Source organism: Nothobranchius furzeri, chromosome 8 (genome assembly GCF_043380555.1).
Source record: "Nothobranchius furzeri strain GRZ-AD chromosome 8, NfurGRZ-RIMD1, whole genome shotgun sequence".
In the NCBI taxonomy this organism is placed as follows: Eukaryota; Metazoa; Chordata; class Actinopteri; order Cyprinodontiformes; family Nothobranchiidae; genus Nothobranchius; species Nothobranchius furzeri.
The window spans coordinates 56,691,598-56,978,225 of record NC_091748.1 but is presented as its reverse complement, the minus strand read 5'-3'; the positions used below and the strand labels follow the sequence as shown (position 1 = coordinate 56,978,225).

The following is a 286,628-nucleotide window of genomic DNA, read 5'->3' as shown; positions in this document are numbered from 1 at the left end:
CTGAAACTATATTTCTAGTGTAAATGTTACAAAACTCAACTAAATGGTCATAAATGGAAATGTGAGCATGAGCTGAAGCATTTTTCTTTATGTTCTGAATTATTCAGAGTTTGAAGCCAGATTGTATTGTCAGATCAGAGATATCTGGGGTTGCATGTCCTGACATTTGTGGGTTTGAAGCTGAAGTATTTGGGAACTGCTAAACTAGACTGCTGGGGGTTGCTTCAGTTGTCTTTAGCTCATCTCTGATGTATCCCTGTCCTCATCGGTCCCTAACTTAGAGGACTAACAGGCCAGCTAGAAAAAGATCCACTGAGTGTAACTAGGACAAAGAGCAAACCGCTTTGTTGATTCAAAACGAGCTGGTCAGACCAGCCACCTCATGGAATTTCCGTTGAATCAATGGCTGCAAAGTATTGATGGTTTCCCTTTAAGCTTTGTCAGGACTTCAGGGATCTTGGTATCTGCAGTGGGTCCACCTGATTCACACACTATTGATTTGTGCCGTGACAGCATAAAGAAACAGTAGCAGCATCTCTGAAGCTTATTTTCATAAACCCAACAAAGCATCTAAGATCTTATCAGAAAGTGGAAATTGGGGCAGATAAATGGATTGGGATTTTTCATCTTTCTCTCGCTGTATTTTTTATTATTTATTTTGGTAGAATGGCACAGCTCCATCTAAAGTGCAATACTGTTAAAGCTGCCCGGAAGGGAAGAGAGCTTCCTGTGTCGAGGATTTAACAACCTAAGCTGATTTGGATCATGGATGAAATTCAATTGGAGACAAATCTACTTTTCTGTTGACTCTATGTGCTGAAACTCTGACAATTAGGATAAGAAACACCACAAGTGTTGCACCGGGGTAAGAATTTTTTTTTTTTAATTTTTAGGGATGCACCGATACCTCTTTTTTCCAAACCGATACGATACCGATACTTGGATCTGGGTACTCGCCGATTACCGATACTTCTACCACACAAAAAAATGCAATGATTTGGAATACAGATTTTATTTTCTTCTCTGCTTTCAACAGGAAAAGACTGTGAAGTAGATAAAAAGTAAAATATATGAATGGAAATCATCACAAAACTAAAATATTTGGTGAACAGAAATGACAAGTTACTGTGAAGCCATTTTCAAGCAACTGCATTGGTATCGGTTCCTGGTATCAGTTAACTTTTACCGATACTGGTATTGGTATCTGCACCGATACCAGTATCGGTATCGGTACATCCCTAGTAATTTTTCTACCTAATGTTTAGATTTTAAAAGACTCTTAAAAATAACATCTTTTAGGGAAGATCATGGATTTTAAAATAAAGTATTGGCACTAAAAAGTGTTAAGCACTAGAAAAAGCTTTAGCATGAAATTAGCTAAAATTTGGCAAGGCTAACTTATTGTCCTACAGCTAGCATCAAGCACGATGAGTGTTCTCAGGGACTATTAGAACACAATCAAACACCATCATTTATACATATTGCATGGACCAATAAACTACAAGTAATGCTCATCATCAATATCTTATATCCTTATTCCTTCTTGATCACAGGCCGACCCCATTTTTAAAAACTACCTATGCTATTTTGTTGTTCTTCATTCTGATCCTTTGCCTTCAGCTTCCTGACCTGATCAGCTCTGCTTGTGCACTAACTTATCCGCTGATAAACCCAGGCTGCTGCAGGGTTTTTTCATTCCAAATCTACTTATGAGGAATAAAAGGACAATTAATCGCTACAGCTATCAAAGATAGACTATGAACAGTTACATAATAATAAAATAGTTGAGATTTTAATGATTTGCCACCAGTCACTCTTCCCGAGGCTAAATGACTAATTAGTGCACTAACTGGTGGAGATCTAATATGTTAAACTCTTCAATACAGCTTAGATTTCCCCGATTTCTTTTTTTTTTTATCTTGCAATGGCATGCTCTAGTATATCACCTCTCAATTTAAACCCTAATCTTTTGCATCTGCTACCAGTCAGCTTTAATCTGCATGTCCAAAAACTGCAGATCTGGTATTTATTCCTTAGCCTCAACTCTATTGCTTCTATAATTGAAGGGTGAGGATATATCCGAGCTGTTAAGCTTGGTTTATGCTTGACGCATTCACTTTCCGCTTGGTGATGCGGCTCGCGGATGGAACGCGCTTCACAACTCGCAGCGTTTATGGTTTGTGCGGCTCATCTCTGCGGTGAGCCAATATTCTTCCAAACTGTAGGGGGCAGTATGGAGCTCTACAGCATGCATCCAACACTACACCATAGTAGAAGTAAAAATTACTGTTGTTTACAACATGGCATTTCAGCATTTTTAACAGCGTCCTCATCTTTTCCGACAGTGCGAGCTATTTCTCTCCAAGAATTATTAACAACATGTTGATCACGGTGATCTCTGAGAGCTGAATCATACAAATGTCTGTATTTACGAACCTCTGCCATAGTAGTTCTTGCCGGTCCGCCATGTTTTTCCGCGTCCGACCGTCCGCGTGGTCAGAAAATTTCCTAGGTGGGCGTTGCGGAAATTTTGGGCCGTGCAGAGACGCGGTGGAGGGGCATGGTTGTTAAAATGACGCAATTTCGCCGCGCGGAGCCGTGCGGACCTAGCAGACGCGTCAAGCATAAACCAACCTTTAGTGATTGGCTGTGCAGATGGGGAAACCAATCCATGAATCTGTCTTCTTGAAGTTTGCTGCTTGGTGGTGTAGCTAAATGTTTGCAGTGGCTCGGTTTTTTACTTTTACTCTGCAGTTGTGTTTTGAGGGGAGAGAAAGTGATGCATTTTCTGCACCAGGTTTTAAAGCTTTCAGGGTGTTGCTGGCATTGCCACTGCTCCTTATTGTGTAGGTTGCAGGCTGAAAACTTGGCTGGAAAAGAGCTCGTGCAGAGACTTTCTATAGGCCCTCACACATATGTCTACAATCATTTACATATGCATCCTATATTTAGTCCGACCTTGTTGGGGAATTAGTAGAACATTCTGCCTCTGTTCTGGATTATCTAGCATGTTCTGCTTCTTCAACATAATCATCCACCAGCTGACTAGAAGCCCTTTAATCTGGTCCCCCATGGCACTGTTGTCCTTGGATGTCCTGTGATGCTTGTGATTTTAATCAGAATAATAACTTATTGTTTTTACACGACTAAGTGTTTTAAACAAGTATTTAATGTGATTTTAAGCTTCTGTTTGGAACAAGCAAGCCAAACTAGATGTTGTTAAATGTCCCAAAGTCTTTCCTATTTGGCTCTTTCTTTAGATTGAGTGTAAAACAACTGCTTCCTCCCAAGCACAGCTCAACCACACCACACGGAGGTTATGTTCAGACATCCGGATTTGGTTCTTTTGTAACATCTCAGCAGAGAGAAAAGAATGCTGAGGTGGGGATGAGTATGGTTTCCGTTTAGGCTTTAGTAGTGATCGAACACACCCTTTGTTTTAACCTATTAGGAGTGGGCAACATAAGCACACCCCAGACACACACACCCTACATTACATGTTGATCAAAGCAGGCAGATCTCCTTAGCACTTTCCTGACTTTAGTTGTTGCGTAATTTAATGAAAATCTGAAAGTTTCTAAAAGGTCAAAGTCACTGGACCCATTTGCTTTCTACACCAAACTATAAGGGTGCTTGATGATTTTCAAATTGTAGTTTTTGAAGAGCAAATAAAACAGACAAGCTTCTGCAGTGTTTAAGTCAATCAAGGCCACTCACTCTCTCCACTGTTGCAAAATGAAGCACTTAGCTCAGTTTCCAGCAGGAAAGCTCTCAAAGCCCATTATTAGAGCATAACAAGCCCTGAGAGGGGTAGGACGGGGTTAGAATACTCTTCTGCTCCACTCCTTGATGGTCCACTGCTCTATAAGGTCCAGGCTGATGGTCATCTACTCCCTAATTGGTGTATTCCCCTTTAGACAGCAGAAACGACTGCCACATTAGTGAACTATGTGCTCGGCATGTGTGTTTATTACACTGTTATATTGTAGCTCCGATTGCTCACAGTCTTAATGTCATATCTGCATTCAGAAGAAATAGTCAAATGTCTTCCAGAGTCTGTCTGCACACACTTGATTTGGCTTTAATGATGCTATTGTCCTTTGTGTAGTCCTCATGAACAACAACAGACTCGCCTCTGACTGGCGCTTTGTTGGCAGTTTGTCAGAATCCAGATGAATAGCTCATAATGTTCATGACAAGATCAACAGAAGCTCTGAGGCCGTTTTGAAGAATTTTTATCCCATAAATGCTATAGAAATAACTAGAAAATTCCTGAAGAAATTGTAAAAGGGACCTGCCCACTGGCTCAAGATGGTGGCCAGCTGCTATAGAGGCTAAATAATGACATTTGGGTGACTTTAGGGCAATCATCCCAAAATCATGATATTTGGGTGAATTTAATCATGACATATCACTCTTCCCGCGGCCGAGTCGGTCATTTTGATGTGACATTTCTAGAGATGCACGCTCCTAATCATGAGATCATTTTCTCTGGTGAAGAAGAGTAAGTAGCACACACCCAAAATTAAAATTTTTTTGAGTTTTTTCTAATAATTTCGCCATGGTATATCGGATCGCGTATAAAAGTAAGAGCACACCTCCCATGGCCGAGCCGCTCGTTTTGATGTATAATTTTACGGGGGTGCACGCTGCCATTTGAGCCCCCCGGAAGAATAATAATAAAGAGAGAACAAATCCTCTGGTGAATAACAATATGGGCCCTGCTTGCAGCAGGTTCTTTAATTAGTAATGTTTGACACTTATGGTGTTTATTGGCAAGAATCTGGCGACATGATGTATGTCCCAATACAGGGGAGAAGATGCATTTTATTGTGATATTAAAAGTCAGACTACATTTGTAAATTTTAAGACTGAATTAATTGGAAAACTGAGGCCAGAAGCTTCCAAGACACATCCAGTGTTCTTGCAAGATCTCATTGTTTCATCAGATTGAAGGCAATATAACTGCTGCCACCTAGCAGTCAGCGTTTTAATTACACCACACTAAATAAATAGTCCCATTAGTCATCACCATCGACATATGTACTGGACAATAGGGCTGCTCGATTATGGCAAAAATAATAATCACGATTATGGTGACTGAAATTGAGATCACGATTATTTAGGACGATTTTTCAATTTATGTTGATTTTGTTTGTTTATATTCAGTCATAAAATTGCTCAGGGCACAATAAGGACAAAAATAAATAAGAAACAAGATGATCACTAAAATAACTCCTGATTCCCAGGATAAAAAGACCAATATACTTATAGCTCATAGTTTATGACCCAAGGGCTATAGACCTTGGTTTAACTCATTTAAGTCTAACCAGTACAGACCCAAATACCAATATCCTGCAAATACTGACAGCAAGAATTATACAGTGGCATTCATAACAAATAAATGCAAATAAATTGATGTTCACAAAATGTTGCATAACATTTATTTAGTCGTGCACTAGCACCGTGTCCTCAGAGAGATTAGTTATTATTTATCAGCGTGAGGAACTTATTTCTACCTTATTTATAAACTATTTATTTACAAGTCGTCCATCACTTAATGTAATAATTGTCCCAACCACAGCTGCACCCTCCACCCCCCAACCCGGTCTCACAGCAATCAGGAGCAAGCTGCACGTGTGTTTAGTGCGCCACACGCGCACATTTAGCCGTTTTTAGCAGCTCAGGAGCCCGCAGGTACGGTGTGTGTGTCACTCACTCTGGTTACTCCAACAGGGAGCCGGCTCTGAGAGCCGTTTCTTTAGCGACCGACACATCACTACATCATTCCCTTTCTTAATGTCCTGAAGAACGGTCCGGAGCGCAGGTGGAGTGTTTCGCTAACCTGCAGGAAATGTCGACGACAGTTATCCAGAAAGTAGCTAAGGGTTACCAGAGATGTTTCTGAGGTGTTCGCTAGGTACTTTTAAGTTAAAAAGTCAAGAAGGGGGTCTGAAAAGCTGCTAGAAATAGCGTCAAAGTCACTGAGGCCCTGTCCACACGTAGCCGGGGATCTGCCAAAACGTAGATATTTTTCTACGTTTTGGCCTGTCATCCACACGAAAACGGAGTTTTTTTCACACGAAAACGGATCTTTTTAAAAACTCCGGCCAAAGCGAAGATCTGCGTTTTCTCCATTTTGGGTGTCTGCGTGTGGACGGACAAAACCGGAGTTTTAAGGTCCGCAACGTCACTTTCCGCGACAAAAAAATGCTGACATCACGTGTGTGACCTGTGTTTACACTAGCCGGCATCATGGAAGCCCCTCAGAGCTGCGCTCTGTCACTACCCGATCCATCAATTGTCCAAGCGCTTTCTGCTTGTTTGTTTTTGCAAGCGGAATTACTTCTCCTTGCGGAAGACCACAGACGAAGGATGAGGTTAAGAACGGGGGAAGTACTGCCGCCTACAGGTCTGGCATGTCCTTAACAACGTATTTATCCGGGTACGTGTGGACAGAGTTTGTTTTTAAAACGAGGTGGTGTGGATGCAAGTTTTTGGAGGGGCGGATATTCGTTTAAAAAAAACCCGGCTACGTGTGGACTAGGCCTAAGTTGGCAACACTGGGAGGAGCGCTTCATTTGCAACTCAGGGCAGCGCAAGCGGGAGGAGCAAATAATTGGCTTGTTTTGTTTTTATAATCGTTCAAAACTCAGATCGTAATCGTGATTAAAATTCGATTAATTGTGCAGCCCTACTGGACAAATAATGTCCATAGGCTCGAGTCATACGTTTTTGTTTCCAAATGGAAGGTTCCCACCACCGCCATTTTGACCATGTCATGCATCGCGTCACGCTCCCAGACAATCCAAAAATTTAAGACCAGATGTTTGTTTTCTGTTTGAATATTACCGTAATTTCCGGACTATAGAGCGCACCTCAATATAAGCTGCACCAGCAAAAAATAAGTTTTTCTACACACACGCCGCACTCGAATACAAGCCGCGGCGCAGCAGCCACATGCAGGTCTCCGGCGCACAGCGCATGTACGGCCATAACATAAGATAATTAGACAGAAAGATGCTACACAGAGGTTTTTTGTTTTAATTCAACAAAACAAATTTTAAACACGGGTGAACGTGCCTGCAAGTTTAGAAAAGAAAACAGCACTGATAGCATTCATATTTCTGGATGGTTGTAAAATAAAAACAGAACTGACACGTTATTACCGGTAATTTGCATGTTTAGAAGAAAAGAACAGCGCTGACACAGCATTAATAAGCCCTGGATGATTAGAAAATAAAAACTGCACACAAAACATGCCTGGTTAGTAAATAAAACACACGCCTACCAGAAAAAGTCATTCACTCTCATCTTCCTCTTGCTCACTAAAGCCATTAAAGTCCTCTTCAATGTCGGAGTCGAACAGCCTCAGAAGAGCTTCGTCACATACCTTTTCTGTGTCGATGTCAGTGTCGCTGTCCGTGTTGCTGTCATCATCCCCAGGTGAAGCTGGCTTGAATGAGTTCTTCCCGCTGCCGTCTCCAGCGCCGAACCATGGATTCATTCATGCCAAGCTTACGTGCGGCAGCACTGTTTCCCTCCTTTACTGCCCGATCGATGGCCTTCAACCTAAATGTGGCAACAAATGAACTCATACGTGTAGTTACCATGATGGGGGGGTATGGATTTGAAACAAATTTTTGTCGTGCCGGCTGCTTGCATGTGCTAAATTAAAATGAGCACTTTCTTCGATTTCCACTTTTGACTTCCACCTGTTTCACTTTCTGCTAGAGCGCCCCCTGGCAGGTGAAGGAAAATCTTCAGTAAAGCCGCACCTCATTATAAGCCGCATGGTTCAAAGCGTGGGAAAAAAGTAGCGGCTTGTAGTCCGGAAAATACGGTAATTCATTACTCAGTTATCAGGTTAGCTATAGATTCAGACAACTGTTGCTTGTGTGCGCATGCGTGCGTGCATGAGACAGATCACCAAATTTAAAGATTGACTCGGCCATACCTGCAGACGTTTCTTATGAAACACCATCTCTGATCTCAGTCTTTGCTTACATATTTCTGTTTGTTTGAAGTTTACCAAATATGTCCTAAATTATTTTACCACAAAGCTTTGACGAGTCTAAAACATATCGTTATCTCTGTATTGAAAGATAAATTCCCTGAGATTGTGATCATCTGTGAATTTGAGGGCTTTATCCTTTATGCGTCTCTGATGCTTCCTGTATTTTTTCCTGTCAGTGAGTAAGTCACAGGATCTGATCTGGCCTGTCATAGAGGCTTATGCAATGTCTTGTGTGCGTGGGTCTTCATCCGCAACATTGTCTGAGGGTTTTGTTAGTGCTTCCTGCAGACAGACAGCCATTTATCTCAGCACCACAATCACTATGTGGAAAGTTATTTCTGGAGGCTGCTGTGTTTTATCCTCTAGCAGCTAAAAATACTGCCTTTACCTCGCTGGTCATGGACTTCTGATACAATCAGTATTGTTTTTGATTAGCATGTTTAAGTGATGTTATTGTTGTGTTTAATACTCAGTACAGGCTGGTTAGTGGTTGGATGGACAGTTTTATAGACATTCAGAGACACAAACACTCAAACAGCTGCAGGGACAGCCACGGGAAATGGTGTCACCACTGATTTGTGTTATGAGAGGAGGGTCACCTCTGTGGCAGCTGTTCTGGGGGTGCAGTGTTGGCATGCCCCTCAAACTTGCAATCGCCCCGTCTGCTCTGCTGTAGCACAAAGCCAGGGTTTTCTTCAGAAGGCACATGTGCTACAACGACTCACCCGGCACACACTGAGGCACCCAGGCGGACGCACGACTAACCCCATGCGGGCCAACAGCACCGTCAATCAAACGTTTCAGCACATCAGATTCAAGTTGCGCTGAGGAGAATGGCATCTTGCTGTTGGCTTTACCTAAAAGGATCTAAAAGCAATTTAAGTGAAACGATTACCTTGAGGAACAACCAAAATTTTATTTAGTTAGTTTTTTATTTTTTATTTTTATTTATTTATTTTTTTGAATCCAGGAAATCTTGACAGAATAGCTTTTTTGGGGCGTCTTTCGTTGTTTGTGGTGACTGGAATGTAGAGTCAGACCTTCAGATTCAGACCTGTATGGCGTAATATCCCTATATCATTAAAACATTCCTGAGAGAGTGATGTGATATGTAGCTGTGTAACAGGAGCAGCTTTGACAGTTGGTTCGGCTTGGCTGCAGCAGTTGTATTCTAACACACACACACACACACACACACACACACACACACACACACACACACACACACACACACACACACACACATTTATGAACTCCTCCAACACACACAGAAGCAGTGTAGGTCAATAGGACCTCTCCCTCTAGAGGAAAACCATCTGCTGTTGACCACAGCATTGGTTTAGTCCTTATACTCTCTCTCTATCTCACTCACACACACATACTTGTCTCTTTATCCTTTTGTGGACACTCCATTGGCTTCCATTCATTTTTTGGGACTCCACTATGTCTAACACATACCCTAACCATAACCAATGCTCTTCTATTCCTAACCCTAATCCAAAATTTCATTCACACCATACCTCTAAAGCCACGTTTAAGAGTGTTCTGACATTGTGTGGACCAGCCAAATGTCCCCACGATGTGGAAATGTCCACACACCACAAGTTAAAATTAAAAATTTGGCCATTTAAGCATATGAAGACAAGTACACGCACACGTTCAGCTCAGCTTTCCTCCATGCCATATTCCCTCAGCTCTGTGCATGCCCCCCTCCCTCTTGTCCTTATGGTGTGCCCCCCCCCCCCCCCCCCACACACACACACACACTAATTTTTGCCATCACTTAGTGTGCATTAGACTGCAGAGACCAACAGTCACAGATGTCTCTGCTCTCCACGTGGACCTTGGAAGTCTCTTCACACTCAGGCCACAACAAACCCAGAAGGAGGTTTTCATCAGCAGGCTGCTAATCACTGCTGTAATGTCAGACATTTAAGCAACAGGACATCTTTGGTAAATAATATTTCCGGGAGTTAAGTCCATTCGGGTTTTCACTGAGAAGAAGATGGCGTAGAGAAGTGGCCCCCAAGTTAACTTTGTCAGGAGGATGTATTTTTCAGTTTTTGTTTTCTGAGACGACAGCGCTGAGAAAAACCAAAGTATTTCTGTACACACTGGAACCAGTCGCTAACCGGGCTGAAGTAGAAGATGTACTGGGAGTTGTGGCTGAGTCAGGTTACAGCCAGCGCTGCGTTGCAGTGTAAGCTGCTTCAGAACAAAGGTGGGCAATTCTGTTTGATTTGTTTGTTTTGTTACTAGTTCTCTAAAGAAATTAGTGTAGAACACAACATGAAAATCATCTGTCACACATCAAAGAGCTCTGAGGCATTATCAATGCATCATCTTTAAATGAGTTGCAATGAAATCAACAAACAAAAGTAAATAGTGTTGTGTTTTTGTACTTTTTATGCTTCTCCATTGAGTTTTAAGTCTCAGCCATCAAAATCCAATCCTGCAGACAGTCAGCAGTTTTAAATCACTTCAGTGGCCTAGTGGTAGAGTGTCTGCCCTGAGACTGGGGGATTGTGGGTTCAAACCCACTTGTGACTGGTTCTTCCCAACCCAATAATCCTATCTTCCAAGAAAATGATGAATTGGCTGTTATTAATTCATTTATTATCAGTGGTCCAATTGTGGTGATTTTTGCCATTTGTGTTTGAAAATAAAACTGTGTTTTGACTAATTTTATCTTTGTGTTGTTCTGTAAAGGACATAAACTACATCTTTCCAGATGAACTCTGAATATCCTTTTTGTTGTCGGCTTGTGGCCTTGAATTGCTTCAGGTGAATATTTAAACAAAGCAGGAGTATTCAGCTTCATGTTTTAAGAGTGAATAGATGTAGTTGCATCTATAATGCCTTTTGTCTGATTTAAGTGAAAGAAAACATGCTTTATGACAGCATCTTCAGCTTCTTCTTTCTTGTTAATCATTCCAGCGTGGTCCTCTTCCAGTCAGTCAGCAGCTGTTCGGACTTGCAGCGGCGTTGGCGGCAGCTGCAGAATCTACGCCTTAGCTATGCGTGTACTAACTAATCATTGTCTCAGTGGGTGTGTGTCTTTTTAACTTCCTGCGTGAATCTTTTCCATCATTTTCTGCTCCTCCCTCTGTTAGTTACTCTCAAACATTAAGAAAAACCACCTCAGATGTTACTGGCTCATTCTGAACAAAGCTACTGCATGTAGCCAGGGACAGCAGTGCTGTTGGGAGAGTAGATTGGGCTAAGTGATGCTTTTGAGGTGTCTGCAAGCAAGCAGCAGCTTTGAAGATGAGTGGGCTGCTTTGAGCGGCCCTCGTCTCCGCACAGGGTTCAGTCAGGGGACTCGGTCTGGACAGACGGGTAGATGGACAGGTCTGTGGGGGTCATGTGTTGATTTAAATTCCTGTCTGATTTCTTGTAGCCGTTGTATTTTGTCTTTAATAATTGTTGAGTTAGTGAAACTCAGTTTCTCATAAAAAAAAAACAGAACCACTTTATTTGCATTTACAGCACCAGCTACAGGATGGAGGGTATTGCTTTAGTTGATCTGTGACCTTTGGCGCCTACTGATTCTTCATTTCTCCTTTTTCCCAGAAGCTCTGACAGAGGCAGTTCGCTGGAGCTCAAAGGAGAACCTACTGGGGGCGGCCGAGAGCGACCCCAACCTCTTTGTTGCACTTTATGACTTTGTCGCCAGTGGAGACAACACACTCAGCATCACCAAAGGTACAAATGTATAAATCGTTTTGGTCACTACCTGTTATTTCACAAATGGGATTTTACATCATTGTGTACCGATTCTTAAGTCTCTCGCTCTACTGCATTCCTTTCATTTATTGTTTTGTATAGTTGTTGTTGTTGCTTGGCAACCTAATTTATACTTCAGCCTCACCTTTGTGAGAAGCACAAATAATGTTGGTTACAAAAGAACAGAGGGAAGATTCATCTGTAAGACCTTCCGGTGGGAGGTTGGGATCGGCACGTTGGCCTCTCATTAATGTATTAATCCAAAGGAATGTTGTTTTTTATAGCTTGTTACATAATCAGGTACCAAACCACTTTTCACTTTCTGACGTCATATATGACATTAACTTTTGTAGTTGGGGGTGAAAACGGTGCAGACCGAAGGACTCAGACACACATTTCTTGGGTTTTTAAAGCGTTCTTCAGAGATGGTCAGGGTTAAACGTGGCAGGCCTTTAATTCATCTCTGAGTCTTCCGTGTGTGCTGCCTGAGATGGAAACAGTTCAGGCCCTGAGCCAACCTTTGATTCCTCCCCACGTGCGGGCACACGTGTACTCCCAGCCTCCGCTGCACTTGTACTGTCTGTCCCATCATTTATTTACACACTTCCTCTGAGGTTGTATTATTATGAATCTGTAGTAATAACTGGTGGATAAGTGCAGAAGGACGAGGGAGCAGTCACATGTCTGCAGCTTGTTATCGTCTCTTCTTCATGCCAGGCCAAACTAAGCTAAGCTAGACCAGAGCTCTCCATCATGTAGAGCGTGAAGACACGAGGCCGTCAGTGTTTCCAGTCCCACTGCAGAGTAGACGAGTGGCTGTGGATAATTATCTGTTTGTACCTCTGAGCCCGTGGTAGATTCAGAAGCTAAACACGCAGCTCTAGTTGTCTTCCTAGCTCGGTAGCTGTAGCAGATCTGACTGAAACTGTCATTCTCACAGTTATAGGAACTAACGCACCTCACCGTTTCCAAATCATACATGTTTAAAGTCTAAAGGAGGCCAGTGTGTCGCACTTACAGTTGAACAAAAATCTACCAGGCTCAACTTTTACCGCAACACGTGAGAAGCACCTTTGTGCTGATCTTGTAAATTTTTGTCTCTAAGCCTTCAAAGACATAACTTTTAAAACCTGACAGGCCTCCTGAGTCAGATTTCATTGTGTCTCCCTCTTTTAATCATTTTGATTTTGTCCCATCTTACATCCAACTGGCAGCACAGACTGCTGCTCCGTTCAGTGTTTTGGCAGACTGATAACTCCTCTCAGCACGTCGGCCCTCTCCACTCCCTCGTGCGTCTCGCTGACGTCAAACGCAGACAACAGACCAAGTCGCTGCATGCCTGGTTTTGCCTGGCTCTCTATGACAAATATGCCTCTGTCATTGTTGCACAGGCTTTGATTTCTCTAACGGGTGCATTGTTTCCACAGCACCTCCTGCTTTTACATGACTTGTTTTTATAGGATTAGGTCAATTTGGTAACCATTGAAAAATGTTCTAAATGGGAGAGAAAATTAAAGGAGTTGCTCAGTCCTACGAAAACCAACCCTTTCTATTTATGATCAAAGTTAACAATCTGTGCTCATGTCTTTGCACTGGAACTTTTCGAACATTGTTCCTCCTCATGTTTCCAGGTGAGAAGCTGCGTGTGCTAGGCTACAACCAGAATGGGGAGTGGAGTGAAGTGCGCTCTAAGAACGGACAAGGTTGGGTCCCCTCCAACTACATCACACCAGTCAACAGTCTGGAGAAGCATAGCTGGTACCATGGGCCTGTGTCCCGCAGCGCTGCAGAGTACCTGCTGTCCTCTCTCATCAATGGCAGTTTTCTGGTCAGGGAGAGCGAAAGCAGCCCCGGGCAGCTGTCCATATCGCTGCGCTACGAGGGCAGAGTGTACCACTATAGGATCAACACATCCACAGATGGAAAGGTAGACTCGGCCGATTAAAGTGTTAAGCTAAGATTCTTCTAAACCTTTGTTCAAGTAAACATGCCTTTTCTCCTCAGGTGTATGTGACATCTGAAAGTCGATTCGCCACCCTAGCCGAGCTGGTCCATCACCACTCCACCGTACCTGATGGGCTGGTCACCACGCTGCACTACCCCGCGCCCAAATGCAACAAGCCCACAGTGTACGGTGTGTCGCCCATCCACGATAAATGGGAGATGGAGCGTACAGATATCACCATGAAGCACAAGCTAGGAGGAGGCCAGTACGGGGAGGTGTATGTTGGAGTCTGGAAGAAGTACAACCTGACGGTGGCAGTGAAAACACTCAAGGTTGGAGCCCCTTTTTAGATTTCTGGTGAATTTACTTGATCTGTAAGTTTATTTGATAGTGAATAAAGATGGTTATAGAGCGCCACCTGCAGGTGGTAGTAGGTACTCCACGTCATTCCTTAGACTGTATTTTTCACTTATCTGTCCAACCTGTTAATAAGCAGCTGTTTTTTTCTCCCCATTTCTGTGATGTCAGGAGGACACCATGGAAGTTGAAGAGTTTCTGAAAGAGGCAGCTGTTATGAAAGAGATTAAACATCCAAACCTCGTTCAGCTTCTTGGTCAGTATTAATGAACAAGAGGTGCATGTACTGTTATTTTCTACATTTTTCTTGTTTGTTCTGATTTGTATATCACCTGCCACTTCTCCCCCAGGTGTGTGCACACTAGAGCCTCCTTTCTACATTGTAACAGAGTACATGCCACACGGCAACCTACTGGATTACTTGAGGGATTGTGAAAAAGCGGAGGTGAATGCCGTGGCTCTGCTCTACATGGCCACCCAGATTTCTTCTGCCATGGAATACCTGGAGAAGAAGAACTTCATACACAGGTATAATAATAGGATGTGTGCATAAATACATGCTTTTCCTTGCATTTCTTAACTCTTCCCTCATCGTTCCCGATCTTTCCCAAGGGATCTTGCTGCGAGGAATTGCCTGGTGGGAGAAAATCACGTGGTTAAAGTGGCGGACTTCGGTCTAAGCCGGTTGATGACCGGTGACACTTACACGGCCCACGCTGGAGCCAAGTTCCCCATCAAGTGGACTGCACCTGAGAGCCTTGCATACAACACCTTCTCCATCAAGTCTGATGTCTGGGGTGAGTCAAACCCCTACATACACTTGTAGATGATCATTTTTAGGGTTATTCCAGTTTACTCATCTTGGATCATCATGATTATTCTTTCCTTTAGCTTTCGGGGTTCTGCTGTGGGAAATCGCCACCTATGGCATGTCTCCATACCCAGGCATTGATTTGTCTCAGGTCTACGATCTCCTAGAGAAAGGCTACCGCATGGAGCAGCCGGAGGGATGTCCACCCAAAGTGTATGAACTCATGAGAGCATGTGAGTGCCTTTGACTCTTTGCACAACCAATAATTTACTTATTGTGCAACTCAGAGAATTACACTGAGTTTCCTCTCGTCTTTGTTTGCTGAAATATTTGCCATATTTTCTCACCAGGTTGGCAGTGGAGCCCTGTAGACCGACCTTCGTTTGCAGAAATACACCAGGCCTTTGAGACGATGTTCCATGACTCCAGTATTTCTGAAGGTACTGTTTTTTTGTTATAAAGTCGTCTGCTCTAAAATGCAAAAGCTGCTTTTATGGTGCTCTAACAACTGGGCATTGATTTGTTTAAACGTAGGAGCTTGGTCTCATTAACTTTTATTTACAACTTTTCAAGAAGTAAGCAGCCTGGTCAGCTTTTTTTTTTTTCTTTCATTCTCCAAGAGAGTGGGATTGATTAGTTTTAGATCAAACCAAACATAAAAGGAATGAAAAAATACAAAATGCAGGGGTGGGAGAATTTTAATGTGAACTGATCAATAAATTACCCGTGCATAAATTGTATTAGATTTGAGAACTGGCTGCCGGTCAACAAACAGCTTTTTCCTTTGCAGAGGTTGCAGAGGAGCTCTGTAAGACGGCCTCTTCTGGGCACTGCGGATCAATGCACCCCTGCAGTCAGGACACGCCCCTTCTGCCCTCCAAGTCCCGCCCACCCCTCAAGCACACAGAAAACAAGGAGAACATCGAGGGCGGACTGGATGGGCACTCCGACCACAGTGCACACAGTCACACAGGTACAGCTAGGCTCCTCACTACCAGCCAGTCGAGCACATGGCTTTATGCTCCTGCAGGTACGCCGGAGGATACTGACACGCAGAAGCAGCTGCGGCGCCGCCAAGCTTGTCGTCTGCGAAGAGCGGGCATGTTCCTCGACAACTGCTCAATCTTGGGTTTACTTCAATAAGCAAAAGTTTCAACACAAATAAGAGATTACTTAGATGGAACTATAAAATTGAAAGTTATTGGAAACTAAAACATGGGCTGCACAGTGACGCAGTGGTTAGAGCTGTTGCCTTGCAGCAAGAAGGTCCGTCTTCCTCCCACAGTCCAAAAACATGACTGTTAGGTTGATTGGTCTGTCCAAATTGTCCTTAGGTGTGTGTGTGTGTGTGTGTGTGTGTGTGTGTGTGTGTGTGTGTGTGTGTGTGTGTTGCCCTGCGATGGACTGGCTCTCTGTCCAGGGTGTACCCCGCCTGACTGCCCATTGACCGCTGGAAATTGCCCCCCCCCCCCCCCCCCCCCCCCAGGATGGATGGATGGAACTATAAAATTGAAAGTAATTGGAAACAAACATTTCAATAAAATATAAACCTGTTTTATATTTCTACATGTTTTTTTTCATTATAGAAGGCTTTGGTATCCACTCCCTTCATAAGAGTGTTTTCAATCAATAAACTGAGTCAGTTTCTGTCTTTGATGCATATTTTTTGGTCCTCTTGTTTCAGTTTTTCTGCTGACCATGACAAAGAAAATGCCTCCATCTATTTGAAACGTACAGCTATCTATGAAAGAATATTATTAATTGTATCTACATCATAAAAGTTGCTGAAAAGAACGTGAAGCTGCCTGTTGCATCTTTAACTCACTCTGATGCTTAGTTTTCCACTGTTTTGAGTTTTTGCTTGTTGGTTGCATCCATGTAATAAATGTTTATGTAAATAATGCTTGACCTGATGTATTTATACATGAGTTAATTATTTTTTGCTTTTATTTATTTTTCTAACACTTTCTAACATTATCTGAATATTTTTGTGTGTGAACTGTTTGTCTTTTGCACATTACTAAACTTGGTTTGGCTTTGATGTTATTTATAAACAAAATGCGTGCACCAATAAACTGTTTGCACAAGTTCGTAAATCGAGCTTGAATGTGTTAAAGAAAAAAAAAGTAAAAATTAAAATGAACCACTGAATGTTTCATCCTTGATTGTCTGGCAGTATTAATAGATCATACTTGGAACACAAATCTTAGAAATCAGGGTTTTTGTTTGGATGCGCATGTTGATAAACAGAAAATGAAGACTTTGAGCTTAACTTGGCATTACTTTTAATAAAGTTTATTCTGTTCCCTGAAGGTGTCGGCACAAAAATGAACCCTAACCCAAAAATTCTGCTTCTTGGAACAAAGTCGCTCCATTTATCTAATTAGAAGTTAGATGTGCTTGCCTGGCTCTTCAAGCACGTTTAACATTTTTTTTATGAGAGCAGCTGAATAATTGAAATGTGTTCATATCTGGCTTGGCTTCAAATTCTCCATTTAGTCTCCTAAAGTGCCCCCCCCCCCCCTTCCCCCACCCCGTGGCCCACGATTCCCAAAAGAGCAAAAAGAAGTGCTTTACATTGAGATGATATAAGCCTTTTACGGTAACTGCTGCTGTCTGAGTTGTGTTAATGTGTTGAGTTTACTAAAATAACTTTCACTGACGGTTACTTTTTAAACAAAGATGGATGGCCTCATCCTTTGTGATCTTAATCCATTTGTTTCGTCTCTCTTCAGGCTGGACGTCCACCCTGTTTGGAGGGGATGGACGATCAGGCGGATCCCCCGCTGTTCCCCGGAAACTTCAGTCACGAGATAAATCTCCCAGTGGCCTTTTGGATGACGCACAGGACATCGGCACATTTACACGAGACCGTAAAACTGGCTTCTTTAGCTCCTTCATGAGGAAGAAGTCTTCCTCTTCCACCACATCATCTTCACAGCTTCAGCAGAACCTTCCAACACCGCCCAAGAGGAGCAACTCCTTTCGGGATATGGAGACTCAGCCTCACAAGAAGTATGAACCCACAGCTGATTTCAGTGCCCCCCCTCCTCTGCCCCAGTCAGGCAGTTTAGGGGGCTTCTTTGCCTCTCCTCCTCACTCCCACGGGGAACCAACCCAGGCTCCGTCCCGCTGCTGTGGAGGTGCTTTTGGACAAAAACCTTCAGGTGGAGTTCTTGGTTCTCAGGTGACAAGTGGCAGCAGCTGGGGGGGGCTGGCTGGCTTCTTCACCCCCAGACTCATCAAAAAGACCCTGGGGCTACGGACTGGAAAGACGGCCTCTTCAGAGGAGAGCGGTGGTATCGTTGGACCAAAACCTTTCCCTAGGTCCAATTCTACCTCCTCTATGTCATCTGGGTTGCCAGACTTGGAACGCATGGCTCTGACATTACCTAGAAACCACAGTGCTAAACCCTCCCTGGAGAGAACTGCCTCCACATCTTCTCAACCTGAGAACGGGGCCACACGGCCCTCAGAAACTGTGTTGAGGAGGATGGACGAGGGAACTGCACAGATCAGGGAAAGGCCAAAAGCTAAGCTATTAACCCGGGGTACTGCTGCGGGGGTGAGGGCACCAGGGGTTGGAGGGGAGGTGGGGGAATCAGATGGTCTGTCTCGGCTCAAAGAAGGCAGAGAAGAGAGTGGAGGGATTGAGAGGCATCAGAGCTGGTCGTCTCCGTCAAAGAACTCTGGTCTAACATCAGCTCCAACAGGAACACCAACTCACAACCACAAAGTTCCGGTCCTGATCTCCCCCACGCTGAAGCACAGCTCAGCCGACGTGCACTTAGTTGGACTGGATTCTCAGGGGAACCGCTTTAGACTGCTGACCGACCACCAAGGAGAGCGAGACAGGCCGCGGCTTGTCAAACCCAAGTGTGCTCCACCTCCTCCTCCCCCCACTCTGCGCAGTCTGCAGCAGTCCTACAGCGGAGACGGGGAGGAGCAGGTCAGCACAGCGCCTGTAGAGGTCAACGGGGACACGTTTAAAGGTCACAGGTCAGGGCGAACATCAGGAGGAGTGACGACGGGTAGACCGTCAGTGCCACCACCGCAAGTGCCTCCTGCAATTTCCTCCATCTTTTCCTCTTCCTGCCCTGCCAGCACCAACACAACTCCCGCCAAAATGGCCAACGGGGCTGCCACCACCACTGCCTCCACCCACACAGCACCAACGTCTGGTTCCAAAGTGGCCCTGCGGCGGGCCCGGCAGCAGGCAGAGCGGGTGCCCCTGGAGCGGGTCAGCCGCGAGACCCTGCTGGAGTGTGTCGAGGGCCTGAGCAGCACACTCCACGCCAGCTCCGACAGCCCCTCCAGCAGCCAGGTGCTGGACGCCGGCCACCAGCTGCTAGACTACTGCTCAGGTTACGTGGACTGCATCGCTCAGATGAGGAACAAATTTGCCTTTCGAGAGGCAGTGGGCAAGCTGGAGCTCAGCCTGCAGGAGCTGAGGGCCTCATCTTCTGGAGGCGGGGGGCTGAGTGGCGTGGGCTCCAACACGGTGCTGGAAAACCTACACAACTGTATTAAAGAGATTAGCGATGTAGTGCAGAGGTAGCCACTGTGATGTCACTAACCGTCACCTCTTCTTACAAGCAAATCACTTACTCTGTTTTCTGTTTCTGGTTCCATCAACAGCTTTTTGGGGGACGAAATGAGTTACATCTTTACCTCAGAAATCACTACGAAATATTATCTTTTTATTGTTTACAAAAATCTGTATCAAAGAATTCCAGTGAGGACACTAACTTTGCTCTCAGCTGTACATACGGAGGAAAGTAACACCAAGCTAAATGTCACATCATGCCATGTTTTGCTGTGAGTTTTTGTTTGGCCGTGAAAAGCCCCTTTGTCAACTAAATGTGGAGCGGATCGGCGGTGTGTCTTCAGCCAAGGGAGAGGCTAAATCTCACTCTGCTCATGTGTCACGGCAGTGATTGTGGTCAGCTTTAGCCAACAGGAGGAGAAGAGCATTTTTCCTCATGGTAAACTAAACGTTTCACAAGAATGTGGCTCATCAGTTAGATGGATTGTGTTTCACGGAGCGTTGCGCTTCTTTTTAACTGGGTACACTGATCAAAAGCCATTTTAAAGTGTGAAACCAGCATATGATTCAAGGTTTGGGGTCTCAAATTGAAATTTTTGTTTTGTTAGAATATATATATATTTTATCATTTTCATTTCAGTCCGTTTTCATGACTTCAAAATTTTACAACTGTTAAAGCTTATTTTTAAGGGAGACTAAAAATGTGACATTCCTGCTCCTCCAACTAAAGACTGAAAAGAGCTTCAATACTAGGCTCGTATGGCACAGTTGCACCAGAAGGACTTAAAGGTGACTGAATGTGGGGGGGGGGGGGGGGGTCTTCAATGACACAGCCTTGATCTTTGCTCCAGTGACGTTACTGATTTTCACATTGTGAAAATCCCCCTAAAGCATTTCAGTAGAAACATTGAATGATTGTTGCACATTTAAGTTTCTCTTCCCCCCAAGATCAAGTGAGGAGTCGAGTAGGAAAGCACAGGGTTAGGGTGCGAACTGGTCAGCTGGTGTTTCTTTAAGTGTCCTTCGCCGTATGGACATGCTGGATTACCTGTAGCCTTGTCGTGGCCCGAGTGCCTGAAACGCTAAACGCGGCGAGCAGCAGAGACCTACTTCACGCTAACCGCGCAGGACTGAAGTGTCAAGAAACTGCAGTACATGTCTTCAGCACACCTGTGGGTTTGTTTGATTTTAAAGGCTTTCTGGAATGTATGAACTAGAATTCTAAATTATTTTTGTTCAAAGCACAGACATATTTTGAGAGAGTTATGGAAATATTTGATTTATTTCATATTCATGGGTAAGAGTTTTTGTCTAGAGAGAAGCGTTTCAGGGCTGAGGTTGGACCTGAACGTGCACTTTGAATGTAATAATCCGGCATTTATCCACACTAAGTTGGTCCACTTTTTGTGGCTCGAATTTTTTTTCTATTTATTTTATTTTATTTTTTCAATTACTGACCCTTATATTAATTTTAATCTTGCTAATTACCAGTCCGAAGATGGCTGCTCTGTTTTTTGAGCACACACACACTACTAAGAGAATTTATCGCACCTGTTTGATGTGCTTCTCATCTTGACGTACACTGGATAAGGCCTCAGACACATCTGTTCAACGACACATAGACTGCATACAAATACTACAAAAACTAATCGCAGGTTCAGTTTCAGTGATGCAGCTTCTGCACTTCATTTCCTTAATTCTTGTTTGTAGAAATCCTCCTGTTAAAGGCATTTTGACTGATTGGACTCTCGTTTCCCTTCATTGTGAGTTAAATGATGCGGATTATAAATTATTTTTCATCATTTTTGGTGCCTTTTTTGTAGAATAAAGTATTTATGTTCAGTACATGTTGACTGCAACAGTAAAATAATGTTTAACTCGATTATTTGAACATGGATTTGTGATCAGATCACTCACTGCAATATTTCTTCTGGAGGTTAATGGTCCCATGCAAACTTGAAACCAGTCAGTGCACTTTGTTCATTTTATCGTGTATGGTTCATAACACTAGTAGAGATACACCAATAAATACTACACACAAGCATGCAGCACTCACAAACATCTGATTTCATCCAGATTTGATCATCTGTGAATGACTGACTCATGTCACACTTGCTTCTTCACCTGTTCTGTGTCTGTTGTGTATTTTATTGCATCATGATAAAGCAGATTTTCCCCAAAAAGCCTTATCAAAAACTGACCCGATCGATCAGTAATCCTCATCACATCTAATGTCTAAATTCAAGCTGCTTTATTCGTAAACTGACCACAAAGATTTATGCTCATTCTCTGTAGCTTTGTTTTTGTGTGTATGCTTTTTGCTTTGTCTCTTTTTTTGTGTCTCCCTGTTTTGGGTTCTGGAGAACGTGTACACATCATTATACCAAAGGCCACGTCTTCAGTTGGATGAGTGCAATGTAAAGAAATACACAAAGACATCATGGTGGAATATGTGAATCTAAACAGGGATTTTAAAAAATGTCAAATGTTGTTGTTTTTTTCTAAAATGTACAAAAATATTTTGTTTTACTGTTTTTTTATTTTATTTAAAGCTCACATGACTGTGAAGTTCTGCTTATCAGTGTTAAGCGTATTGTAAATAATAAAGACATTGATGAATACTGCTGTGGAGCTCTTGAGTTAATGTTTGTTAAAGGAATAAAAAAAGACTTCTAGTCTAAACAAGGATGTTTTACAAATGCACAACTACTATTGGGTACTTTAATGTCACATGAGTTAATTTTAAGTTTACAGTGCTCAGCATAAATGAGTACACCCCCTTTAAAAAGTACAAATTTTGCTCAATGCGCCTTGAAGGGTTCCAGGACTCTATATCAAATACAGGTCATTTAAAGGCCATTTGTATGTGCGGAGATGGAAGAACAGGGATCCAGCTACTTTAATTTTATTGAAGGAGTTCTTCCAGGACGCTTCCAGGGAGTGGTAAAGATGGCTCAAAAAATACTTTTCTGACATTATCAGTATTCATTCTGGTAATCAATTCATTATTTTCCACTGAGCCTTCTCTTTCCAATGCTTCAGATGATCTTAGCTCTAGGTTTCTTAGATTTTTTGTTTCTAAGATCGCCAACATCAGAGCCTTGATCACTCTCGCTGGTTGCCTCTCCTAGATGTGATTCCTCTCAGTTTTCAAAGGATCACTTTGAGCCCATTTATTTTTCTTTGCTCTCCGATCTGGTGGCAGGGCTGAAGCCCTCTGGTTCTCCGACTGACGTGATGCCTCCACGTCTTCTTAAGGAGGTTTTTCCAGTGGTTGGCCACTTTATTTTAAATATTGCGGATGGGAGTTTAACCTCTGGAGTTGTTCCCCAGGCTTTTAAACAGGCAGTAGTCCAACCAGTTTTGAAGAAAGCTGGTTTGGACTCTACCTCGATGGGAAACTCCCGCCCCATCTCGAAGCTTCCATTTTTATCTAAGCTTCTCGAGAAAGCTGTTTTTACACAGCTCTCTGACCACTTGCAGACTTAATATTTTAGACCCTTTGCAATCAGGGTTCTGTCCCAGTCATAGCACTGAGACTGCCCTTCTTAGAGTTTTTAATGACGTTCTGCGGTCCACTGATTCCGGGTCCCATGTTCTACTGGTGTTGCTGGATCTCACAGCTGCTTTTGACACCGTAGAGACCATGCTTTACTTCTCATCAGAAGACGATCCTGTTGGTTTTAACTTCCGTGGACAGCCTGGATGTCTCTGTAAGATGGTTGCACTTCAGTTTTTCTTATGGATCACTTTTGCTACAGTATTGTAACCTGTGGCTCCCTGAAAAACTGAGTATCTGTATTCAAATATATCAGCGCGGAATACTTCTTCAGGGTTAAAGTGTTGTGGGAGCTACAGGATTAAATGTGTCTCATTTCCTAAAGTTTCTTGCTTTTTGTTCCTTTGAACTCTATTGCTGGGTTCTTAGCAGTGGTAGCTCATTATCTGAGGTTTGAAACCTCCAACCCACAAACCACACACACAACAATCAATTCAATAAATTAAATATATTGAAGTATGTAACAGTTTGTAAAATTCATCATAAAGGAAACAAATGCTAAATTCCCTCTCCTTGAGGGTTCTTAGAGGAATGATAAAATCGAACAATCAATAAATAGATAAATAAATAAATAAATAAATAAATAAAACCAATTGTCCTTTAACAATGTATTCAGGACTATGTCACAGTCTTCTTGCTTTTGGGCAAATGGATAATTCAGTCCATTAAAATGTTGGAAAGTTGCCAAAAATAAGTGTCCAAACCCTTTGTGGGAGTTTTTTGTATTATGGTATCCCATAGAAAATGTTGATTTTGAGAGGTTTTCTGACAAATGTAGTGGGGTGTACTCCTTTATTCTGAGCACTGTATTTAAATGATTATTGAACATCTCAAACATTCATCCACATGTGGTCGTTCCTCCAGATTAACTTGTTGACATTATCATACATATATGATATATATAGAGAGAGAGAGAGAGAGAGAGAGAGAGAGAGAGAGAGAGAGAGAGAGAGAGAGAGAGAGAGAGAGAGAGAGAGAGAGAGAGAGAGAGAGAGAGAGAGAGAGAGAGAGAGAGAGAGAGAGAGAGAACACACCTCATTCAATGTGTTGTCTTTATTTTCATGATTGGTAGATTCTCACTGAAGGCATCAAAACTATGAATGAACACATGTGAAGTTATGTACTTGACCAAAAAAGGTGAAATAACTTAAAACATGTTTTATATTCTATTTTGTTCAAGATAGCCACCCTTTGCTCTGATTTCTGCTTTACACACTCTTGACATTCTCCTTATGAGCTTCAGGAGGTAGACACCTGAAATGGTTCTCCAACAGTCTTGAAGGAGTTCCCAGAGGTGTTTAGCACTTGTTGGCCCCTTTGTAAATGGTCATGGTCATGAAAATAAAGAACACACTTTGAACGAGAAGGTGTGTCCAAACTTTTCAGTTTTAAAATCTTGTGTTTATATGGACACTTGTTAGAACATCCATCCATTTTCTGAACCCGCTTGTCCACGCAGGGTCGCAGGGGGGCTGGTGCCTATCTCCAGCGGTCAACGGGCAATCAGGCGGGGTACACCCTGGACAGAGAGCCAGTCCATCACAGGGCAACACAGAGACACACAGGACAAACAATCATGCACACACACACACACACACACCTAAGGACAATTTAGACAGACAGAAGATGGAGTACCCGGAGAGAACCCATGCACAGGGAGAACATGCAAACTCCATACAGAAAGATCCCAGGCCGTTAAGCGAACCCAGGTCCTTCTTGTTGCAAGGCAACAGCTCTAACCACGTTAAAACACTTGTTTGAACAACGTAAAAAATAAAGCATATAAAGAAACTGCTGCTTAGATAATAATTTATGTTTTACAGGGAGAAGTGTAACTCAATTTTGTCTAAATAAGATTACTTCTTTAAAAAGATCTTTCTAGTTTGTACCAAATTTTCATTTTCCACATCTGTGTCACACACACACACACACACACACACACACACACGCGCGCACACACACACACACACACACACACACACACACACACACACACACAGTGCTGCCAGACACAGCAAAGCAGGATGGAATATCAGAGTCATTCTCCAAAAGCAAGACTGCTCCGGCTGCTTTTGTTTAATAATGGAGACACCGCAGACTTATCCTCGCACTTTTGCTTCGCCCATGTGATCAGAGATGCGCTCTTGACATCTATTGGGCCCTTCCCATCTGTACCGGGTCGGCCCGGGCCGGTTAGCGTAGGTTGTTTACATATCTGGGTGGCCTGGAATTTTCCTGGGCCAACCAAGGCTCATTCTCAGCCCTCTTCTCGAGGGGGTCTGCTTCAGGCCGACCAGGGCCAACACACCCACTGCTGACAGCAAATTCACACCTTCCATTAGAGCAAGCCTCTGATTGGTGGGTAGAATCAGCCCACATGGGCTTAAGGCAAGGATGTGTGGAATCAACCGGGCCAGGCTGGGGCCGACTGGGGCTACCCGGCCCGGGCCGACCCGGTACAGATGGGAATGGCACAAAAGACCACAAACCCATGTGCTCAATCACGTCCGCATTCCGGCAGTGTGGGACAAATGAGGCGAGAGGGGCAGAGCGGAGTGCAGCCAATGCCACAGTGAGTGGCACTTTGGCCAGGGCAGCCCTGTTGAGCAGAGAAACGCTCATGCGCTATGAGTGGTGGACCCAGGGAAGGTGGTGAGAGGGGAGATTGACAACCAGATGGCCCAATAGCTGCTTTTGGTGAGAAAGAATTTATTAACGGGGTTTTGAGACAAATGTGGGAGAACCGCTTTATTCATTTTTTATCTCCACAATATATTTCTAGCTATACAATGTTAGAACGTTGTTATGAAGCATGAGGCATGAAAAAAATAATTTGTTTTCCAAATTTGCCATTGCAGCTTTAATTGAGCAGCTTCATCCGTGACGTAAGCTCTTACCATCTGCCGCTCCTCCCCACCCAAAGTCTGTGGAAAGATGGCGTCCATCATGGAAGGGCCGCTGAGCAAGTGGACTAACGTCATGAAAGGTTGGCAGTATCGCTGGTTTGTTCTGGACTACAACGCTGGCTTACTGTCATACTATACGGTACGTTCACTCTAAGCTTCGTGTGTGTTCAAGTGACCCATTTAAGGGAAAGAAGTTGTAGAAGTTGTCGCTTGTTGCTGAACAGAAGTGACAAACGGCCTTGTGTTTGTCAGGAGTTGGGAGTATCAGCTGGCTCGCGACAGGCGGGTGTAAGTGATGACAGATCTAGTCTTTGGCCAATAGCTGTGGCCCTTTTGGTTTACTGACTAATCGGGTGGCAGTACTTTGTCCATACTTCCGCTAGCTTTTCCGGCTAACAAAGCTAATATCAGGAACACACGCTTAGCGAATAGTTGTTACGCCTATCCTACAGGGGTGTGATAGAAGGGGTGACATTTGGTTTTGTGAGTTAAATACAATACTCGCTAGCTTACTTGTGATTTAGTAGCGAGAGACTGCGGGCGGTGATGCTGCTTAGTTTTTGACCAGTCTCATTTCAGTGCAGTTTACACGATCTGGTCATTTTTAAAGGTGTAAATTTTGTTTATTATTTAGGCAAGTTTTGAAGATTCCAACAACCCAAATGTGATCTTGTCTGCCAAGAAAGTTGTCCTTTTAACACCTGGATCTTTTCTGTACACGTTATTGTATGCTTTATAATTGTTTGTATTAACAGTTTTTGTATAATTTTATTTTAGTACCTGACAGAAATCCCAATGATGATTGGCACAAAGTTCACGAGAATAAACCAGCTTTTATCCAACAAAACCTGAGTCTAACTTTCTTTAAAGAATAGAAAGGGGTGTAAACTTATTTGTTCACCTTTAATTTAATTCATTTACTCAGGAAAATGTTAAGCATTTGTTGGTTTAAGCCTCTCAAGTGTCTGTTTGCCTTTTTAAGGAGGAAATGGTCACAAAGCCTGAGACAAATCTTGTTTAGATAACATACGTGACTGAGTCCTGTTAAGTTCTGGTTAAACTGCCAATAGAAGATTAGGTTTTACACCCTTTACAGCGAAATATAATTTCAAATTTAATCCTAAAACTACAGCTTAAATGTTTGTAATTTGGTGTATAACTAAAATATCTGTTTAATGGGTTGATGGTTGATTATGTGGGATTGGATTTCATAAATTCACCAGAATTATCTGGTGAAGATGATGAGAGAACAATAAGAAAATAATTTTTGGTTTTGTAACATTTTTGTTTTTTTGATCAGATATGCCGTCTTTAGAACCTTAACTGACAGCCACATCATGTCTGTATTAAAACCCATCTTGGTCTTCAATTCAGCTAGTTACAAGACAAAAACAAAGTTCTTTTTTGATGATCAGTGAACAGTATGGACCTTGTTTAACTCTACTTGTTATCTGAGATTATGTGAAATATTTATTAAGTCAGCTTTTTCTGTTTTTCCCAATTTAATAGATTTGTTTACAATAATTAAGGTATAGATTGGCACTTCCTCTATTAGAATGTAAAGTGCCACGTTTGAAATCAACCTCTGTCTTTTACATTTTTTATTTCAGTAATGTAAAATGTAAACTTCCAATGCAAGAGGCTTGTGCAACACATTAAGTCATAAATGGATGACTGAGTTCCACTTACCCTAAGGACTGGGCAGCAGTTATCTGTGTACTAATGTCACATAGAGCTGGCCTACTTAAATAAGGGTCTACAGGTTTATTCCAGATGTTCTTACTTTAACCAAAATGACCCAAATGTACAGATATATTGGGTGTTTTTACAGACATTTTTCTTAATAAAGGCTAAGTTCACTGAGAAACCTTTTTTTTTTTTTACTTATTTTTGAAATATGATCAGACACTCTGGTTTTAACTTTAGCAGGCTAAGCTTTAAAATAGTCTTCTACCCCAATATTGGTAAAGGAGTTAAGTGCCTATCTCATAACCAGAGGGTTGTGGGATTGAGTCCTGCTCCGTCTGTCAGTGGTGTCTTTGGGCACAACACTTAACCTGCCTTGCCTGCTGTTGGTGTTCGGAACGACCGGTAGTGCCAGTGTTTGGCAGTCTTGCTTCTGTCAGTGCACCCTAGGGCAGCTGTAGCTGCATTGTAGCTCATCAGCAGCAGGATGTGAATGGCCCAATCCCAATACTTGCACGTCCATCGTTGCACCCTTCAATTGTGTGATCCCGGCCAGGTTTCGAGTGTGTAGGGTACCCCGATTCTCAAGTGCTGAAGATGACCACGCCCCCTTTGCATCCTTTTAGGTTTGATTCGAAATCAGACAGTGACAGTGACCAGTGGTAATTTTGTTGACAAAATATTTTCTTCTTTTTTTTCGTCACGAAAATATATTTACAGATGAAAATGAAACAATTTCAAAATAAAAGCTTGGAAAAAGACGAAGATGGTAATTCAATTGATTGAAACTTTTAGTCAACGAATGAAAGACGAGACGAAAATCCACGATGACGAATATCTAATCAGAAGACAGGAAAGATGCATGACGCAAATAAATGGACCAGTCAACAAATTGAACAGACGGGACTAAGCGAGAAGAGAACCAATCAGAGTCCGCTTTGTTTAGAGGTGACGCTAGGCCTACCATAATAATAATCAACTTCTCCATGTTTGCTCGGAGATGTATGGACAGGGTCCGAAATTAAATTTTCTACTCACCGGCCAAGTTGGCTGGTAGATGATGAAAATCTACCGGCCAAGCATATTTTTTACAGGCCAAAATTCTAAATGATTTAGATCTACCTAAAGCATGTTATTCTATATTATGTTGATTCCAAACAGAGTGAAAAAATAATTAAAACATCAATTAATAAGAAAAACAACTCTTTTGTCATTTTTACTATTTATTTATTTATTTTTAGAGATGTTTTTATGAACTCTTTTATTGAAGTCTTGTCAGACTCCTTGTTTTCTCTGTCCGTGAAGTCTGGCCTCCTGCTTCTGACACCGTCTTTGTGCCAAAGCATTACAGCCTCATTTGGGTCCTAGTCCTTGATCTCTGGAGAACACAGCTGCACCATGAGAATATCTGAAAGTGTGTCAGGGCTAGGGTTGTCACGGTAACCGGTGTAGCGGTAAACCCCGGTAAAGAAGTTGACAACAATAATAACCGTCTTGTTTTAAAAATATATATATATATATATATATAATCTCGGTGGATTACCGTGGCTGCGGTGTAGGCGCGGTGACCCTTACCAGCCACCGTATCATCTGCTGAAGTTGCCGACGGCACATGCGCACTTTGTTGTTTACAACCAAAACTTTCTTTAAGCTAAAGCTGAAATGAAGGCAGGAGGAGACGGCAGCACTTGGGACATTTATTATCCCTCAAAGAAGACAAAGTCGGAAGTACGGGCATCTTTTGGATATTTGAAGAATGCTGAGGGACAGTTGTCTGTGAAAGGCAGCAACGCTACGTGGCCATCATAATGTAGCCATTGTCTGCCACTTTTCACAAAATCTTCTGGTTGCCACTGGTCCTGGTGGATTTTCTTCCAGTTCAACGAGTTTTCTTTTGGAAGGCTGGCTGACTCCAGTTAAAAACCGCCACATTTCACCGCTAGTTTTAACACGAAGCTAACTGCTAACTTGATAAACTGATTGAATGGGATAGGTGGAAATGACGTTGGATGCGGCGTTCACGTTTCGCGTACGTTTGTGTACGTTGCATGCAGGTGGGAGGAGTATCAGAAATCCATGGAAGATGACTGATAAACATAACTAATTTGGTGCAAACATTTACTCGCCAGGTGGCAGGTAGAGCTCAAAAATGTACTCGCCAAATGGAGCAATTTGCTCACATTTGGCGAGTGTTAATTTCGGACCCTGTTTACCGGTACGTTAAATACCAAAAAGACACACGTAACTTGACAGCTTACAGGTCCTGTACTGTACTTATTTTGGGGTGTTAACCATTTTATCGTGGAAAGTTTCTGGAAAAATGCATGCCCTCAGCATGCTAGTTTGAAAAATGCTTGTTGTGCAATTGCTAAAAAGAGAACCTTTGTAATTCCCAGTGTGCTTTTTGTTTTTTATTAGTCATGTAAGTGTTAAACATGTGAAGTGTTTTTTTTTTCATTCAAATATTCTATGTTTTTAGCTGTGTGTGCTATATCTGATCAGTGGTGGTTAAGAGTTTGGACCCTCTGTATTAAATTACACTACTACTTTTTCCATGCTCTATACAAAAGTAGGAAATTACTTCATTAGAAAAAATATATGTATTTTGTTGACTAAAATTGCTTATTTTCATCGACTAAAATGGGACTAAAACTAAAATAAATCTAATGACTAAAATTGGACTAAGACTAAAATAAAATTAAAATTTCCTGTCAAAATTAACACTGACAGTGACTTAGGCTCCCTATACCCAATACCAGCTATTTAAACTTCATTTTATTACTTAAACCTGTCAGTTTGCCACCATAGTATCTTTGGGTACATTCATTTACAACATTACTCCTGGTGCTCTGTAGATTATACAGACTTTCTTTACACCTGACTTCTTTTTCTTTTCAGTCCAAAGACAAAATGATGCGAGGATCCAGAAGAGGCTGTGTGCGACTCAGGGTAAGGTTCCTGAAGCCATGCTCCTACTGTTCCATCCTCTTCTATGCTTTACTCACTCACTCACTCACTCACTCACTCACTCACTCACTCACTCACTCACTCACTCACTCACTCACACACACAAGTTCATTTTTCTACCCATATTAGGACTTTGTATTGACTTCCATTCATTTTAGTAACTGCATTTATCCCTAACCAGTGTATTCCTAAACCTAACTGTAACAAAAACTCAATTCACATCTTACCTCTAAACGTCACGCCTAAGCCTAAAACGGGGGGTCCACTGTATTAGGGCTCGATTTTGGTCCTAATAAGCCCATCGGTCTTCAAAAGATTAGTGAATATGCCAGTTTTGTTCTAAGTAGGATAATTAAGCAAGTACACACACACACACACACACACACACGTACACACACACACATGCCCTCAGCACCTCTGGAATAGAGCAGTTCTATCCTTGGAGAGTTGATCATTTCAGCAGCCTTCACCCACACTCAGCAGAAGCATAAACTAGGCACAATGTGTTTGCAATATCCATTGTTGTCCACCAGATGGCAGCAGAGTTCTAACCACTTTGTCCTGTTTATTATGTAAAAAGATAATTTTTTCCTATTTATTCAGACTTGGATCAGGAAGAATGGTGTTTCTAGAAGGATTGATGCATTGTATTCTTTAGACTCAATCTAACATTTTTAAATCTAAAGCTGTGCAAATAATTATTTGAATGGATAGATATATATATATTTTTATATTTCCTGCACGGCGTGTGTCACTGCAGTCAGGCCCTCTGAAAATGACATCACCGAACAGTGGATATGGAAGTAGCTGTGGACAAAGATCAGCTTGCTGTTCCTTGTTTTCTGTTGTCACTGTTTGTGTTAACGTGACTCAATCATCATATCACGTCTGATAGCTTAGTGACAAGAATGTTGGTCCATCTAAACAAGACGTCAGAGGTTATGAATATAAAAATAAACAAACTTGTGTGTTCACCAGCTGCTCTAAGGTCTCACGGTTTCGACGTCTGCTTTCAGATCAAACTCAATTATGTATTTCTGATTTATAGGTGACTCTTTGGGTTTAGTCAGACACGGGGTGAAAAGTTCCTCTCTTCCAAATTTTAATACCGATCAGAACAGACGTCTCTGCTTTACTAGTACGGTGTGTCACTTGTTTCTCAGTTTGTGTTTAGAAAATGAGATGTTTTAGATAAATAAGCCATGGTCTCTCAGATACATTGACAAAAGCTGCTTTTAAAATCTTAACTTCCTCAGTTCTCAGTGAAAAGAGGACGTATCTCCTGGAACCACAACGTTGCATTCTGAGAACATTTTTACACATCTACAGAAGATGCTTTTGTTTTGTTTGTTTTTTAGAGTGAAACAATTAGACCTGAAGAATTTTTTTTTTGCATGAAAATCTTTTATTTTTCTAACTAGTTTTATGCACCAAAACTATTGAAATCATTTCTTTGTGGGATGCCAGGGTTTATCTAGCTTTTTCAAAGAAAGAAAATTTTTCTGTCTTTAATGCAACAAAACTTTACAAACTTGTTCAGATTAGTACTTTTGTAATCTGTTTTAATGCAGACCCGATAACTCTATATGTTTATGTTAATCTACACTTTCCTCAATGATTAATATGGATGATTTGTGAGGATTTAGCATGGTGCCTCTTGTGTCAAAGTCTTATATTATTAACTTATCCTGGGCTGTTGCTGCAGGATCACAAGGTGCATGTTTCTTTGTTTATCTTAGGAAAGGCACCGTCTCACTGCAGTCTAACAAGTAATAGAAAATACTATTAAGCTTATTTAAAACACATCAGATTTAAGTCAGAATGAATTAGAATAATCCATTTAAGCGTGATGGAGGATTTTTTTGCAGAGCTACAAAATATTTTTTATCTGTTTGGAATGTTTCCTGCTTTCCTTGTAATATTAATGATTTTCGTTGCATCTCCTAGAAAAAAACGGTCAGTTTTTATTGCTGGGGTCTTGGGTTTCAGCTAGCCAGCAGGCTGTTTCCCTGCAGTTTTATTTATTTATTTATTTTTTGCTAGGTTTCTGCTAGTCCCTGTATTCCTCCACCCTCCCCTGCTTTTTCTCTTCCTTCACTCTCCCAAATCCCACCTCCTCCTTTCCCCTCCTTTCTCCCATGTTCCAAAAGACTGCATTCATATGAGCTTGTGAGAGAGAAACACGGTGAGTGTGGGAAAGAGATGACAAGGCAAGAAAAACTGGAGATTTTGAATGAGAGAGAGAGAGAGCTGCTGAGGAGGCAGATTTGTTATTAGTGGTTTTTCTGTTGTGGTTGCTGGGACATGTGGAGGGCATGAAGATGGGGATGGAAAGTAAAGTATGACGTGTCCTGCTGCCTGACTGCCTCTGCTTCTCTCTCTGTTTGGTCAGGGAGCTGTGATTGGCATCGATGACGAGGACGACAGCACATTCACCATCACTGTGGACCAGAAGACTTTCCATTTCCAAGGTGAGCTGTCCTCTTCGTGCCTCCTTCTCTCCGCTGCCGTCCCTGCCTCTCCTTCCCTGGGATCTTGTTTGCATCCATCTGTGCGGTTCATTCCCTCTCCGCCAGTCCTCCTCTCACTCCTCCATCCCTCCCCACCTTTAAAGACTTGGTTTGCTCTAATGCCAGGAAGCACATGCACACACAGGCACAGTGTGCTGCATGCAGCCGAGCTGTGTCTCCCACTTAGTCTGACGAGATTTGTCTCATTTTAAGCCAAACTGAAATTTCTAAAGAGGGGAAAAAAAGAAGCAAGTGGAAGTTTTTTTTTCTTTTTCTCCGTCCCTCTGGACTAGTGGAAGAGGAAGATTGCTGCTCGTGTCTCTACAGCTGAGCCTCTGGGAATTATGAGGGAATACTGCTGAGGTTGGAGCTGAGCTCAGGTCTCCTTGTTGCTGCTGCTGATCATCCTTCGCTGCACCACTTCTGCTCCTCCTATTTAATAACTATTCACTTCAAAGGGAAACGACTGCCCCTCCCATCTAATCAATCCTTCTCTCTTGTTTGAGCTGTCCAGTCCACTGCAGACACCTTTTTCTTTTTTTTTTACTATTTTGCTCACCAGGTCACCTAACCGCCTCTAAGTTTGCTTCATCACCGTCCTCCCATTTGTCCGTCCATACCCATTCCGCCTGCACACTCTACCGCCACCACCTCACCTCTTGAGGGTCACTAGCCACAGTCCATGGGTCCCCGGCCTCTCTCACCTTCTCCATGCCCTGTCCCATGTCTGTGTTCCGAAGCTGTATGCTGTGGTTCTACAAACGCAAGGGTAAGGAGGAAGGCGCGCACGTCTCACGGTCGGCATGCCTGCCAGAGCTGGAGGTGTTGTTTGTCTTCTGGGATGTAGAGTCAGGGTGGAGCACAATGTTCCCTTTCATTCTGGTGTTTTGGTTTGGGAACGAGGTTGAAGGGCATTTCAGCGCCGTGTGAAGCAGACTGCAGTGGGTGTTGAGGAATTGGAGGAGACGGGCTCTATGTTTAGAAGCTGTTTGTTGTTCCTGAGGATGTTTATTATTAATATTGATGTTGTTGTTGCTGGATTGATTAAACAGTGATTTCAGGCTTTCCCTCCTTGGTATGGTGATGCGTTTCCTGCTCTGTGTTTTTTATACGAATGCTCGATATTGACTTTTTTACCGATATTGTCTGACTCTTAATTATCGATGCCGATATATGCTGTGTCCCCCTCCTTTTATAATACTAAAACATTTAAAGTTACTAACAACACATATCTCCTATCATTCATGCTTAAATTATAAACATTTTCTGTGCAAAATGACAACGACCTCAATTTCAGTTAGCAACAGGAAAAGTTCCATGTTTATTTTGTCTCCACCAGCAGCTGAATCTCATTCTCCCTAAGCGTGACGCTAAGATGTGTGTATTAGTTAGTTATGTATTATCATCTTTTTCTTTATATTGCAGCAATGATGATAAAACATTTATAAATATCTTCAGGTAAGAAAATTAGCCTTGAGTGAAGATTCTTGGTTTTGTTTTAGTCATCAGATTTCTACTTCACAAGTTGTACCAAATAAACAAAAATATCTAAAACATTTTACCTCAGATCTGTTATATTTTGACATTTTGAGAGAGGGGAGAAGTAGCTGAAGAGTTTGATGTATAATGTGTGTATGGTATGTAAATGTTGAGTCATTAAAAGACTAGAAACTGAAACCGATATTTTCCAAAATTGCTTTTTAATGCAGATATCGGCTGATATTAATGGTAGTCCAATAATATCAAGTTTCATGTTAAAACTGATTTGAGTTTGTTGTTGGGTTTAATGCCTTAATGTGGTCAGATACAGCTTTGTGCATCAGATTGTAGGCTCATACTGTCTGAAAATGAAGATGATGTCTAAATGCAGATGTTATTCTGGTTTGAGTCACATTGATGGACGGGCGCAGAAAACATTTCCACAAATATTTATTAATCTTAATAAAAATTATTCTTTTGAAATAATTAATTTGTACTCTTTGAGAATATTTTGATTTTTTAAAGTTTATAATAGTTATATGGTCTATACAAAACATGCTCATGAAGTTCCTTCCTTCAAGCAATCTCATCAACTCTCTTCTTGGCATTTTCAGTACCTTCCAGAATGAGCCATTTCAGGGCTCTGTCCCTATGGGGCAGCCCTAGGCTGCTGCTAGCCACGTCCACCTATCCCCTGATAGGCTTGGCATTTGACACAGTAAAAACGGGGAATTACGAGTCTCATTCCCGCTTGCTTTACCAACAGTGTTCTAGTTAAAGCTCTTAATCACATCCAAATGATCTAAAAGCAGAAAATCCCTCAGGTTGTTCTTCATTCACCCACGTGTGTTTAAATGTTCATTTAAAAGCATGTAAATCTTCCTTATCTGCTGACATGACATGGAGAGTAGGTGCAGCTCACTTCATCAGATGAAGTTTGCTGACTAGTCTTGCTGTGTAATGTTCAAGGTTCTCAAAAGTGTCTTCATTCATCAACCCGCTGTCTTCTGCTTATTCTGGAGTTGGGTTGTGGGGAAAGCAGCTTAGCAAAGAATCAGAGAAGCAAACATCTTTCTCTCCAGCCGGCCAGCTCCTCCAAAGCAATCCTAAGGACTTCCAAGACCTAGTAGGGCTGGGCGATATGGCCTAAAATCAATATCACAATATATTGAGGTTTTCACCTCTAACAATAAATAAACGATAAGTAGTAGTTTGCGTAGAAACAAAAGTTGTCCACTGGGACGGGGATGGGTCTGTCACAAGTATTATGTTGAGTCACATTTTTACGTGACTCAAGGTGGTATCGCTTTTTAACTCATTAACTGCCATTGACGACTAAAGTCCTCATTTGCTTTTTTTTTTTTTTACTGTGTGGGCGTCGGAACGAGCCCCCGCACCATGAGAACAAACATCCCAGCTCTGAAGCCGATCTTCTTCCGCGTACGTCACATGTCACGTGATCAGGAAGCAGAAAATTCATGTGTTAGGAGATCGTTTTGGGCCGCTGCTGTAAAATAAGTGAGGTGCGAACCGGAAAAGCTTCTGCCGATAACAATTCGACAACGAATTATGAAAGAACGGATAACGCTCGAAACAGACTATTCTTCTTGATGTAAGAGGTGAGTCTCCTCTTTGTTTCTTAGTCTTGTTAGTTTTGGTTATGGACATCATCATAGACTCCTTTTTTTTTGTGACTCTACAAAAAAACCTTAAATGCTGGCAGCGAAGGATTTTTCTGATCAGGAAACAGCTGGCAGTTACATGAGCGTTGCTAACCTACACACATCTTTTTTTTTATTCATAAATGTATTGACATGGTAAAAATGATCTCTAAGAGTCAGAAATTTCGATAACGAAACCTTTTCTATTTATTGCCCAGCCCTGCACTGTATCCTTACTCCGCATCTCTGTTAACAATAATGTAGGATACTTTACAATTTTATTGAGACTCGACAGATGCGACAGGGTTCTATGCAAATTTGCCCTACTGTGATGTCACAATCGGGAACTTTTTAAACTGACTCAATATTGGCATTTAATTCCGGAACCAAACACACACAGGAAAAAGCTGGATTTATTTATTTTTTTACATATGGAGTGTTTGCAGAGTTAGTAGAGAACCGTATGGCAGCATAAAATGACAGATTTACCCTTTAAAAGATCTTATTTCAGAATATATTCATATTCCTAAGCTGCATGTCCTCACTCAGAACTTAAAGACTGTGACCTCTATGGTCGTGTATTAGTTTGTGAAACTACTGTTAAAAATGCCTGTCCTCCTGAAGAGCATCACGTGTCGACTCTAGAGGACGAGCACGAAAATCAGCACTTCTGTACGATAGCCCCAGATCCTGTCTACATCAGCTGTGTGCGTGGACATGAAAACCTGCACAGGATGTTGGTCAGGAGCAGGAACTCTCCACCGGTGTAAAATGATCTCCGTCTGTTCATGTAATGCAGTTTCCGCACCGTCTAAATGTGTCTGTTCAGATATGTGTGACTCAATGCGTGGACTGTTTGACCGACCAGAACCAGAATTGAATTTTCCAGTGATTTATCACCTGTAAAGTGGCTCGTGAGAACTTAATACCCTAACAGCTCTCAAGTATGTGAGATTTGACTTTACAGGAGAGGAAAAACAATTTCTAGAAACTGACCAGTCACGAGTGCAGCTCTGTCATCTATTTAGAGAATCATCCATTATTTATGGGGTCCAATCTGCCAGTGGTGCATCATAGATGCCTGAAAAGCCCTTTCCTCTTTTTCCCTCTTTGCTCACATTCTCTCATCTGCAGAAGCCGTCAGTCCTTTGTCATTAGCTCTCTCCGATGTCAGAAGGCCACCCAGCATTCCCAGAACATCCTTACGTTTCTGGTCCTTACTCATCAGTTGTACTCTTCTGCTACTTTTGTATTTTTTACACTCTTTCTGCAGTTCTGGCTGTACAGTTGGAGTATGATCATATAATAAATGAACAAATTAGGCTAATGTCTAAACTTGAGCATATTTTCCGTCTCTGTTTTGACTTGTTGCAGTTGGACATCATCCCATTGGAGCATATATGATGACATTTCATCAGCTCATTTCAGGGTGACAAGGGGAGAAAGACATGTTAAGCATAATTCACATAAGCTTTTTGAGTGAAGGAGCAGAAGCATCACACGAAGATTAGACGTGGCAGAAAACGTCTTTGGATAAAAGTCGCATCATTGATGCTGTTCGCTTGTTGTGTTCATTTGCGAAGTCTCGAGCTGCAGCCGATTTTCAAATATAATCTCCCAGACTGCAGCGGTCATATGAAGTGACACGTTCAATCACATAAGTGCTTTCTTTACAGTTGGCTACGCATCCGCTTAAAATGACTGCCCACCGAATTATTAGCTGATGGCAGCACTGTGCCGGTAAACAGGCCCTACTTTAATGGTTCTGTTTTATTTACTGTGCAGAATGAATGAAAGGAAAATATTATTGATGTTTGCATTTGATTGGGGTTATGATGTGTCAGTGGTGCTTCTTTTGATTCAGGCATGTTTTGCATGTGTGCTCTTGACTTTGGTTCTTGCAAAAAGTATCAAAGTGTCAAAAATGACAAAAGTATGAGATTTATGATAAAATAGATGACAACAGGATTTAGAGGGCTGAGTTTGCACTTTTAAGATAATGTGATATGGACTACACATTCTTTAACCTTTTTACAGGTGGATAATCTGCATTATATGGTGTGACAGATGATGTGAACACAGATACATTTCTCTGTTTGTAGTGTATAGTTTCTCTAATGTTGACATTGTGTCTATCAGCAGTGACAACACAACCAGTCAGATGACTGAAACAACATGTAGGTGTGCCCAAGTATTTTAGTACATTTTCCATTTATTTTAGTTCTTGTATTTGGAAAGGTGTGTGTGTGTGTGCGTGCATGCGTGCGTGCGCTGATGGAAACATTTAGAGTTTCCCTGTGTTCAGCTCAGTTCCTCCTTTGCTCTTCTGAAAGTCTTGCTTCCTTGCTGTGCTTTTTTTCATCGGCGCACACGGTAATTGGGTTTATTCTGCAGTTCTCTGTTATGAAACAGCGGCTGTGAGACTTCTTCTTGTACAGTCAGGTCCATAAATATTGGGACATCAACACAATGCTAACATTTTTGGCTCTATACACCACCACAATGGATATCAAATGAAACGAACAAGATGTGCTTTAACTGCAGACTGTCAGCTTTCATTTGAGGTATTTACATCCAAATCAGGTGAACGGTGTAGGAATTACAACAGTTTGCATATGTGCCTCCCACTTGTTAAGGGACCAAAAGTAATGGGACAATTGGCTTCTCAGCTGTTCCATGGCCAGGTGTGTGTTATTCCCTCATTATCCCAATTACAATGAGCAGATAAAAGATCCAGAATTCATTTCAAGTGTGCTATTTGCATTTGGAATCTGTTGCTGTCAACTGTCAAGATGAGATCCAAAGAGCTGTCACTACCAGTGAAGCAAGCCATCATTAGGCTGAAAAAAACCAAAAGAAACCTATCAGAGTGATAGCAAAAACATTAGGCGTGGCCAAAACAACAGTTTGGAACATTCTCAAAAAAGAAGAAACGCACCGGTGAGCTCGGCAACACCAAAAGACCTGGAAGACCACGGAAAACAACTGTGGTGGATGACTGAAGAATCCTTTCCCTGGTGAAGAAAACACCCTTCACAACAGTTGGCCAGATCAAGAACACTCTCCAGGAGGTAGGTGTATCTGTGTCAAAGTCAACAATCAAGAGAAGACTCCACCAGTGTGAATACAGAGGGTTCACCACAAGATGTAAACCATTGGTGAGCCCCAAAAACAGGAAGGCCAGATTAGAGTTTGCCAAACAACATCTAAAAAAGCCTTCACAGTTCTGGAACAACATCGTATGGACAGATGAGACCAAGATCAACTTGTACCAGAGTGATGGGAAGAGAAGAGCATGGAGACAAAAAGGAACTGCTCATGATCCTAAGCATACCACCTCATCAGTGAAGCATGGTGCTGGAAGTGTCATGGCGTGGGCATGTATGGCTGCCAGTGGAACTGGTTCTCTTGTATTTATTGATGATGTGACTGCTGACAAAAGCAGCACGATGGATTCTGAAGTGTTTCGGGCAATATAATATGCTCATATTCAGCCAAATGCCTCAGAACTCATTGGACGGCGCTTCACAGTGCAGATGGACAATGACCCAAAGCATACTGCAAAAGCAACCAATGGGTTTTTGAAGGGAAACAAGTGGACTGTTTTGCAATGGCCAAGTCAGTCACCTGACCTGAATCTGATTGAGCGTGCATTTCACTTGCTGAAGACAAAACTGAAGGGAAAATGCCCCAGGAACAAGCAGGAACTGAAGACTGTTGCAGTAGAGGCCTGGCAGAGCATCACCAGGGATGAAACCCAACGTCTGGTGATGTCTGTGTGTTCCAGACTTCAGGCTGTAATTGACTGCAAAGGATTTGCAACCAAGTATTGAAATGTATAAGTTTGATTTATGGTTCTTATTCTGTCCCATTACTTTTGGTCCCTTAACAAGTGGGAGGCACATATGCAAACTGTTGTAATTCCTACACCGTTCACCTGATTTGGATGTAAATACCTCAAATAAAAGTTGACAGTCTGCATTTAAAGCACATCTTGTTCGTTTCATTTGATATCCATTGTGGTGGTGTATAGAGCCAAAAATGTTAGCATTGTGTCAATTTCCCAATATTTATGGACCTGACTGTAGGTGTAATGCAGTATTGTAAAGTTTAAGAGCGAGTTGTTAAAGACCATTTTTTACAGAGTTGTAGAAGTAAAACAGTCAACCAAGGTGACTTTTAGACTTTTGTCTCCTGTTGTTGTCCTATTAAAATTCTTATTGCTACAAAATGTCTCATAACCAGACTGTAAAAAAATCCCATAATTTTCTTTTAATTTTCTGATTCTGCAAATCATCTTTGGAAAAAATGTACACCACATAATAGAAAGTCTAACCATCCTTAGATCTAGAAACTTTTAGTTCAAACTCCCCATGCAGTTGGGATGTTTTGGTGAATAGCCTGTATTTGATATAGCACCTTCTAGAGTCCTGAAACCCCCCAAGGTGCTTTACAACACAATCAGTCATTCACACACACATTCACACGCTGGTGGGGATGAGCTACGATGTAGCCACAGCTGCCCTGGGGCGCACTGAAAGAGGCGCCAAGTCCACACTGGAAGCTTCGGTAGCACAGAACAGCAGCAGAGCATCTCTGCTTCACATAGAATTCATTATGGTCTATGGGGTTGATCCAAACCGGCCGTGTCACAGAATTTTTCAGACACATCCCAGAAGCAGCGCGACGTGGTACCACATTGCACCGTGTCACTAAGGGTAGGATTGGGTTCTGTTGTTGCTGCTAGATGCTTCTGGGATGTGTCAAGTCATGCAATTAACATAGGGCAAGACGGGAAACCGCACACAGTATTGTTAATTGTCAAAATAAAAGTACATTGCAAAGATGTGTTTTGTATTTATGTAGATTATACATGTGACCTGACGGCTTATTTACTACCAGTGTCGTTTGAGGAGGGCAACCTTGTGTTTTTCATGGCTTTAATTTTGGCAGTGGTGGAGAACAACATTATATATGACAAACAGTAATATCAAATGTGATCTCCTTCATCTTAATGGCAGATGGAATAAACAAACCATGACCTTTGAAGTCTCGAGGGATTTTTTGATATTGCGGGTTCAGTGAGGACGACGGCAGTGATGCCACTCCACCGCTGAGACTCCCTTGGTGTGGATTGACGCACTGCAGAGCACACAAGTAAACCGTCCCACTGCCGTTCCACACTGCTGATGCCTCCGGTGTGGACCCGGTGTAAGGCTAGAGGCGAATGTTGAGCTAAGAATGCTAACGGTGAATGAGAAACGAATCGTTGGCTCTAAAAATTTCAAGTTACTTTTGTAATGTATTTATCTAAATTTACTGTGTATGACTCGCCATCTAAAATCTTCCGGAGTGGAGCCATAACCGGCAACAGCCATGTATCTCACCAAAGGGGGTCACAAAGTCACCCGTTTGTTTTGAAAATATACTGCAGTACCCAAATTTGACCACAAGATGTCATTCTTACTTATTTCTGATATCATGCACCTTTAATGTTACTGTTTGAATAAGAATGTGTTTGAGTATTTGACTCAGAAGATGAGCAAGGTTTTTCTGATGTTTATTTGTGTTCGTCTACACACTGCTATTAGCTAAGCACCTAGATGTGAAAGTAAACCATGGGGATGTGAAACTGGTAGAAAAACTACTACAGATCCAGTCAGTTGTTTTCCTTGAGTGGTTGTGCTACTGCCTCACCTCCTTCAGGAATAGCAGCTAAACAACGTTAACCTCCATAATCTGCTCATCCGTTGAGTCTGTTTGACTGAAGGGGAGAGTGAGAGGCCACTGAGGCTGTGTCTGAGTGGATTGGCCCGAGCTTCAGCTGCCTTTTAATGTCTTTAAAAGCTTTTCTGCTGTAGAATGGTTCATCCTGGGTGCTTGGACAGCCATTCATCTGTTGTAGCCTTGCTTTCAGCTCAGTGAAAATTTACTTGGTTTAGGTGCATGTAAGTTCCTCTCGCAGCTTTTTAAGTTGATGTTTTATTACATGGGGGTGACTGTCCTGCATGTTGGAAGCAGAATAAAAGCAGCTTTGTGGGCGTCAACAAAATAGTCCATGAAATGTGAAAGTGCAATTTATTGGAAAATAGAGCATATCAGTTTATATTGGAACTTCATTTTATCATCTCAAGACCAACGCGAGGTCTCTTTGTACCAAAAATGAATTATCTTGGGTTTGTTGCGTGTCCTGGAGCTTGTGCAGAGTCACTGTTTCATGTTGCAGATAATCTGACCTTTGTCTGGCGTCATCTCATCACTTTCTCACAGAACAGAAGGATGCTCATTGGAAAATGCTCTCAAAGCTAGATTATTAGCATTTTTTTTATTTGAATTGTCACGGTTTTACTGTGCAACAAAATCATTAACACAGCTTTTATTGTTTATCGTATGTTTTAAAAACCTTTAGTTTTCCTTTACTCTCCATCTCTACACCACCAGTGCTCATGTCATCTCACTGTTACCTTGGTGTGTGTAACTTGAGCACAGCTTCTGGTTATGTCTCAATGGAAAACATGGCTCACCGTGTGTGCGTGTGTGCGTGCGTGCGTGCGTGTGTGTGTGTGTTTCTGCCGTCAGCTCGAGATGCGGATGAGCGAGAGAAGTGGATCCACGCCTTAGAGGGAACTATCCTCCGTCACACCCTCCAACTCCGGGTACGTAGCTAACCACATTGTTTGTACATGTGTTCATGCATGTTTAATCTACCCTACAGCAGAGTCTTTTGTCTTCTATGGAGCTCCGTCATGTTTGCTTTGAGCGTGCGGTCTTCAACCAAGACGAATTTCTCTAACAACTAAATATTTTTGCTGTCTGACTGCAGAAATGGAGTTTAATGACGCGTTCAGAGGTTAGTCAGTGGCTGTACGTCGACAAATGGTTAACATTTGGAGTCGGCCAGATGGTGGCAACACCAGTCAATGGTGGCAAACACAAAACTGGTCATTTTTACTTAAAATTGAACAGACTCGCTGAGGTTAACTGATTTTTCACTAGTTTGTACATAACTGTATTTGTGACAAAAACGTCTTTACCTCCATCGTTCCTCAGCACACGATGACCATGGCACTCTGGCATGGGAGGCCATGTGAGAAATGCATTCCTTCAAGGAATGCTTGGAATTTAATTAGATTATGGTATCGTCATGTGACACTTAAGTCCTCTTTTAGCAAACTTTATCCACAAAGATTATTTAAAAGTAAGAAATAAGCCTGACGTTACCCGTGGTTGTGTTCTTAAGTTGACTTGGAGTTTCTGAAACTTTGATTTGAACTTTGAGGAAGTTGAACTAGTTCAGCGAGATTAGAATTAGGGATTTTAGCATCATTTAGTCACAGCAGAACAGGTGTGACGAGTCGGGCGATTTGAATGGAAATAAAGGTGACATTTTTTCCCTTATGATGGATGTTGTGATAATATATGGTGATTAGCAGAGGCAGTTTTGTGTAATAGAGAGGGTTTCGTAACAAACCGCTGGCAGCTATTTCTCTGTTTCCTGAGTGTTTAGACTGGGGGTGTTTTAGTTTCTCATCGATCTTCCTCTCCTAAACCTAACCCTTTCCCCTCTCTCCTTTAAAATTCTGTTTTCTGCTCCCTTTTTCTTCTTTTTCGTCCTCATGATCAACCTTGTCATTTGCCCTTTCTCTTCTGTTTTTTTCTTTTTGCTCCCCTCCCTCCTCCCTTCATGGCAAGTCTTTCTGATGTACCACGTGTGCCTGCTCCCTCAGCACGCATGCACACACACACACACACACACACACACACACACACACACACACACACACACACACACACACACACAGTGTGAGCTGCTTTCGTAGAATCATGTGACCAGAGCTATCCAACCTTGAACGTGGTTGCTCGATCACCCAAACATCTGCCTCTGCTGCCTCAGCCAATCAGGGATGTTTTTACTGCTTTTCTGCTCTGTGTGTGTGTGTGTGTGTGTGTGTGTGTGTGTGTGTGTGTGTGTGTGTGTGTGTTTCTGCCTATGTGAGAGGAAGTGTGCCCTTCCTGCCAGGGGAGGGTTCTGGATTAACTCGACTCAGTCTGCCTCATACAAAACAGTCAGCTGATAAATCAGGATATTTTTTTTAGCCAGACTGAAAGCTGAGGGCTGCTGTGGTTCGTTTTTGGCCAGAAGCTTTGGAGCACTGAAGGAGCACGCTTTTTCTTCAGTTTTCCTGTGGAGGAGGGAGAAGAAATAATGCTAACTTCACCAGAGCTGGTGGTTTGATGCTGTGGGGAGGGAACAGATCAAGTGACGGAGGTAGAGACGGAAAGCGAAAGGAGCTTGTGTCAGGCTGGACGGCCTGAGAGAGACGCAAGCTCTGATTGATGCAGCATGTTCATTGGCGCGAGGTGCCCTGTAAGTAAAAACACACGAACGAAAACACAGCAGCGTTTGAATAGCTGCAGCGCACCGTTGGGGCAACAGTGTTTTCAAAGTGGGTCACACCATGTGGACAGACAAATACACACGAAGGGAGGGAGGGAAGGAGGGTGGGATGTGCAAGCTGCTGTGAGAGGTTCTCTGTGTGTGTCAGCGACGGTCGGTCCGGGTGGTGAGAACCAGCGGCCGTCTCGGAGTCGTGGAGACGTGACGTGGTCGTGCAGGAGCCGTTTATAAACCAGCCACCTGCGTCTGAGCTTCTCTGCTCCGTCTGTGAAGCAGCACCTCCCTTCTCCTTCTGTGTGTTGACAAAACATGGGATTCAGTTTGCCACATAATAATAGGGGAGGTGTTAAACCCCGGGGGCTTCGTTTTCCTGCTCCTTATCATTACCTCATCCAATGATTTTAGGCTTCAATGCAGACCGGTCTCCGATAAATCACACGGACAAGTAAGGTAGGCTACGTTATGGGTTCGTAAACTGATCATCTGTGATGACTATTATTGGTGACTTTACAGTGCAGGTGTAGATAACCCCCGTGTCTCACCCATGTAGACTGATGATAATATGGTCTATTTGACCTCTGATTAAAAACATTCTTGTTATAAAAGGAAAACCTGAGTGTTTATACATGTGTGACCCACAGTTCAGATTTGCTGATACGCTTTCACTCCTGTGTGCATTACCAGTATTTTGATTTTAGCTGAGGTATTTTTTTTTTCTTAGTCACACTAAACTAACAAACTGTGCACCTTTGACCCCCGGAGGAGGTTTGCCCTGCTAGCCACATGCTCCCTGGCTGCAGACTTTGCTCTCTATAAAGCTTCAGAAGTTTAAACTTTAGTACTTGTTGGGGTCAGAGCGTCTGTTAATGTGTCGCTTTGGGTTAATGGCTTTCCTTCACGTTCCCATGAGGCTGCAGACAGCAGTAGGAAGACGCGTCAGGAGCTTGCGACGCTGCAAATCCGAGCCAGCTGCACGCACCAGGGTTTGATAAGAGCTTGATTTATTACCAGGACAAGGATTTACTTTGATTCCTTCTTACTCTTGACTACGGGTCTATGTGAGAGTTAGTTCTGTGTTTTTCCGGATCAGACTAGCTGCTGTGTTGTGGTAAATTGCACCAACACAGGTTGTATTAGTCATCTACTGAACCACCTGAGATCGAGGGGTTATTGCGTTATCCTTTGTGCTAACTCTGCTCGTAACCAACACTCTCAGGAAGTGTGTGACTTGCCTTTTTTATTCCCTTAAAGAAGTGCAATGTGTGTATGTTTAATTTTCCTGCCTGTATCTTTGTCCGCTTAATTGTTCTGGGGCGACGGTGGCACAGGAGTTAAGTGCTCACCCCGTAATCGGAAGGTTGCAGGTTCGAGCCCCGCTCAGCCTGTCGCTGTCGTTGTGTCCTTGGGCAAGACACTTAACCCACGTTGCCTGCTGGTGGTGGTCGGAGGGACCGGTGGCGCCAGTGCTCGGCATCCTCGCCTCTGTCAATGCACCCCAGGGCAGCTGTGGCTACATTGTAGCTCATCACCACGTGTGTGTGAATGTGTGTGTGAATGGGTGAATGACTGATTGTGTTGTAAAGTGCCTTGGGGGGTTCCAGGACTCTAGAAGGCGCTATATCAAATAATACAGGCCATTTACCATTTATCATTTACCATTTAGGGAAACTTGGGACAACCAGACCCGACGCTTGGTCATGTCTGCTCTTCAGGTCGTGTAAAAAAAAAAACTGTTTAATGGGTGTGTGTGTGTGTGTGTGTGTGTGTGTGTGTGTGTGTGTGTGTGTGTGTGTGTGTGTGTGTGTGTGTGTGTGTGTGTGTGTGTGTGTGTGTGTGTGTGTGTGTGTGTGTGTGTGTGTGTGTGTGTGTGTGTAGTCTAGGGGCTGTTCAGGAAAATGATTGAACACACAATAAATCTGAGTCCATCCACACAGTCTGTGGTTCACTGGCTCGGTAGCCTGACCACCTCTGGCCTCATGCAGGCCAGCCTTTCAACAATAACTGCTCAGATTGTGTTTAACACGCTGCTGGTAGATTCTCCTGAAAGGTTTCAGCCCACCATTTTGTTCCACCGCTTTACCAAACCCATTTGGTCAGGAGGTGACTGAGACGAGCCGCTTTATGAATTACTGATGGTTTCAGTTTGAGTATGTAAACACCAGCAGGGCTTTGGTTCAAGGTCGCTGTAATGCTCAGTGCCGCTTGTCTTCCTTTCCCCGCAGGAGGCAGAGACGGGATTTGTTCCGAGCGTTCAAGACTTTGACAAAAAGCTGTCTGAAGCCGACGCCTACCTGCAGATTCTAATCGACCAGTTAAAGGTGGGTCATCGCTGTGTTTATATGGGAAAATATTCTGATCTAATGTCTTTTAATGCTCAGTTGAAATCATTTGTTTATACTGTGTGTCTAATTCTCAGAATTTTCATCATAAGTTCTGCTGATTTTTCAGTTTTGTTGTTTGTGTGTTTATCTGGATTCGTTTAGAAAAAGCAGAAGTTCTTTAAACTGATTTGTGGTTGCATCATGACAAAGCAAGAAGTCCTTCAGTTGCATTTAGTCTGAGACACTTGACGTATTTTTATTAAGATGCTTTGTCTTAATAAAATAAGATTAAAAATACTCTTAGTTTTTACTTCCTGTGAGGATGTATTGTGCCACTTGATTCCACGTTATCCCAAACCAGATCTTCTGTAGATTAGAGATTTTCTCTCTGACTCGTTTGACGTCTGGTTCTCTTCTCTTCTCTCATCCTACAACAGCTGTTTGATGAGAAGATCAAGGACTGCAAAGAGGATGAATCGCGCAGAGTGAGTACCAGAAGTGGAGTGGTGTTCTCGTCTCTGGTCCCTCGGTTCTTATCGTTTCAGTAACCGACAAATTAAATTTATTAGCCGTCAGTCTGATGTTTTATTTAGCTGCTTTGTTGTTGGCTGCTTTGTATTTTGATCCTCAAAAAGAAACAAATATTACAGCTTTGACTGAAAAAGGTAAATAAATTAGTCAAACAGATGCAGCTTGTCCTCTTACCTTTGAATTTGTGTTTCTGTCTGCATCTTGTAGATAGCTATTAAAGAATTTCAGGTTTAGGACACTTTTTAATAGCATTAGTAATACATTTAGCCTTTCAAATTGACCATTAGCATGTCCCACATTACTTAGTACTTACACACAGTTGCCTCCATTCACGTGTGTGTAAGCAGATGAATAAAACTGATAGAATGGTAAAATTTTCATCATTATTCTTGTCTTTTTGAACCATTTTGCACCTTTTCTTCAGCTTTATATAAGCAATTTATACACAAAGTCAATTTATTTTTTTTTTTTTGTGATCTTGAACTCTAATATTTGACTCCTTGAGTTCTAGTTGAGCATTTATTGGCAGCTATAGCTCCCATCCCTGCCTTCGCTCCCCTTCTGGAAGCTACGCCTCATACCGCACATATCCATACAACCATGTAGCGCTAACATGCAAGCAATGTTTTAATTATAAAAAAGCTGAAGAATCTCCTCAACCTTCATTAGGTTCTGCAGAAACTGCTAATATGTCATTTTAAGGGGATGCTATGCACATTTTTCATACTTTGAAATCATTTTCTTGAGCTCCAGCAGCTCCTTCAGCTCCCGTTCACATTACTATTTGTATTTTAATTCCAAAACCTAAAACAGGATATCCAGACAGACTCCTGAACCCTTCTGCCAGCGCATCTCCTCAGGAACATCCACACACAACGTTCACCTCCGCTGACTCTGTAACGTAGGAGACGGATTTAATGCGACTTGACCGTTCAGACTGCAGTCGCTTTCAAAATCATCAGATATGTGTCTGAATCAGTACCACATATTCAAGTGACACGGATCGCATTTAAACAAATTGGATCTGTCCGTTCAGATTGTCATAAAAAAATCAGATATGGGTCGGATGTGTGTGTGTGTGTGTGTGGGGGGGGGGCAGATTTAATGCGCTGTTGCCTGCAGTGTGAACGTAGCCCCCACCACCCTCTGTGGCCAGAATACTGCACTTGAAACTTCAGAGTGCTGGTCCAGCCCCTGTTATTAGTAAAGTGGAGTTGATATGCCTGGCACTGGAGTCATGTTTTAGATCATGAACACAGCAAATTTCTTTGATTTAGTGATTAATCACTCGTGTGGAAACTAATGAAGACTGAGAAGACATTTCAGCAGTTGGATTAAGGTTGTTAAAAAGACGAACGCACAGCAAGGAGATAAAGTTTCACTTTTGGTTTTACTAACTAAAATCTAGAGGGTGCTAAAAGCAAGCAAAAACTTCATAGTATCCCTTTAGACAAACTGGTCAACCAGGGAGACATCTGAAACTGGCAGGAATCTGGTATTCATGATGCTAGCACACCCCCTGCTAATGCTAAATACGGCTAAAACAAAAGTTTGATGTAGCACAACATTGAACACTACACTAATCACTTAGCTCCAATACACAAAAGATGAATCCCTTTTCGTTTCCCTCCCTTCTCTTATACAGTTAGCTTGAAGTTTACAGACTGACATGTATTCAATGCAGGTCGAGTTACCATTCAAGCTAGGTGGGTGTGCTAAGCTGACCGTGTGTCAGTGCGTCACCCCGCGGTGCATGCTGGGAACTGGGAAGCATTCTCCTCTTGTGCAAACACAACTGAATATTTTGGTCAATGCTCTAGATTAGCATAAATAATTCATTTTGCTGTAGAGGCCAGGGGAGAAGAAGAAGAAATCGTTTTTTTTTTTCATAGCGTCTTTCAAGATAAAGATCACAAGGTGCTTAGGGGAAATGGAAATGATGGAAGATACAGGTTCAGATAGTCAAATATAAGCATTTCTGAACCACACATTTAATGATTATTCCATTTAAATCTTAACATTTGGAGCCAGGAACATTTAAACAAATCAGGAATTAGACTTTTGGTGATTCAGTGTTTCATCAGCAGTCAGTGGGTTTAGTGGATTCACTGATTGGGACATGGGGGAGCTGGTTGATTTTGTGTGTGTGTGTGTGTGTGTGTGTGTGTGTGTGTGTGCGCGCGTGTGTGTGTACTTGCTCCTAACAGCAGTATTGTGTTGCTAAAGTGTCATCTTTGCCATCGATCTTGTTGATTTTCATGAAACCAAAATTCTATACCGTGATTTTATTAGATCAATCTTTTCTTTGTTTGACTGGAATTGCTCAGATTTTACAGCCTGTTTTCCTTTTTCAACAGAAAATAGAAAATTTGAAAGAGACCACATGTGTAAGTAAGAACTTAACACACGTCCATTCCTGTTGCATTGTAGCAGCCGGTTAACAGATCCTAGTTTTTCTCTTTCAGAGTATGGTAGAGTCCATCAAGCACTGTATTGTTCTGCTGCAGATTGCCAAGGTAAACTCTAAAATTGCATGCTTGTTACTTTCTTTTCTTTTTTGAGACATTTTGATCACAATCATTGTCCCTGAGAGATTAAACGGGTGTGTGCTGTGAGTAACCTCGGGTCTCTGGGTAGTTCCTGGCTTACAGTTGCCATCTGGGTCAGTGAATGATGAGGGTGTAGCCCGGTGCTCGTTTCATCACACGTTCCATTCAGCTCTCTGAAAGGAAGTGGAGCAATAGTTTGTGTTTCATGTGGTTGTTAGGTGTGACTTGTTGGGTTTTTTAAACCAACATTCAAACAAATATCAAGAAGCATGAAGATGACTTCACAGATTGGCACAGCATGGGAATCAAACTGCTTCTATCAATTCTGGATCTTACCGTGTGATGAAACGATCACTGCACGTGGCGAGTCAAAGACAGGAAATGGATCTCAGAACAGATGCTCAACCAGGATGCTTTTAAAAATGGTTGCCCCCAAAGAGGTCTAACAATGTCTTCTTAAAATTTTAAGGACCAAAGTAACGAACAACATCACGCAATCGGACTTATCGTAAGTTCAAACACTTTTTGTCCATGATCGGAACAAAAAAACCCTCCAATTCTGGAAAAAAAAACTTCTAACTTTCTCTTCTGGCATAATGTACGTCTTCTTCTAGAAACACTGATGAATCAGCTCTTTAGAGCATGCCGTCTAATTTGGAGATCAGCTCCATCTGATGCTCTGTCTCTCATGTCTGCATCTTCTGTCTTCTTAATGAAAACATAATTTCAATCTGAGATTGGATTTCTTTTTAGCGGGGCTGGGCAGCTACTCTTTTCTTCTTTTAGACACAATACAGGTGCTGGCCAGTAAATTAGAATATCATCAAAAGGTTGAAAATATTTCAGTAATTCCATTCAAAACGTGAAACTTGTACATTATATTCATGCAATGCACACAGACCAATGTATTTCCGATGTTTATTACGTTTAATTTTGATATTTATAGGTGACAACCAATGAAAACATCAAATCTGGTATCTCAGAAAATTAGAATATTCTAAAGGCCAATGAAAAAATGTTTGTTTCTCTAATGTTGGCCAACTGAAAAGAATGAACATGAAAAGAATGTGCATGTATAGCACTCAATACTTAGTCGGGGCTCCTTTTGCCTCAATAACTGCAGTAATGCGGCGTGGCATGGACTCGATCAGTCTGTGGCACTGCTCAGGTGTTATGAGAGCCCAGGTTGCTCTGATAGTCGTCTTCAGCTCCTCTGCATTGTTGGGTCTAGCGTATTGCATCCTCCGCTTCACAATACCCCATAGATTTTCTATGGGGTTAAGGTCAGGCGAGTTTGCTGGCCAATCAAGGACAGGGATACCATGGTCCTTGAACCAGGTGCTGGTGGTTTTGGCACTGTGTGCAGGTGCCAAGTCCTGTTGAAAGGTGAAGTCTGCATCCCCATAAAGTTGGTCAGCAGCAGGAAGCATGAAGTGCTCTAAAACTTCCTGGTAGACGGCTGCATTGACCCTGGACCTCAGGAAACAGAGTGGGCCAACAACGGCAGATGACATGGCACCCCACACCATCACTGACGGTGGAAACTTTACACTGGACCTCATGCAACGTGGATTCTGTGCTTCTCCGCTCTTCCTCCAGACTCTGGGTCCTTGATTTCCAAAGGAAATGCAGAACTTGCTTTCATCAGAAAACATAACTTTGGACCACTCAGCATCAGTCCAGTCCTTTTTGTCCTTGGCCCAGGCGAGACGCTTCTTGCGCTGTTTCTTGTTCAAGAGTGGCTTGACACACGGAATGCGACACCTGAATCCCATGTCTTTCATGAGTCTCCTCGTGGTGGTTCTTGAAGCGCTGACTCCAGCTGCAGTCCACTCTTTGTGGATCTCCCCCACATTTTTGAATGGGTTTGTCGTCACAATTCTCTGCAGGGTGCGGTTATCCCTAGAGCTTGTACACTTTTTTCTACCACATTTTATCCGTCCCTTCGCCTGTCTGTTAATGTGCTTGGACACAGAGCTCTGCGAACAGCCAGCTTCTTTAGCAATCACCTTTTGTGTCTTGCCCTCCTTGTGCAAGGTGTCAATGATTGTCTTTTGGACAGCTGTTAAGTCAGAAGTCTTCCCCATGATTGTGGTGCCTTCAAAACAAGACTGAGGGACCTTTTAAAGGCCTTTGCAGGTGTTTTGAGTAAATCAGCTGATTAGAGTGGCAGCAGGTGTCTTCTATATTCAGCCTTTTCAGAATATTCTAATTTTTTGAGATACCAAATTTGGAGTTTTCATTAGTTGTCACTTATGAATATCTAATTTAAATGTAATGAACATTGGAAATACATTGGTCTGTGTGCATTGCATGAATATAATGTACAAGTTTCACGTTTTGAATGGAATTACTGAAATATTTTCAACCTTTTGATGATATTCTAATTTACTGGCCAGCACCTGTATGTGCATGCATGCTACAATAAATGTTTATTGTATGATATGTACATGTTCTACATGTGTGTTTGCTTTGTTGATGTGGGTATGCTTCACATCACATCACTCACAAATCAAAGCCATCTAGTCCACCACTGAATTGCCCTGCACACTCTGCCTGCTTACCGAGTAGTTGAGCATCCAGAGAGCACTAAACAGGCATGTGTCCCTATCGAAGACCATACCAGGAGTAGCACACGCTTTCTCTAACCGTGTTTGATTAAAACTTTTTACTTTTAGATTAGAGTTGTTGGTGCATTTTGTTTTTGTTCATCTTGGCTGTCCAAAGGTAAACATTGGTTCTATTTGTGTTATTTATTTCCAGACATCCTAACTTCTTAATTAAGTGTAACATCCACTTTGGAGGATCTGCAATTAGAGAAATCTTTTGCTTTTCGAAAACAAAACACAAAATTAGTAAAAACCCTAATGTATTTTTAGTTAGCTGTGACTAATCATATCAGCATTAAAGTTGCTGATGGTGGTTTGCTGACACATGACTCAGTATCGCGCGATTCTTTTTTTCTAATAAAACATGCGGTGGTAGTTTTAGACAGTTTTAGGAGGGGCAATACTGGACCTGTGCTTTGAAAATCTTCTTTCAGTTATTGGAGTCTCCAAAATATCCACAAATAACTGGGGCTGGGGTGGGGTGGGGGGGTGGGGGGGAAATCTTGTAAATCAGCTCCTGAAAACACAGAATGGATTAATCTGAATTGAAAAATATGGTAAAATAATAAATGGCCTGTATTTCTATAGTGCCTTTTTATGGCGCGGTATGGGGGCCAAAATTAAGACTACTGCCCAGCAGCAGGGGGCTATATAAATTCTGAAGCAAACTACCAATCTGATTAATGATAAGCTGGCGCCGGTAACTGAGAGGCTGGCGCTGCTTACTGAGAAATAGCACCTTTACCTGCATTACTACTAGATACGCTAGGGACTAGCAGCCCTCGGCTGGTCATTGACTGGTTCACACACTCCCTCTGCTGTCTATTAGCATGGATAGGCTAGCGTTAGCCTGGATGGGCTGGTGTTAGCATTGGAGAGGCTAGCCATTAGCGTGCCTAGGCTGGCCACTAGCTGTCTAGTGACTCTCCGAGACACGCTAATGGCTAGCCTCTCCGATGCTAACGCTAGCCTATCCATGCTTAAGGTCCGTCAAGGGGGTAGGAGATCCAGCTAGTGGCATGCCTAGGCACGCTAATGGCTAGCCTCTCCGATGCTAACGCCAGCCTATTCATGATAATGGTCCATCGAGGAGGTAGGAAATCCAGCTAGTGGCCAGCCTAGGCACGCTAATGGCTAGCCTCTCCAATGCTAACACCAGCCCGTCCAGGCTAACGCTAGCCTATCCATGCTAATAGACAGCAGAGGGAGTGTTTGAACCAGTCAATGACCAGCCGAGGGCTGCTAGTCCCTAGCGTATCTAGTAGTAATGCCGGTAAAGGTGCTATTTCTCAGTAAGCAGCGCCAGCCTCTCAGTTACCGGCACCAGCTTATCATTAATCAGATCAGTAGTTTGCTTCGAAATTTATATAGCCCCCTGCTGCTGGGTAGTAGTCTTAAATTTGGCTCCCATACCGCGCCATACCTTTTAGGGTTCTACAACCCCCCCAAGCCGCTTTACAACACATCCAATAATTCACTCACATATGCAGACATTCCCTCGCTGCTGGTGAAGAGCTACAATGTAGCCACAGCTGCCCCGGGGCTCACTGACGGGGGAGAGGCTGCCGAGCACAGGCGCCACCGGTCCCTCTGATTCCCACTAGCAGGCAAGGAGGGTGAATTGTCTTGCCCAAGGACACAACGACTGACATGGCTGAGTGGGACTAGAACCTGCCACCCTCTAGTCACCGGTTGGGCCTTTGCCTCTGACACAAATGTTCATAAATAAAGAGCCAACGTGATCAGAGGTAAAAATTATAGTTCAAAAGATGCATGCTTTTCTCGGACTTTGTGTTTTATGAAAGACAGTCAGTCAGCTCTTCTGGCCAACTGCTTGTTTTTCTCCACATATTATTGAGTTTATAGTTTAGTATCTGGACAGCTGCCCTTGTTTGCTTGTTTACAAGCTCAAAATGGCCAGAAATCAAGAACCGTCTTCTGAGACTCATCGGTTTATTGTTGTGCAGAGAAAGGAATGCTATCCCATCTGATGAATGGGACAGCATCAGTGGAAAACACTTGAGTCCAATTTTATCCTGCTAGAGGATCATTTCCCTGAACACATCCCCAAAATGTGTCGGACGGATATGATTGCGGTGGATCATCCAGTGCAGTAATTATTGTATTTGCTGCTCAAATTAAATTCATGCATTTTTATGCTAAACCAACTGACCTCACACGTTTAAGCATTAATATGAGTACCATCACATAAAGATCAGATCCCAGTAGCTGCCTCTGCTGCAGGAAATCAATCTAAAAGCATTCTGCCCGCTTTGGAAAATGTTATCAGTTTGTTGATAATGATCTAGCGCACGGAGAAGTCTCCGGCCCGGTTCCTGACTCATAAAATCCACAGAGGCCAGACCCATACTGTCTGCTCTTATGGCTGACATAATCCCACAGTCATTAAGTACAGTATGGGTAGTATAAATAGCACAGCATGAGCTCTGTCTGCTCGGATATCTACACGTTTTATAGGACCTGAGCTTTATGCTCAAGATATATGTGCATCCATAGTGTTGCTAAAGCTCTTTCACCTCGTCTGTGAGGCTCTTCTTCCTGCTGTCTCCCTGAATTATTATTCACCGAAAATGTTCCGATATCAATTCATTCATAGAGTAAATGATGACCACGCTGTAGTCCTTTGCCACAAACACTAACCGCATGTTTGACTGAAGCTCTGCACTGCTCGGGAAATTAATGCTAATTGAATTTATTATTTAAAGCATGCAGACAAACAGTCTGTTGAGTATTTATCGGTCATAATTCAGATGAAAACAGTTCATCTGCACTGCAAGAACTACTTGCTGCATTAATGTTACATTCATTTAAAGAAATAATCAATAATGATGATAATGATTTAGGCCTGAATCAGATCTAACTTTTTAATGCCCAGCTGCTTCTGGTTCATTTCCCACTTACAAGGCCAAAGATCGACTGCTCCCCCACATGTGACGGACCAATATCTCGGCAGTCAGATATAATTAGTAGCCACCAACTTAGTTTTTTGAGGGATGTGCACGAGGCATGGGGATGGTGCAGCAGCGGGAGAAGTGAAGGAGCGAATAGACGCCACGATCTCGGCCTCTGATGATCACAGCTTTAGATCATTTTGGTGGTCATTATTTTTAATCTTATCAAAGGATAAAATCATCATTCTGAGTCATTCAACTCATTCCTGTTCATCTCAGATCATCTGGAAATGTCATCTAGAGCGACGCAGTCACGTTGAAAGATGAGATAATACGCCACAACAACTGGATTCCATTTCAGTGTTGCCAAGAGCCCGAGGGGGAGTCAAAGGAGGAAAGGGTCGATAAGGTTGTGTTTTAGAGCGTGGTGGCCTGATTAAACAGAACCGATGTTTTTCATGTCTGGGTTCTGTTCATTTAAACCTGTGAAGCTGAGAGCAGTCCACAGAAAATAAAACTCCTTATTTGTTGTAATCAGTTATAACAAAAGCAGATTTACAAGGGAATTACTTCCCTTTTGGGTTGGAAAGTCTCGTGGAGTTCAAGAAGAGAGGATGGATTTGGTGTTCAGTAGTTTACAAAGGTTTGCTGGTGTCAGATTGATTTCATGAAGCTCTTTTCAGGCTATGGAGTAAAAGGAAATTGACCCAGACTCGACGCAGCGTTTCAGGTCACTGTTTATGTTGTGTGTACCAATAGTCTGATCGATGATCGGCTTTTATAATACAGGCGTTTCATCGTGGGTCACATGCAGGCACAGCAGGTGAAAACAGGTTAAAAACACAAGAAGCTCCTCTCAAACTGTAAGCAGGCAGGGGTGTGCACGTGCAGTCACTTCAGTTTGTGTCACCAGGGTTGATTTTGTTACTGATGATTGGTTTTGTTTATTTTCAAATTTTCCAGAGCACCATCAACCCAGTGGATGGGATCTACCTGCCCCCCCAGGAGACCCCTGTAGTCAACTCCACGATGCCAACACAGACCACACTACCCACAGGTAAAACTACGTGTGTCTCTAGTGTGGGGGAAAACACATGTCATCCAGAAAGGTTGTTTTTATTCAGTCTACACAAAGGTGACAACAGCACCCCCTGGTGTTCATAATACCATTTTTTTTTATAGAAGTGACAGTTGTTGTTAGCCTAGTGAACTAGACCAAATTCTTGCTTTGTAAAGAATGGTCTAGGCATGCTCCATTGGAACCACAGCAGCTCCTACCAGGACTCTGGCTGGCCAATCACAGCTCTCTAGAGGGGTTTCAAACACATAAAGAGCTGTGATTGGTCCATAATGGTGGGCCAATCATAGTGCTCTATCTGCTTAGTGAACAAATCACAGAGCTTTATCTGCTTTGTGGGCCAATCAGGGCACTCTATATGCCTGGTGGGTGGGATGATGCAACAGAGTGAAACAAGAGTATGTCACATTCATTGTCCAGTGGAATGCGGAGATCATTTGAAAGACAACGGTAGAACCCGCCCCACAACCGAGAGCCGTCAGTGGAGTGTGGCCAGGCTAAGTTGTTGTTTGATTAAATTAAGAATTGTTGATTTGACCTCAACCACATTCCAGTGTTACGTTGTGGGTGTGATCATTTTCTTTCTTTCTAGTTTTCATTTTATTTATCCTGAAATACGCTTATTTGTTGAATTTATGTGATTATGTTATCTTTTCCCACTATTCTTTTTAAAATTAGGTGTATTATCATGGTTAGGTTCTTATCCTGACTCAGACAAGTGATGAAACACCATAAAAAAGATCTAATTTGGGTTTCTTAATAGACCCCCTCTCCTCCTCACAGCTTAAGCTTGTGTCTGCATGCCCACAGATCTTTTTCCCAGACATATTAGAAATCAAGACATCAGTCTCGTCTCGCTTCCTTTTTAAGATCCAGTACAAACTTGTCTGCCTTTCTTTTTCCCCTGAAGACGCTTCTCAGGTGTGTAAATCCGACCAACGACCTTCATCATTACCAGTTGGTCCCGTGGTCACAGTGATGGGAAGTCTGCAGACCCCAACTCCTAACAGCACAGGTAAACGTTCATTTTCTGCAGCATAAATGTGCAATAAATAGATGAATGCACCATTAGCTCCATGCACAATGCCACAGTTGCTCATTGTGCAGGAAAAACAACCGTTTTGCCATTTCAGGACAGTTTAGGTGCAATGAGAAGTCAATAAAGAAAAAGTTGTACTAAGTGTTGTTGCACGACTGCGTTGGTGAGCATTAGGTAAATAAAAAGCCGAGGTTGTTGCCAGTCTGTCGTCGGTGCTGAGGCAGCAGTGTTAAAACGCTGCGCGGTGCATTAAGGAGGCTTGCTGCATGCTCAAGTGCACAGTCATTACACTCTGCAGAGGAAGGCTCAAGGTTTTCTCTTCACATCTTGCAACTCAGTTTCTCAGTCTTGATTTGATTAAAAGAGCTTGTTCTCCATCTCGTTTGAAGAATGACCGTGTCTGACCCGTGTTCTGATAGGGAGCGGACCGTCGGGCCCCAGCAGCGGCGTCGCCTCTCCAACTCTTATCCCTCTGCCCTCCCACCCTGTGCCAGACTTCTCTTACTCCTCCAGCGAGGATGAATTTTATGATGCTGATGAGTACTACCAGAGCAGCACTTCACCCAAACACTGCGCAGAGTGAGTGTATTGTCACACCCCCCCACACACACACACACACACACACACACACACACACACACACACACATCCTGCAACCAGAGCATCCTGCTATAGAGCGGTTGTTTAGTAGCATGTAAGCAACACTGTCATTACAGAGCTCAGCATCTCAGGTGGGGGAAAAGCTTAGAGTGCATAAAATCCACCTGCATAAACGGCTCACTACAAAGTTTTAATGTACTTTTAACTCCTTTATCCTCCCATCTTCTACTTTTCTCTCTAACTCTCCTGTTTTACACCCCGCCCCAGCTCCTCAGGACCCCCCGCCGCCTCACCTGCTGCTAATGACGAGACAACGTTGAAGCGGCCCAACACCACCGAGTCCCTCAACTCATCCATGTCCAACGGCACCACAGACGCAGGTGAAAACACTCATTATTGTGGCCGTTTGTGATGAATGAACGTCTTGGATATGAAGGTCAGAATGTACGTTTCTTAGTACCAGCAGGTCAAAACCATCTTCGAAAGACAAATGTTAAAGGAAAGCGAAGGAAAAAGTTCCTTTTTACTTGAAAAGTCGCAATGAAAGTTGATCTGTCGTTATCATCTTCTACAGAGAAAAGGGGGAAAATATCACGTGAATGGAATGGATAGTAGAGGTTAGAGGTGATATAAACCAGACGTTCATGGATCTCAAAAGTTAATTGAGGCTTGTTTTATTCAGAATTTCCTAAAAGTACAAAAGGAGAGGAAAAGGTTTTGCTGTTTCTCTCTGCGAAACACGAGATGTAACCACACAGCCACGACTCACCAACTGCATGAGGCCTGTGCTGCTGTTTTTAGATCCGTTTGACAGCCATGACGACCGTGATGACGACGGTGAGGGGGAGTCTGTGGAAGAGCACAAGAGCGTCATCATGCATCTGCTCTCTCAAGTCCGCTTGGGCATGGACCTCACCAAAGTATGCACCTGTTTTTCTGCTTCTGTCCTGCTGAAACTGACCCTTCCTTTAGATTTCCAACATTCACCTGAAAACGTTGTCTCTGTTGTATTTTACAGGTGGTCCTGCCTACCTTCATCCTAGAGAGGAGATCTTTGTTAGAAATGTACGCCGACTTCTTTGCACATCCCGACTTGTTTGTGAGGTATGTCTTTTTCCTTTACTCCATTCAGCCCGATAGTATGTGTGAGTGTCCTGTTAACGCTGCTGCATGGGGTCGTTCTCTAGCATCGCTGACCAGCCGGAGCCCAGAGAGCGCATGGTGCAGGTGGTGAAGTGGTACCTGTCAGCTTTCCACGCAGGGAGGAAAGGCTCGGTGGCAAAGAAACCCTACAACCCAATCCTGGGGGAAGTCTTCTTCTGCCACTGGGATCTCCCCACTGAGACGGAGGATCCTTCTCCACATACGGTGAGATCTGCCATCATGTCACAAATGAGTTATCATTATTAATCTTCATCTGGATTTGTATAAATACCACAATTGCACAGCCTTTCTGACGTCTGCTTTGTTGGACTCTGCAGGAGGCGGCATCAGACGGTCCAGTTCCCTGGTCTTCACCCAACAGTGTGAGTTTTGTGGCAGAGCAGGTCTCTCACCACCCACCCAGTAAGTACCCAAAGAATCTCCTTCACAGCTCCACTGCCAGAACCTTTGACCTGCTTAGGCTCAGATTTGTTTTAAGAAGGGTCAAAAGAAGCTGCTTCATTGTTTTCTGTCTTCTCTCTGTAGTTTCTGCATTCTACGCAGAGTGTTTAAGTAAGAAGATCCAGTTTAACGCGCACATCTGGACCAAGTCAAAGTTCCTCGGCATGTCTATCGGTGTCCACAACATTGGTCAAGGTAAACCTCAGATGCGCATTTTCTTTTCCTCTCTGCATTATGGGGCTGTAACAAGTTTCCTCTGCTCTTCTTCCAGGTTGTGTTTCGTGTTTGGAGCATGATGAGCATTACATTCTCACCTTTCCTAACGGATATGGCAGGTGTGTGTGTGTGTGTGTGTGTGTGTGTGTGTGTGTGTGTGTGTGTGTGTGTGTGTGTGTGTGTGCGCGTGCGCGTGCACTCTCTGACTGCTGAGGGCTGTTTGTTGACCTGAGCCCATCTCTGCAGGTCGATTCTGACGGTGCCGTGGGTGGAGCTGGGTGGAGAGTGCAACATCTCCTGCTCCAAGTCGGGCTACAGTGCCAACATCGTGTTCCACACCAAACCCTTCTACGGAGGGAAGAAGCACAGGATCACAGCAGAGATTTTGTAAGATCAAAGTGGATTTTTCCTGAAATTAAAATTTATGAAATCCAACTTTTCTATAACATTAGTTTGTTTTACTTTGCAGTTCACCAAACGACAAGAAGTCCTTCTGCTCCATTGAAGGAGAGTGGAATGGAGTGATGTTTGCCAAATGGGCGACTGGAGTAAGCACTTTATTTCTTCTTTCTTTAAGATTGTCTTTAGTACTTTGGCAAGAATGTAGCACACTAAAATAATTAAATTTGCTCTCCAGGAGTGCAAGCCATCCTATTTATGTAAATGTATAGTCTGGTCATTACCCATAGACTCAGTTAAGGTAGAATCTACTGTTGTCTTTCCAACCGTCTCTGGGTGCAATTGGACAGCACTGGGACCAATCAGAGCAATGGACAATGTGATATATTCATCACTATAAAAATCAGTCAGTGGGGCAGTTTGCCATATAAGGTCAAAGATTTACCTCTGAGAAAGGTCCATGTCTAAATTGTTCAAATTTGATGCCAACGCCAATCCTAACCAGCGCTATATATATATATATATATATATATATATTTTTTTTTTTTTTTTTTTTTTTTTTTTGCTTTGTTCCATCAAAGCTGTGCCATTTTCGTTTTTAAAAAAGCAGCTCTGCTGTAATGGTGCTAAGTCCATCCAGCATCTCACTACAAACATGGAGCACTGTGATTGGCCCAGCCCATACTTAGCCGAGCCAATGGTAGATTTGTTGAAGCTACAATGAAGCGTGGCTAGACTGTCCTGCAGAACAAAATCTTTAGCTACTGCTATGGTTTGTCTAGATACCAAGGCTAGTAGTATAGTGTTCTACGATACTACACCCTACCATACCGTGCCATGCCATGCTCTACCTCGTAACTAAAGCAAAGGCAGAATGAATCAACACCAGCATTAAATGTTATGTGATTTCTGATATTCTGAGACACTGGGTGTTTCTCAATGTCAAGGTGCCTTACGTCAGGCACCTTGATTATGAGGACACTGTCCTTCGTGTCATGGGACACGTGAGGTAAACTTATATTTATACGTATAAGTTTCAATATAAATGTATAACGAGCCTTTTACTTTTTAAATTATGTATATAATGGTCAAATTAAATGTGTAAGCGAGTTAGTACCTGCTAGCCACCAAAGCTGCAACTACTAAGCAACTAACCAACCATAACTAACAGCCGATGGCTACAATTAGTTGACTTGGATTTAAATTGGAAATTTTCCTCCGAAGTTGCTGCTGCCAGCTTCTGATCCGCCATCCTTTTGAAAATACTGCGCTGTATTCTGAGAAGACAACAAGGCTCCTCCCATGTATCCTTGGTCAGTTAGCTAAACGGCAGACAAACGTAGCACATGAACATTGGAACCAGCCTTGGCGGTTCCGAATGACGTATCTCCTCGGCAATTGGAGTGGGACCAAGTTCATCAAGGCGAGGTTCCCAGGCATTGAGAAACACCCATTGTGTTTAGTAGATTTTGCATCCTGTCAGGGAGTAATTAACACATACTTCTACTGTGATTTCAGGAAAACACATTGTTCATTGACACTAAGAAAATTGGCATCATTAAGAAGAAAGTGAGGAAGCTGGAGGACCAGCTAGAGTACGAGTCTCGAAGGTGAGAGAAGAATCTTTACCCACATTAACGGTCCTCAATAAATTCTTGAATCAAATTCAACCTAAAATGAAAGACATCTGATTCTGTTGCACTAGATTATGGAGAGATGTGACTGTGAACCTGAAGCTAAAAGACATCGAAGCAGCAACAGAAGCCAAACACCGGCTGGAGGAGAAGCAAAGAGCCGAAGCCAGAGAGAGGAAAGAGAAGGAGCAGCAGTGGGAGACCAGGGTGAGGCTTCTGGACCACATTAACAGGACACTATGTCACTTATACATTAGCGTCGGTGCAGTCTGGGGAGGGCCACCCACGCACGCACACACACACACACACACACACACACACACACACACACACACACACAGAGCTTTCTCCTCTGAGCAGCTGTCCTATCGGCTCATTGGGGCAAGAGCTCCGATAAGAGGACAGGGACACACACACAGCTCTCTCTCTCTCTCTTTTCCCCTGTTCCCACTGAGCAGCAGCTTCGTGCTACAGACAGAGAAGTGTACTTAATAACATCCAGAATGAAAATGAATCGTGCATGCGGGAACACCCCCCACACCCCCACTGGCTCATTCTACTCGCTAGTCGGTGGTGATGGGCGTAATTTCAGCCAGCCAATCAGTATGTAGTGTCACCTCGATCCCAGTCGGGCCGCTGAGGAGGAGGTCTGAAAGAAAGAGCTGGCTCAGACTTGAACGCATACCTGACCCATGTGTGAAACCAAATACCAGTCCCGTACCCAACCGTGCCGCCGCTAATGTGTAGGCACCATAACACACATCTTTTCACTTAGAAATACCTACATGCTCTTTGTGAAATGCTGCCTGGTCCAGTCCGGGCTGGGTGGCGTCGGTCCGAGTCCCGCACCAATAGGGTTTGTTCACACACTCTTGTAAAGCCTAGTTTGTGTGTGCGTGCGTGCTCATGCACATGCCTCACAGCACATCTCAGTGAGAGAGAAACAGAAGAAAAGAGATGGGGGTGGTTTCAGTCAGAGACGATGTTTACTTCTCAGCATCCAGAATAATGAATTGCGCATGCAGGAAGCCCCCTGCTGGCTGATTCTACCTGCCAGTCAGAGGCTCCCCCTAATGATAGGCATGAATTTGAGTCGGCCAATCAGTTGGCAGTGGGTGTGTTGGGTTAGTTCAGACCGAAGCAGACCACCTTGGGAAGTGAGCAGAAAAAAACCCAGGCTACCCAGATGTGAACAGTTAATACCTTACCTGGGCGGGACCGACCCAGCCCTGGTGGGAAAACAGCTAGTGCCGTACAAAAATAAATAATAAAACTCAATTTTTTTCAGCTGTAGTCTTGTTTTCGTTTCTTTAACAATCATTTATAATTAACCTGGTGTGAATTTTTGTCGTTTCTTTAGCTTTTCCACGAGGACGGGGAGTGCTGGATCTACGATGAGCCGCTTTTAAATAGATTGGCCTCCCAGAGGCACTGAGAAGACCACAGCACGCTGATGGACACAAACATGTGCAAAAAGAAATGTGCACACGCAAGAGTCTTTATAAGAACTCTTTTGCATAAACCACTTCTTATCCAAGCCTTGGGATGACTGATTGAACATGTACACTGCTTTGCATTTGACTTAAAAAAATGAATGAAAGCATCAACGATGTAACCTGAATATTAGTAAATCTTTTCTTCATATCTGGGTAATTTCATCTCTGCTGGCCCCTGAAACCAGCCACCTCCCAATATGAGACTGCAGCGCAGAGTCGATGGCTCCCGACTCCCTCCGTCAGCTCCACAATCACCCGTCGACAGAACACAAGACGATCCAGAGCAGCACTTGTTTTCCTTTGGTATTTCAGGAGGGGGAGCAAGAAGATTTGTGGTTGATGGTGTACAATTTAAGTCCATCTTGGTGAATAAGACGGCGCTCTACATCTCAGGGAATCTGGTGACTGAGGAAAGATGAGGCTGCTGCCCCCTCCCGCAGTCTGACAGCCTTATAACAGACGAGCAGATGAATCGTTGAGGGGTGGGAGAGAAGTTCTCTGCTTAAAGCCGATGTTTATACATAGATATACATATGGTGGAAATATAAATATATATTCTTTTTTATTTTGAATGTTTCTTTTCTGGCAATAGTGTGAAACTGTTAGAGATATGAACTTGATGGCTTTACATCTTTAGGAATCATTCCATTTAGCCTTGATGTTTTAGTTATTTTGGCCTTTTTTGTGCTCATTCACATGAGTTTGTGTCTTAAGCGTTGACCTGAACCAGAAGCAAAGTCCTACATCAGCCATGGCATCTAAACACACTGGATATCAGATGGGAGATCTATTTAATAAGAACATATGCAATTCAGTTTGAAGCTTTGCTGTCGGGTATGCCAAAAATGAGGTTTGGAAGAAAAAGCTAAAGGGAGTTTCAGCTGGAGGGTGAATGGTCTTCTCCGTGTTAACCGAAGGCATCTATGAACAAAATGATTGTTTACATGTTTTTTTTTTGTTTTTCTGCACACCACTTCCACGATTAGCGTTAAAACAGTCTTACGTTCTGCATATCCTTGTTCTTGTTTTATTTCTCACCAGAAAGCAACCAGAACACAGCAGTGGTTTCAAAGTCCCCCTAAAGTCAAAACTGTGTTTAAATTACTCCAAAATGTCATTTTGTAATTATCTCTATATATCTGTCTAGATATATAGGTATATATAGGTTCATATATTATTTTTTACAAAGTTACCTACCACAAAAGGCTATTTTTACCTGCTGGACTCCCCCTTTTTTTAACCATCACTTAATATTTTTGTTTGGAAGTAACACGTTGAATCTAACACCAATGAAATCTGAGTTACCTGTAGATATATATTTTTAAAAGGGTTCACTTGATACAATGAGCTTAAACCAATTTATTATCTTATTCTTGTTTTATTATTCTTTATTGCCCTTTAATTGATTAAAATGAGAACTTTTGTGTTATTTAATCAGGTTATGGATCTATATATGTTTTCAAGTCTTAATCAAAGTGAGGTTTAGTTGTTCATCTTTCCTATAAACACAAAGTGCTTGTGAAATGGTCCAAATCAAATACATCTGAAGCCATGGTTTTGTTTTATTTCCCCTCGATGTTCTGTCTTTTGTACGAGTACGACCTATTAAACAGAGGCCTTGCCATTCATTTCAGTATATCTCAGTATTGCCTGATAGAGAGCAAATCAAAACAAATGTATTTTTATTTCCTTATCATAGCCATTGATTGTATCCAATTCTCCTGTTTATTGATGCATAAAATTAAATCTCCTTGAGGTAATTCCTGGGATGACTTGTCTTTTGGATGGGACACTCCATAGATGTCACTACAGGTGAATACAGCTGCATGCCTTTAAGAAGAAGAAAAAAAGAGTTGTTATTTAGAGCTATATAAATCATGAGGTGCTTCACAAAAAATAACAAAAAAAGATTTAAAAAATATATAAAATGGGAGAAAAATAAGAATTAAGATTTTAAAAAGTCAAATATTTATGGTATCTGGTTTTTGTGCATAAGCATTCATCTATATGAAAAGACATTTCTGTGTGCTCTTATTTCACATTTAATTTCAAAAGCTGCCCTCTTGAGCAGCAGGGTTTTGAAACTATTTCAATTCAATAATTTATTTCACTCAAAGTTTAAATATACAAACTTCAAATTAGAATATAAGCATTCAAGTGTAATAGGGGGAGGAAGAAGAAAAAAATCTTATATGGCCTACCCCCTTTAACTAAGACCAAATAAATAAAGAGTACAAAATAGCCTTATACACAAAAAATAAACCGCTCTCTGTCTTCCACAAATAATATCACTACTAAAAAATTAATCCTCCATCCTCAACTCACTAACTCATACGATTTTAGCATTTTATCTTTATACATTTTTTTTATTGATCAGTAGTTGATTAATTGATTAAAATAAGAACTTTTGTGTTATTTAATCAGGTTATGGTTCTATATATGTTTTCAAGTCTTAATCAAAGTGAGGTTTAGTTGTTCATCTTTCCTATAAACACAAAGTGCTTGTGAAATGGTCCAAATCAAATACATCTGATACATTTTGTGAATGTCTGTGGCCATTTAGGTATAAAAAAGGTCAAAACCCACAAAGGAAGTAAATATTAATTTAGGGTCGAATAAAATAGATGCAGGAGAAGGCCCCATTTTGTTATGAAGGATAATACCTTATCGGTTTGGCCAGTAGGGGTCGCTAACCCTCTTTTTCTTCCCATAAGCCTTTGCGCGACAGTCTATAAAAACCTTCTGCGCACTCTTCTCGATCTCACTTCGCTCTCCTTTACCAGGTAACCCATGTTGGTTTTATCGGATGATTTTTAGCGCTTCTTTATTTTACTGTTCTCCAGTTTGACTTATGTGAGTTTTTTATTTGTCAATAAGTAGCCACGCATCGTTAACTTTTAACGGGTTATCTGAATGAATTACAGCAGGCCTTCAACCACGTGCTCATTAGCCGTGGCGCTAGCTAGCTTTTCGTGCTGTTCCTGACTTACAGGAGCATAGCTGCCTTGAATTAACTAGTTCCATGGTTACATGATGAAACATGTGTTGGTAGGGACATCTGAATGAATGTGATGAAAATCCAACACCCCTGACTCCATGGAATAACTTAAAGGTGGTGCAGGCCGGTTATTTTAGCTGCGCACACCATGGTTGTCCTTAGGTTGTATACACATTCCTAGGTTTAAAAGTGGTCTGTTTTAATGTCTTACTGCAATATAGTCATCACGGGATTAAAATATATTTCGTTCTTAGGTTCAGATGGACATACTTATGTTTAAAGATCAGCTTTTGCTATGCAGGTGAGTTGGATTAATAAACTGCTTATTTTAATGCTGAAAAGTCAATGATTAAATTCTATAAGAGTAGTGGTCAGAAAAGATTTCTGAGGATTTTATAAATGAGGCTTTTGTTATTGATGCATTTTATTTTAATAAAATCTGTAGCGTGCTAATGAGAAATGTTTCTGCAGGGTTTCAACAGCTGGATACTTGAAGGACCAGTAGAATAAAGGTAAGGTCATCTCTTTAAGTGTGCAAGTGGGTTTGTCTTCCTGAGGTGTTTCCTGTCCATGTGGTGTGTAGCTAGAAACCCTTTACTTAAAGGACAACCCTCTAGTTTTAAAGAAACGTACAACCACTTTATTCAGACTCCTCAGGAAGCATTAATCTGCTTAATGACATCTGTGCTGCAGTGATGACCAATATTTGCTACTCTTGACGGGCTGGATGATGACTTGTAACCACCTTCATCATTTGATCTGAGGCACTTAAAAAAATCTGCCTTTGCAGGTTAAACAGGGTTTTTTTTTTAAGATTTTAATTTCATCTATTCCCTTTGCAGATTCGACTCTGATCAAAGCTGACCTACTCGCAGGTAATTAACAATTTGTTTTGTAGTGGTCTATTGACAAAACTTGTCAGTGATGATTATGTTAAAAGCAATGGGAATCTCTCTGAAAAAGAATGAAAGATGACTTTGCTCTGATGCAGTTTCAAAGGCTGCACACTTGAATTTATAGTATTGGCTTTTGTTAAATTCTCTTTTCGTCCTGCAGGTGGCTTTGGTGTGCTTTTCTTCTGGTTTTTAAAGTAAAATCAAATGCAGGTACGTCTGTTTGAACTGCAGTGTGTAAAGTAAAGCATGACACAATGATGAGTGCATAGTTCAGCAGATTTACCGTGAAGAATATCACTTCTTTCGCTCCTATCTGATGTCAGTCTCCCTGGCTGCTGTAGTAATTTAACAGTTGAGGGGTTCTTACGACTTTGTTTTATGTTTCAGATCTTCTAGCGGTCAATGTGGAAGGTGAGATTAATACTTTTTTATTACAATAATGCTCAACACGGAGGTGATGAGTGCATAGTTCAGCAGATTTACCGTGAAGAATATCACGTCTTTCGCTCCTATCTGATCTGTCAACTGCAGCTGTCTGCTTTTGCCTGAATTGTAAAAGACTATTAATTAGATCTCTCCACCTCACCCCAGGCACCTGCACCTCGGGATAGAAATCGGCTGTGATGGTAAGCATGTTTATCTAGTCATTCTGAGTTGTGGCTGTTCAGATGGGATGAGTTTGAATCAGGTCGCTGATCCAGTTGAGGAAATTAGTCAATTATTCTGATCTGAGTTTTCTGTTTGTAAATTAGGCATTGTATTAAATTATCGACTAAAGTGACATTTGGTTATTCACAGCACGTGTTGGGGGGAGACCAGAAATTGACCTTGATGTTGGTTGACGGTGAGTTTGTAAATTACTTTCTTGGCATGTTAGGCCCAGGTGACCAGAAGAGAGTGGTTCACCTGGGTGAGAAGGTCACAATTACTGGAGCCTCATCTGAACTCTGGCCTATGTGATGAGTGTATGAAGCCTGACTTAACTATGAGGGTGTTTTTAGCTCTAGCTGATCTGGTCAGTGCAGAAGTCTCCATGTCACCACCTGATGTCTTTGTTTGACTAATGTTACCATCTTGTTAGGGTTGAGGCTCACTCTGAACTGATGCGTGATGCTTGACAAAGAACACCATCTTGGGTAAGAAAGTCTTAAGTTGGAAGGCTAAACTTGGGTTCAGTGATGTTTGACAAATGTCTGACCTGAACTGCAATGTGGACAGATCTGTTGCTGAGCAGCCCAGTAACTTAAATTTTGATCAACAAATTATGCACTTGTATTGATTTTGTTATATTTTTTTCTTTTCCTCAGGACTCTAAAAGTGGTAAGTGTCTAAATGTGGAAAATAGCTTTAGATGCTAAACTGCAGACTGTTGTGCCAGTGATGACAAGATTCTGCCAAATGACTATCATTGATTATAACCCCTTACCGTTCCATTTTTGTCTGAGGCAGTTTGGTCAGTAAATCTTTGACTTTAAACTTCTGATTACCCCACCCTCTTGTAATAAACTTTTATTTTTTTTAGGTTTCCAGTGCTGAGGTGGAGTGCAGATGTCTGTCAATCATTTAAAATTGTCAGAACAGATTTGAGATAAAATTTTGATTTAAAAAAAAATTGCAATAAAGTCTTGAAATTGTATCTAAATGTGTTGTTATTGTATCTAAATGTGTTGTTACTAAAGTTCTTGTGAAATAAAAGTCCTGTACAAAAACTTCCCTGCTGCACAGATGAAAAACTCCACCAATATGGACCGTCAGTGCAGGATGCAGAAGAGGCTCCTGATACTAAAGCTTTAACACTGAAGAGCTCATGCCCTAATAGTGCAATTTACAAAAAGACACATCCAGTCTGCCTGTTATGCCTGTAGTACCTGGAGCTTAAATGGTTTGGTGTCAGCAGAAGCATGATGAAAAATGAGGCTTGCCTGAAATATTACTGCTTGGGTGGAGCGTTAGTGAGGCTGAAACTCAGTAGAGTGCATCTAGAGCTTTATGGTCAGCTGATAAGGTTATATAACCACTGAATCAGACGTGTTGGAGCATCGACATTAATATGTTGGGGATGCCAACAGTGATGCATACATTAATGTGTTGGAGCCACAGACTGTACATACTGGACAAAACGATTCCAGTTGGAGCAGAGGAAACAAAACACATGGGACATTAACCCTCGAGGCCCAGGGTTCTGATGCTGCTACGGTGGATTTCTAGTCGACCTTCAATGTAAAGAGGTCAGGCATTATAGTTACAGCTGGGTCTAAATGTTTTATTACAACGGTGTAGAATTAAAACTTCATGGGATTTAAATTGACTAGGCTAAGTTTCTACAGTATTTATCAAATATGGAATAAAGACCGTGAAGTCTACAAGAAAGTAGACTTAGGAACGCGGAAGTGCCCGCCCCCTCCTGGACGGGCGGTGTTAACCACCGTTGGGTAATAAAAACAAGTGCTTCTCGTCTGCTATGTTTATCTGGGACATGAGGGCAGAAGGACTACGCAACACGCTACGAAACCCGCCGGTAAAGACTCGCCGGGTTTAAGTAAATGGGAGAGAACCGCTGGGTAGTGTCTTCCTACCGCTCCCCGATGTTAGCGCGGTGGTTGCTGCTGCTCGTCTGCGCTGTACACGCAGAGGCCGATTTCTTCCACTTCGACAGCATTAGTAACGTTTCTACCTATTATTTTAATTACATTTACTGCAACATATGGGAGGGGGAGTGTCAGCCCAACCAGGACGATGCCACACAGCAAGGTGAGGCGGAAACGCGGTTATTCTAACATGATTCAGTGTTGCATAGCTTGATGGTTTGGTCGACGTGCTGTTCCTCTGAACAGCCTCCATGTTTCAGTCTTGACTCATTATTAGATAATCTGATGATCGTGGCGTTGTAATAAAATCTAATATCAGTCTTGTGGTGGTCAGTTCCTACCAGGGAGCTGTGGCCAGGCTTTCCCCAGGACTACATGGGTGTGCTGCATCAGTGGTACTGTAGCTTGGGGCAGTGCTGCGAGTCTGGAGACTGCAGGATAACCAACAACATCACAGGTAACTCCTCGCCTGTTGGCCTTTGGAAGATAAAGCACAAAGAACTCAATTTAAATACTTTGTTGATCTGGATCTTCTCAAAACACTCTGAACATCCATGACAAAGAACCAGAAAATGTTTGATTGTATTGATTCTTTCTCCACAGAGGAGAAATTGAGCTGAAAGGTTTTTTTTGTTTAGTTTTTTTTCTTCTGGAAAATTGATTAGCCTTGTAGCCGTTTTGCTGCTTCAGTCTCTAGTGCAAATGTGTGATTTCTTATCAGTGGTGGTCACTTTAAAACTGTTTTGTGATAATAAAATCAACTAATATAGTTTTTAACCCAGATAATGTTGGCAGTGTGCTACCAACACTATAGTGGGGAGACGGTGGGCTGCTGACCTCTACTTCAGGGCGTTGTGGATCGGTGGGCAGAATACTTCGAAGATCTCCTCAATCCCACCGACACGTCTTCCAGTGAGGAAGCAGTCTGGGGACTTTGGGTTGGCCTCTCAAATCTCTGGTGCTGAGGTCACTGAGGTGGTTTAAAAGCTCCTCTGTGGCAAGGCTCCAGGGGTGGATGAGATCTGCCCAGAGTTCCTTAAGGCTCTGGATGTTGTGGGGCTGTGTTGGCTGATGCAGCTCTGCAATATCGCGTGGACATCGGGAGCAGTCCCACTGGACTGGCAGACCGGGGTGGTGGTCCCCTTGTTTAAAAAGGGGGACCGCAGGATGTGTTCCAACTACAGGGGGATCACACTCCAGAGCCTTCCTGGTAAGGTCTATTCAGGGGTTCTGGAGAGGAGGGTCCATCGGGTTGTTGATGCTCTATACCCTTAGAGGGATCCTGGATGGTGCGTGAGAATTTGCCCAACCAGTCTACATATGTTTTGTGGATTTGGAGAAGGCGTTACCAGTAAATTACAGAATCAATTTCAAAGTGCTTCTACTAGTTTATAAATCACTCAGGGGCATGGAGCCAGAACACCCAGCAGGGCGCTGAGATCCGTAGGAAGCAGTCAGCTGGTAGAACCGAACAGGGTGAAGCTGCTTTTAGCTACTATGCTGCACACAGATGGAATCAGCTTACTTGTGACCTGAAATGTGCCCCAACTCTAGTGACTTTTAAATCAAAATTGACAACTTTCATGTATTCTTCACCCTTTGAATGAATATTTCCATATGATGCGCTGTAAATGCTCAGCCTTTAACTTTGTCTTTGTTCTGATTCTTAAATTTGAAAATAATTTGTATTTTTAATTAGATCTAAATTTATTTGTGTATTTTAATTGTGCCGTCGTTGCAGGATGACCATGACACCAGAATTAGGAGCGCCTGTGCTTTTCTCTTTACATTTCAGCATCAAATTCTTTTATCAAACCCATTGTCGAACTTTGTTAAAGGCAGGCAGAGTTGTTTATTGTGTGTTTGTGTTGTCGCTGTTCAGGTTTGGCCAAGGACCTTCGGACCAAGCTTCATGGTCAGCACCTGGCCCAGTCTGTGGTTCTTAAAGCCGTGCAAGGTTTCATCAACAGCCCGGAGTCCAACAAGCCTCTGACGCTCTCATTTCACGGCTGGTCCGGAACTGGAAAGAACTTCGTGGCCCGGATTATCGCCGATAACCTGTACCGGGACGGGGTGAAGAGCGAGTGCGTTCGTTTGTTTATCGCCCCGTTCCACTTCCCACACGCCAGGCTGGTGGACACGTACAAGGTGAGACACGCAGAGCCCACTTGGCAGGGAGATGGTCAGAGCATGCCAAGAACATGGTGAATGTGCTCTTGGGACTGAGCCTGTGTGCTCAGTCAGATGTTTAGTCCTAATGTTGTAACCGAGCATACGTGGATGGTATACATGGATGTTTGGAACCTGGCGTTTATCCAACCAGGCCGCAGGTATCAGCTTGGTCCCCTCAGTTTTACACAATCACTTTGAGAGGTTTCATAATGCTGTTTAAGTAGTAATGTTGCACAAAAATATACCAGTTAATAATTTTAATGGTTACTGTTTTTAATTGGAGTTTCATAAATAATGTAAAAAAGTGTTTTATATCATTTTTTATTAAGATTTGTTCCTGTATCACGACTGAAAATTACAGAAAGATGATTGCCTCATTTTTATTACTGAACTTTGTATGTTTATTTTTTTCGTGTATTGTTTTTTTTAAATATCTAAAGACACATCACCTAAAACATGCATATTTACCATGAATAAAATCTGATTAGTGTCAGATCTGAGTCTTGATTTATTTGATTTCCTTTTCTTTTACTGATGAATCAGCTCCTCTTCTCCGTATCCAGGGCCAGCTGAGGGAGGCCATCCGAGACATGGTGCTGCGCTGCCCACAGACGCTGTTCATCTTCGACGAGGCTGAAAAGCTCCACCCAGGACTCATTGATGCTATCAAGCCCTACATGGATCACTATGACAACGTGGATGGAGTCACCTACCGTAGAGCCATCTTCCTCTTCCTCAGGTTGAATCTGGGTCTCACACACACCACAGCTCACACCTCTGGATTTCTGTTGTGACATCTCACAAGTGATGATAGAGGGGTCTGTCACCGTTGGCCTTATTTATAGAGTTTTCTTCTCCTAAATGACTCATGTCAGGTTTTTGAAGAAAAAACTTTTAGTCAAACATAACAAAAGTTTTATATATATTTTTTTATTAGAATAAAACAGTGTGAAAACTAAAAATGTGTGTAAAACAGCTTCAGTGAGACTGCAGCTTTTAACAGAAGAATTGTCTGTTATCACTCCAGCAACATTGGCGGTGCAGCGATCAACGACGTCGCGCTGGACTTCTGGCACTCTGGTCAGAATCGAGAGGACATCGGTATGGAAGATCTGGAACATCGACTTCGAGCTGAAACTATGGAGTCACAAGGTGAGGGCAAAGTGAGCAGGTTTTGTTTATTTCTCTTATCTGTTATGTCACTTTGAGTAATAAAGTTTCTTTCTGTGCCATTCAGGTGGGTTTGCCCAGAGTGCGCTCATGTCAGGTCACCTAATTGATTTCTATGTGCCGTTTCTTCCTCTGGAGTATCGACATGTAAAACTCTGTGCACGAGATGCCTACATAGCCTGGGGTCTCGAGACGGATGAGGCAACGCTGGATGAGGTGGCCAAGGCAATGCTGTATGTCCCCAAGGAGGAGAGACTGTTCTCAGCCCAAGGATGCAAGTCCATACCGCAGAGGATCAACTTCTTCCTCCCATAGATGTGGAGACACATGTGGAGATGGCGACCTGGAGGAGGTGTTCGATTGCTTTAAAAGCCCGTCTGCGTACTGAGCCATATAGGAGATGTGTCCTCCTTGCTCTGTGTGCCGCCTTCTCCTCACACAGATAAAAGGCATGTCTGTCCAGGTCCCTCAGAGACGAGCAGGCAGCGAGACAGATCTAATGTGAGACGTGGAACCAACAATCCTGCAGGGATCAGCAGTGTCACAGGAAACATGTTTACTGCAAACGGTCTTCATGTGATACGTGCTGCTGTACCCTCACCTGCTTGGTTTGATGAATCATGAAGAAAGTGCATTATCATCACTCGTTCATTTCTAGTACACTGTTTTTCACCGTCATAAATATTAGTTGTGCTGTTTTGTTATGATTCAGTAGAGTATGTGCTTTAGTTAGCAGTGGGTATTTAGTGAAATCATGTGCTGTACTTGAACATTTTCAGGTGCCAGATGATGTTTGTGGATCGGTTTAAATACACTCTAAACTATAAAATAGACATTAGACCATGTTGCACAGCACTTTTCACTACATAAAGTACTCTTTACCCAAAGATGGGATCACACTTGTCTTTAATTTGTCCTTTAGATGTTGTCTCACTTACACAATGACATTTTGTGTCACAGGATTGGGATGAGGATTAAGGGGAATTGTGTTGTTTAAACATTTTATGTGCAATAATAAGGATGGAAAATGTTACTTAAATTGTTACAAAAGTACTTTGGGGTTCTGTAAGTCTACATTTTATTAAAACACATGATTGTTTTACAGTTACAAACATTTTTATTCACTCGCCAAACTGTTGTTCACCATTATAGTATGAAAGTGTGAAATTAAGCAAGATATGGGAAAAAATAATAAACAATAAAACCAGTGCTTGTTTTTGCTATGAATAAGAAGTGCACATACATTATTCTGCATATTTAAGCAAGTAATGTGTAAATATTCTGCCAGTACTGATTGGATTTCAATAAGAGGCATGGTTTGCCCTGCAATGATCACCTGTACATGATTTCGTTTATTCCACGTTTTCAAACATATAAACTATTAAAACGTCTAAACACCAGTTTAATTACTAGTATCTGGACATCATATCTAACATGAATTCATCCACCCACTGCTTTATTTAATATTTTATTTAGTCATTTTTATGCGCTCCATCCTTGAGCATCGTCCTTTCTTGGGTGTGTACTAAGCAAACGCGTGGTCTCCTCCCGTTGGCTGGAGAAATTACCATCCAGATTTCCTCTTTCCTGATTGGCTGAGCGCTTCAACTGTTCCTTGTTGAGGTTTTCAGCCGGCGTCCAATCAGATTCAGACATCTGTTCCGAGCCGAGAGGAGAGCGACTGGACCTTCGCGGCGCTGTGGCTCGCTCTGTACCGTGACCGCATGAGACTCGGACCGAACTCCGCTGCCGTGCCGTGTAGATATATAGAGATCTTCACGTATAGGTGTCTTTGTTTTGCTGTTTGGTAGCTTTTTTTTCCTGGGCTGGACCTTTTAGCTCGTCACCATGACAACGTTGTCGCTGATTTTGATGGCGGTGTCGGCTGCATCTGTTCTGGCCGAGTCCACTGTGCACTTCCGAGAGCAGTTTGAGGACTCCGGTGAGATTTCTATCGTGAAATTATTGTTTGCTGCTATTTTGTGACGAATGTAAGCTGTCATGTTTGATGGCGGTGAATACGTGCTGAATTCAACAAGATGCTAAGTGGTTAGCATGGGTAATTAACACAATATCTTGAATGGATCGTCTGTTCATCGATGAGCCTGAAGAGAAGACGTCTATCTTTGGTCCCCCTGGATCCTTCTCCATTCCGTCTGTTTCCCACCCCCAGCTGTCACCCACCCTTATCAGAACTCCCCCCCCCCCCCCCCCCCCCACTGCACACCCATTTACTGCTAGCGGCATCCTTCCTCTGCGAGGACATGAAGTCACTCAGAGGAGTAACAAGATGCACCTGCACTCATGCATCATCAGAGAATTGTGTGTGAGTGAGTGAGTGAGTGAGTGAGTGAGTGAGTGTGATGTGATTTCTGTGCAGCTGAACCTGAGCTTGTGTGTGCAGATGGCTGGAAGAGTCGCTGGGTGGAATCCAAACACAAGTCAGACTATGGCAAGTTCGTCCTGTCTGCAGGGAAATTTTATGGGGACGTGGAAAAAGACAAAGGTGAGAGCAGAGGTTTATTTACATTTTCTTGGCCACAAAGCTCCACGATCAGTCAGAGAGTTGAAGATAAGCAGATTATTATTGTTCATCATCCCAATTGGTTCATTTAAAAAGTGACTAAGTAAAAAAAAAATTATGTTGTTTTTAAAACTCTTGCTTGAGCTGGACCCAGTGTAAGATCGTGTTGTACTGCAGGTCTGCAGACGAGCCAGGATGCCCGCTTTTATGCTCTGTCAGCCCGTTTCGACGACTTCAGTAACAAGGGCCAGCCTTTAGTCATCCAGTTCACTGTGAAACACGAGCAGAGCATTGACTGTGGTGGAGGCTACATCAAACTGTTCCCCTCTGAACTCAACCAGGAGAACATGCACGGAGACTCTGTCTACAACATCATGTTTGGTAGGTGTTAAGAGTTTTACTGAGATCTGAACAACAGATGCATAGATATGATAAAGTAATTTAGTACTAGTTTAACTTACACATTTGCATACGTCTGAATTCTGATAAATTTGTCCCTTTTGGATATACACAGATTTTGCTTCACCAGATTGGTAGATGAAGTCATAACTTGCAACATTTCTTCTTGTTGATATTTTTCTTTCCTCAGGTCCTGATATTTGTGGTCCAGGCACTAAGAAAGTCCACGTGATCTTTAACTACAAAGGCAAAAACCATTTGATTAACAAGGACATCCGGTGCAAGGTAGCATTATTTATTTTACATTTGTTCAGGTAAAAGTAAAATCCAGTTTTATTTATTTCCATCTTCTTCTCTCCTTTCACAAAATTTATACAAGCTTGCTCGGATTGATTTTTGAAAGGAGTGCTTTAAAATAAACAAAAAAAAAGTACATTTCAGTGCTAAAGGTCTTTGTCTGAAGTTCTAACCTGTTTGAAACCATCACCTTTCCCTTGCAGGATGATGAGTATTCCCACTTGTACACACTGATCGTCAATCCTGACAACACTTACGAGGTGAAGATCGACAATAAGAAGGTGGAGTCAGGCAATCTGGAGGATGATTGGGACTTCCTGCCCCCCAAAAAGATTAAAGACCCAGAGGCCAAAAAGCCAGAGGACTGGGACGACAGGGAGAAGATTCCAGATCCTGACGATAAGAAGCCAGAGGTTGGTGTCATTTATCACTGCAAAAATGGGAAACTGATGGAATGGTGTGTTGCACAGAAAAGGGGCACCGGAAAAGTAAAATGACAAGATTCAGATGCAGTCACGTAAACAGGGAGCAAAATCAAGAAAATACATAAAAATAGAAATGCATGTAAACCAAGTTAAGGAAGAAAAACGGCACATAATGATGACAGAGTTAGCATAATTTAGTTTTGAGGGGATAAATGCGTGGATAACAGATTCCAAGTGCGGTCTCTTAGAGATGGTTTTTAAACGCTTTAGGTGGCGAAGTTGGAAGAAAATCGCATCACACGTCTTTAAACTTGGGTCTGGGTTTTCTAGGACTGGGACAAGCCCGAGAACATCCCAGATCCTGATGCTAAAAAGCCCGACGACTGGGATGAGGAGATGGATGGAGAGTGGGAGCCACCGATGGTTACCAACCCTGATTATAAGGTACACAACACGTGATCATAACATTCTGTCAGACTCTCTTTTATTTTCTCTCCAACAGTTTGTTTTCAGATTATTTAATAATACCTTCATCAGTGTTATTACGGAGAATGCAGGTGTTTTAATTATATTAATTTAGTATAAAAGCAACAAAGCGGCTCTCTGGCCCTTATAAAACACAACGAGCATTCTCGTTCTCCGTTAGCAAACACGATTGTTCCAGATTAACATTGTTTCATCTGAAACAAATTCTGATATAAAGGTAGTTTTCTATTTCTACCCATTTTCTGCAGGGCGAGTGGAAGCCCAGAGAGATTGATAACCCTGCTTACAAAGGAAAGTGGGTCCACCCTGAGATTGACAACCCAGAGTACACGGCTGACTCTGAGATCTACAAGTACAGCAGCATCGGTGTGATTGGGCTTGATCTGTGGCAGGTAGGTGCTCAGGAGATGAATCTTGTCACCTTTTCGGGCTTAGGTTTGAGGGATCCACTTCCTTTATATGACATGTGTCTTCACATTAAACAGTTAACATGCATTGCTGCTTTTTGTGTTTTGCGTGAAGGTCAAGTCTGGCACCATTTTTGATAACTTCCTTATCACCAATGATCCAAAACTGGCTGAAGAAGTGGGCGACGATACCTGGGGTAAAACTAAGGTAGCTAACTCTGCTCTTGCATCCTTTTTTGCAGCTGAAAACTCACTTGTTAAAGCTGGCTTTTGCGTGGCCTTCATCACCACTCTTTCCTCATTTTATTCTTTTTTCCCGGGATCCACTGATTTCCCTCTTTCCTGTTCATTTTCTCTTTCTCTTTCTTTACATTTTTAATCACAATTTTAGATTTTTTTTCTTCATTTTAACCATATTTTTAATCATTTAAAAAAACTTTTTATATTAAACTTTTTTGTTCTTGTGAAGCGTCTCATGATTTGTTATCCTGAGAGACGTTACGTAAAAGATCACTTTGTTTCTTTTTCAGCCTGAGGATGACTGCTGTAAGCCACTCCTCCAAGTTTAAATGAATTTATGAACTTTTTTGTTTGTTCCTTCAGGATGCTGAGAGAAAAATGAAGGAAGCCCAAGAGGAAGAAGATCGTAAAAACCGCGAGGAGGAGGACAAGAGACGAGAGGAGGCAAAGGAGGAAGATGAGGAGGAGGAGGAGAAGGAGGAGGAGGAAGAGGAGGAGGAGGAGGAAGGAGAGGAGCCTGAAGAGGAGGAGGAGGAAGAGGAGGAAGATGAAGGCACAGACTCTAAACTCAAAGAGGAGTTATAAGCTCAGGAACTGCTCAGCCCGTTTGCATAAGTGGGCCTCTGAATGGAGACTGGAGGGAAAGAGCCTGATGACTGACACCCTGGGGGGCGGGGCTTTGACATTTGTTTGTTTACGAAAGTGATAGGTCAAAAGGGTGGTTACTGTTTTGTTTTTCTGTTTTGATGAGCCACTTCTGCAATTATTAATATAATTATTCTTATTGTTAAAATTTGAACAATGGAAATTAAAACGCCAAGAGAGGTGATTATAAAACTGCAGTCATGTGTTTTGCAGAGGTTAATATAAAGCTGTAGCAGGAAGGTGTATTCTGTGCAAGAACGGTGCCATGAGAAGGTTTTGTTTACCTCATGAGCTTTGTTTGTCTTGTTTATTTGTGTTGTTTTGTTTGGTTAAAAATACTCCACACAAATTATTGTTTCAGGATTGGATGGACGTGGACACACTCATCCATGTCTTCTGTCAGATTCGCACAAAGAATACAAACATGCATTAGGATTAAATCTATATTTTAAACCTGCTCTAATCAGCCGTAAGTCTGAGAACTGAATCATGAGGTTGCTTTAGCCTTTCCCCAGTTATGTATGGTGTGTTTAACACTTTTATTTCCAATAAAGTCCATGCACTGTAAACTTGTTTGAGAACAACTATTCAGAGTTAATTGTACGTTTAGATCTTCGCAGTAGCATGAAATCTTCTCAACATTCGAAACACTCACCTGTAGTGTTCTCATCATTTATGTGTAAAATCTGCCTGTTCATTTCTGATTCCAACATGTCTGCACCCACCACTTTGCTCCGTAACGTCTGATTAATGCTCCTTTTGTAGGACACATTTTTGTACTAATGTTAGGAAATGAGCTGGGGCAATTGCTGCTGTGTAAAAAAGGAATTCAATAAAGGCAACCGGAACAACTCAGATGTCTTATTGTACAAATGTTTAATATCATGGACTCCAGAGTAGGGCCGGACAATTCAGTAACGATATATATCGATCAATAGACCAATGACGCAATAGGAAAACATGGTTCAGTAAGAAATTTCTTCCTTTTTTTCTATTAAAGCCTATCAATACCTTAATAGAGTCATTACTTACTCCCAACCAATCAAAAACACAGATCCAGGCACTCTCCATTAGAGGCCAACCGATTTGGGTTTTTTTAAGGCCGATACTGATTTTTAAATAATTTTGTTGCTGACGGCCGATATCTAATGCTGGTTATTAAGGCTGATATATATACGTTTTAGCAGCACATTGATTGTGAAAGACAACTGAACACTAACTGTTTGCAATATAAATTAAATAAGTCAATAAATCTTATTCATAAATAAATAAATAATAAATATTATCATTTTGGCCAAAAAAAAAGAAAATATTTAAAATATCAGTCAGCCTCTACTCTCCATCACCAAGCCCTCCCCTCTCAAGCAAAAACAGACAGCAAGATGTTACAGCAGGAAGAGGTGGAGCAAATGTCCCGTAAAAAGATTACTGTAGTTCAACAGCACGACAATGTTTAGGTTTTTACAAGTATAACAAAAACATTAGCAGAGAATGGATTTGAATTCAAGTCTGGTAGCATAACCAACTTGTTTTATCATAAATTAATGACATCAAATGGCCAGGGCTGCACTTAAAATTAATTTTCTACATTTTGTTAATAACTCAATAATTATTGGTATCGGTTAATATGAACCTTTTTTAGTCGACATGCTTCTGTTTTTAATATCATCCAGACCTACTCCAGAAGCTCTCAAATTATACAGTTTATATGAAAATTGATATAATAAACTTATATCTGTGGGTTTAGTGTTGAAATCTTCACGGACGAGTTCTCTGGGATGCTCCTACACCTGTGTGTTGATTTTCAGGTAACTACAGAGCACTTTAATCAAGCATTTCTACAAATTTTATAAATCATTTAGACTACTGAGGTGATTAGAGTGGTGGAGTCCAAGTTATATCTGCTAATGCTTATGTCCTTATAATCACAGTTCTGTTGATAATTAGTTGCAAGATGTTCTGACTTGTTTATATTTTTTGTAAACAACTTTTTTCTGTTATTTATGCTGTTCCAGCTTTTTTTTAACCCTCTCAGGCTCAAAATAAGTTTTGATAAAAGGATGAACAACTAAGTCCTTCAGGAGTACTTCTAAGTTAAAAAATGCTCATGAAATACGTATGTGGAGTAACCTGGTAGGTAGGTTTTAACTGTTGCAAATCTGCAACGCCTGCCTCCAGAGGGTTAACCAAGTGCTTAGAATGGCAAAAAAGTAAAAAATAAATAAATAAATAAAACATCTTTTTGTATTTGAAAAATTTGTCTTTTGTTGATTTATTGAATTTTATTCAAATTTTATTGGAATGCCTATTATACACTTCATAAGTAAGGGCTTTGCAGTTGAAATAACACTTGTTCTATTAAAGAGACAATGTGTAGTTTTTACCATTAATTTCTGGAAATATCCATCAAAATGTTGTTGAAAATGAATGAAATGATGCCCAGTTGTTGAAAAATATTGGCGGCTTTGTTACATATAACCATAAAAATCAGGTCTAAACTGCATGGGAGCGGCTCTAAGGGTGTTCCTCAATGTCAAGGCGCCTGGTCTTGCGAGGCTAGGCGCCTTGCTTACAAGGACACTGTCCTTCCTTGGTCAAAGAAAATGGTTATACGTATAAGTTTCAATATAAATACATAACGAGCCTTTTACTTTTTAAATTGTGTAAATGTTTATTAAATTAAATATATAAGCGAGTTACTACCCACTAGCCACCAAAGCTGCAACTAATAAGCAACTGACCATCCATAGATAACTTCTTTGGATCTAAAAAAAAAAACATTTAAAATTAGCTGACTTACTTTTAAACTTTAAATTTGCCTCCGAAGTAGCTGCTGGCTACTGGTCCGCCATCCTTTTGAAAATACAGCAGTGAATTCTGGGAAATTTTTGACCAAGCTACAAGACACATCCTGTGTATCCTTGCTCAGCTAGATAAACGGCTAACAAATGGAGAACAGACGCCTCAGTAGAACATGAACATCGGAACACCTCTTGGCAGTTCCTGATGATGTATCTCCTAGGCCAAGACATCAAGATGAGGTTCCTTGGAATTGAGAAACACCCTAAGTCTCTGGATGCCATATTGGATGCCATGTTTCCTTCTACGGGAGCCCGTGAAGACCAAATGCATTTACTGATTTGTAACAAACAGTTACAAAACTTTTGCCATTCTTAAATGTTATTTTATTACACATTTACCTCTTAAGTTGTTGCCAGTGACGAAAGGGAGTCTGATGTGCTTATTGTTATGCTAAAGTTTGCTCCCCAGGGCTTTTTGACCCTAACGGGCATCCCTTGGTAACAATTTAGTTATCTACTGCCCCCTATTGCCAGGAAAAATACACACTATCACTTTAAAGAGCAAGTCACCCCTTACAAGAAGCGTACTTCACTCCCACTTCATGTTTGAAAAATGCAACAAATGCTGTTGCCTAGCAGACCGAGAGGGTGGAGCCACTAACAAATACACACACTCACGACATTGTGACATCATAATGTACCAGTTTACATCATAGCATACCTCTTAGCCAATAGCGATGGCAGATTTAAATTCAAATCCAGTGCAGAGTTTTTACCTGACAACGGCACAACACTGACAGTTTTAGGCAGAAAATTTAAATTGTAACTAAAATGCACTTAAGTGCAAAACTATTGACTACACGTGTCTGCAGCACGATTAGACACACATTTATATAGTTTATCAGGAAAAATAGTTGATTTGGGGGTGACTTGCTCTTTAAACTTGTCTGTTAAAAGAGCAAGTCACCCTTAAATCAACATTTTGCTGATAAACTATATAAATGAGTGTCTAATTGTGCTGTAGTCAATAATTTGGCACTTTAGTGCATCTTAGTTAAAATTTTAATATTCTGCCTAAAACTGTCAGTGTTGCGTCGTTGTCAGGTAAAAACTGTGCACTGCATTTGAATTAAAATCTGCCATCCCTATTGGCTAAGAGGTACATTATGACGTTACAATGTTGCTGTGAGCTTGTGTGTGTGTGTGTGTGTGTGTGTGTGTGTGGGGGGGGGGTATTTGTTAGCGGCTACGCCCTCTTGGTATGCCAGGCAACTGCATTTGTTGCATTTTAAAACTGGTAGGGGGTGACTTTAAAGAGCACTTTTGTGCATTTTAGTTAAAATATAAATATTCTGCCTAAAAATGTCAGTGTTGTGCCATCCTTAGGTAGAAACTCTGCACTGCATTTGAATGTAAATCTGCCATTGCTATTGACTAAGAGGTACTATTTGACATTAGCTGGTACATTATGATGTCACAATGTCGTTGTGAGTCTGTGTGCGTGTATTTGTTAGCGACTCCGCCCTCTCTGTCAAGTTTAAAGTTAAAGTTAAAGTCCCATTAGTTGTCACACACTGATGTGTGTGCGAAATTTCGTCTCGTCTCGTCTTCCTCCGCTTATCCGGGTCCGGGTCGCGGGGGCAGCATCCCAACTAGGGAGCTCCAGGCCGTCCTCTCCCCGGCCTTGTCCACCAGCTCCTCCGGCAGGACCCCAAGGCGTTCCCGGACCAGATTGGAGATGTAACTTCTCCAACGTGTCCTGGGTCGACCCGGGGGCCTTCTGCCGGCAGGACATGCCCGAAACACCTCCCCAGGGAGGCGTCCAGGAGGCATCCTGACCAGATGCCCAAACCACCTCAACTGGCTCCTTTCGATCCGGAGGAGCAGCGGTTCTACTCCGAGTCCCTCCCGAATGTCCGAGCTCCTCACCCTATCTCTAAGGCTGAGCCCGGCCACCCTACGGAGGAAACTCATTTCGGCCGCTTGTATCCGCGATCTCGTTCTTTCGGTCATTACCCAAAGCTCATGACCATAGGTGAGGATTGGGACGTAGATCGACCGGTAAATCGAGAGCCTGGCTTTCTGGCTCAGCTCCCTCTTCCCCACGACAGATCGGCTCAGCGTCCGCATCACTGCAGACGCCGAACCAATCCGCCTGTCGATCTCCCGATCCCTCCTACCCTCACTCGTGAACAAGACCCCGAGATACTTAAACTCCTCCACTTGAGGTAGGACCTCTCCCCCGACCCGGAGGTGGCAAGCCACCCTTTTCCGGTCGAGAACCATGGTCTCAGATTTGGAGGTGCTGATCCTCATCCCAGCCGCTTCACATTCGGCCGCGAACCTACCCAGCAAGAGCTGAAGGTCAGAGCTGGATGAAGCTAGGAGGACCACATCATCCGCAAAAAGCAGAGACGAGATTCTCCTGCCACCAAACTCGACACACTCCACACCACGGCTGCGTCTAGAAATTCTGTCCATAAATGTGATGAACAGAACCGGTGACAAAGGGCAGCCCTGGCGGAGTCCAACCCTCACTGGGAACAGGTCCGACTTACTACCGGCTATGCGGACCAAACTCACGCTCCTCTGGTAAAGGGACTGAATGGCCCTTAACAGAAAGCCACCCACCCCATACTCCTGGAGCGTCCCCCACAGGGTGCCCCTGGGGACACGGTCATAAGCCTTCTCCAAATCCACAAAGCACATGTGGATTGGTTGGGCAAACTCCCATGCCCCCTCCATCACCCTTGCAAGGGTATAGAGCTGGTCCACAGTTCCACGGCCAGGACGAAAACCACATTGCTCCTCCTCTATCTGAGATTCAACTATCGATCGGACCCTCCTCTCCAGTACCTTGGCGTAGACCTTTCCAGGGAGGCTGAGGAGTGTGATCCCCCTATAGTTGGAACACACCCTCAGGTCACCCTTCTTAAAGATGGGGACCACCACCCCGGTCTGCCACTCCCTAGGAACTGCCCCCGATGACCACGCAATGTTGTAGAGACGCGTCAACCATGACAGCCCTACAACATCCATAGCCTTGAGATACCCAGGACGAACCTCATCCGCCCCCGGGGCTCCGCCGCTGTGTAGTTGTTTGACTACCTCAGCAACTTCTGCCCCCGAGATCGGACAGTCCATCCCCAGGCCTCCCAGCTCTGGTTCCTCCTCAGAATGCGCATTGGTGGGATTGAGGAGCTCCTCAAAGTATTCCTTCCACCGTCCGACTATAGCCTCAGTTGACGTCAGCAGCTCCCCATCCCCACTGTAAACAGTGTGAGCGAGTTGCTGCCTTCCTCTCCTGAGGCGCCGGACAGTTTGCCAGAACCTCTTTGGAGCCGATCGATAGTCTTTCTCCATGGCCTCACCAAACTCCTCCCACGCCCGAGATTTTGCCTCGGCAACTGCCACTGCTGCACCCCGCTTGGCTATCCGGTACCTGTCTGCTGCCTCCGGAGACCCACAGACCAGCCACGCCCTGTAGGCCTCCTTCTTCAGCCTGACGGCTCCCCGAACCTCTGGTGTCCACCAGCGGGTACGGGGGTTGCCACCACGACTGGCACCGGCCACCTTACGACCACAGCTAGCAACAGCCGCCTCGACAATCGCAGAGTGGAACAAGGCCCACTCGGACTCAATGTCCCCCACTGCTCTCGGGACGTGGTCAAAGCTCTGCCGGAGGTGGGAGTTGAAGACCGTCTTGACAGGTTCTTCTGCCAGGCGTTCCCAGCAGACCCTCACTATGCGTTTGGGTCTGCCAGGTCTACGCGGCATGTTCCCTTGCCATCTGATCCAACTCACCACCAGGTGGTGATCAGTTGACAGCTCCGCCCCTCTCTTCACTCGGGTGTCCAAAACATACGGTCACAGGTCAGATGATATGACTACAAAATCTATCATCGACCTGTGACCTAGGCTGCCCTGGTACCAAGTGTACCGGTGGGCATCCTTATGTTCGAACATGGTGTTCGTTATGGCCAAACTGCGGCTTGCACAGAAGTCCAATAACAAAACACCGCTCGAGTTCTGATCAGGTGGGCCGTTCCTCCCAATCACACCCCTCCAGGTCAAGCTGTCATTGCCCACGTGAGCATTGAAGTCCCCCAGCAGGACAATGGAGTCCCCTGATGGAGCACTATCTAGCACTCGTCCCAGGGACTCCAAAAAGGGTGGGTACTCTGAACTGATATTTGGCCCATACGCACAAACAACAGTCAGGACCCGTTCCCCGACCCGAAGGCGCAAGGAAGCTACCCTCTTGTCCCCCGGGGTAAACCCCAACACACAGGCAGAGAGTCTCGAGGCTAACAAAAAGCCAACCCCAGCCCTCCGCCTCTCACCCGGAGCAACTCCAGCAAAGTAGAGTGTCCAACCCCTCTCCAGGTCTCGGGTTCCAGAGCCAATGCAATGTGTCGAGGTGAGTCCGACTATATCTAGCCGGTACCGCTCAACCTCTGCCACAAGCTCCGGCTCCTTCCCCGCCAGCGAGGTGACGTTCCATGTCCCAAAAACTAGTTTCCTTGTCCGGGGATTGGACCGCCAAGGCTCCCGCCTTGGTCTGCCACCCGATTCACATTGCACCGGACCCTTCATGTTCCTCCTGCGGGTGGTGGGTCCACAGTTGGACGAGCCCATGTATCCGGTTCGGGCTGGGCCCGGCCGGGCCCCATGGGCGAAAGCCCGGCCACCAGGCGCTCGCTCACGGGCCCCAACCCCAGGCCTGGCTCCAGGGTGGGACCCCGGTAACCCTCCGGGCCGGGTACTCCGACTCTTCGTTTTCACCGCCATGAAAGATCCTTCGAACCGTTCTTTGTCTCACCCTTCACCTAAGACCAATTTGTCATGGGAGACCCTACCAGGGGCACTAAGTGCCCCAGACAACATAGCTCCTAGGATCATTAGGGCACTCAAACTCCTCCACCACAATAAGGTGACGGTTCAAGGAGGAGGTGTGCGAAATTTGTTCTCCGCAATTGACCCTGGGGGAGCGGTGAGCTGCAGACACAGCTGTGCTCAGGAACCATTTGGTGGCTTAACCCCCCAGTCCAACCCCTTAATGCTGAGTGTCAAGCAGGGAGGCATTGGGTCCCATTTTTTCAAAGTCTTTGGTATGACCCGACCAGGAATTGAACCCTGATCTCCCAGTCTCAGGGCGGTCACTCTACCACTAGGTCACTGAGCTGGTCTGCCAGGCAGCAGTATTTGTTGCCGGAGGGAGACGCGCTGCGTCACTCTCGAGATTTTGAGAAGTCAAGTGGTCACACAGGCGGAGCTGCTGAACGCTTCTTGGAAAGTCGCGTAATAGTCACAACATCACGTTGGACTTGAGAACAGAAATAAGGAAGTGACTCTATTGTTTATACATGATCAGACTTGCTGTCATGTTTTGTGAGACTCAAATTAATTAAAAATGGGTAAGTATGCTATTTATTTAAATTTGAAGTTATCAAAACTGTGGTTGGGTTTGTGCCGTAAAGCCATTCCACGTCGTAATGTCTGTTGTAAAGTACTCCACAATGTTGTAAACAGCTGCGCCGCGGCACTTGAGATAAAACTGGCACCTGTCTTCAGTGCCTAGGTGCAGCACAGCGCTTCTGGGACGCCGCGCGGCGTTCCCTGTGTACCCACTCTCATTAACTATAATGGCTTTTATTTAAAACGACGGCGCGGGTGCGGTGCGTCTGCCTTCAGTGTGCCCCAGGCTTAAGAGTCTGGTAGGAGTGACTTGCTCTTTAAATTGGAATGTCCAACCCTTTCAAGAGCAAAATAATCAACTGAATTTTTTTTAATAATGCTGCAGTTATTTTATGTTTTTATATGGTTCAAAACACCAAAAATATACACATTAATAAAAATGTTTGATCATGAAAATCTCAAAGTTTCTATCTACATCACCAGACTGCAGGAGAGACAAAATCCCACCATTCTAGAAATTCAATAATGAGGCCAAACAGTCTATGGGCCAAACAAAATCACTCCGAGGGCCACTAAGGGCCCCCGGGCCTCCTTTTGGGTGTGCCCGTATATTATGTCGATGGGCGTGCCCAGGGTTAAATGACTGGCCTGCTGTTAGTGGGTGTGATTGGACGACTCTGTATTTCGGGTCCGGTTCCAGGTTTTTCAGCGGCCTCTGTCTGTGTCTGGCAGCAGCGCAGCCTGAAAGCAGTGGGAAACAGAAACACTATGGCTGCCACTTTGTCTCTTACTCAGGTAACAGTGTCTTACAACTCAAATATAACGACAACGAACGCCGCGGGCTTCTGTCCGCGTTACTTGCGCCCAACTCAGTGGTGCTGGCCGGACTGGGCGGGCGGAAACGAGTGCTCTCCTCGACCGTCGTCGGTGTTGGGGAAGTTTTAGCCCTGCTGCGAAAAGTTTCTGTCTAATCTCTTTGGGGACTGCGTAAGGGCGTAGCTAGCCAGCTAGCCTGCCTGCTAACAGCTAGTTTATGTCCAGTGTGGGGCTGTTAGTGGGGCTTCTTTGTCAAACTTGACGTTTAGCTAACGTGACTTGGCTTTGGTTAGCAGTCTTTAAAACAACATTGCGCACCCTCTGTTAGCCGCAGGCCAGCCGGTCTTTGCTAAGAAGATGATAACCATGTGTGGCTCTCTGTTGTGGCTCTGCTGTCATATTTTAGTTGGTTAACGTTCGCTCCAAGTTTTAGTTATGTTGTGTTGCATCTTCTGCTTTCGTGTGCTTTATAAGCTACGTTGCTACTCCCATGGCTGTCTGCATGGTTACACTTGATATGGCTATAAATAGAATGAAACGTGCTTCGGTTGATGTGTTTTTATTCCTTTGACATTTTTGAAGTGGACAGACTTTATTATGTTCAATTATTTAATGTAAACGTTGAGTTAATTTTTAGTAGTGCAGCTTTAAATAATGTAAACTGTCGTTCTGAAACCAGTAAGAGGAAGTTAACTATGGCAGCCACTAGCTCGTTCTGCTGTCAGAAGTAAAAGCCTGTTGCTAGTTGGGTGAAGAACCCAAAGTTGGTGAATTGTAAGTTATTTAGCAGGTAGCGGGCAAGTTTAATTGGTATGGTCACCCGAGCCTCTGTTGCCTCTGTCAACAGAGCAGGAGCAGCGTTGTCTCTGTGTTTTCTCTTCATTGCTGCTGCTTCTTGTCTGATTAGTATCTAATCTGACCTCCATGTTTCTGCTGACACTGTTTACCATTTTATTGCTGTGACAATCAAACATGTTGAAATGTCAAAGAGAAACCAGCCTGTCCTGTTAACAAATGCAACATGATGCATCTTGTTGAATGCCAAAGTTTTGAATGAACTATGCAATAATGGTTATAGTTTTTTTTCACTTTATGGCTTTTTAAAGAGTGCAGTACAATGATGACAGTGTCACAGCCATCGATAGTTCCAGGCACACTACTGTGTTACAATTTCTGTGTGTGTGTGTGTGTGTGTGTGTGTGTGCGCGCGCGCGTCAACAGTTATCTCACTTTAAAATTGGCATTTAGTTGTCCAAAGTAGCTGACAGACAACTGCTGATGACAGGCTATGTTTTTTTTCTTATGTGCCAGAGTTGGTTACATAATTTACTCCTAAGCTGATGTTGCTGTTTTCTTCTTCATCTTCATATTGGTTTGGAGATGGAAGGAAAGCTTTTAAGACTGCTCCTCAGCACATCCACTTACCAGATAATTGCTGTCCACTCCTTTTCTCTATTTCATGGAAGCTACCATTTAGCATTTTTAGTTTAAAAACAGGGAAATGCTGATTTGTTTCCTGTTTAGCTCAGATGAGAAGAGGAAAGAAGGGATATTACATCAGAAAAGCAAATTACTCTCGAGTGTTAACATCTTGTGGCTTAGTTTGAACACAAATCACAGGCTTCCAGAAGGTATCGTCATGGTAATTCAGCTCAGAGCTTTAGTATCAGTTAGCCTTGCTTTGCAGTTTCATCACCAGAAAATAATGATTAACTTTGCTTTGTATAAAAAACACAAAGATATGTTTGTCATTTAATTTTTGCATGAATAAAGACTCACCTCTTAGAACCTGTAACAGTGAAAATCTAATTATTCAACAATCAAGAATCCCAGTAGTGGCATCACTTGTTCTTCACAAAAGTGGCATTACTTCAACGTGTCTTTGGTTTTACTGATTAATTATGATCAGTTCTGGGATAAGCTAACATTTTGTGGCATATTTTAGGCTTTATAATATTTTAAATTTAAAGGTTAAATCTACTGGTGCATGTACTCTAGTGGCTCTGTGGCTTTTTAAACTCTGTGGTTAACGTTTTCAGTTTTTGATCTTCTGACTGATTTTCTCTAGCTGCCAGATTATATTTTATTCAAATTTGTAAACTAAAAAGATTTCTTAGAGAAATACAGACATTTTAGGTTTTTGTAACTGACACTTTAAAATTTTGTTTTGGACTCTATGAAACGCATCAAATGAGGTTTGCAAAATTTACAAACATGCTTTTATTTGTTTTCAGCTTTCCAGTGGAAATCCCATCTATGACAAACATTATCGACAGGTAATGGAAACGACCACTCCTCTTCCCTTTGTTAAATTATATTATAAGCATGAATATTTATTATAGCAATTTAAATATCAGTAGTTTTTTTAACCAATGTCATTCAGTTGTGTCAAATTCAAACAGACTAACACAGAACAACCGTTTTTATCTGTTGCTTTTGTGAATTTAAAATTGAAATTAGCTGTAGAGCTTTCACTGGTGAGTTCTCTCTTCTGCCTTTTCTTTTCCAGCCTATGAATTAATAATGTTTCCCTTTGACAACCATTCAGGGAAGCTCCCTCTGGGCTTTCTAATGGAGTGCTGAGCTAATACTACAGAGATTATAATAGTTCTGGTTAAAGTGAGACACAGGCTCTTTATTCAGAACCTGTGCATCCGAGCGTCATGCACATTAAACATGCTGCTGTGGGCGTGCATGCAGGTGGATCCCACTGGCAGCGGGCGGGTAGCGGCAGCTGATGCGGCTCTGTTCTTGAAGCGGTCAGGGTTGGCTGACATGGTCTTGGGCAAGGTGAGCTAAGTTTTGTCTCAATCCCAACTTAGCGTCTCTGTCTTGGCTTCAGGGTTAACAGTAGAACTCCAAAGGCAGTCGTTTTGACTGCTTCCTGACTTATGTGTCCTTTAATTTTCATGTTAACATTGATCAAATATCAATAAAGAAATATTGTTATTTTTGTCTCTATATCCAGCCTCGCATTCCAACGGTCAGAATGCCAATCGTCATAGTGACTGCTAGTGGGAGTTCTAGTTGTGTTGGAATGCTGGCAGAACTAATGTTAGTAGTGTTTAAAATAAATGCATAATGATATCTTCGTAGATCTGGGATTTAGCTGACTCTGAAAGAAAAGGAGCGCTCAATAAACAGGTACAAACAGAGGACTTTATGTCATGGTGGGTTTATTTTTGGTGCTGGATCGACACCAGGCTTACATTATTCTTTCTAATGTCCCTTCAGCAATTCTTCGTGGCGCTGCGGTTGGTGGCTTGTGCACAGAACGGCCTGGAGGTGGCGCTTAAAAGTCTTAATGTGGCCGTTCCTCCCCCCAAATTTGTAAGTTTGTGACTGAGCCACAAATGTTCTGTAGATGGGAACTTCCTCATACACGGACACCACCTCTTTGTTTCTACTGTTCTGATTTTTTTCTTGTAGTTAAACATTTATTTCTGGTTATTACGTTTATTATACGTTTCTGTGTTTGCAGCATGACACAAATAGCCCTTTGCTAGCAGGACAAGTGGCCGCTGACGCCCCCTGGGTTGTGAAGGTGAGCAGTTTTCATTTATTAGGTACAAAGCATTTATGCTGTGTTTACTAGTGAAATCATTTGGTTTATTATTGATAACGCAGATTAGGGGTAGCCCGATATATCGGGGGGGGGATATCTCGTAGGAGTGGTGCTGGAATTTCAGCCATGTCGCAGCGCCATGCTTGAGCCTATGTAGGTGAAACAATGTCTTTGGTCATGGCTGACTCCTGTTATGAAGCCGGATATTGACTCTCTGATGAAGAAATTCACTCATCCCGCCGGAAAGATGGGGGCTGCTGCAGCACACAGCAACCGACAGCTGATGCTACACTTACGAGCTCCAAACGTTGGGTTTGAAGTTTGTGTCCCCGTGTTTGGGACGTGGTGGATGTAGAAATGATGGTTAAAAACACAAGTAATGTGACCATAGTGGCAATGTAAAAAAGCGACAGATGCATTACATGTGGAAGTCAAAGTGTGCCACATAATCCTAAAAATATTCTTCCCCTCGGATCAAATGATTATATTCAAGGGAAGGACGTCCCTGAAGCTGTCCAATCCCAAAGAAAGCGGACAAATATGTCTAAAAAGCATTTCTATTGATTGAGGCCAATATAAACTCATACAATATAAAAGATAAACAATGCAATAACATTTTCAAAAATGCTTTATATATGCATATATAAATAAAAAAATCAAAATAACGTAAAAATAAGAAGGAACATCTGAAAAAATGATGCATTCCAATATGGCAGTATGATGACATCATAATATGTGAATTAGATGAGTGATTTTGCTCCCAACACAAACTTTGACTCCTACTGAAGATTTTCCTCATTTACAGTTTATCTTCATCTCTAACCATTTTCACGCTACAACCTTTTGAAATAGTCATGTCAACATTGAATATTTTCTTAAACACTCTGGCACCCAAAGAGTTAACTTTACCTGTCTGACTTTGACGCTGAGCAGTGCACAAAGTTAAGATTTAACAGTTAAGTTCAGAGTTGCCAATAGTGACATTTTAGCATGAAATAAATAAGGTGGAAAATTTCTAGATATCAGCCATGAAAATTTGCAGTACATATCAGCTATCGGTACTGGGAATAGAAAAACTAATATCCATCGACCTCTAGTGCAGATATGTGTGTTAATAACAAAAAACAGGAATAGGATTAAATTCTTCAAACACAAATCAGATTTTTTTAATTTTTATGTTTTGGTCTTTTTTTATTTTTTTATTTTTCCTTTTTTCAAAAGATGCCCTAAATCAGATTATAGTTCATGTGCTGCAGGAATACAAGTGTGAGTCCTCACAGGGTAATTATTGTTTATGTTGATTTTTATCCTCAGCCTGAAGAGAAAATGAAGTTCGACAACATCTTTGACAGTTTGGGTCCAGTAGGAGGGATGCTGTCGGGGGAGAAAGTCAAACCTGTCCTGCTCAACTCCAAACTGCCGGTGGACATCTTGGGCCGAGTAGGAACCACTAAAAGTGTTTTTTTAATGTGATTTTTAGCATTTTGGCAAAGTGATTTTATTAATTGAAGCTCTTATTTAGATTTCTACTTGTTAACTGGTCTTTAGTGTAAGCTGTTCTTGATAGTTAAGGGTAAACGTACCGAGTTATTATGAAATGGTATGCAGAGGTTGTCTGACATTACATTTAATAATTAGTGTTAAAGATGGTGATGATGATCTCTGTGTTTTCTCTGATCTGATCTAAAAGTATATGAAGTGAGAACTGATTCTGAGTCAGCTGTTTACTGACGAGTTAAATGTGTCGTATGGTTTCCTATGACCGTGTCGTCTTTGTGTTGAAGGTGTGGGAGCTGAGTGATCTGGACAGAGACGGCATGTTGGACAAAGATGAGTTTTCTGTGGTACGGTATGAGCTGATATCACACGCCAAACAGAAACCTCTGGGGTCGGGGCTCTTTCATCTGATATTAGTTTCTGTATGATATGTCGTTGGTTAGGTTCATGGCTGAGACTTTCTTACAAATCTGGTCGACACAGAATGTTTTCTAAATGAATAGACTGTTTTATATAATTGATGCTTTGTTTTGCGTATGAAGATACTAACCCGTTCTTCTATGTTCTGTAATGTTTGTGCTGGGCTGTTACAGGCGATGTACCTGGTGTATAGGGCTCTAGAGGGCGAGCCCGTTCCCATGTCCCTGCCGCCTCCCCTAGTTCCGCCCTCTAAGAGGAAAAAACCTGCCATCCCTCCTGGGATGCCCCTGCTGCCCTCACCTCCCTCCGTCAAAGACAGTCGCTCCTCCCACGTTGCCTCTAAGAGCGTTCCCCACCCTCCCAAACCCACTCCAGCTCCCGTCCCAGCTCCCGTCCCCACTCCAGCCGCTGTCCCTGTGAGTACTTCTCTCTCTCTCTCTCTCTCTCTCTCTCTCTCTCTCTCTCTCTCTCTCTCTCTCTCTCTCTCCTTTGCATGCTGCATTCTCCAAGCTTTTGGGATTTTCTTTTACTCCCAATAACTTCATCATAAAGATAGGATGATTTCAAACTGGCTTTCTCAGTGTGTTTTTCAAAAGAGCAAGACTAGAAGGAGTGTGAAGGTGAGTGAAGTTGTAGTTGGGTGGTAACCGGATAGGACGTGCAGACATTCACCTGTTGTCATGGACCATAAAAAGTCTCATTATATCCGAACAGTGGGTGGTGTCTCCTGCGGACAAAGCCAAATTCGATGAGCTTTTCAACAAGACAGATGGGGACATGGACGGTTTGGTGTCTGGAGCAGAAGTGAGAGACATTTTCCTCAAAACCGGGCTGCCTTCTGCCACACTTGCACGTATTTGGTAAGTAGAGGCGGTGAAAGATTACAGGACAGCAGCATGTGCTTTTACACCAGACCAGTGAAACATCCATTTTATAGATTTTTATCCTCGCATGGCTGATTTAGCTTCCGTCCTGCCGTGATGATCCCATGTATCGGCTTCTGTAATGGTTGGTCAGGTTTATAGAAGCAGTCGTAGCCTGAGGTGTAAATCATTTTTTTTACGCAACTCTGCGTGTTGGTCCTCAGGGAGCTGTGTGACATTGGAGACATCGGGAAGCTGACCCGAGAACAGTTTGCTCTGGCACTTTATCTGATCAATCTGAAGCTGACAAAAGGCCTGGAGCCACCGCAGTCCCTCACCCCAGAAATGATCCCTCCCTCCGACAGACTAAACATGAAGCAGGTGAGCCACCCTCTCTGTGACCATCACCTGTACGCGGATCAGAATAGGAGCTAGTTTGTTACTGATCAGGTTTTGTTTTATATATTCGGCTCTGTGATCTTTTTGTTTTACTTCATTCCTTTTTTCCCCTTCTACATATTGGTATCTGGCTCTTTGATGAAATTAAAAGCAATGTGGTTGTTTATTTGTTGTGTCGTAAAATTGTACTTTACTGAGGGGTTCACACTAATTTGTAATTATCGTGTCTTTTGCAGAACAACATTGCTAACCTCGCAGCTGACTTCTCCGCCATTAAGGAGCTGGACTCTCTCAGTAACGAGATTGTTGAGCTACAACGGTAATCATTTCTCTGAATACTCATGTAACGCTGCCATTCACAGAGAAGCCATATAATACTTGTCCTTTCACATGCAAGTAAATCTGTATGTTTTCTTTAACCCTCATCGCCTGCATGAGCTGCAGAAAGAAAATAGATGGGGAAAACGCTTGGATCAGAAAAGGCCAGCCTCTTCTGTGTTGCAGGGAATATTTACATTCATGGACCCGCCCACTTTAGCTTGTGACTACGGGAAGGGGAGAGCAGAGCCCGTCTTGGCTAATGGAAGCTAACCATTAGCACTAGCAACTACACAACATGGCAGAACAGATTTTAGGCTTGTGATATCTGTGGAGATGAAACATCAGCATTATTGTTGCCCCAAGTAAAAGGAATGAGCGAAGGCAGCGGAAGATTTGTGAATCTTTAGCCAATCAGAGGCATTGTGCTAGCACCCGATTGGCCAATAGCAACACAACTCTACCACTGAGTCGGTTTACTTTGCAAATTAACTGTATATCTCCACAAGTAACACAAGCCTGAATGAGTTGTGCCATGTTAGATTTGCTAATGCTAATGGTTAGCTTCTACTAGCCAAGAAAAGGAACATTTCTCAATTTGCGTTCTGAACATGTGTACTCACCTACTTGTGTAAATCAACCTTGGACGAAGTACTTGTCCAGTCCTAAATGCGTATCCCGTTCCCGGATGTGTTCTTGCTCCACACATCGTACCAAGGATGCATCAATGGGTGTTTCTCAATGTCAAGGCACCTTGCTAGGCCAGGCGAGGTTGCAAACCATTATTCCTCGAATGTAAAAAGGCAGAGGACAAAGCTTATAACTGTGGTGTTTTAAATAAAAAATACAAATTAGTCCAAATAAATAAGTATAAAGGTGTTGGTTTTGTGGATAATTGTGTGTAGCCTGTACAATTTGCTGTGTTTGGGTATTTTATTTTATTTTTTTCAGACTCCTCATGATACCTCAAAATGCTAATTAGCTAACCCACTATCAAAATAAAGCCAGCTTAGCCTTAAATAGCTCTGTTTTGATGAAAAATAAACCCTTTTCCTCCTTTAATAGCAGGAAAAGCTGACATTTTATCAATTTAGATTAAATGTGGACCAAATGTTGTACAAATATAATGTTTTCATTGTTATTTTGTTTAAGGGATAATTCATACTTTTTTTTTCTTTCTTTCACGTCATTTTTTTTTCAACCGTAGCATAAAGCAGCACTTGTTGCCAGAATGGTTATGTTCTAAATGTCGTCCTTGTTCTCCAGTGATCAGTAGAATGAACTTTCTGCTGTATTTTTCAAGAACGACCTTGTCAAGTACACAAGAATGTACTAGCATACTTTAGTAATGAGAAACGGCCATGTTCTGCTCTGCTCTCACCTGGACACAAAACCAACAGCAGCCTTCGTCGTCATGAGCCAAGATGGGCGAGTCCATGAATGCCAAGTTTCAGTGTGACGCAGACCTGTGTGGCTTTGTCTGACCCGAGCATTTCCCCATCTATTTTCTTTCAACAGCTAATGCAGGAAATGGGGTTGAAGACTATTCACCTTCAGCCTGCATGGAAATCTCAGAGTAATTTATCGTGTTTCAAAAATAACAAGTAAAAAGTGGTTTCTCAGTGAACTTGGTCTTTTAGCCACATTGGTTAATGCTATTCATTATTTAGATGTTTAGAACCATCCAATAAAAAGTGGTATGTTCCAATGTCAGATTGGGTCGTAAGCGTTGTTCACAGGTTTTTGTGAAAATAGTCAAATCTGAATAGCCATAACCTGAGCTGACCAGCAGGGTGCAGTGTTTCTCTTCCCATTAAGGACGTAAAGCCGCATCATTGCTGATGCACTTTGTTTTGGTTCCATCTTAAGGTGGTATTTATGAGCCACTGTTTAATTAATGCAAGCTCAGTGATACAAAATGAGCATAGAAGTCTTAACAATGTCAGTGATGCCAAAAAAAATTGTGTTTTTATCCAAGTCTTGGATTGCAGAATTCAGCAGATGGTTTAAAGTTGGTTTCATTAGTCGTCATCACACACTGGTCAAATTCATCTCCACATTTGACCCATCCCCGTGGGGAGTGGTGAGCTGCAGCAGTGGCTGCGCTCGGGAATTATTTGGTGGTTTAACCCCCAATCCAACCCTCTAAGGCTACATTCACACTGCAGGCAAAAGCACATCAAAATCAGGTTTATTCCACACATGCACACATTTCTGATTTTTTTTATGGCAGTCTGAATGGCACAGATGCCATTTTCTTCAAATGTAGTACTAATTCCGATCTAATGTTTTTGAAAGCGACTGCAGTCTGAACAGTCTTGTCGCATTAAATCTGTCTCCTATGTCACTGAGTCAGCGGAGGTGAGCGTCGTGAGTGAGGATGTTCCTGAGGAGCGCTGTCGGAAGGGTTCAGGAGTCTGTCTGGATGTCCTGTTTTAAGTTTTGGAATTAAAAATACAGGAAATCATGTGAGTGGGAGGTGCTGTTGGAGCGAAGCATTTCACCCGTCTCCGTGGGGGGGGGGGGGGTCTCCGTGAATGAACTAACAGCGGAACGTTTTCAGTGAATAATAATTCAGGAAGAAGGTGGAACAAGGAGTAAAATAATTTACAGTTTTTAAAACAGTTTCCAGCCCAAAACGAAAGAATTAACAGGTCCTGATCCTGCATCCTGTGGATAAACCGTCAATGAAACTTTCACGCCACAACTCCGCCGCTCCCGGTTTCGGCTACATTGAGTGTGACTTCTCGTCTTCTGCGCATGCGGGTCTCTTTGGGGCTGTGAAGCGTTCACACTGGAGAAAGTTTGATGCCGCATGACCACATCATGACCTCCCATGCCTCAATGCTTCACGTCATCTTTAGTGCCAGGATAAGTTTTCAGCAGCAGATGGACTTGTTGTCTCTGTCGCCTTAGTAGTTGTCAGCATGTTACCAACTTACTATTCAAGATGATCAGTTTTGGTTCTCCATTCATGAAAACTGAAAGTGAGGAGTGAAAAATGGTATTCCAGCCCAAACACACACACACACACACACACACACACACACACACTGTATGATGAGGCTAGAAACGAAGGCCGGTGTCGGATCAAAATCAGAAAAATAAGAGGATGATACGTGTTTGCAGCTGCTTCAAATTTTGGCAGCAGCCGTTTGCCCCAAATAAGGACGTTAGTCACCGTAATTATAGCTAAGATCAGACGAGAGCAGACTCTAGAGTTCCTTCTGAAATATTATCTGATGAATTATACATCCTGATGTGTGGTGAGGGTGAGAATATAAAAGGAGAGAGTGGGTTTGACACTTTTATTTTTACCCTGTACTGATGTGGAAGCAGAGAATAGCTGCTGATCCGTTTGAGGTATTTTTAAACGAAGCGACTGGAAGTGAGGCAGAAACGAGAGCTTTGCCTTTGTCCAGAATATCGGTTCACACCGTTCTGTTATTTTATTTTTTTACCTTTTGCATTTTTAACAATTTTACTAACCTAAAACGTACCAGCTTCAGCAAACATGCGGATACAGGAAATAAAACACCTCCTTTGCCTTTATTTTAATATTGTTTTTATTTTTCTCACTCATCAAGGGGAAAACTCACAGCCCAGTCATTTCAGGGTTTCAAAAGTAGGACTGGATAAAATCTCTTGCTGTGTGAAGCGGTGAGGGTAAGAGGAAGAGCGGGTAGGGTTGCACACATGATGGATGTTTCTAGTTCGCTCTTCATGACTCATCTCTCCCTCTCTCTCTCGCTCTCTCTCTCTCTCGCTCTCTCCATCCCCATGCCTCCATCTGTTTCTCGCTTCTGATACCCCGCACATCTTTCTGCACAGGCACACACCGTCTTCCCAACCCTCATCGAGCCAACAGCAGTGCATCACAGAAGTCTTACATATACCTCGTTTTTATTCTACATTTTAAACATTTCCACACCACTGCCATTGATTTTGAAGCAGCTCCTTGATTTGGGAAGGTGTGATTTTTGGGGGCAGGATCATGGTGTTTGAGGGACGGGAGGTGACGGTGTTTGACAGAAGGGGTGAAGCAGCAGACACCTGGCTGTGGCTGGGTGGGGTGGGATTTCCGGGTCCAACCTGTCTGTCCAACATGGCTGAATACTTTTGTTTGCTGTGCTGGACCCCCAGAGAGAAGAGCTCTGTGGAAGAGGAGATCAAGGAAAACGAGGAGGCCATTCGACAACGCAGCAGCGAAGTGCAGGTAAGGTTACATTTTCTGTTGCTGCAGATAAAATTTGTGGTTGGGGTTGGTTGTCTGGCCAAAGCTTGAGCTTAACGTGTGTACGAAGCAAGACAAATTAAAACTATTCCAGAGATATACGTATGTGTTAAAGCTGTTGTTTACTTTAACCAAAATGGAGATGATGGAGGAGGTTAATGATGCTGTCAGTCTACAGTCTGGGATGCTGCTCTGAAATGTAGTTAACATGGCTCAGGTTGCTTTCCTCCTGTGGGCGTGTCTGTTTCCACAGAGGCTGATCGCCTCTATTTTAGGAGCTGCTCTGCTTTTGAGGTTCCAGTCTGGATGTGAGGAAGGATGGGAGGTCTGATACTGATGCGGCCCAACCCCTCCAGCTCTCATTCACTTCATATAGTCACGTATGCCCTAGTCAGAGATGATCCACAGATGCTTCACATAGTCAAGTGTAAAACCGACACTTGCCATGCACGATGAGGCATTAAAATAGTATAAATAATGAAACAAAGACGTGTGTGTTCAATCTTGTTCTGTTTTGGTCTGCTTGTTAAAAAAAAATCTCTCTGCATACTTATTATTTATTCTTTTAAATCTTGTTCTGTGTTTTTGTCTGAAGGACCTTCAGGATGAGGTGGCGAAGGAGAGCGAGGAGCTCCAGCGACTCCAGGCTCAGCGTCAGAAGGTCCAGGACGCTTTGGACGAGCTGGATCAGCAGAAGAGCTCGCTGGAGGAGCAGCTCAGCCACATCAGACAGCAAACTAGCCAAGAGACCAACCTTGTAGGGTTTTAGTTATTGTCACCTATTGCCTACTAAACCGGGGAGATTTTAGACTATTTTATAAATAAGTCAGAACTGATTTTTGTTGTTCCAGATCTCGTCGTTGCAGTCGAAGCACGAGGAGCAGGAACACAGGATAAGTCAGTACGAGGAGGAGCTCGTCCAGGCGCGAGAGGAGCTTCTGGCTCTGCAGGAGGAGAGCAGGAAACTGCAGGAGAAGGTTCAGGCTGCTCAGGAGCAACTCACGCCACTCCATGAGTCCGTCCGTGACTCCTTTACACAAGTTTCGCAGGTCAGGAACTCAAACGTGATTTCTTCGGTGTCGGCGGTCTCAACCTAAGACCAGCTGGGCCGTCTGACTGAAAAACAACTCATCTGATCTCTACATTTTCTAGTTTTCTTTATAATTATTATAAATCTGATTCTGTAGAGATGGAACTTTTTTATTGCCAGAGGTTAAATAAAATACACATTAAATCACCTCTTTTTTTTTTCCTTTTTCTCTTGGTTATTTTTAGGTTCAGCAGAAAGTCCAAGACCTTCAGGTGGAGGAGAGGTCCGTGACTGCACAGCTGAGCTGGAAGAGGGCTCTGGAGGACAGCTCTCCAGTCATGGTGAATGGCTCACCAGGCTCCACAGCAGAACCGGACCTCTTCCACGAGGACCAGCCGAAGAAGCTGAAGGAGGAGGAGCCAGCTGCTGCCTGCAGTCAGCAGAAAAAACACTCAGACAAGAAGGAGAAAGAAGGAGAAGAGAAGAAAGAAGAAGAGAATCCAAAGACTGTGGAGGAAGAAAAGCTGAAACCCGATGCCCTGGATCATCTCTACAATAGTTTTGCTTCCTGCGATTTGTACAACTGTCTGTCTAAGCCACAAGAGGGCGCTGTTGGGGTAATTACAAACTAAGAATTCATTACATTCACTGAAACGCCTATAAAATCAGGTAAACTCCTAAAGTTCAGCAAACAGACATTTCTGTTGTTGATTTTCAAAATTTTTCCTGCAGATTTAATTAAACTCTTTCTCACCTGAGACAATTTAACATTGTTGCTGCATTAAAATCAGCAGGGAAACGGCAGCTTTGCACCTGATGGTTCTTCAGAGATCAACGACGAAGATGATGATGATTCACCTAAAGGCAGCCCGCTAAAGGTCAGATTATTCACACTTCTATCTTCAACCCAGACGCTGAAGTTGATTATTCAAGACAGGATTCATAAAACATGTATAAACTGTAACTGTGAAGATTCTAGTCAGCACCATGTCACCTCCCTACAGGTGGAGTCCCCAGAGCCAGAGAGCAAACCAGAGCCAGCAGACTTGACAGAACCTGCCATCCCCTCGTTGCCTCCTCAGGTTGGACCTCGCTCCATGCCACCACAAACGAGCCCCCCCTCCCTGCCTGAGATGAACTTCTTTCATTCAGACCCTTTTACAGATCGTGAGTTCTCATAATAAAGAGTCAAGCGTCTGTTGAGTCACCCACTGAGATGGAAATGTTTAAAGATGGACTTTTTTGTAGATGATCCATTTAAAGACGATCCTTTTGGTAAAGCAGATGTTGCAGGTCAGTTTTACCTTTTCAGTCTAAGAAATGGGTCTGTTAGGTTGAAAAGAAATGTCCAACTCTATTTTTTTTTCCATTTGATGTCAGATCCTTTTGGAGGAGATCCGTTCAAAGGCTCGGACCCGTTTGCTGCAGATTCCTTTTTTGCACAGACTTCCAACGCCGCCTTTTCCTCAGAGGACCCTTTCTCCGCTTCAGCTGACCCATTTGGTACCACCCCCGGTGTGCCAGAACCAGACCTGTTTGCAGCCAAGCTAAATGATATGGCTCCAACACCATCCGCACCAGCAGCAGAAGTCCAGGATCCGTTTGTTTCCAAAAGCATGAATCCAACTCCAGCATCCAAGGATCCATTCAGCTCGACGGGAACCAGCAAGGTGGATCGGGACCCATTTGGAGGCAAAATCAACCCCTCAGGGGAGACGGATCCGTTTAGTTCACGGGATGGAGGAACAGATCCTTTCAACTGTTCTGTGAGTTCTGATGTTGCTCTGGTGAGTGGCTCCTTTTATCATTTTAGAGATTGTGTATCATGCTATTTTAAACCATACAGAGCAAGGCTAGGCACAGTAAATGATTAAAATACCACCGCTGGCACTATCGAGAGTCTTTAGTTCAGGAAAACAAGTTATTTTCTTGACATTTTATCAACCCAGAAATAAGACGCTTGGTTTTTATGAAATCTCACCTCCACCTGTGTGAATTCCATCATTACACAACGTAACCCTGAAGCCCCAGCAAAGCGCTGTGGACAATGAAGAAAATAGCAGTAGATTAAAACGCACACCAGTAGTGAAGTGGCTACTGGGAGGATCAGGACAAAAGGGCCACCCTGCGATTGCCAAGTGTGACCCCCACCTCTGTTCTCCGTCGTAGAAGCCGGTAATGAGTTGCTAACACCAACGCCACTGTGGCCCATGCTAGGATGGTTTTAACGCTGGCCACAGTCTGAAGAAGTAATCCATCTGAAAACCCACTCCGGTATTGGTGGTGCATTAATAACCAATCTGTGAAATCATGATCTCATTCTGGCTCGGTTTTGAGCTCCTGAAGATGAATTAAACTCTTCTTCAGAACCGTTTTTGGGTTCTAGGCATTATTTTAAATTCAGACTACATAAAGAAATTCCTTCTTCACAAATGTGGAGACTAAACTCCCTTCTTACTACGCAGGGACTGAATGTTAATGTTTACAGTCCAGGAGAGGAGGGATCCAGATTCGATGCTACCTGGATGGAGAGAAGCCGTGCACGATGATGCAGACCTGCTTCATTCAGCTGTTGGCAATGACTTAGCAGACCTCCAGAGACTCTGCAGCTGAGACGGGAAAATACATGTGTGAAGCCAAAAACCACTTTGGGGGTGTTTTTAATGAGGACAAAAACAAAAAACATGGTCAAAAGCTCCAGAAAGTGCATGACGGTCCCTTAAACCCAAATCTAGGCATGATGCTACATGATCACCCATCCCCTGTAGACAGCTGGAGTGGATTAAATACGCGTTAAATAATATAAGAACAAAGACATCATTTAGAGGCTCATCATTTTTTGGAAGATTATTTCAAGTAGTTTATTAAAGCATGCACATAAAGTAATTTGTCTCTGTTTTTCAGGACCCTGCACCATCAAATGACCCGTTTGCCCCTGGAGGTACAACAGTGAACGCCACCTCAGATGCAGGTATAACTCTGGACTCTAGAGACAGGAAGCATTTGATAATAAATACCTTTATGTGGTGAACTGTTTTCTTTCAGATCCGTTTGCTGCGGTGTTTGGTAACGATTCGTTCGTCGGAGGCTTTGCAGATTTCAGCGATCTGTCCAAGGTGATGTTCAGAGTTTAGACATGGCCTCTAAATGTCTGAAGGTTTTACTGTTGAATACATATTTTCCTGAACACATGAAGCTACACCAGTAACTAAACTGGGGTGTCGACTTCCTGTTCCAGTCAAACGGTCCTGACCAGTTTGGGATCAACAACAAGAACCTGTTTCAGGAGGACAGCCAGTCTCCCACCTCGGACATTCCTCCGGCCCTGCCCCCTAAAACGGGTACTCCAACGAGACCCCCCCCTCCACCTCCAGGTCAGTGACACGGCTGGACGGTTGTAAACGTTTGCTGTAGAGACGCATCAAGTGAAAACGAGCACTTTGTCCTCCAGGTAAGAGGTCGTCCATCTCTAGGACCGAGTCCTCTGAGTCCTTCCAACGAAGGGGAAACTTCATCCCACAAACCTCAGGAGACTTCTCCTCTTCCTCCTCCTCCTCCTCCTCCCTGCCTGTCAAGGATCCTTTAGCTGACCCCTTCGCCCCCTCCTCCCCTCCTCGGCACAACCTGCGGGAAGCTGATCGGTTTGCCAGCTTTGACAAAGTGAGCACCTCCCCCTCGTCATCTCCCTCACCTCCACCTGAATGTCAATAGTCACACCCTCTTTTCTTTCCTGCAAACAAATCGCAGCTTTTTCAGGAACGCAGCCTCCGCCAAGTAAATCAGGCCAGTGCCGTTCTCAGCCAACAGCAACAACCACAGAAAGGAAGCTAAAGTTTTATTCACAGTTTAACTAAGTAGCGTGATTCTAGAATGTTTTAGAGATGTTTTCCACTCATCCCACCTGCAGTTTGCTGTTTGTTATTAATGCCATTTTCTTAAAAATCACTAATTTGCCACATTTATTTGGGAGATTTTGATTAAATTTAAGGCTTTTTTTGTAGTTGGATAGATGCTCTCTGGTAATTTGTGACATAAAAATGTACAGAAATATCCTAAAACTATATAAATTAATATATTTGAATTGATTTGTAGCCACAGTCACAATTTCAGAGCTAAAGTAGTTTCTAGATGAGAGGCTGCTTGATGTTGCACCCTGTGCACGCACGCATGTTAAAGCAGAATAACCTAAACTAGGTTACTGCATTAGAAAGATTTTACGCTGCTTTTTGAGTGAACGTGTGTATTGAGGTCCAGCGGCTTATTCTGTGTCTGCTGAAGCTCAGAGACGGGTTTTAACTAACTAGCTTTAGCCAAACTCTTCACGGGTGAAAGAAATATTTCACACCTTGTTTCGCAAAATCACCATATTTAAGGGAAGTTTTACCACAGAGGCCTTTTCCATTAAAAACTGCACCCAAGTGCACCTTTGCTGTAACTGCTTCTGAAACATCCCCCTAAAGCTGCAGAAGTTGTGAATTTGGGTTTGGATGATCGAGAAGACGGTGATGATTTTTTTTAATGACCCCACCTGCATGTTTCTGTCCGACCCTAACCCACACACACTGTGTGTTTGACTGGCTGACTGATGCTCGATTACAAACTGCCTCCGTCATCCCTCAAATCAGTGTTTTTTTCACCTTTTACTCATGCTGCTATTTATCGATTCATGCACCCCTCTCTCCATGCATCCATCTGCTCATCCGTTGATTTATGTCAGCCCCTGTCTGATCAGCGTTGTGTTGCTTGTATTGTCTCTTTGTTTTTAAATCTCTGTTTGAAGAAAAGTTTAATAAAGTGTTAAATCAAGGGCACCATCTCTGGCATCTCTAGTTTATTTACCAGACGTTGAGCATGCACCGCACATATTTTTCTAAAGCATGTTTTAGACAGATTATAAGATGCTTTTGAGCAGCTTTTATGATTCTGCAGCTCATTTTATGTCTGCATGGTGTTTAAAAGGGAGCTAAAGCAATCCATTATCTTGTTTTTAAGGGCTAACCCCCAAATAAAGTCATCACCAAACAGATCTGGTGTACAAACCGCTCTCCTTTTGTTCTGAACAGAAGTTACTGATAGAAATGACCTGCATGAGCACTCGGGTTCATTTTACGTCTCAGACGTCTCATCATGCATGCTTTGCACGTCGTCCACCCAAAACGTCTAGCTAGCTGTCAACATGGTCATGGCTTTCCTTTGCATGGCTTTACACACATTCAGTGAGTTTTGTAGCTTCTGTTTGTCCATGGGGAGAGCCTGCTGGTACTGTGCATGTTAACAGGATTACCCAGCTGAAGCCATGGGTTGCTGCCATCGTTCTGTGGCTTTGGATCCTTTAAACTGGTCCGACACCGATCACATGACTCACTGGAAATCCCAGCTTGACTGGGTGTCTCCATTTCAGTTCCTGCTTTTATTTTGATCACATGCTTTCTGTGAAACTGACAAAGTCGTTCACCTGAGGGACAAAAAATTGCCACTCTTGACATGAAAGTTTGTATTCAGTTCTTCAGCTGCAGCTGGTTGTGAGAGAATAAAATGAATAACTAAATGTGAACAACCAAGAGCCCAAACGTTGAGTTTGAAATCAGTGTGGGATGATTCAGAGGAAACAGCATCCAACGTGTGCTCTGTGTTTTATTTTTTTTCTGTTTCATGGAGCAGTATCCAACCGAGGAAGACATGATAGAGTGGGCAAAGCGCGAGAGCGAGCGAGAGGAAAAGGAGCGACTTGCAAGGCTCACCCAGCAGGAGCAAGAGGACCTGGAGCTCGCCATCGCTCTCAGCAAGTCAGAACTCTCCTGAGGAGGCTCTCCTCCTCGGCTCGGGGGGGTCTGGCACGGCACAGCCCGGCCCAACCCAGAGAGCACCAAAGCAAGGTGGAGACTGCACAGGACTGATGCAGCAGCACTAGCTGCTCCCCCTCCGCCTCCCCCTGACTGCTCACTGTTCACTGGCATTACGGAGCGCTGTTTTTCCATCCTGTTGGCCTCTGCAGGTTTGGCTGAAGGACAACATCCCAGTATGGAGGAGTAGATTGTTCCAGTCAGAGAAAATGAATCCTAAGGTTTTTAAAACATGACTGCAAATGTTACGTTCAGAATGTGATTTACTAAAACATGCAAGCGAGACAGAATTTCCCTAGAAAGAAAACTCACTACATTTTATTATTCACACCTCAGCTCTGAGGATTTAACCAGATTTTAGCTGGCATGCTGAGTTTATCGAACCCAGATGTGCCCAAACTTTCCTTCTGCTCATCTGTAACCATAGAAACAAGGGCACTTTCCTGCCTTCTGATGCTACATTTAAACATCATTATTAGAACGCACTTCATTTGAAATTCAGTGTTGCAGTGAAGAGCAGATGGGGATTTTCTTTCTCCCATCAGGGCAGCAAATCGGGATTTCTAAAACAAGTCCGACCATCACACTCCGCTTCTACGTTATTCAGTGTCTTTGAATTCTCAGTGCTAGCTTACCTCACCTAGCATTTGATCTACCATTGTTCAAGGTGTTGAAGAAATCTACACTCGTATTTTAAATGGCATTAAACACTTAAGATACACCACAACAGAAAAATCTAATTTGAAACAAAGTTTGGAGTTTTCTATTTGATTCCTCCAATGTTTTCAACATTTCAGTTAAATATCTGAAAAATTTTATAAATGCGGCAATTTAAAAAGTATAAATTCAAAATTTTCAGCCACGGTCTCTTGGGTTAGCCTCCCTAAAAGCAGATTTTTGCCTAAGATCCTTTCTATTTCTCTTATTTTAGCTCTAATATGAGAGATCATTCATTCTTATGTAACACTGCAATTGTCACTTTAGCACGTGACATTTGAAGCTGTGCCACAGTTGGTGCTTTTTATGTTGACGTTAGCTCTAGTGCTAACTTTATATGTCCTGAAGGATTTTTTTTTAAAACTAGACATTTCATATTTGGCAGAATTGATCAATTTCAGAGTCTTGTTGAAGTCCAGCGAACGATGTCTTGTGTTTTCTACCTGAGAGCAGAAAGCCCATCTTTCAAAGTGTCCCACTACCGTTTAAACATACACAGTAGCAGGTTAGATGGAGACGTTTCACTTCTCCCACGGGTGTTATTTAACTCTGATGCTAGGAGGTTTCTGATGAGGGAAAAGGCAGCTGAAGCCTTTGTTTTCATGTCACTTGTCTGACCAAACATAGCAGCATAAAGGATGGCACTTATGATTTTAGCTCATGTTTTTATCCACATGTCTTCCTTTCATGTTAAACCAACTTACTGTCTAGTTAATGCAGCACTTTCTACTAAATGCAGTGTCTTGTTGAAGTTTATTGTAAATTGGAGAGATTTGCATGTGTGTTCTCTGACTGGTGTTATGCCAGAGTTTTTCACTTTCAAATGCCACTATAACATTTGTACAGACAAACCCAGAACCACTTATGCTTGTGGGCTTACTCATTAAGTCTTCTTAAACTCAAGCTAAGTGTATTTTATTTTGTATTTTCTAACTTGTAAGTAAAATCATTATTGGGAGATTTTGCCAGACTATGTAATGCATTTAACGAAAACTAAATAAATACAGAAAAGAAATCATTGTTTGTTGTTTCTGTAGTGTTATTTTTATGCAGATGATGTATTAATATATTTATTTATCTTAAGTATACAATTTAATTCACATTGTGGACATTTGCAATGTTTGCTAATATCCTGGAAAGCATAGCAGCCACCTTTTAGCAGTATTTATACTAAATAAAAACAATCACATGAATATTTCAAGGCTTAAGTTTCTTGTTTGCATTTCTAATATTTTGACAATGTATACTTTACACAACAGAGTGAAGTAAAAAAGGCAGGTCAGATTTGGTTCACATGAAAAAAAAAAGTCCAAGATGATTCCAAGAAAAGTTCTGGATGTGAGTATTAATAAATACAATAAAGCTGGCATCCTTTCTCAATAATAAAAATAAATCTCCAGCTTCTTTAAGCTTTTCAAATTAGGTGTCCCTCAAGTAGATGAGGGTGGATAACTTTGTACTAATGTAAATGTGTGTGGATGTTGAAGATGAGGTGGTCTAGGGAGGTCAAGTAAAAGTTAATGAGAAGTGGTGGAAGTACGCAGCCTTGGGGCACTCCAAAACTGCTTTAAGAGGTGTTAACATAGGTGATTGTTATCAGACAGGTTTGATTTAGCCCAGGAGAGAGAGCTGTCCCATATATGAAGATTGTGAAACATGAAATGTGTCTAAAACTGCAGATTGATCCAGAACTATAGGAGAATGTGTTGAGCCTGTAGCAGGAAGCAGATTGTCGGTTATTCTAACAATGGCCGTTTTAGGACTGTTGTGAATCCAGACTGAGTTCATTAAGTTCATGATTCAAAAGGTGTTCTTTTTGTTTTTCTGTTGGTTCTTTGCTGTTTTCTGTAGATATCGGGGTAGAATGTTTTTATAAATAATTCAGTTGATACTTTGTAATGAACTATTTTTTAAATCAAAAACAATTCAGTGTGTTATTGAACAAATTTCTGCCTGACCACACAACATTCTCCTAATCCACCTCTGGATCATCCAGCTCATCTCTGGTCAGCCGTAGACGGGCCCGGACTTGTGCTCGTTAAACTGATAGGACCTGTTGAGTGCTGCAGGATTTTATTCCATGATGTAATCATATCCACGGTGTGATGCTAATTGTAACCTTTGTTACTGTAGTTCCAGCTCTATTTAGGTCATTGACCAGTTCCCCCCAGTGTACTACAACAGCTGGGCTGTTTCCTCACTGTCCTCAAGATAATTTGTACCCCGCAAGACAGATCTTGCATGGAGCCCCATGATGAGAGAGTTAGTCCATGATCTTGTATTTTTCCATTGTCTAATAATAGTGAGGGCCACAATTCTAGCTTGCTTCTAAATACTTATTTTGTGCACCACTATGTATTGGACAACTTGCACAATTAGTGGCTGTCAAATAATTTTGCCCCACTGCATACTGCCCAGCCAAACCAAGTCTCCCCCCTCCCCCCCCCATGTTTCACACACACTAATATTTTATTGGACCACCTTTAGCTTTGACTGTCACACACTTTCGCGGTAGCATTGTTTCAATAAGCTTCTGCAATGTCACCAGATGTATTTCCATCCAGTGTTGCATTAATGTTTCACCAAAATCTTGATGATGATGGTTGAGTCTGACTGCTGCACAAGGCCTTCCCTAGCACATCCCAAAGATTCTCAGTGGGGTTAAGGTCTGGACTCCGTGGTGGCCAATCCATGTGTGAAAATGATGTCATGCCTCCTGAACCACTCTTTCACTCTTTGAGCCTGGTGAGTCCTGGCATTGTCATCTTGGAATATGCCCGTGCCAACCTGGTCATTCAGTATGTCCAGGAAGTCAGCTGACCTCCTTCATGGAGCACATCCTGTTGCTGAACCTAGACCTGACCAACTGCAGCAACCCCAGATCATAACACTGCCCCCACAGGCTTGTACAGTAGGCACTAGGCATGATGGGTGCATCACTTCATCTGCCTCTCTTCTTACCCTGATGCACCATCACTCTGGAACAGGGTCCATCTGGACTCATCAGACCAGTTTTTAATAATTGATTGGACAGTTCTTAACCGAGTTTTATTCATTTCTGCAATCTCCTTAGATGTTTTCTTAGCTTGATGCATGACAATGATCTGACCATTCTCAAGCAGATTAACATTTTCTCCATGACCACCAGATGTCTTTCCACATGGTTGTTTATGGGTGATTAAAAGATAATCGCTCATGCAGTAATTATCCAATAGGAGGCTCCTACCTATTTGTTAAGTTAAATCCAATTTTTTGACCGAGCAGCCAAGTAAATAGTCCAGTTGTCTAACATCAAAATGTGCGTCAACATTTCGTTTTTTTCATTGATTTACAATTAAAAGCATACATTTTAAGAGTTTGCGTGTAATTTTCATACTTCAACATAAAAGAAACGTTAAATTGAAAGCCAAGTAGATTTGTTGACTTTATAAATGGATGTCTCGTTCAGATTTTTTTTTCACTTTAAATAAACATGTTTAAAAAAGTGCAAGAAGAGCTTTTTTGAGTGTAAATCTAAGATTTGTTGTGGGGTATAATTTGATAAATCTATATAATAATTCAGGAATATTGAGAATAACCCTTTTTTGTTCAAGTAATCTAACTTGGAGGAGTTTAGGACCATGGAGCTGAGCTACATACCTGTGCATTTAAAAGGTCATTATTATGGTGATGAGTAAAACACACCTTTTTCCACTTCAGGAAGCAGGAAGACACTCGGCTCTCCCTCATTTATGTATGTGAAGTGAGAGTCCTGTTGGTATGTGTGTGTGAGTGAGTGTGAGAGTGTGTGTTCCTCCATGCCCGCTGTGTAAAACCTGCTCTATCCGCTGTTTTCTCACCTGATCTCAGCTCGGTGGGATGAGTTTTACCTGGAGACGAAGCGTGAAGAAGAATGACAGCAAGAAGTGAGTAGAAGCAGGAAAAAGGGAAGGACATCAGAGCGGATCTGAGTCCTGTCGATGTCAGTCAGATTCAGAAAGGTCTGCAGTGGTGATCCTGAAGGTAATCATCATGTGATGAAAGCTGCCAGACTTTTTATCTAAAGAGAGACGAGATAAGATTATCGTGCCGCGGCTGAGCAGCCAGCTTTCTGTCGGAAATAGAAATAAGAAATCCATCATAAACTTCTTTATTTAGCTGTAAAACAAAAGGGAACTCATAAATTGTGTTTGGTATTATGATTCCTGCATGTGCTCTCTTTAAATGTGTAACCAGTTTATATCCTGTTTGGCAGCATTTCTGTCGTGATGCTGTTTGTCCAGATTACAGTCAAATGCTGAGGTAAAGCTAATGGAAAGTAGTCTATAGGATGAGAGGAAATCATACAAAACAACATGACTTTATTTAATATGCTTTATCCATAAGATTAATCTGGTACAGTCATGCTTACAACACCTTTTGATTACATACCAAAGTAATCTAAAAATCCCAAAATGAGAGAATGAAGCATTTTTAAAACTTGTTTCAAACAACAATGGAGTCAAATGTTGGTTTTGGTCAGAAAACTTATGATTTATAAACAAAAATATCAGAGAGAATTAGATTTTTCTCATCTAAATGTGTCTTTTTCCCATTCACTCATGTATCCAGTGAACCTTTGATTCATTTTTTTCTTCAGGTTTGATTGTTAATGAGCATCTAATATAAAAAATCAGTATCTCTCCTAGGGGACACAATCGTGACTTTATCTTTGGATATGAGTCCTGATACATGAACAGAACTGATATTTTAGGGGTTTCAGCCCTCATATCTCATGCCATGAGGTGATTTTCTCATCTTTTCTCATTAATCTCCTCACAGGGGTGTAGTGGAGGAACAAGACAGCATGGACTCCCCGAGCCGGTATGATGGCGTTGTGCATTCTGTCATTTATTCTATTATAGTCAGAAACAAAAGGAACTGCAACAGGAAAAAAGAATAAAAAAATAAGCCTACAGGTTTTCAGACTCGTCTGTGTTCCCTATTCCAGATTGTCGGTCATAAACAGCCCAGAACTGGACCCCGTCATCACAGACTTTAAGTAAGTGTCTTCATGTTCAGGAGCCGTTCTGTGAAACTCCAGATCTTTGCTACAGTTCATATATGAGAAGCAGATATGCTGCCTGGGAGTGTCACACATATCACTGTCGGTGTTCCTTCGGCTCCCACGCTTGTTTTTCTCCAACAATAGCTTTGCTTTCAGCTGGTTTTTGTCCTATGAGATTACCTTTTCTTCTCTGAGCGGTCTCGATTTTTGTTCCTGTGTTTCAGGTTACAGCTGCCAGACAACAGCGATGCTCCGTGGTCAACAAATCCATCAAACGGGTAAGACTGAGCTCTCCACACTCACTAAGGGATAAAGAAATTAAATCACAAAAGAATAAACAGTAGGTCTCAATCTGAAGAAAGCTTAAGGCGGAGCTGAAGAAAACCTCATGTGCATGGTTGGAGTTTGACCCTTTAACCTTTAAACTGGCAGGTCAATCATTTGGCAGGTATTTTAGTAATTACACTGTATTAAATCATGCAACAACACACCTGAAAACAGCAGAAAATATATAATAATTATATAACAATATATTTTATAATATTAAAGGAGACCAATTTGGACATTTTTTAAAGAAATAATAGTCCTATGGTTGATATAAAACATGTTTATGAAGTTCTTTGCAATAAACCCTCTCACATGAAGCAATTTAAGCAGTTTTATTCTTAACAGTTTCAGTACTTTCCAGAATGAGCCACTCCAGGGCTCTGTCACTTTAAGAAAACAAGTTGGAGCTGACCACACCCACCCCTTCCATGCTCAGGCTGCTATTGACTCTTTGCATGTGATGTCACGCCACTCATAGGACCATCCCCATAGCCATTACGGATGGTAGAAACATATGTTCCACATGTTGAAATTCCATTGAAGCTAGTCAAAACATGTCAGTTAGTTTATTGCTTTTATTTTGTTGATTTCACAGTAGAACCGAGACAGGAAGCATCTGAACCCGGTGACCCCACCAGTGACAAGAACTAATAGGGAGCTGGACTTTTTATTTATTTATTTATTTATTTTTTAAATAAATACAATTATTGAAATGCTGTTTATCCCATAATGTTATTAATCCAGTGGGGTGAATTCTGGCAAAGTCAGCAACTTATTTACAGCGGAGTACAGCAGCAGGGAGAACGTAAGCTAACGTTTGTAAGCTAGTAAACACGTCATTTTTGTAAATACTGTTCTTTATGAGCCCCACCTAGGTGTGCTAAACCTTCCAACAAGCATGGACATAGTTTTGACTTTAGAAGTGTGTGTGTGGGACGGGTGGGGGTGGGGGGGACGACACACCCAGCATGAGGACGGGGGTGGGGGGGTGGGGGGGTGGGGGGGGGTGGTCTGTGTGGTGCCTTTACAGTAAGTATACAAAATTATGAATAAAGCTACAGTCTAGAGGCTCTTTTATGCAATGTCAGGAATGCAGAACTGTGAATTACACAGGTGGCAGTAAAACAAAAAATTAATACTTTCAATTCAACTTTGTTTTTCACCTTGTCAGTCATTTTCATTCCTTCTCATTGTCACCATTTTACACTTATTTTTTGAATATTTGATCAATAGAGCTCATTTACATCAGATTCTAGCTGAACTCTTGTCCTAGTGCTCAACCCGTCTGTTTAATATAGCGTAATATTGTTTTTGGATGGTAAAAAGTGCAGGGGACAAAAGTTGACTTTGGAACAAGTGAACTGGGCTCAAACCAGTAGAAACTAAACTGGCGAAATCAAAAACCTCATTCGCTACTTTCCCTTTTTGTTCAATACTCCTGCAATTCCCTGTTGCTCCACCTAGATGTGCTACTTCTTCAGATTACTGAATTGGGCTTGAACTAGTCGCAAAAAACAACAACAAGAAAACTATCTCAGGTGCTACTTTTCCCTTGGTTCAATACTCGTTTTGCTCACTGTTTACTTTGCTTTGGCTGTCCGATATGGTGGACCCACGTGATCAGGTGACATAGGTGCCAAAGTCAATGAGCTGAGAAGCTCCAGTACTCGGGAGGAGCTCAGAGTAGAGCTGCTGCTCCTCCAGGCTGGAAGGTGTGTGGGGGTTCTATGCAAATTTCTTGTAAACAGATACCTAAAACCAAGCACTGACAGAACATGGATGGACAGGTTTTTTTCACATTTGGAGAGTTTATGGCAGTAGAGACTCACATGATAGAACAAAAGGATGCAAACGGTGAGTTTTATGCCTTTTAAAGAGCAGAGTAACTATTTTTGAAAATGATAAGTCACTCTGAGTTTTTCATGCAGGCTAAGGCCTAGTCCACACGTAGCCGTTTAAAAAAAAAAAAAAAAACGAATATCCGCCCCTCCAAAAACTTGCATCCACACCATCTCGTTTTAAAGAAAAACTCTGTCCACACGTACCCGGATAAATATGTTGTTAAGGACATGCCAGACCTGTAGGCGGCAGTACTTCCCCCGTTCTTAACCTCGTCCTTCGTCTGTGGTCTTCCGCAAGGAGCAGTAATTCCGCTTGCAAAAACAAACAAGCAAAAAGCGCTTGGGCAATTGATAAAGCGAGCGCAGCTCTGAGGGCATCCATGCTGTCGGCTAGTGTAAACACAGGTCGCACACGTGATGTCAGCATTTTTCTGTCGCTGAAAGTGACGTTGCGGACCTTAAAACTCCGGTTTTGTCCGTCCACACGCAGACACCCAAAACGGAGAAAACGCAGATCTTCACTTTGGCCGGAGTTTTTAAAAAGATCCGTTTTCGTGTGGATGACAGGCCAAAACGTAGAAAAATATCTACGGTTTGGCAGATCCCCGGCTACGTGTGGGCAGGGCCTCAATGTGAAAATAGTCTTCTACACCTATCTGCTTCATTAGCTTCTGATAGAAAACAGACAGTTCACATTCATGGACTCACCCATCATGACTCGTGACGGGGAAGGCTGTTGTTGGTTTAGTGACCAGGAAACAGCAGAGAATGTCTTGGCTTTTAGAAGCTAACTGTTAGCATTAGCAACTCCACAACACAGCAGAACTCCTAAAGAGATAAAACATCAGAGGAAATGGAGTCAATGGTGGAGTTGAATAAAATTATTTTGTGGAATCCTAAATTAAAGATGCACATCTTTTCTCCAATCAGCATTTAGGTTTACAAAACTATTGCCACATGTTTATGTTTACACAATAAATATTTATGTCATTGTATCTTCAGCTTTAAAAGCACTGTCAGTGTTTAATTTGCTCTTGTTTCCCTTTTATTTAACTCCTTGTTATTGGTGACTTTTTGTCATTAGGAAGTCAGAAAATGGAAGTCTTGTTAGAGTTGAGCTGAACTTGTTTTTTTTTCAATCTAGGTGATCATTTCATGGACTTTTTCTAAAAACCTGACAGGAAGCAAACCTTCTTGAATCTCATTTTCACAATTTTCCTCTATTTTGAAGTGAAAAGTTCTGTATTTACTGATAAAAGTGAAGATCTGTAGCCCAGAGACTCAGGTTAAGAAAACGACTTTCTTTATCAGTTTTCTTTTTCACCACTTGCTTTGAACAAGACTCAAACTGGATGGTTTAATCCTCACAGCGGTGCATTTTTGGTGTGTTGACACACGAATCTAGCCTCTCTTTTCTCAGAATTATGTGAGTCATCATTCTTGTAATATTCCCACAGATGAAAGAGGATGTTTTGTTGTTTTTATTTTGCAGCAGCAGCAGCAGCAGCAGCAGACATTTTGCTTCGTCAGAGCAGCTAAAACACATTCCACACAATTGAAACCAGTAAATGTGATCTCTCATTAGCAAATCTAAACCATTATATTGCTGAATGAAGCACTTCTTGTCTCAGGCTGCTGTTTACACCCGTTAACCACCGTGTCACTGCCCGTGTTTCATTCATGAGTTGACATTTTTTTGAGCGGCTCTGCTGCATCTGTGTCTAATCTCAGGACTTGCTGCAGGACTCAGTTTGTGCCACTGCAGCAGACTCCTGCTGTCCCTTTTCTTCTCCTTTCATTCCCACCTCCCTGAACTAAAGCTGCAGATAGAGTTCATGTTTAATATACGAGGGTTTTATCATTTAAATATTAATAAATATTCTGACCCTTTTGTTTTATCATTAAGCAGTGGTCATTTTAACCCCGCCCCCTGAATTCACTGTAACCAATCAGAACAGAGACTGCAGTGTGAGGAGGATGAGGCAGCCGATCGGAAGAGGTGGGGCAGACGTGTGTGTGTGTGTGTGTGTGTGTGTGGGGGGGGGGGGGGGGCGCAGCACAGACAGGTTGTGTGTTCTCCTCTCATGTGTGATAGTCATCCCGATCTCATTAAGAGCTGCTGTTCTTCTTCTGATTCCAACCTCTTCCTCCCTCCCTCGCTCATTCATTCTTCCTCTCTCTCTGTTTCTGTCCCTCTGCTGCTTCTGCTCTTGTGTGCTGCCACAGAAAAAAGGCACAGATCATTGCTCTTCTCTGCTGCTGAAGGCCCAGATCTCTCACTTCTCCTATTTGGTCTGTGAATTTTCTCTTTCACACACGTTGCCAGATGAAAATGTCACAAGAAGAAGAGACTCTGTCCAATGGGTAAGACTCCTGCTGCATGTTTAGGACGGTGTGCTGTGTTTTATTTTTTATTCTGCTAAGTCGCTTGTGGGGAAATGTGTTTGGACCATGGCACCCAAGCATGTGGACAAACGGGCTCAGTTTATTGATGCACGCCATCTCTGAACACCTTTTAAATGTGTTCATAGCTCTGTGGAGCAGAGTCAACAAACTAATGCTTCGTCACTCGTGTGTGTGTGTGTGTGTGTGTGTGTGTGTGTTTGTGTGTGTGTGTGTGTGTGTGTGTGTGTGTGTGTGTGTGTGTGTGTGTGTGTGTGTGTGTGTGTGTGTGTGTGTGTGTGAGGTGAAGATTGAATATGTACAGTGGTGGTTTTATGTGTGTTAATGATCAGCATTGTGCAAGTTGCTCTCTGGAGAAATCAGCAGAACTGCTGAGTTGAAACTTTATTGAATTATCGACACAATGTGAGGTTTGTACATCTGGATCTGTTTTGTCTTTGTCTACAGCTCTATTTACCAGATGATTTATTTATTTCTTTGCTCCCTCCTTCGTTTCCTTTATGATGTGTTTGAGTGGGTTTGTGCTGATGGTGCTAAGACCTCGTGTACCTCTCAGCCACCTCCAGTTGGTTCCAGATTGGATGAAACGATAAAATCCACTGATTGTTCACCTGTGTGACTGACCTGAAGTCTGACCTCATCAGTTTACTGATGAGATCTCTGAATTCATCTAAACTATTCGACCGTCCAGCAGCAATTTTGTCCTCCATGTTTACTGAATAACAGGTGATCAACATGTTATTTCTGGTATTTCCAAACCATTATAAGGTGTTTTAATTTGTTAGTTGACCCATGGGCATGGCAGCGTTTTAGTCATTTGTGATGTGCTTCAGGTGATGGGTTGTGCTTTTAGTGGTTACCTAGCAACAGGCCACCCCAGTCCCATAGTGACTCCTGTGGTTCATAGATTGGATTGTTTATTTTTAAATCTCACTCAACAAACTGAGATGTAAATGCTTCCAGTCCGTGTTTGGAACTGAAATCCCATTCAGACACTAATTTAGCTTCTCATTTATCTAAATGTTGCCTTAAGCCTGAACTGATTAACTAACATGATACTGATAGGAAAAGAAAAAAGCTTTAACTTGTATTATGTCTATTTATTTAATTTTAACATATTAATTTAATATTTAATAATTTATTTATTACAATTAGATCTGGATTTTTTAATAATCATAGAAAACAGGAATTATATTTTAATATATTCAGACATTCTCAGCTTTGCTTTTCATCGTCCAAAGAGTCCTGACCCCAACTTTGGGAACCATGTAATTATAGAGCCTCTCTGGTCTGAGGAGGAGTAGCACCAGCACCCTCTGAGTGATGCAACACGGCTTGTTACCGTGAACTACAGATGTGTTTATTCTACTTGTGTATTAAAGCTGATAAGGATGATTTTTGTGCATTTAAGTGAAAAACTCTTTACTTACAAGCCCTGTGACACGCTGTGTGGAGGATTGATGAGGAGACGTAGTGTGGAGACGCGCTGTTCAACATTTTGTAAACTTGATCATGTTTTTATGCCATTGTCTGCTTGTGTTGCACAAATTCTACAAAGGTGTGAGTCACATTCAAGCTAGTGGTTGAACTCCATCAGCTTTGGTTTGATACTTTGAAATTACAATGATCAAGTTTTCTCAGAAAAATGAGTGTAACTTCTATAAAAATCTAGTTGTTGTTTAAAAGTCTACAGTTTTAGATTTGCTCCTCATCTTGAGCAGTAATTGGTGTCATACAGGTAAACGTGGAAAGAAAACGTCTAACCATCGGTCACCAGCAGCGGAGGATTTTAGCAAACAACAATCAGTTTTATGGGAGAAGCTCAGGTCTAAACTTTTTTTTACAGTTGAGATCTTGAAACAAACAAATGTGCACACTTATATTTTTATTTTCTGTATTAAAAGGTCTGGACTTAAGCTTATTAAGTGCATTTCTTACAAAGAGGTCAAAAATTTCGTGTGTAAAGTATCTTGAGGCAGCTGCTTCACATTTACTCCCACTGAGAGGAAATGTTACAGAGACTGATTTTATTTTGTGATCACATGTGGAAGAACATGTGACTCCATACTGCATGGTTCATAAAGCCGCACACATCAGTGAGGGGAGGGGCGTTTAAACTTTTTCACTATCAGTAGTTGATTTTCTTTCCTGTTGTCTATTAAAACAGTTCTTGAATTGTTGTGATTCATCACCACATTTCTGTTTCCATTTCTATTTTATTTATTTCCCGGCAGACAGTTTCCTGTTTTCTTTCCAAATGATCTTGATCTATGGAGGTTAACTCACACTTGGTCTTTTTGTCAATGTAGTTGTGTGTGTGTGTGTGTGTGTGTGTGTGTGTGTGTGTGTGTGTGTGTGTGTGTGTGTGTGTGTGTGTGCGTGCGTGCACTGCTGTCAGAAAACTCAGCTTTTTGGTATTTAGTGAACTCAGCAGTCACCCGCATGTCATTACCCAGAGTTGTGTGCGCCCCTCTGTCTTAGAGAGTGTGTGTTTTATGAGTTTATTACTTCTCCATGTCTCTAACAGACAGAAGTTTATCATCCACATGAATATTTGCTCTCATGTTCCTCTTGGTGCAAAAATAAAACAGTCAGGCTGAATGTGATTCAGCTGTTATTCATAAATTAAATTTACTCCTAAAAATATCTAATTTTTTGTCAGATCTTGGAACTTATTTCAGTCGGCACGTGAGAGCGATGCACCCAAAAAGTGTGTAACATTGTTATGAGTCAACATCTTTCTTCATATTTTAAGCCTAAAACTACGTGCAAAGTCTGGGTTTTGAGACATTTTTTACGTTTTGGCTGATTTCTTATATGGTTTGCAGTCTAATGCAAACTGAGAATGGTAGAAATATTTAATTGGGGATGTCATGAAGCTTTTTTCAGTTTTAACAAAAAAATAATCTATTGAAATAAAATCTAACTTGGATATTTGATCAGATTTATTATGTAAAAGGAGAAGGGTGTTGGGTAAAGTGTGGATTTTTATTCAGGTGCTCACGGTCCGACCTGTCTATGGCGCTGGAGGACTGCATGGCTGCCTTGGATCTGTTCCTGAGAAATGACTTTGAAGAGGCGCAGGATCGCCTCAAATGCAAGTAAGACAACAACGTGAATCCGAAGCTGAAACAGCTGGGTTTTGTGCTTTTATAGATAAAAGTAATAATTCAAACCCATCTGGTCTTTGCAGAAAAACATCAGTTTAAACAGGAAGTTGCACCTACACACGCCACAGTTATTTAAAATAATAAACGTTCACCTTTAGGTCATTGGATTGCCCTTTGACCTCATACCTGATGCCATTTATGGGTTGATGGATTTTTAGTTCTGCTTGGTGTAACTGGATCGTTCACTAGCTCCTCTAAGAGATCTGAGCTCTGGTGATGCAGGTTCAGGTCCTCCAAGCTGTCATTATCCCCATCAGTAACCCATTCATTAGACAGTTTCTACAAATCTGGCTCCCAGAAAAACAAAAACATTTCAGCTGCTGATTTTTTATTTTATTTTAAAGTTTAGTTGCTTCCTCTGTGGTTTTATGATTTTGCAGATTTGCCACACAAAACAATCCATATTTCACATTTAATTGACTCACTTTCTCTATTTTTCCACAGCTAATAAAATGTTACTATTTCCAACAAGCTGAAATGATCAGACCTATTTTTCACGCAGTCTGAACATGAAATAGTCTCTTACACCTATCTCCTGCATTAGCCTCTGATAAAAAAAAATAGACGATGAAAATCTAGCATTTGAAAAGCCTGACCACTGTGAATTGGATTCACCCATATTGACTCACAACGGGGAAGGCTGTTGTTGTTTTAGCGTCCAGGAATCATCGTCTCAATCAACAGAAGCTAACCACTAGCATTAGCAACTCACTCAGTCGGCAGAAGCTCCTCCAGGCTTGTTAATTGCGGAGATAAAACATCCATGTCCCCAAGCAAGCAGAGTTAGCGGTAGAGTTGCGTTGCTTCTCAACGTCAATGAACCTCACGTTGCCTGTAAGAGGACACTGTCCTTCCTTGGTAAAAAAAAAAAAAAAAGGTTAAATGGAACAGACTTACCTCATGTGACTGCAGCGATCACGTTACGTGAAGTAACGTTATATTTTATACATATAAGTTCCATGATCAAGAAGGTGGTTCACCCAGGGTGAGGCTCAGCCATTGCACTCAGTGTTGTGCTGACCCCTGCGAATTCCCCAAATGTGGGAATCTCGACTGTTTTTTTCAGCGCCTTGGGCTTCCTGACAGGGTTGCGGAAGGTGCTTTATAAATAAAGATTTGATTTGATTTGAATATAGATGTATAATGAGCCTTTTACTTTTTAAATCGTGTCCATATTGGTTAAATATGTAAGCGAGTTACTACCTGCTAACTAACCAACCACTGGAACAAGTCTTGGCCGTTCCTGATGACGTATCTCCTAGGCAACTGGGGTGGGACCAAGGCTTCAAGGCAAGGTTCCTTGACACAAGCCTTTTTGGGCTTTTTTGTGCCCTGAGTTATGCCTACAAGGCATTAATTCCTACTAGAGACCACTAAATTTACCAATTAAATGAGTAATCCACACCTTTAATGGGTGTTTTCTTTTAACTCATTCATAATACCTCTTTAACCCGCCCACTGTCTTCATGGGTGACCCCGCCCATGAAGAGGTAGTGCTCACTCCTCACCTCTGCCACGTGGACCTCAAGGGATAAACCATCAGTCCTGCTCAATGGTCAACTTTCCTGGCGGCGTCACCCATGAAGACAGTGGGAGGGTTAAAGTTAAAGTCCCATAGTCATCATCACACAGGTGAAATTCATCTCTGCATCTGACCCATCCCCGTGGGGAACGGTGAGCTGCAGCTGTGGCCGCGCTCTGGAACTATTTGGGGGTTTAACCCTTCAATCCAACACCTTCAAGCTGAGTGTCAAGCAGGGAGGCATTGGGTACCAAGTCTTTGGTATGACTCGATATCTCCTAGTCCCAGGGTGGACACTCTTCCACTAGGCCACTGGGAAGGTTTAGTGCTTTCAGTAACTTTTGAAACAGTTAAAATTAAAATGACCTGTTATTTTGTGGAACAAGAACACAGAATTGACCTCTAATAATGCTCTAAAATAGACACGTCCCATTAGTAATCCTGGTGTTTTGGATCAGAACCAGACACACAGTTCTTATGTGACATTGTGTTTTGTCTTCAAATTCAATTCAGTTCAAAAATACTTTATTAATCCCAGAGGGAAATTGATTGCCATAGTAGCTCATAATAATAATAATAATCAAGTCATCAAAGAGTTATTGTATAGTACAATGGCTGTTGGCAGGAAGGATCTCCAGTAGCGGTCAGTGTTGCAGCCAAACTGAAGAAGCCTCTGACTGAAGACACTCTTCCGTTGTCAGACAGTCTTGTGAAGAGAATGCTCAGGGTTGTCCATAATTTCCTTGATTCTCTGGAGAATCCTTCTTTGCATTATCTCCTCCAGCAGTTCCACAGTCGTCCTCAGAACAGAACCAGCCTTTTTTATTAGGCTGTTGAGCCTTTTCAGGTCCCTGCTTCTGATGCTACTATCCCAACAGACGATGGCTGAAGATATCACACTCTCAACAACAGACTTGTAGAAGATCTGCAGCATCTTGCTACAGACATTGAAGGACCTAAGCATCATCAAAAAGTGCAGTCTGCTGTGTCCCTTCTTGTAAACGGCTTTGCTGTTCTTTCTCCAGTCCAGTCTGTTGTCCAGGTGAACTCCAAGATATTTGTATTCCTCAACCACCTCCACTTCTTCTCCCATGATGGAAACAGTGTTTGACTCCACCCTGTTTCTTCTGAAGTCTAAAATCATCTCCTTTGTTTTGTTCACGTTCAAGGTCAGATGATTGATTCCACACCATGCCACAAAGCGCTCCACCAGCTCTCTGTACTCAGCTTCCTGTCTCACCCTGCTTTAGGTTCTGTCTCCAGCACTATAGTCAGGTTACGCCATTGGATCTTTATCACACAGCTCTCATATTCTACTCTCCTTGGTGCCATTGAGGATATATTTAGGGGGATTTCATTGAATTTCTATCATCAGAAAATGCTTTACAGACTTATTGCTGTCAAGCATCTTTTTTCATGTCTGAAATCTGATTTAACCCTCTCAGGCTCAAAATAAGCTTTGATAAAAGGATGAACAACTAAGTCCTTCAGGGGTACTGCTGAGTTAAAGAATGCACATGAAATATGTATGTGGAGTAACCAGGTAGGTAGGTTTTAACGTTGCTAATCTGCAACCCCTGCCTCCAGAGGGTTAATCATTATTTGAGTTTGGATTTGTGAGCCATGTAGACAGCAGCTTGGGGCTATTTTCAGCTAACAAGGCGAAGAACTTTCAATTCAAGTCTTAGACTTCTTGTGTGTAAATCTTATGTAAAGCTTTACTGATTTGCTTGTGAGAGGAAAACACTGACGGACTCATCTGTGTGATGACGTAGAACTCTGTTTTAGTTCATGCTTGCTTCCACTTCTCTTGCTCTCCGGGTTCTCCTTTGTCTATCGTTTCATTATGTTTGGATGCAGTAGAGCGAGACGAGCACTCGCCTAAAAATAGAAACAAATGTACTGGAGACACTCCTTCATAGACGACCTTTGTTGGACTGAAACATTCCTACAGGTGCAGATCAAACCTGTAAGCTTTGTTTGTGCGGGTTGGAGCTGCAACTCTGTTCGGTCCAGCTGAAAACAGCTGACCTCTGTACATCTGTGTGCGTTAAAGCCGATAACTTCAGACAAAGGCAGGTTTAAACTTTAGAATTAAGCCGTTACAGAGTTAGCACACGTATGGTAACATGTGAGATCAGCTGGTTGATCGACAGGCTCACTGTCTGTGTGTTTGTAGTCCAATTTGGGTGAATTTAGTTACAAATAAAGTAACTTAATGAAGTTTTCCCCATTGCTTCACTTCCTGATTTGCTCTTCTGTATGCACAGTTGAGTTAAAGGCGTGTCTATCCTTTAGTGACTTGCAGAAATGACGCAGCAGATGCTGCCTTGCATCATGGAACATGGTGGTGAAAAATGGGGGGAAACGTAGCTTTAAATGCAGCTGCTGCAGACGGGGGGGGGGTGCTAGTGCCGATCTCCAGCAGTCTCTGGGCATGCAGGCGGGGTACACCCTGGACAGGTTGCCAGTCCCTCGCAGGGCGCAGACTACATCCATGGTTCAGAATTAGTAGTAGCAATTTGCTGGTGTTTAAATAAAGTTGACACAGAGGAAATAAAAGAAAGAAAAATCCCTCAGCTGCTCCATCTTTACTGACGAGCAGCCGTTCCCACTTCCTGTCTTCTAGTTAGAGTCAATAAAAAACTCCTTTAGGCTATAATTAAAGGTTTTTATCGGAGGAGATGATTTTTGGAAGTAAACCTTTTGATTGTTTTGTACATAAAACTTAGTGACTCAGGAATAATCTAGATGGTTTGGATTCGGCTCCACGCAAATAAAATCAGTTCATGCTAAGTTTGTGTAACAATGAGAAGTGACAGGTCTGAGCTGCTCTTGTGAGACAGGAAGCAGCGGACTGACGGCATTCCTCGCTGCTAACACAACGTGCACAATGCTAACTTAGGAAAAACATGTCAGTAAACATGTTTATCTTTATAAAGTGGCTCAGTGGGACGGATCTCTGATGATTTTTGTGATGATTTTTTTTTTATTATTTGAAACTGGAGCAACAAATTTGTGCTTCTTAAAAAATAAGTTCTTTGAGTTGATCTGATGGAACAAAGCGCCTGACCCCAAACCAAAGCCTGTTGACAGGAGAATGTGACGGGAATCACTTTTCTGCAACATAACACGTAACATTAATTTTGTCTTACAGGGCCAAAGACAGCATGTACCACGCTCTGACCTATGCCACCATTTTAGAGATGAAGGCCATGATGACGTTTGACCCTGAGCACATTTTGGTTGCAGGAAACACCATGAAGGAGGCGCAGGCTCTGTGTCAGCGGTGAGACTTCCCATACACTTCCAGTAAACTGTCGCATCAGAGACACAGCAGCTGAGCTGAAGTTGTCTTTGACATAATGTCTGTTCACAAATGGCCTTTTGAAGGGAAAAATATATATATGTGTATATATATATAAATATATAATCTTGAAGTTGTTGAAATTAAAATTTAGGCAGAAAAGAACAGTTAGCAGTTTCTCACCATTCAGAAATCCTCTGAGAGAATATGAATCCTTGAGTGGAGTGAGGCAACATTTAGAGCTGCAATTCTCAGCAGCTGAAATTTGTTAGCATCAACAGGAAATTTAAGACAAGGCCAGCAGCTTGTCTCAGCATCCTGTCATCATTTGAATGAGTCACAATCTGCAGGGAACTGAGATAAGAGAAGGACAAGATGGAGCTGAAAAAACGATTTAGATAGGATTTTGTAACATTTACAGTTGTTTTTTCTTTCCATCAGACAAAGGAAGAAGGCTACCTTCTCAAAAAGCTTCACTGAAGGTCAGTGTGTGTTTGCGTGTGTGTATGTTGCCAGTGGCGGTTTTACATTAAGGGCATAGGCTAGCGGCTGCCTGGGGCCTCCTTATGTTGGTGGGCCCCCTAGTTCTGACCGCCGGCACCCCTCTGTTAATGCCGCAATGGACTATTCCTTTAAGATGCTGATTCACAAACAGGAAGCGTCGTCATTCCACTCCAATCCAGTTGGTGGTGGTACTGCAACAAATGGTTGTTTGCCAAGTGCCATAAGACCACATAGAAGAAGAAGAAGAGAGGCAGGAGCGTTCTTAACATACTCGAAGCAGTAGTCAAAACATTAAGCATGAAATGGAGTTATCCTAGTGGCTCCAATAAGAGAAAGAAGCAGCTTGCTTTAAAAAAGCTTTTATCTTCACTTCCAAAAGTGACGTCGTTTTTCAACGTAAACATCAAAAGGAAGCAGAAAGGAAAGACAATGGAAAATGTTTAAAGGGAGGAAAACATAGACCAAAATGCAAAATAGAATACAATAAAAATAAAGGCAAAAGCACAGGAGCACTGACAGGAAGAAGAAAGCAGAGCAAAAATTGAAAGCGCTCAAAGGGAGGGAAATACAGGGAAAAAAAAGAGGAGGACTAATAAAAAGGGAAAATAACTCGTGTCAGAAGAGGGGAGAGTGTCACTTATCCAGTTAAAGGTAAGATTGTCGAAAATTTAGAGTAAGGGGCCCCATGTCTGTGTTCGCCTTGGGCCCCCAAATTGCTAAATCCACCTCTGTGTGTATCCTTTATGCTGTGGTCCAAGTGAACTGCCAAGCTGCTGCACTAAGGTTAAACGTGTCCGTATCCTTCTCACCTCAGAGGAACTCCATGCTGAGGTGTGCTATGCAGAGTGTCTCCTGCAGAGGGCAGCACTCACCTTCCTTCAGGTCAGCAGGCAGCCACACAGTCTGGTAAACCAGTTGAAACAGTTCTGACCATTCCTGCCCTGTTGGTCCTTCTCTGTTCAGGATGAAAACATGATCAGTTTCATCAAAGGAGGCATCAAAGTGAGAAACAGCTACCAGACATACAAGTGAGCCTCTCTAATGATTTCATACTCAAACGTTTCATTGTTTCCTCTTCATCCTCATCATCCTCAGCATCTTGTTGTGATCTCCCCTACAGAGAGCTTCACAACATCCTCCAGTCTTCTGGATACACTCATGGTAACAACCATGGCCACTTTGAGGGTGGCGTTAAACTGGGAGTAGGAGCTTTTAATTTAGTAAGTTCACAGTCTGGAAACTCTCTCTCTCTCTCTCTCTCTCTCTCTCTCTCTCTCTCTCTCTCTGTGTGTGTGTGTGTGTGTGTGTGTGTGTGTGTGTGTGTGTGTGTGTGTGTGGTTCCCTCCTTTTAACAAGGATAAGAAAGTTAGAGTCCATTCTCTGAAAACCATTGTGGCTGTTTTGACTGAAGTAGTTTATCTGACACACTCTGTGTCTCACCTTTAATTTACTCCTTCTGTCTACTTCCTCTAGATGATTTCCATGCTGCCCACGCGAACGCTCAAACTGCTGGAGTTTGTTGGCTTCTCTGGTAACAAGGTGAGTCTGGATGACAACAGAATAGAGATAATGTCTGTTTTTGGCTAAATTAGGCTGCAAATTGGTAAAAAAAAAAAAAATTATCTTCAGTCGTTTATGAGTGAACATTAAAATAAAATATGAAAACGCTATACGATATGAGGGCAATGACGTGAATCCAAGAAACAAAACTTCTCAGTTTTATAACTTACGGTGAAACTTTGATCACAATGACTGTGCGATTTCCTCCACACCGTGTCTGATCTTCGCTTCTGTTACTACTGGTTTGATTCCTGTGGAAAAAAAAGTCTGATTCAAATCCAAAACATCTAGTCTTATTACTATTTATTACCCGAACAAGCACACAGAAATACTCTAGCAGACAGACGGCATTGTTCCTCCATGACAGGCTTATTGAGTTGATTATGAATGTCATAATAAAAGGTGTGAATACTAAAAAAAAACATTTTAATAATATTTTCTGATTATAATCGGTCACTCGGAGTTTTTCATGCAAGCTGAACATAAAAATAGTCTCCTACACCTATCTCCTGCATTAGCTTCTGATAGAAAATAAACAGTGAATCTCTAGGATTTGAAAATCCTGACAGATCTACATCACACTGTCACTTAACATTTAAGGACTCACCCATGTTCACTCACAACAGGGAGGGCTGTTGTGGGCGTCCAGAAACAGCAGAAAATGTCTTGACTAGCAGAAGCTAACTGTTAGCATTAGCAACTCCGCCACACATCAGAAGCTCATCTAGGCTTGTGTTATTTGTGGAGAAAAAAACATCAATATTACAAGTCAGTGATAGCGTCACATTGCTGTTTTCTAATCCATGGTGTCAAAATATCAGGATGTGAGACTCCAAATTCTGCCATGTCGTGCCATTCTTTGCTGCAGCAGACTTATCCGTGCTGATCAAGGTGCTTTGGGGCTTTTTTTGCCCTGAGTACGGCTTGCAAGGCATTAATTTCTACCAGAGACCACTGCAGATGTACTGATCAAACTTGTGTTCAACACCTTTAAAACAAATAAAAAATGTTTAAGAAAAAGGATGTTAAATAGAAGAATGTTTGTCTGCTCTTTAAAAGTGTCTGGTGTCCGAATACAGGAAGTTCCTACGTGCTAGTTGACCTGCTGGTTTTCCCTGACCAGAGAACTGAATCAGTTTGTGTGATCATGTAGGAGTTTGGTCTTCAGCAGCTTCAGGAAGGCTCTGCAGAAAGCACCTTCAGGTCATTCCTGTGTAACATGCTGCTGCTCTGTTATCACACATTCATGAGCTTCATATTAGGTGAGTCATGACACATAAATACTAGTGCATCTGCTGAGCTAATTAAGTAAAGAAAGGCTCAAATCTTAGCTGGATTTGCTCTAAATGTGTTTTGTTTTTGTAGGAACTGGAGAAGGAGATGTTGAGGATGCAGAGAAACTTCTGCAGCCGTATCTTAAAAAATACCCCAAGGTTTGGGTTTATTGACATGCCCTTGTGAACTGAAGTGCCATTGTTCCCAAATATAATCTTTTTTTCTTTTTTTTAGGGATCCATCTTTTTGTTCTTCGCTGGTCGAATAGAGGAGATCAAAGGCAACCTGGATGCTGTGAGCACATTCTTTATGTGTCAAATTAATCAGACTTGCTCTGCTGATTCAAAAAATTGCTATATTTAGTTAATTTATTATGTTTCGACACACAGCTTTGAACATAATTATGCATGCATTTTTTTTCAATTGATGTAGGAGTTACAAACATTCAGATCTGTTCCAGACTAATTTCAGCCGTTTGTCATCGCTAAACGATTTCCCAAAACCAATTTAACACCCAATCTTTGACTATACGACCACTTCTTCAGGCTATCAAGCTTTTTGAGGAGTGCTGCGAGGCCCAGCAGCAGTGGAGCCAGTTCCACCACATGTGTTACTGGGAGCTGATGTGGTGCTTCACATACAAGACGCACTGGAAGATGGCCTACTTCTACGCTGACATGCTGAGCAAGGAGAACTCGTGGTCCAAGGTAAGGCTTTGTACTGTGGTCTGAGTAAATCCTTGGAAAACGTTGAGCTATGCGTGTGTTTTGGCTTCTCGTGAAGAACAGAACTTTGATCAACTCTCCGTGTGATGACTTTTAACAAAACAAATGATAAAAATCTCTGTTAAAATGTCCCAGATTGTCCTGATTTGATTTTTAAAGGTAAGGTGAGATTGCAGCAGTAAGCACATTTCCTTTTCCCAGGCTACCTACGCGTACATGAAAGCAGCCTATCTCAGCATGCTGACTGAGGACGACTGTCTCACGTTTGGGGAGACGGCACTGACCCAGTTCAGGTAGGAGCTCATCTAATTACTCACACAGCAAAGTGAAACAGAGATCGTTTACTCTGACGCGTCTTTAAAGTAGCTTGTAAATCTCTGTGATTATTATCTTGAGCAGCTTAGAAAGTTGAAAAGGAGGGAAGTTAAAAAAGAAACTCGAAGCCACAAAGTCAGGCTTGTTCTCTGTGATGGTCAGCCGCTCTGATTCCTCTGAGCCTCTGCTGAAAACTCGGAAAGCAGAAAAAATGCATGAAAAGAGAAAAGGAACAGAAAGCAATTTTATTTGTTTAAATTGAAATTGAGAAATGGAAATTAAGGAAGTTAAAGATCATTTATTTTAGGTTTACCAAGAAACAAAATCAACGATTTTCTTCAACAAGCGGGAAACAAAACAAGCTAAACTTAAAAACAGAACTCAGTAAATACAAAGAGGAGCAAACCATCTTAAAACGGGCGTTTTCTTTGTGAATAAAGTATCTCGGGGTCTTGTTCGTGAGTGAGGGAAAGATGGAGCACAAGATTGATAGGCGGATTGGTGCTGCATCTGCAGTGATGCGGGCGTTGTACTGGTCTGTCGTGGTGAAGAGAGAGCTGAGTCAGAAGGCGAAGTTCTCGATTTACCGGTCGATCTACGTTCCTACCCTCACCTATGGTCACAAGCTTTAAGTAGTGACTGAAAGAATGAGATCGCAGATACAAGCGGCTGAAATAAGTTTTCTCCGCAGGGTGGCTGGGCTCTCCCTTAGAGATAGGGTGAGAAGCTCAGTCATCCAGGAGGGGCTCAAAGTAGATCCGCAACTCCTCCACATCGAGAGGAGTCAGTTAAGGTGGCTTGGGCATCTGGTTGGGATGCCTCCTGGCTGCCTCCCTGGTGAGGCCTCTCTGCTTAGGCTGCTGCCCCTGTGACCCGACCCTGGATAAGCAGAAGAGAATGGATGGAGTAGGCTGTTTGAGCTCGGGTTAACTGATCTGAATTTTTACCTATTTTTGCAGGACATGAAAAAAATCTTAATAATAAAAAATTAACATTGAGTTACTGAATACAGCACATCTCTCTCCATCTATCTGTCTCCTTATTTTACAGGAGATTTGTTTTCAGTGCAAAACAAGGAATATGACAGTTAAAAAGAAACATTTATTCACCTTTTTATCTACTAATTTATTCACTGCTGACACGTTAAATACTCTACCTTTGCTGACATGCAGGAAAAGAGACTGCATTCATGTTTAAGCTGTGTTTTGTTCCAGGCAGGTCCCTGGACTGAAGCAGAAAATAGCAGGGAAGTCTTTACCAACAGAGAAGTTTGCTATCAGAAAAGCTCGACGCTACTTTGCAGAAAAACCCATTCCTCTTCCTGCTGCTCCTCTGGTCAGTACTGCACACTATCTGTGATGCGCTACTTTAGAGATGTGTGTGTGTACTTACCTTTAGATCATAATGGTTTGGCTAATATAAAACTGAGCCACAGAAGTAAAAACGTCTTAGCTATAGTGCTGGAAAGTGGTGCATTAATTGCTGTAAATTGTTTGCATGTGTGATTTTATTGTGTAGGAAATGATGTACATCTGGAACGGCTACACGGTCATCGGAAAACAAAAAGAGCTGACCGAGGGCATACTGAAAACCCTGGAGGAAGCACAGGCTAAACTTGAAAACCTTCCAAGTACACAAACCTTTATCTCTTTTGAAAATAATCATGGTTTTAAATGTACTTAATGAACTGACATGAAGATGGGTTCTGTCTTTTTGTTTATCAGGGACGGAGTTCACCACAGATGATCAGTGTCTGCTCTGCCTCCTGAAGGGACTCTGTCTCAAACAGCTGGGACACAAAGAAGAGGCTGAGCACTACTTTACCCTCGTTCTGTGCAAGTAAGACACACACACACACACACACACACACACACACACACACACACACACACACACACACACATGCACACACACATGCATGCACACACACACACACACACACACACACATGCACACACACATGCATGCACACACACACACACACACACATGCACACACACATGCACGCACACACACGCACACACACATGCACGCACACACACACACACGCACATGCACACACACACATGCACGCACACACACATATGCATGCATGCACACACACACACACATACATATGTGCACACACACACACATTATATAGAACTTTCATTGAAGACAGAGGATCTAGGGTGACTGTTTTTCTGATCTACCTTTGTCGTCCTCTGCAGCGAGACTCTGATCAAGTACGACCACTACCTGGTTCCTAACGCTCTGCTGGAACATGGGCTTCTGTGTCTGGAGCAAGGCAGAAAAGATGAAGCTATTAAACTACTAGAAGCAGCAAAGTAAGCATTCAACTCTCAAAACATACATTTGTAAAAATCACATTTACTTTTTCAGTGAAAGACCTGATTACTGCTTTAATGGATTCAACAGCTAAATCCTCTCTGATTTTCAGACACAACTATAAAAACTACTCCATGGAATCACGGACGCACTTCCGTATTCAGGCTGCTTTGCACAAGGCCAAGGGAACCGGGGAGAATGGCATCCTCGTGCCCTCTAGCCCATAACAGAAGTCACACCAGTAAAGTGACAGCTTCCTGTCTCTGCTTACCCACAATGCAACATGCCAGACCAGCTCTACTCTTTAGAACTAAGAACTTTTTTAAATTCTAGATGAAGATGGAGTGTTTTTTCCTCAGTTGTGCCCTTGTTATGGACCTCTGCAGCTTTGTGTGCCTTTGCTGGCCTTGTTCACTTTGCCACGCCCTCTTCCAGAGACACATTACAGTTAGTCACTTTCTCACACATATTTTTTTTAACAAATTGAGTGGAGAAATGTGTGTTCATGTGTTTATGAAACACTGCTTCCAGCATGCCTTTTGTCTCTTTCACACTGGTTGCATTTGAGCAGAAACAAGGTTAAATTTTTGTGACATATTCAGTGCTTTGTCCCAAGTGATATGCTCAGTGCTGGGTACTAGACCTGAACCTGGTGGAGTTAAATAAAGCCTCAGATACATGACACACGAACAGCAGCACTATTTAAGTACCGGGTATAAACCTGTTCCACTGTAATGTTAATGTAGGTTTTGGAAATGTCTCACTTTCCAAAACCAGCTTGTTCTGTTTTAATTCAGAATGTGGGATCATGTGTTTACACTACATGATTGTTGTGTTTGTCAGAATCGAGGGAGCATCTTACTGAATATAACCCTGTATTCACAGCTTATGTTTTGGTTTTTGCACCGAGCTTTGTGTATCGCCCATGAAACTGTCAACTCTTGGATGTCAAACGGCCTGGGAGAGTTGGTCTTTACATTTATTTACTGTAAATGGCATCTTTTACATGAATTGTCCTGTTTTGAGAGGACAGATGAATGTGTCTTTTAGAAAAGGCAGACTCCCTCCTTTTCTCCTCCTGGTGTGTGGGACGGGCTCCAGCAATACTTGAGCTTGAACAAACAGGCCATTCACAGCAAGCGGCGTAGGACTGCGAGCTTGACTGCCGGCTGTATCTTTAGTGGGTGAAGAAACTCTTAACCCCCAGCAGCCATCAAGTTTTCACAGCTTGTGTAGACTTCAGTCGACTTCTTTTGCTGTTTCTCTACCTGCTATCCTGTTGCTAGAGCTACCAACAGAAGGACTTGAATGTAAAACCACATCCTGTGTCAAATAGTTATCTGCAGATGAACAAATACAGCTTTCCTCATAAACGATTGGCGAGTGGGTGATTGAAAAGGCTGAGCACCTGAAACCTGACAGTTCAGAGAACTCACATGGTGCCTCAAGAGTTGGGATACAAGTCCTGCTGATTTATTTATAACTGAGAGAGGTCTGGGGTACAGTTTAATTGTCTGAAGTCAGTGTCTAATATTTATTGGTGGAGGAAATGTATTATTAGAATTGTTGCAACTGCAGCGACTCTAGAATGTGTTGATTCTGCAAACTAATCATAATTTTCCCCATCCTTTTAGCTTTTACACTTGTATAAATGGAAGAAATTCAGCATTCAAAATTTTGTGTTTACACGTTCTGTATTGTGTATTGGGCATGGTTACCCACCAAGCAGGATGACTTCCATTTACATTTTAGTTGTGATTTATAATGAAATATATACTTTTGTGTTGTATTCTTTCCTTTCCACGTCATTTAAGTTCAATAATTTTTCAGCACACAGAACAAAAATGACACAGGTTGTTTGCATTAATTTGGTTTTGGATTCTAATTTAACAAATGAAAAAATGGCTTTGCAGACCAGAGGCCGCCATGGAACACATCTCATTAAACCGAGAGCTTCAATAACACAACTGATGAATGGTTTTATCATATAAAACTCAGAGGACAATTCCGATCTGCAAAGAAATCGTTCTTTTGGTAGGAACATGACTCATTTGCAGATTAACGTTGTGTGTTTACGTTTTCAATGTAAGGCAACGTGACCAACCATCTGATTGGCTGTCAACAAGAACTTCGTGAACGAAACTGAAAGCTGATTGGTCAGTTGTTTAAAGGAGCCGTCCCCCACGTTGTACGTCACCCAGCTTTTGTCATTGTTCAGCAGCTGCTTTGGAAAGTCCCTGGCAGCTAGATCGGACTCAGGCTGGAGAACCGTGGAAAGCTGTGTCACGTTAAATGAAGAAAGCAGTTATTTTGCTCGCTTTCTTCCTTCTGCTGATATAAAATTATGTTAAAGCCGCGATTCTGCGCCCAGACGTTTAGATGTTCCCCTCAGAGTGCTAGCTAGTGTTAGCAGGCTAGCTTTTTGTGTGGCTAGCTGCTGGTCTTAGTGATGTTTTGTTTTTGTTGAAGTAGCCAGCCCTCCCGTCGTCTGGGAGAGGAGCTTCATCAGCTGTGAATGGAAAAACGTCCTCTCGACGTCTTCTTATTTACTGACATTTTCTGTGGAAGTGAGCAGTGAAATCCGCTGCTGGTAGAGCGACGCGGTTAGAAGGTAGAGTTTGATAGAAGAGGAGGGAGATGGGAAACTGTTTAAAATCTCCGACCTCGGATGATATTTCTCTGCTACACGAATCGCAGTCGGACCGAGCCAGCTATGGAGACGGTGCTGACCCAGATCAGGAGCCACCGCCCCCCTATCAGGTATCTATTGACATCATAACTAAACTAGCTGTTGTGGTTTGATTCATTAAAACTAAACTTCACACACTGTGTGTTGTTTAGACATTTTGGTCCTCTTTACAATTTGTTTGCATTGTCTGCCTGATGACAAAGTCAGAAAATAAATGTTGGACGAACATTTTGAGAACCGGAATCAGCTGTATACAGATTATCTGACATCGTCCGTAGACAGTAACCCTACCCACTGACTCAGTCCTTTCATGATACTGTAAATAATCCTCTTTCTTACATCTTAAGGTCATTCTCTGTGCATAATATCTTCACTGTAATTTCTGCAGCACTGGTGTCTTAAATATCACCTGGAGAGTGAATTCATTCAAACTCACTAAACCCTGTGGTTTGGGTTGATGATGTGAAGGAAAAAGAAGCAAACATCTGTTATGAGCTGAAAATGACAACACAAGCTTTAATTCTCAGTCTTGAAACAGGCTGTAGCGTGTGTGTATTTTAAGAAAAGGCTGACTTCTCTCCTGCTTCTCTGACTGAACACCTTCAGGCAGCAACTTTGTTCTTGTCTGTTGTCCTTACTCCCTAAATTAGATCATCCAAACATAGACCAGGTCATGTCGTAACTGTAAATATTAGATTTGCTGTAAAGTATTGTGTGTGTGTGTTATTTTAGGACACTGGTTTAGAATGCTTGTTTCTAGGTCAAGTGAGGTCTTATCTGTAGGCTTTAAGATTGGAATTGTTAAAGCTCAAGAGAATAAATGCAGTGTCAGAACAACAAATGCTTTCATGGAGAAAAGTGACACAATCCTGTTGTTTTCATTCAAAATAAACAAATTCTATTAATTTAAGGGATTGGTTTGCAGTAGTTATTAAAAGAAAAGGACAAACTTTTATGTTACATTAAACTATAGAGAATAATAATAAATGGATCACAAAAATGTAATGATATCCAAATAAGTGAGCCATCTTGTGTGTGTGCGCATCCTGATACACTGATTAAATAATATGCAAACTGCATCTTCTCACTGTGTACACTATCACTGATACATTTGACCTTTATGAACAATAAATGCTGATTTGATTTGTCATCATTGCAAGTCATCCTTAGACTAGTATTAAACTACTCTAGGGGGGTCCATGGGCATGCCCCCGGTAGAAAACATTGGACATTTTATAGTGAAAAGCATCAGTTTGGTGCATTTTGAGTAACAGGCTGGTGAGAATGTATGATAAAGTATCTATACATGTTCACAGCATTATTATGTTATGTTTGAATGAGCCTATGTTGTAAGTAAATACATATCTTGGTAAGTTTACTCAAAGTTCCCAGATGTGTTCTTCCTCCGTCTATTGTATCAAGGATACATTAATGCATCTTTCTGCGGACTTGAGACAGCAAAATATGCTATACTGCACTGCCGTTTCTTGTTTTGCATACTCGTCTGAACTTGTGTACTCCCATCCTTGTGAAACGTCATCAGTGATGGCCCAAGTACAATTCCAATCCTAAGAACTCCTGTATGCAAGTACACAAGAGTTCCCGGATGTGTTCTTGCTCTGCCCATTGTATCGAGGATGCATCAAAGCTTCCTTCTGCGGACTTGGGACAACAAAGTATTGCTTAATGCATTGCGTTGCAAACCATTACACACAAACAACAGAGGAGAAAGCTTATAACTGTAGTGTATCAGAAATACAAATAAAGAAAAAAATATAGAGTTGTCTGTTATTGTAAATAATTGTGTGTAACCTGTAAAACTCGCAGTGTGAATTTTTTTATTTTCCAGACTCTTCATAATGTCTTAAAATGCAAATTAGGTGACCAACTATTAAAATAAAAGTAGCGTTGCCCAAAATAGCTCTGTTTAGATGAAAAAGAAACTTTTTTTCTTCATTTAACAATTGGGAAAGTAGGTATTTTATGTTTTTGATCAAAAGTGGACCAAGTGTTATACAAATATAATGTATTTATTGTTATTTTGTGTTTTAGAGAGAAACTAGACTTCCATTTTTATGTCCGGTTGTTTTTGTCATGACACAACGGAGTACGGTTCTGTTCCAAATGCCATCCTCATCCTCCCGTACTCAGTAGAACAGATTTTCAGGTGTGCTTGCCAAGAATATACTTGTCAAGTACACAAGAACATACCAGCATACTTGAATATTGAGAAACTGCCATTGTTTACTGCCAGAATTTCACAGAGTGATTGACATTGATCATTCTCTTATCATCTTTTATCTTTCTCACGGTCTTGCTCTGGGGCATTTTTATTTTGCTATTTTGAATAGAAATGTAGCATGCCATAGCGCTGGAATGACCACTTCACGTTTATTTGGGAGATTTTTTTTTTACCAGCAAATTTTCTGAACTTCATATAATAAGCTTTTATCACTTTTTGACTCTCAGAACAATGCATCAGAGGTTCTTAATGTCACATTTTATCGTCTTACAAAGGTGAAGATAATTAGCTCATTCAGCTGTGGTGTCTGAGAGGAGATGGTGTAACCGTTTACGAAAGCGTTTTGAATAGAGCTTTCTGTTGTGTTGAGAAACTCTACTGTGTTCAAGTCTTGTGCTGACAATGTTTCATAAGAAGGTTAGCTAACTAGTTAAAATCTACTTATAAAAGACTTAAAGCTGCCAGCTTTTTTCTGTTGGCCACAGTAGTCAGCACTGTCACATTCTGAAGCCAGCCTGATAATGCAGCTCACCATTTCTGAGTGCTTATTGGTGTTTAGTGATAGAGCAGCTGGACTCCGGCTTGGGCTTGATTCAGATTTGTAACTGGTGTGTTCCAAGAAGCCTTTTTTGTACTTGAGTATCAGTATACTCTGCTTACTGACTAGAGTGTTACTTTTGGACATTGTACAAAAGACTCTGCAAGGTATTTAGGTTAGCAGTAGTTTAAGTTGTAACGTTAAGTTCTGATGTATAAAAATCACAACTTATAAACAACGCATTTTTGGGTCTTAAGGGCTACCATATATTGGGCCGTGATGATGTAATCCCGTAAACAAGTCCCGCACGGTGTTGCAACGTTGCCGACCCGTTGTTGAGAGATTATCACATGGCATGGACAGACATTACCACATGGGGTACCGTTGGATGTGTGAATATGTTTATTCCCTTCGAGTTGTGTGTTAATGCCAAGAAACCACAGACACCTCCACAAACACATCTACACCTATCCATAGACACCGCCTGTTAAAGTTGAGGAGAACCAGTGGTCTGTAAACTGTTGGAAAATGGAAATACAAAGAAGTTTCATGGAGCTTGAGTTGTGTCCTCTTGTCCTGCTTGCATCACCCACCTATCAGATCCTGAACTGAATCCTGGCTTAAGTAGTGCTCTGGCCGGTGCTCTAGGTCGAGAGTAGTGAAAAACACGAACAGTGCCTTATAGTCCTCCTAAGTCAGACCAGTCTCACCTACAGACATTGTTTCAGTCTTGGGGCAAAATTCAATGCTGGCATCTCTGGCGATGAAATCCAAAGCAATGCTAACCTGAGCTCTGGCTGTTTCTTCTTTTGGCTTGTGTACATCTCTTTAGCAATTCTTGTCTGGGATACACCACCCTCAGTATTTAACAGCAACTCTGATATTTATGAATATTATTTTATATTATGTTATTTAAGTTTCATTAGAACAGAACACAAACATATTTAGAGCATTAAATAAATGAGGAAACACTTGGATTATGAATATTATGTTATAATACATTAGTATACAGTAGTTATAAATGCCACACAAACATAGACGATAGACAAGGAAAAGCTCAGATTAGAAAAACCAGTAATTTCCTCGTCACATTGAAAATAAACATTCATGGATTCACCCTTGGCTCGCAACAGGGAAGGCTGTTGTTGATTTAGCATCCAGGAGAGAGCAGAGCATGCCTCGACTAGTAGAAGCTAACATTAGCATTAGCAACTCCACAACATGGTAGAACTTTAGGATTGTGTTGTTTGTGGAGATAAAACACCAACATTGCAGAGCAAAAAAAAAGTCAGTGGTAATAGTCGCATTGCTGTTGGCCAATCAGAGATGAGATGTCTGGATATCAGGAAATAAGACCCTAAATCCTGGGATGTTTCTCAATGTCAATTAATGCCTTGATGCTTTGGTCCCGCCCCGGTTGCCTAGGAGATACGTCATTAGGAACTACCAAGGCGTGTTCCAATGTTCATGTGCTACAGAGAACTCTGTTCTCCGTTTGTTAGCCGTTTAGCTGACCAAGAATACGTGAGGTGTCTTGTAGCATGGACTTGGTAAAAAATTTCCCAGAATACAGCGCAGCATTTTCAAAAGGATGGTGGATCAGGAGCCAGCAGCAGCTACTGTGGGGGCAAATTTCCAGTTTAAATGTAAGTCAACAAACTGTAGCCATCAGACTGATATCAAAAATGTATTTTTAGATCAAAAGCAGTTATCTTTAGTTGGTTAGTTGCAGCTTCGGTGGCTGTTTATGTGAAGCGCCTCGTGATTTTTATCTTCAGAGGCGCTATATAAAATATTGTTTTCTTTCTTTGCCAGTAGGTACTAACTTGGTTATATATTTAATTTTACCAATATATACACAATTTAAAAAGTAAAAGGCTCATTATAAATGTATAATTGAAGCTTATACAAATAAAATATAACTTCTGTTCCATTTAACTGCTTTCTTTGATCAAAGAACAGTGTCAGAGCGTTTTCCCCCAGAGATCGACTCACAAGGCATTCATTTATTTATACCACAGCAAATCTGTTGAGAAAAAAAAAACAGTTAACTTGGTCTTCAAGACTAATTCCTAAGTTGGCAATCTTTCCTGTTAATCTACAATTTGTAGTTATTTAGAGGATGTTGTTTTTCAGAGTCCGGTTCTGTCCACTGCATGGGTACGGTTGGTTACATAATCCTAAGGCTCAGAGAACTTGAAATTCTAAATCAACAGACACAAATGTAGATCTTAACTCTGTTCTCAGTGACTGATGACTAGTCTGCAATAGTTTTATTGCAGATTTTATATCAAAACTGCTGTCTATCGCTATGAGTTGCACATGCATGCTAAACGGAAAACATTTCTTCAACTTCCATCCCCTGCATTAGCTGCAGAAGGGGAATAGAGGTGAAAACGACCGGGTAAAATAAGTCAGTCTCTTCTACTTCACAGGGAAAATTAGTATTCTTGACCTCGCCCAGGTTTGTGTTATTTGTGTCGATAACATCTCAACGTTGTATGTTTTTACCCTAGAAAGAAGAGCGAATGAAAGCAGTGGAAGAGTTGTGTTGCCGCTTGCCAATCATAGGCAAGATGTTAGCATATCATGAATATTAATGAGTAAAACGCATAATCCTGCCGTTTTCTACTCACTCCTTCAACAAATAAAAACAAGGAGAGCATATTTTTAAAACACTAAATCAACAATGCATTCATTATTACTCAACACAGCAATAGAAATTTTGAAAAGAGAAAAAAAACAAGTGTATGCGTGAGCTTCAAGTTATTTCACAACCAGTTGACTTCAGTCAGTTCCTACTTGCATAATAAGCGTTCGTCTGTGATTGTGCAGAATTTGTGCCACAACTATGGTACAGCCTGCATTAGACAAAACTCAACAACTTCATCGTCCATAACACAAGTACTCCTCATGTGTAAACAATCTCGCAAGACGTGGTTTGTAGATGATAGATTTGGGAGGTGGTGGACGGGTGGATGGATGTTATTATCCAAGTGGATGACATCAGTGTGCCGAGCCAACCACTCAGGCCGGTGTCTCATTCAATATCTTGCCAGAATGAGTGTCATCAAATCAGAGGGAGGCTCAGTTTAGTTTGTGGTGTTGAAACGGGTTGAGACTGTTAGACTTTACCCAGGTGTTGTGTGTAGACGATGTTTTGATGAGAACATGGTGATTTGGATTTACACAGCAGCCGGTGAGACGGTGCTGACTCATAGCTGTGAGACTGGACTACAGGAGATAAGGAACCCTTGTAAGCCTGCATTTATATGTGTGTGTGCACGCGTGTTTGTGCGTGGGTGTGCACTTTTACCTCTTTAGCTTCTGATACTCTAGCGATGAGCATCAGAATTGGTAAAAAAAAAAAAAGTTAATACATGAACTCAGAAATCGTACCTTCTAAAATAAGTCTAGGCAAAAATAGAGACCCCAAGGGGATTCTAAAAGCAGCAACTTTAGGTATCTTCTATAAAACTCCTTTTTGTAACCTCTTCATTTCACAACTTCTAAAAGCACAGAAGATGTTCTAATCACATGTCAAATCTGTCTAGACTAGATGCCACAATTATGCACCAATTACCCTAGAGCTAGTAGCTGAAGACGTAGCTGTCAGTTAAAAACATAAATGAAACACTGTGCAAAATTTCTGTTGGAATCCCATGTATTCGTACATACGACACTTTTACGAGACATTTTCTACATGGCCAGGCTGCGTGCTGAATGGTGTGACCGCCTTTACAAAATTTTAAATTGCTGTTTAATAAAGTGTTAAATTGTGTCTCAATTTAGTCACAATTTGGCTGAGAAGCCTTTTTAAAATCGTTTCACATTTTCTACACTTTCTGGCTCATAGAAACTAAACTGAGGAGGGTTCCAGATTGTTCCCAGACACCCTCAATGAGCATGTAACTAATATGACAAAACAGTTGTCCCAGGACAAGTCTTATGTCCACACAATCCAACATATTATACTACTGCAAACTTTCAAAATGATCATCAGATGTGTCCTTTTCTCACCATAAGTGGTATTTGTATCCTCATATTAGATAGCCTGGCTTGCCAAACCCCTCCTCTATTTCATTCTGCACAGAGAAAGGGTCTGGGAACTCTCCTATTTAAATAACTCCACCCCGTGAGAATTCTAACCGAGCCAATCAGCGCTGAGTAACGTACGCTACACACAACGCCGAGTTTGTCATAAACATGGCGACTGAAGCGGAGTTCGCAGCAGCTCTTTCCTCTGCTCTAAATTAATTGAACATGTCTTTAAAACAACAAGTAGAAGCGCTAAAAGCATTTCTTCTAAAAAAAAAAAAGATGTTTGCGCCGTTGCCAGACGCCTTTTTTCCTACAGCTAAAAAACTACTAGCTGAGTGTGTATGTATTCAGTCGGCATTTCTGTCTTATTTCTGATTGGTTGTTTTTGAGCTGCCTAGTCCCGCCTCTCATGTGCCTCTCTGCCTGAGTTACCAGACTCTTTCTCTGTGCAGAATTACACAGGACGAGTCTGGCAGGCCAGGCTACATATTAGATTCAAACGCTTGATCTGGACACAACTGTCAATGAAAGAAAAACCCACAATTGTCACAGAAATAACTTGAATCTGACAGAAGTAATAATTAATAAAAATGCTATGAAATATAACCAATAAGTCAGACATTGGTTTTCAACCATGCTACATGGTACTCCTAGAAAACCATGAAAATAATGTGACTAAAGGGACAGACTTCCCTCTCCCCAGCCACTTGGACAAGCTCCTCCTAATTCCCTGGCCAGCCGAGAGACATGGGGTGTTTCTCAGTGTCAAGGTGCCTGGCCTTGCAAGGCAAGGTCATGCTAGGCCAGGAGTTCTGCTTATGTGGACACTGTCCTTTCTTGGCCAAAGAAAATGGTTAAATGGAACAGACAGATGTACATCACGTGACACATGAGGTAACTTTATATTTTATACGTATAAGTTTTAATATAAATGTATACCAAGCCATTTACTTTTTAAATTGTGTAAATATTCACTACTCAGCTAGCTAAACGGATATAGACACCTTGGTAGAACATGAACATTGGAACACGCCTTGGTGGTTCTTGATGACGTATCTCCTAGGCAACCGGGGCGGGACCAAGACATCAAGGCAAGGTTCCTTGACATTGAGAAATACCCCATAGTCCTTCCAGCATGTCCTGGGTCTTCCTTTAGGTCTTCTACCAGTTGGACGTGCCCAGAAACCTTCACCAGGAAGGTGTCCAGGAGGCATGCTAGATGCCTTAAGCCACCTCAACTGGCTCCTTGGTAGGCAAAATGTTACTGAAACAAAGATGGTGAATTGGTGTCAGCTTGTTTGAAAAGACTTTGGTTTCAACTTTGGACTATTTTGATTTGAGCTTTTCTTTGAGCCAAGAGCACATAGAGGTGCTTCAGTTTATTTGGAAAAAGGACAGATTTGTATCTTCTTTGGTGGAGTAGGGCGAACTGCCTGGTTGACGGCCATCTGTAGCGGCGAGTACGTCACATTGTTTGTTATCCAATAGCATGTGGGGACAGTTTGAAAGACAACCGTACAACAACTACAGAGAGCCGTTGATAGACTTGCCAGGGTAGAAAATACTCTCGCAAACAGCCACGTGCAATGTTAGGATCATAGTTTAGACAGTTCCTATTTTTATTGATCCCCTGCTAGTTTGAATAAATGCTAATGAGGCTTTGTTCATGTTATTGGCAATATAGTTGAGATTTAAACTGATTTGATCAAATCAAACTTGATTTTGTGTTTATATTAGTTGACTCAAGTGTACAGTAAATTCCACCTTAAGTGCGTTTTATGTCAACAGAAATAACCTAAAGCATTTTTGTTCCATTTGAGAGCCGGATCGAGAACCAGATTGCTGTGAATTGGTAGATTTAGCATTTAACTTTTGATACACCTGTAATTATTTATCATTTATAACATTTAATCCTAATGGGGAAAAAAATTAATAAAAGTCTGTTTTTTGCTGCAGTGAGCTGTTGCTGGTGCAGCTTTATGGTGATGATGCTGCAGTAAGCAAACCACGTGGAGTCTGATATCAGCTGTGCATCAATGTAGTCAGTCTCAAAACCACATAAAGAAACACACAAGTTGAATGAGTCATGTCATTCAGGAATGCTGTCTTTGGTTAGACAACCCTCGGTGCCACATCACTCATCGGGTAACAAAAACAGTTGTTGGTGGATGAGACTACTGAACAAGTCACTTCGCTGCAGGTCAGTGACTTGTTCTTTGTCATAATTGTTTCTGACAGCTTACCACAGGATCTTCCACCCAGTCTGACTCTGTGTCAGCTCACACTGCTCTGCTTTTACTAGCTTATGGCTGCTAAAGCTGAGTGTGTATGCTCCGTGCAGGTGTCTGGGGTGAGTCTGCGTCATAGTCAGCTTGGATATCAGAGCCTGCAAACGCATCACGTTTCAGGTGTTATATCTCGTTAAGAGCACACTGACATTTTATAGGTTCTACAAACTTAGACCGTTTCAGCAAGTAGATATTTCACAGATTTTTTTTTATTTATGTTGGGCAACTTATTACCATACCAACCCTTTTATTTTTGTTATATGAAATGTCACAGGTGGTTCTTTTCATTTTTGCACAAAATCAAACTTGTGTGCTAAATAAAAGATGGCATCTGCTGTTTATTTCCTGCTTGTCATTGGATATTAAATGTTTCCTACTTGGAATATCTGCATAATGTTGACACTACCAACATTTATCCATAGCAGCCCTGGCTTTTCAATAAAATGCAAATCTAAATTTTTAGCTCAGTTTTACTGCATCTGCCTTGAGTAGATATTGAACAATACTGAGTGGTTTTAGTTCTTTAATTATAAAATCTATTAAATCTGTGATATTACAAGTTAGACCATTTTATTTGCTTTGACTTTATTTTCTTAATTTTCTACTGGGTAAACAGACTTACAGGGGTAGAGGGGAGTGGTGGTGTGATTCTGCTGAAACATTTTCAGGAGCCAAATTTATTTGTTGTTATTGAACTTGTGAGAGTGCCTCCAGCTTTCATTCATTCGTTCATTTAACGAAGAGGTTGATCTATGTTTCAACCCTCACTTGTGGTCACGAGCTTTGGGTAGTGACCGTAAGAATGAGATTGCGAATACGTCATTGTGGTCGTCTTCTTCCCCCGCTTATCCAGGTCCGGGTTGCGGGGGCAGCATCCCAACTAGGGAGGTCCAGACCGTCCTCTCCCCGGCCTTCTCCACCAGCTCCTCCGGCAGGACCCCAAGGCGTTCCCAGACCAGATTGGAGATGTAACTTCTCCAACGTGTCTTGGGTCGACCCGGGGGCCTCCTGCCGGCAGGACATGCCTGAAACACCTCCCCAGGGAGGCGTCCAGGAGGCATCCTGGCCAGATGCCCAAACCACCTCAACTGGCTCCTTTCGATCCGGAGGAGCAGTGGTTCTACTACGAGTCCCTCCAAATGTCCGAGCTCCTCACCCTATCTCTAAGGCTGAGCCCGGCCACCCTACGGAGGAAACTAATTTCGGCTGCTTGTATCCGCGATCTCGTTCTTTCGGTCATTACCCAAAGCTCATGACCATAGGTGAGGATTGGGACGTAGATCGACCAGTAAATCGAGAGCCTGGCTTTCTGGCTCAGCTCCCTCTTCACCACGACAGATTGGCTCAGCGTCTGCATCACTGCAGATGCTGAACCAAGCCGCCTGTCGATCTCCCGATCCCTCCTACCCTCACTCGTGAACAAGATCCCGAGATACTTAAACTCCTCCACTTGAGGTAGGACCTCTCCCCCGACCCGGAGTTGGCAAGCCACCCTTTTCCGGTTGAGAACCATGGTCTCAGATTTGGAGGTGCTGATCCTCATCCCAGCCGCTTCACACTCGGCCGCGAACCTACCCAGCAAGAGCTGAAGGTCAGAGCTGGATGAAGCTAGGAGGACCACATAATCTGCAAAAAGCAGAGACGAGATTCTCCTGCCACCAAACTCGACACACTCCACACCACGGCTGCGCCTAGAAATTCTGTCCATGAAGGTAATGAACAGAACCGGTGACAAGGGGCAGCCCTGGCGGAGTCCAACCCTCACCAGGAACAGGTCCGACTTACTAACGGCTATGCGGACCAGACTCACGCTCCTCTGGTAAAGGGACTGAATGGCCCTTAACAGAAAGCCACCCACCCCATACTCCTGGAGCGTCCCCCACAGGGTGCCCCTGGGTACACGGTCATAAGCCTTCTCCAAATCCACAAAACACATGTGGATTGGTTGGGAAAACTCCCATGCCCCCTCCATCACCCTTGTAAGGGTATAGAGCTGGTCCACAGTTCCACGGCCAGAACGAAAACCACATTGCTCCTCCTCAATCTGAGATTCAACTATCGATCGGACCCTCCTCTCCAGTACCTTGGAGTAGACCTTTCCAGGGAGGCTGAGGAGTGTGATCCCCCTATAGTTGGAACACAACCTCAGGTCAACCTTCTTAAAGATGGGGACCACCACCCCGGTCTGCCACTCCACAGGAACTGCCCCCGATGACCACGCAATGTTGCAGAGACGTGTCAACCATGACAGCCCTACAACATCCATAGCCTTGGGATACCCAGGACGAACCTCATCCGCCCCCGGGGCTCCGCCGCTGTGTAGTTGATTGACTACCTCAGCAACTTCTGCCCCAGAGATTGGACAGTCCATCCCCAGGTCTCCCGGCTCTGGTTCCTCCTCTGAATGCGCATAGTTGAGATTGAGGAGCTCCTCAAAGTATTCCTTCCACCGTCCGACTATAGCCCCAGTTGACGTCAGCAGCTCCCCATCCCCACTGCGAGCGAGTTGCTGCCTTCCCCTCCTGAGGCGCCGGACAGTTTGCCAGAATCTCTTTGTAGCCGATCGATAGTCTTTCTCCATGGCCTCACCAAACTCCTCCCACGCCCGAGATTTTGCCTCGGCAACTGCCACTGCTGCACCCCGCTTGGCTATCCGGTACCTGTCTGCTGCCTCCGGAGACCCACAGACCAGCCACGCCCTGTAGGCCTCCTTCTTCAGTCTGACGGCTCCCCGAACCTCTGGTGTCCACCAGCGGGTACGGGGGTTGCCACCATGACCGGCACTGGCCACCTTGCGACCACAGCTAGCAACAGCCACCTCAACAATCGCAGAGTGGAACAAGGCCCACTCGGAGTCAATGTCCCCCACTGCTCTTGGGACGTGGTCAAAGCTCTGCCGGAGGTGGGAGTTGAAGACCGTCTTAACAGGTTCTTCTGCCAGGCGTTCCCAGCAGACCCTCACTATGCGTTTGGGTCTGCCAGGTCTACTCGGCATCTTCCCCTGCCATCTGATCCAACTCACCACCAGGTGGTGATCAGTTGACAGCTCCGCTCCTCTCTTCAGTCGGGTGTCCAAAACATACGGCCGCAGGTCAGATGATACGACTACAAAGTCTATCATCGACCTGCGACCTAGGCTGCCCTGGTACCAAGTGTACCGATGGGCATCCTTATCTTCGAACATGGTGTTCGCTATGGCCAAACTACAGCTTGCACAGAAGTCCAATAACGAAACACCACTCGAGTTCAGATCAGGCGGGCCGTTCCTCCCAATCACACCCCTCCAGGTCAAGCTGTCATTGCCCACGTGAGCATTGAAGTCCCCCAGCAGGATAATGGAGTCCCCTGATGGAGCACTATCTAGCACTCGTCCCAGGGACTCCAAAAAGGGTGGGTACGCTGAACTGATGTTTGGCCCATAAGCACAAACAACAGTCAGGACCTGTTCCCCGACCCGAAGGCGCAGGGAAGCTACCCTCTCGTCCCCCGGGGTAAACCCCAACACACAGGCAGAGTGTCTTGGGGCTAACAAAAAGCCAACCCCAGCCCTCTGCCTCTCACCCAGAGCAACTCCAGCAAAGGAGAGTGTCCAACCCCTCTCAAGGACTTGGGTTCCAGAGCCAATGCTATGTGTCGAGGTGAGTCCGACTATATCTAGCTGGTGCCACTCAACCTCTGCCACAAGCTCCTGCTCCTTCCCCGCCAGCGAGGTGACGTTCCATGTCCCAAAAACCAGTTTTCTTGTCCGAGGATCAGACCGTCAAGGCTCCCGCCTTGGTTTGCCATCCGATCCACATTGCACCGGACCACTCATGTTCCTCCTGTGGGTGGTGGGTTCACAGTTGGATGAGCCCATGTATCCTGTTCAGGCTGGGCCTGGCTGGGCCCTATGGGCGAAAGCCCGGCCACCAGGCGCTCGCTCACGGGCCCTAACCCCAGGCCTGGCCCCAGGGTGGGACCCCGGTAACCCTCCGGGCCGGGTACTCTGACTCTTTGAATTTACCTCCATGAAAGATCCTGCGAACCGTTCTTTGTCTCACCCTTCACCTAAGACCAATTTGTCATGGGAGACCCTACCAGGGGCACAAAGTGCCCCAGACAACATAGCTCCTAGGATCATTAGGGCACTCAAACTCCTCCACCAAGATAAGGTGACGGTTCAAGGAGGAGATTGCGAATACAAGCAGCAAAAATTAGGTTTCTCCACAGGGTCGCTGGGTTCTACCTTAGAGATCCGCTGCTCCTCGGGCATCTGATTAGGATGCCTTCTGGACGCCTCCCTGGTGAGGTTTTACAGGCACACCCAACTGCGAAGACACCTAAAGGGAGACCCAGGACAAGCTGGAGGGACTATGTTTCTCAGCTGGCCGGGGAACACCTTAGGATTTCCCTGGAGGAGCTGGCCCAAGTGGCTGGATAGAGGGAAGTCTGGGCCTCTCTGCTTAGGCTGCTGCCTCCGCAACCAAACTCCGGATAATTGGAAGAGGATGGATGGATGGATGGTGGAGGAGGCAGATTAAATACCTTACTCCTTGATTGCTAGATGGTTCCTGATGCTGTGTGTGTGTGTGTGTGTGTGTCTGTGTGTGTGTGTGTGTGTGTGTGTGTGTGTGTGTGTGTGTGTGTGTGTGTGTGTGTGTGTGTGTGTGTGTGCGCGCGCGCGCACAACATCACCTCTCTCCTGTCTTTTGTCCTTCTGCTCACCCCTGGGTCACCTAATTAGCAGTTGTCACAATCCAGCTGACATGCAGAGTAATAAATGGGAGGGACAAGTGACAACAATTAAATTGCTGACGGTTGCACAGTTGAGCTCCCTAACACACAGAGTACCCCCCTCCCTTCCTATTAGCTAACAAAGTCAGAGCCTGGGAAGCAGCAGACAGCCTCAGATATTACAGATGTGCTGACATGGCTTTAAACGCTGTGCTGCTGAAAGCCTAACTGCTGGCTGGCACAAGCACACACTGGTCTCCTGAAAACGTTTCATCTTCATAAGGTAGCTTTTACTATGATTCAGAACCCTTTGTTTCTGCGTATTATGCTTGCTTATGTAATAACACTAAATCTGCAACTGTTTATTAGTTTTTATTTTAGTGTTTGGATGGTGTAGTGGCGGTTCCTTTGTTTGTCAACTCACTTCATATTTTCCAACTTTAAAAGCCACTGCTGCACTGTGGTAATGTTTCGTACGCAGGCAGAAGAAGTTCAATGTCCAAACTTGAAAGCTGCGTTTTCTTCAAGGTTTATTTTCCAGGTTGGTAAGCAATAAAACACAGATCCTGTTTTCCATTGTTTCCTGCTGCTTCTCCTGCTCTGGTAAAAAAAAACATACGCCCACCCCAATGCATGCTGGTCCTATACCAGTGCCTACTTATACAAAATGACCCGGTGATTTTTCCTGACTGACTTACAAAGGTAAACAACAAAACAAACTACAAAAACAAACAACTATTAATCTACAAATAAACTTTACAAATGCTTCAAAAAGTATAAAATGAACTAATAACAAATTTAAAGAAAATACACAAAAATAACACAAAGTATGAATAGCTCCAACAGATGGGATGCAGTAGGGCTGCTCAATTAATCGAATTTTAATCACGATTACGATCTGAGTTTTGAACGATTATAAAAACAAAACAAGCCGATTATTTGCTCCTCCCACTTGCGCTGCCCTGAGTTGCAAATGAAGCGCCCCAGTGTTGCCAACTTAGCGACTTTGACGCTATTTCCAACAGCTTTTCAGACCCCCTTCTTGACTTTTTAAATCTTAAAAGTACCTAGCGAACACCTCAGAAACATCTCTGGTAACTCTTAGCTACTTTCTGGATAACTGTCGTCGACATTTCTTACAGGTTAGCTAAACACTCCGCCTGCGCTCCGGACCGTTCTTCAGGACATTAAGAAAGGGAATGATGTAGTGATGTGTCAGTCGCTAAAGAAACAGCTCTCGGAGCCGGCTCCCTGTTGGATTAACCAGAGTGAGTGACACACACTGTACCTGCGGGCTCCTGAGCCACTAAAAACGGCTAAATGTGCACGTGCAGCGCGCTAAACACACGTGCAGCTTGCCCCTGATTGCTGTGAGACCGGGTTGGGGGGGGGGGGGTGCAGCTGTGGTTGGAGCAATTATTACATTAACTGATGGACTTGTAAATAAATAGTTTATAAATAATGTAGAAATAGATAGAAATAAGTTCCTCACACTGCTAAATAATAACTAATCTCTATGAGGACACCTACAGCACCTTGACACGACTAAATATATTTATGCAACATTTTGTGAACATCAATTTATTTGCATTTATCTGTTATAAATGCCACTGTATAATTCTTGCTGTCGGCATTTGCAAGATATTGGTATTTGGGTCTGTACTGGTTAGACTTAAATGAGTTAAACCAAGGTCTATAGCCCTTGGGTCATAGACTATGAGCTATAAGTATATTGGTCTTTTTATACTGGGAATCAGGAGTTATTTTAGTGATCATCTTGTTTCTTATTTCTTTTTGTCCTGATTGTGCCCTGAGCAATTTTATGACTGAATAAAAACAAATAAAATCAACATAAATTAAAAAATCGTCTTAAATAATCGAGATCTCAATTTGAGTCACATTAATCGTGATTATTATTTTTGCCATAATCGAGCAGCCCAAGGATGCAGTGAATATTACTTGTAAGTAGGGCTGCTCAATTAATCGAATTTTAATCACGATTACGATCTGAGTTTTGAACGATTATAAAAAACAAAACAAGCCGATTATTTGCTCCTCCCACTTGCACTGCCCTGAGTTGCAAATGAAGCGCTCCTCCTAGGGTGTTGCCAACTTGGCGACTTTGACGCTATTTCTAACAGCTTTTCAGACCCCCTTCTTGACTTTTTAAATCTTACAATTACCTAGCGAACACCTCAGAAACATCTCTGGTAACCCTTAGCTACTTTCTGGATAACTGTCGTCGACGTTTCCTGCAGGTTAGCTAAACACTCCGGACCGTTCTTCAGGACATTAGGAAAGGGAATGATGTAGTGATGTGTCGGTCGCTACTGAAACAGCTCTCGGAGCCGGCTCCTTGTTGGATTAACCAGAGTGAGTGACACACACACCGTACCTGCGGACTCCTGAGCCCCTAAAAACGGCTAAATGTGCGTATGCGTGTGCGGTGCGCTAAACACACATGCAGCTTGCCCCGATTGCTGTGAGACCGGGTTGGGGGGTGGGGGGTGCAGCTGTGGTTGGGACAATTATTACATTAACTGATGGACCTGTAAATAAATAGTTTATAAATAAGGTAGAAATAACTTCCTCACGCTGATAAATAATGACTAATCTCTCTGAGGACACGGTGCTAGTGCACTCTCCTCCTCTCCACAACTAAATAAATATTATGCAACATTTTGTGAACATCAATTTATTTGCATGAATTTGTTATAAATGCCACTGTATAATTCTTGCTGTCAGTCTTTGCAAGATATTGGTATTTGGGTCTGTACTGGTTAGACTTAAATGAGTTAAACCAAGGTCTATAGCCCTTGGGTCATTAACTATGAGCTATAAGTATATTGGTCTTTTTATACTGGAAATCAGGAGTTATTTTAGTGATCATCTTGTTTCTTATTTATTTTTGTTCTGATTGTGCCCTGAGCAGTTTTATGATGGAATAAAAACAAATAAAATCAACATAAATAGAAAAATCGCCCTAAATAATCGAGATCTCAATTTCAGTCACCATAATCGTGATTATTATTTTTGCCATAATCGAGCAGCCCTACTTGTAAGTCGCTTTGGACAAAAGCATCTGCTAAATACATACACATAAACATTACTTATTGTTCTTTTTATTATTTTAAAAAAGAAAGAAAAGGATCTTTTATAGAAAAATCAAGAGAAAATCACGAGGCGCTTCACAAGAACAAAACATTTTAAACATAAAAAAGATTTCAAAAAATTATTAAAAGATATGGTTCAAATGAGAAAGAAGTTATGATAAAAAATGTAGGTTCATACAAATGAACAGATCTCAGGTTGAATTAATTTGACCATATTTGACTCAAATCTGTATAGATTTTTTAAAATGATATTGCCATAGTTCTGCTAAGAATCTGTACGAAAAAGCTTTCAGTGTGGACTTAGCCTGATATTTGACCTAGTTGTTATGGTTTCAGCTGCCTGCTGTGTAGGTTCGGCACCCAGCAAGAGGTGAAGACGCCTGTCACTTGATGGAAGTGTGAGCTCTGAGTAGACAGGGAGGAGAGGAAGTGTGCACACCCCCAGGTGACCGCTATGAGTTTACAATAATGTATGAAGACAGATGGAGGAAACCAGGGAGGAAGAGCTCCAGACCGCCAAGAGAGACTGTTCAGTTAATCAAATGTGGTTCAGAGGGATGTAAACTACCACTGTTTGGATCCATCTAATATAAAATTACAATGGATCACAAACACATTTGAATAAAAATTCATTATTCTTTAATGTTGGCAATACATTCATGACCCTAAAATGGCAATTGTTTCCCCAAAAATGTCGTCAAACATAACTTAGTCTTGAATAAAATCACCCGTATTTACAGTAAACACAATGTTTTTGTGTGATGGGTTCAACAAATTAGCAATGAATCCTTTAATTTTCATTTCTGGGTAATAATTTGAATTTTTTTCTATGAAATATTAATTTTAAAATGATTCTCTTTCCCTGTTTGATCAGCGTTACCAAGTAATTAATACATTATTGTATTAGTCATAAATGTATTGAGAGAAATTATTATGTAGCTTTTATGAATATTGGAGCCAATTATTTTACTTCTTTGTCAGCTGAAGGGAAAAGTGAATTGATCGTGAGTTGCTTGAAGCTGCTAGTGAAAACTAAACACATGTTCATCAGACAGGAGATGGAAACATCATTACAAACATTCTGAAGGTCGACAAGACATGTTATTATTAAGATATGTGCCTTATTACAACTTTAACAGATTTCCCTCCCTGTTGTAGCCTAGTGAACTAGACCAAATTCTTGCTTTGCAAAGAATGGTCTAGGCATGCTCCATTGGAACCTCCACAGCTCCTACCAGGACTCTGGCTAGCCAATCACAGCTCTCTAGAGGGGTTTCAAACACATAAAGAGCTGTGATTGGTCCATAATGGTGGGCCAATCATAGTGCTCTATCTGCTTAGTGAACAAAACACAGAGCTTTATCCGCTTTGTGGGCCAATCAGGGCACTCTATATGCCTGGTGGGTGGGATGATGCAACAGAGTGAAACAAGAGTATGTCACATTCATTGTCCAGTGGAATGCAGAGATCATTTGAAAGACTACGGTAGAACCCGCCCCACAACCGAGAGCCGTCAATGGAGCATGGCCAGACTAAATAATACATTTATTTAGTCTGGCTTGTCAGGCTAGTCTTTAGACTACTGTTTAAAAACAGAAATTGTCAATCCAAAGCTCAAACTGACTTGTTTCTGATGTACAGCTTTCCATCCCATCCTGTGTAAACTTTGACCTCTTTACTTGTCTGAATGATCCCTGTTTTCCTTTGGTCTGAGACTTTTGTTTGTCCTTCTTGGCTGGTTTATTGACAGGTCATAGTGATGTTCTAAATATATGGTAATATTAGAAACAGGCTTTATTGTCTCTTGGTTTCAGTCTGTGTAAAATCATAATGAAAGACTCGTGTTTTCACGTTCTGTCAACTTGCTGATCAGAGTGACCCTATAGAAATTCTCCTTGAAGTGTGGAATTTTATTCTGGTGTTGGAAAAAACAAACAGAATTTAAGCTGAATGTTTGTCAGCACAGAAAGAAACGACAAATGAAGACACTGCATGTTGCACATTTATATATATGCATACTAGGGCTGGACAATAATTCAATAACGATGGTTCAATAGAAGAAAAAGCCAGATCAGTAAAAACTTTTACAAAAGATTCCTTTTTCCATTACAGCAAGGAGAGGTGGAAATTAGTGGTGGAGGTGAAATTGTATTTAAAAAAAAGGTTACAGTACTTCACCAGAAGAAGAAGAAGAAGAAAACGGCTCCAGGATGCGTTGCCACATTGGAGACAGGAACAAGCACTATTCAGCCAAAGTTTCATAATCAGGGAACATTTTCTAAGTGACAAGTCTCTCTGAGAGACAGGGTTCGGAAAACACTCGCTTCAGTGGGAGGAACCTTCCCGCATGCGCTCTGGTTCTGCGACGCACTCCAAGCCAATCTCCACAACTTCAGCTCGCTGGGCACTTATGCACTGACAGCGAGCTGCGCTGAGCAGTGTCCAGCTCAGATGTTCAGATGGGAATCTTTTAGCTACATCTGCAATGTGCATAATGAATAAAATGTCAGTATGTCTGCATGTGTCGGGTAATTCTTTCGCCGTCAAAATAAACGGTCAAATGCAGGAACTATCCGGTCAACACAACACATGCCCTGCTTTTGACTGTTTTGTTTTCTTGTGAAAATTGTTGGAAAGAGATCAAATTTAACTTGATTACCACCAGAGCCTGTGCCGTCATCTCCGTGACGGTAAATGAGGGAAAAACAAATTGATCGGATCCTGCACGTCTTTTAACACATTGGTCAGGATTGACGCACTTTGTTTTCATTTAGTTGGTTAAAAAAAAGTCTGGCTCGGGCTCTGGTCGGGCCAGAGAATCCTGAAAACCTTTTCGGACCGGGTCGGGCTGGGGCTCCACCCTCTCGGGCCGGGCCGGACACGGGCTCAGATTTTAGGCCCATGCAGGGCTCTAGGAGTAATTCATGGCAAAGTGATCAGAGGGATCATCAACGTGGATGTTAAAATCACCCACTATCACCAGTCTGGACAGCTACACAGTGGAGGATAGAAAGTCACTAAACTCTTGAAGGAAAGAACTGTTTGGACCAGGTGGACGATAGACCACAGTACAGTAGAATGGGTCCTCACGCCCGACTAATCAGCTGCAGGTCAAAGGAAGTAAAGTGACCAGAGGCTGTAGAGCTACATGGAAGATGGTCTCTGTAAACAACAGCTAGGCCTCCACCACGACCAGAACCCCGGGGCTGGCTAAGAAAAGAATAACCACTCGGGCAGAGTTCAATCAGACCAGAATAATCAGATGTTTGCTGCCAAACTTCAGTCAGAAACAGAAAATCCAGGTTTTTAGAGAGAATTAGATCATCGAGCAGGAAGGACTTGTTGTTAACAGAGCGGATATTTAATAGAGCCATGCTGAGTGAGGTGGAGGAATCAGAAACTACAGAAACAGCTGGAGTTAGTGGATGTAAATTAGCGGGGTTAGATCCATGGTGTTTATAAAAACCAGTTATGGAGGGAACAGGAGGAGAAACCACTGAGGAATGAGGATAAACCGACCTTAAAAAACTTGGACGGACCAGTGTGGCAATACATAAATATACTATAAATAATACCATTGACTTAGGTTCTGGAGTCTTCAAGTCATTCAAAATGTTCGGATGCATATTGCCTGTGTGTGTGAAACAAAAACCACCTGATTTCATTTAACAAAGATCTTGAAGTTTGAGAGCAAGCCAGGTAAAAGAGGCCATGTCAAGGCTCTGGCAGTCTGAACAAGCTGTAGGGAAACACCACCACCTGCTGTCTGAGATCATAATCTTTACATTATAACCAGAAATGCTTGATGGTTGCATTTGTTGTTGGACTATTGAGCATGTCCTCACAAACGGTTAAAGAGCATGTGTTAGTGCTCAGCTAAGTCCCTTTGTTCTGTCGAGTGTTTGTGGTAAAAAACCAGCCTGTTCTGATCATGTTGTGTGATCGCTGGGTGTCTTTTCTCTGCAGGAGCAGATCCACGTTCCTGTCTACCACCCAACTCCCAGCCAGGCCCGCCTGGCCACCCAGCTGACAGAAGAGGAGCAGGTCCGGATCGCTCAGCGGATCGGACTCATCCAACACCTACCGAAGGGCGTGTACGACCCAGGGCGAGACGGCTCAGAGAAGAAGATCAGAGAGTGAGTTTGAACCCTTTACTCCCAGCTGTGGCGTGTATTTATTGCCACCATGAAATAAACACAATATTACAATGAAAGAGCCCAGTCTGCTCTGGTTTTCAAGCATCAAGGGAGGATTTCATTTAAAGCCAAATGAAATGACTTTTTAAACTAGAGGAATGTCAAACTTAAATTATTTCCCTTGGAAACTTATTCTTTAAAGTATTGTTTTAATTATCTATTAGTTACTTATGAGTAAATAATCTGCAAAGACAAATAAATTAGGATGAAGTGGAATTATTCAAATTTGAGGTATAAATTCAAGATTGTGTTTTCAGATACAGCGTCCTCCTGTTTGTGGTCAGAAAATTTTAAAATAAATTAGCTGTTAAAGGTGTACTATATAAGAATGAAGTAAGAATAACATCCTGTAGTCAGATTTGGTTATTGCAGGACATATTTATAAACAAAAGATGACTTTCTCACAACCGTTCTATGAGTTGCATGGCTTTTCCTGTCAAGATCAGCGCCAGACGATTCTAGAAAACAAAGATGGGTCATACACAGTAAGTTGATAAGTAAATAAATTTCATATCTGATGTCAGTACTCTTGGGTGTTTTACGGTAGGGAGCACTTACTACATTTATTATGGTAGTATGCCTCCGGCATTAGAGGAAGTGTGGTTGTTTGTCCTCTTGCTGCTAGCTGAACGACTCATTAAAGGAAGTGAAACGCCACGATTGACTCATTATTCACGTCACACATACATTTCACTGCAATATCCAGTTGTTGGGGCTGCACAGGGGTTAGCGCTGTTGCCTCGTAGCAATAAGGCCCTGGGGTCAAATCCCAGCCTGGGGTCTTTCTGCATGTGCTCTCTGTGTGTTCTCCCCCCACAGTCCAAAAACATGACTGTCAGGTTGTTGGGCTGTCTAAATTGTCCCTAGGTGTGTGTGTGTGCGCATGCACGCATGGTTGCTTGTCTTGTGTGTCTCTGTTGCTCTGCGATGGGCTGGCAACCTGTCCAGGGTGTATCCATGCCTGCTGCCTGGAGACTGCTGGAAATGGGCACCAGCCCAACGTGACCCTGTGTGGACAAGCGGGTAAAGAAAATGGATGGATTCAGGTGTTGGTCATTGAAAAGGTAACTTGAGATACTTTTAGACCTGACTATTTGTTTTGAATTCACCATTAGCATTGTTAGCTCAGCATTAGCCTCTACGCATTTTTACCCAATAGAACCCACCGGTGTCAAATTACATTCCTGGTGCTGCAGCGTTAGCTTGGTGCTGACTCTCGGGCAGGTGTCACCGACTCCAGTCCTCAAAGGCTACCGTCCTGCTAGTTTTGGTGTTTCCTGCTCCACCACACCTGAATGCTAGGGATGCACCGATGGATCGGCATTTGATCGTAATCGGCCGATAGCGCCCCTATCGGTTTTGATCGGAATTTTCAAAATAGATCAGAGCAAACCGATCAGGTAGGGTTGTCACGGTAACCAGTGTAGCGCTAAACCCCGGTAAAAAAAAAAAAAAGAAAAAAAGTTGACAATAATAACCGTCTTGTTTTAAAAAAAACTATATTATCTTGGTGGGTTTACCGTGGCTGCGGTGTAGGCGTGGTGACCCTTACCAGCCACCGTATCATCGGCTGAAGTTGCCGGCGGCACATGCACGCTTTGTTTACAACAAAACTTTCTTGAAGCTAAAGCTGAAATAATGGTCAAAGGAGGAGACGGCAGCGCTCAGGAGGACATTCATTATCCCTCAAAGAAGACAAAGTCGGAAGTACAGGCATCTTTTAGATATTTGAAGAATGCCGAGGGAGTTTATGGAAGACGGATGGCTATCCTGTTTGCAGCACGAGCAGAAAAAGTGTCTGTGAAAGGCAGCAACGCTTCAAATCTCATGACACATCTGCGTGACCATCACCCACAACTCTACAGTCAACGCAAGGCAAGTTAACGTTAGCGTTTTAGCTAAAATGCGTGATCCGAGGATTTGGGTTGAGGGAGAAGGCAACGAGTCGCTATATAAAGCAGCCGCAGCGCCGCTACCTGCATATAAACCGTGTCACGAACACCCCCATGTTGAAATGACGCTATGCATTACGGGGCTCCCAGGGGCAGATAAGAGTTGGTCTCTCTCCGAGAATAATTATGAATTTAACAATGATTACTGCCTGATTACATGTTCCCACATCTGCAAAGCTCACTGGAAGGACACAAACCGAGGACAATATTTTCCTGATATACGGATTACTCAAGTAAGGGTAAAAAAGTATCTGATTAGAAGGCTACTTGAGTACTGAGTATCATCTGATCTAATATTTTTAAAATGATGACATCAAACAGACATAAAATAAGAAGTTATGGGCAAATATTGGTATTTTAAAGACTGAAGGGGAAAATGTAAACAAATAAACAACTTAATTACAAAATAACACATTTTAGGCAAAATTTAGACACAAACTGAGGACAATATTTTCCTGATATACAGGGTTTATTTAATTGTGTGAAAATGTAGCATGTTTAAAAAAAATACCGCGATAATACCGAAAACCGTGGTAATTTTGGTCACAATAACCGTGAGGTTAAATTTTCACACCGTGACAACCCTAACCCCCAAATTCCACTACCTCCGCTCCGCTCCGACACGAACGCCGGAGCAAAATCGGTCCCGTTGTAGTCCAGAGCAATTCCACTACTGCGGCCGTGCTCCGGCAGTGCGGCGCCGTGCGCCGCCCTCTGTTCCGGCGTCCGGCAAAAATAGAATCGATCCTATTTTCGCCGGACGCCGGAGCACCTCCGCAGTAAATGGACAGAAATCACAACGGCCCAACAGGAAAAGGAGCAAGCACAATTTCCGTTTTTCACAATAAATCGATAAACAAAAGGCGTTTTTTGTTTCATATGCACAGGTTTAACAACTTTTAACAACTATCAATGGCGGCTGAAGTTTAAATGCACAAAAGTAAGCCATAAATACAGTTTCTACTAACAAAGTAGTCACACTTTGTTGATCCAAACAGTGCTGATCTGTCAACACAAATGATGGGCAGATTAAACAGCTCATGCCGATGTTTCTTCCACACAACGGGTGTTTGGAACTAACTTCCGCGTTTACTGCTCGGACTGTATCGCAAGATCTCGAAAATCCCGCGCATGCTTGTTTGCCCCCCCTCAGGTCTCCGCACCGGAGCGGAGCCGTTGTAGAGCGGGTACCAGTAAAAATTGAGTTCGGAAGCGAGTGGCTGCGGAAGGCGGGGGCGGACCGGAGCGGAGCGGAGGTAGTGGAATTTGGGGGTCATACAGACCATTTTAGATTAGGTTACATTTCCTTTATTCCCAGAATATGTAGTTTGTAGCACTCATTATAATGTTGTAGAAAATTTCTGGCCAATGAACGTGATCGGTATCGGTGATCGGTATTGGTGATCAGCATTCTTTGATATCGGTATCGGTGATCGGCAGCAAAAAACCTGATCGGTGCATCCCTACTGAATGCAGTAATGTAATCCTCTCCTTAGCACTTTTAACTCTGCACAGGCCTGTTAATTATTCATTCATATCAGTCAGGAGTGTTGGAGCAAAGAAACAGCTAACGTGCCGGATTTTAGCCCTCGAGGACCGGCGCTGGTGATCCCTGCTCTGAGGACTCACAGATTGTAAACAGCGACTACGTTCCTTTTTAATTTTTCTGAAAGGAAAAAAAAACTGACAAGGTAGGAAATATGTTTCAGTCTAACCTTCCTTCCAACATGATTGAGACATTAGACCACATGTGTCAGACACAAGGCCCGCGGAGCATTTTTATGTGGCCCGTGAGATAAATATCAAAAATATATTAAAACTGACCCGCTGGCCGATTTTACCGCAAAGACTACAACTTCCATGATGCTTTGCGGCGTTAGTGCGGAGCCGAAGCACCCCTTCCTTTGTGTTTTGTCCAGCGTCTGCTGCCGGTGTCTGCAGCTCCGCTGTCTCGGACAAACTAAACACTCCTCTCACTTAGCGCCGAGTTTACTCGGCTATTTTCCGATGTTGAAGCCCAGAAACGGAGATTTTAACCTCTCAGTAATGTGTTCATGACTGAAGGAGAAAGTTTTCCAACTAACTTCCAGACAGAGCTGATTTAACTCCAGCGAGCAGCGACACGCACAAATCAGCATGACTCTGTGGCTGCTGTAGTTTTTATTTTTCCTCCCCGACACACAACAACGTGGTCAAGCTGCTCAGACATGTTCATCAGCACAAACCTATGTGAGCACCTGTTGTCATCTAATGTTGTCATTATTATGATGAAGATGAACAAAACAACAGGAGTCTCCCCCTCAGCTCAGATCAACCCCATGATGCAGGTATCTGGCTGGAACAGGTGAGCATCACAGTAAACCAGTGGAGCAAACTGAGCGTTAAATATGTTGGTTTTATGCTCTTTTTCTGCTCCAAAACATGAAAGTTAACAGGTGAGATGTTGCATTTTCATTTAAGATAAAATAATATTTTTATTTTGTTGTTGGCACGTGAGAAAAGATTTAACCTACAGTAAACAGGAAGTGGAAAGTAGATGCTGCAGATAGATGAACAGAATAGAAAATCCCTTCATTGTTCCTCAGTGGGGAAAGCTAGACGTCACAGCAGCAAGGACACGTATTACAGGAGAAAAAAAGGAGAATAAAAAATAAGAAAAATGAATAAACAACAAGAAAGCATAAATCGTGAATAGATTTTAAAAATGCTGAATATACCACAAGTAATGAATACTACCAGGGCCGGAGTGGGACACATTTTCAGCCCTGGAGTTTCAGACCCCAGACCGGCCCACTTAACGAATTATTATTAAAATCATGTTAGAACTTTATATGTATAGTCTACAAAAGCACACTACTCGGTAAAGCCTTGTAATTGTAAAGCAACAAAGAGTTGAAAGAGTTGAGTTGCTTTACAATGTAGGTTTATTTGAACATCAGTGCACATCTCCAACATTGTTCTTTACAACACATTCTCTAACAATATAACAATCTACATTCTGTTCAAACAGCTGTTCTGAGATTTTCAAACCTTTAAAATGAAATGACTCAGCACTCCCTTTCACACTTTTTCCAGTTTCCCTAGACTCACCTGCACACAATTAAAATAATCATCTGTAAAGCTTTAGCACATTTGATATGGAAAACACATCTTTGTAACCAATTAAAATATTTTCTATGGCAAAATATGCAGGCTTATTTAATTTTACTTTCATTCTAATAGCGATCTGTTGTGGGCTTTGTGCATTTACTAACAGAAATACATCAGGTCACCACTATTATTTGGACATTAAAATTATTATAATGAAACTGATGTTTGCGCATGAGTTGGCTCACCTTCTATCCCAACAGGAGCAATACCCTCACTGCTGGCTCCTGGCTCTTCTTCTGACACTACATTGTGTGAAAATTGTCACAATTCAGCATTCATTTTCCTTTTTTACACGCTTTCTGATCAATGCTGAATCATCTAGCATTTTAGGACACTTTCATATAGAGCCAGGATAGTTTTCATCATATAAATTTTAATAATATTCAGTTCACTGACTCAATAAGTAATCCTACCTGTACATGCCCGCTCTGGAATTGTGGGTTTCTGCCTGGTGCTTATTAGGCCTACTGGATCTTGTGTTTGACTCTGACAAGACAGTTTGGTGGCATCAGTCACATCATACTGTAAATTATATTACATAACGTTATGTCATGATGCCATATAATTCATTATTGATGCTTAATTAACTTGAATGGTGATTTGCAGCCGGTAAAGTTTAACATCTTGACTTGCCTTACCCGTTTTATCTTCATTTGAAGTTAAAGACCGCGAGCTTGTTTGAGAAAAAAAGGTGCTCATTTTTGCACATTTAGCTGCATCCAGGGCCAGATTAACACTTTGTTGTACCCTGGGCAACAATATTCAAGGGCTCCATCATCACGACCCAAGGATCACCATAATATGGTCACATACAGAATATTTTACTGTAATATGCAGTAAATATACTCAATGCTTGAATGCCTGACATCACGTAACCCGCTCAGGGTAACCTTTGACCCACCTTGTGTGGACTGACCAATGAGGAGAGGGTCTTAACTTGAGGCCCTCTCTTCATTGGTCAGTCTGCATGAGACTGACTCTCAACTGACGTTCAGTCATAGGCAGCGAAGCGTCTGTGCAGCGCAAAAGCCCGGGTGGACAGTTTGTTTAGTACAGGGTGATCACATTTCCATTTCCAAACAAGAGGACAGGGGATCTGTGCCTATGACGTCACACTATGGCAACACCACACAAACCACGTTGGGACCCATTTTTTTGTAAGAACTAAATTAATATCAGATTCTGCCAATAAAAGGGCTCTAAAACAATTCATATGTAAATATTTAGCATATGTATTGCAAAATCTCATTTTTCTGCTTTAGTGCTGCAACAAGGTTTTAATAATAATAAATTATTATACCTTTTGTTTTACTTCAGCATTGGTAAGCTTCCTGTGCACAGATTATTAAGGGTGCTTGTTTCAGCTGTGAGATTAGACGATAGGATCAATGATAAAATAAGTTGTCCCACACTCCATGTAAACTTTCAGAGAATCCACAAATAGTGGCTTTCAAACGGTTTTGTTTCTTTTTGCAAGTTTAGAAAAGCAGCAGATGAGACAGCATGTCTGATAATTTAGTTTTTCGTCTGATAATATTAGAACATGTCAGTAATGTCTGAGGAGCTTTTATAAACACTGTATAACTAACAATACTGGAGAGGGTAACAATTACACAGAGGCTTCTGGGGAGCCCAGTTATGGGGTGGGTGGGGGGGGTCATTTTGCCCTGGCCCCCAAAATGTCTTGAAACGGCCCTGGGTGTGTGACTGAGTTTTGAAGGTGATCTGAATTGTATCAGATGTGTAAATATGACATGTGTATAACTTATTGTTTTATACTGGTAAAAACGTGTAGTGGAGATAAATCTACCTACATTTTACTTTACACTTAGTTTTGTTTTCTTGTTTTTATTGAACTATTTCCTGTCCTGTCTGTCTCTCATCTTCCTGCGTCTCCTCTAAACTCTCCAGAAAAAACTGCTGCCAGGATTCTTACTTTTTCACCTCATCAGTTACTTTTGAGCAGATCAAATGGATCTCCTGACCGCAAAGCGGAGTGCGCCTTTCGATGATGCGTCAGTGAGGTGAAATCACCGCAGCACCGCGCAGCACAGGTGATGAGCTGCGCAGCAGCAGAGCGCTTCAGGCACAAATAAGACAGAAAATAGAGAATATGTGCGGACATGAACGATCGTGTGATAATTATAGTTTTTTGGTTGCGCCACTTTGAGAATGGACCGTGCGCTGGACGCAGCTGGCTGGATCGCTGCGCAATAACGCTCTGTGCCGCTCTTTGTGCTCTCTGCTCAGAGGAGTCCATAAATGATGTAATATAGATAGAAAACTTGTTTCCGGCTCCCCTGGATGTGTAAGATATACAGCTCCCCCATAATTCGATCCCTGCTCCTGGATGAAAAGCTGGACATTTTCATCAATACAAGAACCCGCAGTCCGGACGCCCGGACAGAGAGTGAAAAGTGGACATGTCCGGGGAAAACCGGACATACGGTCACCCTAGTTTAATATAATGCGGGAGATTACAGATATGCCTACAGTATTTTGCTCGTGCGCTTGCTGCCCTGGGCCCCTTAGAGTTTGTGGGCCCTGGTCAATTGCCCAGTTGCCCATATGGTTAATCCGGCCTTGGCTGCATCTGTTTCCAACGCTTTCCTCTTTTTAATTCTTGCCTTCTCCGCGCCACCCTTGCTCTTTCTACTTTCCATCTTTCCGTCAACTGCGTGGTCACGTGGTGCGCACAGGCGCATACTGGGGAAAAAAAAACGAGCTGCAGCCTGCAGGTAGAGCCAGCCAGAGACAGCCGGGAGGAGCGTATGTGATCAGCCCGGCGGCCTCAGTGCCACGACTGAACACCGGCACCAAAAAATAAAAATAAAATGATAAAAAACAAAAACGAGAGCACCGGCCCCATGCGGCCCAAACATCGCGCGGCCCACCGGGAATTCTCCAGACCCTCCCGATTAGCCACTCCGGGCCTGAATACTACTGATGCATTTTATTTAAAATTGACTTGCTCGTGTATAATTTGGTTATTCCACATTCAGTGTTAATGCAGAAATAAGTTTGTTTCCAAATTAAAAGGTTCAAAATTGCATATTTGTTGATAAAGAAAATTTGCAAATTTGCCGTCACTTTTTCAAAAAATATTAAGTTTGGTCCGCGACTTCGTCCCAGATTTTCATTTCTGCCCAGTGTGAATTTGAGTTTGACACCCCTGCATTAGACTGTTTGTCGTAAGAAGACTGTTGTGTAAGATGCTAAATCATATTTCTTTAAAAAACAAAACAAAATCAAGACTGCTTCAGTGCATCGACTGTAGGTTGCTGAAGCAGAGTTTGAATCCTAACTTATAAATCCAGAGGGATCTGGGGGTCATGTTCCACCCAACAATATTTAAAGAGCATCATTTTTAACTGGAATTTCTACACAATTTGGGGGAAAGTACTTGAGGTGCTGAAAAAAATCGATTCAAGTCTGAATCGGGATTCTTATTTATAAAGATTCAGAATCGATTCACAAAGGTTCAGAATCGATTCCAGGAACTCAAATGTTTGGCATGTTACAGGTTTGAGATGTACTTTTGTATGTTTTTTTTGGTCTTTGTTAGGAGAGTTAGTACTCCGTTTACTTTAGTGGTCCCATAAATTGGGATGATTTATTTTTGAATCTGCTGATAAGTGGGGACTAGAATGTAATTTTTTTTCCATACTCAGAAATTTGAGATATTCTCATATTTATTTTCTAAATTGATAAGTGAGTACTCAGGATTACTCATGTGTTTATTTGAAGTTATTGGTAAATGAGAGAAAACATTGTCCTTTGTAAGAAATCCGAGGCTCTTTTTTTAAACAGGTTGAGGACTCAAATGTTAAACTTGTTTCCACACATACTTAAAAAGTATTTGACCATATTACTTTCAAAGCTACTGTTAGGTAACAAAAGATTTGTTGTATTTTACAATGTAAGCAAAAATAAATGTTGCCTTTTGGTCAAAAGATTGTTTCTGTTTACAGTTTTAGAATCATTTTATTTAACCTTGTAAATTAGCTTTTTTTTTAGCATGACCAGTTTAAAGTAAAATAAAAAAATTCCCATAGCTTGGAACTGACACTCTGTTAATATTGATTGTGAATCGATTTAAATCGATTTCGAATCGAATCGGCACCCTGAGAATCGGAATCGAATCAAATTGTGAGTTGCTCTGAGATTCACATCCCTAGAAAGTACACACTGCTGTAATGCAAAAATTGTTTTTTTCTAAATCACTTTAAAGTAAGAGTGAGCAGTTTTCTGCTCCTCCATCCTACTGGTTGAAAGTACGATAACAACTGTTGTAAACAACCCAACTGTAGCTAGCACTAATAACAAGCTAACACAAATTTGACCTAACTAATGCTAAAATAAACCATGAAATAAAAAGATCCACACTGTAGGACAAAAAATATTTATAAATACTTATAAATCCAGTAGCAACAAAGCCAGGTCACAATCAGTCCGTGATTTTGTAGCATCCTTTAGCTCCCTCAAACTAGTGTAGGCCATGCTTATGTTAACTCTGGTTGTAGCTCTTTGCTTCATATCAAGAGACATTACTCTTACTTTTACTTCCAGGCTCTGCCATGATGCCAACAGAAAAAGCAAACTTCTTCTTTTTCTGCTTTATATTGATGATTGGCAAACTGAAAATGCTAACCACTAACATTACAGCTAACAGCCATAAAGAAGGTAAAGAGCGCCTCCTAGGACACCTACCTGCTCCACTAAACTATTAAGTGCGGTTTTTGGTCAGCGGAGGGCCGCAGAGTGTTGTCAAAAGCCAGTTTCACATTTGGCCCAGGCTGGGTGGCTCCAGATCAGGGTCCTGCACCGGTAGGTTTTGTTCACACATTCTTTTTAGGAATGTGGAAATCTCAGAGCACATGGGCAGGGAAAAGATGCACTGAGAAATCTGTGATGCCTCCCTTAAGTTAAGTAAACAAAGCGTTGCTTTTGCATTCTCTGACTCTGATATTGCATCCTGACTGCTGTCTGTCCTCGCGCAGGGCAGCATGCAAGCCTCCACAGCGCTCCCTGTGTGTGTGCTCTTCACAGCACGTCTCAGTGACAGAGACAGAGAGCTCCTGCAGCTTCAGTCAGAGGCAGTGTTTACTCCTCAGTTTCCAGAATGATAATGAATCCCACATGCGGAAGCCCCTGCTGGCTGATTTGTCTTTGTCAGTCAGAGGCTTCCCTTAATGGTAGGCATGAATTTGAGCCAGTCAGTCGGTCTGCAGAGGTTGTGTTGGGTCAGTTCAGCCCAAAGCAGCCCGCCTGGGGAAGAGGGCTGAAAATATGGTCGGTGGAGCACGAAAAAAAATACAGGCTACCCAGATGTGAACACAATATACCATACCTGGGCCGGACCGACCCTGATGTGAAAACGGCAAAGCTGGTTAAGTTTACTAAGATAAATGTTAAAGCTTTAGCTTAAAGTAAAATCTTTTTTTTTTTAGTAATTTTCATTTTGATACACCAGAGAAGTCATTGAGATAGGTCTTGTGCATTGAGGAGAGTTTACGATGGTATGTTCTCACCTCTGCAGGTGCGTCATCTGTATGATGGACTTTGTTTATGGAGACCCCATCCGGTTCCTGCCCTGCATGCACATCTACCACCTGGACTGTATAGACGACTGGCTGATGAGATCCTTCACCTGCCCCTCCTGCATGGAGCCTGTGGACGCTGCGCTGCTCTCCTCCTACGAGACCAACTGACACAAGCACCCCCTGGACCACACAGGACCTGAACAAATCCATGGACACTCTAAATACACTAAACATCAACTTCCCCAACTTATATCCTGGATTAGTAAGATGGTGATTTCAAAGCATTGATCGTAAAATAACGTAGGATGAATAATGTTTGTGCATAAAAATTTATAATTATAAATATATGTACGGTGTGTGTGTGTGTACACCATTTCCTCAGTTGGCCTGCTGGACAGGACTGCATCTGAGAAAGGACAGGAGGAATAAAGAACAAGAGCAGGGAGGAGAGAGGAGTCAAAGATGAGTGCAGAAAGCCCGGGTGTGTGCATGAAGCGAGCGACAGAGAAGCAGCTGGAACCTGTGAATATTAACTATCATGACTGAGAAATATTTTTATGTTCTGTTTTCAAATTTGGCACACACACACACACACACACAAACAGAAGCATACTCCCTTCCTTTTACTTTCATTACAAGAATGCAGATTGTTTTTCTCTGTCTGTTGGTAAGTGAAAACTTTCATAACCGAAGGAAAAGTTGATTGGTAGTTGTATTTCCTAAGAAACTGTTACAGGGTTGTTGTAGACGAGACTAGTAGAGACGAACACACAACATAGTAGCACAGACTACCAGGCTCCCTCCGTCTTCTGCACACCTACCTTGACTTGTCTCTGCAGATCTTTCCTGTGAAACGTTAGCTGAATGGTCGCTGTGTCGATTGGCTGTTCTGTGGCTTTGTGAAATCTGTTCTTTAGTTATTTTGCAAATCAACATAAGGACTTCGTGTTGAATCGGTTTACCAAAAACACAGACTCAGCAAAAGGAAGTATGTGCTTCACTCATTCATGTGATGATGCTAAAATTATCACTGATGAGATCTCAGACTACAGGCCAAAGCAAAAAGTCAACAGATGAGCGACACTTTGATCAGAATTTGAAATTTGCAGTACTTAAAGGGATTTTTCAGCTGTTTTTAAGTAGGTTCCTGTGTAAAAGTTTTAAAGAATTACTGACAGAACTAGTTAGTACAGTCAAGAACAAAGTGCACTCTCAGAAATCTAATGTTGAATTTACTTAACCAAGTTATGTCAACTGGTTCCACTAAACCTATTACTTAAAGACCAAGTTCATTGAGAAACTGTTGTTTACTTGTTAGTTTTGAAATATGATTAGTCACTCTTGAGTTTCACATGCAGGCTTATTGTGAAAATAGTCTTCTACCCTTGTTTCCTGCATTAGCCACCAATAAAAAAGATGAAAATACTAGGATTAGACAAGCTCAGATCAACTTCACACTGTCACTTAACATCCGTCATGACTCGCGACGGCTGTAGACGTTTAGTGTCCAGGGAATGGTAGAGAATATCTCGGCTAGTAGAAGCTAACTATTAGCATTAGCAACTTTACCGCATGGGAAAACTCCTCCAGGCTTGTGTTATTTGTGGAGATGAAACATCCGTGTTACAACGTAAACTGAGTGAGTCGAGGAGATTAGATGTCAGAATATCAGAACATAATCCTCCAAAACCTTCCATCTTCTGCTTCTTTCTCCTTTGGCTCACGTCTAGTTCCTGAAAGAAGAGTGTCAGAGCTTTTTCCCCTACAGAAATTGACCCACATCATGAATTGCACATGCGAGAAGCCCCCGCTGGCTGATTCAACCTACCAATCGGAGGCTCGCCCCAATGGTGTGAATTTGAGCTAGCCAATCGGTCAACAGTGGGAGTGCTGAGCCAGTTCAGCCCAAAGCAGATCGCCTTGGGAAGAGGGCTGAAAAAACAACCGGTTGAGCACGGAAAAAAACAGGCTACCCAGATGTGAACACTTTATACCATACCTGGGCGGGACAGAGTCTAGAGAACTTGGTCTTTAAATATAAAGTGTAATATGCATTTACTTTCAACGTAACGCATTAGAATATACGTATATTACTCTTTACATTCAAGCATCCAGTTGACATAATTTGATTACGTAAATTCAACAGTTCATTTCTTCTGTTCCAAACTCCAATATTTCATAGCCGTTCACGCCAAACTACTTTTTATGTTTATTATTAGGTTTATAATAAAAGATAAAGTAGTATACAATCCCAAAAAAACAGCCTTGAATTATACCAATAATGTGTTTCAGCTAGCTGATGCTACGTACAGTATGTAATGTAGAATTTGTTTAAAGGTGCAGTATGCAAGAACATAGTGAGAATTTTACAGTGAGAAAATCCCTTAAGAGTCTACTGTTTCAGTCATTTGAAAGGAAGGTTATACTGAAACATAGTTCATATAATTGTCAGTTTTTCTTCTTTCAAAACAAAAGGAGGGACGTAGCTACTCTTTACCATCAGTGAGTGTGGGGTTGTGTCTCCTGTGAGCTAATACTGCAGCGCTGACAACTGCCATTTGACGACGGCTGGCAAAAAGCTCCAGACTAGTTTAAAGTGGTTGCTGTAACCAAAATTTACCACAGGATGTCATTTTTTCTTCATTTGTACATAATGCACCTTTAAATTTTCTCACCAAAAAAATACATTTGAAAATGGCAGAAAAGTCTCTTTAAACACACATGACAAAAAGCTGAATGCATTCAGCGATTATGTCAATGTGAGGTATTAGGTTTTGTTTATTATGCATCCTCTTTAAAGTTTTTTGTGTTTAAAGTCTGTGGATTCAATGACAAGGCCTAAAAAACTAATTTATTTACATTTTTCCTCGTCTTCAGCAAGTAAATTAAAGATTTAATCTTCATAATATTTAAGTAAACCTACAGAGCTTTGGGTTCATTCACTATAAACAAAAATGAGCTGAATGTCTGCACAGTTCTGAGGATGTTTGCTAGAATTTAAGCTAATTTTATCATCATTATTGTAGCATGGACCTGAATGATCTCCAGGCCACATATGATTATTTCTGTGTCACCCAGTTTACAGCAAAAGCACAAAGAGATGCCAGATTCAGGAGTTGTGTTGGGATTGGGGGAATGATTGTTTTGAGATAAGCTGATTGAATCAATGGGCTGCAGTCAGCACCTTAGTTTTTGCACAAGGCTCTTGTACTTCTCTCTTCATTGTCCTTGATCGTCCTATTGGGGCTTTATGGCCTTATCTGAGACAGGATTGTCATTGGCTGCTAAAGTGCGAAGAAAAAAAGAAGCAAAATAGGAGAACGCACAGAAAGTTAAGATAATGCTAGTAGGTTTTTGAGAGAAAAAAATCTAGACTGACAAATATTTTATGGATAAACAATTATAAGTGGCATACCTACCGTAGTCTTAGAAATAGATTGGGGGGGGGGGGGGTTCAACAAAGTGATCTGCTAACATTTGCTGAAACCTGTCTTTTTGTTTCATTTTGAAGACCCAAGTTCACTGAGAAATCTTTTTTTGAAATATGTTCGGTCACATGCAGGCTAAATGTGTAAATAGCCTTCTATCCCTATTTCCTGCATTAGCTACAGATACACGGGGAAACTCAGATCCGGGTCACACTGAAAATTAACATTCATGGACTTACGACTGTTGTTGATTTAGTATCCAGGAGACGGCAGAAAGACTTGGCTAGTAGAAGCTAACTGTCAGCATTAGCAGCTCCACAACATGGCAGAACTTCTTATGGTATTTACAAAGATAAAACATCAACGTTGCAAAGGGAGTGAGTCAGTGATAAAGTTGTGTTTCTGCTAGCAAGTTTGAGGCAAGATGTCTGAATATCCGGAAATAAGACTCCAAATGCTGCCGTTTTCTGCTCACCTCTGCTCTGGCTCATTTCTAGTTCCTGTAAAAAGGAGCGCCAGAGCTTTTTTTCACCCGATCATTCAAAGACCACTGCAAATGTGTTGGGAAAACAAGTGTACTTTGTCTTTAACAATGATGCAAGCTGCAGAAGATTTGTCCTAACTGCTAACAGTGGTTTCTGACACAGATTCAGGAGGGGCCTCTTTGTTTATATTTGACCAAACTCACAAGAATGGTATGAGTGAGCGAGCGTCTGTGGGAAGAGTGTTAATTTGACCCTTTAAGAGACCAAACCGCAAAGTGAACAAGAGTATGTTTGTTTTGTGTTTGTGAATGCTTTCCCTGTTTGTAAAATGAAATATGCATAAAGCTATGTACTTAAAGCAAATAATAAATAGACAACAAAAGCACATGAACCTGGTTGTTTGGTTTATTTTTTTGCAGTAGAAGTTATATTTAGCATAAGTTTCACATCTAAAATAGAAAGCCTTTCTGTTAGTCTCTGGAACCATTTGACTCCTTGATCTTAAGATCAGAACTTTTCTGAAACCTCAGGCAAAGCTCCCTCATATTGATTCTTCTTCATGCGATTGTAGTGGTTATGCAACCAAAGGAAGTAATCTTCCATGAATTTGCAAGAGACTATTGTGAAGCAGTGTTTCAGGTAATCACATTTAATTTTATGGCAACTTTACTTTTTGACAATTTAAAATGCTTTAAGCTAAAATGAAGCCATTTGCGGTTTTTCACTTTTCAAATAATAAATGCATTGATTAAAACGTCAAATGGACGAGACCTGGGTTTTAATGTTTTAAATGGTTTCAAGACCGTGTTATAATAAAAAAAAAAGCTTTTAGCTTTTTAAAAAACTGATTTTGCTAGTTCAATTCATAAAACATTTTCTTGTTTGTTCATTATTTTATGTTTAAACAATAAAAATCAAAGCTTTGATTTTTGTTTAAATCAGAAAAAGCAAACTGCATTAAGAATTTTACCTAAAGGTAACATCAAAACCAGGAGAGAGAGAACATCTGTTATGTGCTGGCTGTACTGCTGCAGGATGTTAGGCCCTGGACCTGCATCTCACTAGCAGGCTCGTTATCAGCAGAGGGTGCAGTGGTAAAGCTACTGCATCTGGGGCGCCAATCCCTCCTGCTGGGCTGGTCATGCTTGGACCTGCAACACACGTGATGGGTGAGAGGAGGAAGAGTATGGCAAGCCGATTTAGCATTTAACCAACAACCAGATCTCTAATTCCTATATAAAAATAATATAATTTATCCTTGTACAATTGTATTCTTGTCTTGTCCCTGGAGGCTACTCGCCTCTACCTGGTACCCACAGTTATCCCCCAAAAGCCCTGACTTCATGCATCACTCCCTGAAAATACAAAAATGCAGCTCAGAGCGGGGCTGTAGGGTGGGAGCAGATGATTGACACCCATCAAACTTTGAGCCGACGTAGCTTCAAGCTAACTGACCTAACCACAGCTAAGATTTTAGCCAGAAATCTGCTTTCAGCTGTCCACCGTGTCCATTGCAGATAGGAGGAATGTCAGAAGCTGCAAACCTGATGCACATGAATGGGAAATGTGACGTCATTGAATATGGAATATACATTGCCTTAGGCGCACCTGTGGCAAAAACAGCTTGCCATGCATGCCGGCCCACTGGGACTACTGTCGATGGAAATGAGCTACAGGATGTCCAGCCAGCAGTGGAAATGTCTCAAGCACTCTTTGGTGTGTGTGTGGAAACGTGAGCAGTTGCACACATTTTTTTATGAGGTAATGATTTGTCGTGTGTGGGACTGATAGCTAGTTGGAGGGGGTGGCGGTTCCTCATCGTGTGTGTGTGTGTGTGTGTGCAGGGCTTGAGGTTTCTGTCACTCCTGAGGGTTAGGGTTTGTCTGAGGCAACTCAGATTCTATTTTCTTGTCTTTATTGGAGTTCCTCCTCCTAGTTGGACTTGTTCCCACTGGTAAGCATCATCTTGGGTTTTAGGAAGTATTTGGTTTTAGTTCAGTTATATTTTATTGATGTCTAGGTTTTATTATTGTTTTAATAAATTTCTGTCATTTTTGGAACCACATCCCTCGACCCACTCCTTATATTTTTCTTGCACAAGGTGGTGTTGGAATCAAACATGTTAAAATGAAAATCAGAAGTTTATGAAACACTTCCCTGTTCTATAAAGTGATCCTAACACCGTTGCCACATTTTTAGGAGCAAGAGGAAAAATATTTCACAACTCGCTTTCAGTTTTTTTTTATTTAATTGTTCACTTACTTAAAATGGCTGCTTGAATGCTAAAGTCAATTCGTAAATAACAAGATAAAAACAAGGCATTTCAAAAGCACAATAAAAAACAAATATTAATTAATTCTCGCTCATAAAATCTCATACCGACAACATGCACGTGTGCACACACACACACACACACACACACAAACCTCATGGCACTTTCCAGATCATTTGGAAATCATACTCACATACTCATATATTATTGGAGTGGCCTAAGCATTTTATCTTACCTATTTTAACTTGGTTTATATTTTTGAATCTAGTCGTTTTGTTTTATTTCATTATCATATTGTAATCTGTTCCTCATGCTGTGAAGCACTTTGGTCAGCAACAGCTGTTAATCCTCTCAAGCTCAAATAGAGTAGAAGGAGTCACCGCTCGTCTGGGAAAAGGTGCTGGATCAAAAAGTGGAATAAACAAAATGAGAAACAATTCCTGATGAAGGTCTCTGACCGAAAGCTTGACCAATTAACTCTTACATCGCACATTGAAGTGTGCAGATTCTCATTTTGTTTAACCCTCTCAGGCTCAAAATAAGTCTTGATAAAAGGACGAACAACTAAGTCCTTCAGGGGTACTTCTGAGTTAAAAAATGCTCATGAAATACGTATGTGGAGTAACCAGGTAGGCAGGTTGTAATTTTAACGTTGCAAATCTGCAACGCCTGACTCCAGAGGGTTAAACTATACAAATAAAACTGACCTTGATTGACACTATAACAATGACGAATGAATTTTGCATTGGATGGCTATAAAGCCAATTATACTTACAGGAGAAATGAGACTGGAGGAAGTAGCATGTTGACAAAAATAAGTTACAAAGTGGTACCGTATATCGATAATATCCATAGAAATATTAAAGATTGAAATAAATTATTGTCACTTTTATTTTTAGAGCACCTGGTTCTAACATGTGAGCATTCAGTGACTGGGTCTAGGGGTTAATCTGTTGGGAATAACATTTAACTTCTCTATGGTCAAATTTATCAACACTGTGTTTTAAGTTTACATCCAACAATGAAAACATCACACTGTGCAACAACAAATGACCATAATTTTAGAATCAATATGGAAAATAACATAAGTTAGTGAGGATTTCTGTTTAGTTGTAAAAATGACATTTTTTAATAGATATAAAAAAAACTCCTCTAAGGAACTCATCCAGATCACTTTAACCCTTCAATGCCCAGATCAGTGTTGTCTCATCTCAAACTGGCGCTAATCTGAGTTAGGATAATCTCAGCTATAAAGATTTTTAATTTTTTCTGGCCGATCCAAACAGCAACCCTCAAACAATCAAAAATGAAATGGGTCCATTCTTGGATATATTTATCCGTGACAGTCGTTGATTTTTAGGACAAGTTGTTGATGTGACGCTATTTGTGCGCCACAGGTTCAGAAAATGAACGCACCACGGGCTGTTGACAACTCAAGCTACACCGTTCTAGCACCCTAAAACACATTTAATCACTCAAACTGTAAAATGAAAGCATTTGTTTTTATTTATTGAAAACGTAATTTACAATGTTTCCTCCATTTCTTCTCTATTATATTTTTATGCTCTGCGTTGGACTTCGCTTGACGTTAACACATAATATCTTTTACCAGTTTCACAGAAATGCAAAAGACTTTGTTCTCACGTGAATACGTTTATCTCATTAATTGCACGTTATCTTTAGTAACAGCTTTAGTAGTAAACTACATTAATAATGCATAGTTCAGGTCCTTGAGTTTCAACATTTCCGACAGAGTGCGTTATCTGCCTTTATTCCTCACAACTGTGTTTTGGGTGAAGGTGCCCTAAAATTCTAATGAGTCAGATAAAGACGAATTATTGAACAAGTGATTTAACTTCATTCATAAAATGAGAACAGTTGACAAGTTAGGGGCAAGCAGGTCTAAATGCCACAGGCGATTATTGGAAAGTCTATTTAAAAACAAAACTCGTCCTTCAGCTCTTATTGGTCCATGTTGGACTTTCCGTCAGTCTTACAAATCAGACAAAATAATGTTTTCAAAATGCTTCTCGTGAGGTTTTTGTCCTCGTGTGTCTCGTTGCAACCAGAATAATGATAGTCTTTCATATTTCACTCACGCGAGCTTAAGTACTCCTGGATGCATTCGGCGGTCTCCCTCCGTTTGTAGTCCAGCGCGAGCTCCAGGGCGGTGTACCCCAGCCCGGTGGTCGCTGTGGGGTCTGCGGTCAGTCCCAGCAGAAGCCGGACCACCTCCAGGTGCCCCTCCCTCGCGGCGAGGTGCAGCGGAAGGTTGAGGTCGTCATCCACAAGGTTCACGTCCGCTCCATTATCTATGAGCGCGTGCACAGAATCCACGAATCCCTCGCGCGCTGCGTCGTGAGTCACCGTGAGATTCAAGACCGGGTCACGCTTGTTGGGGTTCGCTCCATTCTGCAGGAGGGTCCGAACGAGCGGCGTGTTCCCCAGCTTCACCACCTGCACACGGAGACAGGCCTTGAGTAGGTCACGACCTGTAAACAAACTCCTCTGGCTGCTGCGTTAACGACATTTATTTGTTTACGTTTTGTTTGATTTGTTTAAAAAACTTTGATATTTTAAATCACCTTTAACACCCTCCAGGCTAACTTTCTAAACATTTAGGCCAGTAATCATTTTAGGCCTCCAGAAGAAAGTTATTGTCCTTATTAGGCTATAATGAAATAATGGACACTATTTTGTCTGACAAGGCAGAAAAACAAAACAAACAACAATTTTATCGTTTTTTTTTAATTTATATAAAATTACTGTGTGTTTTTATTTTTGGAAGCCACAACTTTTGCAAGTTATAAGTGACCTGGAGGTCGTTGTTGATCTGTTGATTAATCAGTTAATTCAGCCATTCATGTCATACTACTGCTGACTGGATCTTGTTATGAGAATAAAAGTCCAGTAATGAGTGTGTTATTGCCCAGACTCACACATCTCACCACAGGGCACGACTTCAGGGCCTCACCAACTTCCACTGGGCTTTTATAAGTAATCTAACTATAAATATAGGCACACACACACACACACACCACCCACCGAGCCACGTTTAGCAGTGCTTAAAAGATGCATTATTATCACTCATGTTTATGTTAAAATCATTTTTTACCTAAAATAAAATAAAAACACTGTTACATATTGCACCAAGACAAATAAAAGATGTGCCACCTCAGACGTGAGACCTCAGATTGATCTCATTAGCACTCTAACTCGAAGTATTACTATTCATTTTCTTAAGGTAGAACATTTTGGTCAGTTTTTCTTTGTTAAGATGCTTTATAAATAAAGTTAGCTTGGCTTTTCTTTTCCCTTGGAAAATAAATAATAATAATAAATGTACTGAAAACCTGTTAATTTGTGTAGGCTACTTTATATGAATTCAGCTCATTAAAAGAACATTAGGATTGTTTTCCCACCATGTAAAGTAATTTTAAGCCATTGTGTCTTGTATTGGATCAGATAAGCAAAAATAAAACTCATATCTGTCAAGAAAATTGAAAGTAAAAATCATTTATGATTTCATTTTAGCTGTTTCATTGGAGCTGAAAATGAAAATAAAGAATATAAAGAGTGAAAGGCCCACTGAAGCACATGGCAATGAGGAAGTAGCTCTGCTGTTAGCAGGAAAAAAAGGCGAAAAAATACATTTTTCCTTTAGAGGCCAGAAACATTTGACAATCTTCACTTAATGCATGTCTAAAGAGTTTTTAAAGGTTCCATACTAACCTGCAAAGGAGTTCTTTTGTATCTATTTAATCCATTGATGGCAACACCCTCTTTGAGCAAAATCAGAACTTTGTCCACGTCTCCATTAGCTGAAGCATTGCAAAGCAGATCTATTTTAGACGCCATTCTTTTAAAAAGTGTATTCCTGGTCTTAATCTGGGAAGATCGTGGTTCAGACGATGGACTATGGAGGTATTTCATGAGGCTTCATCTCATCTGGCACCTCCTCTGCTTGCATCACCACATCTCTAAAGTGCAGTCAGAGATAATTAAAACAGCTTCAAATAATTTTAGATTAAAAATATGTTATTTTACTTAACATATGTTTGGAATAAGTAAGGGTCATGTTTCTTTCTTTTGTAAACGGCGCTTTAGCATATTTTCTTTTTTTCAGTTATCACACACACACACACAAAAATAACAACAATTACACACACACACACACACACATATATATATACACACACACACAGACACACACACACATACACAGTTTGATAGTTTGCATGTGTACCATATAGGCCCTCCAATAGTTTAAATCCTATTTCAATGTCATTTTACTTATTTTTCTTTCTCTTCAGCTTTTTCATAATGAAGCCGTTAGCCTGGCCTGCCAGACTCCTCCTCCGTTTAATTCTGCACAGAGGAATTCTCTGTGCAGGACGAGTTTGGCAGGCCAGGCTAGTAACTCGTGGGATCACGAACTACAACTAAATCATTTATTCTAGTCTAAATATTACATTATAATACACCATGGGGATTGCAAAAGCACCATCAACAGCACAGAATCGAAACAAAACGTACTCAAAAGGACTTTCGAGCAGTTAGATGCATTTGTCCTCCATTTCCTATTGTGCGCGCAAAAACCACAGAAGCGGATCAAAAGCATAAATAAGCAACTACAGTTAATGCGACAATAAAAAAGCCATAAAATGCGCGATGTAATTAAGACGCGTGCCCGCTCATAGATACCCCGGTAAAACATGGCATGGGCTAGTTAATATAAAAACTGAGAAATATGCACACAACGAGCCTCCTTTCGTTTCCGAATAAACTTCAGAATTAAAATAATCCCAATCGCATCATCATCCGACTATGGGAATAATGCACTATAACTAGCCTGTTGTTTAAAATCGGGAAACGTCCACCTGAAACAAAAGGGTTGGTTTAAAGATGAAGATGAGAAGTATGATCCCTTTTGTCGCTTCGGTGCTGAAACAACTGACACATCAAGCGGCATCGTTTAAATTTCTGCGCCAGAATCTGATTGGACGTGAGAGAGAAGAAACCATCTTCACTCAACTGCGTGCCCAGGGCTGGCTGTGTGCGTTCAATGAAAGAGATTTTATTCCGACTTTAGATAAGCACGATTTATAACACTCATACAAGGCGGTGTATAGTCTGTGTAACTTCTTTAAATAACGAGACTTTTTTTTATTTTTATTTTAATACGTGTCAATCCACTTCCATTTCACCTGCTCTGTCGCCCTCTGATGGGGATATTTAGTACTTATTTAATAATGTCATTGATCGGTTACAGACAGATCTAAACACAGGACGTTCTAGTGGTCATTTTGAGGAAAGGTGAAGAATGACCAGCGGCGGAGTTTCATTTAGCAAAATAATAATAATAATAATAAAAACCAAATAAATCATTTTCTGTTTATTGACTATTATGGACAACTATTGCCCCCTTGCGGCTATTAGGTGGATTTGCTTTTGTTGTGCAAAACAGCATTGTCGTTGAAAGGTCCATTAAAAAAACGCCTTTACTATAATGTAATATGTGATAAAACACATTAAAATGTATGTAAGTCTTTTGGGTTTTCGAATAAAAATATACAATACAAAGCCACGGGTTTTCCATGTTTTTCATTCATTGATGTTTGGCTCATTAGAGATGTTGCCCGCTTGCAGGCATTTTGTGAATTTACACATTTTATTTGTTTACCTGCCAAATCAGAAAACACTTTTCTTATGATCGCGTTAGTTGTTAAAGAAATCAATAATTTATCTGCCTCATAAAATAATAGCTCATTTTGCCATTAATGTGAAAAGACAAGAAAGTTAATTGTACAAAGCTACAACACTTATTTACAAAACTGTTCGTCATTAAAAATGAAAGAAAACGAAGTATTTGTGATATCCTTACAATACTTTCAGATATTAGTTACATTTATACAACTGTCATATTTATTACAACAGCAAAACCAAAAGAGAAAAATTAAGACATGTCATGTTGGCTTTGTAAATGTTTAGTTTCACAATCTCTCAATAGATCTTAAAATATTCCTTGTCCGGTTCTGATCGCATAAAACTGAACACGATCCATCTGCACCACAAATAAAGTAGAAAACAATATATAAATAAATAACGACAGCTTCCGAACCCACTTTACGTCAGCCGTAAAGCAATGGGCTAGCTGACAAATGATGATATGAGATAACTGTGAACTGTAACATCACTTCACCGAACTTTGAGTACTTGGAGTGGTTAAATCTCCATTTCACTTGAACATCTCGTACTTGCCAACATTTCCCAGGCCGCCGGCTGAGAGCAGACAGTTTTATTTGTGTCCAGTTTCCTTCTGTGAGGCGGCGGAGAGGAATCGCTTTTAGCCAGTCATTGCCATGGCCTCCGACAACGTCGACAGCAACATGGACAGAGAAATGATTCTGGCCGACTTTCAGGTGTGTCGTTATTTTCTGTCTTCGGTGATCGATTCGTGTAGTGGTATTCTGTCTGCGGTTGTGTTTGTTTTAACGGAACGCCGTGAAAAACTTAGCGGAGCTGAGGTCGCTGTGATGCTAGCTCACCGAGCTAAAGCACCGACAGCTTGGTACCTGAACAGTTATTCACCCAGAGCCCGAGGCTCCAAGTAAACCACACCGAACTCAGCTAAACCATCAATAGTGTGGGTTTAGTTTGGTCGCTTAGTGAACAGACAACTTGGAGGGAGCAACGATTCACGACCGTCAACTTATTTACGCTTTGTCTCGTTTTACTTCACCCCAGATTTAGATCTGGGGTGAAGTGCCCTCCGTATTTGTACTGATTTAATCTTTTTATTAATGACATCCAACAACATGAACGGTGTAACTATAGGTCTGCAGACCTCCTTGTGTTTCAAATCAGCTTCTTTACTTTAACATCTGTCACAGCAAACCAGTCAGGCAGAGCCCCCCTCGCTAGACACAGAAAGGATGCTCTTTTACTTTTTTATTGCAGCATTTTATTATTCAGTAGTTTAAATGTGAGAACTGCTTTGTTCCTGACTGTCAGGCTAACATTAAAAAGGTTCTTTTAACTATGGAAGTAAAAACAAGAATAATGTTAAATCAGTGTCTCATTTTAAAGGTATAACTATGTTTTAAGACTTTGAACAACACAATTTTTATCCATTATTGTGTTTGTATTGTATTGGTGTGAAAATCCTTCCGTTTTCTGTACCAGCGTGTTCCTGTGTAAGGTCATGGGTAGCTGCTGTTTATCTGTAAAGCCAGGTTATGTTGTGCTAGATAGGTCGCACGTCCATCGCAATAATTTTCAACAAAACTAAGCAAAAGTTTAATGGAGTGAAAAAAAATCCTTAATTTTCTTCTTTGCAGAAAAAGGCAGGATTCTGAATGAACTGAACTCTGATTCAAGAGCCTCATGATAACATTAGTTGTGATTAAGCCACATTTTCTTGACACTTGTGTTTTGTCACCATAGTGCTCACTCCACTTTGCATATTCTAGCTTTTCAGTCTTGGTCATCTAAAACGGGCGTGGAAGTTTTCCATCACATAAATGGCCTGTATTTATGTAGTGCCTTCTAGTGTTGTACAACCCCCCCAAGGCGCCTTACAACTAACCCGTCATTGACCCATGCACACACATTCACAAGCTGGTGGTGATGCCCTGGGGTGCACTGACGGAAGCAAGGCTGCCGAGCACAGATGCCACTGGGTCCTCCGACCACCACCAGCAGGCAAGGTGGTTAGGTGTCTTGACCAAGGACACGACGACTGCCACAGACTGAGCGAGGCGCGAGCCTGCAACCCTCCCTTTACGGGGCGGGCACTTAACTCCTCTGTCACTGTCAGATAAGCACGTTACTTCATCAAAAACGATTCAGTTATTTACTACACACCGATATTACAATAATGAATGCATGATTATCTGTGCAGCCCTTAAAAATGTCTATTTATGTATTCTTTGTTACAGCAGCAGCAGAATCTCATTTAATCTGTTTTTCTGTCTCATAATCATTTTTCTTTTCTCCCACAGGCTTGCACTGGAATTGACAACATTGCTGAGGCAATCACTCTCTTAGAGCTTAATAACTGGGACTTAGTGGTAAGTTTGTTATCTTTGGGCTTTACTCTCAGACATGCGGTCTTTAGTTCATTTAAAGTGAATGTGGGAGGGAGTCAACATACAAATGTTCCACTGAGATGTATTCCGTGATGTTTGTATTAACTCACGACGAGCCCCTCAACGTGGAGTACATATTGGAAGGGCTCGGTCTATTATTAGATTAATGCTGGCAGCAGGACAAATGCTGGGGACTCTGCAGCTGTGAATCTGATGACTTGCAGTTCTCCTGCAGTAGCTAGTCATTTTTGTAAAAGGTGAATTTGCTTGTTGGCACACAAACAAGCTGGGTGGAGGGAGTAGAATGGAAGTGTAGGGTCATCTGAGTTATTTAGCAGCATTTCTATAATAATTTAAATGGTGCAAAAAATCCCATTTTATTCATTTAGCTTCCAGGACAATGAAACCAGATTATTTTCTATTTCTAAAGAATTTACTGTTCTACTGAAGTTGTGCTTAAACATCCTCACTAACGAGAGTGTGGGAACGCAGCTTCTACAGGTCCTTCTCAAAAAATTAGCATATTGTGATAAAGTTCATTATTTTCTGTAATGTGATAAACATTAGACTTTCATATATATTACATTCATTACACACAACTGAAGTAGTTCAAGCCTTTCATTGTTTCTAATATTGATGATTTTGGCATACAGCTCATGAAAACCCAAAATTCCTATCTCAGAAAATTAGCATATCATGAAAAGGTTCTCTAAACGATCTATTAACCTAATCATCTGTATCAACTAACTCTAAACACCTGTAAAAGATTATATCTCAATAAACATAATTATTTGAAGGTTGACGTTTTTTTTGTATTAGGAACACTTTTCTTTTATTGGTCGGATGAAATATGCTAATTTTTTGAGACAGGAATTTTGGGTTTTCATGAGCTGTATGCCAAAATCATCAATATTAGAAACAATAAAAGGCTTGAACTACTTCAGTTGTGTGTAATGAATCTAATATATATGAAAGTCTAATGTTTATCAGTACATTACAGACAGTAATGAACTTTATCACAATATGCTAATTTTTTGAGAAGGACCTGTATTTGAACAAAAATAACCTTTTTAATTTACAATGGAATAGTGGCTACAGACTTGCAGCACATACCACCAACCTGGTTTTACCTGTTGTATCGTGTAGAGTGGTGACTGTTCCAGAGAGAACCTACCAGCTGTACGCTGAAACAATAGCTCACTGCTAAGCTGACTGGTTTCATTTGTTCATCCAGTTGTTTTTTGTTCTGACCCGTCAGTTTTCTAATTCCACACGCTGTTTAGGATCAAATCCATCTTTCTTCTTCTCCATACCATAAGCTAATGTTTTATTGGGTTTGAGCAGTTGTGTGCTCTGTGGGACAGTTGCTCTTTAACAGCAGAGACTTGGTGACTGTTGCAATACATAAATATCATTGTGTTGCTGAATTGACTTCTGCTTTTATTACAGGCAGCCATCAATGGTGTGATACCCCAGGAGAATGGGATCTTGCAAAGGTAAGAACAATCTGTCATGTAGAAAGAAAAGTATCTGAGTGATGTCTGATAAATGGGAACAAATATTCACTCTAGGGTTAGATCTTAGGCTGCGTTCACACTGCAGGCAAAAGAGCATCAAATCCAATTTTTTTTCCCTTCTTGTGACCCATATCTGATTGTTTTACAACAATCTGAACAGCATAGATCCGATTTTTCAAATCCGACCCCTGTCTTTTTCATACGTGGTACTGATTCCGATACATATCTGATGTTTTTGAAAGCGAATGCGGTCTTAACGGTCATGTCGCATTAAATCCGTCTCCTTCGTCACTGAAACAGCGGAGGTGAGCGTCGTGTGTTGACGTTCCTGAGAAGAAGCGCTGGCAGAAGGATTCAGGAGTCTGTCTGGACTTCCTGTCAAGTTTTGGAGTTAAAAATACAGGAGAGCATGAGAACGGGAGCAGGAGGTGCTGCTGGAGCGAAGCGTCCCACCACCAATCTCTGTGAAGGGAGGGGTGGGGGTCTAGGGATGGGTACCGAATTCGGTACTTTTTAAGGTACCGACCGAATTCCACAGTACCGACCGAGCACCGATTCACTTCATTTGAAACGGTGCCTCGTTTCGGTACCCGTCCTTCACGAGAACTTGCCTAGACAGCTGCGCATGCGCAAGAGCGTTATGTCATCGGTCACTGCGAGCCAGTTGTAAACAGAGCAGCATGGTAGAAAGAACGCACGCTAACGCTTGGGTCCACTTCACTAAATGTGATGGGTAACTGGGTGATGATGAAACCAGCGACAACGATCTAAGTGAGACATCCTCATCTTTATCTGCTGCGGTAGGTAAATATAATGTTTAAGATAACGTTAGCTTGATTTGTTAGCTTCCGATTCACTAATGGTGCGTTCGCTTTCTCCTCAGAAGTCCGAATTTCTGACTAGAAGAACATGAACGCGCTCTAAAGTTTGGCTTCACTTTACTAAAAGCGACGGGTGATTGGGTGAACATGAAACCAGTGACAACGATTTAAGTGTGAGGCATCATCGTTTTAATCTGCTCCAGCAGTTAAATAAACTGTTTAAGATAACATTAGCTTCCTAAGCCACCATTGTTATCAGCTAATGGTGCGTTCGCTTTCTCCTCGGAAATTCTAACTTCCCAGTAGGAAAAATCAATTGAAAAAGGACGGTAAAAGGAACGATAATACACAGTGAACTTAGTTCACATTAAAGATGTTTGCTTCAATTTAATTATCAGCTTATAAAACTACAAGGATGATGTTAAAATATAAACAGTTGTATGTTATTTATCGTGATATTTATCAAATATTGTTATATATTGAGAAAAATATATATTTAATTATAAAAGAGAATTAAAAATATTAAACACTCAAAAGTATCGAAAATTGGTACCGTTAAGTACCGGTATCGATTCGTAGGTACCGGGAATTAGTACCGGATCGATTCAAATGTCAAAGGTACCCATCCCTATGGGGGTCTCTGTGAATGAACTTAATACTGGAACATTTTCAGTGAAAAATAATTTAGGAATACGGCGGGAATAAGGAGTAAAATAGTTTATAGTTTTCACCCCAAAACGGGAGACTGAACAGGTGTGATCCTGATCCTGTGGATGAACTCTAAAGGCTTTCACATCACAACTTCACCTCTCTTGGTTCCGACTCCACTGAGTGTGGCTTCTTTTCTTCTGCGCATGTGGGTCACTTTGGGGCCATGAAGCATTCACACTGGAGAGAGTTTGATGTCACATTTCAGTCATAATGTAAACAGCCACACAAAAAACATTGCATTTATTTAAAAAAATCAGAAATGAGCATCAAGGCCTGCAGTGTGAACGTAGCCTTAGTCTCACCGGACGCGTAAGTGTTGCGTAATGTCTGCGAAGCCTAGTACGCAGTACGTTTCCAGAATGCTTCAAGGCTAGCAGTTCAGATCAAAATAAAAGTTGTGCAGATATGCAGTTGCTACGTCGGGGGGTGGGGGTGGGAGGGGTGTGTGTGTGTGTGAATGTGTGTGTGTGTGTGTGTGTGTGAATGTGTGTGTGTGTTTGTGGGAGGGGGGTATGGGTGGAGGGATGGTCACAGGATGGATTGATGAGCCAGTCATTAAGAACGGGATGTTTACGATGACTGGATGAGATTTTATTCTGACTGTACTTTTCAGCAGTGATTATAATTGCTCCTTTTTTGGCAAACCCTTATCGGTTGTTTTTAGTATGTGAAGAGCATTTCAAGCAATGTGGCAAAAAGAAAATGCCCTAGAAAACATCTACTATTCCACTTTTAACTCCTCATTCACATGAGAACCAGGCACTGTTAACTCATTCACTGCCAGCCGTTTCCTGATCGCGAAAGCCCTTCGCTGCCAGCGTTTTTCAGCGTTTTTACAGTTTTTGTAAGAGTCACAGAACGTTGCGCTCTAGGATGATGTCAATGCCAAAACAACCAAAGCAAAGAGGAGACTCACCTCTTACATCAGGAAGAATCCGCGCGTTTCGAGTGTTATCCGTTCTTTCATAATCCGTTGTTGAATTGTGATCGGCAGAAGCTTTTCCAATTCGCGCCTCACTTTTTTTACAGCAGCACGCCAAAACGATCTCCTAACACATGGATTTTCCGCTTCCTGATCACGTGACGTGTGACGTACGCGGATGAAGATCGGCTTTAGAGCGGAGATGTTTGTTCTCATGGTGCGGGGGCTCGTTCTGACGCCCACACAGTAAAAAAAAAAAAATGCAAATGACGACTTTCGTCATCATTGGCAGTGAATGAGTTAACTAACTGCTGCTGTAGCATAGAGTCCATCCTTTGTGTCTGTATTTGAGGCAACACTTGGGCGTTTTAAACAATAGAACAAATTGACCTGAAGCCACATCTGCTTGTGTAGTCTGGAGTTGTAGAAAAGAAACAGAAATAGTGGTGCACACAGTTTTCTTTAGGACACTTTGTGTTCTTCTTTCCCCCCTCCCAACAGCTGATTGGGACCCGTGAATGCGGCACACACTTCTGCGCCCTCTCCAGCTGGAGATGTTTCTGTTGAAGCGTTTTATTTTGTGTACACGCTTGTGTGCGTGTGGAGTAGTGTGGTGTGGGTCCTTGGGCCATGAGAATATTTCAGCGCTCTCTGGAGAGCACAGATTGCTGGGAAAGGGGCTGGTTGGCAGCTCGACCAGCAGCCACCACATTTACTAAATGGCTGGCATTACTATGAGCCGGCTGGTGTTGCCCAGTAAACAGTGATGACGTGACCTGAGCTGGGGCCAGTTGGAGGGTACGCCCAGCACTCCACTCTAAATGCATTCCACTCTTTCTTTGTGTCCTCATTTAGAGAAAGTAAAGCATCAGAAGGTGTTTTTATTGGTTCTCTGGTGTGGACCGTTGGTCTGTGAACAGTGGGCTAAAACACAACAAAAAACATTTAAACCTTTCTGCTTCAATCGGTCATAAAAATTGATCTGCTGTACCTGAAGGCAACGGTGCAGATTCCCAGAAGTTTTCATTTTATTTTCCCAACGAAATGCAGACTTCTAAGTAATCAGTGCAGGAAAATCGATCTGTTGTTGAAGCGGCTGCTGGAGGAGATATGATGTGTTCGTGCATGATTGAGTTCATTCCTCCTTTGTTGTTCTACACGTTTGTTTGGTTGTGGTCAAAGTACGACTCAGGACGATGACCTTGTCCTGGTGGGGTTGTTCAATAAAACAGAGTCTATTGTCTGTAGTTTGTCTTTGCAGACTGCTGCTGATGACTTGGACTGAACAGAATAAAGACATAATTTAGTTTGAGGAACGTGGATGTAATGATATTAAAATTAGCTTTTGAGTATAAATGGATATATGAAGTAGGGGTAGACGATATATCGGGCCGATATTTACTATTTTTATACATCGGCTCATATGCCCTTAGTAAATCCGATTTAAAGTCGGGCACATCCTCGGGCAGCCCGGTGCTGTTGCAGAATTTAATTTAAATGTATTTTTATTTTCACTAATAACATCTATGTAATAAATGCTCTAAATGAACTTTATTTGTCTGACTTTAACACTGAGCAGTGCACAAAGTTGATATTTAACAGTTGGTTAAATTCAGAGTTTAAAAACGGATTTAGCTTCAGAAATTTTGTGCATAAACTGATGTTATTGGTGACATTTTAGCGTGAAAATAAGGTGTAAAATGTCTAGATATCAGCCATGAATATTGGCAGTACTTGTCGGCCATTGGCTGACTATTGGGCCATTCCCATCTGAACCGGGTCGGCCCGGGCCGGGTAGCATAGGTTGTTTACATATACAGGGTGGCCTGGTATTTTTCCGGGCCAACCAAGGCTCATTCTCATTCCTCTTCTCGAGGGGGTCTGCTTCAGGCCGACCAGGGCCAACACACCCACTGCTGACAGCAAATTCACACCTTCCATTAGAGCAAGCCTCTGATTGGTGGGTAGAATCAGCCCACATGGACTTAAGACAAGGATGTGTGGAATCAACCGGGCCAGGCTGGGGCCGACTGGGGCTACCCGGCCCGGGCCGACCCGGTACAGATGGGAATGGCCCATATGTCTCCTACAAATTGGCATCAGTATCAGCAATAGAAAAAACAATATCGGTCAACCTCTACTCTGAAGGTACCTTTTTTATTTTTTGGTTTTTATTCTAACTTTCTGATCTCAATCTGTTTTTTCCTCTTTGCAGCAGCTTTCCCAGTGAGGCAAGCCAGGCCACCATTTTCGGACCCCCCAGCCAGTCAGAAGCAGCCGACGCAGATGCCGGAACGGCTGTTCCTCCTCCATCTTCATCGCCTTCGTCCTCCTCTCCTCAGTCGTCCTCGACATCAGCGTTCTGCCCAATCAGCCCCTCCTCCCGGCACATTGTAGAGCGCCAGTCACGGATGCTAAACTTCAGGGTGGAGTACAGACAACGCACTGTGGAGCTTGTGATTGAGGACAACAGCACAATTAGTGAGCACTACTCAGACATACACAGATACGTGTGATGGGTTCGCACTGTCTGTGGTTGAAAACAAAACAAAGAAAACAAAGAAAACCTACTAATCTTTGTCATATTTTGGCCCATAATCTAAAGGCCACCTAGTACGTTTAATCGTGTGCAGAGATGAGGGCTGTTATAGAAGAAAATGTCACAATTCTGCATAGATTATTCAGTAAATATGATTGTTTTCAATCCCTCACGCGTAAAAACTGGAATTTGATCGTGTTGTAAACATTTGCTGGGATTTAGTCACGGTAAATGAAGATGAAAGGAAACACTGGAAAACTGATGGAAATATTCATCAAAATAAGACATTTATGTAATTTTTGTTCAGCTGTTTTACTATAGATGACAGGAGTCGTTTTAAAAATGCAGTCATTTGAAATGCTTTTGTTGAGGCAGCGGTTGTGACGGCTGCATTTTGTCTGATTAAACTCACAGGAGGAATCAAAGACCTCCTGCAGACAGAGCTCGGCATTCCAGCTTCTAAAATGCAGCTGAAGGGATGGAAGAGTGGAGACGTCTCTGATAGTGTGAGTTTTTATTCTTCATTTATTTTGTAGAGGGGAAACAAAAATTTAAATAAAACATCACAGTTAAAGGGTGTGGAACACCGAAAACCCATTTTTTAAATGTTTTTTTCTGATTATAATTTGTCAATCTGAGTTTTTCATGCAGGCTCAACATGAAAATAGTCTCCTGCATTAGCTTCTGATAGAAAATAGATGATGAAACTCTAGAATTAGAAAACCCTAACAGATCTACGTCACACTTTCACTTAACATTCATGGACTCACCCATTTTGACTCACAATGGGGAAGGCTGTTGTTTGTTTAACATCCAGGAAACGGCAGAGAACATCTCAGCTGGTAAAAGCTAACTGTTAGCATTAGCAACTCCACCACACGGCAGAACTCCTTCAGGCTTGTGTTATTTGTGGAGATTAAACATCAACGTTGAAGAGTGAACAGACTCGGTGGTAGAGTTATGTTGCTGTTAGCCAATCAGAGGCGAGATGTCCAAATATCAGGAACTAAGTCTCCAAATCCTGCCGTGTTCAACTCTCCTCTGATGTGACATCCTGCTACTTCCTGAAACAGGTATGAGAAATGTTGGCCACATGTGTGTTGTCAGCTCAGAGCAGTTAGCAGAAATATGGGTTTTTTACTATTGATCTTTAGTGTAGAACCAAATAAATAAAAAATCAGTGGCTCTGTGCTCTTTCTTGCTACACATTTATGTTTATTTATTTAGCAGACGCTTTTGTCCAAAGCGACTTACAAGTGATAATCGGCATGTTGACCTTGAGGCTAACACCATCAACAACAACACCAACAAACAATTTACAGTTAGTCGTAGGTGGCAGTGAGGCAGCATGATGAATCATGGAGAGGAGGGAACAAGGAGTGGACAGTAGAGAGGGGGGACGGGTACAGGGAGGGTGCTAGTTTAGAAGATGCTCTCTGAAGAGCAGGGTCTTCAGGAGTTTCTTGAAAATCGAAAAGGAAGCCCCTGTTCTGGTAGTGCTTGGTAGGTCAGTCCACATTTGTGGAACGATGCATGAGAAAAGTCTGGATTGTCCTGAGCGTGGTGTAGGCACTGCTAGCCGACGATCCTGTGATGACCGGAGCGGCCGGGCCGAGACGTAAGCCTTTGCAAGAGGATTCAGGTAGATGGGAGCCGTACCATCTCGGACTTTGTATGCTAGTGTTAGCAATTTGAATTTGCGTGCAGCTAGCCAGATGCACGAGAAGTGTGGGAGAAAGTGTGGTTAACCGAGACAGCAGATGGGGTAGCATTGTCACATGGTTAGATCCAGGTCTCAGTGAGAGCCAGTGCATCGAGTGACAGGTGGTTTGCATATGCGGTAATGAAGTCTACTTTGTTTACAGCTGATTGGCAGTTCCAAAGTCCCATATACAGGTGGGTGTCTTCGGGGGGATTTGGTTTTAGCGATCGGAGGTTTTGAAGGTTGCGAAAGCGGTTTGCTGTGTGTGGCCTTCCTCTGAAGCCAGTGATCACAGGTATAGGATAATGGCACATTTTACGAGGTATCGATAGAGCAACGTCTGGGTCGAGTTTGTTTGCTCTGTGTACCTGCTCTGTGGACACGAGCAGGTACACACGTATGTCTTTACCCCGGAGTGTCTTCACACCGGAGGGGCTGAGACACAAGGGCTGACGCTTCAGTTATGCCACCAAACGTATGCTGTGCTACTAGTTGGAAACGGGTGTTCATGCAGCGGCTGATTGCAATGGTTCTGCCATAGTTGCACGCGGATCCAGTGGGGATTGTCCAGTAGCAACAACAAAGGAAAACAAAACTCACAAACACGTTACCAGTTTTTGCACTGAAAGTGCCTAACCCAGTCATGCTAGCTGGTCTAAAACTGAAACCACAATTAGAACTACTAATGTCTTTAAAGAAGATTTTTTTTATCTTTAGGCACAATATGTTGCATTTTTGTTGTCCGCAGGTCTAAATCTCTTTAAGTTAATGGGACCATTTTGTTGTGTGTGTTTTCAGACCGTGCTGAGAACCTTACACCTGCCCAAGAACAACAGCCTGTATGTCCTGACCCCAGACATCGCACCGACTGCCAGCACCAGCCAAAACAGGTATTTACACTCCTGCAGTCACAGAGACTGTTGCCTTTCTGTGTAATGTCTTCATATCATCTCCCCTTCCAAGGGAACGAACCAGGAGGTTCACATACAGGAAACGGTGATTTCACTGGTGATGTCAGTGCAAAAGTTAACACCAGGGGGCAGTCTGTGCTCACAGTCTGTGCAAACCTCACCTTCATTCATCTGTTAGGGAACATGTGACCCCTCATGGTAACTGTGACATAAAAAATTATCTCTTACTTCTGTTGTTTCACTGAAACGCTTTTCTCACTGAATGTTGAGTGACGTCTCATGTATCATCACACAAGTCTTGTTTATGCTATAAGTTTGCGACTCACAGAAACCTCACACTTTATTAACGAAGCCCACTGACGGTGAGAATTTCCAGTTTCAGCCAGCATCTTCCATCCATTGTAGCGAGTGCATAACAGCATTAGCGGGCCTTCTGTGGAAAAGGTCAGGCAGCCATGTTTAAAGTCACCGCAGTCATGCAGTCAGAGGTGGCGGCTGACTACACGTCAAGAACAGGGAAACTAGTAGAACTAGACTTGTATTTAAATTTAATTTGTATTTAAAAAACAGTTTTGGCTTGATATTTAACTAAATAGCTCAAAATGTTTGACTTATTTTAGGGTTTAGCAGTAATCATGTAGTAGTAGAGCCTAATTTTGACGTGCTTTATAGTGCAAGTTTAATTAGTTTATTTTTAGTCATAATAATAATAATAATAGTAATAATAATAATAATAACAATAATGACATTTTTAAACAGGCAGCTTTCACCCACACATCATCAGAGCTTGTGTGGAAGTCATCTGGCAGTCTGCCTGCTAGTTAGACTAAGTGATAGTTATATTATGTTGGCAGCTAATGGCCCTCATCTCCCCAGTCCTCCATCCCCTGCTCTCTCTACATCTTCTCACCCCCCCCCCCGCCCCCCCCCCCCCGCCCACTAACTGCTGTGTCTTTTTAGCAGCGCCGTTGCCATTTCTCCAAGTGTTATCGATATCATTTTGAGTGTCAGGAGCTCATTATTCTGTCAGCTGTATTAGTGGAGGACAGTTGGGACTGAGGTGTGTGTGTGTGTGTGTGTGTGTGTGTGTGTGTGTGTGTGTGTGTGTGTGTGTGTGTGTGTGTGTGTGTGTGTGTGTGTGTGTGTGTGTGTGTGTGTGTGTGTGTGTGTGTGTGTGTGTGTGTGTGTGTGTGTGTGGTGACCCTGCTGTCATACAGGGAGAAGATAGGTGACAGATCACAGTGTATGAGGGGAGCGCCCCCCTGCAGAGCGACTAAACAAGCTGTTAGCTTGGAATAAAAATAAACCGCTCACACCGTAAAACCACTTTGTGCACACTATTGGCTTGCACTGTCTACAATTTGTTGCTGTAGATAATACTTCCCTTAAGTCCATGCCCAAGTGTAATGTCTGCAGGTAGGGAAGCACACTTTAATTATTGTCACACCAACTCCATGTGTGATAAATAAGACTATCTGATTTTATTGCTAATTTATCTCAAATAGCCGTCTTCAGTATTAATTACAGTTATCATCTAATATCCACTCTGATGTACTCTATTTAGACTTTTCTATTGTCTGTCTTGGATATTTTTACTGATTATCATCTCATTATGAGAAATTAAATAATTGGTATCCTTATTTTTGATAGACTTCTAAATCAATCTGAAACAGAATAAATACCTTTTACTCCAGCATAAATTATGCTGCTTTACCAATCTTGAGATACATTTATCAGTTTACATTAAAAATAATTGACATTTGTTGAGAGATTTTAATTATATTTTCATTTATTCATTAAAATTGTTTCTGAGAGGAAATACAAGCCATAATAGCTTTATCCCTGCCAACAGTGGAGCTTGGCTTATCGGGAATCTACCTAAAGCAAATGGACTGGTTATGTAGTCCTGCCCTGTCATTACGGTCTGGCTGAGCAAACTTCTCCTGGGTTGTCTTGTTTGATTAGAAATAAATCTGGAGGCTTTGGGAGATTTCCCCCTGAGCACCAATCCCTCTCAGGTAGTTATTTAGTTAGCAGTGCGATGTGCAGTTGGCGCACTGCAGCGCCGGAGCCTGGTCTGAAGGAGGTTATGCTGATCACTCCCCGTGAATACGAGAGAGTGTTGAGGAGGAGCTAATCTCCTGCATAAATGATGAATGCCTGATGAATATTTCAGTGGAGCCTGTTTCCTTTCTTGTTTATTCTCTGCTCCAGCTCCCAGCAAGCATGTTTGCCAAAGAAAGGTTATTTTAATTTGAACTCTCACAGAACTTTAAAATTGCCAAAAAAAAATTATAATAATCAAGGATTCATTAGCCATTATGTGTCGTGTGGTTTTATTTTTTCTTTTTTTTTTCTGGTGTCTTGTTTATCCACCTGTGTGCGGGCTAACTAGGATTAGATGCATACAGCTTCACAGCTAGCCGGTTAGCGTAGCAACCTTGATGGGAAGGATTTGAGAGTTTTGGAACAAATGGCAGAACAAAACAGAGCAGAATCCGAATGGTTTCGCATTTTTATGCTGTGTTGTGGATGCAAAATGCGGAGGAGGTAAGCAGACCTTGTGTGTGCTCCATCCGCCCCTCTTTAGACGCACAGCCAGGCAGCATATGTTCTCCTGGTCAGTGTGTTTTCATCTATTCTGACTCATTATGCTGCCAGGAAATATCAGTTAGAGCTTTGGGAAAATATGGATGACCGTGTGTGTGTGTGTGTGTGTGTGTGTTTATATATGTGTATTTGTGTTTTTTAGCACATGTCACATTGTGTGCATGCATGCGCCTCTCTGTGTCTGGCAATACTAGTTTAATAAGGTCTAGAGTCTGCTCTGTGCCACTGGGACTTAAATCTGAGGCGATGGGCTTACATCAGAATGAAACCAATCTGTTTAGCCTGCTCTTCTCCCGCTGCACCACGCACCATTTTTGCTGTCCATAAAGTTAAATGACATTTTCCTCCCTGCACCCTCATGCCCTGTCAAGTGCCTCCAGAGATGTCGCGGGCCGACCTAGATGTCACCGACTGTGTGTGTTGAGTGAGAAAGAGACCTTCGATGGCTGAGGCAAACACAGACACATCTGTCTTTCAGCCCCTTCTCTGCCCGACGGCCCTGCTTCAGTCAGTAGACGGCAGCTTTTAGAGCATCAGGGGTAAAAGCAGCCCAGACAAAGGGATATTAAGCTCGAAACATGCTTGTTCTGTTTATATATGAACCAGCGGGCCTCTTCAGACAGATGGCAAATGACATGAAGTGACTCATTATGAATGGCAGGGTTTTTACCCCCCAGCCTCCCACAGGATTCACTTGATAATTTAGGTGGCTATATTTGTCCTAGAGAGCATGATAAAAGATCTGGTTTTTTAAAGTAAATCTTGAACAGAACTCAGCCCACGCACACACACCAAATGTTTTGTCGGCCTGCCACAAACCACTGATAAGATGTTCCTTCTTTGCTTGGAAGGACAGAGTAACACTTCCACTCAGTTTACCCTCTATCTCTGCCTATTTAGGAGTTTAGCTGCCTGCCAGCAGCAGCTCGGGACCATGTCCAAACATAATCATGATATTAGCTAGATCCTTATTTATGTGTCTCTACCCCTTCCATTTCTCCTCTCCTTCTCAGACACACACCCGTTGTTTTCCTCCTTCTGCTCAGCCCCTATTACATATGCATTCTTCCTTCCCACTCCACACATTTCCAATCTTCTCCAGTTAGCTACAACAAACATTACATTTACATATTGATTTCGCAGTTTTAGTCAATGTAAATATGCTGTCATTACAGTAAATTTGAGCTTCTGTTAACATAAGCTCGTCCAGATCTGCACAGATTAAGGGTGTGATTGCATAATTAATGTGTGTGCTACATATTAATTCCCTCATCCCTCTCTTTCCCTCAACTCTTCCTTCTCTCCTTGGTTTCTGAGCCCTGATTAAGTGCCTGTTTCGGCCTTTAAGCCTCCCATTGCTATTCACCCTCACAGACCGAGAGTTTGCTCAAAACGCTACTTAACCTCACAGCTTATTGTAAATGAAGCCTCCAAAAGTTGATTCCCCCCACCTCCTCTTCTCTAGCTCTGTGTCTCAGACGTTGCTGTAAATTACTTTGAGAGTTTTCACTCTAGAAGGAACGTGTCAGAGTGGTATTCGTTCGTTTGTGTTTTGCAGGAGAAACTAGTTTAAAAAGTACAAAAGTGGAAGGGTCGTATATAGGACTGAACGATATCTTGAGGTTTTAAAATAGTGATATATTTTAAAAAACAACAAGACACAAGTAAGGTTTATATTGATCTGAATATATAACCAGTGATTTTCTAGAGATGGCGGGCGTTGCTAAAGCTATGTTGCTGCTACTCCACCTCTAAGCAGCCATCCTATTTACTCTTGTGCCTCCGGTCGATCACGTGCTGACAAAACTTGCACAAAAGTTGTTTGCTAGATTCATAAAGATCTCTAGTTGAATGTTCTACCCTAAACTTTGCACTTAGCTTTGCGGTTTAAAATTTCTCATGGGGATGTTTCTGTTTTCACCATGACTGACGGGTTTTGTTTTGCCTGTTTGTGTGAAGAGATGGGCTTAATAATATAAAACTCAATTTTCGAGGTTGCTTTTCCCCAATGATGCAAATGATTAATGAGGCTTTTTGTGTTTGATTCCTTCGGTTTTCATTGCTTAATGTCCTTTTCACAAAGTCAGCTTTGATTTCAGAAACATTTTTTTGATGGCTGATTTATTTCATAACACTTTTTAACAACATTTTTGTCCGTCAAGACAAACAGGGCGGAGCCAGTTTGTGATTGGCTGTTCATTCGATCAGATATAAGCAGTCAGACATGAAGTATCGAATTAGGCTCTTCACTGTGCAATACCTTCTATGCAAGTACCTTTGTTAAACAGTCAAATTTTGGTTTAATGGTCTACGGTGCTAAGGACTTTGATATCTGGAAGGTGCAATTCAATTGTATTTTTATCTTTATTTCTATTTTGTATTATTATATAACATTTTCTGATGCTCTGTAACTTCTGTCGGTGTTGTGCTGCTTTTTTTGGAAACCGAATTTCCCAAAGGAACTCACCCGAGGGATTAATAAAGTTCTATCTTATCTTATCTTATCTTATCTTATCTTATCTTATCTTATCTTATCTTATCTTATCTTATCTTATCTTATCTTATCTTATCTTAGGCCTGAAGGTGCATAACATGCTTACGTGCGCAAATTAGCTAAATCATATCTGGCGAGCCAAAATTCAGGAAAACTGAATGACGTTTGAAGATTAGCCAGTGGTTTTTCAGGTCACATCCACTGTCTTGATTGGCACACATTTAGCTGAAAAGTAAATTTGGCATAAATCAACCAAACTTGGCTTTGTGAAAAGGTCATTGTGTGATTTAAAAGGACAGCAGTAGCTCAGGAAGTAAAGTGGGTTATCCAGTAATTGGAAGGTTGCTGGTTCGATTCCGCCTCCGACTAGAGAATGCTGCTGTTATGTCCTTGGGCAAGACACTTAACCGGTGCTGGTATGTGGTCGGAGGGACCGGTGGCGCCATTGTTTGGCAGACTTCGCCTTCGTCAGTGCGCTCCAGAGCAACTGTGGCTACATCGTAGCTCATCCTCACCCCCATATGAATGGTTGAATGACTGACTGTGTTGTGAAGAGCCTCGGTCGGTCATAGAAGAGGCACCATACTAAAACCGGCCATTTACCATTTTTTTACCGTGAAAACTGAAAAAATTCAATAAAAACGTCTCAATAATAATTTGCATTATTCTTTTTTAATAGTTTATATTAATATGCACATTTTAATATATTTATATTTATAATGTAGAGCTTAGAGTTTTACATAACATTCTGTTATTTCATTGTCAGATCACGTCATAGTCTAGTATTTATTCATGTAGATACATATTTCATCATGTATGATTTATTTAATAGTAAAAGTATTTGTTGGTGAAATGAGTGTTGACTGAAACAAACTCACTCTACAAACAGGACAGAGCTGTGCTCCTAAAATAAACAGATAAATACATTCACCTGCCACAGAAAAAGTAAGGCTGTTGGTGTTTATCTGAGATCAGTTAAAGGTGGTCGATCTCCTCATCTGTATTTAATGTCACAGTTTAATCCATTTCTAAGACACGTATAGGTCTATGTAGGCTCTGGCTGGTTTACTGTTTAAAGGGTTTGCTAATGCAGACTGATGGGCTCCATGCTGTTACGGTGCAGGTGGTCATAGTTGTGACAGCCTGTTTCTCTGAGTAGGCTTGTTAAGACACAATTTGTAAAGTGGACGACTGGCCCCTGGAGGAGGCACCCACTTCGCCGAGGGCCAGCAGGCCACCAGACAAGTTTCAGCTTGCCTCATCTTTGACTAGGAGATCATGTTTGTCCTACTTAGTTTCTTGCATCATTAATCTGTGTTGTTCATCACCCAATCTCTTTACCTCTTTATTTAGTGCTCTCCAAGAGTCACTAAACCAGAACTTCCTGCTGATCGTCAGCCACCGCGAGGCCCAGAGGGACTACAACCTCAACTTTCCTGGCTCCAGAACCATCCAGGAGGTGAGACACCAGAACAGCATCCATACACAGTGGTGTTCTGCACAGAAACACAACGGCATTCTCTGTAACGCACCCACATGCTCTCACTCAAGAAATATTATTGTACCTGATTCTCATTTCCTTATAACACAGCTTTCCATTTATTTGCCAAACATTGCTAGTCTATCTCCGCCATCGATTCATTATTCATCACAAATGATCACATTTCAGAGCACATAATTACTCTCACAGCTGCGGTCTTGTACAACCCCCTCTCTTCCTCCCACTCCCCTCCCCTCACTTCCCATCTCTCCCCCTCCATCTCTGCAGACTGCTGGGAGAGAGGCACTTTAAATGACTGAACACTGTTTGATCAAGGCATGCAGGAGCACTAGAAAATTATTCATTTCCTCCATCTAAAACTAAACAGTAGATTTGGCTATCTATGAAATATTAATCCGTTCTGATCCTGGACCTCGTGTGGAGGTAGAACATCTCACTGGTTATCCCGAGGATGGATTAAAGGTCAAGCAGCACGGAAATATGAGTGTGCAACTGCTTGCCTATGCAGATGATCTGTTATTGTGTTTGTGTGCAATTTAGCGTTTGTGAATTGAAACCAATATTTGTTTGCTCATACACACACATTACTGCCCTTTGCTGCCCCGGCCTAACCCCACCTACAGAGGGTGTCACGCATATTTCACTAAGTTTGTGAAATTTCATTATTAACCTTCGCTGATATATTAAAATTACTTTTCTGTTTTATTTATTTATTTTTTTACTGTTTTGTAATGAATTCTTATCTGCTGTAGACTGGAATTTATCAGTTTGAAGTAAAGCTGAAAGCTAGTGAGCGGAGCAAATCTCTGCCCACTTAAAAATTTTTTTACAGGGCATTAATTGGTATATTCTTGCTAATTTTATAACATGATTGGACACACCTGCAAGGTGTTGAAATTGATTCTGGATTGTGTTTCAGTATTAAAGTTGTAGGGTTTGGTAAATTGAGTGCTTTAAGAGCTCAATATATATTACCTCTACTTATGACCAATAAGCTGTGATACTCTATATAAATATAGAACATCAACCTGCTTGGTCTTTACTGTGTTTAATCAGAAGATTCTAGGATTCTTTGTTTATTCAGGGATTGTAAACACTTCGTTTTGATTCAGAAAAGAGTCCAGTTTATAAAAGTAAGAATTTATTTTTAAAACAATTAAAACATGACAGGTGAACTAACATTTACTGTGAGTGGATGGATCTAGATGGAGCAGGTGTAGTGTATGGTGCCTATGTGTGAATGTGATGTTATCAGAACCTCTGTATCTAGGAGAGCTGAGTCCTGGATGTAAAAGAATTTGGTTTGTGTTAAGCTATGAAGTTGATTATTATCAAAAGGCATCAGACGCTATCTGTGTGTCTACTTCACCCGTTCTCGGAGACCCTCTTAGTGGATCCGAAGGTCAGAGAGGTCAGATGACCTCTGGCACCGAGGGTTGTAGAAACTGTAGTACCGACTGTCCAGTCCAGAGATGTCTCGGGTCACGATAGATGGATGGAACCACGCGTCTGGGACTCTGAAGGAGTCTAAACAATATCAGATTGTTCCGCAGGAACCGTTTGCTGTATCCGCTTCACAGGTGCAAAAAGATTTTGACAGCGTGTCAAAAGCTTTGATGGGTTAAAGAGGGTTTTGCTTCAGATGGCCGGTCTGAAGCTTTCTCTAGAACTGATGAATCACCAGCGTGATCCAGTTTTAATGTTCTCATGTTATGATTTGTGTAGCCAACCAGAGGTTGGCATGTCGAGGAATGTTACCAAGAAAACTCAGAAACATGCCTTCTTTGATACCGATGCTCTGATCTGGGGTAAAGGGCTAGCTATGTGTCACGCGTTTGACTTAATTTTACTTTGTCCTTGTGTGAGTGCAAATGGTGATGACCTTGTCATATCAACATGCTGAAACATATTTCAATCAATGTAATCATAACATAACATTCATTTCAAACTTCAATCACTCAAGCAGAGATTAATGAAAGCATTTCATTATATTATAATTATTATAAGTAGCAATAAACAAACGTTTATTTAATGATTATCTAACTTTTAATTTTTAAAAGTTCATATTTATTTTAAGAAATCATTCTTTGATTTAGCAACTAATTCGAGCTGCAAGTGTTCCTTATTCAGAGGCATGAAGAATCATGTAGGATGGTAAGGGAAGCTTGGACCTTGAGGAGAGAACGTCATTGTTGACAATACATTATCATGTGTTCAGAGCTGCAGAGAGGCTCTGAGCTCCAGCTGATGGGATGAAGGCAGGCCAATTTAAAGGGAACACATGCAGTCTCATGTCTCCATTTTGACCAGATGTTGAAGGGTCAAACTGTACCTAAAAACTGACCATTGCTGGACATTACGTAGTGTAAGTAATCTTCACATTTTAGTTGTGTAAAATTTTTCTAATCTGCTTCAAATTAATTACATTTTTAAAGTTTTATCCTTTTTTATAGATGTCAAAAATGAATTTTTTACCTGGTCCTCCTATAATTAGCTGTTAAGTTGATGTCACCATGAACGTTTCTCCCTGAAACAAATTTTCCCTAAACTCATCAGGGTGAAAACACATTTTTCTGTCTTTAGATGTGTACATTCTTGGGAAAGAGCGACATACCGGTCCAGTATTTACCAATCTTTTCTATATTGGCACTGGCCAACATAGCTTTTTAGAACAGCTGCCTTAAAAACAGGCACTTCCTTGGGCAGCCTGGTGCTGCTGCCAATTTTGATTTAAATATGTATTTACATTCCTGAAAAACACTTGCTTAATAAAGGCTCTAAAGCAGTGGTTCTCAACCTGGGCTCTGTTACCACCCATTGGATGTATAAAGTCCAGACAAAATAGCCAATAGTGCAATCGAAACTCTGTGTAAGAGGCATAACTCATTATGTCTGTATAAAGTTGTAGCTGCCCCTGGCACCATGAAGAAATGACGGAGAGCCTTGACTGGTGCATAGACCTGTATGTCTTTCCTTTCGTCCTTGTTATTCAGTCCGCACTTTACATCTCTAATTTGCACAGCGAAATCTGAAAAGGACAACATTCCAAAAACACATTTACAAATTACAACACAAAATCACCGAAATACAATTAATAAGAAATGTGTATGAATTACAAGACATAAGCACACCTTGCCCTGCTGCCCAAGGGTGCTAATTAGAAGCCCTTTTAACAAGACACACCATGCCGGCAAGTCGGCGTAATATTACCACAACGGTGTGTCTTATAAACATGCCATGGTGTTGCATGAATTTTGAGGCGTTTGTTCCACCTTGCTTGGTAGTAATATTGCGGTAATTGTCCACCTTATAAATGGCGATTGTGCCTTTGTTCAACAGAGGGAGGTGTCACGATGACATAGGGAGTTGATGCCGAGCTCCGGCTGGCAACTTTATTGAAAATGAAAGTGAACACTGGCAGTAAGTTTTGCTTTTTGAACCAAATCAGCTGAGATGACAAACTGGAGTGCGTTCATCACATCACAAATCCACTAATACTAATATTGCTGCCCTCACCCTCTGGAACTCACTCACTCCACAGCTGCTCTGTCCTCTCCACCTTCACAACTCTTCTCAAGACTCATTTCAAATCAATTTTAAAGTCTACTTTTCATTGTTGCATAATCTGCTTGTTTTATCTGGATTAGTACAGCATCTTTTTAGTGTTCAGAAAAGCACTTGATGAGTAAAATTTGTTGCTAATCTATATTATGACCTAAAAGCTGTCCTACTGTGGTGTCCCACCTGAAGACTGAACTTCTGCTGCTGCAGCTTTTATGGCCCTTACACACTAGCATCAGCTCCACTCCACCTGGACCGGGTTGAGAGTTGTAGATGTTTTTTCAGCCCTCTTCCCGAGGCGGTCTGCCTGGAGCCGAACAGGGCCGACACACAGGGCCTTGAAGACAGGCCCCTTTAGGAGCGGCTTGTTAAAAAAAAGTAACGATCGTGGCTTCAATCACAATAAAAATCAAGTTATGTCTAAGATAAACAGAAGTCCGTGGCAGCACAGGGACCGCCCCATATCCTCTTAATGCTACCATTGCCTTGTCTTTTATAAAAAGAACATGATTGCGCCACATTACTGCCACTGGTAATGTGCCATTCTTCTGACCACTTATAAATGACCTATGGCTCCCTGATGCCGCCATGGAGTTGCGGCAAATTAACGCCATTGCTTTGTAAAAACGGCTAATGATACTGGCTCTGCATATGGTAGCCAAGCTGCTGCCCACTCCATTTGATAACTGAACAAAAAACAAACCAAGTAAGCATTACGTGAAAATATCACCGAAAATATACTAAATGTTGTGAACTTAGGTGGGGATGAAGCATTTAACTTTCAGCTTAAAGCAGCGTTGACCTATAACTTTTGTAGACCTCAAAATAGTGTAGTCTTTCTCCAAGCCAAACAATTTGGTCACATCTTTTTGCTCACTTTCTACAAGGGTGTGGCTACCTTTATAAATCTTGTAGCCCAGTCATGAAAACCACTATCAACTGCACAGCTGACAGTTAAAAGTTTTTAATTAGTCACTTTTATTTGTGTGCATGTCGGTAGGGCCCTGGCTTGTCTTGGACACAGGAATGGGGTTCCTCATGAAAAAGGTTGGGAGTTACTGCTGTAAAATATTTTTGTCAACTCGCATTTCTTATATTTAATAAAGGGGCCGTTTATTGATTTGTCTGACTTTTGTTAAATGTTTGAGTGTATTGTCTACAGTTAGGGTTCAATATTTGGGTAAAGTCTATTATTAGTGACGTTTGAACATGCAAATGAGGGGGAAATAGTCTAGATGTCCGCCATGAAAATCATCTAAAAATTGGCATCATGTATTTGCTATCAGCTGTGTGTGTCAGGGTGATAGAAAAACCCGTACCGCTTTATCTCTAGTTCGTTCCTCAGCTGTCCGTTTAAAAAAACTGTTAATATAGACGCCAACCGATATGGGTTTATTTAGACCGATGCCGATACCGATTTTTAAAGAATTTTTGTGGCCGATGGCGGATTATCAAGGCAGATATGTACGTGTTAGCACCACATGATTGTGAAAGACAACTGAACACTCACTGTGTGCAATATAAATAAAATAAGTCAATAAATCTCTTAATATTTATTGACTTTCAAATGTGAAACAAACTCAAAACAATTAAAAAAAATGGTGTGTTGGGGTCCTTTAGGGCCTTCTGTCTAGTAGTGGTGACAGTTGGCCACACAGGTGCCTGATTTTTTTAAATATATTTTTTAATCAGCTTTTAAAAATAATTTTGGCCGATATAGAAAAAATGTTATACATCGGTCTGCTTCTAATTGAATATTTAGTTGTGCTTTATCCAGACCATTTGCTCCCAGGAAACAGATTCTTTCCCAGTTTTTGCAAACACTGTTGTTACTTCCTGATTCCTCTGTGCGTGAAGATTACTCTAATAACGACCAGGCTGCTAACTAGAGTTTGTAATGGTGCTAATTGATCAGATTAGTAGGAGTAGCATCTGAACTGGAGGCGGCCAGCCCTCCGTGGACATCCATCCCTTTTCTGTAGCGCTCCATTTTCTCTTCCCTTCATCATCTCTTTTTTTTTTCTCTCACTCTCTTCTCAGGCAGATGGTTTTGATGAGCACCCACTGTGAACCTTAAGTGTTTCTGCTGGGATTACAAACACTGGGGAGTGGCCCCTGCGGTGTGGGAGGGGGGCCACAGAAAAGAGGCAAAGGCCTGTTAGCTTGGTGGGGGTGCTGTACAAAGCAATAGGGAACAGAGGGGGACAATGTGGGCTTAAACAGGCCTCCATGTCACCACCTTTTCCTTACACATGTTCCTCTTTAGGCACCTGAAGGCTCCCTGCTGTGAAAATGAGACCTAGAACCGGCAAATATCAAATGTAGAGATGCAAAAGTGCAGTTGCCCGCTACAAGATCGATAAAGGGTGTCAAAGAGTAGAGGAGGGTGTATACTTGTCTATAGTGATGATGAGGGACTGCATTGAGAAAATTCAGACTGAAAATTGCTGGTAAAAAAGTTATTGTCTGTTCTAAAAGTAGAAGGAAACAAAGAAATTCAATTTTTGGTTCTTTTTTAAACACAGATAAGAGCGTCAGCTCTGAAGATGTTTGCAGCCGCAAACGAAACGTCAGCAAGGTAAAGGAAAACCTTATCTGTGTTTAAAAAAGAACCAAAAATGGAATTTGAAAACAAACACAGCAAGAACGTACAAAAGATGTTTAAGGAAACAAAGAAGCAACTCTACGTTTAGCCTCTCTGCTCAAACTGTGTCCACAGACAGCTTTCTCTCGACATTCTTCCTCTTCTCTTAGCTACTGAGCGATGCATCTTGCTTTTGCATATCAATTGGGATAGCTGTGTTTTGTTTGTTTTTTTGCCCAGCTTTGCCTTGTGGCTCTCAGGGAACTGCCCATACCCATCTCTTTCTATTCCTCCTTTCTCCATCTCTCTCTATCCCAGCGCTCCTCATCCACCTTCTTTCTTCTCCTCTCCACGTAGACTCTGATTGGCGTAACCAGACAAGAGTTTGGGGGTAAGTTGCTGGCTAGCGTCTGAGCTAAGCTGGAAAGCAAATGTTTGCCAGGGAAGTACCGGTTAGAATAGGGATGGCTGCTTGGCCCTGGGCCGTCCGTGACCAGACCAGTCGTCGTGGGGATTTCTCTGGTGCACCCCCCCACCACCAGCCTGGCCCGGGCCTCATCCCCTGCTCTGCAGCTGGGGGGGGGACATAGGAACCAAATGTAGACTGGGGCTACAGAGCTGAGAAAAGGAAAGCTGGATGGAAAACAAAATTAAAAAGGCATCTGGTGCTTAGAAGAGATGAAGAGAACGAACAAGAGAGAGAAAGCTTGAGACTGTTTAATGGAAACCTTTCCTTCTCTTTGATTTGCTTCCAGTCAGGGATTATAGGCAATTGGCATTTACAATGATTGGATCATTAATTTTGCCGTGAGACTATTGGCCAGCAGCTCGGCACCACGGCTAGTCCCCACAACGCTGTAGATAACTGACTCATGCGCCCATTTCAAATTAAATTCCTCGACTTTTACACAAACAAGCTGCTGATTTATTAGCGTTTTATAGAAGTTTGTTTATTTTTCTTTATGTATCAGCTTCTGTATGCCCAAGGCTACCTGATGGATATGTTTAGTGATTCTCCAGCTCCTGATTCTCAGTGGCATGTAAAGATTTTCCACATTTTTCCCTTTTGTGGCTAAAACAGGTTTTAGTTTGTAATAGAAACCAGAAATTTTGACGTAAAAATCTGACATTTATGGTTGGGGAGAGATTAAATATAGTTGAATGTGTTGCAGCTTCCCATGATGTGGCCGTTGTGGTAGACAGGGGGCAGCATTAGACAGTATGAGGGTTATCACAAAAAATCATCAAGTTACCAAAACTGTCAACCTGCAGTTGGGTTGATTTTTTTTCTTTCATTTTTAAACCACAAATACCCAATTTTAGCGTTTTGCTGCCATATGGTTTTAACCAAATTCCCATAATTGCTCCATATTTCCTACGTGTCAGGAGGAAACGGGATGACTTTGTGCATATTCTAGCTGTGCAGCTTCAGGTGGGCACGCTGGCTGTTTAGCTGTTTTTTCTTTCTGCGGTGGGATCAGATTGTCCTCCACCAGATGTCTTTGACTGTCTGTCTCCGCTCCACTTCGCTCAGCACCTCTCACCTTCACTCTCTCTGTGGTTTGTTGTTTCTCTGCTGCTGCTTTAACCTCTGACTGCAGCCTCTTCATTACTAGTGTTTATGCCTCTCCTTTCCTCCCATTTCCCCCTTTATTCATCGGCCAGCCAGCCGGTCAGTCAAATCCCTGTAGTCTGGCTGGTCAAACACAGATATTACACTCTGTAATAACACTGGCCACCCGCTTTGACCCCAGCCTGCTAGCTCGGCCATAGCTTCTCTTCATAAGGAAAGACACCGAGTTGTGTGATGTGGGATTTACAAGAAAGAAGCAAAGACCGAGCCGCTCATTTATCATTGTTCCTTTCGGCTTTTTTCTGATTGTTTGTACTGTAAATTGCTTTGCTCTGCGAGGCCCAGCACAAATATAATATTATTTCTATGAGAGGTTGATGGTTTAGGTGAAATATTTACTTTTCTTGATAAAAAAAGATAAATTCAGGTGTAATTATGTCTGTGCTGACAGACCGCGACAAGTACATACAGTATATATCTAAGCGAAGGGCATTAAAAGGAGAACAACTCCATTTTTTTTTTACCCTAAATTATTACAGTTTAGTGCTTTGCAAATGCTTTATGCCTTTGATGTTACAGCTTGAAGCTTTCTTTAACTTTCCAGCTCTGTGAGCAGCAGTTATGATTTTGTCTAAGGATCCATCTCTCCTCGGTGCATTTTAAAAAGACGGGATTTGTCCCGTGTACAAAGGGATCTTTGCTCCACAATAGGTGGTTTTTTCAGCATCAGCGTCCTGCCCCGCGGGCTCGAACAGCAGAATTGTGCCGAACAAATGCAGTAAAATCCACCATCGTCGGTGCTCAGACACTGACGAGGCTTTGATCAGCTTTGACCAGCGCACATTAGGCTGCCGTTAGGGCTTTAAACCAACAACCCACTGGAGGGTGTAACGCGGCGCTCGATGGGACAGGCGCTAACTGTTTAAAACCGAGGAATGTTATTAAGTGATGCAGATACAGCGTCTGCGCTTGAATGGGAGAAGAGAAATACTGTTCATTTCAAAGTGTGGAGTTGTTGTTGCTGGGAATTAGCTGTGGCATCCGAGGAATGCCGATAAAACTGGCTGTCTTTTTTTTCCTCTTTTTTTACCTTGTCTTTCTTTTTCACTCATGTCTTCTGTCAATCTCTTGCTAATTTTCTCTAACATTTCTAAATAAAAGACGGCTCTTACCATTTGCAATATAATTAGTTTATTCCCTTCTCTGAGACAATTTAAAGGAACATTATCTACTAATAATGAGGCAACAATTAGTTTTTCAGACTAAGAAAAAAAAAACCAAACTGAAATCTTAAGAGTAAAAGCTTTTTGAGCATCCTCCGCTGTCTGAGTTATGTTGGGAGTTTTGTTTGTCATTTATATATAATATATAACTAACTATCTCTACTTTTCCTTAGGTGAAGAGGAACATTTCAGACTTGACGAACATCCCAGTCCGGCATCAGCAGTGGGAGGGATGGCCTGCATCAGCATCTGATGATTCTGTAAGAGAACACATACAAATGTAAAAAAAAAAAAAAAATAGGCTCAGATTTAATATTACCAACACAAACTACATCTTAATCCCTTTTTGTCTCCATCACCATAAACTTAAAAATTCTGCTCACGTTAAAATGCATTACCTTTGGATGAACACATAATTTGAACACTGTGGTGGAAACTGTTCCACACCCTTCAAATCCCTGTGGAAACCCTCTGTCAGAAGCTCTGGAGTAAGATGTTCAAGCTAATTAAGATGTCAAAGACTATCCCGTCCTGTGTCCTCTATCTGTGGACATTAAAGCTCACATCATTGAGTCCCGCTGACCTCTCCGTCCCACGGTTGCTCTTCCCAGCCATTCAGTCAAACCGATCAGAAGCCGCCCTCATACAGAACCTTGAGGAACCTCTGACCTCTTTTGTCTCACCCCCTCTTTGACAGCATATGTGTTCCCATGCTGATTGTTTGGGATGGTTTATCATGCCATATTGAGAAGCTGCTGGGCACACATTCTTGTGTTAACCTCTCGCTAATGTTTTTCTTTTAGATCTGTGTGACGGTGTTTCATTTGGGTTTTGTTGTTGACTTTGTTCCATTTTTAGTCCATACACTGTCGCACATGTGTCCTTTGCCAGGACTGACCGTAATAATAGTGGCCAATCATCATTAATCGGAATGTATTTTTTTATTTGTTCAAGGTTAAAATCTTTATTTTTGAAATATTTTTGACATGTCCATTTTCAGAGTCATCTGGTGTAATCAATACAAACTTTCTTTGCACAAAGATGGCCAACTTTTATCACCTTCAAACATTCTCACTTTGATATTAAAGCATTTAGGGAGATTGTGTGCCCATTTTTCAAATGTACCTGTTTTTGCAGACCTGAGCTCCTATCTGTAGATATATTGACCAAATACCATGAATAAATTTGAGCTCGCTGTGTCAACAAAGGCTCAGTCCTCAGCTAACACACATCTGCAGTGTGTGCTTTTTTCAGGTTTGAGAAGATATTAAAAAGCATTGAGAAGTGAAAGACAGAAGTGTAATAATGGCCTCTGCACTAGCCATAGCCCTCTTATTGAAACGTCTGAAGGTATTAACAGAGAAAGCCCGGGGCTTGGATGGCCTAGCAGGCGGGTGTGTGGAGCCAATGCTAGTGTCTAGCTCATTAGCCCAGTCTCATCTCTTGGGGTTTGGGCCAATAAACGCTGCAGCTACAGGCCCAGGATTACTTTTAGCTCTATGCACCATCCCGCTTACAGAATCGATAGTTCTGCTTTATCTTCAAGTATGTGGTATCACTGTGGTTACCTGCACATGCATGTTAGTGTTTGTGCATAATTGCATTTGTATATTGTGTCTTCCTCATTGTGTGCTCTGTGTATTGAACCTCGATACTTCATTACTCTAACTGAGCTGTTTGTTACACAACACTTTTAAAACTTTGACAGCTGATATTTTGAAATAGAATTATTGGTTGGATTGTTAGTCCTGTTTCCTTGTTTGTTTTAGATATTTGTTTAAGTTAACTGACATTATTTAACCCGATAAAATTATTATTTTTTTACTTTACTTCATTGTTACAAGGAAAAATAATAATATTTGAAAAAATGTCAAAGTCAGTATATAAAACATTTTATGGAGATTAGATATAAAAGTTGTTTTGCACTAAAACTGCTGTGTCTGGCACTGATACTGAAAGTATTCATTGTGCACAGCATCGTGATGCTCTGCTTTCTGCCTTTTGCAGTTAATGACAATTTCTTTAAATCACACTTGAACTAACCGTTCTACTTTCTCAAAGTGTCGGTTTCCTTTTACACCAATTCCTGTTTAATTGTTTTTCTGAGAAAAAACATTAAAGTTGTTCTAATTACAGATCAGTTAAGTCATATATTGTCCAAGTAGAAAGAAACTAGTTGGTTAGAAATTCTCAGCTTTCAGGAGAACTGGTAGTTACGTGTTGCGTCACCCCTCCCGACACTGTCCACTAAATGTGTTTCATTGTTTATTGTTCTCTGAAGCATGCTAGGCCTGATGGGGGATTGAAATTGGATCAGGATGCATAATGCCCAGTTGGCAGTCAACACAAGATTGGTTTGTGGAGTTCATTGGTATAGAGTGAGGGAATTGATTCGAACTTGCACAAAGCAGTAGCGATGTAAAGGTGATGCTCATTTAGACAACGCTGACCTGAGCAGTTGTTAACCTAAATACACCTTAACGTTGCACTAGACCGCATGATTCACTATGTTTTGTTATCATGTAACTCGTCTCCAGTGTTTCTTTTGCTTAGCTTGCTTGCTGAATGTGCTAAAAGCCTGAAATACCCAGGGCATGTATGTAGCTTTAACCTAAGTCACATTTGACTGAGCGCAGTTATCACTTGTCAACAAGCATCGTTTCTCCTCCGAGCTTTAGTTGCCATTCGTCTCCTCTTCTCTAAACTCACTAGATGAAAGTTTTTAATATATTCTAGTGTAGCCAAATTGAGGCTCACGAGAAGACGCATACTGTCCTTGTGTGCATGTTTGTTTTAGCATTTGTTTTCATTTTCTTTGGGTTTACTGCATCACCACAGTCTTGATCGCACTGGAAAAAGTTCCCAGTCAGAGGAAAGTATTTTGGACTTTGCAATAGTTAAAACTTGATGGAATTCATTTTACTCCAAGTAGATTAAAGCAAATACTCTGGCATTATTTGCAAATACCATGATGTAGCTCTGCCTTCAAATTCCCCTTGATTCTCGTGGCTTTGGCAAAGCTGTGCCGAACAGCGCCGAGGATGATGACAGAGGTCTGTGCAACAGCTGATTAGAGAGGCCAACGGGACAGTAACATCCTTCGCAGTTGGAAATAAAAACTCATCAAGTCTTTTCTCTTGTCTCCTCTAAGTCCTCCTTCTTTTGCCCAAGCAATTCGTCTCGGCCAGTTTCCGACAGTCTTCATCTCATTGGAGCCGCTTTGATTGGCGGTGCTTCCCCCACACCTGTTGTAGTGAATGACGTCCAGTGGGACATCCTTATTGCATCCCCTCATCCGCTCACCCTTCCACCACGCCACCCCCTTCCTCCTGGCCTGTAATTGCTGACATTTATGCAGTGTTTCATGGTGTTTGCTAATGTATTAATGCCGAGGAGCCTCTGAGGTGCCTTGCCTTGTAGGGCAGCACCTCCCTCCATTTCCCAGCTGGCACTAAAGGAATCCTCCTCTACCTGAAATGGGTCTCTGAAACCAAGGGTTTTATTGAAAAGGGCCTAGTTGTTTCCGTAGCAACAGGGCTCAGTGCTAAGCTCAGACACATTCCCTCTTCCTTTGCACAAATGGCCTCTTTCAGGTGACAATAAGAACTCCATCCTGATTTATAGACGCAAGTGTTTGTATCTTTGCATCAATTAATGTAAACAACTTAATTTATTCCAGTTGGGCAATTTTGATTTCAGCCTCACAGGTGTTAAAAAATTAAAAGGGAGAGAGAAGAAAAAGAACACAGAGCCCATTGCATTCAGTCAATGACAGGGTTGACGTCCGCCAGCTGCCTTTAGGATTCTGATGGCTAAAGGAATCGAGGCGTTTGAATATCTGTTTTTCTTGCTTGGTGGGGTGAGATGAGACCTACCTGATGGCATCAAACACAATTTTCTGCTCACAATATCATCTGGATTATCAATGATCTATGTCAGTTTTCAGTTCACTCTCCTTTTTGCCACAAGGAGCACACGTCAGTCTGCTAAACGCCAATGATTTTGAAACAAAAAAAAAACCTTATGATGCTATCAGGGTGGCGTTACATCTTCTAATTATCTTGACAATATTTAAAACATCCCTTCTACTCTCACCTACATTATTTTTCGCTTTTTGAATTTGTCCTCTTCCCCTTTCATCCTCGCCTTTTGCTGATCTTTCCTTGCTCTAACTGACCTGGTGAAGCAAGGTGGTTTACTGTGGTTGCGGTTGCCTCCAGTGCAGCTGTCATTGGTAATTATCTCACACTCACAGCCAGACACCTAATCCAAACACTGCCTACACTAGAAAAGACAAAATGAAACAGAGAGAATGGAGGGACAAAAGGAGGAGTAGAGAAGTGGTTGATGAAGTAAGAGGGACGGGAGGGTGTGGGGAAGGGAAAGAGAAAAATCTTTCCCTGTATCAGCCCATGAATGCTCAATGCAAGTGTTCATTAAAAGAATCCAAAAAAGAGGAGCCAGTTTCTTTTGTGTGGAGATGTTGGAGAAGGTCATTTTGGGGGGGGGGGGGGCTCATCCACCATTCCCCACACACCCATGCCCTGCGGTGCTTCAAGCTTGTTTCCACATTTCACTGCTGAGCTGCCAAACTGCACTTGTGTACTTCAACACTGGTAGAAGCCATCAGGTCAAAGAGAGAGAAAGGACTGAAAGGGACTCGACTCATTTTTTCCTCTCTTTTCAGCGTGCCTCCTTGCATCAGTGTCAGCCCAAACCCTTCAGGCTGTCTTTGAGAGGGAAAGTGATCAACTTTATTTATACACTTATTAGGTCCTTAGACAAGAGCCTCTCATTGTGAATAGTGGGGTGTAAAGGCTTTACAGGGATGCTCTCAGGACTCTTCTCCTGTTTGATTGCTTCGCTAAGAAGGAAAAGACTTGGAGCTACTTGTTCACATCCCTAAGACTCAGACCCTCTATGGTGTTCTTTGGCTTTGTACCTACGACCATCTGTGCTAATTCCATCTTCATTGACCATGGCTTTTCTTTTCCTCACTCCGACCTGATGCAACATATGCAGATGCTTTGTCTTAACGAAATAAGCGAGCTTTGTCCAAACGTTTTAAATCTCAGCCCTTTGCTTAATGTTTTATTTCCACAGTAAAAATATTTATTGATTTATTCATTTGTAATGCTCTGCTTTTGATTAATGGCATAAGCTGTTCTGAGTCGAGTTTCACGAACATTTTTTTCCGCCACCTTCACTTGTTCTTGAGGATATACCTTTATGGTTTTTGTGTTAAGGTGAACATTGTAAAGCCTTTAAAAAAAAAAGCAAAAAAACCAAAGCAAACCCTGATGTGTCCAGTGCTGGTGTGTCCCTGGTGCTGATGTCATTCTTAGACAAGTGTTGTTTCAATCCTGTGAGGCAGTCTAACCAATGTGTTAAAGACAACACAGATGAGGAATACTCATCAAGATATTATTCTTTCTGAGACTGCTGTGGGAAACACTGACTTTCCCATAAATGCTCTCCTTCTTTAATGGACACAAGGGAATTTGAAAGACGGCAGTCAATATTAGAACCAGTGTCAGTATATTCCTTGTCTACTTCAATAAATGGTTGCTCACCTCTCAAGGATCATTGTGACTGAGTAAATGTTGTCTTTTAGCAGAAAAATCAATGTGTAAACAACTCAAACTTACAAAATGTTCATATATATGAATGTTTTTTGATAATTGACAGATACCATAGCTATATGATTGTTTTTTATATTTGACATGATTTTAGAGTGTAAAACAAACACTGAATGAATAGTTAATGCAGACATTCACATAGAGGAGCTGTATTTGACTAGCCATGTATGTTGCCAAAGCAAAATAATTTAGCTCTGTATGTCACTGTAGCCCCGCTCCATTCGAACCACCGCAGCACCAGACCGTCTGCTTCTGGTCCAATCGTGCTGTATCAACAACAATTATGCTCTGTTTGGTGGGTGGGATGGTGCATCTTCTACAACAATTTATGGTGGACTGCCCCGTTGACCGGCATACTTATCAATCAAATAAAATTTAAATGTATTTTTCCGTTAGGAACTTCGTTTGCAGATAAAATGTCAGCGCAGCCCATAAAATCAATATGAAAACACACACACACATACAATTAAAATACGTTACACAAACGATTAAAAGGAATACACCCAGATACATACAACTGATTAAAAGGAATACCGAAATACTTAAAATTTAGTCAAATCCACAGTCACTTGTGGCTTAGCATTTAACAGGTGAATCAAGGAGGGGAGGAAGCTAGAGGAAACCTATTTTGTTTTCAGTGAGAGGGCCCTGCACCGACAACCTGATGGCAACCTAGTGTAGTAGGAGTGAAGAGCATGTGAGGAATGTGTGGAGATCTGTAAGCCTTTCCTAAGGGCTCTGGTGTTATAGATGATGGTGAGTGGCTGCTGCTCCTGAGCTATGATTTTACTGCTTATTTTGATTATTTTATTGAGCATGTTACGGTTAACAAGAGCGAGTGAACAAACCAGGCAGTGGTGTTGTATGTGAGGATGGATTCAATGAAACATCTATAAAAATGGCCAAGAGTGGATTGATGAACCTGCAGTTTGCAAAGCTTATGGAGGAAATGTAGGCACTGTTGACATTTTGCTAAGATGTGTTCATTGTTAAGTTGAAATGTGAATTTATGATTAATTATGAAGGCGAGGTATTTTTTTATTAGTGAACCTTTTCAATAGTTTGACTGTTTACAGTAAGTGCAGGGGTAGATGATGGACTGTGATGGAAGTGAATGACCATTTCTTTGGTCCTGGACACATCAAAGTCCAGACAGTTTTCAGTGCAACACAGTGAAAACAAGTCCAGTTCTGTTTGTAGTAGTCCAGCTGTGTTGGTAGTGTCCATGGTGACTGTGTCGTCTGAATATTTGACACAAGTTAGTCCCGGGGTGGAGCTCCTGCACTCATTAGTGTATGCGGTGAAAAGAAGTGGAGAGATGACTGAACCTTGTGGCGAGCTAGTAGAGATTGTCCTGACCGTGCTGAGGTGGTCTTTCACCCTGACCGTCTGGTCTTGTCCCGTGGGGAAGGAGAGGACCCAGAGGAGTCAGCACTGCGCCATCCACCCCTGTGTGAGATTGGTACGAAAACTGCAGTGGGTCTGAGTGTACACCAATGTCAGCCACCAGCTGGGCCATCACAAGCCTCTCAAAGCTCTTCATGACCAGTGAAGTCAGAGCCACAGATTGAAAATCGCCATTGCTGCTCGGGTTGCTTCTCTTTACCACAGGGCAGATGATGGAGAACTTCCAGATGGAGGGGATGGAATGCTCTGCTGTAGAGCAGTTAAAAAGTGAGCAGAATACACCAGCTAGCTGACCGCCACAGACCCTCAGTAGACATCCAGAAAGCATGTCTGGTCCTGAAGCCTTGTTGGGTTTGATCTGCTTCAGCATGCACTCCACATCCTCAGGCAGCAGCTGCTGTAGGTTCTCTACAAAGACATAGGAGCAAGCTCTGCTGCAAGCTACTCCCTCTTCTGGGTAAAGTCATATTGATCAAACCTACAGAAAAAGTTGGTTAGATCTTCTGCCATGCAAATGCACACCTCTGCAGGGAGCCCTAATGATGGCAGTTTAGAGGGGAGCCCAGCCAGGGTTTTAACCCCCTGCCAAGCATCTCTGGCTCTGCCGTTGTTAAAAAGCTTCTCCATTCTGTCTTTATAAGCCTTTTTGGCAGTTTTGACTTCCTTCTTCACCCTGTTTTGAATAAGTTTACCTTTAAGTCTCTTCCCTGAGTTGAATGCAATCTTCATTTCATTCAGAGTTGTTTTAAGTAATTTAGTGATCCAGGGCTTATTATTAGAGAACACTTTAATTGTCTTAGTAGGAACCAACGTGTCCACACAACATCTGTGTCCTCTAAAGTGTTACCCTTGGTTAACTCCTCCCACTGAGTACACAACCCTGAAGAGTCATCTGCACCTCACTGTTCCACTTTTGGACCTGCTTGTTCACGATGCCCTCTGTCTGTAGTTTGGTGCGATATCCTGGGACTAGGTGGACAACATTATGGTCTGCAGAGCTGAGTGGTGGTTTCTTATAGGCTCTGTATGCATCCTTCACATTGCCATAGCAGAGATCATTTGTTTTATCGCCTCTGATAGTAAGTAGGGAGAGTCTTATTCAGTCTACAGCCGTTAAAATCCCCAAGGACAAATACGAAGAAATCAAGGTCCAACCAGGGTCCATAGCGGTCCAATCACAGCTCTCTATCTGTTTGGTGGGCCAATCACAGCACTGTAATCGGGTTGGTGGGCGGAATGTTACTGCGACTGAGTGAAATTAAAGGCTGATATATACTTCTCTATCAGTTCAAGTGTGGAGTCATGCAGACGCAGTGACGGAGAACTTATCTCCGTCACCTGGGGAGTGTTGCAAAGCAATCTCCCACCAGGACAACAAAGGGTGTTGTGCTTTTCTGTGGCATCCTGTCGCCATAACACTCAAGTATCTGGTCCACGATTGCGTATTTACTATTTTCTTTATGTTGTGTTTATGTATTTCTGATACTTTTTAACACAGACAAACTTGCCCCTCATTCCCCTCCACCTTTTCATGAGGTCACCACCTCTAAACCCACATTTCTTATCTTTTTCATTCACAAATAAAATGCTTGCTGCTTATCTTTTCACTCCTTCAGTCATGACTGAATAAACTTTCATATTTCCAGACTTTTTCCATGAGACGTTCTTCAATCTGCTCTGTTTGCTGCTAGATATCTTCGACTCTTTTTAATTTTTTGAGGGGGAATGTCTGTGCTGTAGAGGAAGTTAAAGTAAGCGGCGTCCTGACCAATCACAAGCTTGCGATTACCATCACTTTTGATGGATACTTAAAAGCTGGGCATGTCTCCGTCTCTGCGAGAGTCGGAAAGACCTTGCGCTGATGCATAATGGCATTGCACTGCCGATAACGGAGCAGTATAAATCAGGCTCAAGATGGGGACGGCTCGTTTGACACGGCTTTGGCATCAACTTTGTAATATTTAGACATGGGCTTTTTTGAGTCAAGAGCAGACAGAGATACTGAAGTCCTTCATTTAGAAAAAGAATGTATTTACATATTTTCTTTGACAGTGTATGGTGGACTTCCCCATTGAATGACATATGTAGCTGTGAGTACATCACGTTGTCCAATAGCAAAAGACCTTTTGAAAGACAACCGTTGATCCCATCCCATGACTGAGAGCAGTCAATGGGTTGTGGCCAGACAATAGATTCACATATATAGGATGGCTTGCCAGGCTAGTATTTGGCGATTTATCTGCTGTGTGCTTCTAGTTGTTTTATCTCAATGGCCCAATGTTGGGGCAATTTCAGAGGCATAGAAGTCAGCATAATCTCAGGTTGAATAATGTGACAGCTTCACTCTTGATCATTTAGTCAATCATGTAGGTGCATTGTCTAATGCAATGTTTCCCAACCCTGGTCCTCAGGGCACACTGACCTGCATGTTTTCCATGTCTTTGCTGCAGCACACTTGATTTCCATTGCCTCCTCAGGAGGACATCAAGTGCTGCAGATGCCTGTTAATCACTCATTCATTTAGGTCAGTGTGTGGCAGCAGGGAAACACTGGTGTTTAAAAGGGCAACATGAAAAACATGCAGGAAAGTGTGCTCTGAGTGTCAGGCGTGCTGGTGAGTGAAACGGAGGTGAGGATCCACACGCGGGTGAAGAAGGAGGCAGGCAGGCAGACAGGAACATTAAAACAGGGATTTTAATCACGAACACGCAGGACAATGAAACAATGAGCCAACCAGACAAAATGGACTAACAGGGTTTAAATACAGGAGGAGCTGGGACCTTGGGTGATTGGGAGACGAGAGGCAGGTGGGAGCAATTAACATGGACACACGACTAGGGTTGTCATGGTATGAAAATTTCACCTCACGGTTATTGTGACCAAAATTACCACGGTTTTCAGTATTATCGCGGTATTTTTTAAACGGTGTTGCATATGTTCAGAAAGCATTGATAGTCCTGTTCTACACAAAATGAAATAGTTTTGAAAAGGTTTAACAGTGTTTATTAAACCTAAAATAACACAAAGCCTTAGCAAAAGTGCAACTTTTCACAAGTAAAGGAACAAATAGCTTCTTTTTCTGGAACATGTTACAGTAGTCAGTGCAGGTTTAAATGATACAAATCCAAACATTTGAAACATAAACAATATGTAAACAAATCAAAGAAACACCACTTGTTTTTTTCATTATTAAAATGAAAATCTAAAACTCCAGTCCACACTTGACTTGAGCACTGTACAAGTCAACCTTAAAAAAATATGTATTTAAAATAAATAGCCACTTTAAACAAATTACTAAAATAACTACTACACTATGTAATCAAATCCAAATGTTCAAGTATAAATGGCATTGAATAAGTAAACAAATCAATGACAAGGAACTAATTGTATATTTCTCTTCATCATAAACAAATAAGATGCTTCATCCAGCAACAGGGTGTCCGTGACACGGTTTAAATGCTGGCAGAGGACGCTGCGGCTGCAGTATGTAGTGACTCGTTGAATTCTCCCTCAACCAAAAGTCCTCACGTCATGCATTTAAGCTAAAATGCTAATGTTAACTTACCTTGCACTGGCTGTAGAGACGTGGGTGATGGTCACGCAGAAGTGCCATTAGATTCGAAGTGTTGCTGCCTTTTGCAGACACTTGTTTCCTGCACGTTCTGCAAACGGGATAGCAGTCTTCTATTAACTGTCCCTCAGCATTTTTCAGAAATCCAAAATATGCCCATACTTCCAATTTAGTCTTCTTTGAGGGCTGATGGATGTCCTGGGCGCTGCCGTCTCCTCCTTCGACCATTATTTCAGCTTCAAAGTTTTGGTTGCAAACTAAAAAGTGCGTGTGCGCGGGAACTTCAGCAGAAGCGACGGTGGCTGTTAAGGGTCAGCGCGCCTAAACCGCGGCCACGGTAAACCCACCGAGATCATTTAGTTTTTTAAAAACTGGACGGTTATTTTTATTGTCAACTTTTTTACCGGGGTTTACCGCTATAACGGTTACCGTGACAACCTTACACAGGACTAAACAGAATGGGGAGACAGGACGGGGTGTGACACTGAGGACCAGGGTTGGAAAACACTGGTCCAATGCTCAGAGGTTCAGGCTGTGTGACTGACAAAATAAAAAGTGCAAGGCAGAAAGCCAAACATCGTAGGCCATGTTGCCTTCAAGGTCTGCTGCGTGCACTGTTTTCTGCTGTTGCAGAAAGTCAGGCCAGCCTGGAGAATCACTTGGTTTTATAGCGACTATGTTCAGTCTCTTTTGCCCTTTTCAGACTCAGTTGGCGTTGCGTGTAATCGTGTCTTGATTCAAGCGTGTCCAGCTGCTCTTTGTGTGTCTTGGCACCTGACAATAGTGCAGATCACAGGACCTCTGCAGGGGACAAGCAGCTTCTCTTCCTCTTATCACACTTAGCTTCTCCTCTGTTGTTTAGAAGTGCACTCTCCCAGAAAAGTCTTTGCATCTGGGCTTTCTGATGGGATCTAAACAATTAGTCAGTCTGTGAATATATTGCTGCGTTATTTAAGTATCTCTACACTCAGGCAAATGTAAATAGAAGATTACCAGTTCTTTCTTGGATAAGTCATTGTTGAGATCAAAACATTTACACACACAATCTTGTATTTCTATCCATTAGGACTTAGTGTTGACTTCCATTCATTTTAGTAACTACATTCATGCCTAACCCTAACCATAACCAGTGTATTCCTAAACTGAACTGTAACAAAAGCTAAATTCACATCTTATTTTTAAACGTCAGCCATGAGCCTAAAACGGGGAGTCCACCGTATTAGGACCGGGTTCTGGTCCTAACACGGACCATCGGTCTTCAGAGGATTAGTGAATATGCCATTTCTGGTCCTAAGTAGGATAGACACACACACACACGCTATGGCTGTCAATCAGCACAGTTTCTAAATTTTGATTAATGGTAAATTAATTGCAAATTATAAGTGTACAGTAACATGATATTTTTCATGTTTCTAATGTTCTTATAAGTTATAGGAGTACACTTAACCTAACTACAAATGTTTGTTGTTGCAACAATCTCAGTGACAAATAAAAATAAGGTTCAGGATGTTCTACAGAAAACTTCCACTATAGATTTTTAGACATTCAAAGAATAATAAAAACAAATGTATTAACATGTGTTTGAGTGACATTTGTCTGTGTTATTGAATTTAAGAATTAATTCTATAACAACACCCTAATATTTATACATATTTACATGTGTGTGCATGCGTACGTGCGTGTGTGTGAGTGTGTGCGCATATTGTTTCAAATGACAAAAAGGTTTCTCGACTCTCTTCCTACATCTTTTTACCACCTCTTCTGTATTGTCGAAATCCCTTGATGCTGAACCAGGAGACGCTGGCTGTAATGAGTCCCTGCTGAACGCCAGCGTTCAGCCAGCTCATTAGTCAGGAGCCTTTTTACTGCAGGTATACACCGCCATGCTGATGGTGGCTGTTGCAGGTGAACAGAAACCTCATCATATTCCTTCCTCATTAGAGAGATGTGCAAATCTTTTCTCTGAAGTCCTAAAATCATTCATTCTGGGCTTCAAATATTCAGCATTAAAGGGATGTTTGACATGATACCCAGATGTAGACAACATAAATCAATCATGTGGTCTTATTTGATCTGGTTAAACTTTGTTTAACTTGTTTTTAATTTTGATATGGACTACCTGATTAATTTTGCTCAGTAGAAATGACTTAATGCTTCTCTCTCTGCATGATTCCTATTTTTAGATGACGCTAGCTCTCTCTGGGATCAGCTATCCATGTCACCATCTCAGTGTTTGTCGAAGATCCTCGCCAGCCAATGCCCAGGAACCCACAGAAGAGGTATATAGGTGTATAAACACAAACTCAGTCGTCAGAGCTGTGGATTATTTCACCAGCGGGGAATATGTGTATACCAACACAAATCCTACATGTTTACAGTGTGCAGATGTCCATATGATCAGTGACAGCGAGGGGGACGAGTATGAGGATGCCACAGAATTTGGCGTGGATGATTCAGAGATGTTCGGAATGAGCTCATCAGGCTGTCGGAAGTCCCCTATGAGTATGTATTAACAGCCTGCTTAAAAAATTGCAATTTAAAAAGCATAAAATTTTACAAACGTACGTCCAAAATTTTACCACAAGATTAAAGTTTCTGCCTTTTTCAGTGCCAGAGAATAGTGAAAATGAAGCGGAGGCCTTACTTCACTTTACTGCTGAATTTTCCTCAAGGTGGGGGAATGTTTTCTTGTGCTGAATATAAAAAAAAAGTAAAATAATTTAAGGCTGGTATTCAACAGTTTGCCTAAATAATAAAAGGTTTCATTTTTGTGTGTCTAAGGTATGGAGAGTCTCACCCAATGTTCTTTATCGGGTCTTTGGAGGCAGCATCTCAAGAGGCCTTCTATGGCAAAGCTAGAGATGTAAGTAAAAAGTTGCAGCATTTCTAAAGGATTGATATACATTACTGGCTGTAAGGTTGGATATATGTGCTTTACTTTTCTATTTTAAGCTTGTGAGAAATGCAAGATTCTGACTGTGACCTGTAGGATATCACAGTCATTCCTGCATCATGAAGTCTAATCCCTAACCACTGAGCAGTTTTTTAGCTTAAGAAAACACGAAGAAGGAACACGAACTGAACAGGATATTATTAATTTCCAATCTCTCTAGGGAGGTACTGCATTACTCATATATTTTCTTTTGTTACTGAGCTGGTGGGAATTTAAAAAGCACTAGTTATTATTATAACTAATGTCTACACATGGCTAGCTTTTTCCAAATTTCAAATGACAGAAACTAATTTTCTTACTTATGTTTGTTCGGTTGAAGCTAGGGCTGCAGCTATCAGTTTTTTACTAATCAAGTCATCTGCCACAGCAATCAACTGATTAATCGAATAATAAGATAAGCTTTTATTTTGTCTTTGCTTTGAAAATGTCGGTGAATTGTAACAGAGCAGTAAAAAAATAACAAGTTAATAACCAGCGTGTTTCTTTAACAGAATGTATGGAATTCAACTCTCTTTAAGCTACTGCCTGTTAACCCTGGAGCAAATTTAGCTGAGCAGCATGGATTAGCATATACCGAGTCTCACATTGATGCTGATTCTTGAAACAAACAGAGAAGACATTCAATTTAGCAGCTTATATTGGTCATTATTTCAATAACAAAAAAAATAAAAAATAAAATAAACACATTAAAATGGTAAGTATCCATCATAAGATTTGATCACATCTGTTTTTCTTTTCTCGTTAATGATGAAGCTGCAATGTTCCAAACAAATATAAGTGACAATTAAAGCTTTTATCAGTTTGTTAAAGAAGCAAACATGTTATTATCAAGGAGAAACAGTTTTCAGCTTTTAGCGGTAGCAGATAAATAATTCTCAGTCTCATTTTGCACAACTGATAGTCACTTTAGCTTCATTTAAACTCGGATCACACACCTTGTCTTGGATCTGCAGCTCATGCCTGAAGCTCCTGGATGCTTTCTGGGACATAGGGTTGTGCTGTTGTGAAACGTTAGCTTAGTGGTACGCAAGTTAAGCACTATGCTAGCTTAGTGCTAAGCTTTTGGTCTTTTTCTGGGGGTGGTCAATGGTCATCCTCTTGCCATCGCCGTGTTCCTCACTCTGCCGACTGTATGATCGGTTTGAACTGCAGAATGAGCGAGCTTGTTGTCTATGTCATAGTTCCAGAGAATTACACCGGAAGGAGATTGTATGACCCGGATGTGATGCATGAAACAAAATATCGATTAAAAAATGATGTATTAAAAAACGAGCGGGCAGCAGAGGGCGACAGTGTCCTCTGCTGCCCGCGGATAAACGGAGTAGGAAGTGACGCCACCATCAGCGTCAGCTCTGAAGATGTTTGCAGCCACAAACAAAACGTCAGCAAGGTAAAGAAAAACCTTATCTGTGTTTAAAATATAACAAAGATGGAATTTAAAGACAAACACAGCAAGAACGTACAAAAGATCAATAAAAAAAATTTCAATTGAACATTTTTTACAATTGATTTATTTGAATATAAATTTTCGACCGGAAAAGGGTGGCTTGCCAACTCCGGGTCGGGGGAGAGGTCCTACCTCAAGTGGAGGAGTTTATCTCAGGGTTTTGTTCACGAGTGAGGGTAGGAGGGATCGGGAGATCGACAAGCGGCTTGGTTCGGCGTCTGCAGTGATGCGGACGCTGAACCGATCTGTCGTGGTGAAGAGGGAGCTGAGCCAGAAAGCCAGGCTCTCGATTTACCGGTCGATCTACGTCCCAATCCTCAACTATGGTCATGAGCTTTGGGTAATGACCGAAAGAACGAGATCGCGGATACAAGTGGCCGAAATGAGTTTCCTCCGTAGGGTGTCCGGGCTCAGCCTTAGAGATAGAGTGAGGAGCTCGGACATTCGGGAGGGACTCGGAGTAGAACCGCTGCTCCTCCGGATCGAAAGGAGTCAGTTGAGGTGGTTTGGGCATCTGGTCAGAATGCCTCCTGGCCGCCTCCCTGGGGAGGTGTTTCGGGCATGTCCTGCCGGCAGGAGGCCCCCGGGTCGACCCAGGACACGTTGGAGAGGTTACATCTCCAATCTGGTCTGGGAACGCCTTGGGGTCCTGCCGGAGGAGCTGGTGGAGATGGCCGGGGAGAGGACAGTCTGGAGCTCCCTAGTTGGGATTCCGCCCCCGTGACCCGTACCCGGATCAGCGGAGGAAGACGACGACGAAGAATATTAATGTTAGCATGGTTGAAACTGTAAAAACTTGCTGGATACTGTAAAGAGTTTACTACCATGTCACTAACATAAAGTATGTCTTTGAAGTTTATGCTGCTGACTAAACTTGCCTTAAAAGAGCTTGAAACATGTTTTAGTTTGATTTTGGGAAAGGTAGGAACCCTGAAAGATGCTTAAGAGTTTTGTAGCAATAAAGCAAATTACTTAAAGAGCAAAATAAATGTCTAAAATAACTGTTTCACTGATATTCTCATTGCTATAATTAACAAAGGCCCCTTTCTTCCTAAACATTGTCAACCGTAGTCTGTCCTTAGGGGTATTTCCTGTGGCATTAAAAAATGTGGTTGTCCAGCCGCTTTTGAAAAAACTCAGATTTGGGTCACACTAATCATGCTAACTACCGTCTGATCTCATACTTCTTTTTATTGAAGGTGATTGAGAACATTTTTCATACTCAACTGTCACTTCACCTGGTGGGTCATTGCCTTTTCAGTCTAGTTTCAGGCCATACCGTAGCACAGAATCTCCCCACATTCCTGTGCTTAACGATATTTTGGTGGCAAACAATGCTGGTTCCCAAGTCCTGCTGCTACTCCCTCTGTTGTCCTGGTGGGGAATTGCTTTGCAACACTCCCCAGTTGACAGAGACGTTCAAGGGCAAAACGTCTCTGTCAACGCGTGTGCGCCTCTCCCTCGCCGAGCTTACGGCATAAATTAGGCTTTAGTAGGCTTGCATCATGGGTGGGAGTGACAGGGGCCCCACTTGACTGGTTCTGGTCAAACCTGATTGACAGTTTACTGTCCACATCGAGGACTGTTCCTCGCTCCCCTGTGCCAATCCCCTGGGAAGTGTCCCAAAGTAAGGCAAGGCAGCTTTATTTATGTTTATGTTTATTATGTTTATTCATTTGGCAGATGCTTTTATCCAAAGCGACTTACAATTTATAACCTGTAGGGCATGTCGTGATCTGTGGGAGAAACCGGAGTACCCGGAGGAAACCCACGCATGCATGGGGAGAACACGCAACTCCACTCAGAAAGGCCACAGCCGAGCCGGGTTTCGAACCTGCAACCTTCGTGCTGCGAGGCAACAGTGCTAACCACTGCACCACCATGCAGCCCCGCTAATATTTATATAGCATATTTTATACACAAAGGCAATTCAACGTGTTTTCCAGTAGCAAGAATAACATGGACATTAAAACTAATGTGACAGCATAATTAAAAATTGACAAATACATTTAGATCAAATTAAATACACAAGCTAATTTCAGATTTAAGAATCAGATTATGGGCAAAGTTAAAGGGTGAGCAGTTACAGTGCAGAAGGTGCAGCATAAGAAACATTCATTCAAAAGCAGATGAATACAAGAACGTTTTTAATTTTGACTTAAAAGTTACCAGAATTGGGGCATATTTGAGGTCATATGGCAGCTGATTCCATCTGTGAGCAGCATAGTAGCTAAAAGCAGCTTCACCCTGTTTGGTTCTGACCCAGGATTTTACCAGCTGACTGTTTCCTAAGGATCTCATAGTCCTGCTGGGTGTAATACAGGAAGGAGATTTTAGCCCCATGCCACTGAGTAATTTAAAGGCTAGCAGACACACTTTGAAATTGATCCTGTAGTTTACTGGTAGTCAGCGTAGAGATTTAAGAACAGGAGTGATGTGCTCAGCTTCCTTGGTCCTTGTCTAGCAACAACATTCTGAATAAGCTTCAGTCACTTCACAGCTTTATTTTGGTGTGGAAACCAGACAAAAGATCATTGCAATAGTCCAGCCTGCTGGAGATGAATTTCTCTAGGTCTTGTCTGGACATGAGACCTCTGTGACTTGCTATGTGATGAAGATGATAAAATGCTGATCTAGTTATAGCCTTAATTTGACCACTGAAGCTCAGGTCTAAATAAGTTTTGACACCAAGACTTCTAACCTGAATCTTTCTTTATTTCCTCTGGAGCCAAGTTTACCATTGACTTCCATATTATCTTTCTTATTTCCGGAGACAATAACTTAAGTCTTGTTTTTGTTTAACTGAAGGATTTTTGACTGCATACAGCCATTAACATGTTCTAAACGCTGACAGAGTGAGTCTAGGGGACCACAGTCACTAGGTGATAGAGATGGGTAGATCTGGATGTCATCTGCATAACTATGGTAGGTAATAGTATTTTTGTGTATGACCTGACCCAGGGTGAGCATGTTTGAGATTAAACAGCAGTAGTCCAAGAATTGAGCCTTGGGTACCCCACTTGTCATTAAGGTCTCCAAGGTTAAATCCTAGGGGCCAGTCCTCTTCTCAGTCTATATGCCTCCACTAGGAAAGATATTGAATAAACACGGAATGAATTACCATCTTTACGCTGACAACTATCAGATTTATCTGGCATTAAACCAACATCACAGTGAAGTCATATTTCTTTCAGCTTTGCCGCTTACCTCTGTTAAAGCCAATTCTTGAGACCTCATTTGGAATCTGTCATACAAGCTTTTATTACATCAAGATTGGACTATGCCAACTCAGTGCTCATCTGTGTCATGGCATCCTTCCTTGAGCATCTCCAGAAGGTGCCAAATGCAGCAGCTAGATTTCTTACCAATTCTAGACGTTGCCATGACCCCCATCCTCACTGAAATGCACTGGCTTCCAATCTGTTTTCGAGTTCAGTTCAAGGTTTAGAATTTGTTGTATAAGACTCTGGAAAGTATAGCTCCCCATTACTTATTGGAGCTGATCTTGCCCTATGTCCCCTCCAGATCTTTGAGGTCTGCAGATCGCCTGCTCCTATGTATTCCTAAAATGCACTACAAATATTGTGGAGCACGGCCGCCCCTAAGCTCTGGAATTCACTCACCTTTCCATGTACAACAAACCCCATCAATAGCCTGTAATAAAACCAGCCACCGTATCATCTGCTGAAGTAGCCGGCGGCACATGCGCACTTTGTTGTTTACGACCAAAACTTTCTTTAAGCTAAAGCTGAAATAATGGCCTGAGGAGACGACAGCACTCGGGACATTTATTATCCCTCAAAGAAGACAAAGTTGGAAGTACGGGCATTTTTTTGGATATTTGAAGAATGCCGAGGGACAGTTGTCTGTGAAAGGCAGCAACGCTACGTGGCCATCATAATGTAGCCATTGTCTCACGACTCCGCCATCTCCAGTTCGCCACTTTTCACAAAATTTCTGGTTGCCACTGGTCCTGGTGGTTTTTCTTCCAGTTCGAAAAGTTTTCTTTTGGAAGGCTGGCTGACTCCAGTTAAAAACCGCCACATTTCACCACTAGTTTTAACACGAAGCTAACTGCTAACTTGATAAACTGATTGAATGGGATAGGTGGAAATGACGTTGGATGCGGCGTTCACGTTTCGCGTACGTTTGTGTACGTTGCATGCAGGCGGGAGGAGTATCAGAAATCTGTGGAAGATGACTGATAAACATAACTAATTTGGTGCAAACATTTACTCGCCAGGTGGCAGGTAGAGCTCAAAAATTTACTCGCCAAATGGAGCCATTTGCTCGCATTTGGCGAGTGGCGAGTGTTAATTTCGGACCCTGGATCCAACGTTTGCGGCGTTCCGGATCTTGGGGAATACTGTAGATGGCTCATCCCTTATGTCGCCCGCCTCTGTTCTGGGATCATGGGGCACAACAGGAATCTACCATATTTCACATTTGATTGAGTTTTCCGACAATAACAAATAGCCCAGCTGCGGGCTTCTGCCTGCCAAGATGGCGCCGTTTCGATTTGAACTGTTGCATGCCGGGAGAAGTGACGTCAACTCCCGGAGCTCTATACTTGATATTTTGCTAAGGAGGTTGCCAGTTTAATATCTATAAAAATTCATAGACAAACGCATGTCAGACATGTAGGGCATCGGCACCTAACATTTCTAACCCATAATAAATGAAATAATAAAATAATCTGACAAAATCCAGAATGAATTTTTATTGTAAACTGTCATAGCGTTATTTGTGATAATTACAGTGGCTGTCTGGCCTCATTGATTATTTTTCGAGAACTTGCATCAAGTTTCCACTCTGAATGCTGAAGCTTTATTTTTAGCTAATGGCTCCCTCTTATTTATTTTTTAAGCTTTTTAAATCTTTTTTTCCTTTTAAGGATGCTTGTATCAACTGACAGCTTGTGTGGATTACAGCCTTATTAGATTGTCAGGACACGGCAACATGTTAATGGGGTGGGTGAGTGGGGGGAGTTCAGATCACCAAGCACACAAAGCGGGAGGGTGACATAGATGACAGCCAGGGCACATTTTAGAAAACTTGATCTGAAATGAGAGAAAAGGAACAAGTGTTATGTTGGGAACGAACTCGGTAAACAGCGAGACACAATCATGTGACTTTGCAGAGGGAAAGAAGGCAATAATTGGAAAAAGTGTGGAAAAATACAGAAAAACTCAAAAGAAGCTTTGGCGTCTTGCCCGCTTCCCAGCTGATCCCTGCTTCTAAGCCAGAACAATATGGTCGAATCTGTCTGGTGTTCTCTCCCTCTGTACTGTACCATTGTGCTCTACGCAGCACAGGGGCAAGCAAGTATTCATTTTCTTTGTATTTTGCTTTATTTTGGTGAACTCGGTTTAGCCTGACAACTGCTTTGTAGTTAAACAGCTTTAAAGAACTTAGTTGTTGACTTTTTTCTTTCAAAATAACAGAAGTTATTCAGTTTTTTGTCACAAACTGTCTGGACAGAAGGCCAAAACATGCTGCCTTGGTGGTTTCATTACACAGTAGCATATGTGAACAAATTACACCACACTTTTTTTCTCTATCCATCGAGCCTTCTCATCATTTGCATTTTGCTTCCTTTTGAAAAGCAATCCAGTTTTTTTGTGTTCTCGTTGTAGAGAGAGCCCACTTCATTAAGAGGATATTAGAAAAGGCCATCTCTGGCTGAAGAGAGACAACTCCATGGGTTTATAAACAGAGGAATCAGTCTCACTTGCTCATAGCCCTGGAGAAGCTAATCACTAAGCAAAACACTACATTTGATGAAGTGTTTCTGAAGGTGTGTGTTGGAGGACTGTTGAGATAGACTCAATCCATCCTTAATGAAAATGCTTTGGGCTGCAGAGCCGGGCTGAGCTGAACTCTCTTGGGGATCAGTGGTTAGTCAGAGCGTACGGAGCGATAGGCCACCCATCACTAACCACGATCCTCACTAAATCCCCATCAATGCAGTGGTTAATCACTCTAACCCCACTCTCCTTCTCCACTCCTCTCTCCTGCCTGCCACACACAAAGACGCATAAAAATTCATAGCCTTGCTGGAGAGGGGAGTTCAGGGATTTATCACTGCCAAGTATCCACTTCAAATCTAAGCAACAGCCTTGTGAAGTCAAGAGGATAGAGCATCAGTCAGTATGGCATTTTAGAAGTATGTAAATCTACTCCAGTACTCCAAGGAGAAATGGATAGATTAAGAGCTAGATTGGTGTACGGTACAGGTAAAGATGCAGGAAGCAGGTAAAATATCCCCATGTAGTCCTTAACTGTCAACTTTATGCAGCTGTGATTCCTACCCGCTCAGGAGCTGTTCCACTGGTGCAATCTAATCTGTCATGTATGGAGCAGCGCTTTGAGATCAGTGAAATACAAAATCTGTTTAAAATATGTGTCTGCTTTGATATTTGATATTTGATAGAGAACCACTTTAATTAATTATTATTATTATTATCTCCATAATATATGATAAATGGCCTTCTAGAGTCCCTAAACCCCCCCCCCCCAAGGTGCTTTACAACTTAATGAGTCATTCACACCCTGGTGGTGATGAGCTACATTGTAGCCTCAGCTGCCCTGGGGCACACCAACAGAGGTGAGGCTGCCGTACACAGGCGTTACCGGTCCCTCTGACCACCACCAACGGGGTGGGTTGTGTCTTGCCCAAGGACACTACGACAGTGACGGACTGAGTGGGGCTTGAACCTGCAACCTTCTAATTTTGGGGCCATCACTTAACTCCTGTGCCACAGTTTCCCCCAGTCTCTCAGTCTACTTCTGTACGCTACACAATCATGGGGAAGACTGGCGACTTGACAGTGTATATTTATAGCTATACTATTTTAAACTTTGAGAGGCATAAAAAAGGTTTTAAGCTAATGTGTTTTACAATTTTGCTTTTTCAGTTTTAATTAAAAAAAACTTATGGTCTAGATCAGCCCTGTTCAATAGGTGGACCAAGGGCCAGAACTGGCCCATCTGTCATTTTGGGTCAGGCCATTGTCCTCATACGTCTTAGTACATTTTTGTTTAATCGCTGTGACTTAATTTTATGCATTTTGTGACATTTTAAGGCAGGGAGCTCCGTTGTTGATGCTGCTGGTGGAAAGTTTACAACAGCGTTTTCTTGGGAAAACAAGTCACATCCAAATGAGGAGATGCAAGTTTGACAGTGAAAATAGAAACTTGTACACATACAAAATGCTGAGGGAAAGCTCATGTGCTTTGCCCATCATGCCAAGGGGATCAACAGACACAAAGACACTGGCTCTAAACTGTCAGCCAAGTTTTGTGATTTTCACTTGGGAAGCTACAAAATAACTCACCAAATTGCATGCATACTGACATGATGATGAATACAATACAAGAGATGGAGTACTTGGAAATGAGTGGTCTGCTGGCAAAAGCCTTGTGACAATTTAGCCCAGCAAAAAATCTAAATGAAGACCTCTGGGTTGGACACAAAAACATTGACTTTCATTATGAATGTATTACCGTATTTTCCTCACCATAAGGCTCACCCGATTATACGGCGCACAGCCAATCAGCGTCCTAGTTAAAGGTTTGGTCCGCACATAAGGCTCACTGGATCAAAACGCACCCAGCAAAGCAAACGAGCGTCCCAGTCGGCACAATTAAGGCAAATTGGGCAATTAGATCAAAGTCAAACGTTACTCCACTCATTATCTATACTAAAAAATATATTTCTCATTATTAAATTAACATTTAGTCCCAATTTAATGCACGGGTGCTTTTAGCAGCAAGAATGAAGATTTAAACTCTGGTAACGGCATGGCTGACTGAACGCAGCTAGCCCCTCTTACCGCTGCAGGACAGAGGAGCCGAGTCGGCCGGAGATAAAGCATTATGTGCGGCCACTGTGTGGCTGTAATGACCCGGGAGCCGAGCAGAGAAGTCTTACTCCACCTAGTAGTGCGTAATTGGTACAATAAGCCAAACGAAGAGTTAGATCAAAATCAAACTTTATTCTTCTCATTCACAATAGGGAGTACCGCGCTGGGCCAGAGTTAACAGTACCTTAATACATGTATAAAAGGCGCATCTGTATTAAAAGGCGCACTGCCGGTTCAGGTGAAGATCAAAGGTTTTTAATAGCGCCTTATGGTGTGGAAAATACAGTAAATGATTTAATTATTTAATTGTACTGCATATTAAAACAGTAGTTTGAAGGTATTCAGTGTGCTTCAGTCATGAATGTACAATAGGTTAGGTAGGAGTCCTTGAACTGGATCCAAGGGAACTTTTAACTGTCGAAGCACGATTGCTGAACAATGGTGAAACTGAGGCTGATAAAAATAATCATTTTAGTGTTGCAGTAGTTTGTAGTAAATGATGATGATTAGCACCCCTGGACCCAACCCCTCCAGCAACTTTGGTCAGAATGCTTCAGCTGGAAGACCCTAATTAAATAACAACTATGATGGAGAGAAAAATATTAGGATTTCTATACATACAGGTTAAAGTCTCGCAGGGTTAGTGTTAGTTTAGCATTAGTGGTTTTGATTGTAACCGTTTCTAAATTGAATTATTCTGAATAACACAAGGTAGAAGATCTGTGGAGAGGGAGAAGTTGGCAGCATTATGAAAATGTCTGTTACAAATATGAAGATATTTGTAAAACAAGTTTTACTCTTCCTAAACATTGGCTTTATATAGACGGGCTATTGTTGGATGATGTTAATAAAGTGAATAATTTTGATGTCAAATTTCCATTTTTTGAAGAACAAGTGAAAAGTTGGGACATGATTAAGATGTGAAGCTGGTGTTCGTCTTAAATTAATACTGGTTAAAGCTATTGTTGTATGCCAAAACAACAAGAAGAATATATTAATACGGCAGATATAGTAATACAATTATTAGACAATATTTTAATAATTAGTTGAGTATTGCAATATTGTGCATGCTGTTTCCCTTCTCTCACACATAAATCACTATTTGTTAAATGCTGTTTGTTATTTTTGAATGTGCCATCCCATCAAGGAGGCAGCTGTGTTTAAGTAAGCAGCACTGAGACCTTTTTCACAGCGTTCAGTTAATATTAAAGAGCCTGTTGTTGCATCTAATTAAGGAGCCCAGTTAATACAATAGCGGTTGTCTGAGCTAGAAGGCTGCAAATAGTGCAAAAGTTTAGATAAAAAACATAAACGTATTTACACTGAACTAATTTATTAGAGCTATTTAAAAAAATGAAGTTGGTTTATTTCCTTTGTCTGTCCATTTCTCCTTGGCCTACATGGACTTCATGTGTGCGTCTTTAGCAAGATGTCGTTTAAATCAACACTTTAATGTCCTAGACAAATATTCCAAACAAATGTTGTATTAAAAAAATGTTCGCTTTAATTGGAAAATTCAGATTTTTTAAAACATAATTAATCAAGTTCTTATTGATCTGAGTTCACAAAAGGTTATTCATTGTGCCTGTAGGGCCAAGTGCGAGTGTTTTTCTGCTGTGTGAAACCGTGAGTGACTTCCTCACACAAAGCGAGGTGTGATTTAGGTGAACAGGTGTGAGCGAGGGCTATGGGGTCACTATCCAGCTCAGGTTGGACCTAGTAATTTAGCTGAACTAAGGGATTTGCTCCTCCCTGCTAAGACTGACAATACAAAAGATCTCAACTTGAAAGTGGAGAGGGAACAGAGGGGTACTGACAGTTTAACTAAGATGAAGGAGTTCAGTTTGCCCAAAATGCCCACTTTGATTAGTCTTTACACTTGCTCTAATTGAGCATGCATGTGTGTGAGTATAAATCCTCCGCTTCTGGGTTCAGACTTAAGTTTGTGTATGTGCGCTGGGACACCAGTGGTCGAATGTGTGTCAGTTTTTTTTATTCTCCCCTCGTGTTTTAAAACTCACTCTCCTCAGACTCATTCCTCCCTCCCGACTGAATTTGCTTGTCTTCTCAGCATGAGTGTTTAATCTTTTCAGGCTGTTGAATCGGCCCGGTGAATGAGTCCCAGCTCCTTCTCTCTAGGAGCCCTGAAGATTATTCTAAAGCACTAATCGTTGAGCAAACACAGCAGTGCTCTCCCATTCCTATTCTACACAGGCCACAGTATAGCACAACTTCTTTCACATCTCACATTTTACTCCCTGTATAGACTGTTTCCCCCCCTCTTTTTGGCGCACGTAGCCCAGATTACTGTTCTTGAGAAGCGGACCCCTTAACTCCCTATCGTCATAGACGCGCTTAAAACGAACCGAGCAGAGTCGGAGAGTTTTTCTTGTTTTGTGCTTTGATAGCAAGCAAAGTGACATGTAATTTAAAGAGCATTATTTCCAACATTGTGCCCTCAACTCTTTTATGTTTGTGGGTGTGTTTGTTTTTTAATTAGATTGTCAGTAGGGAAAATCTAGCAGGCTTATGTGATGGCATTGATATCCTTGGATTTGGAGCTTCGTCAATATTGTCTGGCCTTGCTGCTACTAACCTGAGCAGGCTGCTGGCATTTGGTATAAAATAAATAAAGGGATTTGTCTGTTTTGTTTTCTCTATATCTTCGTCACATCCATGAGAAGTTTTATTTACACCGGCCTTCGTTTGACTTTGTTTGGTATTTGCTGTTTTTTGTTTTTTTGTCGGCGATGCCCTCTCCGTAGGCTGTGCTAGTCATTCTAGCATTTTACAGAATTGTTTTTGATGTCTGTTTATTTACTTTGCTGTGATGAGATACTCTAAAATGTAAAAGGCAAAAGACAATGACTTTTACTTTTTGTTTTTTGTCAAATCATCTCACCCGATAGTCTTTAAATTCCAGCAACTGTTGATTTTCTACTACAGATAATTATTGAATCAATGCACTTTCCTGCCTTTAATTCCCACCTGTTCTCTGTTTTCACAGAGAAAGCTGCTGGCTATCTACCTCCACAATGATGACAGTGTTCTCAGCAACGTCTTTTGTTCCCAAATGATGTGCACCGACTCGATCGTCTCCTACCTGAGCCAGAACTTTATCACGTGGGCCTGGGATGTAACAAAAGAAACCAACAAAGCCAGGTACACTCTGAAGTTTAGATTCCCCCGACTCACTTCTTTCAACTCGGTATCGTACGTTTTAGTCATTCCAAACACTGTGGATCTATACACCACTAATCTGAATGGAGATAGTCAAAATTGCTTTCAAGGTCCCAACTGGGCCAAAAAACACCAGGAGAGGCTTGAGATTGTCTCCAGAAATCAAACTAAACTTTACAAGTCTTTTTTTCCCAAATGACCCAAAGTGGGAACTGTTTGTAGTTCTGCTGAACTATGAGTAGATTATTGATTGTCCACCTTGTAAGAAGGTATTAAACTGTTGTCTTCCCATAATGGCTGTTTGAATGAGTGTTTCTCATCTGGATGCTTTCTGTTGCTTTGATGTTGAATTGTTTTATTTATGAAATTTTGACCATCTTGACCTTCATTGACTGACAGATAAAAATTGCTTTATAAAAAAAAAAGAGCAAATATTAATAACAAATATCCGTGTTGACAGAACTTCATTAGTCACATGACCAGCAGGTTATAATTCATTTGGCACGTACTTAATTGCTAGCATTCAGCTCGTACTCCACGGCTCACACCCTGCATCTCTGTCTTCTCATTCTTTCTTTAGCTTCTTTCTCCTTTTGAAGCTCGGAGGTTGCATACTAACAAAAGGCGTTGTGTTTGCATGGAGAGGCCCCTGATTGGGCATTTTTGACTAAGCTGTCTGAAAAGAGGGTCAATGGGAGATGAATGACTCTCTTGGAGTCCAAACATCTCCATCACTCCATTTATCCCTAAAGTCTGAGCGTAGCCTCAGTGTCCTGTTTTGGTCGTTTTCTTGTTTGGAGGATGTTTGCTTGTCAGGTGTAGTCACTGCTAAAGTTTCTCATTGAATAGATACATTTATTAAAAAAAGAAGTGAGGTGAGATTTCCCACTGAAGAGGAGATGAAGGTTAAGTCTTCACTGCAGGACTCCTTTCTCTTTTTTTTTCTTACTCTCATCCTGATTATTTCGTTTCTGTTTAGTTCTCTTGCTCAAACTTCCACAGCTAAGCTTGCCCTCTGGTACCAGTCATTTAAGAAAGACCCGCTCCCTGACCTCAGCCTTCCATTATTTCTTTTAAGGAAATTCCTTCCTTCCTTCATTCCACTCTCCTTTTCTCTCCTATTGGCCTCCTTTGCTTTTTGCCCCAGCTGAGCCTTTTTATTGCGCGTTAAAAGAGAGGCAACATCTGGAGCTTTTCATCGCACACAGCTAGCCGCAGCTTTGCTGCTAACGCATGCATGCACATGTGCACACTAACTCACTCACAAATACGCTGCTGCTCTCCATTCTCACGCTCTGGTTGATCCAAAGTGACTGGTGATTGGCATCAGTCACACAGGCTGTTGGAAAGGTATCCTAATTGTGTGTGAGTGTGTGAGATAAACCTGCTGATACTGGAATGTGCTATTCTCGCAGGCCTCCCTGATTAATTATGCATAAAAGCAGCGCTGATGATTGGATGGCAGTGTTATTGTGACAACTGTGGGAAATAAATCTGGTAGCTTGTGCATTCAGTATGATATAATTTTACATGACATTCATTAAAACTAACAATAAATAGATTATTTGTTTTTCCTTAGAATGAAACCACTTAATGAATTTGCTCTGTCTCTAGTCATTGTGTTGCTACAGCTAAGGGTGGGGCAGATTAATAAGCAACACCTGCTTCGTTCTCTTGACTTCTGCTTTTGACAAACTCCAACCTTAGAACATAACTGGTTCGGAGGGTAAAGAAAATGTTTTCAAATCATAACATGTATGCATTGGTGCTGAAACAAAGTGCGTACGACACAGTGTGCAGTCAGAGCATCCGGTTCCCAAGCAGCCCCCGAACAGGTGGCTAGCAGAAACATCGCCCGCAGTGCTACTGCGCTAGCCTGATTCAGCAGCTGCTCAGTGGAGCGAATGTCAGGTCCTACCAGTCAACACGCACTCCTTGGATGTGAAGAAATGCAAGCTGACAGACCAGAGAAACATTAACTATTTTGTGCTCTGAAAAATGGAGATGGGATGGGCAACAGATTAGAAGCTGTCAGTCACATTAGCCGCTGAGGCAGAGCTTCAGACTCGTTAGTTACAAGTTCTGTCAGGTGTTTCTTCCACATGTAGTTAACACTTTTTGTTCAAGCTGTAGGTCAGGTATGGACTCTATTACATTCTTGACCATTTTATATTCTGCCTGAGCGAGACAGTCGAACTGCTCACCTCGGTTCCTGGAGTAGCTCAACTTCCTCCTGCCCTCGGTTATGTGTCCAGACTTGTTCTGTAGATGGATTCATACGCGCTGAACATCCTCTGGTCTCGTTTGAAGTCATAAAAGAAAATGTAGACGTCTAGGTTGCGTTTACATGTTGTAAAGCTGTGATTTTATTGAGGAGGACTGACTTTTCCAGCTCTGAGTGAGAACCAAAGCAGGTTGGCTTGTGCTTGTTGAGAGATTTAAGATAAGGTTACCCTTCAAGTCGATGTCCATTGTCCTGTGGCCTTTCATTACAGGTTAGAGTTTCCCCGTGGGCTATTGTTATGGTACGGCGGGTCGAGCGCTGAACAGGGACAAATGTCAGATCAAAATGATCCGTAAAATTAAGGTGACCCAACTTTTTCACTGAAAGTCTTGGGTCACTTAGAGTTTATTTGAAAATGTTCTGTCTTAATCACAGTTCAAAGCACTTTCTCTGGTCTTTTACTCTAACACCCAAGTTTTACTTTGTATTATGTGATTTAAAAACTTCCTCAGTGAGATTTGGTACTCCGTTTCTCAGTCCAAAAGTTCTGCAAGTAGCTCCCATAGCTTTTGTGTTTTAATGAGCTACACCCTCCCTCCTACAGCTTCCCTTCCATCTATTTTATTTCTGACCTGCCGTACCTCCATCCATTCCATTACTTCTCTATTTTACCACTCAAGTTATTAAAGTAGATCTTATTAAAAGGCAGGAGAAAAAGCTAATCTATATTTGCATTCAGTCTATAGCAATTCATTAATATTATGACATTTACAGGGAGCTTGGCGGGGCCCCGGCTGCCGGCTACCCTTTTCCCTCTCTGAAATGTTAATTTAAAAAGTTCTGTCTTTGTAATGGAATAAGAAATCCTCTCTTGCCCTATCAATTCTGGGCGTCTGGTGAAGAATACTAATTCATGTACGGTTCCAACTGAGGTAGCATGTCACTCTGATGGAATAAGAAAATGCAGAATGGGTTTTAAAGTCATGAGTGTGCGTATTTTCTTTTCTGCCGCTGTCTGAAAATGTGTGTATGTGTGTACTTCTTTTTCTATAGCACTTTCATATGTGAATGTGTCTTCTGCTTTGAGGGTTATACATCATTTCAGGTCACAAACTCTGGAAAAGAAGGTTAAAAGATAAGTTTCTCTGTCTTTCAGACTTCTCACCATGTGCACGAGGCATTTTGGCAGTGTAGTAACACAAACTATACGGACATACAAAACAGACCAGTTCCCCCTGCTGCTTATAGTTATGGGCAAACGCACATCCAATGAAGTTCTAAATGTCATTCAAGGTAATTCTTATTCCATTATTGGGAAAAAAATAGTAATCTACAATTGATTTGAAAGTAAATTACGGTAGAATTGTATTGATTTTGTAAAATTTTCTCCAGGTAATACGACAGTGGACGAGCTGATGATGAGGTTAATGGGAGCCATGGAGATTTTCACAGCACAGCAACAAGAAGACATCAAAGACGAGGTATGATGTGAGCAGCGCCAGGAAACCTGGACCTGCAGAAACATAATGCAAAGAAATAATAAAGGTTATTTTTAGGGGTGTAACGGTACGTTGAGCATCTCGGTTTGGCATACACCTTTGTTTGAATGTCACGGTTTGGTTAGTTTTTGGTACAGTGAGGAAATAAAGCGGAAAGAAAATGTTTTTTTGTGTGAGCAGGTACAGCTTTGACGTTTAAAATCAAACTACTTGCAGTACGTTCTCCAACAAAATATTCTTAGCTAACATAGAAATGTATAAATTAGAACAACTAAATAAATATTATAAAACAGTTTAAGAATTTTCATGTTTAAGAAACTGTGACATAAGTACTTTAGCTTCCTCAGCTGTAACTGAAAGAACAGGCTGAACTATTGGAAATGAAAATAGTTTCTATCTTCAGGGAATTTACTTTCTCCTTAAAGTGACAATGTGCAGTTTTTACCACTAATCTCTGGAAATATCCATCAAAATGTCGTTGTAAATTAATTAAAAGATGCCCAGCTGTTGAAAATATAGGAGGTTTTATAACATATAACCATAAAAAGCTGTTCTAAAATACATGGGAGCAGGTCCAAGGCCCAATCTCAATACTCGCAAAGTGCACTTGGAGAAAGTGCGCAGTAGGGTTCGAGTGCTTAGTACACAAGTGTGCAAATAATTGCAGAATTGAGACAGGGAGCATTGCGTCATCGATCGCAACACGTGCCGTGATGCTGGTCGCTGTGAAACTTTTTTCAAAAACCTTTATTAACAACTTTAAAACAAACAACAAAGCAATTGTTTGAAATAAATGTAACTTCATTGCTGCTTTGTCAAACATTCAGAGCATCAACTAATTGTCCTAAAATTAACTAATTTCATTAGAAAATACATATTTTCAGAAAAGGAACTTGAGCCTTTTCTCCTGCAGCAATGGCAGAGGAGCCGTTGACCTTACCCGAGGTCCGCATCGCTGCGGGCTTGGGTGAAGTGCAGATTAAGGGTGCAATGGGGGTGTGGTCATCTTCCGCACTTGAGAATTGGGACACCCTACGCACTCGCACCACTGGCCGGGAACGCGCAAATGAAGGGTGCAAGTGCAAGTATTGGGATTGGGCCTAAGTCTCTAGGCGACACTAGGGGTGGGCAAAATGAACGATATAAGGTAGAAACGATATAAAATTGGGTAATGATAAGTTTTTGGCTCTGCCGCGATATCGCGATAACACATGATGTCACTAAGATGTGCACCAGTGCCGACATTGGAACAACAGAATGGCAGTGACTGCAAGCATGTAGCGGGAGGAGGAGGAGCTTTCTACACTTTTTGGACGTCTTTATTCTGCTGCAATATATTTTCCATATGAGGATTTTTTAAAGCATGTCATTTTGACATATATAAACAAAGGAAAAAATATATTGCGGTATATTTGGTAATCGCACATGCTTCAGATTATATCGCAATATAGATTGGAGGCCATATCGCCCAGCCCTAGGTGACACCATATTGGATGCCATGTTTTCCTTCTACGGAAGCCTGTGAGGACAAAACACATTTACTGATTTGTAACAAATGGTTACAAAACTTTCACCAACAATAAACATTTTTGTTTTACACATTTACCTCTTCACTTGTTGCCAGTGATGAAAGGGAATCTGATGTTCTTGTTATTTTGCTGGAGGCTGTTCTCTCAGGGATTTTTTTACCCTAATGGCCATCCATTGGTAAGGTGTTATTTGAACACAAAAATAATGCTTGCTTGCAATGATTTAGGTATGTACTGCTCCCAATCACCAGGGAAAATACACACTGTCACTTAAAAAATATGAATAAATGTAACTTTACACCCCTATATTTCATTTGAGTTAGTTGGCGTGAATCAGTACTATTGACATGGTTCTCCTTCAAAATAAAAAATAAAACTATTCTGCCTAATCTGTTAAAGTTTTGACCTTTTTTATGAAGGAGCTTCTGATTGTAGACACAAAGTTCCAGCAACAGGCCAAGTTCTGACTGGATTAAATGTGCCTGAAGCTTTTTGTTCTGACTCACAGATCTTAATTAACAGTCCAAATAACAGTAAAGAAATTTATAACAATTATTAGAATGATTATTATCATTATTATGCCAGGTGAATCTGTGCCATTTAAGCAGTGGATCTAATTAATTTTAGTGATAAATTACAATTTGTCCGGGGGAAAAAATCAGCTTGCCTCGTTACTCTGTTACCAACCTTTTTCTCTGTTTGTATGAAGTAATTGTTGGGGCTAAATCTTCAAGACTGTTGTGTATTTAGTTTAATTATCTATGGACACACAGTTATTTATACCATACCATCTACAGGCTGGTAATGATGATCCATCTGTTGTAGTAATGATTATGCAGAACTCTTCGTACGCCTCTCTAAAACTTTTTCAGATTAATTGAAGCGGTTTTACTTTTGCTATAGTTTGTTCTGCTTTCACACTGGGCTGTCAGTCTTTCCAGCTCTGTGTCTTTTCTAACTACAGTATCTATAAATGACAGGTGTCACTCTGGATTAATTTATGAGTTTTTAACTGTAAAAGAATCAGTCAGCCAAGCTAATCCTCTAACAAATCATTGTTAGATTCATAACACCTTTGTCATGGGGGTTCTGAGGAATCTCTCTGTCACACACACACACACACACACACACACACACACACACACACACACACACACACACACACACACACACACACACCCGAGGGTTAACTTACTAAAAGAAGTTCATTTTAAGACCCATATCATATCACTTACTCTGTTATTATGTCTAATTTACTGACTTTGTTGAAGAGTTGTCACTTTTGGTGGCTCTTCAAATGCTCACCGATGACAACTAGCTGGTAGCAACGGTACAGGGAACACACCGTTGGCCTTACTGGGAAACTTTTTTGTTTTGTTATTTTCAGATCAACTGGAACAGAGGGACATCAGAAGGATACTTAATCATTTTGATGAACACAATCATTTATTTCTATAAAATGCAGTTGTTTCAGTTATCACACATAAAAGCGCTAAAGTCCTCCAATGTTAATTGTTTCAAAACACAATCTGTTGCTCAAGAAATCTGCAGAACTGAAGGATTCCAAACCTGACATAGTTCACATGAAATCAAGACTTTGCTATAAATCTGTTAGAATATGATTTTAGCAGGAGCTTTTTTGTTGTTTTTCCTGCCTGAAAGTTTATTTCCACCACTTTGTACACATCTTTATTTCAACCAGACATTCACTGATATCTGACAAAGTATTTTTTTGTTGTTGTTGTTGTTGTTGAGATTTTGATCTAAGCCCAATCTCAATACGCACACTCCCACCCCTGCACCCTTCAGTTTTGGGAATTTTTTAGAGAGAAGAACAGTGGCTCAAGTGACTTTTCTGAAAATATGTCTTCTCAAACAAAAGAAGTTCATTTTAAGACCCATATCATACCAATTTTATTTCTATAGCACAATTTAAAATACAGCGTGAGAGCTGACCAAAGTGCTGTACAGGCACGATCAATTAAAACAAAGACAAAGGCCATAAGGATCTAAACAAGACATCAACAGCAGATAAAAACAATAAGACGTTAATATTTATTCATGCTTTTGGATATTTTAGACTAAGATTTAATGTGGTTATCAATACATGACAATTTTGTCAATTACTTGAAAGTTGTTCAAGTTTTTTTAAGTGTTGCACAAAAAACGACAGGCATACCTGCACACAGGCATATATACGTAGACGCGCCATTGGACCGGCGCTTCCTATTGGAGCTGCCGTAGTGGCTGGCCACCATCTTAGATTAATGTAAATATAAATAAACAAAATAAATTCAAATATACGATCCCATAAGGTAGGCTAGAAAAGTCAATAGTAATGTTGCATGATCTGTTTTCAATAGTACGCCGGTTGTTGCAACCGTAGGCTGCACAAAAACAAGCATAGCTGCTCATTCTGTTTTGACTTTGGAGAGTTAGGAGACCAATCCAATATATCTGCGACGCTGTTACGCTCTCCAGCGCCCAATGGGGCGTCTACGGATTCATGCCCATGTAAAAGCATGCTCATCATCGCTGTCCCAATTCTGTAAGTATTTGCACACTTAAAGCCATTCTGCGCACTTCCTCCAAGTGCACTTCACAGAAGACCAAAGGGCGCAGTGTGAGTATTTAGAAAATGGATTTGTTGTAAGAAATGACTGTAAACTTTCACAGGATGACTGCAGAGAGCTTGAGTAATGATGATATTTGTTGTTAGTGCCTTTTTTCATCTCACCTCTTCAAAGCACACTCAGACATGACTCAACCCAGACATTCCACTTTGACGCTGACGTCTTGACTGAACTGCAGAAGCTGGGCAGCCACAGTGTGATTTCACCCAGCCTCACTGACACGTCACTTTCATCTTCATGTAGTTTTTAGCTTTGTCATTACTTATCTGGACGACTCGTTGGAGGGTCATTCTCAGGTCACTGCTCTTGCTTCTAACGAAGTGTTAAAGCTACAGTAAGTACAACATCCCAGTTTATGGATCCGTCTGAGCCACTGTGCTCTTTCCTCATTTACAGAGCGAGCCAGGAATGTTCAAACTTTTAGTGCTGCAGCAAGAAGTCCTCTCTAATCACAGTTATTTTAGGAAGACATCGTACAAATCAGTAAAAGTTGGTTCTATCAAAACTTAAAAACAAAATGTAATAAACTTCCAAGAAAGCATTTATTTAGGGTGGTAAAAATCCAATTTCTTTGTTTCAGACTGTCATATGTAGGGTTTAAATGCTGTGCAAATCAATGTGTTCTTTTTTATTTACATGTTCTCAGCATCCCAACTTATTATTTTTTTGGAAACACATTTGGCAATGAGCCACTTGGTCACAAAACTAAGCAGCAAATTAAGCGGAGCAGTTAAGTTTTTTTCTCCCTCCCCTTATTTGTTAGCAAACATTAAATGTGTGACAGCTTGATTTTTCTGAATACCAAGTGTATCATCGACACTCGGAAGACGACGCATGGTGCGCCAACTTGAACAGTAGCCACAATTTAATTGTGGGAAAATCTGTTTGTTTTCCCTCCAAAGTTAAAGCTTTAAAAATCACATGGTGTTTGTGAAGATAAACGTTAGCTGCACCACGCTGTGCTTTTTCACATCAGCCTCGACGGCGAGTTTGGGAACGACAGCTGAAAAGACTCCTACATGAACTGCTCGGTCACTTGTTTGCGTGACTCAGAGCTCGCCTATTGATGGCAGGCACTTTTGATGCTTTTGTCCCCGTCCACCTTTCTTTTACAGTTTCCTTTCAGCGTTCCCCTATTATGTCGGCCAAAAGCACAAATGTATCTTTGCATTTTCTGATTCAATACAACAATGCACACTGCCATTTTGCCTAGCCGCCTTTCTGCACAGTAGCCCTTCGGATTGTCACAATGAGCTTACTTTGCCATATCCGGGTCGGCACACAGCGTGGGCCTTCAGAATATAGAAAACTAATGGCTGCTCGGTGTTAACACAATGGACACTCGTATTTAGACCAAGTCTTTATAAAACACTTTGTAGCCGCAGCAGGTAGAAAGAGAAAGGCCGCCTGTCCCCTTCCCTCTGTACAAACAGGAAGAGAGGGGCTGAATGAATGAAAGAGAAAAGGGAGGGTGAAACTGAGAACGGGAGACATAAAAGAGGCTCAGGGCCTAGTAAATGACGAGCCCGGTCACAATGAATTCCCCTCTAGTGCTACTCTTTCATACCTGATGTTTGTATGTAACCACACATGCTGCATTTTCTTTGGCCCAGCTCTGTCTGGCTTCTAAAATCGACACCTCAGCTTAGACGTTTTGTCCTTGTGTATCCTTTTATTATGTAGCTAGTTAAACAGGTCTAACTTTTTTCCTCTTCAGGATGAGCGCGAGGCGAGGGAGACGGTGAAGAGGGAACAGGATGAAGCCTATCGTTTGTCTTTAGAGGCTGACCGTAAAAAGGTACTTTTGAAAAAAAGCAGGTAGTCATTTCTGGATCTTGTTAAAGCAGGAGGGATCTGTTTGAGACACGAATGATATAATACTTAAATTGTAATTTCACTTGTGTAAACTAGTGGATAATTCTCCTGCCTAAAAACAGGTTGTTTGGAGCTCTAATAAAACATTATTAAATATTCATCAAGGCAAAGCGACACTGTGTTGGAAACACCCAAGTCAGCAAAGCAGATTTATTTTTTTTTATTTGTTGACTCGATTAATATTAAATGAATTCTCTCCTTTTCAGAGAGAAGCCCAAGAAAGAGAGGAAGCCGAGCAAGTACGTCTGGAGCAGATGAGAAAGGAGCAGGAGGAGGAGAAGGAGGTGAGAACCACAGTTATAACTCCCATTTTCACATGGCCAGAATTAAAATTCATCATTAGCGGTGCAAGACTGAACAGTAATATGTTTTACCAACTCTTTATGATGGTGTGATGCTTCCTGTCCTGTTTTTAGCTTCCCTTCTGACACTCGGCTCTAATTAGTTAATTATGTTGTGGTTTTGGGGAGAATCAGACTGTCACTGAAACTTTTGTGGTGATGATTTAAACTCAAAGAACCGTTTCAGATTAATAACACATCCTAATTTCCTACCAGCGCTTGTTAATGTCACCTTCCATAAACACAGTCTTTGTTCTGTTGAGCCGCCTTCCACTGGTAAAGCACACAGCAACCTCATATTCAAACCCAGCCGCACAAAAGATTCCAGCAAGTCATGAAGGCCGGCATGTGCACAAAAACACACACACAATTTAAGCAAACACACATTCTCTCGAAAACAATTGTCTGTGAGATAGGGGAAAACACACACGCACACAGACACAATGTCACGCATACAAGAAAACGATAATTGTCTGTAATGATGGCGGCGTTGCTGTAACACAGTGTAGTCCTGGGAGATTGTTGTTTACTCAGCAGCAGGAGGCGTAAAGCAGAGAGAGGTATTGGGTGACCCGGCTCGCTCTGGTGATTGGTCACTTAAGTTAAACAAATGACAACAAAAGAGCACCAAGCCTGCTGTTAATTATATCACTGTAGTGTGCTAAACAAATGACTTCTCCTCTGTAGCTCCAACCTAGATTAATTTTCTCTCCCTGCCCAAGTCCAGTGGTTTCCATTCAGTCTCCTGTTCTAACCAACCATAATATTAATACTGTAAATATGAGATCTGGTGTTGTCTTTGTTGGCTGATTTCTATGTGATCGTACTTCTGATGAGCTTCTTTTTTATAGTATTCAATTTAGCTTGTTAATTCACTTATGTTGTTCATCTTTCAACAACTTTAGTCAAAAGTTTGTAATGTTTTTTTCTGTTGTGAATGAATGCAACATACACACTGCCCAGCCAAAAATAAATGTACATTTAATGCACATCAACAATGAAATAAAACAAAGTTGTATCATAACCTTAGTTTATTGGTGCTTATCACACTGCCCAGCCCAAAAAAAAGTCACCACAAAATAAAAGGTCACACACTAACTGTCTTAAGCTTTGATTACGATTGTTTCGATAAGCTTCTGTAATGTCACCAGATTCATTTCCATCCAGTGTTGCATTAATGTTTCACCAAAATCTTGATGATGATGGTAGAGTCTGACTGCTACACAAATCCTTCTCCAGCACATCCCAAATATTCTCAAAGGGGTTAAGGTCTGGACTCTCTGGTGGCCAATCCATGTGTGAAAATGATGTCTCATGCTCCCTGAACCACTCTTTCACTATTTGAGCCTGGTGAATCCTGGCATTGTCATCTTGGAATTGGGGGTGCAACAATGCCACTTTTTTCCAAACCGATACGATACCGATACTTGGATCTGAATATTTGCCGATTACCGATACCTATACTTCTACCACACAAAAAAATGCAATGACTTGGAAAACAGATTTTCTTTTCTTTTCTGCTTTCAACAGGAAAAGACTATGAGGTAGATACAAAAGTAAAATATATGAATAGAAATCACAAAACTAAAATATTAGGTGAACAGAAATTACAAGTTACAGTGAAGCCATTTTCAAGCAAGTGCATTGGTATCGGTTCCTGGTATCGGTGAACTTTTACTTGTTTACTTGTTGCATAATAAGATCCAGTTGGGGAGTAAAATTGCTATCTTGGAGAATGAGAAGTGTGCTTTAAAGGTTGATGTCATTTCCTCTGCAGCTCGAGTTCGTAACCGAGAAGATGAAATTGAGGATTTAAAATCGCACATTTCTGCATTCAAAGGAGAAAGGGGGACCCCTTTACTCCACCGTCCTCAACCTGCTACAGCACCACCTCAACCTCCTCCAACTCCATCACCTCCACCTCCTCCACCTCTAGCTGTTGCTACAGCTGCTGCTCCACCAGCTGCTATTGCTGCAAGTGGGGTTGCACCTGCTGCAGCTGAGGTGGGACCAGCTCCTCAGTTACCTCTGGTTTCTCAAACAGGCCAATTTGCTCCACCTCCAGTGCCTCATCCAGGCTACCTGGCTCCTCAGCCAGGCCACTTTTATCCACCTCCGGCTAATCTATATCCACCTCAAGCTCATCAATTCCCACCTGCAGCTCATCCATATGTGCCTGCAGCTCAGCCACACTTTCTGGCTGCACAACAATACCCTCCTGCTGCACCTGCTGCTGCTGCGATGGTTGTGCCAGCTTTCCATCCAGTCCAACCGAACGCACCTGTGCCCATATCTGACATCTACAGGATGTCTCAGAGCGTCAAGAAATTCAACCCTCGACCAGGTAATTCATACCCGGTTGACACAAATCTGAGTGACCTCCGACATCACTTTCAGCGATGTCCGGGAATGACCTTGGAGGACAAGATCTTTTTGATAAGGTTAACCTCTGATGCCGTGGGTTCGCTTATTGATCGCAAGTGTAATTTGATCACAAATGATTACAACAAGCTAGAAGCTGCAATTCGTAAAGAGTACACTTATGATGCTAAGGATGCTGGTGTACGGTTAGCTTTGTCAGTCAAACAGGGTCGTACTGAAGACCCACAAGCCTTCTATCTACGCCTCTTCGACGCGTACTTTGGTACGGAATGTAAGGACGGGATGGAAGATGAGAAAGGTTTCAAGGAAATCTTCCTTGAGAATCTACATCCTCAATACAGCCCATACATGGGTACGGTAGACCTTAAAACCACACCCATGGATGAGCTCAGATGAATGGCGAATTGTGCCTTTAGACGGTTTGACAAATCCAGTAAGAGTTTGCACGCTCCATCAGTTCTGGCGGTGGAGGCAAACCCCTCCCGCTCACTAGTGAAAGCCACAGCGCCACCAGACTGAACTGGCTGGAACAGCAGGTGACGGTTAGACATCAAGAGATCTGGGAGTCCTCTGAGTGAGACACCTGAGGAGGACCCAGGCTCATACGGTCGTATTAGAGGAGGCTGCGGAGGAAGCACAGCCACGTTTAGGACCAGACAGAAACATGTGACTAGCAAGAGAAGCATTGTCGGTCCTGAAGACTGAAGCCAAGAATGCTCTAGGCTATAGGCAGGTGCAGGCGCGGCCTTACGAGGGCCCGGAGCATATGTGCTCTTTGGAGGGCCCCCGGTCGACACACAGGTGCGATCAGAGAGCTCAGGGTCAGCCAGTAGAGGTACAGGGCGACATCTGACCCCCCCTTTGGTAGGTAAGTCACCCACTGCAGGAGCAGTCGTCAGCGCCAGCTGTAGTGGAGTAAGGTCAGTGATGGCGTCGGCCCCCCTTTTGGTAGGTGGTGTTTCCACCGCAAAGTACTGGGCTTCAGCTGGAGTCTCAGTGCCACCATCAACTCGCCCTGTGGCAGGTGGTGTTCCCACTGCAGGGTGTGGTCTCAGGCGGAGCGTCGCTGCCAGCGTCGGCCTCCCCGGTTCAGGTGGCTTTCCCAACTCAGGTAGGAGTGGTTCTGCTGCAGGGACAACACAGGCTCTGTGGACATCAACGGGCAGAGGTTCTTCAACCCCTGACCAGAGTCCCCCCCCCCCTTCCACATCAATGAAAGCATCAATGCGCCTCAGAAAGTCCATGCCAAGGGTGAAAGGCATCCTTGCATGCTCGGAGATGTACACGGGATGTGTCAGAGTCATGGGTCAGATTGAGAAGTGGAGGGCAGACCTAGAAGACAAGATTAAGTCATGAGAGAAAGTCTTGACAGTTGCAGAACATGGAACAAGTTCTGGGGGTTTGACCCCCGCTCCACAAGAAATGCAGATGCGGTCGAACATCGCTCGAGTTTTAAGTGTAAAATCTGAACATGTGTCAAGAAGTGCGTTGCAGGATAGATTCTGGGTCAGTTTGACCGACACCAGAGATTTACCAGCCTTCTCCTGGGGCACCAGGTGTCCCAAGAACATTTTGGCGGACTCGACGCCAGGGTGGACCGGAATTTCATCTGTTGCGGATGAATCAGTCTCCAGTGTAGCGGGAAAAGGTGGTCCTATTTCCTGAAGGTGAGAATCAAAAGGATTATCCTCTGTTTTCAGAATTTGTTCTGGAAGCAGATCAACAGCAGAAAGATTTAATTCTTGTACAACATCAGGATCTTGTTCAATTACATCCAGCGTGTTACTCAGAGATGAGACAGTTTCTTCCATGTTTTGCAATTTCTGTTTCGGAGTGGAACACTGCCGCTGCATGTCAGCTTTCCTTTCCTATGCCATTCCAATGAGGAAAGAAACCAGATAGTGATGCTGGTATGACATTGTGATGATGCACTAGAAACCTTATTTCGAGGAATAAGAAATTAGAGAGAAAGATAAGCTTCGAGCTTTTTGAGCCGGGTGAAAAACCCGCCAGTAGATGGCAGCACCGGGCTAAAGGAACGTGATTAATGGAGGTGAGGCACGGTTGCGTCACTCCCTTTAATCAGATCCACAGGCGAACTGAGATTTTTAGCTGAGCTCTGGTTTTTGGCTAAAACATGGCAGTTTTAAGAGCCAAAATGTTTACCCAAAGGGATTTTAATGTAGACGCAGGCGTCTGCGGCGGGTTTTCCCGCTCGGTTCTGACTTATCAGCTCCTATCTCCGGAGACGCAGCTATGTAGCTCGTCGGCAAGGCCTAGAATTGAACAGAATCAGGACTTAATAGGTTAGTTTACGTCCAATGGGGGCAATCTCTTCGACTGCAACGGACCTGTGCACTGGTTCTCGTTGTCTTAGGCCGGTTTTAGCGTATATTATGCGGTGTTCAGACCCAGCGCTCTGCCGCTATTGTGGCTTTTGGACGGTAGCAGAGTTACAATAATACTTATTCATTTTGAGTAACAATGAGTCACAATGAATTAAAGATAATCACCCATGCAGTAATTATCAAATACCCTGATTCCCTGCATTAACCAGTGGAAAATAGGGGGGGGGGAGGAACTATCAGGTAGGGCAGCTCGATTATGGCAAAAATAATAATCACGATTATGGTGACTGAAATTGAGATCACGATTATTTAGGACGATTTTTCTATTTATGTTGATTTTATTTGTTTTTATTCAGTCATAAAATTGCTCAGGGCACAATCAGGACAAAAATAAACAAGAAACAAGACGATCACTAAAATAACTCCTGATTCCCAGTATAAAAAGACCAATATACTTATAGCTCATAGTTTATGACCCAAGGAATATAGACCTTGGTTTAGCTCATTTATGTCTAACCAGTAAAGACCCAAATACCAATATCTTGCAAATACTGACAGCAAGAATTATACAGTGGCATTTATAACAAATACATGCAAATAAATTGATGTTCACAAAATGTTGTGTAACATTTATTGAAGTCGTGTCAAGGTGCTGTAGGAGTGTGCACTAGCATCGTGTCCTCAGAGAGATCAGTTATTATTTATCAGCATGAGGAACTTATTTCTACCTTATTTATAAACTATTTATTTACAGGTCCATCAGTTAATGTAATAATTGTCCCAACCACAGCTGCACCCCCACCCCCCAACCCGGTCTCACAGCAATAGGGGCAAGCTGCACGTATGTTTAGCAAGCTGCACGCGCACATTTAGCCGTTTTTAGCAGCTCAGGAGCCCGCAGGTACGGTGTGTGTCACTCACTCTGGTTAATCCAACAGGGAGCCGGCTCTGAGAGCCGTTTCTTTAGCGACCGACACATCACTACATCATTCCCTTTCCTAATGTCCTGAAGAACGGTCCGGAGCGCAGGTGGAGTGTTCAGCTAACCTGCAGGAAATGTCGATGACAGTTATCCAGAAAGTAGCTAAGGGTTACCAGAGATGTTTCTGAGGTGTTCGCTAGGTACTTTTTAGATTTAAAAAGTCAAGAAGGGGGTCTGAGAAGCTGTTAGAAATAGCGTCAAAGTCGCCAGGTTGGCAACACCCTAGGAGGAGCGTTTCATTTGCAACTCAGGGCAGTGCAAGTGGGAGGAGCAAATAATCGGCTTGTTTTGTTTTTTATAATCGTTCAAAACTCAGATCGTAATCGTGATTAAAATTCGATTAATTGAGCAGCCCTACTATCAGGTCAGAAAAAGCTACTCAGATCTACGTCACACAGTAAATTAGCATTAATAGACTCACCCATCTTGGCTCGTAACGGGGAAAGCTGTTGTTAATTAGCATTCAGGAGAGAGCAGAGCACGCCTTGGCTAGTAGAAGCTAACCATTAGCATTAGCAACTCCACAATATGGTGGAACAGGTTTGGACTTGTAAATAAAACATCAAAGTAGCATTTTTTACCCAAGAAAGAAAAACAAATGGAGGCAGTGGAAGATTTGCATTTCTGTCAGCCAATCAGAGTTGAGCTGTTGGAAAAGCAAGACTTTTCCATGCATGAGTTTTTTTTCCTGAAACAGGAGCACCAGAGCTTTTGTTCCCCAGAGATAGTATTAATTTATACTAGAGACCATAGCAGAGTCCTTAACATTCAGTTTCACATTCATCCTCAGCAAATAGAAACTTAGTTTATTTCAGAATTTATATCACGGTTCATCTGAGAAGGTGATCACATTTTTAAAAATATGTTTCTACCATTTCATTAACAACATTTAACCTTTCATAAATCTGTATTGTTGTTTTTCCTTATTCCTTCAAAGTTGAAAAGACAAAGAGATCTGTTGTAATTAGTGATTGGCCATTTTGTTTGTTTTCAGTTTTCTGTGGAGACTTTGGAGGCAGTGACCTCGCACTGAGTATTAGAGAAAGTGCAGACAACAGAAACCCCGCTGGCCACCAGAGAGAGGACAATGCTAACGGGAATACTTTCCCTGTGATTTTGTGCCTTTGTGCAAAGAAAAGTGAGATGAAAGTAAGAGCCTATGAATTGGGGGAGGGGTTGGTGGGCACATGTGAGCTGACATTATTATTTACCTCCTTCATGAGGTCTTAGCATACAGTTGTGTGGCTGTCATATGCTTCTCTCGGCTGTGATCGTCATCTGTTTGCTCTCTGCGGTTAGCCGAGCGGAGCTGCAGAGGTGCATGAATGGACAAAGAGATGCACCTGATTATTTGTGCGGCGCTGCCGGGGCCTGGGGCTTCCTGTGGTTTTGTTAGGGACACTTTCCCCCCACTCTAGTGAGTGGTTCTGCGTCTGTCTGAGGTCGACTCTGCATCTGTGTGTCCAACATATACGCTCCTGTCTGTTTTTGTGTGTGCGCGTGTGACTTTGTCCCTCAGGGGCCCCTTTAACTCAGTCAGCATCAGCTTGTGTACCTGGGGGAGCTGATGGCGGAGCGGCACGCGCCCTACCCTGCCCACCCAACACCAGAAGCTGCTAATGAGCTACTGTTGTACACTCTTATGAAATATAATTGCATTATGGTGTGTAAATAAAGCCGGGGCGTGTTGTCACAGCATATGCTCCCCGGCTGGCCAAACAGGAACAACAAGCGGGAGGGGGGAGGAGAAGGAGGTGAGGGGGCAGGCACAGAAAGAAGTAGGACACTCGAGGGAGCAGCTGAAGCACGTTTTTGTGGAACTCAGGAGAATTGATTAGCTTTGCTGTGAAAGATGACAGTTGATGTTTGCCTTTGTGCATGATAAGCCTCCCTCTCTCTGTGTTGTGGAAAGTAACATCAGGTTTACTGTCTGTGAAATGAACCATCATGAACAACAATTTAAACCATCACATGTCAACTCTGGGAAATGAAGTGAGATCAGTCTCAGATCGCTGGAGAAAACTAAAGAGATATGAAGTTGCTCTACAACTGGCTCATTTTACGTGCTGATATGATACTTGGCAACCTTCTGAGCTACGCCAGGCTTTAGGGAGCAGGGTGAGACACAGGACAGCTAATTTAATTTTTAGGACAAGGATTTTTAAATGAAATGAAGCAACAGTGCAGTAATCAGACTGGTTGTTTGGATGTATTTGACATGTTTTAGAGTGTCTTAATCTGAGTTGATAGGTCTTTTTGTTCCTTTTGTAATAAATATGACTGTTGAAGTGTGCTAGCTTTCGTCCTGTGTGTTTTTATAGTTTGTGGTATTTTGTAAACTATAAAAAACACCTTTGGTATGTCCTTACTGTGTCTGATTTCTAATTCCATTTTTTGGTTCTTTTTTAAAACAGAAAAGGTTTCTCTTTACCTTGCTGACAGTTTCGTTCGCGGCTGCAAACTTCCTCAGAACTGATGGTGGCATCACTTCCTACTCCGTTTATCCGCGGGCAGCAGAGGACGTTGTCGCCCTCTGCTGCTCGCTCTCCCCTCTCCGATAATGCAGTCCCATGCACGATCCAATGTTTAAACCCCATCGTCTCTGTTCATGGTCCCACATCCACGTCTCCTTATCTCTATAGCTTCCTTTATCCATCTTTTGTATTTCTGTTGTTCGGTGTTTATGATCCTTGTGTTGTCCCAGTCCATTATATGGTTTTCTCGTGTGCAGTGTTCTGTTACGGCTGACTTCTTTATTGTTCTTCTGCTTCTTGTTTTGCTGCTTTTGTGTGTTTTTGACTTGATTCTTTCTCAAACTCCTTTCTATGTTCTATTGTTCGTGTGTTGAGTTGGCGTCCGGTTTCTCCTATGTATGTTTTATTGCAGAGTTTGCATGGGATTTCGTAAACAACTCCACATTTATGTCCAGCTGGTATCTTGTCTTTTGAGTGTACTAGTCTGTTTCTACCTGTTGTGTATGGTTTTGTTGGTGTGTTTATGTTGTGTTTTTCATTGTAAACCATGTAATGGATTGGGACAACACAAGGATCATAAACACCGAACAACAGAAATACAAAAGATGGATAAAGGAAGCTATAGAGATAAAGAGACGTGGATGTGGGACCATGAACAGAGACGATGGGGTTTAAACAATGGATCCTGCATGGGACTGCATTATCGGAGAGGGGAAAGCGGGCAGCAGAGGGCAACAATGTCCTCTGCTGCCCGCGGATAAACGGAGTAGGAAGTGACGTCAGCGTCAGCTCTGAGGATGTTTTGCAGTCGGCAAACGAAACTGTCAGCAAGGTAAAGAGAAACCTTTCCTGTGTTTTAAAAAGAACCAAAGATGGAATTATAAAAACGCATTTTTCACACAACCATGCCCTCTGGCTAGCAAAGAAAAAGGAAGTGGATTGCTCCAGTGGGAGCAGCTGTCCCACCAACACCTGTCCAACACCTGTATGCAAATGCATTTGCATTTATAAAATAATTTATTTCTTTTGTTGACCAAAATACTATTTAATTTTCTCTTTCCAGGCAATCCGCTTGTCGTTGGAGCAGGCTTTACCTGCAGAGCCAAACGGAGATCCAGGGGAACAAATCAGCAAACTAAGAATCCGAACACCGAGTGGCGAGTTTTTGGAAAGGCGCTTCCTGGGCAGCTGTAAGCTCCAGGTCCTTTTTGACTTTGTGGCCTCCAAGGGATACCCCTTTGATGGATTCAAGCTCCTCACCACCTTCCCTCGTAGAAATGTGAGTGGTAAAATGAAAAAGTTGTTCTTTTTGCCCAAATGTGCATACTTGGATAGCAGGAAATAAAATCTTAATGGGTAACATCCATGTATTAGCTGTCAACGTGAAGACTTAGTACCAAGATGGAGGTCTAATAATGCAGCTCCTCTCCCATCTTAGCAGCAGGATCTGATGTGTTTTCAGATTTAACTAACATCTCTGCTGGAAAGATCCTCAGCTGTAATTGGCTCATCTAGTTGGACTTGAGACAAACCTCTGGTGATGGCTGCAACCAGCAGGGATTATAGTTGGAATAATCCACTGGGACAGATTAATGATTTAGTTGCAGTATTATTAATATTATTATTTATTTAACTCTAATGGAGCATGTGTGTTCTGCTACATTAGCACTGTGGTCGTTGTTTATATATGAGTATGTTTAGGGAAAGGCAGGTCCGCTGTTTACCCATGCACCTGACTGTGTGTGTCTATTATTTAGTGATTATTAATTACTATCAGTCCTCTGTGCTAACAGTACACTTTGTGTTAAGATACAGTTGTCAGCACTAACGGTAGTATTCTCTGCGGCGCTAGTGTTGATGCCTGGTAGCTAGCTACAAACCAGTCATTAGAGGGCCTGGTCGCCATGCTCTGTGGAAGCGACTTAATAAGCGCCGTTTTAGCTACCAGCTTAATTAGCCGTGCTGCAGGATTTCCATTAATCAAGACAGGAGAAGATATAGAGAGGTGGCACTGGTTGTTTAGAGGTGTGTGTGTGTGTGTGTGTATGTGTGCGTGCGTGTGTGTGTGTGTGTGTGTGTGTGTGTGTGTACGCACATGCATGCGTGTGTGTGTGTGTACGCACATGCATGCGTGTGTGTGTGTGTACGCACATACATGCGTGTGTGTGTGTGCGCGCACAGGCTTGCCCAGGCAATGTGCCATTCCAGTCTGGAGAGACGGTTGGGGCACAAACACCTAACACACACATTAGCGCGCAGCTCACACTCCCGTTTCGTCACAATCACACAATTCAACACATACACAAATATTTTCAAGCAAACACATGCCCCGCTCACAACTTTGCCACTTAAAGGATTCACAGTTGTCTCTTTATAATCAAGAGTAAACATGTGTTTGAGACAGAGATAAAGATGTGCCTGCATCGCAGATGAAATTCCAGCAAAAACAGGATGGAAGGATTAAAGCGTGTGTGGGGGGTGGTGGGGAGGCTGGAGGAGGGACGGCGATTGCAGAACAAGCGAAGAAAGACAACAGAGAGGACAAACGCTGGAACAAAGGAAAGATTTGATCACAGAAACAGTCTGAAAGAGAACAGGATAAAGAAGATGAGCGGTGACGATATTAAAAAGTAGGAGATGGGAGATAATTCCAGGAAGCAGAAAGGCGGGAGATTTCGGGGAGGAGAGGAGGGAAATAGCTCCGTGTTAGTGCCAGTATGAGACTGCGAACACAGGCCCCCATCTAATCCTGCAGCTCTGTGTTGTAATTAAATGAGAGGGAGCATAGAAGGCTTCCATCCCATCCAGACGCTCTCACTGTTGCTCTGCCAGGCTCAGAGGATAGAGGATAGACCACTATTGCATTTGTAATATGGCAAAACTGTTGAAACCCTCTTTTCTTTTCTCTAGTTTTCAACCTCACCCTTCTCCTCACCTCCGTGTCGTGCTTTTGCATTCAGCCGATCAAAGTAGTGAATCTCACTTTGGAGAATGGAGTGAGTTTTTATTTTGTCCTCAGCCGTGACATCATCCTCCAGGAGAAAGGATGTGTCTGTGACTTAGTATGTGTGCTAGCAGTCCTATTCATTTACCACCTTGTTGTTGTTGAGCTAATATGTGTCTATTAGTCTTTGTCTTTTGGACTGGGTCTCTTCCTCAACATTTGGTATCAGCGGCTTATCTCTTCAGCACTACAGCAGGCCTTACACTGGCATCATTTGTACCAGGCTTAGCCGTGCTCAGGGAACTAACCCTTCCTCCGTTTCTTTGACTGTCAGTGAGTTTGAAGGCGGGGGAGGACGTGGGGGAAATCTTAGTGTTTTGCTTTTCATCCTCTCATTCAAGAATTCCCCCCTTTTTGAATTTGTTAAAGAAAAACCTTTTAACTGAAAGGCTCCAGGTCTTGTTCCTTCATCGTGTGGTTTGTGTGTTTGGACTGCCATTAAAATCATCTGTGATCGGCACTTCCTGCTCCTTGTTTTCACCCAAACAGTGTCAAATAAGTGTTTTCTCACAGTGAAACTGTACTTTATATCCTCCTTTTTTCCTTCTCTCTAATCCTTCTTCCAGCTTTGGCAGAGAATTTGCCAGAATAATTCTGACACAAAAACCCGAGATGCAGCGAAAATAAACAGTGACAAAGAGGAGGCTGTGCTCAGTGCTGAAATGATTTTTACATCTGTTTCATGATGGTGTTTTATTTTTCTTGTCTTGCTGTTTGAGAGTCACAGAAATACTGACAGGAAGTTGAACAGCAGCTTATTTTGACTGCAGGATTTTTTTTTAAATAGCCTTTTGGGGGTTTCTTATAATATTTTCTCCATCTAACATTAATCCCAGCTTTTATAGTCTGAACATTAAAAGGGTCAAAGTCTGGGGCTCGCCATTTATTTTCAAAGATATTATCTGTTTCGGTAACTAAATGCAATCTGCAGACAGGTATGACTTAAAGGTGTGGATCACAGATAAAATATTTTTTAATTATTTCTGATTGTAAACGTTGCCCTGTGATGGACTGGCTCTCTGTCCAGGGTGTACCCTGCCTACTTGCCCAATGACTGCTGGAGATAGGCACCAGCCCCCCAGAGGGTTCAGAAGATGGATGGATGATTGTAAACGGTCACAGAGTTTTTAATGCAATAGTCATGAAAATAGTCTCCTATGCCTATGGCCAGCATTAGCTTCTGATAAAAAACATTTGAAAAACGTGACACATCTACATCACACTGTCACTTAAAGGTGCAGTGTGTAAGAGTATAGTGAGAATTTTCCATCCATCCATCCATTTTCTGCCGCTTATCCGGGGTCAGGTTGCGGGGGCAGTAGCCTAAGCAGGACGGCTCAGACTTCCCTCTCCCCAACCACTTGGGCCAACTCCTCCGGGGGAATCCTAAGGCGTTCCCTGGCCAGCCATGAGACATAGTCTCTCCAGTGTGTTGTAATGTCCAGAAATGGTCATTTTCCACCTACATATTGACCTAGATGCCACTGGTCATCTGCAGACTTAATTCTATCCCCTGAAGTGGATTTTACACTGTATCTCCCTACACGCCAGAAGGACACTGCAACCTTCTTGACATTTCAGGGAGAACACGTTGTCAGCCTGTGTTCCCAAACAAAGCCTCCTCTGATAACATCACAGGAGTGCCCACTCTCTATAATAGGACTGCTTCAGCTTATATGAGTTAATCATTCGTATAATAATAATAATAATAATAATAATAATAATGTTTTGATTAATCTGTGCTTAAATCAATAAGGTTGATTGATCTGTGCTTGAGCTACTGAAAAAAATTAAATGAAGTATTGCATTGATTTATATATATGGTAATCAGTAATGTTTGATATGACAAGGCAATCGTCACCGGCACCAGACACAAGGACTAATTAAAGCTAAGTTAAACGCATGACACATAGGTATTTCTTTACCCCAGATCAGAGCATCCGGTATCTCAAAAAGGTGTGTTTTCTGACGTTGTCTTGGTAATATCCCTTAACATGGCACGCTCCGATTGGCCAAGTAAATCATAATATGAGAATATTAAAACAGAATCACTTATGGTGATTCAGCAGTTGGAGTCGCATTCCAGCTTTCATCACTCAGCATTCAGTTCTAGAGAAAGAGCTCCGGAACGACCGTCCGGAGCGAAAACTCTTTAACCTTGAGCATTTTTGGCAAGCTGCCAAAGCCCTGCTAAAAGCTGCCTACCACTGACACAGCAAACAGTTCCTGCAGAACAAAGCTTATATTGTTCTGACTCCTTAAGATTCCATCTAGACGCCACGATTCCATCCATCTGTTGTGACCCGGAAAACATCTCTGGACTGAAGGGTCGGTGCTATGGTATTCTACAACCTCGGTGCCATAGGTCGTCCGACCTCTCTGACCTTCGAATCCACGAAGGGGGTCTTCCAAAGGGGGAGGTAGACACACAGATAGCATCTGATGCCTTTTTGATAAGAATCAACCTCATAGCTTAATGCAAACCAAATTCCTTCCCTTTTACATCCAGAACTCAGCTCTTCTAGATATGAAAGTTCTGATAACATCATATTCACACATAGGCACCATACATCACATTCCATCAACCTAGATCCGTCCACTGACTGCAGCCTTTGACACTGTTGACCATCACCTGCTACTGGAGAGGCTGAGAGACTGGGTAGGCCTATCAGGATCTGCTCTGGAGTGGTTCTCCTCTTATCTCTCTGAGCGCTCCTTTTCTGTGGCCGTCTCCAAGTTAAGGTCCTCCACCACCTCTTTTACCCATGGTGTCCCACAAGGTTCTGTGCTGGGGCCTCTACTCTTCCTCCTCTACCTGCTTCCTCTTCAGCACATCCTGAGCTCATTCAAAGGAATCTCCTACCATCTTTATGCAGATGGCATCCAACTGTACATCTCCTTTAAGCCCCATGAGATGTCTAAGCTGCAGCTGTTACACACCTGCTCAGACTCTATCAAAGCCTGGATGACTGGGAGCTTTCTTCAGCTGAATGAAGATAAGACTGAGATCCTCATCTGTGCCCCAGACAAGCTGGTTCCCAAAGTCAGAGACTCTCTTGGTCAGCTTGCTTCCCACACCAAACCTTCTGTCAGATATCTTGGTGTGACCTTTGACCCAGCTCTCACCCTGGATTCTCATGTCAGTTCTCTTGTTCGCTCTTCCTTCTTCCATCTCAGGAACATTGCTAAGCTGAGTCCCATTCTGTCTCGGTCTGAACTTGAGACCGTTCTCCACACCTTCATCTCCTCACGCTTAGACTACTGTAACTCTCTTTTCACGTGTCTGAGCAGAACCTCCCTGAACCGTCTACAGGTGGTTTAGAATGCCTGTGCTCGGCTTCTGACCAAGTCCTCCAAACACACCCACATCACTCCGCTTCTCCTCCAGCTTCATTGTCTGCCAGTCAACATCAGGGTTCATTTCAAGATCCTGGTTCTGGTCTATAGGGCCCTACATGGACAAGCACCATCTTACATTGGTGATCTTCTTAGTCCCTACACCCCCAGCAGGTCCCTGAGGTCCAGTGACCAAAGCCTACTGGTTAGGCAATGCACCAGGCTAAAGACCAAAGGTGACTGATCATTTGCCGCTGTGGCCCCCAGACTCTGGAACTCTCTCCCCCTGAGCCTGAGATCAGTGGACTCAGTGGTCTCCTTCAAAAAGCAGCTGAAGACTCACTTGTTCAAGCTGGTTTTGTATGATCTTCTTCACCACTCTCTCTTTATTCTGCTCTCCCCACCTATTCCAACTTCCTCAGAATCCACTGATTTCCCTCTTTCCTGTTCACTATCTCTCTCTCTTTCTTAACATTTTTTCTTTTAAATCGCAATTGCTTATTCTTGCTCATTTTAAATATATTTTTAAACATTTTCGAAATGCTTTTTTATATTTTTACAATTTTTATATTTTTTTTGTTTTTGTTTTTGTGAAGCGCCTCGTGATTTTTATCTTGAGAGGCGCTATAGAAATGATATTTTCTTCTTCTTCTTCTCACAGTAAATATTAGTTAACTCGTCATATTTTAATTGTTTGGAAAATTAATTCTTACTTTTATAAACCTGACTCTTTCCTGAATCAAGACAAAGTGTTTACAATCCCTGAATAAACAAAGAATCCTAGAAACTTCTGATTAAACATCCGAAGACCAAGCAGATTGATATTCTATATTTATATAGAGTATCACGGCTTATTGGTCATAAGTAAAGGTAATATATTAAGCTCTTAAAGCACTCAATTTACAAACTCCTACAGTGTCCTGGGTCTTCCTTTAGGCCTTCCCCTGGTTGGACGTGTTTGGAAAACCTCACCAGGGAAGCGTCAAGGAGGCATCCTAACTAGATGCCTGAGCCACCTCAACTGGCTCGTCTCGATGTGGAGAAAAAGTGGGTCTACTTCGAGCCCCTCCCGGATGACTGATCTTCTCACCCTATCTCTAAGGTAGAGCCCAGACACCCTGCAGAGAAAACTTATCTCGGCCGCTTGTATTCACAATCTCGTTCTTTCGGTCACTACCCAAAACTCCTTACCATGTGTGGTGATAATTTTACAGTGAGAAAATCCCAAAAGAGTCTGTTTCAGTCATTTTGGAAGGAAGGTTCTACTGAAACATATTTCATATCCAGCTGGCTGCAGGGATTGTAAGTTTTTCTCCTATCAAAACAAAGGAAGGAGGGACATAACTACTGTTTACCATCGGTGAGTGTGGGGGTGCTGTGTCTCCCGTCAGCTAATACTGCAGCGCCAACTATTGTAATTTGACGACAGCTGGCAAAAAGCTCCAGAGTTGTTTAAAGTGGTTGCAGTAACCAACGTTTACCACAGGAGGTCATTTCTACATAATGCACCTTTAACATTCATGGACTCACTCATCTTGGCTCATGACAGCGAAGGCTGTTGTTGGTTTAGTTTTCAGGAAACGGCAGAAAACATCTCAGCTAGTAGAAGCTAATTGTTAGCATTAGCAACTACACCACACAGCAAAACTCCTCAGACTTGTTTTATTTGTGGAGATAAAACCTCAACGTTGCAGAGTTAACAGAGTCATTGGTAGAGTTGTGTTGCTTCTATCCAATTAGAGGAGAGATGAGCAATCAGCATACATGAAATGTGTGATCAGGCAATCTTCTAGATCCTGAAACAGGTGCGCCAGGGCTTTATGTACCCAGAGTACAACTTACAAGGCATTAATTCCAACTAGAGACCACTGCAAATGTATTGATAAAAGAAGTGAACCACACCTTTAAACACAACTCTTCTAAATATTCTTATGTAAATGTGTTTTATCTAATTTTACTATGCTTTGCTACCTCATCATGTTGTAATCCTATTTGGGGTGCAACTTGCCTTGGTAGGATCACAAACAATCAGTTTTTTTTTTCTGTGGATAAAATCACAATAAAGGACTATTCTATTCTACTGAACTAAGTTCATAACCTTCTCAGTGGCCTAGTGGTCCACCCTGGGATTGGGAAACCAGGGTGCAGATCCTGGTTGGGTCATACAAAAGACTTTAACAATGGGACCCAATGCCTCCCTGCTTGACTTTAAGGGTTGGGGAGTTAAACCACCAAACAGCTCCTGAGCACAGCCACAGCTGCAGCTCATCGCTCCTCACGGGGATGGGACAAATGCGAAGAAAATTCACCAGTGTGTGACAATGGAAATGTAGTGTTATTACATTAAATACGTTTCCATGTTATTTAGATGCTGTTTCCCTCTCTTGCAGTTTATTTTTGGGTTGTTTGCAAAATAAAATCAATTCCTACTCTAAGCCAGAGATCATTTCCATATGAGATGCAGCCATAATTCAGTGACACCTTAACACGAAGAACCTGCAACATCTAAAACGAGAATCGCTTCAGCAGTCTTTAATTAGCTAAATGCATTCAGTCTAAGAGGGAGTAGACGGTGTTAAGGATGTGTTCATCTCTTTAGTGCAAATAAAACTTCACAAATACATTTAGACCATACCTCAAACAGTCTTGAGTTTATGTTTATGTGTCCTCTCCTGTCTTGTTCTTCCTCTCCACGTTTTTGGTCAAATTTTGACAGTTTCTCTAACTTTACTCATTTGTGAAGTGAATTTTAAACTTGCATGCCTCTTTTCTCTCTCTCACTTGTCTTTTCCGTTCCCCCCTTTTGTGGTCCCCCCCCCCCTCCATCCAGTATGTGCAGCCCCCCACCCCTCTCTCTCTTTGAAGTGCCGTACTCTTTTCTGTTCCTTTCTGTTCACGCCCCAGCGCTACATGCTGTCAACGCTCCTGGCAGCAGATAATGATCTCCCACTGCTTTTGTAATTGGCCAAATAAACACTTGACAACACAAGTTTAAAACAGACAAGTTATTTGGTTTTAATTAACATAGCGGGGCCTGTAATGGCTTCATTAAAAATGCGTTATTTCAGCTGCACGTTTGATAAAACTGCAAGCGGACATCTTGAGGGCCCCGTGTTTATTTTCCTCCTTTTCTTCCCTTTGACTGCCGAGCGTCGCCCCCTCCGTTATCAGTGTGTTTTATTAGTTTGATTCAACTGACTTACAATTGTGCTGTTTATTTTCAACTTCACATTAATTGATAATTATGTTTTAACTGTGTTGAAATCCGACTCTCCCTGATGACAAATGCTCCACGCAGATTTTCTTCTCCCTTTCATATCATTTTTCATAAGAAACGAGAGGGAATATTAAATAGCCGAAAAGCCCCATCTGTCTTTTTTTATTGGATCCAGATTTAAAATTAAGCGATGTAGCGTGAAGCTCCTCTGCCATTCCTTTTATTATCTCTTTAAAATTCCTCTCAGGTAAAATTATATTAATTAGGTTCGTATAATGTAGATTTTTGGGATCTCCCACCCCTCTTTAGTTATTGATCTGTGATTTTTCTAAAGGTTTAGTCTGAAGAAAATAAAAAATTTTCTCAGTTGCGTAATTGTGATTAATGTTGTTGTCTGATTATATTGACTTTAAAGAGGGCTAGGTTTGATCTGATTCATGCATGCATGTATGGTTGTGTAGGAAGGAGGAGTGAGAGCATGGCTTAGACGGAGCAGAGGAAAAACAACAGCTTTGTTTGTTGACAGATGCCTCCATGCTTATGGTCTGTTAATTGGATAACAATGTAAACAATCACCGATGGCGCCCGTCTCCTGTGTCAGTGTGGCATGTTGCTTCCCTACTTTCTTTCTCAGAGTCAGACGCCACTTCCTCCCCGTCGCCTCTCCCCGGTGCGCTTCTGAGCATGAGCCCTCATCCCGGTCCCGCTCGGGGAAAAACACACATCCACGCACACACTCATGCTTTTTCTGAAGACACGTCTGTCCACACCTGCTCCACCCCGAAGCCTCATTTACTCCTACCTGATGCTGTGGTGTCACAACAGCCTGTCGGGTTCATTAGCATGGCAGCCATTTGTGACGCACTGCTCCTGAGGTGGGAAAATATTCCACCGTTGGGATGGGATATGTTTGCATGAAAACACACACACACACACACACACACACACACACACACACACACACACACACACACACACACACACACACACACACACACACACACACACACACACACACACACACACACACACACAGGCTCTCTTCATGGCATTTCACTCCCCCTCCCAATGCTCTGAAGCAGTTGACTTGGTGAGGGGTAGGAGGACGATGTGGCACCTCCTGCCTGCCGGCGCCAGGCTCACCAGAACCTAGGCGAGAAGTCAAAAGTCTGAATGACACTCGGAGATGGAAAAGAGAAAAGTCAAAGATCCCAGCTTCCACATGGTGTGACATTTTCAAACCCCTGAGGGAGATGGTTTATCTGAGGCTGATAAGTCACCCTCGCCATCCACAGCTTCACGTGGAGTCTTTTTATCACCGTTAGCCTGATTTTTAAAAAGCAGAAAAGGCTTTTTTTATTTTCATCAAGCTGAAACAATAAAAAGGGAAACATTTTGTTTTACATTTACCTTAGTATAGTTAGGAGTATCATATTGGTCCAGTTCATGGTTACGGTTCACATTTCACTCCTTACGTCTGTAAGTGCTGTGGTTTTACTTGTAGGGAGGCTGACCTTTACGGCGCTTGGCTTGACCTATGACCCTCTACAGCAGGTACAGGGAGCGGGCTAATTATCCCAGTGTGAGGTTAGAAAAGGATCCCTAATCGGAGGGACTGATGCAGCAGTCATCAGATAAGCCCTGGACACATCTTGGTGTCACACTGCCTGGCCCGCTCAGCCCAGGTGTTAGATTGGCTCAGTGTAACACAAGCCCTCCAGTGATTAGCTCACATAAGCGAAGAGGCCCACAGGGGGAGAGTCAGGTTGTGCCGATTTTTAAAACGCCGCTCAGACTCCCTTTTTTATGTGGGCTAACTCGATCAGCTACGTTGTGGGTGGTACGCCATTATTTCTCTCCTTTTAGACAATTGCTTTTGCGTGGAGGAGTTTTCAGCACAGATAAAATGTTTCTGTCCTTTACTCCATCAGCCATGTTTCCCTTTGACCTTTTCCACAGCTGAATTCAGTCATTATCAGCCATTAGCAACACACCCTTTCACCTTTTAAATCACTCTCCTCTGCTTCTCACACACACACACACACTGTCCTATTCACACAGTCCTGCAACCTTGATCAGTTTGTTCTGGATCTGGGCCTTTGTAAGACAACAAACTCAGCTGTCCTCTTAGGGAAACTAAACTCTTGCTGCTCGGATTTCTGCTTAAACTTTTTTAAACATGCGTTAGAAAAATACACACACACACACTCAGTCAGACAGTCACAGAGGGATTTGGGTGGTGGTGAACTAACTGAGGCCTTAATAAGGATCTAAATCTGAAGAGCCAGATGAAATATTTTGGTGCGGTACTAAAACCGATTTAAAGACTTGTCATTGTCTTAAAACGATTAGCCACCACAGCTAATTATTGTTTCAAGTGAAAATATACCAAACCCTCCTCTGTCCTCATTTTTAGGTTTTGTTGCTTCTCTCGCTCTTTTATCCCTCTAATAGATTTTCCATTTTGAGGTGTCATCTGAACTGCCAAAGGAATCCAGAGATCTTATTTTGTGATCTTTTCTGTTCCCAGATCACCCAGCTGGATCCGGGGTCGACCCTGCTGGAGGCCAAGTTGTTTCCTCAGGAGACGCTCTTCCTGGAAGCTAAAGAATAGGAACTGATGCTCCGATAGCCGAGAGAACCCACTGACTTGATTGATGAACAGGCTGGACACACACGCACTAGCCACCAAGCATGGCCCCCTCCCCACAATTTGGGCCTACACACACACACACACACACACACACACACTGGCATGCACACACACACTGGCATGCACATCCAGTGACACAGAAGCACGAGTGGGCTTCTCCAACCTCGGCCTGTAGGTGAAACATCGGAGGTGCTGCACAGATAAGAGGAGAAAAGACAAGCACACAGCCAAACATACTCACCATCCTGAGCATCTTCCCCTCTTTCTCAGCTCTTCACACGTTTCCAGTCTGTTGTGTCAGGGTTCTCTCTCACAACACACACACACACACACACACACACACACAGAGAGAACAATAACAGCATCGAGAGACGGACTAGACAAATCTTTGTCGCAGAAAAGAAAAAAAATCAATAAAAAAAATCAAGGACTTCTCTCCTTGTTTCCTCATTTCTCACACTGAGGCAGTGTTTTATTTTAGAATATGTTTTTGTGTTTAAATTAGTTGAAATAAAACTATTATTAAGATGGGATGTCGCCGTTTGAAGGTCGGGAGGTGTCATCTCTATTTGAGAGTTTTAACTTCTGCTGTTCCACAAGTCTGTTATTTCCCTTTTTTATTTTTCTGATTCTGTTATTTTTAGTTTGCTGAACTTCATAGAAAACTGTCAAAAACATAAAAGTATCAAACTATTCTCCTTTATGTCACTTTAATGCAGTTTTAGAATGTCTTTGTTGCTAAAGCTTATACATTTTTATTTTTGAGGTTTTAAAGAAGAGGGCTATAATTTTCATATCAGGGGTCTGAACCAATACCCTTCAGTGATGCTATTTTTGTCGTTTGTCTACAAAAAGGCAGACAAACTAAAGGGAAAGTAGGTTTATGTTGCAAGTTAATTTTATGAATATAGCACTCGTCACAGAGTCACAAAGTGCTTCACGTAGATCAAAACAAAATAAAACAGTCACAAAATCATAATGATCTCAAAACAGAAATAGATTAACATCAGAAAAAATAAAGCCATAAAATTATAAGATGTCATAAACAGATGAAAGGTTAAAAATTTGAGTTAAAAATAAGAAAACAAAAGGTTTAGTTAAAAGCAGATTTAAATAAAAGGGTCTTTAGCTGTTTTTTAAAGTGTCCAGACTGTCGATGCTGCGTAAGGATAAAGGAAGATCGTTCCAACGTCGGGGTGCAACAGTCTGGAAGTTGTTATTAAACAGTTTTAACAAAGAAAAACTAAAGTTTTCACCATATGTCCGACGTCTGTATGAAACTTTTTTGTTCGTCCTAACCTCAAAGCAACTGGACAGTGATTACATGCAGAGCAGCAACATCTTGGTCCTCCTTTAATTGTGCTAAATCTTAACCTTTTAAACTCACACGGAGACCTGTCCCTTATCTCTCTTAACAAACTTTTTAAATATCCCCATCCTGGCACCACCTGCTGATTTCAGCCACACGACTTGATGCCTCCAGCGAGGAGAGATCACACAGACTTAGCCCTCCATCTGCAGCAGGGCTCCTCTGTCAGATTAAAGCTGAAGTTTGAGAGCACCATCAGAGAACCTCATTAGCAAACTTCCACAGGTGAAAAAGGGCTCCGGTATCAATAAAACATCATCTTTAATGGGCAAAAGTAGGCTTCGCCATGCTGAAAAACGCTAGCTAGGGACAGCTTTTTTTCCTGGTATGCATGACGGGACGGTTGCATGAATCACAGGATGTAAGAGGAGCAGCATGTCAAACTGCAGACACAGTGAGGATGAACTGGTGGGTTAGAAAAACAGGCCTGCAGCCTTTTCTGCTTCACTGCACAGCAGTAGTTGGGACTGAAATAGTTCTAACTTACTTCGTTTGTCCATGAAATAATCTATTTTCAAGGAGATCTTGAGGATTCATTTCAAGTATTGCCATGAAATGGTGTAGTATCAAAAAACTGGATGTCTTGCACAAGTGTCGGTTATGTTTCACAAGCAACGGGTGTTGGTGTGTTTGTCGAATGTAGCCGTCGTGTTTCTCACGCGAGCAACGAGTGGGCCTAACGCGCTCAGTCAGCCTCACTTCCCCGAGAGTTGGATCAGACACGTTGCCAAAGGCTCTGAAGGAATCATTGCTATAAATAAAATCTCCTTTATTTTACCTTGTTTTAATTACAATTTTAAATAAAAACAGAAATTAAATTGAAGGAAATTTTAGTAACATGGTTAGTTTTGGTGGACATCGCTGCAACACGTAAAAAAAATCAGAGCCTTCATAAATACAAACGGCCTCTTCTGCAGCTGCTGTGAAATGAGTTTTTAAGTAGAAAATAGTTATTTTTTCCAGGCGTCCTCCTTTGCTTTGTTTTCAGGATTTATTCAAACCTAAGTGAAAGGCAATCATCGCTGAAGGTAAGACACTGACCATCCCTTAAACTTGCCTTTGTTAAATACTTCTTCTGAAAACCCTGAAAGATTAGTGAGAAGTCCTCAGAAATAAACTTTCCAGGAATTTTGAGGGTGAAAGTTAAATGTCTCTGAAAGACTTTGTAAGCTTGAGAGTCGTCCCAGCTGTGGCGAGCCTCCTGCAGAGGCTGTGCGGACACGTGCAGCTCAGGGCGAGGGCGAGGCCTGAGCTCAGTGAGCGTGAAGCTCAGCGTGGTTATGAAAGAGGCAGACAGGTGCATCTCTGCTGCTCTGTCAGAGTGTGTAAAGCTCAGGCACCGGCACACATACTGCAGCTCCTCTCAACTGTGAGAATACTGTTTCTGTCGTGCGGCTCTCTGAGCAAAAAGTGCACGTTAGCATGTGCTGGAGACGGAAATGCCCATGAGACATAATGATATTCCTCTTTTATACCTGAGCAAACTTGTCAGGAGTTATTTCTGTTGTGCGGGTAGAAGTCACCAGGTTTATGGAGGGAAGAAGAATGGCTGTTACGTAAGAAGCTTAGCTGCTTTTCACACTTTCTATCCAGTTTCTTCTGACTGTGACAGCATCGGGTGCTTAAAAGATTCAGAACAATGAATACAATGAAGAACTACTTGTCAATTTATTACACTGTAAGAAACAAAATGTTGAGTTTACTTACCCAAGTTATGGCAACTGGTTCCACTTAACATATTGCTTGAATATAAGGAGTAAATTACATTGTTATACAGTCTTTTTGCTCATTTTAAATATATTTTTAAACATTTTCTAAATGCTTTTTTATATTTTTACATCTTTTGTTTTTGTGAAGCGCCTCGTGATTTTTATCTTGAAAGGCGCTATAAAAATGATATTTTCTTCTTTTGATAAAAGAAAATGTACATTTACTAGGTTTAGTGGAACCAGTGGACGTAACTTGGTTAAGTAAATTCAATATTTCCTTTCTTACAGTGTAATATGTTTTCATTTTAAGGGCAGACGTGATGTTTAATAAAGAAAAAGTTTTACAGAAAGGATTATGTTAAAAGGGTTAAGTATGAAGAGGACTGTATATCCCTGGTGTTTTATTTGAAAACGCTGTCAGACAGGATGAACGTCTTAATCGGTGTCCACCTAAAGCAGAGACGCCCCTTAAGTCGGACACTGTTGGTGGTGAAGGGGCTCACTCGGCTGGCTTCCCCCGCCACATAACAAGGCAACATCAGGTTGCTGTCCTGTCCGACGACAAAAGGCGAGAGCATCCATGATGTTTAACCAGCCCTGCCGGGGTCAAGAATGCAGCCCATTGGTGAGGGAACAAAATCCCCGAGTGATCTCTCCTCCCTCCTTTTGAAGTGGGACCCGCTGAAATCTCACAGAGCTGAGACTCCTTGAATCACAGGATCTTCACCCACATCCCAGACCGGCCTAACCTGGAGGGTCACCCCAAGTTTACTTTCTCAGAGACGTGGGCCTGGCCCAAAGAAACAGAATCTATGCAGCTTAAACTGTTGTGTGGGCACAAAAGGAGGGTCGCCTCTGCCTCTCCGGCTCCGTCTCTTCACACTTCTGTTTGTCGCTGACACAATGGACATGGAGAGACTTTGATTTTTGTCTTGGACGAGAACAAAACACATTTTTTACCAGCATGTCACAAATCTGATTATGTTTGGCATTAAAAAAAACAGAAATTCTTTAAACGTGATCTTTCTTTTCAGCGTTTTAACTTGTTTGCTTATTTCAATCAAGTTTTTTGTACTCCAAATTGCATTATTTTGCACAAAGGATAATCGATGAATTGATAATATATACAGACCTAATTCATTCAAAATGGAATTAGCAACAAGTGGGTACATTTATAAAGTGATTTGGTTTTTTTCTTTCTGTTATCTAGATCATTCTCTGTCTGTTCAGTTCTATTATAAGCTGCACAGAGCTGGGTCAATACAAGACATGCTGGGATATCATATAGGTCAGGACTTTTACTAAAACATAAAAGGTTTTATTTACTAGACCAACACAAACCCTGCTATTGCTGCTCTCATTTATAAAGACCAGGCTGTATTCCAGCTGTTTCTTTTGTTCAGTATTTAAATGTTGCTGTTTAATTTATTTGGTTCATATTTTAGCTTCTATTAATTGTAAAAAATCAATTTCATAAAATTATATGATAGTTTGGCCCTGCCCCTCTTCTACCCTGATATAAATGAAACATTTTTATCAGCTATAACCTTTTTCGTCTAAAGAAATGTGTTCTCAGGTTTACAAATGTATAAATTATTCAGTTCCATTGAGAAAAAAATGTTGGGTGAAAATGGGGGATTAACAGCATTTTTTGCATATTTTCTTTTGAATACAAGAGATGGTGTAGACACAAGGATGAGATAAAAAAAAAGAACTGTTTAAAGTGATTATGTGTATTTTGCCCAGTCAATGGAGGAGTAATCATTACAAACATTATTTTGTGTTTGAGTAAGACCTTACCAACAGATGGCCATTGGGGTCAAAAATCCCTGGGAGCTCAACCTCCAGCAAAACACATCATACTCCCTTTCGTCACTAGCAATGAGTGAAGACGTGTAAAACAACATTTATGAATGGCAAAAGTTTTTTAACCATTTGTTATAAATCAGTATATGCATTTGGTCCTCACGGGCTCCCGTAGAAAGAAATATGGCGTCCCCCATGACTTAGACCCTCTTCTATGCATTTTAGACCCAATGTTTATAGAATCTGCCAATAGTTTTCAACAACTGAGCATCATTTAATTCAATTTTCAAAAACATTTTGATGGATATTTCCAGAGATTAATAACAGAAACCACACATTGTCACTTAAAATGTGTTTACAGAGAAGTGGGCAATTAAAAAAATATATTTTTTATGGTAAATAGTATTTAACTCACTCGCTGCCAGCCATTTCCTGATCGGTAAAGCCCTTCGCTGCCAGCGTTTCTCACCTTTTTTACTGTTTTTTTAAGAGTCACAGAATGTTGCGCTTTAGGATGATGTCAACGCCAAAACAACCAAAACAAAGCAGAGACTCACCTCTTACATCAGGAAGAATCCGCGTGTTTTGAGCTTTATATGTTCTTTCATAATCCGTTGTTGAATTGTGATCGGTAGAAGCTTTTCCGGTTGGCGCCTCACTCTTTTTTTTTTTACAGCAGTGGCAGTGAATGAGTTAAAAATAATTTGTAGAAATAGCCTATTCTCTAAGAAAAGCATGGCTACAGAGGGATTTGCGTCGCTTACAAGCTATAGCCAATAATTAACATAATTTAGCTTGCTTTAAACTTTTTTAAATTTTCTAAAATTATATTTGTTTAATATTTGTTATATTTATTTTAGTTATTTTATTTTATCTTGTTTTAGATTAGCCTGTTCAGGGACTGCCCATGTAAATGGCCTTTTGGCTAACTGGGGCATTTTCAAATCCTAGGCTAATCTGTCTTTTTTTTCTTTATTTGTTTCTTACTTTTGTTTGTTTCTTTCTTCCGGCTCTATGAATAAAGGCCTACCTGTTTTTCTGTTTAATGTTGCTGCCACATATTTTGCTAAAGGCTTTTTGGCCTCTCTTCCTCTACGTTAATGTTATAAAAGTTGATGAGCAAACCTAATGAATAAAAATACACAATCTTGTGTAAAAGCTGATATAAACAAGTCAAAATCATTTCTAAAGACAAATAAAATAAACCAGAACAGGCTTCAGCTTGATACATTAAAGCTAACTAGCTAAAACAGGTGATCATGTTTAGGCTAAACGCTAACGTGTTCTGAAGCTAGCCAGCCTCGTCTTTAAACAATTATTAGCAGGATATTAGGCAAAATAATATATCCTCACGGCTACATTAACTGATGCTAAAAGTATTAATCATGAGTTTGTATTCCTTTGTCTCTGCTGAATTTATGACTGTTCCTCCTATCTACCACCAGTGGGCAAGGCCGGATTAACCATATGGGCAACTGGCAATTGCCCAGGGCCCACGATCTCTAAAGGGCCCAGGGCAGCAAGAGCACGAGCAAAATACTGTAGGCCTATCTGTGATCTCCCGCTTTATATTAAACTAGGGTGACCGTACGTCCGGTTTTCCCCGGACATGTCCACATTTCACTCTCTGTCCGGGCGTCCGGACTGGGGGTTCTTGTATTGATGAAAATGTCTGGCTTTTCATCCAGGAGCAGGGATCGAATTATGGGGGAGTTGGATATCCTACACATCCAGGGGAGCCGGAAAAAAGTTTTCTACCTATATTACATCATTTATGGACTCTTTTGAGCAGAGAGCGGCACAGAGCGTTCTTGTGCAGCGCTCCAGGCAGCTGCTTCCAGCGCACGGTCCATTCTCAAAGTGGCGCAACCAAAAAAACTATAATTGGCACACGATCGTTCATGTCCGCACATGTTCTCTATTTTCTGTCTTATTTGCGCCTGAAGCGCTCTGCTACTGCGCAGCTCATCACCTGTGCTGAGGTGATTTCACCTCACTGACGCAGCAACGAAACGCGCTCTCCGCTTTGCGGTCAGGAGATCCCTTTGATCTGCTCAAAAGTAACTGATGAGGTGAAAAAGTAAGAATCCAGGCAGCAGTTTTTCTGTATAGTTTAGAGGAGATGCAGGAAGTTGAGAGACAGACAGGACAGGAAATAGTTCAATAAAAACAAGAAAACAAAACAAAGTGTTGAAAAGTAAAATGTAGGTAGATTTATCTCCACTACACGTTTTTACCTGTATAAAACAATAAGTTACACACGTCATATTTATACATCTGATACAATTCAGATCACCTTCAAAACTCAGTCACACACCCAGGGCCGTTTCAAGACATTTTGGGGGCCAAGGCAAAATGACCCCACCCACCCCCACCACCCATAACTGGGCTTCCCAGAAGCCTCTGTGTAATTCATACCCTCTCCAGGAGTATTAGTTATTATTATTATTATTCAGTGTTTATAAAAGCTTCTCAGACATCGCTGACATGTTATCAGATGAAAAACTAAATTATCAGACATGCTGTCTCATCTGCTGCTTTTCTAAACTTGCAAAAAGTAACAAAACCATTTGAAAGCCACTATTTGTGGATTCTCCGAAAGTTCATGGAGTGTGTGACAACTTATTTTTTCATTGATCCTATCGTCTAATCTCACAGCTGAAACAAGCATCCTTAATAATCTGTGCACAGGAAGCTTACCGATGCTGTAGTAAAACAAAAGGTATAATAATTTATTATTAATAAAACCTTGTTGCAGCACTAAAGCACAAAAATGAGATTTTGCAATAAATATGCAAAATATTTACATATGAATTGTTTTGGAGCCCTTTTATTGGCAGAATCTGATATTAATTTAGTTCTTACAAAAAAATGGGTCCCAACGTGGTGTGTGTGGCGTTGCCATAGTGTGACGTCATAGGCACAGATTTCCTGTCCTCTTGTTTGGAAATGGAAGTATGGTCACCCTATATTAAACAAACTGTCCACCCGGGCTTTTGCACTGCACAGAGACGCTTCGCTGCCTATGACTGAACGTCAGTTGAGAGTCAGTCTCATGCAGACTGACCAATGAAGAGAGGGCCTCAAGTTAAGACCCTCTCCTCATTGGTCAGTCCACACGAGGTGGGTCAAAGGTTACCCTGAGCGGGTTACGTGATGTCAGGCATTCAAGTATTGAGTATATTTACTGCATATTACAGTAAAATATTCTGTATGTGGCCATATTGTGGTGATCCTTGGGTCGTGACGATGGGGCCCTTGAATATTGTTGCCCAGGGTACAACAAAGCGTTAATCTGGCCCTGCCAGTGGGTGCCTCTCAGAGGCCTCGAAAACCCACGGCTTATCAGCCGCTTGGGATAAAGCCATAAATGGGCCGGTGGGGTCCTGAATGGGTTGTAGCGCCGTAAAGTGGAGTAATTACAGCTTCATATTAATTGTGTTTTTTCCTTCACACACACACACACACACACACACACACACACACACACACACACACACACACACACACACACACACACACACACACTAGTGACATCTATAGGAAGTCTTTGTGCCGAACACTTCAAGTTTCAAAAACAAGGCCAATTGAAGCGGCGCGGCTCAAAGCCGGTACTATTGTAGGAGAACACATTGAGTTTTGATTGGGGACAATGGTGTTTCTCAAATTTCTAGCAAAGAGAAAGCCATACTCCATCTGTGATCTCAATGAGCGTCTATTCATGAGTTTCCCTCTTTTCTGCGCCATTCGGTGGTGGAGAAAAGGAGGCAGATGTGGAGGGATAGAGCAGGGGAGAGTGCATTTTAATTGGTTGCAGTGTGTTGGTCTGACTCTCTTACGCGCGCGAGCACACACACACACACACACACACACACACACACACACACACACACACACACACACACACACACACACACACACACACACACACACACACACACACACACACACATTGGAGATACAGCCTATGCCACTCTGCAAGATGGAGAGCCCAATAATCTCGCTGTGTTGATGAATACTTGTAGCCCATTCATTAAACAAAGATAATCCCTGCCAACCTACCTCGGGGGCAGAAAAACGTATTTTGTGTGTGTGTGTGTGTGTGTGTGTGTGTGTGTGTGTGTGTGTGTGTGTGTGTGTGTGTGTGTGTGTGTGTTATGGGAGATGTTGAGATTTTCTGAGAGCTGGCCAACAGCTTTGGCAGACAGAGATTCTTCAAATCTTTGAAATATTCATATGCCACATGGGGTTGGGGGGAGGGGGGGTACCCTCAAGCACCACAAATCCAGCTAAAATTTGTTTTATCAGTTAGACTTTTGCACTATAATTTAACACAATTTACATGCAAAAGTCACGTGTTTGCACATGGTTGGACCTCCCGCATAAGGAATCAATCAAAGTTATCAGAAAATAACCCCGAGTCCTCGTGCGTTGCCCCCTGCTCCCCAGAGCGAGCCTTTAAAGGAATGCATTTATCCCGATGCATTTCCCCGGCGCAGTGGAGATGGTGTGAAGTGGCAGGTTAACAGCCTCTCTTGTCCTCCGCAGCCCGGGGCCCATGCTCGCTGGTGCCCGTCAAAGCGTGTAAATACTTGAGTGAAACCCCCCTGTCCGTCTCTTTTCTCCGCGGCCCCTTGTCTAACTGCTACTCTAACCTCTGCCTCTGTGTGTCAGAGCGCGGCTGCAGCGGCGGGAGCGCACGGGAGGGGATCCGGGCCCAGGAGGGGCAGCGGCGGTGGGAGAGGCCGTTAGAAAGCCACACCGGGGTGCAGGGGCAGCGGAAACATGCTGCTACATATGTTGGGTCAAGCATGGCCTTTGTTGTGATCTTAAAAGGGTGTTAAAACCCCACTCGTCCGTGGCCTTCCTGAAAGAAATGAAAGCACGGCGTAGTTTTTTGATGCATATGGGCCTAATGAAGTGGTTAAAAGAATGTTGGGTTTTCTAAGTGCTCACAGTCATTTTTAATTGCGAGGGGGACATTTTTAATTGGGCCAGGAGGAATGATGGGGATCTTAATCCCTGTCATAATGCATATTTCTAAACTTTCGGTTAAGAACAGTTTAACTAAGAAAAAAACACGAACTCGAATTTTTTTGTTGTAACAAGTCAAGTTCATGACATTCTCTGCACCATCCTGCATTTCTGAAATAAATTAAAGGCCTTTTTTATTTCCCATCTTCAGGCGACTCTCCGCGAGCGCTCTTTATTTATTTAATAGCATCTATCACTTTGAAGGAAGAACGGGCGTTTTCTAGCGAGATCATCACCCATCGTTGCGCCCATACAGATAATTACTTTGAATGTCAAAAAGATGTAGTTTTAATATCGTCTCTATTAGCCTGTTGGCTAGGTAATTAAGGTGCAGATGACAGCGACGAGGGAAACAGATGGCATTTGCTTACAGTGATTCAGAAAGTAAACAATGAGCCTGGGAGGAGAAAGAGGAGCCAGAGGCAGCTCTGCACGCACTCCTGATGCTGCTGCAGCTCTCCTCCAGCAGACATTTATCTAGGCTTCAAGTTGTTGATTACTATCATCCTTCTCTATTGTTGATTAGTCTAAAACGCATTATGACGATTATTATCATTTAAACTCCTCCATCGGTGGGAACAGGACAGGTGTTTCAAGCGCGTTGCCCCTCCGCGCGCCCTGGACTTTCTCATCCCTGGAAGCTTCACGGTGTTATCACAGGTTAGTTAATATGAGAGGATGAGGCCGCTATACAGAGCGGCAGTCTTCATTGTAGGCTTAAATATGGCGCACAATAACGCGCAAACTATTTTCTGCTTTCTTTTAAGCAAAATAATTTTCCACGTGAAAATTAGAAGCTCGGGAATACCTTTCACAAAGATAATTTTGATTTGTATTATTGTTGCGTAAATTATTAAGGAATGCATTTTCTTTGCATTTATTTTGTTGTTTAGGGTTAGGGTTAAAAAACTCATATAAAAAACAATAAGAATAAACCAAAAATATGTCTTGCACATCACAAATTGATGCAACAGGTCATTAAATGAAAAGAAACGCTTACCTAGAATTGCATTTTTATTTCCGTTCTAATAAACTAAGATTTGTTTAGAGCAGCTTTTTAAACTCCAAATTGGGACAAATAACATTTATTTTATCGATTCCCAAACGTTTAAAAAACAGCTGAAAAATAGGCCAATTAATAATAAATCAATTATTTACTTGTTAAAGAATAAAATAAACAGACAGAGATCCACTGTGGTCCGACCAAAGACTGTAAGAAAGGGTCCGACATGTGAACCAATGCAAAAGTGTCTTATAATCAAACATAATTAGTTAAAATTTTTCTAATTAAATTATAAGACTCGTTTAAAAGTAAATAATTACAACAGCCGGTGTCGTTAAACGTTTTGCTGATTTCCCTGCAGCCGACAAAAGGTTCAGCAGTTTCTCTAACAGCTTCCTGCCGCCAATGAAGCCTCAAATAGTCTTTTTTCTTTTCTTAAATCAACAACATAAATTATACTTACCTTAAAGATGAGAATGGCCACGAGTCAGCTTTAACATAAAGTCCTATTTTTTATGTTTTTCCCCATAAAGATTTAGTTTTTATAGATGCAAAAACATCTAAATGATAAATAATATTTTTTCTAAAACATGGACAAACTTCGCATAATGACGATTCCTCTTCTCTATAGGCTCGTTTAATTAAGATATTCGCGCTCTCCCGTGATATAAATAAATCCTGCTGTAGGATTATTGGCAAATTAAAAAAAATGTTATTTTAAATCCAATAATTTATTTTCTAAATATAAGCTGCATCGATTTAAGCTTTCTGGGAACTCCCTTCAGATTCTTAACACTTGATATTTGAAAAAAGATCTCAGGTAGACACAGTTGGAAAAAAAAGGGAGGCAAGCCAATCAGATCTCTCCGTCTCCCTTTGGCCAATGACAGACGCCACATTGTTGTCAAATTTGTCTAATGAAAACGTAGGAGCAACAATAGAGAGAGGAGAGGGGGATCTGTATCCACTCACAATCTCTGGAGGAAGTTAGTGTCTCCAACCTCAACTCCCGGACAGTTTGAACTTTAGATCGAAGAGGAATGATCTCTTCTTCTGGCTCGTGCTCTTTTTGGATTTAAACCCGTCTGATTTTCGTCATTTTTTGTGTTTCTTCAGCTCTTTTGGACACTTAAAATCACACTTTTATGTCTGTTTAACTTCACCTGTTGCGCATGAAGAGCTAAGCACCTCGGAGCAGATGTGATCGAGCTCAGCGCCGCCTTAATTACAACTGATCGTTATTTTTCACGTCTTTAGTTGAGTTGAGTGAATTTTTTTTGGGTTACATCCGTGAGGAAGCGGACATGGATCTGAGACCGGAGCTCCCCACAGCGTCCTCTGCCTCTCAAGTCCACCAGAGCGCAGCGGCGGCGGCCGCAGCAGCCTCCATCCCGGTGTCCATGGCCGGCAACCTGCTGCGCGGCCCTCCGCTCCTTTTGCGAGCCACAGATAAGTACCCGCGCACACCGAAGTGCGCTCGCTGCAGGAACCACGGTGTGGTCTCTGCGCTGAAGGGCCACAAGCGCTACTGCCGCTGGAAGGACTGCATGTGCGCCAAATGCACGCTGATCGCGGAGAGGCAGCGGGTGATGGCGGCGCAGGTGGCGCTGCGGCGGCAGCAGGCGCAGGAGGAGAATGAAGCCCGGGAGCTGCAGCTCCTCTACGGCACCGCGGAAGGGCTGGCCCTGGCCGCCGCTAACGGAATCATCCCGCCGCGTCCGAACTACGAGGTGTTTGGGTCGGTTAACACCGAGAGCAATTCAGGTGAGACATGTGTTTTTGATCAGGTGGTGTTCAGGAAGACTTCCTCCACCAGGAGTGACTGAACTAAATGTGGTTTATTGATTTCATTATGACTTATTAAATCGTAATAATTATTTCCATTAAGATCCTTAATAATCTGACCTCTGTGATGTTTGTGTTAACAGACTCAAGCATCCAGAAGTATGAGCTCTTTCCTAAGGCCCAGCTGTCCGGGTCCACCACCCCGCAGAAGTCCGTGGGTAAACCGGCCTCCACTGAGGGCGACTCGGCCCCGGGAGTCTCGTCCCCTGATGGCCGGCACGGAGGAGGCTCCGGTTCGGAGAACGGAGACAGCGAGTCTTTCATCCACTCACCGGTGTCCAAGCCTCTAAAGGACGGGGAGGAAACCCCCGGCTCCGTCAGCTCTCTCGGCTCAGATTCCGGCTCAGAGACCGACAAAGATGAGCAGGAGCCCTCCCCTTCCTCCGCGGCCTCCCGCCACATGAACGCCATCGACATCCTGACCCGAGTGTTTCCGAGTCACAAGCGGAGCGTTCTGGAGCTCGTCCTGCAGGGCTGCGGCAAAGACGTGGTGCAGGCCATCGAGCAGATCCTAAACAACGGCGGCGCGCAAGGCCCCAACAAGACCGGACCAGAGGAGACGTGGACAGCGGAGAGGATGCTCCAGAGCGCGCAGCAGCAGCAGCCTCCACCTGCATCCGCAACAGCAGCAGCAGCCCAGACCAGGCCGATGCTCCCCGGAGCAATGACGCTAAGTAACCGCTCTGCATTTTCTCCTCTTCAGCCAAACGCGCCGCACTTCGCCGCAGACCCCGGCAGCTACCCGCTGGGCACGCACCTGGGACTAAACCCGCTGCGACTGGCCTACTCTGCGCACAGCCGTGGACTGGCTTTCATGACGCCCTACTCCACCACAGGGCTCATGCCCACCTTGGGCTTCAGACCCCCCATGGACTACGCCTTTAGCGACCTGATCCGGGACAGGACGATATTGCACAAGGAGCAAAGCTACGCCAGCGGCCTGTATGGGCCTCTAGTCAACAACACGCCGGACAAACAGTGAAATGTTGCTCTCAGAGACATTCCGTTCGTATTTGTAGCCACAGGTGTTGAGAATCCGTCATGTGTTTTTTGGCTGCACACACTTCTGTAAATATTAGGATTATCTGACTTGTAGTCAAAAAAAAAAAAAATAAAAGAAAGAAAAAAAGGTCTGAAGGTGGAATAAAACGCCATTATGTGTATCTTTAAAATAAAATTTATATGTCAGATTGGAAAATGTTTAAATGACTTATTTCCTGAAGATACAGCCATGAATTTGCGCCTTTTTGGCTCCAAATTAAACCCAAATCTAACAGCAAAATTAAACGTGAGTTCATGATAATACAGCAGATTCTTCATGTAAAATCGGATGGACTAATGTTATATTTATCTCCTGGTTTAGACTTTTTAAAAGCTCACTAAACCTGTCTCCTACGGTGGTCAAAGACGGAAAATTAAGTTATTTTCCTGTTGTAAAACTAATAATGTATAAATGCCATTCATTGTTTCTATCATTTCTGTATCATTACTGGTTTTATTTGATTTGAACTAGTTTGTTTCCAGCCGTCTGTGTTGTAAATCACACCAAGATGAGATGCTATATTTGACCTCTCCGTATCCGTTAGTGCTGGACCAAGTCTTCAGATGTGCTGTCACAATGTATGAATATGCTGAAAATAAATGTTATTTTAAAAAAATGTGGCGCAGATGCATTATTTTTATAATTTAATTTATAATGAAATGCTTGAGGGAAATTAAAGAATCTAAAAACGATGTCCTGAATTTTAAACCTTTCAACTATTGATTCTTTTATTTTGAAACAATTAAGATGAAACAAAAAAAATATGTATAAAAAATAAAAGAAATGTGTTATAATATATTTAACTTGTTTGGCCTTTTAATGCATTTTGCTATAAATTATATTGAAATGATGCACATTAAAATAATTTAAATGAGATTAAACCAGATGATTTACCTAAGTTTCCTTTATATTTTCGTAGATATTAAATTATTTTCATCTAATAAAACAGTCTATTAATATCTTATTTCTGAAGGATTTCAATTTATATCTGTCACGATGAAACATTTTGCTTAAAATTAATATTGATAATAAATACATCTGCAATGGAATCACGTGCTAATTATCTGTTTTAATCTGGATATCTGAGATATTTGTCTAATCTATATCTATTTAGCCATTGATCGTTATTCCAGTAAAATCAGTAGCGAACAAAAAAAGCCAAACACTCAAAACTGCAGATTAAAAAAGAATTAAAAGAGCAAAAACAAAGCCTTCTTCGTTTTTATTTAAAAATTATATGTAATCATTAAGATTATTGGGTTGTAAAAAGCGATTTAGCAGCTGGACAAAGTGAGAAACTAATTTCCTTAAACGAACAAAAACAAAAACATTTTCTAATAATTTCTCATATGAACTTTGAAAGTTAGTTTATTTGGTTAACACTTGGTTCCGACTGGATTTAACCTGTCTGCTGATTGGACAGAGATGGACGGATGGATGGTCCTCAGGAGTTGCTCAGATGTTGCACCATTTCTAAAGAACAATGCTGCCATCTAGCGGCTACACTTTGTTAGGAAAATTCCCCAAACCGTTTGCGAACTGGAACCAGCTGACATTACTCTGAGGTGTGGTCCTCGAGGGCCACCAGGGCCAGATTAACGCTTTGTTGTACCCTGGGCAACAACATTCAAGGGCCCCATCATCACGACCCAAGGATCACCATAATGTGGTCACATACAGAATATTTTACTGTAATATGCAGTAAATATACTCAATACTTGAATGCCTGACATCACGTAACCCACCCAGAGTAACCTTTGACCCACCTTGTGTGGACTGACCAATGAGGAGAGGGTCTTAACTTGAGGCCCTCTCTTCATTGGTCAGTCTGCATGAGACTGACTCTCAACTGACGTTCAAAGTCATAGGCAGCGAAGCGCCTCTGTGCAGCGCAAACGCCCAGGTGGACAGTTTGTTGAATATAGGGTGACCATATTTCCATTTCCAAACAAGAGGACAGGGGATCTGTGCCTATGACGTCACACTATGGCAACACCACACTAACCACATTGGGACCCATTTGTTTGTAAGAACTAAATTAATATCAGATTCTGCCAATAAAATGGCTCTAAAACAATTCATATGTAAATATTTAGCATATTTATTGCAAAATCTCATTTTTCTGCTTTAGTGCTGCGACAAGGTTTTATTAATAATAAATTATTATACCTTTTGTTTTACTATAGCATCGGTACGCTTTCTGTGCACAGATTATTAAGGATGCTTGTTTCAGCTGTGAGATTAGACGATAGGATCAATGAAAAATAAGTTGTCACACACTCCATGGAAACTTTCAGAGAATCCACAAATAGTGGCTTTCAAATGGTTTTGTTACTTTTTGCAAGTTTAGAAAAGAAGCAGATGAGACAGCATGTCTGATAATTTAGTTTTTCATCTGATAATATTAGAACATGTCAGCGATGTCTGAGTCTTTTTTACAAACACTGTATAACTAACACTACTGGAGAGGGTATGAACTACACAGAGGTTTCTGGGGAGCCCAGTTATGGGGGGTGGGTGGGGGTGGGTGGGGTCATTTTGCCTTGGCCCCCAAAATGTCTTGAAACGGCCCTGGGTGTGTGACTGAGTTTTGAAGGTGATCTGAATTGTATCAGATGTATAAATATGAGTGTGTAACTTATTGTTTTATACAGGTAAAAACGTGTAGTTGAGATAAATCTACCTACATTTTACTTTTCAACACTTTGTTTAGTTTTCTTGTTTTTATTGAACTATTTCCTGTCCTGTCTGCCTCTCATCTTCCTGCATCTCCTCTAAGCTCTCAAGAAAAGCTGCTGCCTGGATTCTTACTTTTTCACCTTGTAGCATTGTGGTTTTATGCTCTTTTATGAAAGAGGAACCATGCTACGTATTAATTCGGAATATTAATTTTTAATAAATCAATAACCAAATTTTATATTGTTCAGAAGACTCAAAGGTTGTTTTCATCGATAAACTGCCGATAATATCTGAGTGTCTGTGTTTCAGTTCAATGAGGAAACCAGTTTGAAGGATTAAAAGTTTTAATTCTTCAAATTAAACTAATGATTTTGAAAATTGACAGACAGGAAACAACAATCACATTGGCAACTTTGTGGGACAATCTTTAACAGTTGATATGTTGTTCTTGCTCAAATAGACCTTCTGGTGAGTTTATGAAGATTGAGAATGTTGTGAGTTGTGAGAGTGATATGATGTGATTATGGATGCGTGTGGGTGCAAAGTGTGGTGAGATGAGGTGAGATGGATGCGTGTGTGCATCTGATTTTGCTTCAGGAAGAAACAGGTGTCTGAGTGAAAAGTGATGGTTTGAATAAACTTAGGTTTAGTTGGAAAAGATGCATCCAAACGCTAAACACCGTGTTCTGTCTCACCGAATTCTTGTGGACCCTCTTTCGGATCCGGGCCGTGGAGGATGTTGTGGTACATCCAGATGACACCGGCGGCTGACAGGAGACGTAGGTGTCGAACGGAACCGGTCCAGAGTTGCCCTCGATACACGTTGATGGTAAAGCGTTTTGTCGACGCGCTTTCTTAAGTTAATTCACTCAGAAATCAAAAGACTCGGTAATGAGTCTGCGTTAGAAGTTGCGATTCATCTATTCTGTCTGGCTGACAGAAACAGCGTGAGAGAGGGGGGGGGGGGGGGGGGGGGGTTGAGCCAATGGGCTCCGTGCCCCGTTAGCGGTCGTTCACATGTTCTCTCTCTTTCGTTGTCAAGCACCAACTGATCATAAGACTGAAAACTTACCAAAAACCTTTCTCTTCTCAAAGCAAACATGTGCGTCATCAAATGTGTCTGGAGTTTACTGTGGGAAGATGTGTGTGGGTGTGTGTGAATGTTTGTGTGTGAAGATCAGCAACAAACATCCTCAACACTATCTAATTATGGATTCATTAAGCCATTATAATTACCCCAAAGCATAATAGTCATTCATTTGATTAAACACATTTATAATGAGCAAAATGATAATGGTTACTTTAACATTAAAATCAAGAAAAAGAAGTTTAAACTTTATGTTTTGACTTGGTCTGGGTACAACTCATGTAAACACATCTTCTGGTAGACTGCAGGTGGCTGATGTTATGGTTTCCTCCCAGACTCGCTGGCGTTCAGATCTTAATCTGTGGGTGAAAGTTCTCAATGACCCAGCTTTGACCTAGCTGAGTCCAGCACCACCTTTGTGACAGAAAACCCATATTTCCTCACGTTACAACCTCATCAGTTACTTTTCAGCAGATCAAAGGGATCTCCTGACCGCAAAGCGGAGTGCGCCTTTCGTTGCTGCGTCAGTGAGGTGAAATCACCTCAGCACAGGTGATGAGCTGCGCAGTAGCAGAGCGCTTCAGGCGCAAATAAGACAGAAAATAGAGAACATGCGCAGACATGAACGATCGTGTGCTAATTATAGTTTTTTGGTTGCACCACTTTGAGAATGGACCGTGCGCTGGAAGCAGCTGCCTGGAGCGCTGCGCAAGAACGCTCTGTGCCGCTCTCTGTGCTCTCTGCTCAAAAGAGTCCATAAATGATGTAATATAGGTAGAAAACTTGTTTCCGGCTCCCCTGGATGTGTAGGATATCCAGCTCCCCCAAAATTCGATCCCTGCTCCTGGATGAAAAACTGGACATTTTCATCAATACAAGAACCCCCAGTCCGGACGCCCGGACAGAGTGAAAAGTGGACATGTCCGGGGAAAACCGGACATACTGTCACCCTAGTTTAAAATGATGCGGGAGATTACAGATATGCCTACAGTATTTTGCTCGTCCCCTTGCTGCCCTGGGCCCCTTGGAGTTCGTGGGCCCTGGGCAATTGCCCAGTTGCCCATATGGTTAATCCGGCCTTGGCCACCACCCAGCAGGTTTGAACGGTTTCTCTCCTCCAACACACCTGATTTGAATCATTAACAGGTTCCTGCTGAGCTGTACACGTGGAACAGATTTGGATTTTAAAACTCGCAGGAGGATTGGTCAAATATAAAGACAGAAGAAAAACGTCATCGCAGGTTATTTGTAATTATTCTCCTATTTTTAAGTCCGAAGACAGATAATTCTGTCAGATGTGAGTGAAACTCGAACAACACCGTCTGCATGGTGGAAGCTGCAGTGTGTCACACAGACAGCACCACTAGATGACAGCCTTGTCAAAGGATGACATCTTTATAACAATATAAACAAACAGCTATAACGCACATACAAACGACTTAAAACCCAACATTAATAGTAAGAATTACACAAAGCAATCTGAATTTTCATTCTGTATTTAAACACCTCTCTCTCTCTCTCTCTCTCTCTCTCTCTCTCTCTCTCTCTCTCTCTCTCTCTCTCTCTCTCTCTCTCTCTCTCTCTCTCTCTCTCTCTCTCTCTCTCTCTCTCTCTCATGTGTGTGTTCTTTTAAATAATCAGTCATTTCAATACGTCTTAAAAACCTTTTTGAACAGGACCACACAGATTTCAACAGTGTTAAATGTTTCTCAGCTGAGGTGATTGTGTTCTTGTTTTATATGGTGCAGTAGCACCCCCTGCTGGACACCTCTGTGCCTTAAAACGAAGCTGCAAGTTTTTGAGCTGCAATGAAGAAACTTAACTTATTGTTATTATTTACACAAACATACAACGGTCCATTTGACCATCTATTAAGATAATATTGGGGTCTCTAGGAATAGAAACATCAGACCAAAGACTCCAGTGAGAAGAGATTTGTAAAATAATAATAATAAAAAATATATATAAATAAAAATATAAAAAGACCCAGAAAAATTATTTTTGAATAAGAGAAAAGGTTGGTTTGTTGTTGTGAATCTGTAACTGTTTCTGTTTCGGTTCCTTTTTCCTTTTGTTGATGGATGAATAATTAGACAAAAGCAGATAAATGGCCACAGGCTTCCAGAGTGGAGTGAGGGGGAGAGAAATGGAGGAAAATCCATTTACGTTATTACCCAATACATAAAATCTTTTTTCATTTTCAGAGACGCTGTTTGGCTGCTGTGAGAACAACAAATAGATAACAGCAAAACAAACCAAGACAAAAAAAAAACAATTGTGTGCATTGTGGATTGAATTTAGTGCCTTGACTAAGCTCAGTAAACTCATGGCAAGACAGATAAACTAAATGGAAATGAAAGTTTTGTTTTTCTATGGTATGCACTAAAAGGTTTTATTGCTTTGCTGGCTTACCAACAGGGTTTCATCCGTGAGCTGCCAATGAAAATAACTGAAAACCTTGCCTGCATCTACACTATTACCAACTGTTTTACATAACAATGAAGCACCAGATAGATTAGTTTTAGTCAAATATTCATTCTTCCTTCTGCTGCCTAAAAATAAAGACCCAACGATCAGGTATAATGGTCAAACAAAATTAAATACAGCTTGTTGATTGGGGGCAAATTAAGATTTGGGAACTTCTTTGTGGTTCAAGTTATTTTAAATAATTTAGTTTACAAAGCTATCAAAATCAGTTAAAATGTTGATCTAATCTGCAGGAACAAGGCTCTTGTCATCGGTTTGTTTATGGTTTCTGTTGTGTCGTCTGTTGCATGTCACAGAATATCTATGACAAAATTTTACAGATTCACTTAATTTCTGCTGCAACTGGATGAATCAAGCAGTGGCAGGCTGTGTGTTTGGTACCTGGGCCTTCGGTGGGGCTTACTGACTTAATTAGTTTACCTGTGGTGACTTTTCACACATTCATCTGTAACTGTAAAGGTGGCTTTCCAGGAACGCTACTCAGCCTAAAACAGCTCTGTAGAGCGTGGTTTGAATCAGCCCATCTGAGTGTAGATTTGTTCCCATGCCAGCTCCATGACAGAAAGTGGGTACACCCTTCATAGGTGCAGGGTGTGTGTGTGTGTGTGTGTGAATTTTACTAGTGACAAAATAGCATGAGGGGATCAGTGAACGGTGTAAGGTCACCTGTGTGCTCCACAGAAACACAACTCTGCTGAAAAATGTGGGTGTCGCTGGACATTTTGCAGTTTTATGGCTTCTTGTCAGACTCTGAACCAGGAAATGGCTGCAGACAGTGAAACAGAAGGCAAAACACCCCGGAGCAGCCAGTGACTCTATCCCCTAGCCACTCAGCAGCCAGAATCACGATGCCAGCTCGACTCAGCCTTGCCAGGTACCTCAACGAAGCAGGGACTAAAAATAGTGGAGAAAGTAAAGGGAAAACACCGATCTGTGCCCTTGGGAACAGTGGTCGGTCTGAGTTGCTCTGAGTGGTGTTCCTGGAAAACCACCTTAAGAAAACAAGCTGGAGCTGGCTACCAGCCACCTGCTCGGGCTGCTATAAGCTGAGAGGCTCCGATATCCATGAGGGGCTTGGAGTAGAGTTGCTGCTTCTCTAGCAGCAGCTCTCTCTTACATGTCAGATATGGTTCTAGGCTTACTTATCCATCTATGATGTCACAAATGGGCTCTTTTATTTTATACGGCCTGCTTTAGGCATATAAATTTTAAACCCAACCAATCCACATGCGTTTTGTAGATTTGGAGAAAGCATTCGACCACGTTCCTCAGGGGGCTCTTTGGGGGGTACTTTGGGAGTAGGCGGGTACCTGGCCCTCTGATACAGGCTGTTAGGTCCCTGTATGACAGGTGTCGGAGATCGGTCCTTATTGCCGGCAGTAAGTCGGGTTTGTTTCTGGTGAGAGTTGGACTCTGCCAAGGCTGCCCTTTGTAACCTGTTCACAACTTTTATGGATAGGATTTCTAGGCATGGCCAAGGTGTTGAGGGGATCTGTTTTACTTCAACAGAACATGATCTCCGACTCTCACTGGAGAGGTTCACATTTGAGTGTGAAGCAGCTGGGATGAGAATCAGCTCCTATAAATCTGAGACCATGGTCTTGAGTCAGAAAAGGGTGGAAGGCCTTCTCTGGGTCAGAGACAAGGTCATGCATTAAGAAAAGGAATTTAAGTATCTTGGGGCCTTGTTCACGAGTGAGGGAAAGATGGAGCACAAGATCGATAGGTGGATTGGTGTTGCGTCTGCAGTGATGCGGGTGTTTTACCGATCTGTCGTGAATATTTACCAGTCAGTCTACGTTCCTACCCTCACCTTTGGTCACGAGCTTTGGGTAGTGACCGAAAGAACGAGATTGCGGATAAAAGCGGCCGAAATTAGTTTTTTCCGCAGGTTGGCTGGGCTCTCCCTTAGAGGGTGAGAAGCTTGCTCACCCGGGAGGGTGCATGAAATGAGTGCATGTTCCCTTTTTAAGGCATATGCTCATGCAATATAGCAGGATTCTGTGCATCACTAGAGTATGCATGAGGTCAGCATGTTGCAAAGACAAAACACGTAAAGGTGAGTGAGTTGTAGCCATTTGTGTACCGACTAATGTTGATGAGATATGGCTACCCTCTTGTCGATGTAATCCACTGATTCTAAGATGGGTGTGACAGTTATTGTCTCAAAATGTTTGCGTCATAATGTTTGGGTTTTTTGCTGTGTTGTATTTATCAACTCTGCAGTTTAATTAGCCCTACTTACAAAAACCATCTGGGAATTCAAGCACAATCAAAAATCACTCTCAAATATTTGATCTGCTGACCTTACAAGGCTGAAGTAAGAAAAAAAAAACACACACTTGTCATTCCTTCATCCACCCCACTCACTCATATGTAAGGTATACACAGAGTACCATATGTGATATGCTAATAAATTCTACGCACACGTTAAATGATGCTAGCATCTCCCAGTCACCCCATTCTCGCTGTTCCTCATCGATGCTTTCTGCTGAAAACCACAATTTGCAATATGCAGTTAATGAGTTGTTGAAGGCTGCGAATGAATCCCATTCTAGCAGTAATTGTGTACGGTTTCCCGAGGGGGCAAGTGTGTATGTGTGTGTGTGTGTGTGTGTGTGTGTGTGTGTGTGTGTGTGTGTGTGTGTTTTTCAGAGAAAAACAGACGAGTCTTTAATCTTCATTTGATGACTCTCAGTGAGCACAGGGAAGCTGAAAACGGTCAAATAAAGAAAGGAAAATAAAGAAGGATGAAAGAGAACAAAGGAACTATTTCCGACCGACCTATGTCTGTCAGTAAAATGTTGCAAATACATTTTGCATTTGTTAATGCATGACATCACAAATAGGTCGGACCTCTTCCCGGTGAGGACTGGACCCCAGGGCTGTCCTCCTGTCACCAGTTCTGTTCATTGTCTTTATGGGCAGCATTTCCAGGTGCAGCTGTTGGGTAGAGGGTGTCCAGTTTGGTGGCAGGAGGATCTCATCTCTGCTTTTTGCTGATGATGAGGTCTTCTTAGTTCCATCAAACGTTGACATTTGCTTTCTGGGGAGGTTCACAGCTGAGCGTGAAGCAGATTAGATGAAGACCAGTACTTCCAAATCTGTCGCCATGATTTTTGACCCGAAAGAGTGGACATCCCACTTGGGTAGAGGTTCTACCTCCAGTGGGAGAGTTTAAGTGTCTTAGGGTCTTGTTCACAAGTGGGGGAAGGCAGGAGCGGGAGGTTGACAGTCGGATCAGGACAGTGTCTGCATCACTGGTCATTTGTGGAGAAGAGGGAGCTAAGCAAAAAAGCAAAGTTCTCAGGTTACTGGGCAACCACCACAGGAGGTGTTTGAGGCATGTCCGGCTGGAAGGAGGCCCCTCGGGTTGAGACGTCGATGGGATTATATCTCTATGCTGGCCAGGGAACGTCTGGAGATCCTGCTGGTGGTGTCTGCTGAGGCCAGGCAGGTTTGGGTCTCGCTTCCTGCAACCCGGACTCGGAAAAGTGAATGAAAACAGATGGACATCAAAAAGTGATCTCTGTTTGTAGGGGAGAAGATCAAACAGTTCACTGGAACAGTTTCTAAACTGGCTGAATATATGCTGCTACCACTGATCAACAGAAACAAAAACTCCCTTTATCACTGAGGTTGTGGTAAAACTGAGATGAATGAACCGGACAAGACTCCCAATCATCAGACAATGGAGTTTTACCATTAGGACTACGGACACCACAGATCTGAGTCCTGGGCTCTCCTGAAGCATTTGGTTGGGGAGAGGATAAGCATAGACGGCCGTACCGCTGGATTAGTGGAGAACTCCAACATGTTTTATAACCACACCCAGCATTCATTCCTCTAGACTCCCCACTTCAAGGTAACCAGTCCAAGGAGAGAAAGCAGACACACTTCTCTGAACTTCACCAGGAGCTGGCTGATTTTCTGTTCGACTTGATGACAGTTCACAAAGTAACCAGGTTGTCAAAGGCTGTAATGTTGCTGTTTTACTTGTTGTCTACAGGGTGTTTTCAGGCATCATGTATTCCCTGAACTTTTTAATACAAATTATTACTTCTATCAGCTCTTCAGTCACACACTGTACTGGTGAGTCATACACTCAGATTAGCATGAACCTTCTAACCTACCCGATCTGATCCGTTCCAGAAGCCGGGGGATCAGAGGGGCTGGAGGAAAAGCGTAGAGTAAGAGTTCGGGCCAGGGTTTGTGAGCAAAGGCGTCCACCCCCAGCGGTGGAAGATCTTGTGGTCCGAGAGAAAACCACAGGGGGCATTGTGTGTTCTCGCAAGACGTAAACAGGTCCACAGCCACCTGACCGAACTTGGTCCAGACCTGAGATATCAGGTCGGAATGGAGCCGCCACTCCGAGTGACGTGGGCCCCCCTGGACATGATGTCTGCACCTACATTCAGGATTCTTGGAATGTACACAGCTCTGATTGACATGAGGTTGGCATGAGCCCAGCACAAAAACTCCCTGGCCACGCTCAGGAGTGAGGCTGATTAAGTCCCGCCCTGGTGATTTATGTAGGCTTGGTTGTCAGTGTGTATCAGGGCATGCTGGTCCTGGAGGAGGAGGGTGAAATGTAGGGTCACATTCAGCACCGACACGAGCTCCAGAACGTTTCTGTGGACATTCGTATGGGGGGGGGGGGGGCACTGATCGCCCACAGAATGGGATAAGCACGTGCCCCCCCCACCCCGACAGGGATGCATCCGTGAACACGGACACGTGTGACGTCACTTGCCCGAGAGGAACCCCCTGCTGCAGGGTGTCGGGGTTTGACCAATGCTGTAGGTCTCCCTTTACCGAAGTGGGGACGAGTATCATGCGCCTTTTGTGGCATATGGGGTTCGCCTTGTAGCGATTGAACCAGCGTTGGATGTGCCTCATGTGTAATAAACCGAGCGGCACCTCAACGTGGGCCGCCGCCATCATGCCCAGAAGTCTCATTACCGACAGCGCCGTGACTGTGCGCTGTGGTCACACACGGTGGGTTAGGGCAATCAAGTCCAACATTCTCCCCCAGGAGAGATGGGCTGTCATGGAGCCGGAGTCCAGGGTCACACCCAGGAACACGATGGACTGGGACGGGATCACGTAGCTCTTCTCCCAGTTTATGGAGAAGCCCAGAGTGATCAGATGCAGTGCCAGCGTCCTTGTTTGCGACTCCGCTTCCATCTGGGAACGGGCCAGGAGGAGCAGGTCATCTAAATAGAACAGGATTCTCAAGCCCGCCGTACGTAACAGCTGCAGCGCTGTCGCCAGGCACTTGGAGAAGGTGCGTGGGGCTAGGGAGTATCCGAACGGGAGTATGTTGTACTGATACTGAGTCCCGCTGACTGAGAAGCGCAGCAATTTCCGGTGCTTCGGAACAATCGGAACGTGGAAGTATGCATCCCTCAGGTCTATGGACGTTAACCAATCGCCTGGGCGCACGTACTCCAACACCTGTTTGATCGTGAGCATCCGGAAATGCTTCACTGCTACGAAGATGTTGAACAGAGACGGATCGAGGATCCGTCTGCAGCCACCATTTTTCTTGGGAACCAGGAAATAACGGGA

The 286,628-nt window shown here is 42.2% G+C and overlaps 10 protein-coding genes and 6 non-coding genes across 32 annotated transcripts in view; 15 read left to right on the top strand and 1 right to left on the bottom strand.

Moving 5' to 3' along the window:
* abl2 (c-abl oncogene 2, non-receptor tyrosine kinase) overlaps window positions 1–22,023 on the top strand; it is a 25,149-nt gene extending 3,126 nt beyond the window's left edge. The window contains exons 2-11 of one of the 2 annotated variants that reach the window (XM_015971331.3): window positions 11,594–11,722; window positions 13,375–13,670; window positions 13,748–14,020; window positions 14,217–14,301; window positions 14,396–14,573; window positions 14,658–14,842; window positions 14,937–15,089; window positions 15,207–15,296; window positions 15,647–15,829; window positions 17,592–22,023. In XM_015971331.3, the coding sequence (XP_015826817.3) occupies window positions 11,594–11,722; window positions 13,375–13,670; window positions 13,748–14,020; window positions 14,217–14,301; window positions 14,396–14,573; window positions 14,658–14,842; window positions 14,937–15,089; window positions 15,207–15,296; window positions 15,647–15,829; window positions 17,592–19,414 (3,395 nt within the window). In that variant the 3' untranslated portion in view covers window positions 19,415–22,023. Of the gene's footprint in view, window positions 1–11,590; window positions 11,723–13,374; window positions 13,671–13,747; window positions 14,021–14,216; window positions 14,302–14,395; window positions 14,574–14,657; window positions 14,843–14,936; window positions 15,090–15,206; window positions 15,297–15,646; window positions 15,830–17,591 lie in introns of both variants that reach the window. The other variant, XM_015971330.3, reaches the window with a different exon arrangement.
* Window positions 22,024–25,852: 3,829 nt separating this feature from the next.
* osbpl9 (oxysterol binding protein-like 9) lies at window positions 25,853–69,087 on the top strand. 10 transcript variants are annotated; one of them, XM_054752386.2, is made up of 34 exons: window positions 25,853–26,006; window positions 30,452–30,502; window positions 32,913–32,991; window positions 42,750–42,826; window positions 46,791–46,886; window positions 47,327–47,374; window positions 49,778–49,807; window positions 49,886–49,936; window positions 50,439–50,477; window positions 56,454–56,547; window positions 57,479–57,583; window positions 58,027–58,186; window positions 58,475–58,587; window positions 59,009–59,127; window positions 59,226–59,311; window positions 59,395–59,575; window positions 59,689–59,773; window positions 59,897–60,007; window positions 60,084–60,147; window positions 60,275–60,415; window positions 60,498–60,576; window positions 61,946–62,037; window positions 62,133–62,268; window positions 63,422–66,340; window positions 66,810–66,856; window positions 67,027–67,067; window positions 67,398–67,430; window positions 67,612–67,661; window positions 67,839–67,862; window positions 68,043–68,077; window positions 68,250–68,295; window positions 68,533–68,587; window positions 68,759–68,771; window positions 68,974–69,087. In XM_054752386.2, exons 1-24 carry the CDS (start codon window positions 25,896–25,898, stop codon window positions 63,494–63,496), a joined length of 2,223 nt encoding a protein of 740 aa, XP_054608361.2. In that variant the 5' UTR covers window positions 25,853–25,895; the 3' UTR covers window positions 63,497–66,340; window positions 66,810–66,856; window positions 67,027–67,067; window positions 67,398–67,430; window positions 67,612–67,661; window positions 67,839–67,862; window positions 68,043–68,077; window positions 68,250–68,295; window positions 68,533–68,587; window positions 68,759–68,771; window positions 68,974–69,087. The 10 variants fall into 10 exon arrangements, with proteins under 10 accessions (XP_054608361.2, XP_054608363.2, XP_070410258.1 ...); XM_054752388.2 differs by having other exon boundaries at window positions 68,759–69,087; XM_070554157.1 differs by having other exon boundaries at window positions 68,533–68,771.
* On the top strand, window positions 66,577–66,658 carry LOC129152341 (small nucleolar RNA SNORD74). The gene has a single exon (XR_008558956.1). It is a non-coding gene; the product is annotated as a small nucleolar RNA SNORD74 (small nucleolar RNA).
* On the top strand, window positions 67,468–67,548 carry LOC129152347 (small nucleolar RNA SNORD79). The gene has a single exon (XR_008558962.2). It is a non-coding gene; the product is annotated as a small nucleolar RNA SNORD79 (small nucleolar RNA).
* Window positions 67,696–67,776, top strand: LOC129152342 (small nucleolar RNA snR60/Z15/Z230/Z193/J17). The gene has a single exon (XR_008558957.2). It is a non-coding gene; the product is annotated as a small nucleolar RNA snR60/Z15/Z230/Z193/J17 (small nucleolar RNA).
* Window positions 67,897–67,976, top strand: LOC129152343 (small nucleolar RNA snR60/Z15/Z230/Z193/J17). The gene has a single exon (XR_008558958.1). It is a non-coding gene; the product is annotated as a small nucleolar RNA snR60/Z15/Z230/Z193/J17 (small nucleolar RNA).
* LOC129152345 (small nucleolar RNA SNORD78) lies at window positions 68,622–68,685 on the top strand. The gene has a single exon (XR_008558960.1). It is a non-coding gene; the product is annotated as a small nucleolar RNA SNORD78 (small nucleolar RNA).
* Window positions 68,824–68,899, top strand: LOC129152340 (small nucleolar RNA SNORD47). The gene has a single exon (XR_008558955.1). It is a non-coding gene; the product is annotated as a small nucleolar RNA SNORD47 (small nucleolar RNA).
* Window positions 69,088–69,528: 441 nt separating the features above from the next.
* Window positions 69,529–74,588, top strand: tor3a (torsin family 3, member A). The gene is made up of 6 exons (XM_070554161.1): window positions 69,529–70,202; window positions 70,374–70,496; window positions 71,922–72,187; window positions 72,775–72,950; window positions 73,239–73,363; window positions 73,449–74,588. Exons 1-6 carry the CDS (start codon window positions 69,995–69,997, stop codon window positions 73,694–73,696), a joined length of 1,146 nt encoding a protein of 381 aa, XP_070410262.1. The 5' UTR covers window positions 69,529–69,994; the 3' UTR covers window positions 73,697–74,588.
* A 445-nt stretch (window positions 74,589–75,033) lies between these two features.
* On the top strand, window positions 75,034–79,659 carry calr (calreticulin). Its single transcript, XM_015971334.3, has 9 exons — window positions 75,034–75,323; window positions 75,786–75,887; window positions 76,083–76,286; window positions 76,495–76,589; window positions 76,805–77,014; window positions 77,357–77,470; window positions 77,761–77,904; window positions 78,035–78,127; window positions 78,523–79,659. The coding sequence occupies exons 1-9, from the start codon at window positions 75,230–75,232 to the stop codon at window positions 78,742–78,744; spliced, it is 1,278 nt and encodes a 425-aa protein (XP_015826820.1). The 5' UTR covers window positions 75,034–75,229; the 3' UTR covers window positions 78,745–79,659.
* A 7,988-nt stretch (window positions 79,660–87,647) lies between these two features.
* On the top strand, window positions 87,648–107,743 carry eps15 (epidermal growth factor receptor pathway substrate 15). 4 transcript variants are annotated; one of them, XM_015971338.3, is made up of 25 exons: window positions 87,648–87,818; window positions 90,074–90,115; window positions 90,540–90,629; window positions 90,936–90,983; window positions 91,074–91,169; window positions 91,321–91,383; window positions 92,719–92,844; window positions 93,189–93,248; window positions 93,495–93,737; window positions 94,036–94,181; window positions 94,409–94,565; window positions 94,820–94,902; window positions 99,045–99,117; window positions 99,731–99,892; window positions 99,987–100,184; window positions 100,411–100,782; window positions 100,960–101,043; window positions 101,170–101,332; window positions 101,414–101,458; window positions 101,546–101,952; window positions 103,070–103,136; window positions 103,211–103,281; window positions 103,404–103,539; window positions 103,617–103,825; window positions 105,827–107,743. In XM_015971338.3, the coding sequence occupies exons 1-25, from the start codon at window positions 87,663–87,665 to the stop codon at window positions 105,965–105,967; spliced, it is 3,438 nt and encodes a 1,145-aa protein (XP_015826824.3). In that variant the 5' UTR covers window positions 87,648–87,662; the 3' UTR covers window positions 105,968–107,743. The 4 variants fall into 4 exon arrangements, with proteins under 4 accessions (XP_015826824.3, XP_015826823.3, XP_054608371.2 ...); XM_015971337.3 differs by having other exon boundaries at window positions 100,957–101,043; XM_054752396.2 differs by lacking the exon at window positions 105,827–107,743 and adding an exon at window positions 103,913–104,979 and having other exon boundaries at window positions 100,957–101,043.
* Window positions 107,744–110,420: 2,677 nt separating this feature from the next.
* On the top strand, window positions 110,421–132,817 carry ttc39a (tetratricopeptide repeat domain 39A). Of its 3 annotated transcripts, none has more exons than XM_015971339.3 (21): window positions 110,421–110,630; window positions 111,526–111,567; window positions 111,695–111,745; window positions 111,976–112,029; window positions 119,319–119,423; window positions 124,172–124,303; window positions 124,763–124,803; window positions 125,640–125,707; window positions 125,789–125,853; window positions 125,946–126,045; window positions 126,299–126,364; window positions 127,539–127,647; window positions 127,751–127,818; window positions 127,895–127,954; window positions 128,206–128,367; window positions 128,587–128,678; window positions 129,915–130,035; window positions 130,219–130,330; window positions 130,425–130,539; window positions 130,911–131,027; window positions 131,141–132,817. In XM_015971339.3, the coding sequence occupies exons 1-21, from the start codon at window positions 110,584–110,586 to the stop codon at window positions 131,253–131,255; spliced, it is 1,842 nt and encodes a 613-aa protein (XP_015826825.3). In that variant the 5' UTR covers window positions 110,421–110,583; the 3' UTR covers window positions 131,256–132,817. The 3 variants fall into 3 exon arrangements, with proteins under 3 accessions (XP_015826825.3, XP_015826826.3, XP_070410260.1); XM_015971340.3 differs by having other exon boundaries at window positions 110,421–110,727; XM_070554159.1 differs by lacking the exons at window positions 110,421–110,630; window positions 111,526–111,567; window positions 111,695–111,745; window positions 111,976–112,029 and adding an exon at window positions 115,967–116,283.
* A 217-nt stretch (window positions 132,818–133,034) lies between these two features.
* On the top strand, window positions 133,035–169,793 carry rnf11b (ring finger protein 11b). The gene is made up of 3 exons (XM_015971341.3): window positions 133,035–133,788; window positions 154,619–154,788; window positions 165,490–169,793. The coding sequence occupies exons 1-3, from the start codon at window positions 133,666–133,668 to the stop codon at window positions 165,659–165,661; spliced, it is 465 nt and encodes a 154-aa protein (XP_015826827.1). The 5' UTR covers window positions 133,035–133,665; the 3' UTR covers window positions 165,662–169,793.
* On the bottom strand, window positions 165,775–176,633 carry cdkn2c (cyclin-dependent kinase inhibitor 2C (p18, inhibits CDK4)). The gene is made up of 4 exons (XM_015971342.3): window positions 176,559–176,633; window positions 175,411–175,658; window positions 173,778–174,135; window positions 165,775–170,557 (listed from the first exon to the last, which is right to left on the bottom strand). The coding sequence occupies exons 2-4, from the start codon at window positions 175,609–175,611 to the stop codon at window positions 170,445–170,447; spliced, it is 672 nt and encodes a 223-aa protein (XP_015826828.3). The 5' UTR covers window positions 175,612–175,658; window positions 176,559–176,633; the 3' UTR covers window positions 165,775–170,444.
* A 1,188-nt stretch (window positions 176,634–177,821) lies between these two features.
* On the top strand, window positions 177,822–261,430 carry faf1 (Fas (TNFRSF6) associated factor 1). Of its 2 annotated transcripts, none has more exons than XM_054752398.2 (19): window positions 177,822–178,100; window positions 179,682–179,750; window positions 181,218–181,264; window positions 185,958–186,220; window positions 186,693–186,784; window positions 188,779–188,870; window positions 195,349–195,454; window positions 204,611–204,697; window positions 217,238–217,333; window positions 217,433–217,556; window positions 217,663–217,726; window positions 217,836–217,917; window positions 230,327–230,481; window positions 233,880–234,016; window positions 234,116–234,204; window positions 240,102–240,182; window positions 240,466–240,543; window positions 249,850–250,065; window positions 260,874–261,430. In XM_054752398.2, exons 1-19 carry the CDS (start codon window positions 178,041–178,043, stop codon window positions 260,955–260,957), a joined length of 2,022 nt encoding a protein of 673 aa, XP_054608373.2. In that variant the 5' UTR covers window positions 177,822–178,040; the 3' UTR covers window positions 260,958–261,430. The 2 variants fall into 2 exon arrangements, with proteins under 2 accessions (XP_054608373.2, XP_015826829.3); XM_015971343.3 differs by having other exon boundaries at window positions 185,955–186,220.
* Window positions 261,431–270,580: 9,150 nt separating this feature from the next.
* dmrta2 (DMRT-like family A2) lies at window positions 270,581–275,438 on the top strand. Its single transcript, XM_015971345.3, has 2 exons — window positions 270,581–273,681; window positions 273,846–275,438. Exons 1-2 carry the CDS (start codon window positions 273,222–273,224, stop codon window positions 274,742–274,744), a joined length of 1,359 nt encoding a protein of 452 aa, XP_015826831.1. The 5' UTR covers window positions 270,581–273,221; the 3' UTR covers window positions 274,745–275,438.
* The last annotated feature ends 11,190 nt before the right edge of the window (window positions 275,439–286,628 follow it).

Excerpts from the sequence above, each read along its gene's own strand:
- osbpl9 (XM_054752386.2), top strand. The coding sequence starts at position 25,896 with ATGGCGTCCATCATGGAAGGGCCGCTGAGCAAGTGGACTAACGTCATG. Across the intron at positions 32,992-42,749 it reads GAAGACTTTCCATTTCCAAG|CTCGAGATGCGGATGAGCGA; the intron begins GTGAGCTGTCCT and ends TTCTGCCGTCAG. Across the intron at positions 62,038-62,132 it reads CTAGAGTACGAGTCTCGAAG|ATTATGGAGAGATGTGACTG; the intron begins GTGAGAGAAGAA and ends CTGTTGCACTAG.
- tor3a (XM_070554161.1), top strand. The coding sequence starts at position 69,995 with ATGGGAGAGAACCGCTGGGTAGTGTCTTCCTACCGCTCCCCGATGTTA. Across the intron at positions 70,203-70,373 it reads GGACGATGCCACACAGCAAG|TTCCTACCAGGGAGCTGTGG; the intron begins GTGAGGCGGAAA and ends TGTGGTGGTCAG. Across the intron at positions 70,497-71,921 it reads GATAACCAACAACATCACAG|GTTTGGCCAAGGACCTTCGG; the intron begins GTAACTCCTCGC and ends GTCGCTGTTCAG.
- calr (XM_015971334.3), top strand. The coding sequence starts at position 75,230 with ATGACAACGTTGTCGCTGATTTTGATGGCGGTGTCGGCTGCATCTGTT. Across the intron at positions 77,471-77,760 it reads TTACCAACCCTGATTATAAG|GGCGAGTGGAAGCCCAGAGA; the intron begins GTACACAACACG and ends CATTTTCTGCAG. Across the intron at positions 78,128-78,522 it reads ATACCTGGGGTAAAACTAAG|GATGCTGAGAGAAAAATGAA; the intron begins GTAGCTAACTCT and ends TTGTTCCTTCAG.
- eps15 (XM_015971337.3), top strand. The coding sequence starts at position 87,663 with ATGACTGGCCTGCTGTTAGTGGGTGTGATTGGACGACTCTGTATTTCG. Across the intron at positions 93,249-93,494 it reads ACAAAGATGAGTTTTCTGTG|GCGATGTACCTGGTGTATAG; the intron begins GTACGGTATGAG and ends GGGCTGTTACAG. Across the intron at positions 101,953-103,069 it reads TGAGTTCTGATGTTGCTCTG|GACCCTGCACCATCAAATGA; the intron begins GTGAGTGGCTCC and ends TCTGTTTTTCAG.
- ttc39a (XM_015971339.3), top strand. The coding sequence starts at position 110,584 with ATGAGTTTTACCTGGAGACGAAGCGTGAAGAAGAATGACAGCAAGAA. Across the intron at positions 125,854-125,945 it reads AACAGCTACCAGACATACAA|AGAGCTTCACAACATCCTCC; the intron begins GTGAGCCTCTCT and ends TCTCCCCTACAG. Across the intron at positions 126,046-126,298 it reads GAGTAGGAGCTTTTAATTTA|ATGATTTCCATGCTGCCCAC; the intron begins GTAAGTTCACAG and ends TACTTCCTCTAG.
- rnf11b (XM_015971341.3), top strand. The coding sequence starts at position 133,666 with ATGGGAAACTGTTTAAAATCTCCGACCTCGGATGATATTTCTCTGCTA. Across the intron at positions 133,789-154,618 it reads AGCCACCGCCCCCCTATCAG|GAGCAGATCCACGTTCCTGT; the intron begins GTATCTATTGAC and ends TTTTCTCTGCAG. Across the intron at positions 154,789-165,489 it reads TCAGAGAAGAAGATCAGAGA|GTGCGTCATCTGTATGATGG; the intron begins GTGAGTTTGAAC and ends TCACCTCTGCAG.
- cdkn2c (XM_015971342.3), bottom strand. The coding sequence starts at position 175,611 with ATGAAATACCTCCATAGTCCATCGTCTGAACCACGATCTTCCCAGATT. Across the intron at positions 174,136-175,410 it reads ACAAAAGAACTCCTTTGCAG|GTGGTGAAGCTGGGGAACAC; the intron begins GTTAGTATGGAA and ends CTCCGTGTGCAG. Across the intron at positions 170,558-173,777 it reads CCAGGAGTACTTAAGCTCGC|GTCCAAGCATGACCAGCCCA; the intron begins GTGAGTGAAATA and ends CGTGTGTTGCAG.
- faf1 (XM_015971343.3), top strand. The coding sequence starts at position 178,041 with ATGGCCTCCGACAACGTCGACAGCAACATGGACAGAGAAATGATTCTG. Across the intron at positions 230,482-233,879 it reads AAAGAAACCAACAAAGCCAG|ACTTCTCACCATGTGCACGA; the intron begins GTACACTCTGAA and ends TCTGTCTTTCAG. Across the intron at positions 234,017-234,115 it reads AGTTCTAAATGTCATTCAAG|GTAATACGACAGTGGACGAG; the intron begins GTAATTCTTATT and ends AATTTTCTCCAG.
- dmrta2 (XM_015971345.3), top strand. The coding sequence starts at position 273,222 with ATGGATCTGAGACCGGAGCTCCCCACAGCGTCCTCTGCCTCTCAAGTC. Across the intron at positions 273,682-273,845 it reads TAACACCGAGAGCAATTCAG|ACTCAAGCATCCAGAAGTAT; the intron begins GTGAGACATGTG and ends TTGTGTTAACAG.